At 37.4% G+C, this 288,358-nt stretch overlaps 1 pseudogene; it reads left to right on the top strand.

Moving 5' to 3' along the window:
* The first annotated feature begins 153,147 nt into the window (after positions 1-153,147).
* On the top strand, positions 153,148-277,970 carry LOC121482131 (annotated as a pseudogene).
* The last annotated feature ends 10,388 nt before the right edge of the window (positions 277,971-288,358 follow it).

Raw genomic sequence — 288,358 nt, 5'->3', positions numbered from 1 at the left:
TTCTTTCTCTGCCAGGCCCACTCAATTTCCTTCTCCTTTCACATTTTGAGTTCTGATTGTTTCTAAAATATCCCCTATCCCGGCCATCTCCACACCCCTTATGACTTACTGATCTCATGAGTGTCCGTTTCTCTTCCTAACTTGGTCACACGGAACCTGTACCTTATGCTTTTATTGATCCTTTGCAGTGCCGAGTGTACTTCAGACAAAACTGACAGATATTGAAACTCTGTGGCCTCAGTTTTCTCATCTATAAAATTGGGAGAATTGCTTTAAGAATTAATGGTGTTGCTGTGAATAAAAGCGTTGAACACAGTCCCTGGAGAACCATAGGTAACAGATAAAAGTCCCTTTCCCCCTCCCCTAACAACATAATGCTATGCACATGAATAAGTATATTATTTTCCCCTTTACATATCATAAGTTAGCCTTAATGTGTGACTCTGAGAATATTAATTCAACGCCAGCAAAGTATGAGCGTTTTTAGAGCATTTTCCTTCAGAAACAGGCAAACTTTCTAGATACCAGGCAGCAGTAGACCTGTGCAGGCATTTTCTCAGCTTGGAAGCTGGCTGTCTGGCACTACTTCCTTAGTGAGGATTGCCTGAACCTCTGACTAATCTCTGAAGTCACTGTAGAGAAAGGTTAGAGATAGAGGTTATGTAAAAGGCAAATCCTTGATTGCATATTTCCCTGTTCAAGGAGCTGCATCTCACTGCCTGTTTTGCTTGATAGTCAAAAAGGAAGAACAGGAAGAGGAGGAAAGCAGTACTCTTTTGACTTGATTAGGTGTAACTCTCAGACTTTGGTCTTTTAGTCATAAGAGAGAGGAATTTCAGACACTAGGACACAAAAAAAATTGCTATGCAGACTTGTTAATTCTCAAATACAGTGTATTAATAGGAGTTCAGCATTATCTGCATTGCTTTCAGGCATTTGCCTGAATATGGGAAAATTTAGTTTTCTGCTTGGTCCTGAGGCTCGTGTGGATGCTGCCCAACTTTAAGGGGAGTGTAGACAGAAGGATGTGCCCAGAGCTGTCAGCCAGGCACTGTTAGGGAATTTCAAAGCTACCCACTACAGCCAGGGACTAGAGGTGTTGACACTCCTTCCCTACATTAAGGGAACAGAGAATAGATATGATTATGACGGGTATTTGAGCCTCTCTAGGTCTTGATCCCCTTATCAGTTGCTCAAGGCAGAAGAACAAAGCCTTAAATAAAAGGATACACCCTTCCCTTAAGGAGGTTAGGAACACTTGCATTCCACAGAGTAGGGCTTCAGGGTCTCTGTCAAAGACTGGGGTTTGCATGGTACTTGTACTTCAGGTCAAAAATGTACACATCTCATATGAAAAAAAATGCAGTGACTTTGTCTTAGGAAAGATAGCTTCAATGTGTTAGTATTTTCTATATCCATTATCAAGGAGCAAGAATTTCCTGTCCCTTTTTTTTTAATTAAGATTTTATTTATTTATTCATGAAAAAGAGAGACGGAGGCAGAGAGACACAGGCAGAGGGAGAAGCAGGCTCCATGCAGGGAGCCTGATTTGGGACTCCAGGATCACACCCTGGGCCTAAGGCAGGTGCTAAACCACTGAGCCACCCAGGATCCCCTCCTGTCCCTTTCAAGGTCCTTCTAGCCAGACTAAGAATCAAATTGACATGAAACAGACTAATTAGCAAAAAAGTAAAATAAAATAAAATTTAATTTTGAACATACGGGGAATACACACAGACATAGAAATTCCAAAGACAGGCAAAATGAGGTATATGTGTGATTCTGAACTAAGAGAAAAGGACAGGAATCTGGGGCTTGAAAGGTAACAAATGTAAATGTTTGATAAACAAATGTTTGCTGAGCCATTCAGTAACAATGGGACCAAGAGGACTTTGATCAAACAGGCCTTGCTGGGTCCCTTCTTATCTGCCATACCTGGTTCATGTGTAATGTACGTATCTATGGTGATGATAGCTCCCTTCCTGGAGCAATTCCTCTCCCTAAATTCTCATCAGGCAATTGTAAAGGAGGTAAAGTGCTTTTCCTTAATTTGCTTTTTAACTCAAAATAACCTTCATGCCAAAGTGGCACATCTTGGGACTGCCTACCCTTTGTACCTATAGGAAGTACAAATGTTCCATAGTGAAAGCCAGAGAAAAGCAGGTACAGGTTCTCGTCAGAGTGTGTGGCCTTATTCCCTGTAACACTAAGAGGAATCACAAAGCATCACAGTCTTATTCCCCAAGAATACTCGAGAGCATTCACTCATTGCTGGTAGTAAGGAAAAGCAAATCGTGCGTAAGCAGTATTATACAGCTTGCTACAGTATAATTCGGTAGATATCTGATTAACCGGACTCTAGATGCCAGCCTTTCAAATAATCAGATCTTCTTTTTCTTCATGCTCCTTAAAGAGAAGGAGGCAAAGAGATAAGAAACATATGTGAAATGAGAACTTAGTCCTAAGACAATTCCAATCTTAGCTTAGGGTCGTCTTTACTTTCCAACATTCTATACCCACAGAGTTTGATGATAACAGTGAACATTGAGAATGATAGCCCTTGTGTCCTCTCTGAGCCTACTTTGTCATGAGATGAGAGGATTTTAGAGTTGGAAGGAGCCTGTGAGGTTCTGAGGCCCAGGCTTCTAGTTTGCCAGAGAATCCCTTTGTAGCACCTCTGCAATGGGCATCTAGCTTCTGTGTGGTGTTCCAACAAAAGCAGGCCAGATAATCAGGATATTTTGATGCATTGCATTCTGATACTATTTTTCCTGAAAATAAAATTCTGATTCAGATGCAAACAAAGGAGTCTGTTTCCCCAGATGGGTAGAAAATAGTACAGCATGCACCCTGGAAAGTCTAAATTCAAATACTGTGTATACAAACAGTTGTTTACCCTCTGATCCCTTTCACTATTTTTTATATTCCCCATATGAGTGAAACCATATAATGTTTGTCCTCTCCGATTGACTTCACTCAGCATAAAACCCTCCAGTTCCATCCACATCAAAGCAAATGGTGGGATGGGATGAGCACTGGGTGTCATACTATATGTTGGCAAATCGAACTCCAATAAAAGAATATACGTACATACGTACGTACATACATACATACATACATACATACATAAACGCAAGCAACAAACAGTTGTTTAGTTACCATTTGGAATCAGAGATTGTCCCTGAACCAATTTTATTGAAAGAGAAAGTCCAAAATGATGTAAGAATTGGTTTGCTCATTTTTCTTCTTTTCTTTTTATGATTGAATCTTAATCCACAACCCCACCCCTCACATTCTCCTCTTTCTAGCATTGAATATTAAATATCACCAGGATATTTAGTTTCCTTAGGAACATCTCTCAGTACAGATGCTGTGGATGAGACATTAATTCTAGATACTCTTTCTCTGCATGCTGAGAGTCACTTAGCTCCAAGTGAAAGTTTGTGTGTCCCTCCAAGTCCCTGTTCGCATAGTTGTATAACTGGTGATCGTGTGGCATGCAATAGAACTACCCAGAGGGTTTGTTAAAACATGTTGCTGGCCCCTCCTGAGTCTCTGATTTGCTAGAATTGAGGCAAAGCCCAATAATTTGCATTTTTAACATGTTCCTGGGTGGTGCTGATATTGCTGGCCCAGTGACCAACTTTGAGAATAACAGTATCTGCCCTCCCCCACCCCAGTCACCTAAATAATTCTACTCTGGGGACACCTGAGTGGGTGGCTCAGTCGGTTAAGTGTGGGACTCTAGATTTTGGCTCAGGTCATGATCTCAGGGTTGTGGGATTGAGCCCCAATTGGACTCCACCACTAAGCATGGAGCCTGCTTAAGATTTTATTTTCTTTCTCCCTTTTCCTCTGTACCTTGAGAGCATGTTCTCTTTCTCTCTTTAAAAAAACAAAACAAAACAAAAAAAAACTCTGGTTAAAGATGGTAAGGGTGGAGGAGGACATGCCCTGTAGCACGCTGCCAGATATACCACACTGAGGCATGCCTCGCACACAATTTAAGATATATTGGAGATGGAGTTCAGAGGTCCAAATTTAATTTCCAAATTTCAAGTCAATCGGATCTGTTAAGGCAATCTTTTTTTCTTCAAGGCCCATTTTTCCAGCCAGCCCTTCCTCCAGCTCCGCTGGATTAGGTGCTGCTGTTTTCTGTTTTAGGTACTGCTGTAGCTCTCTCAGCCTGGAAAAGATGAGCAAAGGTGATCATTTGGTTCTCAGCACTAACTCTTTAGCCTTTGGACAGCAATCAAAAGTAGATTGGAATGAGAAGGTGGAAAAATGTACACCAGGAAAAATGCCTTGTATTAGACTGGCTCTATACTTAGGTTCCCATGGAAACAGGATAAGTTAGTGATTTGCTTTTACTTAATGTATTGAGGAGAAAATGCCTTTCTTTCATTATTCAAATGTTTTACTTGCACTTTACCAAATTATGAGAAAGCAGTATCGATGTCGGCTTCTAAATAGTTTAAACTGGTTTACCACATTAAACTCAGAAGAGAGTGTCTCATTTAAAAATATAAATAAACTAGAATGGTTTTGTAATAAAGTATAGGACTTTTACACATTTTTTTTGTTTGTTTTGTTTTCATGAACTACTGATGTTGGAACTAAGAGAAACAAAATCTTTGGGTAAAATCTGTTTTAGGAATTTTTGAAAGCCATGTGTTTGATTTACATACAGATACTGTCAAATGGGTATGAAAAAACTTCCTCTTATTATGTTGCATTCACAGCAACTTTGGTGAATAAAAGTCAATACAATCAGTTCTCCATCACCTTCTCAAAATGTGGCTCTTCTCCAAACTAAGGCATTCCGTATCCTTGTTAATGAGAGGTTTATTGCATGGCTATTCATTTAAATTTCCATTATGAATTTGATACCACAAGCAATAACCAAGTTCTTAGGGTCTGGGGAGTATAACCTGTCTTTAAAGGGTCTATCTGTTCCATGGTTGAGTAAAGATACTACCACTGAGGAATAAGCATCTGTCTTCATGGTATGATAATAAAAACTACAAGAAAGCCTGTGAAACATTTAATTCATATTTTACCACTAATTTGCATTAAAGTTTCTAAGGTCATTATGTGAATCCAAATACTATCTTGAGATGAAAACACATTAAGCTATTTTTAACCTGCAAATTATTTGATCAGCTGCCTCAGATATGTCAAGTCTGATTGCAGGGGTAAGGAACAGTAGACATTTGATAGAAAAGCTTTGTACTATGTAACTTGGTGAGTTGAGCGCCAGGCTCTAAGGGGGAGGCTTCAGGAGGGTGAGTGCTCAGAAGTGGGAAGCCACAAAGGGAATGTGGAGGATCTCTGAGGTTAGCTTTATCCACTGGGCAATGCTTCTAAGGGCAGTTGTCAGCCTTTCATTTCTACACTCATTCCATTGTAGAGCTTCTCTTTCTCTCTAAAATATGTATGTGTATATAATGATATATAATGTATATATATACTATATATGCATTGTATATATATTTTATGTATATTCAGGATTTTCAAACTTGGTTTTATAATTTCAGAAATAATCCATCTCAGTGTGAGTCATTCCAGTTTCTTATTAATTCTCTGAGGATCAGTTAGTGGACCATTTAGAACCTTTCCTCTCTGCTTATTTTCCTTCTTTTTTGAAGTAGACTAGTCAGGATGATGAAGACAGAAGTTCTGAGTGAATGACTTTCCTGAAGATGGTTTATATTTTAGGTTAAATTACTTTCTAGGATGCTTGCTCAGTTTCTGGCAACATGGTGAAGTAGAAAGCCTTGGTTTTCCAAGGGTGCTCTTGGACCAGTAGCATTGACATTACCTGGGAGCAAGTTAGAAATGGAGAATCGCAGGACTCTCTGGGACCCATTGAATTGTATCTGCATTTTAATAAGATTTTTAAGTGATTCATGTACTCATGTACTCATTAAAGTTTGAAAATTATTGATACATTGTTTAGACATCAAAACATGTTACCTAACTTCTAGTTTCAGCTCTGCCTCCGTCTAGCTAGGTGGTCCTATACCAGTCAGTTCGGTTCTTCAAACTGTGTTCCTTGGAGCTCTCGCAGCTCAGCTGTGATTACTCAGAGGCCTATGGTGAGGTCAGGATTCCTATCTGAGGCCTGAGCAACTCCAGTTTTATTAGTTTAATCCACTAGGCTTTAACATGAGATGCTATTTGAACAAAAGGTTTGACTGTGAAGGAGATGTGAGGCCTCCTGTCCCTGAGGAGTTCTAAGGTAATTTGCAGACCTAAATTTTCTTGAATTATAATAGCACTCATTGATATGAAAAATCTCTTTCATATACACATGTCAGTTACTGAGACTGACAGTTTAGTTGCCTCTAGGAGTTTCCATGAGTAGCAAAGAGAAACTCAGGTTGCCTGTCACTGTATTTCCTACTGGTTTTCTAATCTTAACCACATAACTATCTGATTTTACCCCTTTTGACACTGCAGGAGAACTGTTTATGAGACCTCATTATAGCTATCTTTTATTTAATCATTTTATCAGCATTGGTTTATTTGGATGCACTCTGGCCCTTAGCCATCCACTGACCAGTGTCATTCAGTTTGCGTGCATTAATCTAAAAAGGGTTCAAAGGTCTGAGACACTCAGTGATACCCTATGTCTGCCAAAGCAATTTCCAGGCCTGTACACCCTGGCGAGCTGAAGAGGACCAGACTCCCCAGTTCATTTTTACTTGGCACTTGGAACTTTCTGCAACTGAGTCCTAGAGTGAGAATCAAAGTCATAGTTCCCTGATTAGAGCTGTCTGCATTGTGCAGAGAAAGAAAGCACCGTAATAGCCCACTTCTAAATGTGGTTCCTTCTTTCCTCAAGACAGCAGCAAACGCACCAGACCCATAGTGTGGAGCCATCACCCACCTTTTAGATTTTCCACCTGATAGCTTCATCAGTCTATTACTTATTTATATGTTTATTGGCTTTACATGGCATATTTTCTCCAAAGAACTCACGAAATGGAAGGATTTGTTTTAGGAGTCTATAAAATACATTCTTACTAGTTCACCTATGGGATTACATGAAATCATTTTACATTCCCTCTCATGTATTGTGGTGGGATTATTATAAAAATACTCAAATCTTTAAATCTTCTTAGGGGCACATATATTCCCCTTTCAAAATGTAACCATCAGGAAAAAAAAGAGAAATCTTCTCAAACAACTGACCAATGTTCTTTTCTTAGAAAAATCAATCTCATCAGCAGCTCATAAAATTCAATTTCCCTGGTCAGGAACAAAGCAGATAATCATCACTTAACAATATTTATGGCTGATAGAAATGCAGACTAAATAAAATTGGCCTCGAAAACTATCATCAAATTCTTTAAAACATTTTTGTTTATATTCAGAGGATTTATGAAGTGCTGGTAAGTGAGTATTTTTTGTTTTTTTTCCTCAATTTCTATTTTGGCCAACACACATCAAAGGCACTCCATAGGTATTTAGTGAAAGGATAAGGGGCAAGTAAATGAACAAAGGAAAATACAAATGGCTACTAACTTGTGCATGATGCATTACTAGAGACTGCTTAACAACAGACTGCACTGCTTAAAGACAAAACACTGCAGGAATGCTGCTGCTTTGGTTTATAGAAATTTTCAGAAATTGATAGATAAAGTAAGAGAGCAAAAGTAAATATAGATCTTCACTAGGTAACAAAAAACAGAAAAAAAAAACATAGATCTTCACTAGGGATGGTGAAAGAATGGCAAGATGAAGCATGAATGCTGTAGATAAAGTAGAGTTCAAGGAAGAGATGATTGAATAAATACAATACTTCCTTCCTTTTAGGAAAGTATCAACTGATAAGAAAAAGAGGGGGTTCCTGGGTGTCTCAGTTAAGCATCTACCTTGGGTTCCAGAGTCATGATCTTGGGGTCCTGGTATGGAGCCCTGCATCCAGCTCTCTGCTCAGTGAGGAGCCTGCTTCTCCCTTTTCCTCTGCATCCTCCCCTCCTCATGCTCTCTCTCTCTCTCTCTCTCATAAATAAATAATTAGTTAAATTAAAAAAGATAAAGAGAAGAAAGTCTGTCATCTTCACAGAAGCATGCCAAAGCCAAACTATTCTTTTCTCTACCTTGAGAAGTAGTTTTAGGAGTTTTCTGTACCTGCTTATCAGAGTCCCTTGAAGAGATGATAACTAACTGCAAATCATGAAAGAGGATGTGATAAGGGGCTTGACCATGAACCATGCAGGGCCAAAGGGCAGTGCTGAAATCTTCAGAGATACAGGCACCCTCACAGCCAATGGGGCTGACTTGGCATAAAAGTGTTCTGGGACAACATACCCAGGTGGAAACTTATGGCTTCTTAGGGCCACACTTTACCCATACTGCTTCCCATTCATGGGCACATCACTGGTTTGAACAGAACTTTCGTCAATCTAAGAAGCACAATGAACAGAAAGAAACTAACGCAAGATCTATAGAAGAGAGGAATATAAAAAACAAAAGGCAAACCTAATAATGTATCAGAAAAAGAATCGAAGAAGAAAAAAGAAAGAAAAAATAAATCCTCTATACTTTAAGATAATGTAAATATAAACTGTTAGGAAAAAAAGATATCACATAATAGCTACATACCACATTGAGAGGAAGAACTGGTAAGTCTTAAAAGATGGAATGGAAAAATAAATCTATCAAAAAATGTGGCCATGCTAAAAATATAAAGAATTAAATAATGCAATGATGAAAACAGCATCCATGGCACAGAAGAAAGGCTTGATCTAATCACAGAGAAAGATATGGAAATCAAAAACAATTAGAGATGAAAGTGATTATAGATAATTTTATAGATATAGAAGTCAGACCCTGGGATCATGACCTGAGTTGAAGGCAGACGCTTAACCCACTGAACCACTCAGGTGCCCCTTGTGTTGGTAAGTTATTAACTACGTGGAGGAAGGAACAAAGAGGGACCTAACTCTGGAGCTAGGTGGCTCTGGTTTCAGAGGGTAATTCTCTGGAAAAGAGGACCACTGTGGGCCATTGGCGGCCAATACTCACAATAGCTGAAGGCTGGGTGCACCTGATTGATAAAGGACAGCTGGGCAGGGTCTCAACAGTGTCACCTGTTTGGTGTTGCTACCTCTATTTATGTTAACTTTCCCTGTTTCTGACCAATCCCTTATTATCTTTTACTGTGGTTTACAGATGCCAGCTTTGGTGTCAAGGAGATGCATTTCACCACGAGAAAGAAAGTAAAAGGCCTCTGTGGAAAGAAGAGGGAGGGTGGAAAAGACTAGATTTTTTGGAAGAAAGCATGCCAATGAGCTTTGTGGGAGTTGTCCTCGCATCAAGTTCTTATCCATATTGCCAGGTGTGAGGTCACAACAACCTCAGGTGGTCAGCCTGTTCATCTGCCAGGTGTCACTATATGTCTTCCAGAGACCCTGCCCAGCTCATCCAATCCACCCCTCTCCCTACACACCCCACTGATCCAACTCACCAGAGCTGCTGCCTCTCGAATCACAGTTGGGAAACATTTTAGCTTCAAAAACAGTAGAGGAGAAACATGTGCACTTTGTGGGTGATAGGGAAATAAAAAGGCAACATCATCTTAGACCGAAAAGAACCATTTTGAGATTGCCTTTTATCTGAGACGTACCAGTGTCTCTGTAACAGGTGCTAAGGACCACTGTGAATCTCTAAGAGGACTAGAATGTGGCATTTTGCAAATTTATTTTACAGTGGTACCATACCATGGGATTAACATCCTACAAAAATGTTCTTTAGCAAATGCTGATGTTTTCAATGAGACCAAGTGGTTTGGTTTTTCAAGTAGTATAGGTGATGAGTTTTTTTTTTTTTTTTTTTTGCTTCTGCAAGATAATTTTTAAAGAAATATGGGGATGGATCAGAGAGAGAATAAAATGTCAGGGAGGCAAGTTAGGGACTAATTTGTCCTAAAATGTTAAAAGCCTGAACTAATCTTAATGGTCATTAATGCAACCTTTCAGCCAAGTGCAGGATCCTACATTCCTTACAGGAGAGCCACAATGTTCCTTTCTCCGTGAACTGCTAAATAAACTGATGCATAAATCTAAACATTAGGGAGGTTTTCCTGCTATGCAGTTGAAATCTTTCTCTGAGAATTGTACCCATGGTGCTAGTTCTGCTCTTTGATATTATGCAGAGCAGAGTTGTTTCTTCTTTCTTTCTTTCTTTTCTTTCTCTTTCTTTCTTTTCTTTCTTTCTTTCTTTCTTTCTTTCTTTCTTTCTTTCTTTCTTTCTTTTTCTTTCTTTCTTCTTTCTTTCTTCTTTCTTTCTTTCTTTCTTTTTCTTTCTTTCTTTCTTTCTTTCTTTCTTTCTTTCTTTCTTTCTTTCTTTCTTTCTTTCTTTCTTTCTTTCTTTCTTTCTTTCTTTCTCTTTTTCTTTTTTTTTCCCTCTCGCTCAACAATCAGGTTTATATGCCAAGTGTTGTTTTCAACGTGAGAACACAAAGGTCAGAAAGACATAGTTCCAGCTTTCAGGGAGCTTAAAATCTAATAAGAAAAAAAAAAGACAATCAGATTTTATTGTAATAAATGTTAGCAAAGAAAAACTGTAGAGAATTTAGAGGAAGAAGCAAATGACTTCCCTGGTGTTCAGAAAGGATTCATGGTGGCTTTATGGAATAATCCTTCCTACGTTTGAGGGAGGGGGAGTCAAATCTATCCTGGCTCCCTCTCCCCTGTTTGTACCCCCAACTCCTACCTGCCCTGCAATATACATCAGTTCTTCAACTTACTCTCTTAGTAAATGATTTCTAAATTCCTTTAATCTCATTCCTCCCTCATCTAGAGATTTTGCTTTCCAACATTTTTTTCCTACAGATTCCTTCTAGACTCGACCATTGACTCACCAGTGATCTGATGAGGGTCCAGCATGAGGGCAATGTACCTCACATGTGTGGAGAAGGTTGCTGGTATTGTTATTGGACCCCAAGGCCAGGTTCTTGAGTCAGTGTCATAGAAATGAGCATAGAGCTTGAGGGAAATAAAGCAGATGGGGTTTACTAGAGATAGCTTGTAGACAAGGGAGCCACAAGAAAGGAGAATGTGCACAGGAAGCATGCAGGCCTTATAAAGGCACTTTCCCAAAGGATGAGGAGGTAGGAGTGAGGAAGCATCCTTCAGTCCCATGGTCATTATTTTGTGGTCATCACTTTTTAGTGGACATGAGACAGTCACAGGATGCCTTTGTCCCTGGTTGACATTCTTTCAGGGTTTCGGGAAAATAGAAATACTGTGCAAGCATGCTCTAAATTGTTGCTTCATGTTTTGCTCAGATAACCATTACTCCCTGCTGGCTGTTCTCTCTCATTTGTTCTCTTTTCCAGAAGGAGATATTGGTCTCTTAGGCGTGTAAAACATTTTAACCCTTGCCTCAGACCACTGGCTTTATAGAAGTCCCCGTTGCTTACCTTATATTGACTCACTCTATAGTACTATCTCATCTTCCCCCTTTTGAATTGCTCCTTATATATTTATCTCACATTCTAGGCCTCTAGAAGCTCCATTCTGTCTTGCTTCACATTGTACTAGAAAAAAAAATCTGTTAAATTCATATACACAGATAGTAGTGCAATAATCCAAGCATGATCCAGCTGTAAAACTGTATTTGGAAAGCAAATAATGCTCAACCCAAATAAAAATTCCTTAAGGGAAGGATTTTAAGTATCTTAGTGAAAAATACATAGTTGGTAAAGGGGCTTTTTTTGGGGGGGGTATGAGTCACACTATACATTTGATTGTTGACTTGACATGAGGCCAGCTCCTGATAAAAATATTGAAGAAAAGGATGTGTTAAGAATATACCACAGTAGCAGCTAATATTTATTGAATGTTATTACATGAGAATCATTGTGCTAAGAAATTCTACACATATTAAGATTATTCGATGCCTACAACAACCCTGTGAAATATATGCTGTTATCTCTCTATTTTACAGATAAGGAAACTGAGGAATAGAGGTATTAAAGTTGTATAAGACCAGTTGAGAGACCTAGTTTCAGAATCAAGAGGCTTGGGTTCCAGCTTTGATTTTTATCACTTACCATGTGATTTTTGAAGCAGGCATGACGTTACATTGAACTTCCATCACTCATCTGTAAAATGAAGGAGGTTAACTAAACTTCTTCACAGGTCTATTGTAGCTGCATGACTTTCTGTTCATCTTCATGGTCTGTTTATTTAGCATAGTCAAATCTGAGAAAAAAGACAAAACCATGAGTCTTTCTTTTTGTGTATATGTGTATGCTTTTCCCATGAAGCATTGCTCGGTATCTCCCTGCCAATATTTTCTTTGATTCCTAAACAGTAGCTGTTTTTTCAAAGGTCCCCCTGTATTTTAAGCATGAATAAGGTGTTGAAACGCATGAGAAATATGAACATTATACAAGGAAATCGATAAGGTTAGGAATCTTCACACATTTAACTTAATCATGTCTGACACTGAAAACAAAGTCATATTTTATTGCCTGAGAGGAATGCTCTTTGGCAAACTGTGATAGTAATCTGATTGTGAACAATGCTTATTCATCATTTCTAGGGCAGTGGTTGGTGTGCCAGCCAAGGGACAGCTGACCTAATGTGCTTCAAGTTGCATGCCTCAACATCAGTTATATTGTGTAAAATCACCAAAGCAGAGGTAGTTTATATTGGTCATCCAGAAAATATGGGCTCCTTGCTTGTCTGCTCTCCTGTTTTCATTGACAATGGTAGCCAAGAGGATGAATTCTCTGAGTAATTTTCAATGATCATGTTTCTATTTTCACAATCTCTGTTTGGATTCCAGAAGTTGGGGAAAAGATAAAAAAATTGCAAACCATTAAGAATATGCTATCACAAGCATAAATATAAGGTATAAGTATGGTAGTTATCTAAGATATGTTATGGAAACCACCTATGTGGTTTTATGTTTCAGAAATGGGGGGTATTATTTTTAGCTATATCAATGCCATTATCTTTCCCAAGATAGCTGGGAGCTGTTCAGTCTTATAACCCTCCTCCTCTGATGTCATATCATTTGCCCACCTTTGAAAATGTTTACTCTGGGAAATGGTCCACAATTTATTTTCCCCGTCCCTAGTTTGAATTCAAGAGTCCTTTTCAAGCCTTCTTTGGGACTCTGTGATCACCTTTAACAAAGCTCTTACCATGTGGAATGAGATATAGTTATGGTTATGAGATCAATCTTAAGAGTGTATTGATCATCTACTTTATGATAAACTCTGTAAAGTTTGAGTCACTAAATTCTGGTAGTGTTTCTTTTCAACTAGATACCTTTTATGTAATGTCCCTTTTCCCTTAATAATAATAAAAATAAATAAAAATTTGATAAAAATTTAAAAGCTGAGTTTCCTAACGCTCAGAATTCTTGTGGCTTATAGCAAGTGAATAACCTATCATGTTCCATCAATCTGCCTTTTATCAAAATCCTAATACAAAGATGAGATGAGCACTGGGTGTTATTCTATCTGTTGGCAAATTGAACACCAATAAAAAATAAATTTACAAAAAAAAAAAAAAAAAAAAGAAAGAAAATAGTCCCCAATGTCCTTTACTGATACATTGAGAAGGTAGGAGGGTAAGACCATTGTCCAGTGTAATTTTTTTCTTGTTTCTCAGTCATGGCAGTTATGCATTAATTTAGTTTCTGAATTATGAGCAAGAAGTTAGTGTATCAGGTTTTATGGTGCTGACCACATGCCATAGAGAGAAACAAGAACATTTGATTTTTGGGACAGGAGGAGTTAGATACTAGTAGAAATTCTAGATATACACAGGGGTTCTTAGAAGACCAATAATCAGAAATTAATCTCAAACAGTGAAAAGTAAAGGCTTAGAAATACAAGGTAGGGTATAGTATGCAATGAGAGATCAATTCAGGAACTTCTCTGAAAATGAAAGGAGGGGCATATCCGGTATCTTTCATCTCATCCTTTTCATCCCCTTTTGAGGGTGGTTCAACCTCTTATCCCCACCCCAGGGTATGGGCAATGGAATGGCCACCTCCTATACAGGCCACAAGCACCAGCAGTAGAGAAGTGGCTACAGAGGAGACATTAGCTAGGGGATAAGGGGTAAACTGTGATCTTATGGAAATACACAAGTGGATGAATTCCATAGGCAATGGGAGAGGATTACTTTTTAGTGCTCAGTAGTCAGTCAGAAGTGCTTGAGACTCTATCTCTCCTCAGGCATAAAAACTTAGAATATCAACTTTCAATCACTTTGTATGAGTGAGCATTACTGGTGTAGGGTCTAACTCCTCTTTACCTGGTTCTAGGTGGGGGATAGGACTGCCTCATCCTAATTAGATGCTCAAGTCAAACTCTAGGATGAGAGTTAGGTTAGGGAATGCATTCATATATCCAGTCTCTCTCCCAGCACCTTTGTAACTGATGCCCTGGATTTGTGGCATGATCAGCCATGTAAGTTAAGGGCTATTCCTGTGGAACTCGCTGTAGTTTGATGGTCCACATGGATTTGAGACTCGATCCCGGGACTCTAGGATCACACACTGAGCCACCCAGGGATCCCCCCTAACCTGCCCTTTTACATTAAATGTTTGCCTCATAGGGGATGCTGTTCTTGATTGACACTTGGTTCCACTCTTGCCACAGGAATTTGATTCTCCAGTTAAAACAGAATATGTTCAGGACATGGAACTTTATGTTTGCTTCAAAGTACTTAGTATGAAGTATAATTAGATAATATATTTGTATATTACATATAAACACAATTCTATAATATTCATGTCTTTGTTTTACTAATATAAAATAAGTTCAAATGTGTGGCAGAGTGTTCCATATGTTGTTTCCTGCTGTTTTATCTGTAGAACTTTGCTCAGTTCATGGCACGATTACCATTTGATAAATATTTGTCAGATAAATAATTTAAAAAGAAAGTGTTACTAGCAAAAGTATATTTGGGTAACAAAAAAAAATTAAAGTAGAGCAAAGAACATTTGAATGAGGCAGCAATAACAGTGAAATCAACCTTCCATGATGATTATTTAAACAGTCTGTTGTGAGTTAAGGTGAAAACTGACTGGAGGAGTTTGGGAATAAATACAGCCCATAGTCAGAGAAAAGGGGCTCATTCAAAAACATGTAGCTGCTCTCAGGTCAATGGCAGGTCTTTAATTCCATTTTTCATGAGTGTCCACAATAAAACCTCAGAGCACAAGCCAATAACTCAACCACTCAAATCCCCTCCAGAGTTTCTTCCAAGTTACTCTGCTGACCTCAGATCATCAGTTTTATATGATGATCACAGCAGAAGCATCTGTGGCAATTCTCACCCTTCTATAAGATTGTCAAAAAGAAATTAAGGGCGTAATTACAGTATTAATTCTTAAGTTTTGAAAATCCAACAAAACAAAATATTCTTTTGGATCATCAAGTTGAGATATATAGGGAGGAAACTGCTGATAGCCATTGAGAGCTATTGGATAGTCTATATTATTCATTTTTACATCATGTGAATATCTCTTCAGAATCACTTATCTCAATTGATTTAAAAAATACATGATTTAATTATTCAATTGAAACCTCACTATAGAAATTCTCTCCATCCAATAATTCTGGGAAGCAGGGGACAAAGCCTATGTGGGAAGCAAGATATTAGAGAAGACTGTATTTGTGCCACAGACTGGAATGCCTCTTCCTCAAATGTACATCCAGTCATCTGATATTTATTGAGTTCCTACTATATTCTAAGTACTGTACTTGACATTGGTGAAGAAAAGAAGAATGAATAAATCACGATATTTGGATGGAGAAGATAACCACACTCTACCTTCCTTCAAATTGGATTCAACTCATTCTTGGAAGCCTTCTCAAAAGTATTCCTCTCTGCAAGAATCTCTGTGTTAATTTCTAAAAGTGGCTACTTACACATACACAACTCCTTTCTTGATTATGGTGACCAAATCAGTATTTAATATGTAAGACAGAAACAGGTAGAGGTTCATGGAGGATCAACTGGGTCAAAAGACAAAGAGTTTTGAAAAGGATATGGTGTTTATTTTTACTTTTACAGATGGTAAGATATATCATATAGAAGAGTGTATAAGACATATACACAGTTTATAAATAATAAAGCAATCACTTATCCATCCGTCACCCAGCTTCAGAATTAGAATATGACCAGTGTTTTAGAAGCCGCCTGTGTGCCTCTCCTTGATTGCATCTCCCTGTTCCACCTTCCAGAAGTACTCACTATCCTGACTTTTGGATTAATTACTTTTTTTTGCTTTTGTTTATGATACTATCACCAGTGTATGTATCTGCAAATAATATATAGATTAAGTTTGAAATTTGGGTAGCTGTGTGAGGAAGGCACGATGTTACCACTATTACATGAAGGCTCCCAGAGAAGATAAACAGAGCACAATCTGAATAATCCTGTATCTTCACCTTTACTGGAAGTTCATGAGTTTCCTTTGCAGGGCACATGGCAGGGTTGGGCTCAGACCATGGCCTAGACATCTTGCAGGAACATGACCAGGGAAGTGAGTGACCATGTGTGTTCTGCTTTGGAACTCATTATGCCCCAACTACAGCATTCAGGAGTGAAGTCTAACATAAGCGTTTCTGTGAAGCAAAATGAATGTCTTCAATTGATTCAGGAAGCAGGGCAGGGTGAAGAACAGGAGATTCATCAGCACATTGTCAAGAAAAAGACCAGCTATGCATAAGAGTCAGGCTTCCCTGTGTATTTTTGCTATGGTAAAAAGTATGTAGGATTGTATTGGCCTCTTAGTAATGACGGTTCTAAGTGTGTCTGTCTCTTTGGCATGTATTGGTCTAAACTCTCCTGCTAGCCCTCTAAGCCTACTGCACAGCTATCCTACTGAGACAACAGGTTTCGATTCCCTAAAGGGACCCCTCTTTCTCCTGTTTTGGATGACCTATTTTCCACATCATCATCTTGTTTTTTTTTTTAAATTTTTATTCATTTATGATAGTCACACACAGAGAGAGAGAGAGAGGCAGAGACATAGGCAGAGGGAGGAGCAGGCTCCATGTACTGGGAGCCCGACGTGGGATTCGATCCCGGGTCTCCAGGATCGCGCCCTGGGCCAAAGGCAGGCGCTAAACCGCTGCGCCACCCAGGGATCCCTCTTGTTTTGTTTTTTATTTTATTCTTTCTTTCTGTCTTTCTTTCTTTTTGTGGGTTGCAGGGAGAAGTCATACTCCAGTACTTCTTAAAAGAGGGTGAGAGGGAAGGATATTTTTTAAGTGTGTGTGTTTGAAAATATCTTTATATAACATCATATTAATTGATATTTTGCCTTGTTATGGATTTCAGGTGGATATAACACTTCTTCAAAAAGTTAAAGGCATTTTACCAAGACTATTTGCTTCTAGGGTTACTGTTGAGAATCCTGAAGCCATCTCAGTGCTGTGTTCTTTGTGTCAGTCTATTCTTTTCCCCCTCTTTTGAAGCATATATATTATTCCACTGTGCTGGGCATTCACTAGATCATTTAAATCTAAAAATTCTTATCCATTTCCAGAAAATTTTCTTAAATTATTTTTTTTTATGATTTCACCCCTCTATTTTCTATCATCTCTCTTTCTAGAACATCTATTATTTGTATGCAACTAACTTTCTACTTCTCTATTTTCTATCTGTTGGTTTGGTCTCCTTTCTAGTATATTCCCTTTTTATGGTAACACTTTGGTTGAGATTTCCACCTTATTTCCCTGTTTATGTCTTGGATTTCCAAAAGCTTATTAAATATTATGATTTTTTTTTGGTATATTTCTCTGTTTTACGTCTGTGTTATCTCTCTGAGACTATGAATAATTGTTTCCTTTCCTTTCTTTTTCTTCTTCTTTTGGCATGGTTTCTATTTCCTCCAAGTTACTTTAATTCTGTCACGTTGGTCTCTGTATTTCATGTTCAGAGGCTTTCCTTTAACTCTGATGTCTGGTCAACTTAGTAGCCTGTTCGTGAGTAAGAATGGGATACTAAAAAAGTTATGTAAGTTTATGATTGCTTGGTAAGTTATCAACTTTGATTTTCTTTTTTTTTTTTTAAAGATTTTATTTGTTTATTCACGAGAGACAGAGAGAGGCAGAGATATAGGAAGAGGGAGAAGCAGGGTCCCAGAGGGGAGCCTGATGCAGGACTGCATCCCAGGACACCAGGATCACCATCTGAACCAAAGGCAGATGCTCAACCACTGAGCCATTCAAACTTCGATCTTCTATGTAGGAGATCACCCAGTGTCTTTGGGACTTCCATTCACTAGGCACATTTCCCAGTAAACACCCTCCCACTCTTGCTCCTGAGTACTAGAAGTCGGACTGGTAGGGCTCTTGGGGAAAGTGCTGATTTGGGGTTTCATCAGTAAGTGTTCTTTTCATGATCACTGATTTCCTTTCTTGGGTATCCACTCCCTGAACTATACCTGGTGTCCCCAGAAACCTTTTTTCCCTCTCTCTCTCTCTCTCTCTCTCTCTCTCTCTCTCTCTTTTAGGGAATAAGCCTCAAGAATTTTATGGGATGAGAAATCTCCCACTATCATGGGGCTGGGGAGAATGGCAAGTAGTGATTTACCTTTTCTCAAAAAGTTTCGCCAAACCTCTTCCTTACTTTAACCTCTTCCTGCCCCTCTACACCACTGCAGTTCCAAAATTACCTGGGTCTGGTATTATTTTTATTTCCCTTGAGGATTCTGTGATATAACTTGTGTTGGTTCTGAGTTTTTCTTAATACTGACTTAGGGTTCAACTTTCTCAGTTCTGCTGAGTTGTCTCTTGTTCATCTGGTTTTCAGCCTCCAAATTTTGTTGCTTTTATCTCCTTCCTATTGTCCCCATTTATGTGAGTTTAAGACTTTGCGAACAAAAATAATTTGCTATACATATAGTGATTTCATGAAGGAACATTAATACGTGTGTTTAATTTGCCATGTTAACTCATGACTCAGCTGGCATAATTTTACTGTTAAGCATTCATTCAACAAATATTTCCTGATCTCTAATAAGTGAATGGTAACACCATTTTGCTTCCATAAATTCTAGAGAGTTATTTCTGTACTATAAAGATACCCTTTCCTTTCTGAGAATAGTTGAGCTTTCTAACACTAAAACTACTAGGTAAAAATAATAATTAGTTAATTGGGGAAAGCAGGTCAACTCTCTTTGTCTTAATTTCTTTTGTATCTCAGTAGTTTCCCCTCAGGTTAGCACCAGCATATGATACAAATTAAAATATTCTCTAAATGGATCAGTTCTACTACAACCCCAACCTATATACTGATATTTCCTCTAACACTAACAGAATTACTGAACCAGGGAGTTCTTAATCACTCCCTATGTCACCACTCCTCTATCCAATCATTCACTGAGTTTGGATGATTTTTTAGTTCTTGAATATCTTCTGCACTTATTTTGTCAAGTGGCAAAACTAAAACAGTTTTGCAGTGAATTTGATGTCCTTTATTTAAGGGAGAGCAATCCATTTGTTGGGGGAGTACAGCGTCGCATGAGCAGTGAAACACCATTTCCTAGGGATTTTGGCAAGAATGTGTATTTAAGAGCGTTATAGAAGACAATGCGGAAACAGGGCATGCTTGGTTAGGAGATCAGGGATCTTCTCATAAGACTAGCAGATTCTATCATTTAGGGTAAGGTAAACTAGCTAAAGCTGAGTTGGAAGATTGTGATTAGTGTGTGTCAGGTTTTCTTGACAGTGAGGCATTTTGTTTAAGCGCCGGCTGACTGAGATTTGTGACTTAGATTTGTGTTGGGGCCAGGCCACTGGGCCAGCTGCTATTTTGTGGGTCCCCATGTACAAATTAATTTTATCAGTTCCTTCTGCATTTTTCCTGTGGAGATCCCTCAAATCCATCCACTTCCTTTCTGCTAGACTTAATTTTCTGAAAATAAAAACATGACTACATCACTTTCCTTTCCATAACTCCCAAATGAATCCTTATTGCTTTACTGAAGTTCAAACTTCGTGCATGGAGAAAACTCAAGAATGCCCCTCTTGGGCAAGTCTCCTGTCTTCAGTTTTCACAGTGGCCTTCCTGGCATGTGGCATTTCAGTAAGACCAGAGGCATTCATGCATTTCCATGGCACAGGCCAAGCAACTTTGTACTGTTATGCCTTTCTAAATGCTGCTCCTCTGGCTAGAGCACACTCCTTACCCCTTCTCTTCTGGACACACCCTTCAAGACCATCTTGGGTGCCTCTAGGAATCTCACACCAACCCTTCCAAAGCTGGGATCCAACTTTTTTCTTTACACATCCAGAGTACACTGCCCCATCCTGTTGTTGCAACCTATATTGACATGAATTGCCTAAACTTCCATGCTGCCTTAGAGTTGCCCTATATTTGTATCCCACATGAACTGCATACTGTCTGACACATAGAATGTTCTCTGCTATGATAATACTGAAATCGAGGGCTGCCAACAGATGAGTTTTGCCCCTTAGGGGCATATTTTACCCACTTCCAAATTATTTGAGCCATTTTGATTTAAAATTCACTTACTGGGCTGGGATTAAAGTAGCTTTGGCTCATTCTTAATTAACTGTTTAACCTCTTTGGTCCACAATTATGTCATTGTGACAGTTACTTGTTTTAGATCTCTATAATTCAAATCTAAAATTTTTATCTTCCTGATAATCCCTCTGCCCTTTTCTGCTACTCCCCACCCCTTTTTTTCTGGTGTCTACTAGTTAAAGCTCATTCTTAGCAAGCTCTCCATAAGTCTATCATGATTTTAGCTAGTTATTTCAAATATATTCCCCAAAGCAGTTGCATTACTAGACAAGACTCTGGATGCCTGAAAAGTCTTATAACCCCAAAGATTGAAGCTTCCTAAGGAAGGAGGATTTTATAGTGCTAATTAGGATATTGGACAAAGCATATACCAGGTACCCTTCCCTTCTACTTAATTAACCTTATAGCAAATGGGTCTATAACACCTATTGTTATAGACCCTTTGTCTCCAGTTTCTTTTGCTTTTTGTTATTTCCACCAATGGCTCTGGGGATAAGAGTTGGGTGGAAACAGTCAACTAGACTCCCTTGAGATCTGAGAAATTGATATTTATTTTGCTAAGTTTATTCAGAGAATGGCAGGCATCTAGGGAGGTAAACTGATAATCGAGATAAAGCGGTTAGGATCTCTCAGTCGGACAGGAATCCATGTACACTCAGAAAGAAAAGAAACAGTTGTTCCTGTCTGTGTAAGGAAAATCATCTCAGTGGAAATAGGTTGTTTACATTTTTAAGTCATCAAACTCCTTTCACAGCGACACCATGCATCAAATAGAGAAGGGAGAAGGGAAGCTCTTTTTTATCTATTTATTTGTTTTTTGGTCCCTGATGTGCACAAGGAAGGTCCCTTGAGATGAATCATCTTGGAGTAGGAAAGATCATAATAGCAATAATAACAACAATGCAGCAGTGATTCTCAAATACATCCATGGGCCAGAGTGTGCTTTTCAAAGGACATTCACTGCTATTTCATCTCATCTGATCAGTATGACAATCTCATGAGGTACCAAAGGTGTCTATTATTATTAATATTTTACACATTAGGATCCTGATGCATGGAAGATGCAGAGTTATTTGTCCAGAATCACAGAGCTAATTAGTGGCAACTTTGGAACTAGAGCCCAAGTTTGGGGATAAATGCTGTCACATAAATGGATTATCTGCGCTGTGTACACACAGAAATGCCCAGGACATGGAGAAAACCCACTTCCCTCTCATTTGGAAGTCTGGGTCAGTGGTTCTGGAGATTTTCAGATTCATCTGGCAGTTCTCAGAAGAAGGAGGACATGCAAACTGAGAAATTTCATAGGAGTAGTGTCTTGACTCTCATGACCATCTTAGCCAGAAAAATTGGTGTATTTCTTTTCCCAGGTTAGCGCTGGGCTTGTAAATTCTCAGAGAGAAATTAAGGATTTGTTTGGAGGCCTTGCAAGAATTCTGAATTGTTTCACTTTTTTCTTTATGCAGAGAAGAGCATCAAGAAGTGTTAGTGGCCTGACTCCTTGGGCCATTTGTCTATTGACCTGGTATCCAAAGAATCTGCTTGATGAAAGAAAAGGAAGGGAAAGTGTGGTCCAGACACTTCTGCTATCATGGTCTCTCCTGCATTTGTTATTCTATCAGCTTAGAGTCCTGATTTATCAGCATTTTGGGGGTCTAGTAGAAACTCCTCATTCAACAGAGAGGGAATTGAGACTCAGATTGCTGTTTACCCAGAGTCTGGAGGGCTAGTTAATAACATAGGTGAAACTGCAATCAAAAGAGCCAATGATAATAGTTTCTATACACTATTCTCTTAGCATCTACTATGGCCTTACTACTGTGACAGTCACTTATATATTTATTATTTTTATCTCTCACACCTACAAAATTGAGAGCTATTATCCTCATGTATTAGGATAAGTTAGGCCAACTTGACATGACAGAGTAATACTTAAGGCTCAGGATAATTAACGTAAAACAGATTTATTCTTTGCTCATGCCTCAATCTTGTGTGGATTAGTGGGTAACAGATAGGGTGGTAGGAGGTATCTCTTCTCACAGTCATTATAAAGACAGACTGAGGGACGCCCGGGTGACTCAGCAGTGTAGAGCCTGCCTTCGACCCAGGATGTGATCCTGGAGTCCTAGGATCAAGTCCCACATCAGGTTCCCTGCATGGATCCTGCTTCTCCTTCTGCCTGTGTCTCTGCCTCTCTCTCTCTCTCTCTCTCTCTCTCTCTGTGTCTCTCATGAATGAATAAATAAAAAAATCTTAAAAAAAAATAAAGACAGACTGAAAGGGCCTCCAACTTCTGGTAGACGTCCAACATGGAGCCTGTACCTCCATATTTGCTGGGGCAAGAAGGGAGAACACACAGAAGACTCAACCCATCTCTATACTTGGACCCACGAGTATTTCACGTTAATTTTGTTCAAGGGCCCTTTACCACTTTGGTCACTTGTATCAATCAAAGGGCAAAAGAGCTGGAAGTAACTATCTCCCTTGTCCTCCAGAAGAAAGCAGATACCAGCAAGCACCAGAGATGATTACTGTCCTAACCTCTGAAATCTCCATAGAGCAGCCAGAGAGATACATTTAAAATACAGATTTTATTATCCCACAGCTCACGTGGAAATTCTGTATTTCCTTCCCATTACCTTAAAATAAAACCCAACCTATTCTGTAAGGCATGTAAGACCTTATGTAATTTGGCCCTTTCCGTTCTCATGCTACTCTCCCCTTAACAATCATTTCACTTTATCACACTTGCTTTATTTCAGTTCTTGGATATTTCAGATGCTCAGGGTCTTCTCCATGCTGTTTCCTCTCTTTGCTTACCCTCTGCTTTCTCTCTGCTTCACTAATTCTTATGCATCCTGTATGTTTGATCTTCAGTGTCATTTTTGACCAACTGCATGTTGCATGTACATAGAAAGTGTGGCTGTTTTATTCTCCGTTGTGTATTCAGTACATCCAACAATGCCTGGTACAAAGAAGACAATAATATTTGTGAAATGATTGCACATAAGAATGTAGGGACAAAATCCTCCCATATAGGATGCTATCCTTAGTGTTCGAAATCACAGTAATGTAGCCATAGTAGAAGAACCATTTAGAATAGTAACTTTATGTTTGAAGGTTTTAGTAATGCCATTATGATAATGATACCCATTTTCCAGTTAATAATTCCAAGTATTTAGACTTCACTACCTGTCTACTGAACAATGTGTGTTTCTTTCTTTCTTTTTGAATATTAAAATACACGAAAGAGGTAGAATCCAAAGGTTTGAGTGACAGAGGGAATGTGGAACATATTTGTAGAGCAAGATACCACCAATTCAGTTTTTTTCATAGAACTGATAGAGTGACAATTTTTTTTCAAATAAAAATTCAAATATATTCTGACAAAGGATTTTTGTGCCATTTACAAGTGTAGAGAACCATCTAATAAGAGTAGTTTTGACACCATTGTATTGACATATCTGGGGCAATTTGATGATTTGGAAGGACAATGACATGGAATACATGTAATTAGAACTGTCATAGAAAATCTGAGACAGATGTTTTTCATCTAGTCAGAAGTCAACATAAAAAAGTCATTGGGAGTTGGGTATGCCTATTTTAAAAGGTTACTAATGAATGATGTATCAGTAATATTAACAATTATATTTTATACCTGGAGTGTTTTCTGTAAAGTAGCAAATCCTAATTAAAAGCCTTTTGGAAATTCCTTAAGTAGTACTGGTCATGCTTTTAAAATTATTAAGAAAGTCATTTCATGGAAATAATTAAAGTAAAACTTAATATTGAGTTTCCTTAGCAATAGAGCATTCAGATGGAGTCACACTAAATATTCCCGTCTCCTGCAGCCATCTCCTTAATGACATTTGTCAGCACATAATACACACTAAAATTGTTTATGATATTTTGTTATTGCTGACTTTGATTTAATTACATTGGGGCTTAAATGAAAAAGAGTTACAAACTGAGAGGCTTTACAAACACTTCGTCGTATAACAGTTCTGTGGAAGGTCATCCAATCTTTTATCTACGAGTATGCCCCTACGCACCTCCTCGCTTCAAAAACCAGACATGGACTAGCATTGTCCAATCTCATAAATCCTAGCTGCAGACACATCTGTGGGCTATACTCAGAAATATCCTCCTGGATCTTACAGATACCTTGTGTCCTCTATATCTTTGAGGAGTGGATACATCTGAGAATATTTCCAATTAGAAATCAGAAACTTCTTGATGGAGTTCTTTGCTCACTTGGGAAATCACTTCTCTGGTGGGTGACATGATTTCTGATAGAGGTCAAGGCATAAATTTTCTTGACCACTTTATTATTACTATTTTTTTAATGTACAGGAATCTAATTGGTTGCCTTTTCTAAAACTCAGGATTAGTCCTTGAATGTGCTCCAGTGGTCTGGCTTTTGGGATTGAATCATTTGAACTGAGTTTAGTGGTTTGTGTGAGGGTACAGGCAGGGTGGTCAGCACTGGGAGGTTGCCTTCGCCGGCCCAACCTCTCCTTTCTGTGCCATCTGCTTCCCCGGGAAGGAACTCTTTCTCCAGCTTCCAGGCACTCCATGTCCTCCTGCTTTCATATCCACCCCCCGCTTTAAAACCTGCTTCTAGGAAAACACCTGGCAAACTCTTCTCAATATACAGATGGATCATCAGATTTTGTATTTCAGCCTTCCCGAGGCATTTGAGAAACAGCAGAATGCTAAGTTTTAAAAATTCATCTTTGTCATTTATAATAAGAAATAAATGGAAACAACCGAACCACTAACATTTTGGGAATTAACTAAATTATGACTACACATGACAGTATGTTACTCAGATATTAAAATCACATTTCCAAGATATTTGATTTTTTTTCATATAAAGCTATTAAACATTTTAAACTTGTAGAGTTTTCATGGCAAAATATGCTTATGTCATATGTTGAGCAAATGCAGCAGAATGATGAAAAGTACAGCAGGATGAAAAGTATTTAAAACATCACAGAAAAAGGCTAAAAGTAAATAGTTGCCTTTGTGTCACAGGATTATGGTTTATAATTATTGAAACATCGCTCTGTTCTCTTTGCTGTGAGGAAAAGAAAACATAAGTGTACAAAGAAGGAAGGAACGAATTACCAATGGGAGCTCTTAAACAAGCAGTTGGAGCTTGTGTGTGTGTGTGTGTGTGTGTGTGTGTGTGTGTGTGTACCTCTCTGAATATCTTTATCTACTTCGACCTACACCGCTGTTTGGTAGGAACAGCACGCTGTCTCACAAGCCCATGCCCAGGGAGGGCTTTCTTTGACTTTCCACAAGGCTGCCTCTGGATGACACACTCCAAGATTTTGGCCTGAATTTATGGAAGTCTTACCTAATACATCTACACCTTGGGACTTCCAGTCCCCAGCAGCCTCTCTATCTCTGCAGTATGCAGTTTCTGGTCCTCTCATCTCTTAGTATAGAGGAAAAAGAGCCTTGGCATCACATTGGTGTTAGTTGTGGTTGACTCCCCAGACTGCTAGCTGTGTGAGCTGGGCTATCTACTTCAGTCAGTAAACCACAGCTTTCTCATCTGTAAAATGTAATGAACGCTACCTTATTCTAGTAGGATTAAAAATGTGGAAAACTGTGTTAAAAAAGAAAACCTTAGCATAAATTCTCAAAAACAGATAGTTATTTTATTTCTCCTGACTCATCATTGCTCCATGCTTTCAAGACTAAGCATTCTGATGGTGCAGATTTCATCAAGAGTGGAGTCTACTTGTCACGTCATAGAATCAGGTGGTTGGTTTTTGTTGTTGTTGTTGTTGTTGTTGTTGTTGTTGTTAGTCTAAGGGCTTTATTTCTTGTTCTCTAAACATGCCTAAAACCTTGAATAAAGAGTCCTGGCTTCATTCTAGTAAACCCGGTTTTGCTCAAGAGAATAGTGGAGTTTTCTTTTCTGAGTTAATAGAATAAAATGTAAACTCTGTTTTTCTCCACAAAGACTAGCTGAATTCTGCTAGAGGCTTTTCCCATTTCCTAATGAGACCTGAGGAGACCATGACATATTAATAACAGAACTTAGTGTTGAAATTCACTAGTTACAAAAACAAAGGTTTCATTTTCTTACTATTATCATTTTTCTCTTATAAAAGAATTCACTTGATTCACCTAACTTCTCTTAAGAGTCAGTGCCATCTTGTTGCTCAGTCAAGTGTAAGCCTAAACTCTCACCTAAAGGTATTTGCCAAGTTACTAATTTCTATTATTCTCCACCTCCATATTGACAGCACCCTCAATCTCTCTGAGCCCTGGAGCCAAAGTTGACAAATATGCCAAAGATAGCCACAGGCAAAAGGCAATCTACTCCATTTCTTTCTGAGTAGATTTATTCCTTCATGGAAATCACTTGAGGGTAAATGTTTTTATCTTTGATACTAATGCTTTACTCTGCCTCCTGGTGGCTGAACAAAACTAGATCATTTTGCTGTCCTTTGGAAATATGTTCATGGCTCCTGTGGGCTGTAGGAGCAGAGAGTCAACAAAAGATAAGGTCTCAAATCTTTTCAAACACTCCCCATACTTGCTCTGCTGCCAAGTCATTAAGCAAGGCAAACTCCTCTCCCATACGGGCTGTTAACTTTTATTTGTTCAGTGCTGCTCTTAAACATGGCTGGCATGAACTCTAGTTTCTTCCTGGATTGAGGAAGAGTACGCAGCATCTGCTTTGATTATAGCAGGGTGTGCTCATCTGCTGGCCTGTCTTAGAAGAGCCTGGGGATATAAGTTGGTTCTTCTGACCTCATTCATTCATCCATGAATTCATTTTTCTAATTCAACAAATTTATTTTGGCCACCTAGTATTCAGCCATTCGAGGTGCGAGGGATATTTTACTGAATATAGCAGATTAGAAAACCAGAAATCTTCATCTTTCTGGAGCTTATTTTCTAGAAGGAAGAGAAGTGGAGAGTAAGTGTACTATATCAATTTCTGTATATAGTGTATTAGAATGCGGCACATGCTTTGAGGAAAAAAATAGAACAGGGTAAGGGAGATGAGAAAGTTCAACTGGAGAGGTTTACAATTTTAAATTAAGTGGTCTGCATGGCTTCTACTAAGTGACGTATGAGTCAAGAGTTGAGGGAGGCGAGAGAGAGAACCAAACATATGATTGGGGAAAGAATGTTCCAGGCCATGTAGTAGGAAAAATCAGGACACACTTAATTTTTTTTTAAATATATATTCTTACCTTCAAAGACCTTATAGCCTAGTATAGAAAACAGATCTAAAATAGGCAATTTCAATATACTGTGATTATTGCTAAAATATAGAGCTAAGGATGCTGTGTGATGCTAAGAATGGGATCCTTATTAGGATGCTTTCAGAATGCTAAAGGGATGTAAAAGATTTGGGAAGGGTAATACTGCTATTCATTTCTCTTTGTCAGCATTTGCTAAACACAATTAGGTAGAGTATAGGCCACTAATTACAGAGAAAGTTAAGACATTCATGATGGGAAAAATGGATCCAAATTTATTTAGGATGGTCTATATAAAACATTCCATTTTTTATAGAGTCTATGCAATAAATAGTTTATTAAACGACACTGAGACATTTTCAGTAAGGAAATTATTTCACTTAGCTTTGTGAACTTCCAAAACTTACTGATCAGTGGAATCCTTGGGAAAGGCTGCTCTGAATCAGGCTCCTTGTAGACAGTCAGTTGAGGCAGTGCTAGTCTGGATGAGATAAGTTAACCCAAATTCAGACTGGACACATCCTCTCTTGAGTCTCTGTTTTCTTCATCCATAAAATGAAACGTCTGTTCTAAATGGCCTTTAAAGGCCCTTATGGTTCTGGTCTGACTGAATCCATTGAATTTTTCTTTTTTTTTTTTTTTTGAATTTTTTCCTTAAGGCCATATGGCAGGCCCAATATAGATTGATGTATCCCATGTCTTTATTCCATAAGTGTGTACTGAGTAGCTACTATGTGCTGTGCACACAGTTCTTGATTCCAGCACTGTAACAATGAAAGGGATAGAGAATGCCACTTTGGGAGTGAACAGTCTATTAGAAGAAACATATTTAAGCTTGCATGAGATAATTTCAGAGAGTTATAGGTACTATGAAGAAACAACAGCAGACCACATGGTAAAGGGAGAGAGTAACTGAATGTGGAGAGAAGAGCCGTGTTGGATTGGATAGTTAGGGGAGGTAACTGAGAAGGTGACATTTGAGCTGAGACCTGAAGAGTAAGAAGGAGCCAGCGGTGCAGTAATGTGGGGGCAATGTTCCAGGCAAGAAGATGATAGAACTCAGCCTCCTGAGGCAAAAAGAGTATGACGAGTTTCAGGTTTAGAAAGCAAACATAGCTGGATGTTTGAGAAGAAAGGGAAGAGTGTGCCAGGGATCTGTTTTCTATAGTTTAGACTCTGTGAGTCAGACCCTCCCAGTTTATCCAAGGGAGACACAGAACTTATCATTGGGTGTGGTTGCATTCTGAGAAAATGTTATTCACAAAGACACCCTGGATTAGATCCCAGGACCATGGATGGTAGACTGCTGAGCTAAGCCACCAAGTTTCAGGTCATAGGTAGGGGTAGGGACCAGATCATGTAGAGCCTTTGTTGGTCATGAGAAGGGGCATATGTTTCGTTCTAAGTGTGATGAGGTTTTCAGTGTTCTGGCAGTGTAGTGATGGGATTGGATTATGCTGTAAAAAGCCACACTAACAGTGTTTGTAGAATGGATTGTAGAGGCAAGAGTGCAAGCAGGAATGAAAGGCAACGTGATGGTTATAGAAGCACCATGAATGTAATCCCTGCCCCTCAGCAGACTCCCCATTTCTGTAGGGAGATGTGACAGAAAGAGAACCATTAAATTTCAGGCCCTGAGAAGTACTGCAGAAAAATAAATTCTTTCAGTTTTGTTTATCATAGCTCTGGTGCATATTGTGGATCTCCATGTAGGGACCATAATGTGTATGTGTGTATGTTCGTGTGTGTCTCTAATTTGCTAATTGATAGAATATTCTTTCATCTGTACAGAGTAGCTTCTGGGGTTCCATTTTATTAGGCTACAATGGGGATTTTACATATGGTGAAAACTGGGTTTAAAAAATAAAATGTAGAGAATATTTGAATACAAGACCGAGTTTATAGTTGTAATAGTTTTGTTCTCTCTACTTACCTACATTTTAGTCCCTCTTAATTCTGCTAGTAGTCCATAGTGACATGTAGTCATTCTTCATTTATTCATTCACAGATTCATTCATTCACTATTTCATTCATTCATTTGTTCATTCATTCATCATAAGCTATTATGCATGGTACTGGCCAGGTCATTGGTCACAGAAGAAAAGAAAATGATATACATTCTTTCTTCTCCAGGAGCTTCTAGTCACAAAGATCTGCCTTAGAAATCCATCCATGACTGGTTTCAAGAACTTTTGCAGGTGGGCACTAAGCAGAGAAGAGGCCCCCTACATCCTTGTTAATTGTTGGAACAGACCTTAAAGCTTAAGAAAAAGTTTGGGCTTGCATTGCCCAGTATGATAGCCACCAGCCAAATGTGTCCAGTGAAACTTTGAAAGAAACGTGAATAGTGTAGACTGAGATGTGCTATAAATATGAAATATACACTGGATATTAAAGACTGTAAAAAGGGCAGCCCTGGTGGCTCAGCGGTTTAGTGCCGCCTTCAGCCCTGGGCGTGATCTTGGAGACCGAGGATCAAGTCCCATGTCGGGTTCCCTGCATGGAGCCTGCTTCTCCCTCTGCCTGTGTCTCTGCCTCTGCCTCTCTCTCTCTCTCTCTCTCTCTCTCTCTGTGTGTATGTGTGTCTCATGAATAAATAAATAAAATCTTAAAAAAAATAAAAAATATAGACTGTAAAAAATAATGGGACCTATTAGCAATTCAACAATTTTTATTGCATGCTAAAATGATTGTGTTTGTTAATGTATTTGACATGTTAAGTTAAATGAATTGTATTATTAAAATTAATCTCAACTCTGAGGCTCCTGGGTGGCTCAGCCAGTTAAGCATCTGCCTTAGACTCAGGTCATGATTTCTGGGACTGAGCCCCGCATTGGGTTTACTGCTCAGCAGGGAACCTGCTGCTCCCTCTGCCATTCTCCCTGCTTGTGCTCTCTCTCTCTCTGTCAAATACATAAATAAAATATTTCTTAAAAATCTCAAAAAATTAAAAAAAATAATCTCAACTCCTTAACTTTTTAAAATGTGGCTGCTAGAAAACTTTAAAATTACACATGTGGCTCACATTTTGTTTCTCTCAGAGCTGATCTAGATTAACCAAGCTGGATGTCTGGTTTCATGGCTCCTTACGTCTTAGCATGCCAGTGTGAACCAGTTCTAAGTAGACCGCCAGCATGGAAACAGAGTAGGAAACCTTCAGCCTCAGGCCCCTGGGCAACTCAGTCATAGCAGGCATTCACCTCCTGAGAAAGCCCTAGGTTTCCTCTGGCTAAGATTCCCCACATCACTGAGAGAGATAATAGAGGAGATAAAACTGGGTTTATTGAGATCAATAGCAAATGTCCTATAAATGCCTTACTTGATTTTTAATAACCTATTGACTACTTCTCACGCAGGGATTTGGATTTTTTTTTTTTTTTGGACTTCCTTTCTGTGTGATCTTGTAGCAAGTGTATCAATTTATGTGACTCTTCATCTTGAGAAAAATAGTTCAAGTTTTACCTATTCCATAAAGTCCATTCTCTTTTCTTCGGTCCCTCATAGAGTTCATTTATCATTCAACACACGTTAAGCACAGCTGCTATAAACAACTCTTTATAGCACAGCTGCTGTAAACTACTTTTGTGAAACGGTTCTGGTCTCACCTGCAAGAAAGCTCGGTCCCATCTTGGATTTCTTTGTACCTTAACTTATGGAGCTAATCTTTCACATGCAAGACTCTCAATGAGTCTTTTGTTTCTCTTGCTTCCTTCCACTTCATTACCTGGGACACCTGTGCCTTGCATCATGTATAAAAAAAAAAATCACAAATAAATTCCACTTGAAATCAGGTTTGTGGCTTGCAGACTCATATTGGTGGTCCTTGTTTCTTTCCTCTGTAGCAGTTCAAGGTTTGTTTCCTCTGCCTCCACCGACACTAAACAGCACCATGGTTCCATTCTAGAGAGTCAGAATTCAGTACTACCCAGGCAACAAAAGCCCTCTCCGTCTCTCTGCCGCATGCTCCAAGTTTGGAAATATTTTTCCAGGCTGATGATTTTGAATTTCCCCTCGACTAAGACTTCTGCCTCCAGCAAGAGTGGTCAAGTGCACTAGTCAATTTTAAAGAGATTGGTGACATCCGTATTTCCTAAGGCACAGCATTCTAATTAGTGATTTGCCACCTCTGCTAGGTGTGTACACTTAAAGGAGGCTCAGTGTGCATCTGCTGCCAAGATAAAAAGTAGAAAGTCACTGGAAATGTTGTCTGGCTCAACCTTGTTTTCTTAATTAGAAAGGAAAGATAAACATCCCCCTTCTTTGGCTAACAAAATGGAGAAAGTAGTGGGTTATAGGATTGGGAAACTGAAGACGCGACTTGTTTTTTGAGGCATGTTCTCTTCCTCATCCTCACTAGATGTGAGAGGCATTGTTAACTGGACTTGGAAGGCAAAGTGAGTGTGATCCCACCATGGCAAAAGTGCAGGTTTGAGAGTCAGATGTACCCCAACATCTGACACCACCACTCATCTGAACGAATGGGCAGCATCTTGGACATACAGGAGATAGGAGCACAGGGCCCCAGAAAAAGGTGTCCTGCTCTTGGGTTTTAATGTCTTGTGGCTGCCATCTTGAAAGTCTTAATAATTTTATCTTTGAATTTGTGCCTTGTAAGTGAAGTCTAATTGATCACTGGAGGGTGCCTCTGCTCACTGGCCTTCTCACCTCCCACCACATCTCACCTCCTCAGGGCACCAGTTTGCTGCCTCCTCACTCTGGCCATTGACCGCTGCTGTCCTCTCTGCTCCAGGGGCCTGAAGGCAAATGTTGGGGAGGATTGAGGTTGAAAGTACATGTCTGACATGCCAGTTTGTGGATTGGATGCTGGGTTCCACGAGAGTCTGTATTTGCTCCCAGAGAGTACAACATTAAATACCAAGTAAAATAAATACCATGATAGGTCGAGAGAGAGACCACAGAAGAAAGGAAATATTTTTTTTATCCTGCTTTTTGAGTAAGAGACCTGGGTCCTGCAAATTTTGTAGCTGGCTCTGGCTGTGTGACTGTGGGGAAGTTTCTTAGCCACATGAGCCTCTGTGTGTCAATCAGACTCAGGGTACAATCAGAAAAATATTAGGATATGTGTGTTTATGGGTATATATTTACATACATATTTATTTATATGAACTTATATGTATATACATGTATGGGTGTACATATATTTGTGTGAGTCATATATACATATGCAATAAAGATAAGAGCCTTTAGAGATTATTTAACTTCTTTCCACAGTAGTGGTGCACCTTCACCAGCAGGGGAGGGTGTGGTCGTCAGAACTCTGGATTTTCTGAAGCTGTCACTATAGAAGAGGGTAGAAATGGACTGCTTAACAGGTCATGTCACCTCTTTCAAGGAGCACAGTTATTACCATGCGTGGACCCAGTAAGGCAAGAGAGCTAGTGGCCACATTCATTGACCTCTCTCTTCTCTTGTCCTCTCTCCTGCTGGTGTCTTCCTTTAGCAGAAATGGACCAGAAGCCACACTGCAGGGATCACCATTCAAAGAGTCCACAGAGATCAGCCTCCAGCAGCCAGAGCAGGGTGGCTGGGGAGGCCAGTAGGGGGCAGACAGAGAATGGCCAGCTTGACTTCAGATGTTTGCTTCCAAGATTGCATGAGATCAAATTTGTAAAATACTGAATGGCTATAAAGTAGTCCTTTTGAGTAGAAGCAAGGATATTTACTATTAGTATTCACATTATTTCTCTCTTTGGAGAAGCTGGAGCACATCTGAATTTAGATAGTGGGGTTGGTAGAGTAAGCAAAGTCTTGCTGATTCTTGATTCTTCATGCCACCATGCTCAGAAGTAGTGATGCTGTTTTAAGGCACAAGACAAAATTCAGTGACGTGACCTCAAAATCTGTAATACAGAGATAGAGGGCATGGGGCCACTTTGGTTCTAATCGTGCTCCTGACATATTTCTGTAGAACAATTGAGTAAGTCACTTGCTTCCTCTAAGCTTCCCCTTATTCATCTTTGAAATCCAATGACTATTAACACACTAATTGTGAATTGTGAGGCTTGGTGAGATAGCAAGAAACTGCTTTTATGCACACACGCCTCTCCCTGGAACAGGCCTGGAAATCTAGGTTGATGAGTCTTTGAAGCAGAGAGTTGTTTTTAATTATCTTCTACTTCACTTCTGAGCCTACTTTTCAAGTTGATGTTGAAAACACATAGAATTGGTGGCTGTGGGGTCTTTTCACACTGGAACCTGTGGGGAAAGTGACCCCCAACAGGTAGAATGAAATGACATCCCATCTCTCCATGCTCGAATGTTCTGTGGTCCCAATTACTTGCAACGGGTGAAGGAAAAATTGAACTCATTTCTTCTGCAGCACAAATACGAAAGCTTACTCTAAGCATGTGGAGTGGCAATGGAAAACATCTTGTCTCGTTTTTAAAATGCTCTGATGTGGTTTTAAAACGGGGGCAGGGGAATACCATTTAAGCAAAAGGACATAAAAGTATAGAAATATAAATCAAAGCAAGTACCTTATGTGATTTTTTTTTTACTGACTAATTTTGTGTTATGTGCATGTGATGAAGGAGAAGGGTTGGAAATGCTTTAAGTTTTCATTTGGGTCACTGTTTTGGCCTCCAGGGGACTTTTACTTCATGGTTTACACATGCATGAAAAGTGTGGGTGGATAGAGCAGAAGAAGCAAATCACTCCTGGTGATTTGTTCCACTTTTGCATCAGTGACACATGGCAGGGAGGGATCCAAGGGTGGGATGAAACTCCACTTAGAGAGCCATTTGCAATGCTCAAGCCCCATTTCTTCCATTTTAAAGCCCCATTTTTAAGCAGACAATTAAAAACGAGTATGTCTGAACAGAAAAAGAGAGGGCAAGAATGGCTACCATGCTACTTGTCAGAAACAACTGGATTCGTTCCTGTACGTGATACACAAATGGTCTTGGAACTAGAAGGGCCAGTTGGTGATCATATCCCAGAAAGCTCTCATTTTACATAGAAAGAAATAGCCCGGCATGGTAGGTGTTCTGAGGTGGAGTGGCAGGGATCCATCCAAGTTCCTTAGCATAATACAAAAGGGCCTCCATGTCTTAAAACACCAGTCAAAACACATTATGTATTTGCCAGGTGCCGGTGTAGGTTGTCTATAAATATTAACTCATGTAATCCTCGTAACAGCTCTATCAGACATGGATAATTATTGTTCCTCTTTTACGGATGAGAACACTGAAGCACAAAGAGGTTAATGACTTTTCTCACAGCTAGAGAGACTTAGACTACACATCCGCTTTCAGAGTCCATACCCGTAGCCCCTAGGACCTCCTGCTGTACACTTCCCTGTGTGAACCACTGGGCCTTTCCACCCCTGCAAACCAATGCAGGCTAGTCCCTCATCTTGAAGCAGTCCTTACTCCTTTCTTTGCCTGGATATATTCATTCATTATTTTATCATTATTATTACTTTATTGTTATTATTTTTTTTTCTTTTTAAAGATTTTATGTATTTATGAGAGACACAGAGAGAGACAGAGACACAGGCAGAGGGAGAAGCAGGCTCCATGCAGGGAGCCCGACGTGGGACTGGATCCCAGGACTCCAGGATCAGGCCCTGGGCTGAAGGCAGCGCTAAACCACTGAGCCACCCGGGCTGCCCTACTTTATTATTTTTAATAGACTTTTTTAAGTATAGTTTTAGATCTATAGCAAGACATAACAGAATACTGAGATTTCCCGCATGCCACTTGCTCCCATACATGCAGAGCCTCATCCATTGTCAACATCACCCACCAAAGTGGTACATTTGTTATACTTGATGGACCTGTGTTGACATATTATCATCACCCAAAGTTCCAAAGTTTACATTAGAGTTTGCTCCTGGTGCTACACGTTCTGTGGGTTTGGGAAATGTATAATAATATGTTTCCAGCATAGCACACAGAGTACTTCCACTGCCCTAAAAGTCCTCTCTGCTCTGCCTTGTTATTCCTTCCTCCCAACTAACCCATGGCAAATGCAGGTTTTTTTTTTCTTATGGTGTCAATTTTTTGTTTTTCAGAATGCAGTACAGTTGGAATCATGCAGGTGTTATTTCAGATTGGCTCTTTTCTCCGAATAATATACATTTAAGTTTTATACACAGATTTTCATTGCTTGATAGCTCATTTCCTTTTAGTGCTGAATAATATTCCATAGTCCGGATGGACTCAGTTTATGTGTTCATTCACTTAGTGAAAGGCATCTCGATTGCTTCCAAGTTTTGACAGTTTTGAATAAAGCTGCTAGATACATTGACATCCAGGTATTTATGTGCACTTTTTTGGGTAAATACTCAGGAGCATGATTGCTTAGATAACATGATACGAGTATATTAAGTTTTGAGAGACTGCCAAGCTGTCCCAAAGTGTCCATACCATTTTGCATTCATACTACCAGTGTATGAGAGTTCCTGTTTCTCAACATCCTAGCCAACATTCGGTGGTGTCAATGTTATGGATTTTGTCCATTTTAATAAGTGTAGTGGTATATTATTGGTTTAATTTTATTTCACTGGTGAAATATGATATGGGGCATCTTTTTTGTGCTTTTTTGCTATATATATATATATATATATATTCTTCGGTTAGGTGTTTGTTAAGGTCTTTGGCCCATTTTTAATTCAGGTTATTATTAAGATTTAAGAATTTTTATATGTTTTGGGTAACAGTCCATTACCAGATGTGTCTTTTCAGATATTTTCTCCTGGTCTGTGGCTTGACTTCTGTTTATTTTTCAAGGCTTGCTTCATGTGCCACACAGGATCTTCTATAAACCAAAACTTTGTCTGAATTGGTTGCTATGACACATTATATCGGATTGAAATCCCTGATAAGTTTGTTTGTGTTCCTTGAAACAAGCTAGGTGCTCTTTGAGGTCAGGGAAAATATTTACTTTTGTGTCACTTGCATCTGACCCATGAGACACTTGAGTGAAAGATGGTGTGGATGATCTTTCATGTTCTGGTGCTGTCTCTTTTCTTGCCTGTTAGAGAAATTACTTTATCTCTGAGATTCTCTTTCTACTAGGGATAAGCAGACTACTTTCTTTAATACAATTGTTGTATATCAAATTAAACAATGATCATAAACAGGTAGCCCTAAAATGTCATGTAATGGGTGCTCCTCTGTTGAATTAGGCTGGCATCATTGTAATGCAGCTTCCCACACCCCCATCTTTTTTGGGTTTGCTTACCATCAGGACTCTTGTTTTCTATCAAAGAGCTTCCCCTTTCTCTCATCATAATTATCTCAAAATCTACCTGTTGCACGAAGCTCTCTCCACCTAAGTAGCTTGCTTTTGTCTCTCTTCATCTGTTTGCTAAAACACTCCCTCCTCCATGTCACCATCTCTGGCATAGCTCCAACACTCCCAACCCCTCTTTAAAAAATTGACTGGATTTTTTTTCTCTTAGGTCCCCAGTGAGACTATACACCCTCAAATGGTCAAGACTAGGATTTCTAGTCTGTTATTATATTCACAACTCCAGCAGAATGCCACATGTTTACCAGATAGCAAATACTTCCAGAGCTAAAGTTAATTGAAATGAGCTCCTTTCCCAGGTGCTTTGCTGCCTCCTAGCGTTGTGGCCGTGCTTCCAGGCTGCGAGGTTTCCTCTGAGCTCCAGCTCGGTCAGCACCGTCTGGGTTGCTGATCCCCATTGCAGACAGCAGACTGAGACAGCTGACTGTGCTGGGGACGGCTTCATTCATGCTACTGCTCCACCGAGGGCTCTGTCGTCCTGCATCCTACAGGGGGTCCCATGAGGCTGACCCTTCTGCTTTTCCCTGTGCTATTTGTGGGACTTCTGTGGAGTTTTCAGGGACTTCCTTTCCTTCCTGGAACACCTCCCTTCGTCCCTCTCAGCCAGTCCCTGACCCAATTGTCCTTTGGAGGTTTTTATTCATTCTTTGAGCTTAAGGCCATGATATAACACATGTTAACCTTCAGATACTGTTGAGAAGAATTAAAACATTTGCTTCCCTCTTCCCATTATCCAGACTATAAATACATTTCTCCCATCCTGCTGAGAGAGGTTTGAAAGGCACTTGCTCTTTGAGAAGGCAAGATGGGATCACTTCATTAGGAAATAAAGCCCAAGAAAGAGGGAACCTGTATAGTTTGTATATTTACCAGGCATCATTTTGGCAGTATCCACGGAGACAACATAGCGGAAAGAACACAGGTTTTGGAGCAAACAGGAGGTTCAAATCACAACTTCTTTAATCTTTAGCTATGTGCTTGTGTAAATGTCCCAGAACCTCAGTTTTGTTGCCAGTATGGGGAGGAGGCAGCAATGCATAGCTCAAAGGGTGTTGTGAAAATTGAATGAGAAAATTTATGCAAAAATGAGTAATAATGGATCAAGGTAATTCTTGTTCTTTAAATGTGAAGAGTGTTGCTTTTGTGGGAGTAGAATGCATGGATTCCCACTCCAAAGTTTGTTCCTGTATTCTTCAGCTGCCTTGTCTGTCCCCAGAACTGAGTCTTTCCAAAGGATATGATGTCTTTATTCTCCTACTGTGGATTAGCACAGTGCCTGGCACTTAGGTGTGTAGCAGTGTTTATAGAATGAATAAAATGCCTATGGCAAAATATGCTGACATTTTTTGACTTTTCACTATACATTTTTATAATTCTCAGTATTTATCCTTAATATTTTAGAATTGGTGACTAATCACTCCCTCCATCTGCACCCTAATTAAATAGTTAGACTTTTCCCCATGTATCACGTTTCCTCTGATTTTCTCATTCAAAGCGTGATCTAGCTGTCATCTACTCCTGCTGCTAAGACCTCTCAGTAGTTCTCAAAGCTCCCAGATGTAGCTTTTATTGCATGTGATTTCTTTAATTTCACTTGTCTTATCTATAATCATATCAAGACACTTATTTGTTAATAGGCTGTTTGGTGGCTAAACGTGAGGTACAGTTGGAATTACTGTACATCACGTTTCATTTCCACAAGGGCATCCTTTATTCTGGTCTGCCTTGTGCATCATTTGTCTTTTCCTCTTGCCAGGCTGAGTCAACTTCTACCACTGTACCTCCCAAATCAGCTGTTCATTCCCTTCCCTGTGGTTGTCACTGATAATTTCCAGGTTAAATCTTATAAGTGGAAATTGGATCCACAGCTGGAGTTGAAACACAGCTCCTTAGAGTTATTACCACAGAATGTTCCTGGGTAGGTGGAAAAGTTGAAGATGATAGATTTCCAGTGAGGAATTATAATGCCTTCCAGTGGATGGTAACTAGGGTGGGGATTGCTTCCCCCTGGGGAGAGCAATATCTATGCCTTTTCACTCTGGGTTTGTATCAGGGGGATTTAAAAGAGCTGAGTGATTTTCAGTAGTTTTCTGTCATTTTATGAGAGACGAGTTAGATAAAGTGATAATGTGGGCTGGACAGCAAATGAGTTATAAATGATTGACCAGCTATCTAGGCTGTCTGCTAACTCAGATAGAGAGAATCTTTTTTTTTTTTTTTTTCCCAGAGAAGAGACATGTGGTTTCTTAGATTCAGTCAGAAGTAAAGGGAGGTCAAAAAATAGATTTGTTCATTCAAACAATATTTGTTTGAGGACTCCATGGTACCAAAGGCAATTCCATGCCTTTGGTTTATTGAGAATTAATTAATTCAACAAGTATTTATTAAGTACCTATCTCTATTCCAGGGTTAGGAATAAGAGGTCGATAGGATAGCTAAGATCTCATCCTCATGGAGCTGACCTTCTAATAAGAAAGGCTGATAACAACAAGAAAACAGATAAATGATTTCTAACATACCAGGAAAAGAACATAAAACAGAAAAATATAATACCATCTTGGATTGGATGGCCAAGAAAAAAAATTTATAGGAGGGTTGATGTTTGTGAATCCATAAGCACTGAGGGATACTTAAGTAATTTGATACATCCTGAATTGGGACCATACCCCTGTTTCTTTTATCCCCAGCCCATGATTTTCTCTCTGACCCACTTTGATTCCCAGTAACCACCCTGATCAGGGTCAAGAACCTTAAAGGACTTTTTCCTTAAAATGTCTACTGAAACCTTAATATAAGGTACCATGACTTTTCCCAGATGTAAAGGGTGGTAAAAGTTGAACTCTGAGCTGCAAGGGGGATTGGTTTTTGGTCTGGCCCGCCACCAAGGCTGAATCATCTTGGGTATGTTTGTTCCCTTTCTGTTCTTTAGCTTTTCAATCATGGAGTCAATTGGGTGAGATACTCTATGTAAGCTCCATAGGGAGGGGGCCAAATAATATCTTAAACAAATAGTCTATGTGAGAAGAAAAAGGGAGCAAAAGTTGGCATGAAGGATTAAGATGAGGCTCTCAGTGCTGTACCAGTCCCTTCGGTCTCCTCACAGTAGATCTGACCCAGTGGGTACAGTTAGGGACCACCTTTTATACTGTACGGTATACTACTATCAGATAAGTAGTGTGATAGCGTATCTTCAAATTACCTCCCTTTTTGTCCATTTTTTGGCTTTAACACCACCACCATCCTCCTTCAACATACAAACCCTGCCATTACCTTGACTCTTCAAAAGTTTTAAATCTATCTTATGGGTTGGGCTTTGGACCTGGCTATCAGGGCTGAGAAATATAGGAGAAATGCCAATGACAAGTACAGTCATTGTCATTGTGTCTTGGGATTGGCCCTGGTGCAGGACAGAGGCTCTCAGATAATTTTCTACCTCATCTGAAACATAGTATATAGTGTATAGGCCATAGTAGCAGTGTGTTTCTATGTGCAGATGTTTCTAGCCCTGGACTGTCCAAAGTAGCTCTCACTGGACATGTCAGCTTCTCTTGGTTGTGTCAGAAACCAAGATTGCTCAGGCTGAAAGTATCCAGCGAGCAGCTACTACATACCAAGCACTATTCTCAGCAGTTAACAAGACGAGCAAAAATTCCTGCCTTCAAGGGTCTTAAATTGTAGTGGGGGAGACAGGAAACAAATAGGGAGGCAAATAAATAAAAGCAAATTAATAAATAGACAATCTCAGATACATTGATGATTACCCTGAAGGATGTGAAATAGATAATGGATATCTGTGTTGCTTTTGATCTCTGAGGCATAGACTATTTGAGTTCATTCATTCAACACAGATTATTAAATAACCCCCATGCTCCAGACCCTTTTCTAGGATGAAAGGATTTATCATTATCAGTGAATGAATTAAACAGCCTCATACTCAGAGAGCCTTCTAGCAAGAGAAGACAAAGAAAAAATACTTTCAAAGTATGATTATTATAGAATAGGAATATAAATGTTTAATGATTTAAAGAATTGATATATGAGTATATTATAATTATTTTTATTGTTTTATTTTACAGTAAACATTGTGAGTAACTGCAGTTTTAACCTGAATATTGAGAGAGCAGAGCCGCCTGAGGATTTGGGAGCGGTGCATCCCAAGGACAAGGGGTCGAAGCAGGAAGCTCTGAGGTGGGATGGCATCCTCAAGGCACAGGAGATGCCCTGTGTGACTAGATCATGGGAAGCCATAGGTGGAATATGAGATTTTGTATAGAAACTGGATCAATTCCAAGAGGAAAAGATGGAAAAGTTTGAATGTGGGGAGGGCAGTGGTGAGATCTGACTCAGGGTTTAGAAAATTCTCTTTGGCAGCTGTTGAAGCATCTAATTGGGGGCGAGAAGGGAGTCAAGAAGGTTCCTTAGGAGGCTGCTGCAGAAGTCCAGGGGAGAGATGATGGCTTGGACTAGGATTTGGCATGGTATAGAGCTGTGTGTGTGTGTGTGTGTGTGTGTGTGTGTGTGTGTGTGTGTGTGTATCATAAACAGGGAAGGAAAGAAATGAATTAAAGTTGTTCCCTAGGTTTGGCCTAAAGAGTTGGGTCATTGCTGGTGCTGTTTACTGAAAGGGAGAATTTACGGGTGGCAAGGAGCAAAGTTAGTGGGTGCAGATAAATAGTTCAGTGTATCAGTCTTTTAAAGTCTGACTTTTACAATGTACAGGTGAGGGCATGAAGAACATAGGTGGAAGACGAGACTTCTGAGGGGTGGCATCTGGGAGGTATCAGTGTCAAGATAGTACTTGACCCCAGGGAAAGCATGAGCCCAACTAAAGAAAGTGTATAAATAGAGAAGATAAGGGGCTTGAGGACTGAGGTCTGAGACATTTTAGGATCTGGAGGTTAAATAGATGAGTCCAAGCAAGGAAAAGTGACAAGGGGTGGCTTTTGAGATAGGAGGAAAACTGAGTGAGTGGACTATAGGAACATTCTAGATCCATGTTAAGTGATGCTGACAAGTTAAATAAGAGGACAGAGAAGTAAGCATTTTTCTCAAGCAGAGTTATGGTTATTGGTGACTTTAAAGAGTCTGTGAGGGAGAAAAACCAACTGGAGTGAGTTTGAGGAGGAAAAATGGAAATAAGAGGGTGTCAACAGATGGTATAAAAAGTTTTTTTTTCACTTTTTAAAAAGAATTTTGCCGAGAAGTAGAGAGAATAGCTATTTATTGGATCTCTACCCAAGGTCTAGAATTAAAATAGACTCTGAGGGATATGTAATGGTGACACAAGGGGGGCTGAATTCTGAGGCTCTTTCTTCTCTCACTAGGGCTGGTCTGTTACATCATTCTGTAACACAATTTCTTTAGCAACAAGAATGGGGAAGGTTCCTTCAGAATGCTGATGGGCTCAATTTTTCCTGGCTTGTCTTCTACTGAAAAGTAGCGAGCAAGATGGTTGCTCTCCAAGGAGAACCTGGCTTTCTTGACAGCTGCTTCTCTGCAGCCTTGTAGAATAGAAGTGGAATGGGACATATTAAAGACAAAGGATTTAATGTCCTAGTTGTGACTTGGGACACAAAAGAGGCAAATTGAAAATAGGAGTAGATATTGATTAAACACAGACATTTCTTCATAAAAATGCTTCCACGGGATATCCCCTCTTGGAGAGCCCATCAGACTCTCATCTCTTCTCCTATTTAACGAGTCAGCAAGGAGGATCCAGCTTGTATATTCAGCTATTAACAATGCCTGTTCACTTCATATACTTTTGCCTGGGAGGGGTTTGGGGATAGAGAACTTGTGGTCAGCCTTCAGTGAGTAGAAATGGAGAGCTATACAGGGAAAACACATTACATGCAGGTATATAGCAACTGTATCTTGTTTCTAGAGGGTCAGTCCTAGATTGTCTGAAAAACTGAAAGGAAAGAGTGTGGATAATTGCCAAGTGTTGATCTATTTGGGGCTCCTTCAGACCATAGTCATGATAGTTTCCTAATTGGAGCTTCATTCCCAAGCTGAATCTTCTCCCAGAGGTCTTCACATGGGATCCACTTTTGATCTGGATTACAGTTTTGAATTTTATTTCCAAATGTCCATTCTTCTTTCTCTGCCTATCCCTCAGCACCTGATCTTATTACAGGTGGAGAGTCTCTTTCTTAGCGATCTCTTCCATCCTCCAGTCGGTAACTTAAAAAATCATGAGCATAACTGGTCATGAAAGATTTCGGAACCACTTGCTATTCAGGAGAAACTCAAAGAAAAATAAACTCCTCCATGAAGTATTTGCTGTTCTCCCAAACTGATAGCCGATATAAAGGCAGCATTGTGTAAAGCACGCATCCTCAGTTCACCTTGTGATTGAGAGGCCTTGGAAGCCTTCTAAGTGAGCAGTAGATTCACTTTAAGTCAACTAAAAGTAATTTTAAAAATTCATGACTATCTCCTGTCTCAGCTTTCTTTCAGATAAGTGTATCCTCTTTCATCCTCCAACACATGAAACTTCTATTTGGTTTCAGAGACTTTGCACTTTCTGTTCCCTCTTCTCTAATGCTTTTCCCCATGCCCTGTGTATAGTTGGTGTTTTCTCATCTGCTGGCATTAATTTAAATGTCTCTGGTTAGAAAGATGGTCTCTGGATAATCACTTTTATTTTATTTTATTTTATTTTATTTTATTTATTTTATTTATTTGAGAGAGTGTAAGAGATTACAAGCAAGGCGGAGAGGTAGAGGGAGAAGCAGACTCCTCACTGAGCAGGGAGCCTGATGCAGGACTTGATCCCAGGACTCTGGGATGATAACCTGTGCCAAAAGCAGATACTTAACTGACTGAGCCACTCAGGCACCCATTTTTTAAGATTTTATTTATTTATTTGTGAGAGAGCTGGACAATCAGTATAAAGCAACCCGCCCACACCACTTTGATTTCCTTTATAATATCTATTTCAGCATTTTTACTTCCTTGTTCATTTCTCTATCTCCTCCATCAGATTATAAACTCTTGCGCAGCAGGAATTTTCATCCTTCCTGCAATATGCTCCATGCCCAGCATAATGCTGGACACATGGTTGGTGCTCAATAAATATTGTTAAACAAAATGGCAAACGTGAGCTCTATGGAGAATATTACATGTTCAAAGATACAGTTCAGAGATTTTTGCTGACTTTCTTAACACCTTCTCCTCCCATGCCATAAGCATCACGGAGGCAGGGACCACATGTTCTTCCCACTGCACATGCTCTTCGCCTAACAAATGATAAGTATTTGTGAAATCAATTAGTGATTCAAAATTAATTTGTGTCTGAGCTTCAGTTCCTCATCAATAAAGTAAGATTACTAATTATACCAAAATTTAAGTTCCACGAGGGCCAGAATCTCATCTTTAAACTCTTGTACTCTAGTATCTAACACATTGCTTTGTAGGCACTCAATAGATTCTTCTCAAAGAAATTGTGATCTATCTCATATGATTGTTGTGAAGAATATAAATAATATATGTAAATAATTTACCATAATTCCTGTTATATAGTGAGCTGGAAAAAATTGGCCCTAAGTATTTAGGTACATATGTTGAGAATGTTCAGATAGCAACATACAGTAGCATTTGAATATGTGGGAGCTCAAAGAAATGAAGCTTGGGCCTGAAAATATAGACATGGATGGCAATAGACAAAATCACAAGAGGAGATTGGTTCTTGAGTCCAACTGATTGACCTGAGGCAGGGTTCAGCTAGGATGCATTCTATTCAAGTTTCCCAGGATAGCGCATGCCCAGGACCTCCTTAGGAGGACCTAGGATATCAGGCCAACAGAAATCAAAGATTTTGGGGAGAGAAATTGTAGATTTAGGCTAGTGTCAGGTAGGAAGACCTTCACTGGTAGAAAGACAGGCCACACTCCTTATCTTCATAGGCCTAATACTGGCCCAGGATGAGAAGGAGTGGCGCCCGGTGATGGGGCAGGGTGAGACTCCCTGCAGTGATGCTCAGGTGATCTCCCACCTGTTCTGTTTCTCTCCACCACCTCTTCCAAGCAAGCCTCAGTCCTCAGATAGCAAAGCATTGCTGAGTATATTATATTTTACTAGGTTATTGAGATAAAGCAGTTAAAGGATACAGAAATCTTCTAAGACTTCGAAAAGAAAAATATATAGTTGATCATGTGCTGATGCAGGTCCTCTATGGTGCCTCAAATAAATGGTTTTAGTGTTGGAAGGTGTTTTCTTAATTAATCATATTTAACTACTTATCCTCACTAACTCATTGGTGTGACTCAGGTTATAGTACCATTCACCAGCAACCCCATCCTTTTCTTCTGAACAACAGCTGTGGTCTCATAGGGAATCCTAAAGAAGCACTGGGAGGATCTGCAGCACCACCTTTCTCTTGCCTTGGAGTTCCCACCTGTCTGTTCTTCTGGGTCTCAAGTATTTCCTCATCAGCCCCATGGGATCTACCTCCTGACTGTCTCCTGAGCTCCTGTTCCCAGCCGCATTCCTGGCCTCTTGAACTAGATTCCAGATTCAGGTGGCTACAGGAAATTTTAGCTCTCTTGCTTCCAATATGCCATTGGAACAAGGAGGGGGGAGGACTTTGTTTTGTTTTGTTTGTTTGTTTGTTTGTTTGTTTGTTTGTTTGTTTGAAGGAGAGAAAGGGTAAATGTCCTTCTCCAAAATAAAACAGAAACACACACACACCCACCTTTTTGCTGTAGATATGTCATTCCTTTAGCACCCATTTCTCACTTTTGAGACTACTCCTCCTCACTTCCAATTAGAGAGAAGGAGCTTTCCAGTTTGCTTTTAGAGAAGAAATAAATATCCTCCTTTAGCATCTATTCATCACTTGTGAGACAGGTTTTTTCTAATTAGAAGGAAGGAACTTCTAAGTCTATTTTAGAGGAGAAATAAATATTCTCCTTCCCAAAATGCATTTTCAGCCAAAATATACCAGCTGGGGAAAAGTTAGAAATTTTACTAGGTTTATCTTTATAAACTATCTGAGCTGCTCCTGTTATAAATGGCCTCTGACATAAACCATTCTGGAAATTTCTGAGACAACATTGAATCAAGCCTTTTGACTACAGACTTAAGCTTATTTCATCGCATGTGTATTATAGACAGCTAAAAGATGTTTAATTAAGAGCACAAACCTAGCAAGAAAATAATCTCAACTAGCAAAAGATAAAGTGTTAGCCTTGAGAAAAGAAATATACTCCCCTCGCTGGGCTCTACTTTATTGCACTATGAGACTCAACACTGGTTGGCTTGGAAATTTAGTCATTAGTGGACTTGACAAGCATTACAGGCACATGGTTAAGAATGAGTCAGCTGAAAATCTTGGGACAGGCTGTTTGAGATTCAGAGAAAACAAACGAATCTCTCCTTCCATTTTAACTTGCCTTTTCTATTTTGGAAGAAACAGACTCTAAATTTCTATACTTTCACAAAGAACATTTACTGTCACTTGAATGTGTCCCTTCAATTCCATTCTATTCTGAAAGCATCTTTCCTTCACCAGTCTGCTTTAGTAAATATTTATACCCAATCATCTCAAGTCCATTGGACTCCATCACATGTGTGTTTCAATTATTTAAAATCAGGATAGCATCTCCTGGGCAGCTAATGAAGTCTCAATAGATATACATTATTGAAGCATATTGTTATTTATTCACCTAATAAATCAAGCCTATTGGGGAGTGTAGATGCAATTCAAGCACTAGAAATGAGGAATAATGATGGCATAGATCATTTCTGAATCACTCTAGCCCATTTTACAGCCTGCAAAATACACTGAATTCCATAAAAGTGACAAATGACACAATATTGTAATAAATAGCTATAGCTTGTGCATTGTGTATTGGAGCTTAGATTCATATTGAAGCTCTCTGTCAAAAGAGCGGATGATGAATTAAGTATTGAAATCATGCTCTGTAAAAAGGAATTATATGTTTTCCATTTATCTTGATTTATTATATGGCATCATGTGCTTAAGTATATGTAACCTTTCCAAATTGAGTTGATTTAATATTAGGGAGAAATTGTTACAAAGGAAAATTTGGTATGTTTGGGATTCTTTATTTCTCTGCTTTATTTTTATAAAACTTTTAAATACTCCATGGTTTCTTAATCTTACTAAATTTTTTTTTAAGTTGTATTCCTGGATATATGCAGTAACATTTACAGGGCTCATTAAAAATGAAAGTGCTATATCACAATTAATATTTCTCATTCAAATTCAAATGTTTTCATATTAAAAATATAGAAAACTTTCAATTTATATTAAATATAAATTAACAGAAGGGTGAATTTAGACTTCCACAATGATGGATTGAAGAATGAATATGTTTTGAATTTTTGAATTTATCCTAATTTCTGGAAATTTAAGTGAAAACTCTACCACTGTGCTTATTATTGGAAAATAGTAATTAGAGGAATAAACAAATACCAACAGCATTATACTGATCCCTGCTATTTCTCCCCCACCTTAGCAACGTGGCAACAAAATGATTAAGAAGAGGAAAAACCCCAACTTTTATTTCATTGTTTCCTGAGGAGATGACATGTTTTTTCCTAGTCATAGAGCACTGACTTTATTTATTTGTGTTTTCTTAAGTTTACTTTGTGGCATACTTCGGAAGACCAGAATCTGAACAAGCCAGTCTGAACATTAACCAGCATGAAAGTCAGGGGAGCAAAGTGAAGAAATGAAACATATCTGATGACCCTCTCCACTTTCCCTGGGGCCCATCTGACGTTACATCTTCTGTTTGCCCTCTGCTTGTAAGCCTCTTCTTTGAGATATTCTTGAAGGCCTCCTTAGGTTGCTGACTGGTGGGACAGAGCTCTCAGCAGATCTGCAGTGGGTTGAAGGACAAATGGTTTGAAATACAGTGACCTGAGGTTTGCCATTTTCTCCTACAACCGCAGGCAATTTAATTCGTACTGCAGTTTTTCCAAATGTGTAAATGGACCCAATCCTGCTTCCTGTGGGGATTAAGTGGGGTCCTCAATGTAAAGCATACCACACAGTTTTGAAGTGATCATCTACCATAAGGTGTTATGAAACTTTTTACGTCTTGCCCCGCCAGCTAAAAGTGTAAATTTTCTGATTTGAATTCCATCAACAGGCACTATACTTTGGGGCCCTTCTCTAGACTATCCTAGACCATGTTCTATGCCAGATTTTTAAAATTCTCACAACAGCAGGAAGGTAAATATATTCTCTTTATTTAACTGATGCAGAAAGTTGCCCACAGAGAAGTTAAGGGGGTGTCCAAGGTCACTGAGATAGTAGAACGTGGGACTCAAGCCCAGGGTGGTCTGATAGCAAAGCACCTATTCCTCCCACTTATACCATATTGATTCTCACTAATGACTATTACTATTTAGAAACTGTACATTATAAAACATAAAGTACTTAGCATAGTGTGTACCCTCATACAAGTTTTAAATGAATGAATCAATAATTGAGGACATAGATGTTGCTCTCAATATCCTGTGTTCTCCCTTGGCACCAACATAGTGCCTTATACACAGTAGGCAGGAGGGAGGCGGAAAGGAAAAACAGGAGAAATGAAGTGGATGAGTGAGGCTCGGTGATGGTGGGAAAATGAGAAAAGACAAAGTGGGGGGAGAGAGAAAGAATTCCTTAGGAAATATGTTTCATCCTGTGAAAAAATCATACAAATATTTACTGCTTTTAGGCTTCAGTGAACTGTATTTGTTGTTTTTAATCCCAATGAGGAAGAAAGACTGAAAGATTTTCACTCACAATATAATCTCTCTCTCTGTTCACCCATTAATAATTTCATTCAGTTTCAATCACTTAGAATTGTGTGGGCCAAAGATGCTCTTATTGCCTTCAAGGAACATTGATGGATCTGCAATGCATCATCTGAGTGATATACCCAAGTGCTACTCAAGTGTAAACCTCCTCTGAGCTCAGTAGGGCCTCATCTTGGAGTTGATAGCAAGAATGCATGGAAGCCCCCGTGCAAGCGCCCATTTGTTTTGGTGCTCTGCGCTGGACTTGTGTTCTGTCAACACAAGGACTCAGTCACTGCCTTCCTAATCATAGTGGACCAAGGAATAGCTTTAGGTCTGTGTTTTCCTTTGTGTTGCAGCCAGTGCTCTTTTCTTGTCATCCTCAAAATGCCTAGGATAGTATAGGGCAGGTAATAATGTCCTTCGTGAATACTTGTTCAACTGGATTGAATTGAATAAGCAGGAAGCAATGGAGTAATAGCTCTTTGTTACCACAGTGCCCCCTTGATCTAGTCTCCTCTTGCTTTGTCCCCAGTACTTAAAGTCTTCTTATTGAGACATGATGACAACCCACCCTCTTTGAATGGGGCTACTTGCAATGGGTTTTAAAGTTTAATGCCAATAGCCACTAGGAAACCAAAAATATAAACACATTTCTCCTCTGTACTTGGATTATTTAGTGAGATCAACTGTGGCTCTCTTAGAGGAGTGAAAGGAACCATGAAAATCAGGGCAAGGGAAATGGAACAGCACATACCTACCCTGAGTGTGGAGCTTGACATGACAAAATGTGATGTCTAAAATGCCCGACCCAGACATCAGGAGGCCTACATTCCAATCTCAGACTTGCTACTTATATGCTATGTGACTTATTGGTATGTAATCTAATTTCCTTGTGCCATGAGATTCCTTATATTTAAAGTGGGTCAGGCACTGGGCTGGGTACACATGGCTCCGCCAATGAATCATTCATTCATTCGTTCAACAAATACTTTTGAAGTCCTTTCTGTATACCAGTCACTATTCCAGTTGCTAGTGGTATTCCAATAAACAAAATGGACAAAAATAAGTTATACCAGCCTTTATGGTGGGGATGGTAGACAACATGTAAGATAAGTTACTATGTCATCTGTTCGATAGTAATGAGTGCTAAGAAGAAAGTTTAAGCAGGGATAAAGTATAATGGGTTTTGTTACAGTTCTCAAGAGTGGAGATTTTTCTGCCTCCCTCCTTTCTTTTCCTCCCTCCTTCCTTCCCTTCTTTCTCTTTTTCTTTCCTCCCTTTGATTCCCCTTGCCTCTTTTCCTTTTTTCTTTCTTTCTTTCTTTCTTTCTTTCTTTCTTTCTTTCTTTCTTTCTTTCTTTCTTTCTTTCTTTCTTCTTTCTTTCCCTCTCTCCCTCCCTCCTTTCCTTCCTTCCTTCCTTCCTTCCTTCCTTCCTTCCTTCCTTCCTTCCTTCCTTCCCTGTTTTAGATGGCATGATACGGAGATGATTCACTGAGAAGGTGATGTGGGCAGAAAGTCATGAGGGTGGTGATGGGGCAAGCCATCTTGGCACCTGGAGGAAGAGTATTTTAGGCAGAGGACAGGCAATGGTGTTGGGGCTGAGGCAGAATGACTGTGACAGGACATTATACTACACAATGGAAGCCGTTCTTTAAAACAATTTGGCAGTATTACAGTAAATGGAAAAATTAGACTCAAAGTGTTTTTATGTAGGAATAAATTTAGATGTACAGAATAGTTGCGAAGAGTGACAGGGATTTCCCACTTGTTAACTTGCATTACCATAGTGCATTTATCAAAACTAAGAAAGTAACTTTATTCTGATTCTGCCAATTTTTCTATTAACACCCTTTTTCTGTTCCAGGATCTAATCCAGAATATGACATTACATTTAGGAGAGACAGTATTTGATACTCAGGTATTCAGTGAATTAAGTCTTATTACTTTTATTACTTTGTATCATGTGGCATTTGAAGGACAGCTGGCAAACATTAGTTAGATAGGCCATTGAGTCTTCATTAGGTGGGGCCAAACATGGTAGAAAGAACACTGAGGAGGTGTTCTGGAGAACACCTCTGGAGACCTGGGTTCTTGTTTCAGCTTTGCCACTAACTGTGTCTCCTTGACAGCTTTCTCTCTAAATGTGAGGCAAGTAACTCCTGTATGAAATGTAGAAATTTAGGTCTGGTTTCTAAGACCATTCCAACCTCTTAATTCTGCTGTGGCATTATCATGGCTTCAGTGTCTTCACATACAGAAATATAAAATTACGTGACTGATTTCTTTAGTGCTAAGCAGGGATTTGTTGCAAAGTCATAGTAGGCTATAGAGAATTCTAGAGTTGCCTCTGCCCACACAATTTCATCCCATCCACCATCCATGCCCTGTCCTGTCCCCTGCACTTGTTCCACTCAATAGGAGCTAATGGCTGAGACCATCAATAAAAAAGGGACTATTCTCAGTGTTTTACTTGTGTTTCTGAAAACACTCTTATGAAGTGTGTACTATTTCTGCCCACTCTCTGGCTTACCCCTTAAGGTAGACAGGATAATGGCTCTCTAAAGATGTTCTTGCAGAGCCCGTGAATAGCTTACCTTCCATGGCAGAAGGTGATAACAGTGTGTGCGATGTGCTAATAGTAAGGATCAGGAGATGGGGCGATCACCCTGTGTCCTCCAGCTGGACCTGATGTACTCATAAAGGTACTTGTAAACAAGAAACTTAGAAGTCAGAAGGGAGAGAAGATGCTATGCTTTTGTCTTAGAGGCAGGAAGTGGCCACCAGCCCAGGAATGTATGAGGCCTTGAGAACCTGGAAAAGGTAAGGAAATACGTTCTTTACTAGAGCCTCCAGACGGAATGCAGGCTCCAGACTGTAACATTATAAATTTGTATTTTTTATGCCACTGACTTTGTGGGAATTTGTTGCATCAGCAATACATACTCACAGAGGTTAAAAAAAAAAATGTGTGCAGGATTGCAGAGCTGACAGGTGTTGCAATCTAAACTAGAACCCAACAGTTTATATTCAGAACCACATTGGTAGGTACCAGGCCATGTTGCTTCACTGAAGTAATAAAAGAGCCTTCCCTGCAGGCTTCTTAGAGAGCTTGAGGAACTGCAGGGAGAACACACGGTCAGCACACCCAAGTAATATCCAATGTTTGTATTATAAAGAACCCAACAATGTGCAGTGCTATTCACTCACTGCTTCTCCATCCTGCACATTTTGCAACCATTCCAGAACCTTCTTAAGTCTGAGTCCCACACTTTCATGCTAAGTTCTGATCTGTTTGACTCCTAAACCAGGGCAACAAGAATAACAATCACAAAAATAACCTCAATGCAATTGTATAGTAGCTTAGAATCTTAGATTGTTTAGGAACACATGATCATACTTAGTTTTGAGTCCAACAGCCCTGGAAATGAGATGAGGGCATCAGTCACCCCTGCTGTGTTTATCCCTCTTTCCGTCTTCATCTTTTCTTTCTTTTACCTTTTGCATCTTGCCGATTCTTAGGTATTTGTCTATATATCACTGAGTCCATGTCTTTACCCTCACCCCAGCCTTTTTCTTGCTTACGTAGCAGGCCAGAACAAAGATGTCATATTTATTGTCATTTGATAAATAAAAAGAATTTGTGTATTTATTTATTTATTTATTTAAGATTTTATTTATTCAAGAGAGAAAAAGAGGCAGAGACACAGGCAGAGGGAGAAGCAGGCTCTCTGCAGGGAGCCCGATGTGGGGCTTGATCCTGGGACTCCAGGATCACGCCCTGGGCTGAAGGCAGGCGCCAAACCACTGAGCCACCCAGCGATCCCCAGAATTTGTGTCTTTAATGTGAAGATGTAATTTATGTGTTTTTATAATATAAGGATAAGAGATGTAGAAGGTATTGCATGTTTCTTCAAACTCCACAACTAAGCCTAACTAAGTTGCTTTTTTTAATGTGGCATTTAGCAGAATTTTCTTACATTATATGTTTATAGTCTGGGTTTGGAGAAGTACCCCCAAGGAGGAAAGGATGTGTGGGAATAGAGTAATTGAGGCACAGAAGCCTGTTTCAGATGTGCTTTTTACCACTGACTGAGAGTCTCTTAGAGTTACTGAAGATGAAAGTGTGGGTTGTGGTTTCTAATTCATCTTCTTTTCTCCTTGTTATTGGTACAAAGAGGAGGAACAAGACAAATCCTGTGAGGATGAGGAAAGTCACCCATTTTTCTATTTGCTCTACATTTGGGCTTAAATTGCTGCAAAGTCATTCCCTGGGGGAATTCTGGAGTAACTGCAGGTTACTAATAAATACTCCCCACTTTGATTTCTGCAGCCTCAGCATTTTCAGCTCCATAAGAGATGCTCTGAACAAGCAAATGTGCTTTTAAGTTAGCTCTAAAATATGTCCTGATATGTGGGAACTATTTTTAAGACAACAGCAAGGACCTGACAGACTGCTATTTGCTGGAATGTGAATTGCCTCACATCTCTTTTGACCTTGCCCCACAATGAGCCCCCATCAAGCTATCGTTGTCCCTTGGGACAACATATTTTGCATTGTACTGTGCATTAGTGCTCCCCTGAAAGATGCTGGCCATTTTTAAGCTGTATAATGGGGAAGAGAAAGTGGATGGCAAAACGGAGAACTGGGGAAAGAGGCAAGGGCCCCACAAGGGAAAAAGAAACAAAAACTGCAAAATGAAACAAGAGTAAAAGAGCAAGAGGATAAAATAGAGTGACAAATAACACTTACTATATACATTTATATCTGTCAATCAATCATCTATCATTTATCACTGATTTATCTAACAATAATCTATCAGCTACCTGTTGATTATGTATCTATGTATCTATCATGTAGGAGGCAGGAGGAAGAATGGTATATTTGAACTGAAGCAAATCAGAATAGTAAAAGTCATTTTTATGGTTCTTTTGTCAAACAGGGTGAATGTGCCAAGAAAGTCTAGTTGGGGGTGGGAGGTTTCTCTTCTTTACTCTCAGCCATCCCTCTCCCCTAGCCTTCTCTGACCTCATCAAAACCAGATGCTAAGTTTGAAAACAGGATTATGAAGACTATTTAAAATACTTATGAGAAACTAGGTTTGTCACCAAAGACTTTGCAGGTACAAAACAAACCCTTATCACACACTGAAAACCAAACTGTGTGGAATGAAGCCAGGTAACCTTGGCTGGTCGGGGGCGGGGGGTACGGGTAGCTTGGGTATTATAGTTCACTCAAAGGGACTAGGACAGAAAGGATCGCCAGTGTTTGTTTTTTTTTTTAATTTTATGTATTTATTCATGAGAGACATACAGAGAGAGAGGCAGAGACATAGGCAGAGGGAGAAGTGGGCTCCTCACAGGGAGCCCGATCTGGGACTCGATCCCCAAACTGGGATCATGCCCTGAGCCAAAGGCAGATGCTCAACCACTGAGCTACCCAGGCGTCCCAGGATCTCCAGTGTTAATATCAATGGGAGGCCCTAAAGTACAACCAGCACACCTCTAGGTGTCCAGTCATCGAACTAGATATTTGGATATAACTCCAGTGAATCCAACGCAAAACATTTAGTGAGTGACCTTGGTAATAGGTTCACAGGAGGGAGAATGATGAGGAAGCTTTAAATCATGCTATGAAGAATTGATGAAGGAATTAGAAATGTTTAGATTAGAATAGGAAAGACTCCTGGGGACTGGATATATGAAATACCTGCAGGGTTTTCATGGACAGGAAGAGCGAAATTTATTCTGCTCTATTGTAGACTGATGTTTCTGAAACTTTTCATTGGAACTCATCTGAGTGGACAATACTCATCTAGTAGACCATGTAAAGGTGGCTCCTAGCTGGATAGGAGAACTGATGGGGGCAAAGAAGGTGGTAGTTACATCTCTACAGAAAAATGAACTTCCTATTGATGCAAGCTCTGATAATGAATTGAATTGCTTTGGTAGGTAGTGAGCTCCCTGTCACTCATGGTGTTCAAGCAGAAGCTTAATGACTTTCTGGTGGGAAGAGACTATAACAATATTTCCAAGTTTCCAGTATTTTTATAATTCTTCTGGACAGAAGACACCAAATATGTTTTTAAAAAGCCTTTGGATCAGCAGGTGTTCAAGAAAAATCATGGATTGGGTGATTACTATGTGCAGCATACTGTGATCTGAAAGGAAAGAGAAGCTCCATTTCAGGCTAGATACAGATGAAACAGGAACAGTCAAACCATGCTGGACATGTGGCTCAAGAAATCAACTGAGTATCAGTTGCACTCACATGAGCCTGAGAATGAAGAACAAGGATAGCATAGTTTTTTTTTTTAATTTAAAATAAATTACAGGGATCCCTGGGTGGCGCAGCGGTTTGGCGCCTGCCTTTGGCCCAGGGCGCGATCCTGGAGACCCGGGATCGAATCCCACGTCGGGCTCCCGGTGCATGGAGCCTGCTTCTCCCTCTGCCTGTGTCTCTGCCTCTCTCTCTCTCTCTCTCTGTGTGACTCTCATAAATGAATAATTAGAAAAAAAAAATATTCCAGAATCTTCCAAATGGCTCCATGGCTACTTTATAAAATTTGGAATTATAACCAGGTCTGATTATAAGAGGAAATGAATTGAAGATAGCAGTTTCTCTACCTTTAAAAAAAAAAATAAATAAATAAATTACAGGTAAATTTTGTAATGAAAAAATTTTGTGCATTTTGTCCAAGAGGGAATTAGTTCTCTTTAAAAGCAGGCAGTGTGCCAAGCACTTTATGCACACACCAAATTTTAAAATTCTTATAGCTACCCTGTGAGGTGGGTTACTCATCAAAGACGTGACAAAGCCAGGATTCCAGGCTGGTAGGATGTTAAAGAATTTTTTCTTTTTTTCCCCATTTCCACTATGCTCCTACCTCTCTTTATACTTGCCTTGATCATAGCATGTGGCACATTGTACTATTGTCATCATTTTCTTGACTCATCTCCTCCTTACTTGAGGACAGGCATCCTCTTATGTCTTGTATCACTAGCACTTTTCACGGGTACTAGTGTACAGTTAATGTTGCCTAAGAGTTTGTGAGTAATAATTGTGTGTGAGGGGGAAGAGGCAGACGCACAAGAACTAACTTTAGAAGGCTGGAGTGAAAAGGAGATCAGAAAAATGATTTTAGTGCCAATGACATTTTTATCATCAAATGATATAAAGATTTCTCTTCTACTCACTGTGATCTAATGAATTCACCACAAGCCACATGTGCCTCGTTAAGTATAAATTAATTCTAATTAGATAAAATTGAAAATTTTATTTCCTTAGTCACACTACCCACAAGTGGCTAGTTGGCCATGTTATTGGATACTGTAGATATTGAATATTGCCATCATTGAAGAGAGCTCTATAGGACATGCTGAAAGAGAACCAACAAGCAATATTTTAGAAGAAATAAAGAGAAATTTTAATAGACAAATTCAAATTTTGCATCAACTAAAATGTAGTAGGGAAAAAAGGACAGGGATGAGGAAGAAGTACAACAGGAAGAGAGTCTTTGAAGAGGAACGACAAAACAAAACAAAACTCCTTACTTCAGAAGAAACAGATTAATCTGAGGTGCCCCGATTCTAATACAGGTTTCTCTCACTATCCAAAAAGTAGAACGTTCCCACAAATTCTTTCATAGACCATATGGCGTGAAGTGAAAGAACGATTACCATTTCATAAAGCAAAAGTCCTCTTTAGATTTCTTTCAGTTAGTGAAATCAGGTACTATGTAGGGCTTTCGTAAAAGTAAAGTGGCATAAAGTGAACTTCTGGAAGGTAGGGAAAGCCCATAGCTCCATAAATAATACAGACCCTCATATCCATCTACCTTCACTTCACTTGCTTGGGGTCCAGTTTCAATCCCACAGTCCTCTAGAATAATCACTCCCTTTCTGACGCCGTAAATTCTGGGTTCTCTTTTTATGCCATCATACTTCTTAGCAACAACACCACTCTGCAGCATCCAAGTCTTCACTTCCTCATGCCTGCACCTGTGTAGCTGAATGTGGCTGGAGAAAAGCCTATTATCATGCTGACTGGTTGCACATTAAAGTCCTGATAGTTAAGCTTGTGTCTTTAATGCACACAACACTAACAAGCAATCATAGAACATTTCTGTTGTCCATGCATTCTCCCTTTTTTAGGTAACTTCCTGCACCTGTGTCCATATGCTCTCCTCTCCCTTCTGTTACTGGGGGTTAATGGTCCTTTGAGGCCAGCCCTCTACCCAGGCACTGCATCTACTGGCTTTCTGCTACTCAAGTCACTCCAGAAATCATCCCATTTCTTTCCTGCACCACCAATTTATTTATTGGAGTATTATAAACATTCTGCAATTTCTTCCACTTTTTAAAAAAAGTCTATCTTCATCCTTTATTAGCTTTCTTTTATAGAAAATCTCCTTGGAAAAACTGCTTATCTTTTCTCTCTCCAGTTTTCTTATTCTCTTATAATACCAAATTAATCAGAATTCCTTTCTTTTTTCCTACTCCACCTTGATGTATCTTGTCAAGGACACCAATAACTTCTGTAGTTAAATTTAATGACAATTTTGAATCCTCATCTTATTTTATCTGTCAGCAACATTTGGTTCAGTGGATCAATTCCTTTAAACACTTTTTTTTTTTTTTCAGTTTACTTCCAAGGCAGCTCACTCTCCTGGTCTTTTATGTCATTGATTACTATGTTTCAGTCTCTTCTCTTAGACCTCATTCTCATGGCTTCCATTATCTATGTCCATCCTATATCTCTCCCCAGTCCTCCAGACTCACATATCCTGCTGCCTTCCGTCCTCTCCAGTCAGACATCTAACAGCCACGTACATCCAAATGTACTCTTGAAACATCTTCACTACTTTGGTTTATGGCAACTCCCCCAACAGCTGGAGTCCGCCTCATCTCTTATCTGTCTCTCAACATCACACAGACACCCATCTGCCAATCCTATTGGCTCTATCCTCAAAATGTTTCTAGAGTCTGAACCCTTCTCACCACTGCCACCATATCTATCAGGTTTCAGCCAGTATTATCTCTCACACACATTATTACAGATCCTTCCTAACAGTTCTTGCATTCATGCTTTGCCTTTATGACTATTCACCCAGCAGCTGTAACAGTACTATTAAAACAGGGTCAGGGATCCCTGGGTGGCTCAGCGGTTTGGTGCCTGCCTTTGGCCTGGGGCGTGATCCTGGAGACCCGGGATCGAATCCCACGTCGGGCTCTCTGCATGGAGCCTGCTTCTCCCTCTGTCTGTGTCTCTGCCTCTCTGTCTCTCTCTCTATAACTATCATGAATAAATAAATAAAATTAAAAAAAAAAAACAGGGTCAGATCATGGCTGGTGAAATTTCTCTGTTCTTTAAGCTCCAAGACTTCTCCTCTCACTCAGTGAAAACCAGAATCATTACAGTGGCCTGTGAGAACCTACAAAATCTTCACCCTCCCCCTAAATTCCAATACCCTTATCTTATTATTCTCATCTTATACTTCTCTCCCTTGTACTTTATCAGAAAAACTGATACACTTGTTGTCCTTTGAACTTGCCAGGCATTACTCAGGGTACTTGTTTGTTTTTGTTTGCCTCCGCTTGGAGCTTTCTCCTAGATATTCACATACTTCAGCCACTCTGGATATTTATTAAAATGTTCCTTAGTATAGGATTGTGAGAGAAAAGAGAACAAATGCAATCTTTTGCCCAAGAGACTCTGGTGACTACAATACATCTGAATATATATATATATATATATATATATATATATATATATATACACACACACATACATATGTCAAAGAACTGGGTTTATAGAAGAAAATCATCCAGGGACAGGATTTCCACTTAACACTCATCATATAAATTTTGGAAAATATATGATGTCTTAGTTGGATGATGAATTGTAATAAAACTTAGATCATTTACATAATATTATGGTATATATATGATATGTATAAAGTATAATACTATATACCATATTATACTATATAAATATATGGTGATTACCACTCACTCTCTCCTGTATATATACACATATGCACACACACATACACACATGGAAGGAAATTAACAATATTAAAGACTAGAAGACCTTTCCCATTATAAAAAGAAGCACTATCCTTTGTAAATAACTTAATTTTATGAAGATAATAGAATTGGAGGTAACCACATTGTGACTCTATGCTTAAATACTTGAATTGATCTCCTCAGATAGAATTTCAGGAGTTTATTTATATATATATATATGCTAACAGTCTGGAACAAACATAATAAAACATGATTTAGGCCAGTAGACTTTAGACTATTTATTTATTTATTTATGTATTTAGGATCTATCCATTTATTCATGAGAGACAGAGAGAAGCAGAGACACAGGCAGAGGGAGAAGCAGGCTCCCCACAGGGAACCCTAAGCGGGACTCAATCTGGAATTACAGGATCACACCCTGAGCAAAGGCAGATGCTCAACCACTGAGCTACCAGGTGTCCCTGAACAATTTATTTTCTCTAGAAAAGAAAATAGATCGTGAAATAGAAGGCAAAATATCTATCATTCTGTAATAATAACCAAAGTCAGTTCCTTGAAATCTCAGATTATAGTGACATGAAAAGATAAATAAATTCCTATTAGTACATGAAAGGTTTAAAAATTCAGGGAAACTGATCAAACCTCTTTGCCCCATTCAGTCTTTCAAGTGTTGGTGACATGCTAAGTTAGAGCCGTGGCATTAGCTTTCAGAGATAAAAGGAAAACCATAGCAAGTGATATAACCATCTCCTGATACTTTTTAATGAGAAGAAAAAAGAAAATTAGCATTTGTTGAGAGGATACAATGTGCCAGGCATCATGATAAGATTTTAATGTGATAGTCCTTGGGGCGCCTGAGTGGTTCAGTCCATTAAGTGTCTGCCTTTGTTTCAGTTCATGATCTCGGGGTCCTGGGATTGAGTCCCACATTGGGCTCCCTGCTCAGAAGAGGGTCTACCTCTCCCTCTCCCTGTGCTCTCCCCGCCCTCATTAGCACTCTCTCCCAAATAAATGAAATCTTGAAAAAAAAGTGATAGTCCTCAAAATGGTCCATGTGGTGGATAATGTTATCTCTTCTTAAAGATGAAGAAACTGAAGTTTAGGATCCAGGTAAGATTGATATCATGCGCTGTTCATTACAGAGCCGGTGCTCCTCCTCTTTCACCATTTTGAGAATTTAAAGACAAACTGAAAACCTTCAAGTGGAAACTATAGTATTCAAATGACAAATACATGAATTTGTATATTAGGAACTAAGAAGATATGTGAAAAAAATAAATAAAGGAAAAGATTAGGCCAAACACAAAGTCATGATCTATATGCATGTCAGAGTGTGGAAGAAATAAAGAGAAAGCACTAATAGGATTACTTGAGATTTGGAAAGGTGATCCTGAAAGAAAAACTGTGGCTAATGGCGGAGTTCTTTATAGGTCAGTCTGGGGAACAAGACTGTGCAGGGAAAGGAGCAAGAATATGGTCAAAAGCTACCATACAGAGAAGCAAAAAATAATCCACAAGCAGGATTCTCAGTTCAGGAAAACTAGATTTTTAATGATCTCTTGGAAAAGGAAGTTGTTCTTGGGCCTGCTGACCTAGTTCCTGAATTCTAAGGGAGTTTTGAGGACTGCTAGGAAAATGGTCTTTATCTTCTTAGACTACTGTCTAGGGGAGAAAGCAGACACACATGGAAGGAATGCAATGAATAGTTCTTGACTGACTTACGGTGTCAAGAGTGATGAGGCAGAGGATAAGAAGTAACTGATATTGGGATGCCTGGGTGGCTCAGTGGTTGGGCGTCTGCCTTTGGCTCAGGGCATGATCCCGGGATCCCTGGGATTGAGTCCTGCATCACACTACCTGCATGGAGCCTGCTTCTCCCTCTGACTACATCTCTGCCTCTCTATGTCTCTGTATCTCTTGTGAATAAATAAATCTTTAAAGAAGTAACTGATATTAACTACAAGTCATTGCAAGACTTGTTTCAGAAGCCTGCCCCAAAGTTAGCGTTACTTAAAGTCCCTGAAAGGAGATGACCCTATACTGAGAAATCTTCACTTTTCCAAGGGGTGAAAGCATCAAAGAATGATAATTTCATTTGTTTATGTAGTGCTGAGAAGAAAATCATGAGAAGTACCAAAAGGTAGTGGAGAAGAAACTGATGAGAGTGTGGCAGTTTATTCCAAGTGGAACCCAAATGTCATGCTTAATACGTCGATAGGGAAGAGAAGAAAGTCCCAGGGCTTTTTCAGGCCAAGGACAGTAGTGTCTGTAGGAATGGTTAGACAAAAGAGAATTATCCATATATATAGATGACCCTAGAACACCATAGGGGCTCTGGGCATGATCCACATATAGCTTTTGACTCCCCAAAAACTTAACTACCGATAGCCTACTATTGACCAGAAGTTGATTAACACTCATTTTGTTTGCTGTCTGTATTATATATTGTATTCTTAAAATAAGCCAGAGAAAAAATGTTATTGTGAAAACAATAAGGAAAACAAAATGCAGTTATAGTACTATGCTGGTTTTTTTTTTTTTTTTGAAGACTTTATTTGAGCGAGAAAAAGAGAGTGAGAGCATAAGAAGGGTAGAGAGGAAGGGAGAAGGAGGGGGAAGGAATTGCAAGCAGATTCCATACTGAGTGTGGAGCCTGACATGGGGTTCCATCTCACAATCCTGAAATTATGACCTTAGCCAAAACCAAGAGTGGATGCTTAACTGACTGAGCCACCAAGGCTCCCCAGTGCTGTATTTACTTATTTTTTAAAAATCCATGTATAAGCAGACCCATGCAATTCAAACCCATGTTTTTCTAAAGTTCATTGTGTGTGTGCATGTGTGTGTGTGCGTGTGTGTGTGTGTGTGTATAGAAGAGACAGGCTAACAACTGTTAATCCACTACAATGTGCTATTTCCTTCACTTGTATTATTTTATTTGTTCTTCATCATGAGGCTGTGGGTGTTATACTCCTGAGATTGATAGAAGATTCATGTTTTGTTCAAAATTACAGTGCTCATACACTCATAATAGCTGAAAATTTGATTCTAAGCCTGGCCAGGTGGTTGATTTATTGTCCCTACTCCTTCCACTAGGCCAGATTGCCTTCACATGAGAAGCTTAAAGAAAAAGGCAAGAAAAAGAGGAATAAAAGTTGAAGAATATCAGAAATGCATAACACAATAACAGATGAGCTGGTGGTTGTGATATTAAAAGCATCACTAAAATTTTTTGGCATATAGATTAACTAGGTTGAAGTAGAAATTTCTACTGGTTATCACCAGTGTGATGTTTTTAGAGGGAGAACTGTCAGGGCCAGGATGGATGTGGTAGCCAGATACAAAGTCCTATCAGTAATGAAATGGCTTGCTCCATGGGTTTAAATGGAAAGTTTTAATGAATGGACTATTTACTCAGGTGCAGGAAAAGTTAAAGGATAATGAAATTTGCAGGATGAGAAATAGTGAAAGCCTCCCAATTTTTTAAGGGATTGAGGTATTAAAAAAAGGTTATTTCATTTGTTTATGTCACTACACTTGGTCCTGAGAAAGGGGTGGGGGAGGAGGAATGGTATTACTGGAATTTGTCATCTCTAGAATTGGCTAAGAACTATAGCTTCAGGAGAAGCGTTGCTGAAAAGAAGCTATGGTCTTAGAGGAACACAACCACTGCCAAAAACGTAAGTGGGCATGGAGGGTCCTGGAGACAGAAAAGATTAATATCCCTGCCTCTGTTGGATTCAGCCCTATGATCTACCATCAGGACAAGGTAGCTTGGGCCATAGAGATGCCCCTCTTGGAGCACAGAGCAAAGTAGAAAGAGTGGAGAAGAGTCCTGCAGAAGAAAACAAGAAAAGTCAGCAAAGGGGTTGAGTATCACGAATGAGCTAATGAGCACACATTCTCTCCTGGAACCACCCCAAATAAAACAACACTAAACAAAAACGCAGCACCTGCTCTGCAAATGCAGACTGAAGATATGTCTTTTGGCAATGCTTTCCAATAAAATTACTGCCTCCATGCCATCCTACATAGAAATTCGTCAAGTACCAATGCGTAGGGGAAAAATACTTTTCCCAGAGAGGGGTGAGGAGGGAAAACAGTGCAAATAATTGTTTGCCTTAGATAAGAGAAAGTCAGGAAGACAAAGCTAATGGGGATGCAAAGGGAGCGTAGAAATTAAGAAGAACAGGCTAATTAATGTTATAGGAACAAACTTTGTGGCGAATTATTAAGACAAATGAGAAAGAGCAAATCATGATCACCCAAATCATGATATGGGAATAAAGTCTCTGGGGCTGCAGAAAGGTGGTGTTCATATTCTTGCTCCCTGGCTTTTGCAGCAGCATTCAACACTGAGTCAGGATCAAAGGTCTAGAAAAAGTGATCAGCATTAACTTATTTACACTTCAAATACCCAGTGAGATGACTTTCATTATCCCCACTTGATAAAATGGGGACTTTAAATAATTGCCCAAGAACACATATATGGTAATAGGTAAATCGAGAGATCAACCTACCACTGCCAATTTCTTTGGACAATAGGCCTTCCAGGAATGCAGAGAACATCGGAAGAGGTCTCTGGCCAGTATATGGATTGAAGGCACTGTGGGTCATTATCACATGCTGGAGGGACCAGCTGGGCACATCAGCTCAAGTTACCTTTACCAAAGGATAAGCAGAGAGTCCTTAGGAAGTCCTTAGGAGTCCTTAGGGTTCTGTGGCTATTGGATGATGTAGGGTTCTCTTTGGGCATATTTTCCTAAAATCCCATGACCATATACTCTCAGATATATCTCCATTCTTACAGTAACAGGCATGATTGCGGTTGTATTAATTTGCTGGGGCTGCCTTAACAAAGTACCACAAACGGGTGGTTTCTACACCAGAAGCGTGTTGCATCCAGTTCTGGAGGCTGGAAGTGTAAGATTGAGGTACTAGCTGTGTTGATTATTTCTGAGGTAGGGGGAATGTGTTCCATGGTTTTTACCTAGCTTCTAGGGGTTTGTTGACAGTCTTTGTTGTTTGTTAACTTGAGGAAGCACTGACCTGCTCTCTGCCTTTATCTTCACATGCTATCCTCCTGGTGTGCCTATCACTGTGTGCTCATTTCTCCTTTTTATGAGGACACAGGTCATATGGGATTAGAGTCCACTCTAATGGCCTTGTCTCACCTACTTACATTAGCAATAACCCTAATTTCAAATAGGGCCACATTCTGAAGTACTGGGGTTTAGGATTTCAACATGTGAATTGAGGGGGGGTACCATTCAACCCATAAAGCCAGCCTACAAATTTGTCATCAAGTTTTAAGAATTGATTCACAAGGCGTTGTAAGGTGGAAGATCTAAAAAAGAAAATACAAATGAAAGAAAAACAGTGGGAATTTAGAATATTACTCATACAAACTATGATAGCCAATATTTGTACATATGGAGTTGGCTTTGGTGCTAAAAAGTCAATTATACGAATATGTATGATTTTTTATAATAACCTCTGTGAATCAAATGAGATACCATATGTGATGGCACTTTGCAAGCTGTATGCTGTTCAAATTAAGGCATTAATTTTATTGCCATTACTGTGTTTGTATTTATATAGGTAGCTTATTTTTATTGTAATATTGAACATTTCTCACTTATACGGTCCATTTCTTTTTACTTCAATTACATCCTTGATTAGTAGCATCTATGTCTGTTTCCTCTTAAGAAACTGAGCCCTTCCATGTTTTTACCTTGATTATTCTAAAATATCTTTCCCTATTCTCATTTAAAGGCAGAGTAAAGTTTTGATACTGGGTTGTTTGAATGGCCGACTCTTACTAAACACCAATAAGCCCATCAACAGAAGGAAATTAAATTGTCAGCACAATCAACACATTGACTGCAAACCAGTTCACATACTGATCAATTAAAAATTGAGAAAATGTCTTGGATGCTTCGATCAGATTTAGCTAACACTTGCAATGACTTCTGGCTTGCTCTTTGCCTACTAGCATGAGTTTTCCTTTCCAGTCATAACCTGCTCCCAGACTGACATGTGTCTAATGCCCTTCGTGTAATTAATGTTTTTATATAAAATGAAAACGGGGGAAAATGTGTTTTTGAGTTTCTGCATGTAACTTGGAACTCAAATATTAAAGCATCCCTTTGGTTTACAGAAAATGAAAACTGTAGCTAATACAGGCCTTATAACCTCTGCTTTTCTTGGCTGCTACTTTCCCTCTAAGTTACTCTCAAATTTGGCCGCTCTGCACTGAGACTTTAGTAATTTAAAATTTAGTTCATTCATGCAAAATATATTGAGTGTCTGTCATGTATTGTGTACTGTGCTAGGAGCTATAGCAAAGATAAGGCTACTTGGTAAATTTAGGATTTGATGGATTTAATGTTGTTGTTTTGATCAATGGCCAAGCACACAGGTGGCCAATATGCAGTGCCCTGCAGTTTTGAGAAGGTGCAGACATGACATCTGCATAGTTGGGCTGAGAATGGAATTGACTGCTCAGCATTCACAGCTCAGTGGCTTGTTTTTGGCTTTGCCACAGCCTTGATTCTCATTAATTTTTTTTAATTTCCTGAATTTTACCAGGAGAAATAATGTACTGTAGTGACAATCACTGCAAGTCTTAAAGTATGTCTCTCTAAAAATGTCAAATCTCATTCCCCGTGTAAAATATAATAAAGCTTATAATCTAAATTAGAAGCTTTGAAATAAGTGCCTTGACATTTTCAGCCCCTGAGAGAACCCTCCCTACCCTTGCTCTGCCTCCTAAACTTTCTACAGAATCTATATAGTTCATAACCAACCAAACGTCAGATTATTTATCATGCAGCTATGTAAGAGCTGCCATACTTGGAAAGTGACTTAACAGAAATAAGTAGAAAACCTGGCTGCTATCTTTAAGGAGTTTATAATCTAGTTGGGGAAACGAGACAGGTTTCTTTTCTTGGCACCAGCACAAATCAAGAAAGCAGAGGATGATAAGTAACAAATGAATAGTTCTCCATGTGCCTGATTCATTACCAGGAGTCTTTGGAACCAGGCTACATCTAGCCACAAAAATACCTTTTCTTCTAGAACTATAGAATGAGGGGTCTCTCAGTGGACCACCTGACAGAATGGACTTATCAGGCTAGAAGCACGGGTGACAAGGACACAGAAGGCAGCCACTGCAATTTAAAATGTGAATTTGTTTTCTAAAATCCTTTTATTAATAAAATTATGTGCAGTAAAAGGGTGATGATGGAATGCGCCTACTTCCTTCCCTTGTGGGTTAGATAACATTTATGAGCTTTAAATTTCTAGCAGACTTGAAGTTGTGCAAACTGGGCAAGGATGGAGATTAAAATCACCTTTGATGATGAGAGAAAGTAGTTGCTACCATTGAGGCCTGGGTCCTCCTGCCAGCAGACACAAATGCTTTTCTGTATTTAAAAGGATTTCCTTCTGGCCCCCACCTTCCCTGGGCATTTGGTTGTGATAGGGCTCAGTCTGACTGATTAATTTTAGTTCTTCTGCTTCACACAAGGTAGACAGTGATGAATTGATATATTAAAGATGTGATTAATGGTTACTTTCTATTCAGTGTAATTATCAGGTGATAGTTTCAATGAAAAATGCTGGAAAATGAAACTTTTCACTCCAGATAACTATCCACCCTGTCTGGAAAGAAAAATGGGTCTCTATTCTCAACATATTACTGTAGAGCAAAGCCAAGAGAGAGAATGCACACTGGTTTTGTGAGTTTTGTAGAATAAGATGGATTTGGAAGAGTGGCTGTCTCCAAAGGAATTCTTAGAGAGGAAATCTCTGGCTAAGAAAACTTTGTTTTCCTTCAACCTTAGATTATTTCACCAGCTCTTACCTAGACTTTCCAATCATTTCTGGCATATAACCCACTTTGCAGATTGTGTTGGATTAATATCCCTAAAGTATTGTATTAATCATATCACATCTTTTCCCAGAAACTTCTAACAGCTTTGCATTAAGATATTAGGAATCATGAAAATTATCAGGATGACTTTTAAGACCCTGAATTAAAGGACAAACCCTCTTTGTTGTTGTTTCATTTCCAATCTTCTGATCGATCTCTTAAGACTCACCTCATAGTCATCTCAGCTGGTCCTGTTCCTGTTGAACTCAGCTTGACCTTGAACTTTTTTACACCTGTTTCTAACTGTGAGGAAAAATTGTGGACACCTTTAAAATGAGCCAAAAGATTATTAGGCTACTTCAGTAAGGAAATTTTGTATATTGTATATAGCAGATCCTCTGAGTTATCTGATTCTGTGTTGTTGTGCATTGCTTTGTTTTAGAGATATTATACTACTTTGTAGTGTGAGATGTTAACTGGTAAAAATGGATAGTAATGAAGATTATTCTTTTTATACACATGCAGATAAATTCTGCCCACTGGAGGTTCATTTAACTTTCCTCTCATACTGTAGAACAAACTGGTTTTGCTTCCATCAGACAAAATCATTTCAGCATACCTGATGACTTTGTATGTTTGGTCTGTGGCTTCTCTTCTGAAATTGCTATAGCTTTTGTTTTCAGTTCCCTTACCATATAATGAGTTAAACATTTTTTTTTGGCCTTATGTTTGTTCTATGTCTGTGTCAGTCCTGATTTACCTTTTTTGAAAATTATCCTTTAATGTCATCCACCCACTTTTAAAAATAGACTTCATTTTTTTAGAATAATTTCAGATTCACAGTAAAATCAAAAGGAAACTACTGAGGGTTCTTATATACTACCCACACCTGCATAAACACAACCTCCCCCACTAATAACATCCAGCACCAGAGTGGTGTATCTGTTACAATTGATGAACCTACATTGGCACATCATAATTTTCCTAAATCCATAATTTATGTTAAGGTTCAATCTTAGTGTTCTACAGTCTGTGGGTTTTGACAAATGTATAATAATATACTCTACCATTGTATGTTATCAAGTCATGTTTTATGTCTGTGTGTGTTTTTTACCAAAATTATAAAAATGGATATGAAAACCAATAGTTTCTTTGCCCTAAAAGTCCTGTGTGCTACTACTTGTTCTTCTCTTCCCTTTTCCCAACTGCTGTCAATCACTTATCATTTTACTATCTCCACAGTTTTACCTTTTCCAGAATTGCATATAATTAGAGCCATACAATATATAGCCTTTTAAGATCGGCCTCTTTTACTTAGCAATATGCATTTAAGATTCCTCCGTGTTTTCCATGGCTTGTTTATACCTTTCTTTTTAAAATAATATTCTATTATGTGAATGTACTGCAGTTTATTTATTCACCCATTGAAAGATATCTTGACTTCTTCCAATATTTGGCAATTATGAATGTAGTCACTCTAAACATCTGAGGGCAGGTTTTGTGTGGACGTGTTTTCTGCATATCTGAGAAATATGAAAGAGTACAATTGTAGGGCCATGTGGCAAGAATATGCATAGTTTTGTAAGAAATTCTCAAACTGTCTTCTGGAGTGGCTCTACCATTTTGCATTTCCACCCACAATAAATAGACAATTCCTATTGCTCTTCATCCTCACTTAATATTCCAAAAACTTCCAGAAGTTATTGGTGTTGTCGGTATTTCAAATTTTGGACATTCTAATAGGTAAGTAGTGGTGACTCTTTGTTTTAATTAGTAATTCCCTGATGACATATGATATGGAATAGTTTTTCATATGAATATTTGCTACCATATAGCTTCTTTGATGAGGTATCCATTTAGATCATTTGCCCATTTTTTTATATCGAGTTGTTCATTTTCATATTGCTGAGTTTTAATATCTACTCAACTGTTAATGTCTAACTCCATATTTTCAATGTTAGTTGTATATTGAATGTTAGTTGTAGAATTACCTATAGAACTTTCAAAAAATAAAAGCCTGACTTACCTACTCTTTATTCCAGACCCACGAGTCCTAGATTTTGTATCACTGAAGAGTTTGTTACAATCCCGATTGCGGGGTCCTACCTCTAGAATTTTTTATTTCTTACATTGGGTTGGGGCCTAAGAATCTACATTTCTAACAAGCTCCCATGATGGCACCGTACTTTGGGAACCATTTCTCTAACTCGTAAACCACTATCACTGAATGTGTTTGCCAGGTATGACTATTTTGGAACTCTCTGTAGGTGATTCTGCTATGTAGACAGTGTTGAGATCCACTTGAAGTCAATCTTCTCTGTTTTGTATAGGTTAAGTAAATTTCTTCAACCTCTTCTTTTTTTACATGACTCTATTTTAATATCTTCTTATATCTTACATTTTATATCTTACATTTTATTTACAATTATTTGTTTAAGGGCATGTGTTTGTAGTCATTATTTGGAATTGTCTTTTCTAGGTTACTTTTCAAACAAATGTTTATCTCCTGCCATATTCCAGCTTTATATACAAATACTTTTTTTTATAGCTCATCTACAATGGTATATTAATTTCAGGTGTACAACATAGTGATTTGACAATTCTATACATTACCCTATGCTCGCCAAAGTAAGTGTAGCTACCATCTGTCACCATACAACATGATTAGAGTATTATTAACTGTATTCCCTCCCTATGCTGTATTTTTCACCCCTGTAACTTATCTATTTATAACTGGAAGTTTATACCTTCCCTTGGGTTAATCCCCTTAGCCTCTTTCACCCATTTCCCACCCACCTCACTTCTGGCAACCACTAGTTTGTTCTCTGTATTTATCGTTCTGTCTCTGTTTTTGTTTTTTTAGATTCCACATACAGGTGAAATAATTTGGTATTTGTCTTTCTCTGTCTGACTTTCACTTAGCATAATACCCTCTAGGGCTATCCATGTTGTCACAAATGATATTACCTTTTTATGATTAATATTCCACTACACATACACCCCCCCCCCCATCTTCTATATCCATTCATTTATCACTGGATGCTTAGTTAATAGACCACTACCAGATGGCAATGGTGCCTGGGAAAACAGCCTCGTGATCTTTAGAACTATTCTTCTAAAGGCTTAACAATGAAGGTAAAACTGAACCATTTTTACTCAAATTATTATCTTTCTATATAGAACTGTTGAAACTTTTGGATACAACCAATGGAATTAAACAAAGGATAATAGATTTACCCACTGAATTATAGTCTATTTGTTAAGGCCATAGCAGAATGTGTATACTCAGGTTTTAAAATGAATATAGGTCTACCTAACCGAAAATGTAGATGAGTCTGCCTTTTTCTTAAATTTAGTATCATAGCTTCTTGCAGAGAAAGCTGGGGATATTTAAATGAACTTTTGACTCCTTAAATTGGGCTTCTCTGAGGTAGCAGTTGACAATATTTAAGGTGGCTTTATTACACCATAACTCTGAGTCCTTTCACTAAAGAAAGGAGTTACCTGCTATTTTAAATAAATCCAAAACAACAGACCTGCAAAGCTGAATAAAGTCTATTTTCTCTTGTATAAGGTAACATAAGATGATGAGATATGGAGTAACCTCTAGATAGCATTTTGTTCTCTTCTCATTGATGTTCAACTGTTATGAATCACTACTTAATATAATTCTCATTTTCCTTCTAGGCTTTTCTTTTATCTCACTATAAAATTTTTTGAATGCAACTGTTCTGGAGTGCACAGATATATAAATGTCCTGGTATGTTAAGACTTTAAGATATTTGTCTGCTGAAGAAAGAATAAGAGAAAAGAACAAACAAAAAGATCACAAAGGATTCAAATAAATATTCCTCATTTATTTATTTTGCAAACATCAAGTTGCCATGCTCGTACTCCCGGTTGTCATTGTGAATGTACAATTTGCCTCTTTTGCAGGTTACTTTGATTTTGCTCTGAGTCAAAGACAGAAAAGGAACCTATGTGTGTATGAGCATGTATTTTTTTTTTTCTCTTTCTAGTTACCAAAGTGAATTCATAGTATACCCGTTAAAACCATACTTAAATCAGGAGCTATTGAGGGATGAACTTCTTCTTTGCTTAAAGTTGACAATCTCAGGTTACGTGATACATTACTTTTTTTTTTTTTAAGAGATTTTATTTATTTATTCATGAGAGATACACATGGAGAGAGGCAGAGACATAGGCAGAGGGAGAAGCAGGCTCCCTGCAGGGAGCTCGGTGTGGGACTGGATCCCAGGACCCTAGGATCATAGCCTGACCTGAAGGCAGACACTCAACTGCTAAGCCACCCAGGAGTTCCCCCCACCCTTTTTTTTCAATTGGAAGATCATTTAACAATAGGTAGCCAGTGACTTGGTAAAGAGACTACTTTGGAACTCATTGTAGCCTGACAAATGCAGGTCTTAGGCTTTATCCCTAGGCCTGAAGAACAGTTAATTTTTGTGAGGGAGACATGAAAACCCAGCAGGAATGCTGGAAGAGTGAAGGCTAGAACTCTAGCCTTGGTGTGAAGTGTTGAAGTTTTAGAGGATACAGAAGATTCTGAATCTCAAAGTGGATCATGGTAGAAGTCCCTCAGGATCAAGTTTCAGCAGATTTGGAAACTTTCCAGATTTAGAGCGTGAACTAAGATCACTTGTGTTAATTTTCCCTTGCTTTGTAACAAGTTGCCACACGTTTTGCAGCTTAAAACAATGCATATTTATCAGCTCACAACCCAGCACTGCATAGTTGAGTTGGTCAGTATAACACAAAGCTGAAAGAGTGTGGGCTTCTCTGGAGGCTCTGGGGAAGAAGACACTTCCACACCCATTCAGGATGTCCACAGAATCATGTTCCTTTTGATTATGAGACAGAGTTCCCCAGTTCCTTGCTGCTGCTCAGTTTCTGGGGACTGCCTGTATTCTGCGGCATATGTCTTCCCCCATCTTCATCTCCTTCTTATTGAATTGCTCATTCTTCTAACCTCTTTGACTTACTTGTCCCTGATCACTAGACTTGGACCTCCAGGGCTCAAGTGATTAACTCAGCACTACACAGATAATCTCTTAATCTTAATGTCAACTATTTGGGGCTTTAATTACATCTGTAAAATCCCTTCACAGCAACACCTAGATTAGTGCTAACTGAATAACTGAGATTAGGCATGTATACATTGGGGTGAGGAATTTGGGGGACAATTTAGAATTTTGACTACCCCTGAGCTATAAATTCAGATTCAAGTGATCTGTGAAGCTAACAGATCACCAGGGTCAAAGAAGCATCACTGCAGAGTAGACATTTATGGCCAGATCAAAAATCATACCATTTCAACAGTCACACAGTGTACCAGTTAGAAACAGAGTCAGAAATTGCCATCAAAATTGTTTTTTTTTTTTTTTTCTCAGCTTTGTGTTTCTATAAAGTCTGACCTCCTTTGCACAGAGTATGCCTTTATATTTTGGGGGTAATTAAAGTTAGTAAGGCCTCAATAGATCACAGCGGGCTTCCTATCAAAAGGATAAATAGAAATTTGAAAATGCCATGACTATTTGCATTGCAAATACATACAGGAAGTCACAGCATATTTTTTAAAGATTTATTTATTTATTTAGAGAGAGAGAGAGAGTGGGGATAGTGGAAGAAAGAGAGGAGAGAGAGAATCTCAAGCAGACTTCTCACTGAGCATAGAGCCCAAGGTGGGGCTGATCTCACAACCCTGAGATCATGACCTGAGCCGAAATCAAGAATCAGGTGCTTAACTGACTGAGCCACCCAGCTGCCCCTGGAAGTCCCAGAATTTAAACATTTTTCTAATAAGTTTGTTATAAGACCTTGCCCCATGTCAACTCCTAATATTTTCTTTATAGCATATGGGAGACAACTTAGTATAATGATTAAGAATATAGCGGGATTAAAAGTCTTCACTTTTTTCTCACTGTGTGATTTGGGCAAATTAATCTTAAACCTTAGTTTTTTTTTTTTCTGTTAATTGGATAACATAGTAGTATCAACTATATAAAGTAGTTGTGGATGGTAAATTAAATACAATACATAAAGGGTTTACAAAAGACTTCAGTTAAGTTTTTAATGAATATTCTCTATGTTGAGTATAATTTAGTCACTAAGCCGTGTAGATCTTTGGCCATTTTTGAACCACATTTCCATCATAGAGAATAGGATTGGAGTTGATTCATTCATTTGCTGTCCATTTGTTTATTCAATATCCAACTCATATTTATCAAGTTGCAAACTAAGCAATGGAGATATCAATTTAAATAAGAAATAACTCTCTAGTCCCTGAGGCATTTAGAGTCTAGAGATTCTAAGGGGAGCCATTTGTGTTCTCACCTGACTCCATTTTCACGCAGAGTTAGAGAAAAACTTAGAACATAATGCAGCTTTAAAATAGAGCAATAAGGCAATTTTCTCTCTTTTCCAAAACACTGTAAGCTCTAGGAGTTTAGGGACATTATATTACACATTTTTTATTCCACTACAATTTGGCATGGTGGGAAGCACATATTTAATGAATCAATTTAAACTAAAAATACTAGAAATAGGTATTGTCCTTAGGAAAATAAGCAATAGTATATGCCAGTACCAGTGTCTAATGATGAAATATCATCTTAAATAAGAAACATTGATTTATTACGTCAAGATAATGGGCTAAAATACAAGTCAGAATGAAGCAACATTGACTGCAATCTATGCTTTTATGTAATGCCTCTAAACAAGGTCCTGGGTATTTTAGAAGCTGTGCTGTTTTAGCACAAAATAATACACTACTGACTTTCCCTCCATTTCTGGTAAAATAATGTGGATCTACTTTTGTCTCATTTATGGAACACACAAAAAAATCTCTTCATTTGGTGAGCCAGCAAATAAAACTCATTTTGAAGAGAAGGCTGAGAATCTATCCTAAAAAATAATTGGACAAGATGGCAGATATTTATAAGCAGAGATGGTTAAACGTCATTAGCACTTGAGGAAAATTGTAACTTACCCATATGACTAGCAGAAGAGAAATGGTTAAGTGTAAGTATAGTGATTAAGCATAGGATAATCATAAGATGTCGGATTAGGCAGCCTTTGCAAATGTCTATAAAGAATTTTTATTGGTGTGGCAAAAGACAGCATAATGTCAGATCAAAATAACACCAGGGAGCAAAATAGATGCAACATTTTCAGTTATCATAATTCTATTTTAAAACTTTTTCTCTAAGTAAAGAGCCTATCAGTTATTTTATTTCAACCAGACATTACTTCAGACAACTGGCACCATGGCTGGTCACATTGTGATGGAATTTGATGGATGTGGACAAGGTCTCCATAAACATCTGGCTAAAAGCAGAAACTGTACAGTTAGGGATTTTTGTTGTATATTGTTAGTTGGTACTCAGATCCAACTCTATCTCTTTCTATTGTGTTTTTCTATTGTATAGATGTGGGGAAGCTAGAACTCACATTTCATTCTCCCTTGAAGCTATGACTCTGGATGTGAATTCGATTTTGCCTGTTAGATATACATCTATGCTATTTGGAAGTAAGAGAGAGGTTATTTCCCTGCTTCTTTTGGCTATTTACAGAAACTGGAGATGTAAAATTTTATAGTAGTACCTTACTAGTGAGCATTCTTTAAATCTTCTGGGTTTGAGGGCAGTGGCATTTTCTTGATCCAGGCTACCCATATAACCCTAAGTCCAGGTGGTGGCTTATAGCAGAGAAAATATCCCCTTAGGTCAGTCAGTTCTCATGAAGTTCCAGATCATTACTAAAGGCCCAGCCTATGTAATGATCCCCCTGTGCCCCAAAGATGCTGCAAGTACCTGATGCTCTTTATTAACTCCCTTTCTGCTGAAAATACCAGAAGTGGTTTCTGTTTTCTATCATAAGCCAAATGAGGACAAAGAAGCCAAATGAGGCACAGTGTGAATTTTGCAATTAAAGGAATATTTCACAATTTTAAGTAACACCATTGATGATATTTTGGCATGAACATGTTTTCAGCTCTTTTTCCATGAGAAGGTACTGATATTAAATATATATGTGTATCTATATAAATATATGGGTATGGGGGAATGGATGGAGAATATACTTGAAGATGATTTAATGCACCTACTATAGACCTTAAAAATAATTTCAGTCTGGCAAACCAATATATTGAATTGAGTCTTCTTCAATATATTATATTGAGTCTTCTGGTGGCACAATTTTCAAACATAAATTTACTAAAGGAGTTATAAGAATGCATTCTGGAATGTTGATGCATTAGCCAGATACTCCTTCTCTTCTTCTAATTTTGTCTAATTAGACAGGATAATTAGTTTCTTACTCACTAGATACCTTAGCCCAGATGAGAAACATGCCAATATCTCTGAGGCCCTACAGATCTAAATAGTTGCGAATACCACTTTTCTTTTAACTCCATAAGCATTTATGAAGTACCAACTGGGTATCAAATGACTACTGAAGACCTGATGATGATTCAGATATGATCCTAAGAAGGAAGATATAAAAGAGGCAGAGTCATCATACAGGCAGGCCATGCTGGTCCCATTATAGGTGCACCCTCAATGGTGATGTTGATCCTTGTACTTGTCTTTGCGTGCAGCCCCACTTTGTGTGTATGTATGTATGTCTAATTCAAATTTGATTCTCTCCTCAGCAAATCCCAGATTCAATCCCAAACAATTAAGAGGCCAGAAAATAAAAAAAATGTTCTCCTCTCTTGGCAGAGGTAGGTACATGAGGTGGGGGAACCAATGAATATTTGAGAACCAGCTTCCTGGGGGAAAATATGAATGCATACATGCACATAAGCCTATTATAAATATTACTGATATGAAGAAAGTGTTGAACACAATTTAAATCCTTTATTATAAATTTTATGTAGCTCATTGCTCTTCCAAGAATGCCCACAGTGGTTTTTTGCTGAACTCTTATATCTATGGCCAAGTAACTATTGCAACTGACAAAAAAAGTGTAGTTCCTACCTGAAGAGCAACTAATGTTTTGTCCATGTTGATATGTAAAATGAAGGAAGAACAAAGATGTATGCCAGGCTTTTCCTTATTCATCATGATAGAACATCTTTGCTCAGCTGGGTAATAATCTTCAATTTTTTTTCAAATCTCTATTCTTTTTCAGTTTGTATCATTCATAATGCAACATTTAGAAACCATGTATTTTAAGTTTAATCTATATTACTAACATTTTCTCAACCATTGTCTTAAGTCTAGATGATCAATGAGACATCAAGAAAGCCATAATTTGTGGTGTTTGTCAGTTTCCAGTGTATAACTATTTCTATCCTGCTTGGTTTCAAGCTACAAACAGGACATCAGTGAACATAGAAATGGGAGGAAATTCACAGTAGTACATTACTTATTCTATTTTGACCTTACATATGAAATAAACATAAAGAAATTCAAAGATATATGTGTGTGTGTGTATATATATATATATATATATATATATATATATATATATCTTTATCCTTATATTTGTAAAATGTAATAAAATAACTAGGAAGTGATAAACTTGAAACATTTATTGATTGTGTTTAATATAATTTTGTAGTAATTTTATAAAAGTTACCTGTTTAATAATAATTAGGTTTAACAATTGGCTCTCAAAACTCCTTGAAATTTAAGGATCAGCTCTTATGAGCCTGTATGGGCCAGCTCTAGCACACAACTGTGCATCTGTGCATGTGACCACTGCTAATGGTAGAGTGAACCATAAAGAAAAAAGTAGTCATTTCTATTGAAGTCATCAGTAAATAAGTCCCGAAGGATGAATGAGTGTCAGGCAACATGGGGACATGCAGTGAGGAGTGTCCCAGGCAGAGAAGCAGAATGCCAGTGGTGGGAGGCATACATCAGGACCTGCCCTAACCTCTTCTGATTAGTATGAGGTGAGGTCTACAGAGGCCAGATCTAACTGAGTAGTCTGAATTTCCTTCTGTTGTGATTGACAGCCTTTAAGGAGCTTTACAGATGGTATGATGTTTTAGATTTACATTTTGGAGTAGCTGTCACAGTGGAAGTGTGGAAGATGGAATAGAGGCAGAGTCATCATGCAGGAAGGCCATGCTGGTCCATTATAGCTGCACCCTCAATGCTAATGTTGATCCTTGTACTTGTCCTTGGTCAGCAGCCCCACCTTTGTGTGTGTGCATGTCTGATTCAAATTTGATTCTCTCTTCAGCAAATCCCAGGTTCAATCCCAAACAATTAAGAGATTTTTTAAAAAGATTTTATTTATTTATTCATGAGATACAAAGACAGAGGCAGAGACACAGGCAGAGGGAGAAGCAGCCTCCATCGGGCAGGGAGCCTGATGTGGGACTCAATCCTGGGTCTCCAGGATCATGCCCCAGGCTAAAGGCAGGCACCCAACTGCTGAGCCACTGAGGCTGCCCCAATTAAGAGATTTTTTTACCCACCTATCCATACCGAGGAGGCTCAAAATACTCCCAACCTCTTGCTTATTTATCTGTGTTAACTTTATGGAGTGATGACCAAAGACGGGTTGTTAACTGGAACTTCACCATATTTATAAATTAGGAGGAGAATTCAAATCAGGCTGTCATTAGGAAAACTGATACTCGAGTCTTTAAACATATTTGCCTCAGTGATGATAGTAATGTAGGCAGGCAGTGCTAAGAAACTTAGAAATTTTAGGTTTTTAAAATTATTTCAGATGTATGTAGCATAAATGTATACTAATCTTTTATAATTGGATGGATTTTCTTTTCAAAGAATGCCAGCCCCTGCAATTTTTGAAAATTTCTTTTTAATTTACTTTTAGGAAGTTGAAATTAGAGATGAAAGACTTGTGACTTCTTGTGACAAAAAGGAGTGTAAGGAGCCCTGCCTCTGGGGTGCTTTCCAGATTATGACTTGAGCCTGCTGGGTCCTTACTTGTGTTCTAGACATCTGCCCTTTCTTGTTTGCCTCTTGTTTTCCCTTCAGTTTATGAAGGAATATATGACATTGGCATGTGGGGAAACTGGTTGGACACCTAAATTTATTTGAGGGAAGCCAGCATTTCTATACAGTTTTGGTGCCTAGATAATAAAATGAAAGCAAGAAGATAAAGATTGAGCTTTTTATATGAAAATGACTGAATCTAGTCTTCAGTCTTAATAATGCTCTGCTTCCCAATTGCAGGATTTTATGAGGAATATGGTTATAGAGCTGCAGCCATCATGTTCAGAGTTCAGACAAACAAACCTTACCAAAAAGCTGTCAACAAAAGGATGGAAAATAGCCCCCCCCACCAAATCAACAAAAAAACAAAAACACACCAAAAAATTTGGATACATATTCACGCTGAAAAATTAAAAAAAAATTGAAATCAGGACAACAGTGAGATATCTTATATGCTGTTTAATATATGAAATTGATGGCTCAGTAAAATATACATTCTCCTACCCTGCTTTTGTGGTAAACTTTTGTACAAAACAAATCAATGGCTTAAAATGCTTATGCATGTTGGAGATGTATGGGATTCCAGATTCTGTGTTCAAAATTACTATATAATATTGCTCCTTTTGCAAATTACTAAATATTGTTGGTCTTATTTTTCTGATTGGTTTATTTATAATTTCATTTTTCCAATATGCTAGGGATAAGGCTCTTCCAGATGATACGAAATGAAAATGACCCTTTTTTTGTCATGTTGCTTTTAGTAATGAAAATTTCATCAGCAGTTAAACATTTATTCACCCTTTGGATTCCTAAAACCATTTGAGGCAGCTTAGATCAAAATCAAGGATACTTAAACAGGAAATGTAAGGGTAAAAAGTCAGGAACACCAAAAATTAAATTTTAGTAAGTATAGATCATGAGAGGAATATTAGAACACTGATACAGAAACTATGAGGAGCTCTATAGATGGAACAGTAGAACTACAAAATTTGTCCATTTGGGCTTGAAAATCAAAAGGCAGAAGCCTTGACCCGTTTTAGCTAGTTGAGTTGCCTTTCACAAGAGACACTATGTGGGGCTGTAATATATGATGCACACGTGATGACTCACAAGCCACAGCAGCTGGAGTTACATCCACTGAGTTTCTGAGGCTGATTTTCTTGGAGCGTCCATCTCTTGGGGTCAAAGGAACTTGTTTTAGTCCTTCTCAGCCAAGTTTTTCTCTGAATTCCAGTGCTCATCAAACTCATTGTCTTTTGCTGTAGCCTAGGAAACAAGGGGAACTAGTTTTGCAGCTACAGGGAGACTGGAGCAAAGGGCCGCTGGGGAGAAGCAGTTGTCTCCTTTCCTAGCTGCCTCCCTCCCTGACTTTGTTGCACGCCCGCTTGTAACAGAGTTTGCTGGGGTACCAAATGCCTTTGCCTCACCACCCTGTCAAGATCTTCTTTTCACTGCAGTAGTGAATAAGCAGAAAGTTGGTGTGTTTTGAGTGTATTAGGAGGAGCTGGAGCTACCCAAAAGCTTATCTTAGCACAGACACCTGGAGTAAATAGGTGCAGAGGCAGGGCTTACAAATCTACTGCAGAAGGATAAAAGGAACACGTAGTTTGTTGCTGAAAGTCTTTGGAGGACACAGAGTAGTAGATTAATCTGTTCATCCTTCAGCCACATATCTAAAATGTCCTTATAGCCATCTCCCATTTTCCAATAATCTGCTGTCACCACTTGGACCCTCTCTGTCTCTTTGGGTTGCACTCAGTCTCTCTCTCTCTGCTTTAGTGTTTCGGCTCTGTGGTGCTTGATCTCTCGTTTTTTCTCCACCAGTATCTTTTGTCAGTCTGACTGACTCTCTCTTTCTCCCATCCCCCAGCTGATCTCCCCTTTGCCATCTCTTTCCAGATCATTCCCTCTTTGTATCTTCTCTATGCTTTCTTAGGCAAATCTGGCCACTCTGGGCTTTCATAATCTGGTTAGGGAGAGAAAGAATGATTACAAACATTACTCTTTTTTTTTCCCCTGTTACACATCAAATTTCATTTTTCAGTCTACCTAAAATCAAACTTCCAGATGAATTCTCCACTTCTAACCTTCTGGTGATTGAATAAACAACAGATAGTATATGTATAGACCAAATACTGAGGAAGGAAAAGAGTCTATTTGAAATGTCAATTTTTTAAAAAAGTATCCATAAAAGTTTTCCTATGGGACATATCAACTGCCCTCACCCCCACTCCAGTTGGGAGCCTGACATTTATTTCTGGTCATCAGAAAACTGACAAAAGGCCCATTGTCAGTTGTACTTTGTGAGGACAGATGTCTCCAGACTTACGCAAAATGGCCCAGAAATTGTAGAAAAGAAAGGTTCACGGAGCCTATGAAAAGGTCGCTGAAATAATTGGTACCTCAAGAAAAGTATTTTTACCTAAGTATATTCTGTCCTGATTTATCTTGGTTATTTTAATGATGGATGGTTTTGATTTTTGATGACATTTTTTCGTCATCACCAGAGGGTGAAAGCCAACCCATGTGTCTGAGGTAGAGGATGGGGAGGAGTAAGCTATTTACTTAGTGACCTTTCAGTAGTCACAGATGAGGCAGCTTCTAGATGCTGGGGCATGCATCCCAAATGAGTCTCAGGCAAAGTAGTTCTGTGTAGAGCAGAGACTGTGGCCTCAATAAATAGCTTTTCTCTGACCCAGGAAGAGTCAAGTATGCTACCACACAGACCTAGAGAGATGGATGACCTGCATGTCCCCCCACATGATTCTGGATCATTATCTTACTTTCAACTAGATTGTGATAAGAGGAGATATAATCAGTGATTCGTAGGCCCAGAATGTTTGCCAAGGGTTGCTATTAGTAGGAAATCAATTTAGAAATGTCATTTGAGGATGAAGCTCCTTGGTATTCACAAAGCCAAGAGGCAAAGCACTACGAGCCCTTCAGAAAAAGCTCCTGAGTCACCCAATTTCACCTGAATTTGGGGGGCATACATCCAAAAATCACTCGTGAATCAAATCCAACTGAAAATATGCAGCCTTTTTTTAGCTACTGCTTTCTCACTGAGCTATTTCTTGAAAACTGGAGAAATTTGTACTTTTTATTGGACCCATTTACATGAATTATGTACATTTTTATATATATTTCATATTTATCCTCTATCCTACAAGCTGTTTCATAGTTCAACCCTTCATCCTTGTGTATAGTCGTGGTGGCATTATATCAGTTTTCACTTTTTGGTTGTCTAAAAGAAATGAGAATTTCCAGGGTCTTTGAAAAGAAAAAAACTAGATACCCTTTAGTCTATATTTTTAGAGCCTTGGATGGTGGCTAAATCTACTATATCAACCACAAGTAAACATAAGTATTTATGCGTTGATAGTTCAGTGATAAAAACACATGGATTTCTTTGCCTGTAGGTGTATCATGGACCCTTTCAGTATTTTCCTTGTATTTTTTTGTGTTAATTTTGTAGCAATACAAATAATAAGGGCTGTAACTTATTGAATGTTTAGTATCTGACAGGAACTATGTTATACATTTTACACAAATAATTTCATTTCTTTACAATTATCTACAAAGAAGTATTATTTTCAGTTACCTTTTCTCTTTTAAAATTAAAAAAAATGTGATTGAGGGATGTTAAATAACTTTCTGAAGTCACAAAATCAGGAAATCATGATTTGATACGAGTATGCCAAACTACTAATTTGGGCCTGTTAGCCATTTTTTTCTGCTATTGTTACACTATACTTTTCTTAAATCTGCTAATTGGGGGTACCTAGGTGGCTCAATCAGTTTAGCATGACTTCAGCTCAGGCCATGATCCCACACAAGGTCCTGGCTTTGAGTCCCACATCCTGCTCCTTACTCAGCAGGGAGCCTGCTTTTCCTTCTCTCTCTGCCTACAGCTCCCCCTGCTTGTGCCCTCTCTCTCTTTCTGTCAAATAAATAAAAGAAATATTTTTTTAAAAATCTGTTAATCATATTAGTTCAATGAAGTGAACATTTGCTGCATGCAGTCATTGTTCTGATCACTGTGGTTACAAGATGAATTCAACCCAAATGAGTCTGCATTTGGGATTACTTAGGGCCCTAAATACACAGAGCTCATATTCTAGGAGGCAGGTCAGAAGGGCAAACAAATGAATTTAATACAGAGTAGCACAGGTAATAACACAAGTGGTAATAGCACAGTAGCACAGGTAATAACACACACCACTAGTTAACTAGAGAAGGCTCAGATCAAGGAAAGATTGACTACATTATGGTGTCCCAGAATGTTCAGTGGGTTGGCCTGGCAGAAAAGAGTGAGGGCAGTGGTATTCTGGAGAGGGAAAAGCATGTGCAGTGGCATCTAGTGGTGAAATAGCATAGAGCAAAAACCAAGAATAATGGTTTTGTTTGATTGTAATGAGTGTGTAGGGGGGAATGAGGCTAGAAGGTGACTGGGTAACAAAAAAGATAGAAGCTTATAATCCAATCTTACAAGTGTGCATTTGTTCCTTTAGGTCATAGAGACCCATGAGAGGAATTTTAAGCAGGGAAATGATGAGAACAAGTCATATTTAGAGTAATTATAGGGCAGCTATATTTTTTTTTCCCCAAGAAAATAATTCAGTAGTTTGTTTTGTTTTACGGGTGAGAACATTTGCAGTAGAGTTTTCTTTTATCTCACTTGATGGCTCATCAGATGTTAGGAATAAAAAGTTCTGGCTGGATTAAAAATTATGGTGAAGGTCTTCTGTCTATCACATAGATAAGTTTTGTGTTCAACATTCTAATTACAGTAATGACAGAAATTTGCCCCCCTCCTCCAAGAACACCACTTCCCTTGAGGCTGTCTTGGGTGCAGTCTCCATTCTCTGGCACTACAGTTATTTTCAACCCAGAGGAAAAGATTCATATTCTCCAGGAAACCATATATTTTATCTTCTCTTGATAAGATTTGTGACACTCATGTTAATCTACTTTTCTCTCCAGTATCTCTGTGACCTATTTCTCAGTTACTATGCCATGGTTACAGAAACTTCCATGGTTTGGAAGTTGGCCTGTCACCCTCCTTTTCACCCAAGTGCCCCCCCATGATTTTTAGCCACTTCAATATCTTTGTGGTCAACCCATATGAAACAATATTATGAGAGTTTATAGAATAAAAAGTATGCTTCTGACTTTGGAAATAAGGGAAAAGTTTCAATAAAGACATGTCATGTTACTCTGCTTTTCCATATGTAAATGAAACTGTAATGTTCAAACATTGGGGTCTAGGGAGATTTTCTGGATGGAAGAAACAGCATCAGCAGTAGCACAAGGTGAAATTAATGACAGAGGCACAGAACCCTATGTTACTGGATCATAAATGATGTAAAAAGGGGCAGTGTGATATTGGGCTAAGAGAGCTAACTTGTTTCTTCACTGTTGAAGACCTTGTGTTGATATCAGGAAGAGGAGCTTGAGTTTCATTTGGTTGGCAGTAGGGGGAGGTGAAGATGTTTAAGAAGTAATAAAAGATCAAACTATACTTTAAGAAATGATTAAGTCATTGTTCTTTAGGACAGGAAAAGGTATGGAGAGAGGGAGAAGATAGATTGCAAACTGCTCTTAATCCTTTTGTTTATAGACCCGTGTATGAATAAGATTTTCCCGGCATAGGGAGCATATGGGACAAGGAGTACAGTATCTATAAACACATCTTGAGGAAGGCTAACACTTCACTCCCAAATGGCCTGGGATGAGTACTCCAATGAACTTGAGAAGGAGTGGCTGGAGAAGAAACAGGGAAATGAGAATACTTTGTATGTGAAAAGGAGCAAATGAGATCAGTTTTAGGTAGAAAAAATTGTTAAATTCAGAAGGTTAATTAAGATCTGGGCTAGAACATAACCATTCACATTAGTAACACAGGAGCCATTAATGTTGTTAGGTACTTACTTGCTTATTTGTTTGCACTTTGGTTGAGGGCAGCTTCAGGTTAAATTTAGTTGAAGGTAGCGTTGCAAAGTGGGGCAGGCGTGAGAAGAATTTTGTAATAAGAACTACTGGTAAATAGTTGAAGGTAGATATATGTTTAATACTGATTGTCAACTAATTATGAGTTGACTTCTCTGAACATTAGTTTCTTTACAATAGGCAAGGAAATCAAAACCAATGAGTTTGTAGGTAGTATAAATTAGATTGTAAGTGGATTATTGTATGAAAAGAACTTCACCTGTTCTTGACCCAAGTACTCAAACATGGTGATAATTGCAGTATTTGAATTTGGAAAATGATAAAATATTGGAGGAAGGAGTAACAGCTGTAAAAATAGCTTTATAGTTTTGACTGAGGATAAAGGTATCAGTAAGAGAAATGGGAAGTCAAAAGAAGATATGGCTTAAAAGAGAAAAGAATGAGTTAGATTGGTGATTTTTCCCTTTTTAAAAATTGGGATAAAATATGCCTGCATTAAATGCACAGACATTTTTTTAAAGACTTTCTTTATTTATTTATTTATTTATTTATTTATTTATTTATTTATTTATTTATTTATGAGAGACACAGAGAAAAGCAGAGACACAGGCAGAGGGAGAACCAGGCTTCCCACAAGGAGCCCGATGTGGGACTCGATCCGGGATCCTGGGATCACGCCCTGAGCCAAAGGCAAATGCTCAACTGCTGAGCCACTCAGGTATCCCAATGCACAGATGTTTTGAAGTTTAATGAATTTTGACAAATGCTTGCATCTATGTAATTCAAAGCCCTTTAAAGATATAGATTAATTCTACTAAAGAAAATTTCCTCGTTATTTCTTTGCAGCCAGTCCTCCTTTAACCAAGCCCAAAAGCAGCAACTGTGTGATTTCTATAACCACAGATTAGTTTTTCCTATTCTAAAATGTTGTGTATTCTTTTTTTTTAATTTATTTATTTTTAGAGAGAGTGGGGGAAGGGTCAGAGAGAGAGGGAGGGAGAGAATCTCAATCTCAGAACCCTGAGATCATGACCTGAGCTGAAACTGAGAGTTGGACACTCAACTCACTGAGTTACCCAAGTATCCCTTTATTCTAAAATTTATGAAGTCAGACAGTGTATCATTTTTCTGTCTCTGGCTTCTTTCCAAATAATGTTTTTGGCCTTTATTTATGTGGTTATATGTGCTGGTAGTTTGGATTTTTTAATTGTTAGATTTGAGTATGTTGAATATGCTAGTTTTTTGTTTTAAATTCTATATATGTGTTCATGAAAACTTTTTTTGGGTTCCCAGTTTCAGACTATTATAAATAAAGCTTCTATAAACATTTTTTAAAGATTAATTTATTTTAGAGAGAGAGAGTACCTGTGATTGGGAGAGGGGCAGAGGAGGAATCGGAAGCTGATTCCCTGCTGAGCATGGTGCCTGTTGTGGATCTCAGAGTCCTGAGATCATGACAGTGCTGAAATCAAGAGTTGGATTCTTAACTGACTGAGCCACCCAGGCACCCCTCCATAAACATGTTTGTACAGATCATGCTATGTAAGAAATATTTACATACCCAAGTCATGTAGAAACTTCCTTATGCTTTTTTTTTTCTAGTTTATAGTTTAGTTTTTATGTTTAGGTCTGTAATTCATTTAGATTTAACTATTTTGTGCAGTTACAGTTGAGTGCAGAAGTTCTTTTTTTTTTTCTATATGGATATAATGTGTTTTGGTGTAGTATCTGAAAAGACTGTTCTTTCGCAATTGAATTGTTCTAAGAATTCTCTTTCTCTCTCTTTTTGTCTCTTTTAAGGAAGCTGACTATGGTGCATCTAGGTGTGATTTCTTTACCCTTTTAGGGTAAAAGCTTCCTTTTATTGAGCTTCCTTTAATGAATGACTTTTATTTTATTTTTTTTTAAGATTTATTTATTTATTTATTTATTTATTTATTTATTTATTTGAGAGAAAGAGAGAGAGAGAGAGGCAGAGACACAGGCAGAGGGAGAAGCAGGCTCCACGCTGGGAGCCCAACGTGGGACTCTATCCCGGGACTCCAGGATCGCGCCCTGGGCTGAAGGGGGCGCCAAACCGCTGAGCCCCCCAGGGATCCCCTAATGAATGATTTTTAAAGAAAAGTTTGTAAAAACTTCTACCATTTCCTCAAATTTTTATGTCTTTGTCAATTTTTTTCTCCATCTTCTGAGATTTCAATCACAGATTTGTTAGACTCTGCAAGGTTGTCCCACTGGTCACTTAGCTTCTGTCCATTTTTAAAACCTTCTTCCCTTCTTTGTATCAATTTATAATTTTTAGTTCTCTTTCTTAAAGTTTATTGATAGTTTCTTCTCCAGTATCTAGTTATGTTAAGCCAATAAGATATTTTTACATCTTAGATATTATGTTTTTATTTCTAGAATTTACATCAGATTCATTTATGTAGATTCCATTAATTTTATGAGAACTCCTATCTGCTTTTATTATGTTTACCTTTTCCAAAATCCTTGAACATATTCATAATAGCTGTTTCAATCCCCTACTAATTCCAGTCTGTGTGATTTCTTTGGACCTATTGTCATTGGGTTATTTTTCTGTTGGTTATGAAAAATTAAATACATTCTTCTAAAACATCCCTACTTCCATTATTCTAAATCTAAATTAAATCTAAAGGATTTAATTGTCATAGGAATTATGACAAAAATATTGTCCTAATTTGACTTGAAATAATCCAAAGTAAATTTGGTATTCCTCAGAATTATTAATTTATTACAGTTTAGTGTTTAATATAACAGTAATATTTATAGACTATATTAGTATAGAATAGAAACTTCAGCTATTATGCAGGGGAATGGAAAAATATGATTACACAATAATAAAAAGCAAAGATTTCTGATTATTTTGATTTCAACTCTGTTTTAGCATCTTATTAAACTAACTGATAGTGCTAAAATTAAGAGTGGTACTACATTGACTAAATGTTACTTTGACAGAATTTGTTGCACTTATATGCTCAGAAGTGGAATAATAGAAGGGTATGTGAGTGGCTCAGTTGGTTAAGCATCAAACACTTGATTTCAGCTCAGATCATGATCTCGGGTTGTGAGACAGACTTGTATCAGCCTCTCTGATGGGCATGGAGCCTGCCTAAGATTCTCTCTCTTCCTCTCCCTCTGCTCTTCCACACCCTGCTTACGCACTCTTCTTTTCTCTCTCTTGCTCAAATAAATAAATAATTTCAATTTTTTTTTAAATTACAATTTTTTAAAAAGTAGAATAATGGAAGTAGGGATGTTTTAGAAGAATGTATGCAGGGATACACACCTAAGCAAAGAAGATGAAATACTATTCTCCGTTCTCTTTGTCTTCCAACTTACGTTTTTGACATTAGAAGACTTTGTGTTGCAGTAAAGAACTCAGATTTTCTTTATAGAACCTGTTGGGAACTTTTTCAGAGTAATTAATCACCATGGAGGAACCTAGCCATTCTTATTATAGCATTTATTTATTAATTCATTCGGTATTTGCTAGATAGTTGATATGTGCTTGCCATTCTAATAGACATTGTGATAGATAGAGACAGATATGATTCCTACCCTCCTGGAGTTTAGAGATGAACTAATATACACTTTCATGCTGTTAATTTGACAGTTACGTAGCTGCCACCAAGTACCCTAATGAATCACCTTTGGTTCCCGATTCCTAGACCAGAGGTCCTGACAGATGCACCTATCTCTTATACTTTATATTCTATAACTTTGCAATCCACAGTTTTGTTTTTTGTTTTTTACAGTAGAGAATGAGGATGGAAATAGGATTCTGTCGATATCATAGTACTCTGGATGTAGCATTACAATTGTTTTATCTTTCTGTTTTAAAATGATTGGGGAGAAGGGTGGCTCTTATCAGTGTATGATATTCCATACATATAATACTGTAGATTCCATTTCAAGTTTTAATGATAGTATAAGCAGTATATTGAAAGACAGCCAATAACATCCATCTCTTTAAATAAGTATGCTGCAGGGCTGAAATAACTTTGACTTTATTGCTTTTAAACTTCATGAAGCCTGGGTTAAGCTCTTGGCTATGTTACATCTGAGAAATACAGACCTCATTTCACCTGTTCCACACTACAGCTGCAGTTTTATTTGGAAAATTGATGAGGGCATTAAATTCTGAACTCATGTTGATTCTAATGTAAATAAATGACATCATTACTTCATAGTTGGGAGTGCCACTAATCCAGACCTTAAAATTAAGGGTTATCCTGTTGATTGGGGGAAAATTAAGGCAATCAACTTTCAAGGCTTTAATAAATGAGATTGAGCACTTAAAAATCATTTTCAGCTTGGCTTTAAAAGTAGATGACTAGAAAATCAATAGCAATAATACATGCTTATGGAAATAGTATGGGCTATATTTATTTTTAAGGATGTATTTTCTGTGGCTTGAGCTGAGTGTATTAATATGGGGCTTAAGAGTATATTTTAATAGACATTGTATGTTTTGGTCATAGTTTTAAGTAGAGACCTGAAAAGTTGAATTAAAAAAAAAAAAAGATGATACAGGCTCAGTACACCTAATGTAAATTCATGAAATTAAGGCTCTTCTAGGAAGCTTGAGGTATAAAGGACTCAGTGCTATGCTTATATATATAATACATATGTGTGTGTTTATCTGTGTGTGTGAGTATGTGGTGTTAATGGATGTATGTGTATGTGTGGTATGTATGTGTACGTCTGGTGTGTGTGTATACATGTGATGTGTGTATGAGAGACTGCATGTGTATTTATGTGAGTATATGTATATATATGTATGTGGTGTGTGTGTGCATGTAGTGTATGAGCACATGGTTTATGTATGTATATGATGTGTGTGTGTGTGTAAGGGTTATTAAATTTAAAATATTAATTGATTGATGTCAGACACTAAGCTCCTGTTCAGACAGGATACACATTATTTCTCTACTTACCCCCTCCACTACCACCACCATTATCATCCCAGATCATATTTTTGAGTCTTATTCTGTACCAGAGAGATGCTGTGTTGAGTGCTATGTAGCATGATGTAGGCTCTCAGTAAATGTTTGGGAACTAAGCTTTGTGTTATTACACATTGTGCATCTAGTAGTGATCTGAACAAAATCAGTACTTGGGATGTGTTCTGAATTGTTAACAACAAAAGGCAAATGTATACTCTCATACACATTTGAGGAAATTTATTGGTCAATTCATAGATATGTGGAGTCATGTATGGAAAAATAATTTGTAAAGTCATTTAATGGGGCACCTGGGTAGCTCAGTTGATTAAGCATTCAACTCTTGGTTTTGGTTCAAGTCGTGAGATTGAGTCTCAAGTCAGGTTCTGAGCTCAGCATAAAGTCTGCTTGAGATCCTCTCCCTCTCCTTCTGCCCCTCTCCTCCACTGCATATGCAACTTCTCTAGAATAAAAAAATAAATAAAATCCTTAAAGTCATTTTATATATCAGTATATGCTCAGGAACACAAACCTGGCCACTCCAAGACGATGGTTTTGGTTGTTTTTATTGTTGTTGCTATTACATTTGGGACATATTTGTAAGGTACTTCAGAAACAATAGAAGAAATTTAGATTTGCATACATATGAGTTTGGAGTTGATTCAAATAAAACTTTCAACACTAATCTGATGCATATTTAATGAGTCACATAATTATTAGAGCATTTCATTATAAACATAAAAAAAGTGTCAGAATACTATGTCCTAGATAATCCTCATTGTCTGTCTTGCCATCCCTACTCTTGGGGCCTCAGAGCAGCCACGGGAGTCCTCCTGAGCCAGACAAATCTCTGCTGTAAGTATAACCATAAGCCATACTCCTAATAAAAATGATTCCCATATGTTTCAAGTTTATTGCATACTAGATCCTATACCACATACTTAACATGCATATCTCATTTTATTTTAATAAAAACCCGGGGAGATAGCTGTGATTTCAGATGACCAATCACTGAGACTGAAGACCTGAAAATGAAGGCTATTTAATAGAATGGAAAGAACATGTGATTTGGAATCAGATACACTCACTTTCAAGACATGATTCACCACTTACTGTGTGATCTTGGGAAAATTACTTAACCTTTCTGCATCTCAGGTGCTTAAACCATACTAAAAGATTATTATGGCTCTCTGTTATGATCATTTTTTTAAAACTGTATGTGTAAAACTCCAAACATAATACTTAGGACATAGAAGAGCTTTTGCAGGTATTGGTCCCTTCCTCCCTCTATTATTGGGACCCACTTCTGTAAATGCAATTACTGTTAACCTAAGCAGTATTTGTTCTGGCTTCAGTGAGGAAAAGGGGACCCGGGACCAGTGATTTTCCATATTAGCTAGAGTACATAAGTGGGAGCAGGGGCCTATGCATTTTCTTTATCCTCCTGTCCTCCCAGCAGAACCTTAATTGTCCTTATGGCTTCATAGGAGTAGGGGAAAGCGCTCCAGGTAGACACAGCCCTGTTGGACACAGGATAGTGAGCAAATGACCTCCAAGTATGAAAAGTGTGTTGAAGGTCCTAAAGACCACCTCCAGGTTTGATGATTCACTAGAAGGATACAAAGCAATTAACAAAGGGAAAGGCACAAGGAGCCAAGTCCAGAGAAAATTAGGCATGAGCTTCCTAGAGTTCTCCCTCAGTGGAGTCAGGCAGGATGTGCTAAATTAACCTCAGCAAGTTGTGATGACACGTGAGATATGTCTTCAAGGGAGGCTTATTAGAGACTAAATGCAGAGGGAATTTATTTGGAGCTGTTCACACAAGCACCCTCTGCCTGGACTGTATCAAAACTGCAGTAATTTTAAAGAAAAGCAGGTGTTGAACACAAACCATGTTATTTGCATAAAGTCTAGGTACAGTTAGACATTCTTGTCAGGAAATGGTGGTGACCCTCTTGCCATTCAGATTCCTAGACTGCAGCTAAGGGCAACTTTGCAGGTAAGCGCTTGTGAAGATAGCACATTCGAGCTTGCTCAGGTTATGTTAACTCTTGCTAGCATAGTTTCAGGCTATTGTTAATTCTTACGCCATCAAAAGGCACTCTTTACTTGAAGACACAATACTATGCCAAGACATAGTAATTGGAGAGCAGGGTATGGATGGGTTTTTGTTCCTACTTATCTCTCTGGTTGTATACTTTTGTGTAATGAACAACTTGCTCAAGCTAACATGGGTGCCTTCTAGGAGAGTCTTACATTGAAGAGCATACTATGTGACTTATGCTATAGTGGATACTAATTCTTCCTTCGCTCTCTAATCCTTTAAATATTGACTGATCTAGCTTTTCTCACAACCCAATTTGCCTTCTTTGGAGTAGTTCTTTGCACATATAGGTTTGATGCATGTTTTACAGAAGCTTTGGATGAGTTCTGCATCAGTTTCTGCCCATTTGGTGCTGATTAGAAAACTTAAATAAGATGCCTAATTTATCTTATACTTGAAATTCTGTAGCCTTTCAGTGACTATTATTTGTGTGTGTCTCTCTATTTTTGTTTTGTTTTACTTCGGTAAGCAGCTCTATGAGGTAATTAGGACTGTGACTAGGTAGTTGAGACTCAGTGTGGTTAAGTAATCATATAATGGAAATTTGTTGGAAAGACTTGGACCCAAACATGATTTTCTATTTCTCGAATGAGCATCCTTCATGTACAATCAATTTAAAGTCATAAAAGTCAGTTCATGGAAAGAGTCATAATAGTTAGGGAGTCTCGGTCCAATTACAGACAGTCCTTGCATTTATGACCCCTGTAGCAATAGCAAGCCCAAAGGGGTTATAATCAAGGGGGTCATTGCCATGGTGGGGTTTCAGAGGCCTGAGCTAGATTAGTCAGGATGGCCAACTACCCTAGGGTGATTGGAAACTAACCACTTCTAATGATAATTGCAAGCCAATAAAATGATCAAGACCCAAGAAAATGTATCTACTCATCAAATCAAAATTCATGAATAAGGAGAGATGTAAAATAACTCAAGGGATGATGGGGTGGACATATTCAGCAATGAAGCAGCAAAGCAGGGACAGAGTCAAACACAAGACAGAAGTCCAATTATTTTGCCAAGAACTGGGCTTGAATCTGCACTCTTCATATCTAAGTGTAGCCTATTATACCGCAAATTTTCCTCTTGTTTAGGTATAAGTTGCTTAGTAAGTGGGTGCCTTGTCTGTTTTGAAGCAACTGTTATGAATAAGGCTTAACTCATTTAGTTCATTCACTCTCTCCCAAATGTTGAAATAACCATTTGGGCAGCAGAGTTAGTTTTATAAAGACATCCCACTATAAAAGATATTTAGTATATTTGATAAAGCTTGCAGTCCTTTACCTTAATGTTGTGTCTTAATATATTGATTCAGGTCTCATTGGATATCTGAGACATAGGTTCCATGATATATGCACTTAATAAACCTTTAAATAATGAAACAGGGTATACTTGAAGAGCCAGCTGTCATTGGTTCTGTTTTATGCCTGTACTTTTATAAGTTTGATGACTAGGACCCAGACTGGATGCTGGCAACATTGTGAAGTTAGCAAAGGTCTTTCTAGCCCTCTCATGAATTCACTTTTTCACCACCCTTGCCACATGTAAATTCTTTCTTTAGCTGCCTGAGGCTGTCATGGTAGGAGAGACCAGCAAAGATAGGTATAAAAGAGAGGGTTAGAGGAGGCAGTGGGGATGACAAATAACTTATAGCTTGAGAAATAAAAATTAGGACTTATGATGATGACAATTTAACATTTATTGAATTCCATGTGTAACACATTTCTATGAAATATCCATTTTATCTCCACATTAACTCTAAGATATAAATATTATGTGTGTTAGCTTAAGGTTATTCAGAATGTAGAGTTTGGTAGATTTTATGGACCATTACTTTAATTCAGAAGACAACTCTAGGGATATGAGTGAGGGTACAAGAAAATGAAGTAGAGAAGGAAGAAGAGAGAAGATGAAGATGCTTTATCAAGGTGGTGGCCAAACATTACAGACTGCTTGATCAACAGTATAGTATCCCTAAGAAGCTAATTTGCATCCAGAACTCTTGCTAGGGGGTGCAAAGGAGGTGAATTCATCCACAGCTTGTGTCTCCCTTGGCTCAAAATTATTCTCATAGCCTTAATGTTATCCCCCTATGATCACCACAGGTGCCCATGCATGGGAGCCATGGCAGTCATAGGAGGCCTCATGATGGAAGAAAGGTGAGAGGGGAGGCACTATTATCCTTTGCCCATATGAAGTTGGTCTGATTCCAGGTATGAGTGATCTAAGACAGGAGAAGCCAAGGGGACTTGAAGTGATGCAAAAGTGGTGTCTAGTTCCTTGCTGTTTTCCCCATTTTTACAGGTGAAAAAAGACCTGAGGCTCAGAAAGAAAGCTAAGTACTCTGTCCATTTAAAAAAAAGTTAAAATCTAGTTAGTGACAGGAAGAAAAAATCAACACAGAATCTCAATTACTCTATCCAAAGATCCAATTTGCTAATTACTGATATACTCACCTGGAACACTTTCAGAGATTAGCCCACAAGGTAACATAGACTAAAATTTTAGAGTATCAAAAAGGATTTTAGAAAAGCTTTGAATGAGAAACCTTTAACTAAGGTATTACAGGACACCAGAAAGTAAGAGGCATATTCTTTTGCTTTTTTTTTTAAGAATTTATTTATTTATTTATTTATTTATTTATTTATTTATTATTTATTTATTCACGAGAGACAGAAAGAGAGAGAAAGAGAGACATAGGCAGAGGGAGAAGCAGGCTCATTGGGAGGAGCCTGAAGTAAGACTTGATCCCGGATTCAGGGATCATGCCCTGACCCAAAGCAGACACTCAACCACTGAGCCACCAAGGAGTCCCTAAGAGACATGTTCTTAAACTGGAAAACATTCAACCTGGACAACCACATTCTTTTATCCTGAATGCCTTTGCTGTCTTTGCCAGGCACACAGAATAGAGATTTGAGCCTCAGCTGGCATTCTTAAGTGTACTTGACCATATTCCTGAATAAAGGGAGCATGTGCTCACATTTGCTTGGTATCTGATTTGTGCCAGAAACTAGTATGTATTTTATTTGAACAACATTGTAAGGTAGATAATAGTATCTACATTTTACAGATGATAAAACAGATTCAGATAGGGAAAAGAGGTACTCTTTTCCCACATTGGCCCTACCTTTTATATAACAGCTGTATATTTTGACTTTGGTTTATATTTGCCAGGTGGTAGACCCTGATTTGGCATTACAATCATTTAAGAAGCTGGTTAAAATTATACATCCCTGAGCCCCACCTTAAACCTGCTGCATTAGACTTTCTATAGCTAGGAAAACAGCTATCTGTAATGTGACCTTTTTTTTCCACAAGGGATCAGATTGGAAGCCAAGGTTAACAATCAAAAGGGCAGACCGAGAACAGTGAATATGGCTTTAAAGTGCAAGAAATAAAAATGTAATATTCAAAACAAGGGTTGGGACAGAGATTGTCCTACTCCTCTTTGTAAAAATCATATCAAAGTGTTTTACATTTGGAGCTCCTTAAGGGCCCAGTTAGGGAAGAATGACTGTGCTGGGGATTAAGGGCTGTGTCCGGGTTGACTCAGGCAAGTCAGACACAGCCCAAGAGCTGGCAGTTGGGAAAGCCTGGTAAGGGCAGTTTTCTCATTCTCTTTCAACCAATCAACCAACATGCAAACAAGTAAACAGCTTCTCCCAGCTGGGGCTCCGTGTTTTTGGCAGCAGAGAGTCAGCATAGGTTGTAGAACAGTCTGATCTTCCTGCCCTGCGGGGTCCCTGCCCAGCCTCGCCAGCATGCCCGGCTAGATCTGGGCTTTGCCTCTCCCTCCACTGCTGACTCTTAGCTCCCCGCAGCTGCCCATCCTCTCCCCTTCATACTCCCCTCCACAGGCTGTTTTTCAGCAGGGCAGCTATTTTCTGACATTTGGCACTGAGCGATCATAATCAGATATAATTTCCCAACCACACAATTGCACTCCCCGTGTGGCCTCAGGTACAATTATGAAGGCTGTCCCAGCACCCGCTGCCTACACTGTACTTAATGGGGAGGGATGGCTTCTCGTTCTCCATTAAATGTTTTGAAAGGAAACCTGTAGGCATGACAAGGTTCAGACACCAAGACAAAATGGGAACTGGAGTGTCCTTGCTTTGATAGGCATGTACAAGTTTTAATTATCTACTCATCCATGCTTTAATTTTTTTTCATTTTTCTATAAAAAGCAGAGAATGGTGACAACCTGATTTCATGTGCACACAGGGAATAAAATTGGTTGACAGCATTGTCCATACTTCGGTCACTGGCACTTCTTTCTTTCTTTCTTTCTTTCTTTCTTTCTTTCTTTCTTTCTTTCTTTCTTTCTTCTTTTTCTTTCTTTTCTTTTCTTTTCTTTTCTTTCTTTCTTTCTTTCTTTCTTTCTTTCTTTCTTTCTTTCTTTCTTTCTTTCTTCTTTTTCTTTCTTTTCCTTCCTTCCTTCCTTCCTTCCTTCCTTCCTTCCTTCCTTCCTTTCTCTTCCTTTTTTCTTTCTTTCTTCTTCCTTTCTTCCTTTCTTTCTCTTTCTTTTCTTTCTTTCTTTTTTTTTTATAGTGGTAGGGGGAAGGTTTTCTAGTAGGTTTTCTAGCTAGAAAACCTCTTAAGGAGGCTCCATGCCCAGTGCCAAGCAGACACAGGGCTTGATCTCACAACCCTGAGATCATAACCTGAGTTGAAATCAAGAATCAGATACTTCACCAACTGAGCCATCCGGGTGCCCCTATTTTTTTCCTTTTTAAAAAATTTATTTATTTATTTATTTATGATAGTCACACAGGGAGAGAGAGAGAGAAGCAGAGACATAGGCAGAGGGAGAAGCAGGCTCCATGCACCGGGAGCCGACGTGGGATTCGATCCCGGGTCTCCAGGATCGCGCCCTGGGCCAAAGGCAGGTGCCAAACCGCTGCGCCACCCAGAGATCCCCTATTTTTTTCCCTTTTAACATTGTTTTTCTCATTCTATGAAAAATAAATACAGAAAATACAGAAATACATAGATAATCTATGGCCCTATGGTTCAGATAAAAGTTCTGTTAATATTTTTATGTATTTTCATCTAATCTCTTATTCACATATGTACACAAGATAACATAAATAAGGTCATATTATAGTAGTTTTATATTCTTATTTTTCGTTTTATATTACATTATGAAAAAAATGCCATTGAATACACTTAGAAACAACTTTTCTGAAAGTTCTATAATATTTTATGGTCATATTCTCTTTTATGTCACTTTTTTCCCCCATTGTTGGATATTTCAATCACTCCTTATAAATCAATAACTCACCCAGGGTATTGATCATGTTCATCCTGTGTGTAGACACCCTTCATGACAGCACTGTGTAAGAAAATTTGCATAGGATTTGGGGACAGAAAACCTCAGTTGAATCCTGGTTTTAGTTCTTAGCACTGAGAGTTTTCTCATCTTGTAAAATGGAGCACCTGTTACCTGCCTGGCTTATTTTTCTACCTTTTTGCCTCTGCTTTCTAGTAAATACCAGTTGTGTCTCCTACTCTTTTCTTTTACATCCTTGTTTATGTTGCTTCTCTGATCTTCCAGTTGCATAGGTACTCACACATGGGTACTCACTCCTTTTTAGACTTTCCTTAATTGTCAAGGTGAAATCTGAACACTGTATCATTTCTTCCTCCACATGTTCTGCTTTTTCTTTGGCCCTTCCTTTGCCAGGCCTGGCATGAACTTTGCATCAGGGTACATTAATTGGCTGTGGTTCTTCAACCAATACTTCTCATGCTCTGCCTTTATGCTCTCCTCTTTTCTGGGGATCTTCTCCTCACATTCTCACCTCTCTTTTTTTTTTTTTTTCTCACCTCTCTTTTGTCCAGCTCTTCTGCATGCCTGAGAAGCCATCCCCAGCTTCAGCTCCCCTGGTGGGGGCAGGGCTGAGCCACCCTCCTTGATGATGCCTGAAACCATGTCACTCTAAGTGAGAGAGATGTTCTACTCAAACTTTTTGATTTTGGTAAATTTGGAATCATACATCGTCATTTTCTTTCCTTTTTCATCACTATGCCTTTAGATATTTTTTCCAGCCATGCAGGTCACATGATTGGAGTTTTATTATGTGTCCATCTATCCTAAACCTGGTTGGTCTACAGTATCTATTGAGAGAGTATGAAGGAGTCTATGAAACCTATTCTCTAATGTTAGAAAAATGAAAAACAAAAACACTTGTACCACATGTCTCCAATACTCAAAGTAGTTGTAGTTAAAAAAAAAAAAAAAAAGCTAAATTCAATTCCTGGCTCAGTCTCTTATAAACTGGGTAGCCCTCAGTGAGGTTCTAAACTGTACAATCTATATCAGTTTACATAGAAATAATATTTGCTCTTAGAGTTGTGATGGTTAAATAAATGGCATATAGTTATCACTTAATAAATAACTTTGATCATTAGAATATACTTGGCTGTTATTTTTACAGAAGAATCACTTAAAAAGGTTCTGTTGAGGGATCCCTGGGTGGCGCAGCGGTTTGGCGCCTGCCTTTGGCCCAGGGCGCGATCCTGGAGACCCAGGATCGAATCCCACATCGGCTACCGGTGCATGGAGCCTGCTTCTCCCTCTGCCTATGTCTCTGCCTCTCTATCTCTCTCTCTATGACTATCATAAGTAAATAAAAAAAAAAAAATTAAAAAAAAAAAAAAAAGGTTCTGTTGAAATCTGGTTGGCACATGTTCAGCTCCCAGAAATAAAAATGAATGAAATTTATGGTGGAGTAAATTTTTAGAGGCTTTGACATATCATTTTTTAAGCATTGAATCTATTCTATACATACATATTAGCATTTTTACATGACAATGAAAATATTGGGAAAAGAGGCTTATTAGATTAGAGGCATTGAATTAATGGAGGAGGGATAAGTTTGTTTTTTCTTTCTTTCTTTCTTTCTTTCTTTCTTTCTTTCTTTCTTTCTTTCTTTCTTCTTTCTTTCTTTCTTTCTTCTTTCAAATAAGATTATATTTCAACTTTTAGAAGGAGAAATTGAGGACTAATGTTCTATTCATTGCCAGACCAGATTTGAGAGGCACAGGATTGGGATTAGAACCAATCCTCAAATTTTGCATCCCATACCTCACAGATTCCCTTGATCAGAATGCCTACACTGATCACTGGAACTTTCTGGATCTTTCACAATTTTATTAATGTATCCAGAGTAAAAACAAATTTAAATTTAAATTCATGTTACATATTGATCAAATTTGCCAAGAGTCTCCAAGTATTTCATTGTTATTATTAAATTATTGCTGTTCCTCCTCACGTACCCCCAGACTACCACAGTTTCTAAAACTTGGTTTTATTCAAAGAATTTTTTTTTCACAGAAGTGAATCCCAGGTGAATTTTTAAGCTATATGTCAAGCTCCCTTATGAATCTGTCTAAAATATCTAAGGAATAAATCCCAGAGCAGGAGGAACTTGTATTCATGCATCTAATTAACCTTTAATTGTCTATGTGACTGCCTTGCAGTTCAATAGTTGCTTGATTTTTATTATCCATCTAATTAGTGTGGTTTAAGTGGCTTTTTATGTCAGATTTTATTATATCAGTTTGCCTACAGAATTTCAGGACACTCTGGGGAGTTCCAATATCATGGTAATGCTTAAGTGCTATATATCTATTTTTTGTTTGTTTGATTTTTCTCTTCAGAAAAAAAGTGCTTTGACCAATTTTTCCCACTAGGGTGTATAAGTAGTCTATGAAATTTAAAAATGATGGCAAAAGCTTTTCTATTAATTGTGCATAAATTATCAACACAGCCAGTCAGCTCTAATGAATTGTTTTTCTACCCAATAAACCTGCAAAGTGACAGACTTGATATTCTGAAACAAAGAGGGATAGTGAAAGAAACCTCCCAAAATACTTCAATTCAGGGCAAGCTAACAAATATGCACATATTTATAGATCAGGCTCTATAGTCATGCAAATATAATTTGTTACTGAAATCTGTGGATTGCTGTTAATTGCATCTCTATAACGGGATAGCTAAGATTTAAAATAATCAATTACATGTATAAATCTATTCCCTACCACTGATCTTTTTCTTATTTTTGCATGTCATTTTAATTTCCAAATGAAGAGTAACCTTACCTTCAATCATATAATTTACATTTTCATATGTTAGTGTTCTTATTCTACAAACTTAGGAATTATTGAAAATTAACATGAATGCAATTTAATTCTGTCCATGTGGAGTAGGATGATTGTCTCTACTATTGACTATGATTATAGTTTCCCTTAGCCTCCCTAAAATCTTGCTTTATTTTCTTGTCTCTTTGGCTTTAAAATAGAATAGGCAGTTTGACTTATTTCTAGATCTCTCTCTCCTCTCTCTCTCTCTCTCTCTCTCTCTCTCTTTCTCTGTTTTAGAGAAGTATATAAGATATTTTTAACCATGTCTTCAATTTATCACTAATAGTGAAAATGTTTGGTGGTAATTGCCTTATGTACAGGAACAATGGCACGGGAAAGAATGAAAGCAGTGGGGCATATTGTCCCATGTACAAAGTGTTGGGTTCTATTCCCGACTCTATCTTTGACTTATAGCTTAGCCTTGGGCAGTCCATGCTTCCTACCTTCTCATTGTCTTATTCTTTCCATCTGGGAAACAAAGATGATTGTTCTTATGGGCAGAAAAAAGGGAGGATATGCCATAACTTTCTTTGAATGGAAATTATTTGCAAAACTCAGGGATTAATCTAAATAATTTAGCTCACATTTATTGAGCATCTTCTATGCTGTAATAATTGTACTGGGTACCAGAGATACAAAGATAACTTTGACATTACTTGGTGCTCATCATCTGACAGAGGGTAGAAGAGGGGACTGAATTCAAATGTGTTTGAAACACTATCTGGAATCTCATGATAAATCCAAGTGAATTACATTTTGAGGATAGTTTGTCTATTAAACTGAAAAATACAGTGAATAAAGAATTAGAAGTTCACCATTTGCAATGTTTTAATCCCTATGTGGAAGAACAGTACATTAATTTTCTTTGCCATGTGACTTTGTAGTGCCTCCCTTTAAAGTTGGTGGAGTGTACGTCTCTCTTCCATTGACCTGTTTTGGTGAGGTGATGTGCTTTACCCAATAGAATAAGGAGAGAAAAGTTGTGCTAGTTCTGAGCTGAGCCTTGTAGAGTCATGGGAAATTTCTGCCAGCCTGCTTAGATTTCCTACTCCTTGCCACAAAATGATTGTTTCTCAAGTGGCTATTGCTCTTTAGCCATGTTAGAAACAAATATGGAGGAGACTGAACTCCACCCAAAGCCTGGATTCCAGTCCAACCCAGGTGACCCCACTCAAGCCCAGGTGAATCTCAGACACTTAAAAACACAAAGTAAATCTTAATTATAAGCCTTAGAGATTTTGGAGTCATTTGTTATACAACATTCTCATGGTTAAGCAAAAAAAAAAAAAAAATCTATTTAATAAACACCTTTTTGAAGCCCAAATGAAATTATTGACTGAAGAAATGGCCATTGATAAATGATAAAACTATCTGATGGAATATAAATGGAGAATTGAGTATTTACATGACTCTAGATCTCTTGCTGGGCACAAAAGAAGAAATGGGAGATTCAGTGAAGAAATCAAGCTTTCACTACCTTAACCTGTTGTTGATGGGAGAATGGACACCATAATGCATCATATCAGGTTACACATAAACTTCTCAGCATGATCTATGAAGTATTTTTTGCCAAAGTGATTAACTTGATTTAGTAAATCCTAGATCCAACTTTCCTTTTTGCAGTAAATACAGAGTATAGAGGTAAAAGTTCAACAGTACCTTGAGTTAACATCAGAAGAATTCAGCACAGTGTATTCTACAGGACATTTGATTGGTGTTTTCAACACCTAATGTCTCAAAAAGAAAAAAAAAAAATAAGGCAGAAAAAATATAACAATTAAATATAGGGTGTGGTTCTAAATTGTATCCTGGTTTGAAAAATCCAGCTGTGGGGATCCCTGGGTGGCTCAGCAGTTTGGCGCCTGCCTTCAGCCCAGGGTGTGATCCTGGAGTCCCAGGATCAAATCCCATGTCAGGCTCCCAGCATGGAGCCTGCTTCTCCCTCTGCCTGTATCTCTGCCGCTCTCTCCCTCTCTCTGTGTATCTCATGATAAATAAATAAAATCTTAAGAAAAAAAAAAAAGAAAAAAAAAGAGAAAAATCCAGCTGTAAAAGACAATTGAGGCAGTTAGGGAAATTTAAATATGGACTGGCTATTAGATCTCATTCAGAAATTATTAATTTTGTTTTTATAATGGTACTTTAGTTAGGCAGAAAATATTTCAACTTTTGGAGATGTATATTGAACTATTTAGAATTTGTAGCTCATTTGTAAATGATTTGAAATTACTTAAAAAACAGGCGTACAATTATGGCAAAATGTCAACCTATCAAATTTGGTGGAAAAGATATAAGATGATTATGATTTTATTCTTTCTAAATGTCTGTTTCATTTTTTTTTCCTTTAATAAAAAGCTCATTGACAATGTACTTAGGACCCAGAGTAAAATCATTTAAGATGTCAGTCTATTCAATCTGGTCCTCAATTTACTGTTGTTTTAGTGTCCTCCATTTATGTTACTTGTTTAAAATCTGTTTGCAAAAGACATCAGTACCAAGTTTCATACTTGTTTTCACTTTGCCCAAGCAGTCAGTGGACATTTGTGTTTAAATACATTAGCACCCAATTAAAGATAATATAAAGAACTTTAAAAATTATTATTGGTTATTACATTAGCAAGTGTATATTGATCTTCTTTGTCCTTATTAGTGGAAGCATAGTCTGTGTTTATGTGGCTTTTCATCCTACGAATTAGTTGGTCAAGCGGTGCCCACTAGAACCACTAGTGGAGCCAGTCAACCAGATGGTTTGAACTGTTCAATATCAGCCGCTACACCTGTTTGAGATTGCTTTGTGTCATATAACACAGACAGCAAGGTAACAGGTTGTGCGGTTAAGTGCCTAATGGGTCTACACAATTTCTCTAGGTTTTGTTATGGGACAAATATGTTTTGATTGGGGTGCCTGGGTGGCTCAGTGAGTTGATGGGGAACTTGTTGTTGGCTGAGGTCATGATCTCATGGGTAGTGGTATCAAACCCTGCCTCTTCCCTTTCTTCAGGGCTCCATGCTCAGGAGGGAGTCTACTGGAGCTTCTCTCCCTCTGTTCCCCCCCCCCACTTGCATGTATGCACACACACTCCCTCTCAAATAAATAAATCTTAAAAAAGGAGAATTATGATGTAAATAGATATCAAGATACTCATAAAATTTGTTTCAGTAATAATAAGGTGACCATCACATTAATATCAACAAATCACTTATACCACTTTTTAAAATACTCTAATCAAGTATCTCATAATTAACAAGGTACTGGAATTGATTGACAAATATTGCAAATTCCTCATATAACTTCATAAAAAGGGAGTACATAGTAATTTTAATATAGTGATACATATTCCTTAATATCCAGTATACAGGTTTCTCTTTTCTTATAGCAACAGAAAGCTCAGAAAAGTGAGGCTTTCTTTAAAAAAGATGAAAAGTAGTAGTTACTATCATATGGATATAATCCCTTTCAAAATATTAATAATGAAAATGATGATGCAGTCATTAATTTTGAATTGGCTGGGTCCCAGGAAACACCAAATACTCAGGTTAGATTATTTATAATCTTCTCATTAATACCCTGCCACATCAATAAACTATTTCCTGTTCCTTTTTCACAGATGAGAAAACTAAAGTAGCCTGGAAAATAAATTCTGAATGATTATTCATTAATACAAACCTAAGTGAAAATTTGAATTCAAGTCTCCTTGAATGTAAATGACACATTCTTTCCCTTACCCTTTCTTAAAAATATTTTTAAAGGTAATGGGGAGGAGAGAGTTTCAACAAAAGTCTACATGATTGCATTATTATTATGTTAATTATCAATATTCCTGGTGGGGATTAAAATATAATGAAACAAAATAACAGATCTTTAAGTTGGTGCCCTGTGGACTAAAGCTTTATATGGAAGGCTCCACTTTTTATTTTTTGGTGACATTTGTAATTTTAACACCAGATAAATATAATCACTATAAAATAAAGTGATATATTAAATCAAATATCCTAAAAATTAAAGCCAAAAATAGCAGTCTTTATAAGTAGAACAAAAAGACAGGAGGTGTTTTTTTTTTTCATGGCCTTGATAAAAGCCATAATTTCAAAATTATTCTTGATGTATAGATTCAAGCTTGAGAATGCAAGGTTAAGCATTATCAGGAATCATTGATACTGATTAGAAAGAAAATGTAACATGGAAGTATGGATCAGCACATTAGAAAGGAAATATTGGAATATTGGCAGGGACTTATTCCTTGTCAATAAGACTGGATGAATGATTGAGACCTTGTAATTAGGAATGAGATAACCTAACGGCAGTTGTGAACAGTATGGGTTAAGATGAATAACCATAAGAAGGATTGGAGAACATGTGTAATGAGGGCAAAATTTAAGAAAAATGAAAGGAAGTAAAATCTTTTGTTGTGGTTTAGAAACATTTGAAAACATAGAAGTATAGTTAACAGTAAGCACGGAAATATTTGACAGAAAGTCCAATGTTGTTTAAACAGTCTAAAAACAATAGTATAATTTCCAAAAAGCCAGGTGAAAATGCAAACCTCAGATTATTAACATTTTTCAAACATTAAATATTTGAATAATTTTGCTTCATCCATTGAAAATAATTCTATTTTATCTCTCCCCATTCCAACCTGCTTCCCTGAATAAATTGATCTACCAAAGAATGCTTTCATCAGGTTACTGCTAAGCTACAAGAAAAAAAAAATTGACAGTAGTTTCTCTATAGCACATCAGGTCTTTGCAAGAGAGGAATCTATTCCGATGTGCTTGTCAGTGTAAGATTCTCTTAAATCCCTTGTGAATACATTTTCTTCAGTTTCTACTCGCAGCCCCTCTGCATGGGGCTCAGATGAAAAGATCTACAGAGCAATTTCTATAAATATTATCTTTATCACTACATCCTCATCAACACCCTATCATTACTAGTGCTCTCTCTATTCCTCTTGCTACTAATACATGGCTGTTGCTTACTTCTTCTATTTAAACCAGCTTTCTTCTTTCCTTTTCCATGTTAGCCCCCAAATTTTTAGGACTATGCACCTGTTATTTTTAAAAGGTCCTAAAAATCTGTTTATGCTCAAGCCACAACTTCTACGGTATCATGTCGTATTAAATTTAGTGGTTGATATGCTCATCTTTTCCTATTAGACTATGATCTTTTAATGGTAGAAATTATGTTTTGTTAATTTTCCCTCCTTAATGCCCAGCCAATATTTAGGAAAGTGTGTTATATAAATGGACATGTCATCAACAATCATGTATAGGAAAAAAACCTGAAAATATGTGTTAGAAAGTAATCTCAAGTGATCTCAAAGGTTTTTGGTGTGGTGAATAGAAAGCAACATTTATATATGGAGTATATGAGCAGGACTCATCCCCTAGACTTATGGGACCTTAGGTGGCATAGGGGGGAGGATCCACAAGCAGGAACATTTGAAAATTAGTTACAACAAGAAATAAGGAAGAAACTTGAGGCAAAGAAAATAAAGGGTGGGGTTATATCATTTTCAGGGGATAACAGTGAGTGGACAGGATTTTCTAAAGAGAAAGGGAGTTGAGGTGGCTGTTGGGATGATGTTTATGGGCTAATTATTGCCTTATTTAAAATAATCATTTTTCCTATTCAGAACATTAATTTAAGTGATTAGAATGGATGGACACTCTGATGGTTTAATTAAGGTTAAACAGGGAAATCTAGTATTTAATTAAGGGTGAAAAAATAAACTATTATAGAGTATTCTAAAAACCCTGTGCCTTCTACCTTCGCCCCAAGAACTATCTAGAAGTTATTTTTCCAATTGCTAATGCAAAAATCATTTGTTCTATCTGGTTTTATGTCTGTGTTTTAAAGATTATATTCAGAAGGCTTCAGAGAAAAATACTAGACCAATTAATTGGCAAACTGAAACCTTCAGATTGTGCCCTGACCCTCATATCCACTGCAAAAGACCTCCTTTATCTATTCTTATGATGGACTCTTCACCCAGATGAACAAATATTCAGCACCTTTTTGACTCAGGTGATTTTCTCTTTCCTTTTTCTATAGCAGTCCACATGGTATCAACTTACTCATCTGTTATTGTGTTCCTATAGGTATCTCTGAATATCTTGGAAGCTCTGCTTTTGGCAGTAATTACATGATGTTTCCAAATATGGTGGTTTTGATAAAATGACAATCAGCAACTGAATTTTATTTTTAAGTCATTATTAAAATCCAAATTCCAGCCAAAACTTGAGTACAGATAAGATACCCTTGTGGAGTTCTAAGAAAAGAAGTGAACCTGGTCCCAACTGTCATCTGACTTTCTCTCCACTGAGAACGAAACCAATGGAAATAAGATTGAAAATTAAACAAGAACCAGCATTGAATTCACCCAGCTGGATATTAAGCAAATGCTTTAATGTGTAGTATTCACTTTTCCCAAAATTAAGGTGACAGTTGCAATGCTTAAATTTTGAATTTCTCTAAATAAAACCTAATCCCATTTATACCTTATATATTCCCCAAATCACATAACAATAAATCTTATCTTTGCTAATGTTTATTGCTTTCCCAACTAAGTGGGAAGAGGCTCTTTATTTGCACCATCTTATTTAATATTCACATTCCCATTTGGGTCCCTCACTACAAATTCTAGAAGGCTTAAAAAATTAAAAACTTAATTTGCGTAACTTCATACAGATTCTAAATGATGGAAATTGGGCTCAAATCCAGGTCTGTCTCCAAAGTCTAACCTCTTAATGTCTGTTTTATATATTAATGGATCATTAAGTATACATATTCTATTTTTTTCAGATGCAGCTAATTCCACTGCATATGATAAAATTTATAGGAATTAGAAGAGATCTTCAAAAGGCTTTCATACCATCCTTAAAGTTTCAATAGGGTGGTACTAACTCTTCCTGTACTTCCTAAACTTTCCTCCACTCCCTACATACCTACATACATAAATACACAGAGGCCCATTCATTTCTTTTCTTAGTTAATCATCTTTCTTTTCTTTTCTTTCTTTCTTATTTTCTTTCTTTCTTTTCTCTTTTTTTCTTTTCTTTTCTTTTCTTTTTTTCTTTTCTTTTCTTTCCTTTCCTTTCCTTTCCTTTCCTTTCCTTTCCTTTCCTTTCCTTTCCTTTCCTTTTTTTCTTTTCTTTTCTTTCCTTTCCTTTCCTTTCCTTTCCTTTCCTTTCCTTTCCTTTCCTTTCCTTTCCTTTTCTTTTCTTTCTTTTCTTTTCTTTTCTTTCTTTTCTTTCTAGAGGAGTGGGAGGGGGCATAGGGAGAGGGAGATACAGAATCTTTAGCAGGCTCCATGCCAAGGGCAAAGCCTGAAGCAGGGCTCAATCTCGTGACCCTGAGATCATGACTAGAGCCAAAATCATGAGTTGGTCACTTAACCAACTGAGCCACACAGGCTCTGCCCTCATTTATTTATTAAATCTTGGGCAGCCTGGGTGGCTCAGCGGTTTAGCGCCGTCTTCAGCTCAGGGCCTGATCCTGGAGTCCTGAGATCGAGTCCCACGTTAGGCTCCCTGCGTGGAGCCTGCTTCTCCCTGTGCCTGTGTCTCTGCCTCTCTCCCTCTCTCTCTTTCTGTCTCTGTGTGTCTCATGAATAAATAAATAAAATATTTAAAAAAATAAATAAATCTTTTGCTTGTACATCCTTTTATATGTGTAATCCAATATTCTCAGAATGTGATTTGATCCCACCATCAGTCCAAGGATGCAAAGGGCCTCTGTTCAGAGTTAGTGGTTAGGCCTGGGCTGGGTGCTAGGGCAGGGCACAAAGAAATGATCTCAACCCATAAGGAGCTTAAAAACTAGTTGATAATACATTTGCACATTCAGCATATGGAGGCTATAGTTACTGTGTGCAATTAAGAGCTAAATTGTGTAATGGACTCTAATACCAGTAGGACTTTAGCAAATACAGATGAAAAGACAGGAGTAGTGGAAGATTATTTCCTATATGAGATGAACCTATGCTTAGTCTTGAAGAACACTAGCTTTTATTGAATGCCTACTATTTGGCAAGCAATTTAGTAAATGGCAGATATTTGACTTATGCTTACTACTCATTTGATTTTCATAAAGTAGGTATTATTGTCATTTCACATTTTACAGAGAAGGAACCTGAAGTTGAAAAGGGAATTAATTGCCTGGATAAAATCACACTGTAAGTTTTTGAATTGGATATTGTCCCCATGTAATCTAAGTCTGTATTTACTGTTTTTTTTTTTTCGCTTTATCATACAATTGTCTCAAGGATTACTCTAGCTTCAGTAGGTTATATTTACTATTTCTTCCCCAGGACCCATTGCCTTTTTAGTGACCGCTCTTCTATTTTTGATTTGAGAGATTATCCCACCCCCACTCTCAGTATGTATCCTGGTAGTGCTGACATCTTTTCATTAACTCTAGGGCAGGGCATGTAACATAGGTCTGGACAATCAACAAAATCAGTTTCCAAGATCACAGTAATTAGTTCAGGTGGTATAAATGGCCATCTTTTTTCTTAAGAATTTAAGTTCTGAAGATAGAAGTTCATCATTTTTAGTTGCCATCTTGCTGCCAAAAGTGGAAAGTGTTTGAGAAGGATATTGTTAGAAATTAAAGCAAGGATCAAGCAAAGAGAAGAGAAAAATTTGGCCACCAGAATTTGCTTCCTTGGGCAGGTGTGGATTAACTTTTAATTCTTTCAACCAGTTGGGTTTTAAGTTATGCTGTATAAAACCAAATGAACCCAGACATTCATGGAAGGTGTTATGAGAATGGTTGACAGTTTGGATGTGGCAAGATGAAACAAGGTTTTAATAAGTAAAGTGGCATGTTTTAAGTAAAGACACTCAGAATGTAAGTCTAAAATGAAGTAGAGGTGTTGAATAGGAGACTATAGGAGTCAAAACCGTTTCCATTAGCTTTCACGTCTCACAGAAAAGGAGAATTTGACTGATCCAGGCTGCTGGCATACTGACATTTAAAAGAACACGGCAAAAATACATGAATATTAAAATGTACGGTAGAAGTAATATGCATCATATATCTATAATAAAAAGAAAGATATAATTGTAGTCACATTATCACAAGTGAAATATACTTACAGAAACAGCCAATATTTTGGGCACATTAAAACCTTCTCCAAAATGATAGTTTCTAACAGCACCATAGTTCACTTTAAAAGACATATATATTCTAAAAATAAAATAGATGAACTAGAAAACACGTTATTTGTTTACATTATATTCTGAGGTCAACACCAAGGTACATAGCTAATTTCCTGCAATTTGAGGTATTTTTATAAAACTGATTTTCAATTGAGAGTTTGAGAAATACCAAATCTGGTCAGAATCTTTCATGACTTTATTCAATCAAAAAATGGCAGTGATTTTTAAAAATCTTTTGTAAAAAGCTTTACAGGAGCCAAAATAACCAAGCAAATAGTTCAAAGAAAGAGCTCCATAGCACAAATAATTACTTGTGTTTTCTTCTGAGAAAGGTCAAAGTATCAGTCTATTCTAGTAGATGGATCTGCATCACAGGAATTCATTCAATCCAAACATTTTTGTTGCATTATCTAAAAACTGCTGTTGAGAAAGAGTTTTTCTTTAAATAAATTATTTAAATTAGTGATTAAAATATCCAAACAGTCCAGCAGTTGCTGAGCAATTACTAGGTACCTTACACATCATATTTAAAATATAAAAGCAAAATGGATTTAATCCATCAAGGAAGGAACTGGGTTTCCCCAGTTGTCAAATTTTGATGGTACTAATACTTAATTAATGATTGTGGGATGAATAAGTTAGTTTAATATAGTTAAAAACACTTGAAATACTGACTGGTGCTTGATAAATATTCTATAAATGGTAGTTATTGTTACACTATGAATAGATATATTCACAGAACTGGGAAAGCATTGAAAATGGAATGACTAATTCTATTTTGAGACTAGAAAAGTCTCCATAAGAAAGGATAATTTTAGGAGGATCATTAAGGATGAGTGGAAGTTTATTAAATGGAAAAATTTCCTCTCCAGGGAAAGACTGATGGATCAAAATTCTGGAGCCATAGAAATGCTTGGAAAGTTCATGGAATGATGAGCAGACAATTGGGTACGAAGGGGTGCTTAAATTTTATCCTCTGGGGCATAGGAGGTAATTGATTTTTTAAAATTTTAATTGTTTACAAACTAGTGGTATAATATGGTTTGGTTCCAGAAATGCCTCTCGTTGTCATGTGAATATTAAACTGTAAGATACCTTCATTACACTTAAAAATAATGACAATTTCTTAATACTTCCAAATATCCAATCTTTGATATTCAATGATTTTCAATTTGTTTGTTAGAATCATGATTTAAATAAGACATATTCTTTTTTATTCATCTCTAATGTCTTTATCTACTTATCTCTTTTTGTGTCTTTGCAATCGCTATTTTATTTTTGGGTTTTTTAAGATACCAAGCTGTGTGTCCTGTAGTTTTTCACCTTATAGATTTTGCTTACTGTATCTTTCAGGTAGTCTTAACAAGATCTTCTGGCCCCAATATTATCTTTCAGTTTTTGGTTAGATCAAGAAGTTGGATCGGATTTACAGATGCCTTTTTAGACAAGATTGTTTTATAGGCAGTGTTGTGTATGTTTATCAGGAGTTATCAGGAGTTACATTTTGTTTCATCTTTTACTTTGTTACTTTGTCATGTTACTTTGTCATGTCATGTCATGTCACACATTGGTGACCACTATTTAAGACTTGCAAAGTGGCAGTGGTATAATCCTATCATTCTTTATTTAAGCTGAGATACTGGTTGCCTTGAGATACAATAAGATAAATGCTGGAAGCTTTTTATTTACCAGATTTCAAAACCATGAGTAGATACCCTGATAATCTCCAAAGATAATCAATGATTTTTTAGAAAATATCATTATGAACGAATGGATTGAGAAACATTTGATGTGTTTCAAATCATTGTACTTCCTAACCTTACTGAGGCTCAGATTTTCCCATCTTTGGGCATGGAGGCTAATTCATGTTAGCCCTTGAATGTTTTTAGAAGTTTCAATTCTGATGTATAAGGTACTGCAGGCTCTCTCATGTATGTCCTGCTGCAGCCCTGGAATTAGCCAGTTCTCCAAGAATTCCTGGTTCCTTTCAGTGGAAAATAGAATTTCTCTAGAGAGTAAGAGCTAGAAATTAAAAATGCTTATTGTTATTGGATTAGTCATTATTTTTATGTCTTTTCGCTGACATAGCATAAGAGATTTTCTAAAAAGTTAAAAATGAGTTGGTCTTGATGACCAATTCATATTCAGGGCTATAGAATTTTAATGTGTTCTTACCAACTATTTTCTTACTCCCATGTCAAAAATCCTGGTTTTCAACAACACAAATATAATTACTCATTTGCTTTAACCCATTCTATGTATAAAATACACGCTAGAAAACTACTGCCAACAATATGATTACCCAACACAGTTTATGACTTATGATTTTCAAAGTTCATTTTGCCCTTAGGGTATATCTCATTATAGATGTACAGTGAAAACACACTGTGTTTTATGATCATTTAGAGTAATTCCCTCTCTATAACAGTGTGGCAAATTAGATAATAAGATAGGTTTTCCTTTTACTTTTAACATTTATGGATTTCTTTTTAAATTTAAATTATGCTTTATAATTATGCAAACTGTGTATATGGCTTCAAAGTTAAATCTACAAACAAAGTTTATTCAAAACACAGGCTACTGAGACATAAGATCTATTGTTTGAGCTGCCTCCTTTCACCAGGAGAATTTTGAGGGCAGTTGCTGGATGTGTATTTCTTTGAAATTTCTAGTTTAAGGAAGGGCTCAGGGGTCACCCATCTAGAAAACCAGATCTTATCTAGGAATGAAAGGAATTGGCTGGCACAAAGAACCAGGGAAGAGTAGCAATGTAAAAACACTTCTGAGATTGCTTAGATCTCTCTGCTTATAGAAAAAGTACACTAAGTGTCAAGTAATGTTATGAAAAATTGGGAAATTAAATAAAATATCAGTCACAATTCCTTCTACCATTGTGATATTTTATGTATCTATTTTACAGAGTTGATGTTAAAAGATTGCCTTTAACTTGAGAGTCTGCGCTTCCATTTGACATTCTGTCATAAACATTTTCCATGTTGCAGTACATTCTTCCTATTATTTTAATGGCTACACACCATTCCATCTAGTAGATGGACCCTGATTTAATTAGGTGCTATATTGTTTTAAGACGTTTAGGCAGGTTCCAGTGGTTTTGCTGTTGTAATAATCTTGCAACGAATACATGATCATTTTAAAAAATAATCTAGGCCTTGCCTTCAGCTGTGACAGCAGTAGCAAGTAGTATTTTTGATTATATGCATGCATAATACTTTACCAGGTCTTGTTCATCAATTAGATGAAATATTTGCCAATTAGAATGCAAGGCAGAGCAAAAACATTATTATTTTCTATCAGCAGCCAAGAGAGCAGATGGAATCCAGTAGTATCTGAAACATTTGACCTGAAATTGCCCTCTGTGACCAAATCCCTCTTTTCAAGATAAACTTTCTATATATTTCTTTGCTCCATAGAAAATGCACTTTCATCATTCTCTCCTCTTAGAGATTATACTGTGTGCTACCTCACTAAAGCACCCATGTCAGACCAGTATGACTGACTCAGTCCTGCTACAGATGTAGGTTTCCTTAACGGTGAACCAAACCTGGCAAATATGCTGCTAAAATCATCAGCCCCAGTGCTCAATGCCAAGGGAGATACATGGTCTTATGTAAAAATTTTACAGCAGTCAAGAAGGAAAATAGATGGAATAAGCTGAGACTCTTCTGGAGATGGCTGTAAGAGCACACGAAGAAGAAAATATGCAGTAATAGGGCTAAGAGGAGAGAAACTAGGAGACCCCAAGGTCCCTGGGTACAAGAGATGGAGTGTTGCAGGTTCTTTGATTAATCAGGCACTGCAATCTTTCTGGGTACCATCCTTAATTTAATTGAAGTCAGAGTCAGGAATTTGTGCAAACTTAGTGCTGTTAGGGTACACGACTAGGAGTATCTTGGGAAAGGGGTTAGTGAACCATATGCAGAGCTTTGATGTAGAATGCCTATTAGATGATGAGCCGTGATGGTTTCAGAGAGTTAATTTTTAGATGGTTTCAAGGAGGTAGGGAACATCTTTATAGATGTTGCCATAGTTGGTTGAAGACCCCCTAGTGAAGAGAATTTTTTGGAAATATAAGTGAGTAGAGGCAGAGTATTAAACTTATTCATTAAACTTGTTAGCCATGTTTGTCCTTTAAACTCCGAGTGTCATTTTTTAGAATTATAGGGAGTTATAATGCAAGTCTGTGACAGGTGATGTGAATTTTTTTACAATGGGTCTTGAACTAGATTAAAGAAATATGATTTGAGGGGCACCTGCATGGCTCATTCGGCTGAACATCTGACTCTTGATTTCAGCTCAGGTCATGATCTCAGGGTCCTGGGAAAGACCCCTGAGTTGGGCTCCTAGGGGTCTCAGCAGGGAGTCTGATGGAGATGCCCTCTCTCCTTCTTTATCTACTCCTCCTCTCTTATTCTCACACAGACTCTCTCTCTCAAAGAAATCTTTTTTAAAAAAGAAATATGATTTGAGATAAGGTGAGGCCATTTTTTTCTGAATAGTGAAATTGTGGGTTTTGAATGTTTTCTGCTTAATTCTCCCCAGATTAATTTCTTTGCAAACCAGAAAAGATGCCTACATTTTGAACTAGACATTCATATTATACAGGAGGCAATTTTTCAATAAAGATGATTCCTGCTGATATTTAAATGGGTAGGACCCTAGTCATATGAGTCATGAGACATGTCTAATTGTCTCATCATTTTATTGGAATATTATTTCATTTGAAATTTTACCAACTTCATTAAGACATGAAAACTAAGAGAGGAAGAGCAATTCAGCTAAAATAATTAGCTAGAATTTTTCATTTGTGAGGTCTTTTGCCAGCCTTAATCATTAACCTGGCCCTTAAGAACTTGTGCATTCTTATTGACAGCCTGACTCTCATCCTGAACACTTAAATCTAACTGAAATTCTCCTTCCTTGATATAATCTGTGCACTGCCTTCTCAACCATCTGAGCTGCTGGGGGAAATCGTTGTCCAAGAGGGTGGTAAGTGACACTGAAATGTGTTAAGAAGTGTGTAAAGGACTACCCTTGACTAATCCAGGATGCTTAGGAAGCAATTTTGTCCTTCTGTGGAGCCATCTCTTAACATCACATTTTGAAATACATGGAAAAATTTGAGAGACAAAGGGTGACGATTTGAGGTCTAATTTTCTTGTTTTTGTGTCATTTACAAAATTTCCTTTTTTTTTTCAAGACCCCTAAGAAGGCCAAGTAAGAGGAAACCTGGGGTTTTTTTAGGATCATGGTTTACAATTCTTTTATCATGACACACAAGACAGATGGTAGCTCAAGTGCTGCCTCCTCCTGTGGGTTATTTTAAATAGCTCCTCAGGTGTTTTGGATGTGCAGCCAAATTTGAGAACAACTGGCTGGTGGAGAGATGACACAAGGGTCATAAGTCCTGACTCTGGAAACAGCAAACTATATAAACTGAGACCTGAGTTTTAAACTTTAACAATTCTGAATAAATATATCTTCATTTGTCAGATAAAAGCTTTAGAATAAAAGATTGCTAATGTTCTTATTTCTTTCCTTTTTTTTTTTAACTAAAAATTCCTCTATTCTTGCCTTTACAATCAACTGTCAGCCTGCTTCTCTGCTTTTGCTGAATTATGTAACACTTTGTCAATGGCTCACTGGGCCAGATTAATTACATAAGAACTTTAAGATCTTCAGAATCCAAATGATAACATAACTGAAAGAAATGCTTATTGTAGGGACGCCTGGGTGGCTCAGTGGTTTAGAGCCTGTCTTCAGCCCAGAGCGTGATATTGGAGTTTGGGGATTGAGTCCCACATCGGGCTCTCTGCATGGAGCCTGCTTCTCCCTCTGCCTGTGTCTTTGCCTCTCTCTCTCTCTCTCTGTCTCTCATGAATAAATGAATAAAAAATCTTTTAAAAAATGCTTATTGTATAATTTTAATAATGGTTTTTAACAAAAGGTTAGTTAGGGTTCTTCAGATATAAAGGATTCTTATTAACCACTATGAAAATGGGCTTGGGTCACAAATAAATAATGTATAAAGAAATAACAATTGGTAATAACATTTGAAAAGAGGTCTAACCCAATTAATAAAACAAATATAATTGAAATAATAACAGTTTAGCTTTCTGTGTTGGATCTCATTGCATTGGCAAAAGTAAAAGAATGAAGATGCCCAAGGGTAGTGAGACAATGAAAATGTTGCATTGCAGGGCTGGTATCACCTGGCATAACCATACTGAAGCAAGTTTGGACAACATAGACCTAAATTCTTAAAAATGGACATATGCATTGACACAGCATTTCTAGGAATTAGAATCAGAAAATAATCAAGTATTCAAAGATATTTATACAAGGGCGTTTATAGTAATATATATATATATATATATTTAATATTCAAAATATAAAAACAACCCCAGTAGCCACCAATTAATAAATTTTGGAATATCCTTTCAAAAACTATGACATAGCCAGAAAAATAACAATGTGCATGTTACTTATATAAATAGATGTTTGAAATATAAGAAAGATTAAGTAAAACAATGCTCTAAATCATATATATATACATACATACATATACATCTAAACATAGATAATTAGTAAAATTTGGAAGACTACAAATGAACACTTTAGCCAGAGTTCTGCCAGAGATGATGCTACTTTCCCTCTTTTTTCCCCTATAATTTATAATTGGGTTCTCAAATTTTAAAGCACATTATTAATTAAATTTTTAATAATTTAAAATTGCTCTAATTTAGACAAACATCATAGGAAAGTATACTATTTCCAAATGTGCTTGGTGACCTCTTATGGGTTTATTTCCAACTCTTTGAAAGCCTCAAAAAGATGACTGGAAATACTAAGGCAGCATTTTCTAGTCTGTCCATTGTCCAGACCAATATGAACAAACCTGAAATAATTTCAAAGTTATAGGGCAAGCAAATTCTGACCTGGAAAGGTCAATTTATTAAGCGAAAGTATCCATGCTCCTGTCCCGTCATCCCATTCTATTTTAATTTCATCATTTAAAATTAAATGGGAGGACAAGTCCATTACTATGAAAAAGACGTTATTAGGAATCTCTGTCTCGGGAATGGTATAAACCCCAAGGAAATAGCTGCCAACCGTGCCCAGATACCAAAGAGAGGCACATGGTGACATCATCAAAGCAGGACTTGTCAATGAGGTGGCCCAACAACGGGTTTTGTTACCTTTAGGTTACCAACTACCTCTACTCTATTAAAAAAGATTTGAGGGACTGAGAGAATTTGCTATAGGTTAGAAGAGGGCTTTAGGAAAGTTTGATCAGATTACTGTGTGCTTTCCCCAACCTGTGCATGTGCCTCCCCATCATGATATCAAGTCTAAAGAAAGATACTATACTTGGGACTATTCGGAATGCTTGATTTATGTTCCCTAGAGCTGGAATGCTGGTGCATTCATGTCCAGTTGATGCCTGAGAGAAAAGCCAGAAATTTTTGTGGCTGGCTAGTTGCTCTCATGCAGAGCAAAGATTTCCCACAGTGAAAACAAACTGCTAGAATGTCCCAAGTTTATCAGGACTTGATTTATGTTCTCCAAGCATCAAATATGAGCAGGCTATAAGAGATGGAGACAGAAAAGGAGAACAGAGGAAAGAGAGGAAAGGAAAGGAGGTGGAGAGGGAAGGAGAGGTTGATTCTGGAATTATTTTAGAGGGGTTGAGAAAATTCCAATAGAAAGAGGGAGATATGTTGAATGACTAGTGCTGAGGGAAGAATGAAGAACCAGAGAGGTGCACTTGCCTGCAAGGAGAGGATTATAAACAAGATAGTTGGGTTTCTGACAAGCCCACACATGTTCCCCCTTGATAGTTAACTTTAAAAACTTGCCATGCTTAAAGATAACATCACACACACACATTGAAAGGGAATCTGTCCTCCATTGCCTCACCATAATCCTCTGTCTTGCCCCTTACCTCCATCCCGGATAGGACCATGAATGAGAGGGTTTGACCTGGGGAAATTAAACAGTAAGTATCTCCTCAGACTCTGCTTTTCCATGCATGAGCCTGGTCTGAGCTAGCGGAGGGGAGATGATTTCACATTAAAATGTGTTTGAAGATTTGATTATCTCCAAGTGTTCCTGAACTGAGAGTACTCTTTGGGGCTAACGTTGCTGGAGGATTTTTATTACTTGACAATGACCGGAAAACTCAGAAAACAGGGTCTGCCTGAGTCCTCATACAGTGTCAGGAAAAAGACTAATGTTTTGCTGTATTTTTCCCTGTGTCTTCTCTCTCTTATTTCTCTTTTTCATTTTAAACTTTTTAAAACATTTTAAACTACTTTAAATTGCAGACATCAAGGCACTTCATCTCTAAACACTTAACATGCTTTTCCTAAGTACAGGGACAATTGCTTCTAGGACCACATGACCATTATGAGGGCTAAGAAAATTATCAAATAATTTCATATCATCTGATATCCAGTACACATGCAGAATGTCCCAGATGTCCCACTAATATCTTCAACTGCTAATTGATTATTTATTTAACCAGTACCCTACTTGGCATTACACATTTGTGGCCATTCTTCTTTAATCTCATTTAGTCTGAATATTTCCTCTATTGCTTTTTGCAATACTGATTTTTTGAAGGATCTAATACTATTTTCATTGGATATCTCACAGTCTGGATTTGGTTGATTGTTTCATCTTGCTTCATTCAACAGTTTCTTCTTTTCCTCTCTTTCCTATAAGCTTAACTAAATTATCTTCAGGTTAAATGTTTCATCTCTCTCTCAAGGATAGTTCACAGATGATGCTGCTTATATCCTATCACGATATATAAGATTGTCCTTCTATTAGAGATTTTGAATTTAATCACTTGTCTAATATTGTGACTGCTCCATTGTGATGTTCTACTTTTATGTTTATGATTATGAAGAAATTTTTGAACCCTGTTTCCCAACAATCACTTCTCAACTAATGGTGATACATTTTTTAACCAATTATAGTATCAAAGGTTTGCAAAACTGTAGATATGTTTTTCCTTTTACATTTGTTAACTGTTATTTTTGTTTAAAAAAGACTTCCTTTTCATTCTCTTTTTTTTTCTTTTGTTTGAGCATTACTAAGGCCTTAGAGATTTTAATTTAAATTAATGGATAACAGTTAATTACTGTCATTATTTTTGCTGTTACATTTATTGCAAATTTGACAGTAGTGGGTGCTCCTTCAAGCTGTCTTCTCTATTTGTGACATGACTGCAGTAGCTACTTAATTGCTTCCTGTGCCAAGATCCCCTCATACTTTCCAAACCATTGGAATCAGTCATTTGAATAAATAGCTCTGGTTTTTTTCCATGGGAAATGATCATTAGAAAGCAAAATCTAGGCTCTAGGTGTGCTTGTTGCTATTCAGATGCCGTTGCTTATGGATCTTTTTGTTGGACAGAGGCAAGTGATACTTGAAAAAGAAATGAAGTACTTGGCATTGATATTTCCATTGCAAATTTAATGTTACAGATTTTTATTTATTTATTTATTTATTTATTTATTTATTTAACTTAAATTCTTTTTATTACACTGAAAATCTTGGCTCAACTTTTTTTGTGGATTTTAATTTATATTAATTGGTTATAACTTACTTCATCCAAATTGTGTGTGTTTTTATGTGTCTGTGTTTATTTAGTTTACTGACTGAAATTCAGTTATAACTTCTTGGCAATATCCCATTAAGAAAATACAGAAGTAGCACTGTGCTCAACAGTTATTTGAAGCAATTGTTTAATCTGCATGACTTTGTTAACAATTAAATTCATTTGTTTCTGTGATAAATTATAGGATCTGATATTTTTTTATCTTTGACATGATTTCATTTTTTTTTAAATATGCAAGATCTTCACATGGCTCAAAGTTAAAACAACATAAGATGTATATTCAGAGAAAGCTTACCCTAATCCCTTTCCTTCTCACCCAATACCCATAGGGAGCCATTTCCTTTAGTTTCTTATTTGTCCATGCCTACTACCCCATCCTGAATTGGTCACTGTGGCAGAGGAATTATTTGCACAAATATGTTGGCCACATAGTGACAGAGCCATGAATCAAATCAAGGCAGTCAGCCTGCAGAGGTAGAGCACTGTGGTCCTTTGCAGCAGCCATGGTAAAGTAACACTGTGGAAAAAACGGGCTTTAAAATCAGTAAGTCGTCAGTTACTGTCTGTGTGATTTTGGGCAAGTTCTTTAACTTCCTTGAACTTCATTTTTCCAAGTTATGAATTAGAGATAATAATGCCAGCTTTGCAGAAATGTAACAAAGTTTAGAACTAATTTCTGGAAAATTGTTATCGGGTTGCTGGGCACAGAGTAATTATTCAGTGTATGTTGTCCATTATAGCTAGCAAAATTACAGTGATACCAGTCATACAGAAGAGCAATGAAACATTTTACCGTTGAGTTGTCAATGAAATATTTTGTGATCTAATTGCATGTCAGTTCCATTTAATAGAATTAAAGTTTCCTAAGAATTGGTGAATATGGATTATTGGGCCAAAAACAAAACAAAGCAGAACAAAAAGCAAGCAGCCTGGATTTAGTAATTCATGATTTCAAAAAAGGTTAAAAGAATCTCAGAAGGTTGTGCTGATATGGCTTCATTTTAAAAATCAAGGTTTTAATATGTTAGAGGAAAAGAAGGTTCACTATTACTAGAAGGACTATAGAAACAAAAACGTAATTTCTGGCTGAAGTGAATCTTATTTAAATTTTGAGTTAATTTTCTCATTGTTTTCCTTCTCTGTCTGTAATAGAAGATATTTTTATGTTTCCTATATTTTAAAGAATTTGCATCCTGTGTTTAACACAAAGAAAGTTTGAACCACGCAGAGGTGGAATTTAATTTGTATAAAATCCTCTTAATAGCATGGTCTAATTAAGATATCCATTAAATTCATGTAATGCTAATTTAATTTGGAGGCAAATGTAATTGAGCACTATTGGATTTCTTTTAACATGAAATTAACACAGTGGACATAAAATGGATGGGCTAATTGGATATTGTTATCAGAAATATTACATGAATGAACAATTATGACTGCCATCTTGATGGTAATCATTGATTTACAGAATGAAACATACTGAGCTTACTTGGTTTACTAGCATAATTTTTATAAGGCTAAATGAAAAAAAATGTCCGTGACTGTTTTCTGTTTTTCTGAAGACAAAGGTCACCTAACAGTTTTTTTTTTTTTTTTTTTTTTTGACATTAGTAAATGTCTTGACCCTGCCTTAGAGAGTTTGTTATATTGCTGAACTTTATAACAGTAGATTGGCCATATTGATTTGCAATAAAGCAGCAAATTTAAATTTTTTTTACCTCAAGACTCTTTTATGTCCTTAAAAATTATCCAGGACCTCAAAGAACTTTCATTGATATGGGCTTATATCTATGATGTTTATCATATGAGGAAATAAAATTTAAAAAAAATTGAAATATTCTTTTGCTTTTTAAAAAATAACAAAACCTAAGGTGCCTGGGTGGCTCAGTTGGTTAAGCATCTGACCTGTGATTTCAGCTTAGGTCATGGTCTTGGGGTCCTCCACACCCAACATGGGGTCTGCTTGGGATTCTCTCTCTCCTTCTCCCTGTCTCTCCCCACTTACATGCTCTTCTTCTCTCTCAAAAAATTAAATAAAAATAAAATAGCAAAACCATTATATATTAATAAATAGCATATTTTAGCAAAACATAACTGTATTTCTCAAAAAATACTGAAAAAATGACATTACATTTCATAAAGGCTGCCTTTCAGAGAGGACAACCAGTTTCTCCTAATTTTCTTGGCATGAAATATGTTGTGATATGTTGCCTTGGCTGAGGTATATATACAAAGAAAATACTGCCTCGCATAGCTATGTAGTTGGAAAAGGGAGGAGTATGCTAGTAGCCTTTTCCAATCATTTGTAGGTATTTTTCTGTAATGCAACACCCAAACTCTACAGGTGCTTGTTTCCTAAACAGCAGCTGCCATGTAGTATGTGAAACCCTATCGGGGAACTTTTCACACTTGTTACAGTTGGAAGGGGGTCTTTATACACACATGATTGTGTAAAATCATGTATCAGTCATGAAAAACATTGGTTCGTTGAGTTATGTAGAGCTTCCAAATGTTGACATATTTTATTTATTTATTTATTTTTTTAAAGAATCTTTTTTTTTTTTTAAATTTTTATTTATTTATGAGAGAGAGAGAGAGAGAGAGGCAGAGACACAGGCAAAGGGAGAAGCAGGCTCCATGCACCAGACGCCTGACGTGGGATTCGATCCCGGGTCTCCAGGATCGTGCCCTGGGCCAAAGGCAGGCGCCAAACCGCTGCACCACCCAGGGATCCCCGACATATTTTATTATAAAATATAAGAGAATTACACTTGTTAATATCAGAGTGTTCTCATCAGAAAAGCCTGTAAGTATTTGGGAAGCTTGGATGCTTGGGTTGGCTCAGCGGTTTGGTGCCTGTCATTGGTCCAGGGCATGATCCTTGAGTCCCATGTCAGACTCCCTGCATGGAGCCTGCTTCTCCCTCTCCTTGCATCTCTTTCTCTCTCTCTCTCTCTCTCTCTCTCTCTCTCTCTCTCTGCATGTGTGTCTCTCATGAATAAATAAATAAAATCTTTAAAAAATATTTGGGAAGCTGTCAGTATTGGGGTGGGAGATGCACATTTTCCTGAATTTGATTTTTTACTTCAAAACTGTTATTTTCTTGAAGTGACAGATGCACTAATTTTTGAGAAAGTGCTAAATACTCAAGTCTGAATAACTATAGTTTTTTGATAATTCTTTCAAATAAGAATCATGTCAAATAATTTTAAAAAAAGGAGCCAGTTAATGTCGCAGCTCAAACGACTACATGTGTTTTTCCTTGAAATAACCACTGTGCCTCCGTATGCAGAATTGTGCCTACAAACTCCCTACCTCACTGACTATATTAAGAAGATAACTAAAGGTTGTAAATAAATTTTAATAATTTTTACATCTTCAACAAGCATTTTCAAATAAAACTGGCATTTCCCCCCTGCAAGTGAGTGGTCTTGAAAAATACAGTGGCGACTAGTACAGTGTGGTGTGCTGCTTTGAATCCTGCTAAGGCACCAGTAGTTTTACTCATGATTGTCTTTGCATCAATAGTACAAATGTCAATGCAGTGAAAAGGCTAAATGTCTTACAATTACTATGGAAATAGTTTTGACTATGAGGATTACTGAAAAATGTCTGTGGACTCCCCAGGGATCTATAAACCATACTTTGAGAGCACTATGGTTTGGTCTCTGTCAGTCAAGATGTGCTGGAATCAGGGCACAGGTGACATTTACAAAGAAAGGCTCACTACTGTGAGGCCGTCTACACAGTGAGACTGTGGGCAGTCTAGGAATGTCCTTCTTGGCCCAACCCATGTCATTTTCCTTCTCTTCACGCCAACTACAGATCAACTACTACCAAACAGATGAACAGATACAATAGAGAATATCTAAATGAAATATTTTTACCAGATCATTTGGGGGAGGAGGGTGGATAAACTGCAACAGATTGCAAAATTTAAAAAATTTTAGAATAAATGAATGTCCCTGTGAGTTAATATTCAGATAAAGTCTGATCCAGTGTGTTAGCCTCAGCTCTTGGCTCTTGAGGACTGGTGGACCCTGGGGCTTCAAACTTTAAAACTTAGCACAGATGTTATAAATGTGGAGGTCCATCAACTTTGTTTCAAAGAGCTGTCTTGAGAAAATGATATTGCTATTGATAATTATTTCCAGTTCCAGTATTCTAGGTGTCCAGGCCAGGATAGTGCAGTTGGGGATTTGTGTGAGAACACATCAAATGGTCCTGGCTGCCTCTTAAGGATTGACTCTTCCATTCAAGGCAGAAGCAAAGTATTCTGGAGACATTAAAATGTATACCTCATTCAGACTTCTATTTCTATTTTCAAAATACTATTTAAATTACATATTGCCTAGGAACACCTGGGTGGCTCGGTCAGCTAAGCATGGGAGGGACTCTTGGTTTCAGCTCAGGTCATGATCTCAGGATCATGGGATCCAGCCCAGTCTGGGCATGGAGTCTGCTTGAGATTCTCTCTTTCCCTCTCCCTCTGCCCCTTCCCACTGCCTCATGTGTGCTCTATCAATAACTAACTAACTAACTCATTAACTAACTAACTAACTAACTAACTAACTACGTATTGCCTAGAAAGAACACAGATTTCTTGCCATATCTTTGAGAATTCGGGGATTAATATGAACTTTAGTAGAAAGAACAAAAACTTTTCTGGCCCAAAATACATACAAGGTTTCCTTGTGTTGGTTTTTTATACAATATTTGGGTTATAAAAGTCCACAAAGAGGACTTCACTTCAACTATTTGGAGCATGAGGGAAGTGAGAGTGAATAGAAAAATTGGGGAGGTTCAAATCATGCAGTGGTGGAACTTTTGCTATTGCTCATGCTTGCAAAGAAACAGAACATAAAGACTCCTAACTCGGGGAAACGAACTAGGGGTGGTGGAAGGGGAGGAGGGCGGGTGTTGGAGGGGAATGGGTGACGGGCACTGAGGTGGACACTTGACGGGATGAGCACTGGGTGTTTTTCTGTATGTTGGTAAATTGAACACCAATAAAAGTTAATTAAAAAAAAAAAAGAAAACTAGAGAGATAAATATCTGGGAAGAACCATTAGTGAATTAATGTATATGGTGTACTTTGCTTAAGCTCATTTTTTTAAAGAATATTATTTTTCTTTGACTAGTTTGGAAAGGACGTTTGCTAAGACAGGTGAAATTGTGATTTCTTATATCTTAAGATCCTCAAGCAAGCAGGTTTTATTTAAAATATTTAGCTTTGAAATAGAGGGCTAACCAAATGCATAATATTGATAATCATGTTTTTAAAATACTTTTGTCACATAAGTGACAATTACCGGGTGAAAGGGAATTTTTAGTTAGGGCAAGTTTCTTACACCATTGAAGGCTTCAAGAAGATCACCTGATCTGAGGCATCTGGGTGGCCCAGTTGGCTAAGCAGCTGACTCTTGATTTCTGCTTAGGTCATGATCTCAGGGACATGGGATCAAGCCCCATGTTGGGCTCTGCACTGGATGTGGAGCCCACTTAAGATTCTCTCTTCTCACTCTAGACTCCCCCCCTCCTCACTCTGTCTAAAACAAAACAAAACAAAAAACAACAACAAAAAAACCACCTCATCTGATCTATTACTTTTACTACTTCCTTCAACCCGTAGAGGACTTAGTTTAGTATAATGCAGAACAGGCTGCTCAGTGAAATACCAGTGCCCAACAGCTCATAGAAACTGCACCAAATATTTTATTTCATAAAACAAGTCATTGGTTAACTTGTAAAAAAATATTATAGGTTTAAGGCTTTTATTCTGTGTTGGGTTCTTCTAAAGATATCGGGTGATTTTTTTCTTTCTTTTTTTCAAATTATTACCCTATCATAGATTGTTTTCTTACTTGCAACATAATTATAAATCCCAAATATTTCTCCTTGGGGGAAAATGAAATTTCAAATGGATTTCTACTGAAATCAGCTAACATCTGGAATGAAAACTTGCTGAAGGTACTATGTAATTCAGTCTGCCAAAGATTCCGAAATATTTTGGACAGTCATGTCTTTCCCTGTTTCTGAAGAAATTATGGAACTAATGAGATGACAGAGAAAAAAATAGGACAAATAGACTATAGTCATCAGAACATTGATTTGTATAGAATGGTACACAAATTCTGCCGTTATCTCTGCCATTAGCACATTGTGATCTTAAATGGATTTTGAAAAAGTAATGGACAAATGATTTCCTGAGTCAAGATTCTCTGAGGAGATGTGGAAGACTGGCAACTGGGCCTGATAGTGGCTCAGATGGCTGGGGGACTCATTCACTGAAACATGCTTTGGTGGGCTTTGGGAAGCTGGCTAGCGTCTGAAGCTCCAGGGAATGTCACATCCTATTTGACATTCTCTCTGACCTCAGAATGCCTTCTCTCATTCTAATATCTTATTTTCCTTGCCCATTTTATTAGATGCCAAGCTGATCTGATTTTTTTTTTTACTTCTATTTTGTATGACTCAGAAGTAAATTACTTCAATCCTAGTGTATGCAACACTATCTCTGATTCTTGTGTAGTATAAATATACACAAGAGAAGAGGACACACCCAACCATGCCTTAATTCAGCAATCCAGCCTCATCTAAAGCCCTGATTGTAACTGTTATTCGCTGGACTCTCCTATCTCTATCCTTCCTATTTGTCACCATCAGGGGACCTCTAGCTCCCCTAGGGGACACCTAGGGTAACTTCAGCTTGAAAATATTTCTACCAGTCAACCATATAGAGAATAAGGAAAAGAAGTGTCTTTGGGAATCCCTGGGTATCTCTTTTCTTCCTCTTTTCTTCTTGGTGTGGCACAAGGAAGGGGAGCAGAAGACAAAGTATCAAGTCAACTTGGTCTTAGAATGAAGAGGAGTGAGGTGCCCCTCTGTCCTAATAACACTCCAGAAGAGCCAAGCATTATAGGAGCCTCAAAGTGCAAGGATCTGTTTGACCCTTTCTGTACCTCTGTCAGGGTTTCTTTCATTCTTTGGTTTTAATTTTCTGTCTGTCTTGGAGAGGTGAAAGACAGAAGAGATTAAATATATTGTAAACCTCCACTACATTTTATGTAAGTCAACTCATCCAATTCTCTCAGGAAGCCTGGATGATGATCACTATTATCCCTATTTAACAATAACAAAATGGGGATGCCTGGGTGGCTCAGCAGTTGAGCATCTGCCTTTGGCTCAGGGCATGATCCTGGGGTCCTGGGATCAAGTCCTGCATTAGGCTCCTCTCAGGAAGCCTGCTTCTCCCTCTGCCTATGTCTCTGCCTCTCTCTGTCTCTGTCTCTCGTGAATAAATAAATAAAATATTTAAAAACAAAACAAACAATAACAAAATTGTGGCTCAGGGAAGGTAAGTCATAGTCCCAAGATGTATTCCTAGTAAGTCTGTCTAAATTCAAATTTTGTTTTCATTTTTCTGTCCACATCATGTTGTTACCCAGTTATTATATTCATTTCTCATTCTCTTTTCAACTCAGACCTTCCTTTTTTTTTTTTTTTCCTGATAGGTCACTTTGTTCCTGTCACTGCTTTCAATATTCATGACCAGCAGTGTCCTTCCCAGCTGTGTAAGGCAATGAAGATATTTTTCTTATGGGATTTTTCAGTAGAGAGATCATGAATGGCATTGCTCACAGAAGCTACCTCCAAAGGATCCACATTTATGTTAATGGCAGATGAAATGACCTGGTGGATGTTGCCAAAGTGGGTGCTACTTAAAATTGTTCTTAAAAATATTATTCTAAATTTTAAAATGATCTCAAGGTCTTGCTTTTTAACTTGAAGTCAATGCCATTTATGTATTTTTATAAGGTTCTGGCCACAACTAAAACCTATTTTAAACTGTTAGTATTCTCTAATGAGGAACTTTATAAAGTCCCAATAAAAGCCCACAATTCAGGAGTTAGAATAACTCAGTGAAATTAACCATGTAAATGCTCAATGAAGCAAATGATTAAAAAAGAATGGATACAAACTAAAGATTAAAATGGGTAAAATTACATTTTGTCTCTTTGGGTACTGTTTATAGGTCATAATTAAATCATAGTGGCTCAAAGGTACAAAACTAACTTCATCACTCACCAGGTATAGAAAATGTGGAAACAGATCCTATTTTTTTTTTGCTTAAAAAATGCCTCAGTGTGTCATTCTTTAATATTTACTTTCTTTGTTAAAAAAATATTTATTTATTTGAGAGACAAAGAGAGAGAGAAGGGGGAGGGGCAGAGAGAGGGAGAATTGCAAGCAGCCTCCACACTGAATGTGGATCCAGATGCAGGGCTCTATCTTACAACCCCGAGATCATAACCTGAGCTGAAATCAAGAGTTGGATGCTTAACCAACTGAGCCACTCAAGTATCACTTTAATATCTATTTTCTTAATGACCACTAAATGTAGCTAGTGTTTTTTATTTGGGGTAATTTTAAGCCTTTGCTTTGCTGACAATCACAGACATAGGCCTGCACCCAGAACTGAAATACATTTGTAGTTGAAAGTCTTGCTATCAGGACACCTGGGTGGCTCAGCAGTTGAGCATCTCAGCCTTCGTCTTAGGATCCAATCCCAGGGTCCTGGGATCAAGTCCCACGTCAGACTCCCTGCATGGAGCCTGCTTCTCCCCCTGCCTGTGTCTCTGCCTCTCTCTCAGTGTATCTCATGAGTAAATAAATAAAATATAAAAAAAAGAAAGTCCTGCTACCTTCTCCAATGAGGACAGTATTGGGGTATGTAAGAAATAATCATATGTATGGCTTGAGATAAAAAAAAAAATGCCTTCCAAATGTTTTTAGTTTACTGAGCTCCTTAATATGTAAGACCTCTTTTTGTTGTTGTTGTTGTTTTAATCATTCTCTGGTGTGAAAGGAAGCTAGTAAGAACCATCCCTGTTTTACAGGAAAGGATACTCAAAAAAAGTGAAGTGACTTTCCCAAGTTCCTCAACTATAGATTTTGAAAGAACTGAGATTCAGATCCAGACGGGTTGGCTTTAAAGACTAAGTTTTGTTTATCGAGATTGCAGTTCCCTCCCATGAGCTGAATTAAACAAGCAAAACTTAAAGGAAGAACTAAGTAGGATTGTGTTTTCAAACACATCCTCTTTACATCATTAAGCAGCTCCTAGATGCCAGCGTTGTTCCTGGCAGGCACTGCAGAGGCGGGAGTGCAGACAGAGCACGTGCCCTCAGGCTGTAGGCATGTCATTGGCTCTGGAAGCGCAGGAAAGGAAATGCCTGCCTTGAGAGCAGCAGGAACTAATCACCAGGAGAGCACAGTGAGGACGTAAAAGCCTCACTGTCAGGGATTCACCTAACCTAGAAAAACACCCTTCCTCACTTCCAGTGTGTTTCTTAACTAAACACCTGCTTAACACAGATTGAAACCATCACACCTTTGTTGTACAGGTTGGTTTGTATGTGTGAAGCTGGAAACACCCCCAAGCTCATTGGATCACATATGGAAACACTTGCAATGAGGTCACCATGTTTTCATGTTCCCTGTTATCTCTCCCCCTTTCAGTGATGTCCTTGGACGTAGGGATCACTGGCAGCCTCACAGGGGGATAGCACAATTCTTCCCTGAGTGTGAAGACAGAAGTTGCAGTATAAACTCAAAAGATTTCAGTCTAACCACACTCATTTGTGCAAACACCAACCTGCTTCTGGGACTCATGAAACCCATGGAATGTGCTTCTATAGTGTTCTAGTCACATTGTTGCTGAGTTGCCTGATGCATGGGATCAAAGAAAGAAATGGGCAGTTGCCCTAAGGTGACAGACACGTGAGGAGAGGGGGCACCAGATGAGCACCCTGAAGGAAATGCTGCAACTCAGAATCTGATCATCTGTAGATTCTCTTGGGTCAGTCGAACCCTAGTTTCAATCCTGACTTCCTGCTCATCTTTATGAAGGGTTTTCCAGACTCCTTGGTGGTAGCCAGGGGCAAGAGGTCACTCCAGGAAGCAAGCACACAGTCCCGCATTGACAAAAGCTATTAATTATCCTCTCTCCCATAAAGCAGCGTCACCTAGTAGAACAAATGGGACGGTGTAGTTGCACCCTTAGGTCATTCACCCTGGCCATATGTCAGTGTAGGAGAGGGGAGGATGCTCCCATTCTCATGGCTCTCTTGAGAAGCTTTTTCTTAGTTGTGACCCAAGGTTTAGCTCCTGTGAGCTTACTCTTTATCTTCTGACTAAGCCTTCCAAAGGCCCGTCTCAAACCCTCCTCTAAGGCGAAGTGAACGAGACCATGTGGTTATTCTTAACCTGATGACTATTTCCTTCATTGACCTGTGACTCTTCTCAGATAATATTATTACTTTGAGCAAGATTTACTGCAGTGAGAACAACCAGCAGTGGTTTCTGTAGTGCTGAGTAATAGGCAGATCCTCTGTTCTTCTTGGTTAAATTCCATCTGTCTGGTTTATTTTCCTTTTTTGTGGATGATCCATACTCTTTGCCTTTCTTCTCACTATTTTGCTTATATTTTACTAACCAAAGCCAGCTCTTCTAAACTTACTCATATAGTATGCTCTACTTATATCAGATACAGAATTTTGCACAGAATACATATGCACGTGATCATGTCTATATATAGTTTTTAAGCAAATGTGCATGTGTGTGATTTGCCACCAACTATACGTGTCTTTCTAAATATCTCCCTATAAAAGAGATTCTTTTCTCCTGATTGTCACACTTCATAACTCGGAATCTCAAGTTCCCTGAAATGGGACTGGAGATTAATTCTCATTGCTGATAGGGCTAAGTCAGGGAATTACTATTTCTTGGCCATATCAAGGGTGAAGGGCTCTGAAATTGGTATTTCCCAAAAGCTGTGGGGGTGGTTTTAATGTGAAGGCAGATTCTCAGCTTCAGCCTTCTAGAAGGGCTGTTGGTTTGACTCAGAGAAAGCTAGGCTCAAAAAACTGCCTGTCTTCTTCATTTAGTCAGTCAATATTTGTTGGCAACAATTATTCAGTAAGCAACTCAAATTAAATTCCCTGCCTAGTGTAGGGTGACAGTGGTAGCTTTGAAGGTAGAGGATATGCTACTGACTTTCATAATTTTAGATCTCCCTGATTAAGTGAATGGAAAAACAGGACAACTGATTCCTGACTCTTAAGTATAGGCATACAAAGATACAAAGCTCCCCTCTCACTTTCTATTTTCTCTTGGTGAAATGTAGTTATCATAAATGCAAATTAAGGCCCTAACATGTGCTGGACAAACTCTTGTGGTAAAGTAGTCAAAACAAGATGCAGACTCTTCCTTGCTAAATTAAGAGGTATTATAATTTTTTAAAGAAGATTTTATGTATTTATTCATGAGAGACACAGAGAGATAGAGAGACAGAGACACAGGCAGAGGGAGAAGCAGGCTCCATGCAGGGAGCCTGTTGTAGGACTCAGTCCCAGAACTCCAGGACCATGCCCTGGGCTGAAGGCAGGGGCTAAACCGCTGAGCCACCCAGGGATCCCCAAGAGGTATTGTAATTGTGATAAGTGACATGAAGGAGAAGTCCAGGACACTCATTTCATTTAAGAGGTGTACTAACCTGGCCTTGAATATAGCAGTGTACATTCTTTTTTTCCTTCTAAGTGAATTATTCCAAACTGTTTTTATTAAAAGCGCTACCAAGAGAGCTTATTTTTCCCTATATGATATACTTTTATTTGCTATCTACTTATTATTTTTATAGCTAAATCAAGTCTCCTGAGGTAAGCCCTAAAAAAAATGAATTAGCCTAATCCACAAGCCAAGATAGCTGAAGATCATATAAGGTGACAGGATGTGGATTTTTGAGGAGTTTTTTTCATGGAAATCTATTTCTTGGGACTTTTTCTTTCCATCACTGGTTGTTGTTCAGGTTATATCATGATAACTGACAATATATCATACCTCTCTTATAAGATGAATAATATACCTTGGGTCAATTTTTTCTCTCTGTAAAAGCCAATTCGGATGTTTCCAGGTTGATTTTGAGATTGTCTTTGACTTTTGGGACACACTGCTACAACCTTTGGTCTGAGTTCTATGTCTATGGCATAGGGACAGAAGGTTCTACCCTGTTGTGTGCCTTTCTTGTTTATACACTGGTCTTCTCAATAAAGTTCACTGGGCCACCGATCTTAATATAGATATTCGTTCCGTAACAGAATCTTTACTATTTCTAGCTTTTATGGCATCTGTGAAACAAATCAAAATTTCTTCTTAATTTTAAATCCAGGCCTTTTTAGAAAAACTGAAAAAAGAATTAAAGATTTTATTTATTTATTCATGAGAGACACAGAGAGATGCAGAGAGAGAGGCAGAGACACAGGCAGAGGGAGAAGCAGGCTCCATGCAGGGAGCCTGATGTGGGACTCGATCCCCGGCCTCCAGGATCAGGCCCTGGGCTGAAGGCAGTGCTCAACCGCTGAGCCACCCGGGTGCCCTGAAAAAAAGAATTAAATGAGAATAAAAACATTGGTTTTGTATCCATTCAGAGTCAGTGGCATATCAAGCCAGCCCTTAGTGGCACATGACGCTCTAGTAACACCAAGTGGGTTTCCCATCCTCCCTTCTTTTTGCAAATGGATGAGAAAAATTGGATGGAGAAAGCATTTACTTAAAATGAGAATCTAGAACTGAAGAGGGGGTCAAAATGGTGGGAATACATAAATGATGAGAGACATTTCACCTGCTTTGCCTTAGTGATGGACTCCTGAAGGCAAGCCATATGTGCAGGAGTCTTGGGTACTCCTGTCCTTGGATTCTCTCATCTGTCTCAATGCTCCTGTAATTTGAAAGAGCCCCTCAAGAGCAAAGTAATCTAATGGGCTCTGCCTTAGACATGGCTCTATCTCCATATTATCAATCCCTAAATTCTCTTACTAAGAGATAAATGAACAAGGAGACAGCCCTAAAATACTATTCATTTCCAATTAAAATCTATCTATTATTTTGCAGGAGGTGTCAGGGAGATTCCCTTTCAGGGTTATGAGTCTGAATCTCTGAATGAGTCTTGCTGGGTCACCGAGGGAGTTTTCCTTTGTTATATGAAACTAAACTCTGACTCTCTGAAGACTTATGGCCCCTAGTTGTGTATGTATATGTGTGGTTGTTGGTTTTCCACTAGGGGGAAATTTCACAAAACTGATAGATGGTTAATGGTAGAAGGGACCAGAGAGATTTTTATTCCAGTGTTTATTAAATTCATTTTATCAGAGGACCCTGATCTAAAATTAAGTTTTAAGGTATATTAAACATGTAAAATAGATACCACCTGAGCTGGTCGAAGGGAAAGGTGAGATCTGGTTTCTTGATCTTTCTCTTTAACCTGTTCTCCTACCCTTTACTAAGTTATCCTTTCAGGTTTTTCCTTGAAATTGTCCCACCTTCCAGAAAGACATTTTAAATACCGTAGATTTAGTGAACGACTCATTTTATCAAGGAGAAAAGTGAGATTTGAAGGAGGAGGGATCCTTGTCTATGGTCCTCTAGCCAGTTAGTTGCAGCTTGTGTTCTGCTACACTGTGTTCCTTGGCATGACATCATCTTTTAATTATCTGTGGTTATTGCCTCACAATATATTCAATAGCATCCTGGGGCTCGCAAATTGAACATTATTTCCCAATCAGCAAGGGTAGCTGTGAATGAGAGGAAAGTTCATGGGAATGGCTCCGGGTATCCATATTTCTATTTTGCCTCTGTTACGGCTTGTCCTGTCTCAGGAGGCCCATTTCCCATTGGCTGTCCCTCCAAGTAAGCAGAAGTTGAGTGTGTTTAATTTAGATTTTCTTCAGGTTCCTTGACTTGCAATCAACACATCCTTGTACCTTCGCTTCTCCAGCTGTTCTCTGTGCTGACCTAACCAAGATTGTGGAAAGTGCCAGAGCCATTTAGTGCCAGGGAATTTCCCCAATGTTCTTAAAGTGACTAATTTAATTGGAATTGTAAGGCATCAGATAATAATGATATCCTTTGGCTATGTTCTTAGTGGGTTGTACATCTGTAATGAAATCCATAAAGGACAATTGAAGTATATTTGGGAAGCAAATCTATCGAATTTCCTGTGCAGCAGGTAAAAACGTATAATGCTTTACCTTTTTTCTACCTTTAGAGACTTATGATGAGTCTGGTTGTAGGGTAAGGACATTAATAGGAAATTCCTGTTGCATCCTAAACTGACACAGTACTTCTCTAAGTGGAAACCCAATTCATTAGTCATCAGTCTTGTAAAACTGAGATATAATGTGGGCTGCTAATTGTATTAACTATGATTAAATTTTTGTCTCTATTCTTGTATTCTTGTTTTATTCTGGTGTCCTATCTGCTATCTCCCTGTTCTTCAATCTGGGAGTAATTTCCATGGTATTTATTTATTTTTTATGGGGGGTGGGTGGGAACAAGAAGATGGTTAATTTATTATAACTTCTCTTTTTCTAGTACATGCACAGTAAGCCTGGGTGCTAAGTGTTCCTGCTGATGTACACACATATACACACACACACACAGAGTTGCTTTCCAGTGATGGCTGAGCTCCACAGAGAAGAAGACAGGCAGGGACATCAAATGCTATTCCCCTGCTCACAGATCCACTTCTCCAAACACAGTATCTCAGACACCTATGATGGCAGCAACATCTGCCAACATGTGTCCTTTAGACATCTTGTCCAAAACAGCCAGGTGGGCAAAAGCAAGAGCCTTAACTTTACATTGATAAGGGCAACTGCTGCCATCAGACACCAGGTACACCCCAAACCCTCCCTTAGGATGCCATGGTTTTTCTGCATTGTCTTTCTGGTATTTCCTTATACTATCTTTCTAAGAATGTTTGTATAGCAGATAATCTTGGAAAATAGAAGTATTCTCCCCTCCAGGGCAGAGGGCAATATAATAATGGTAATGCACCCCTCAGGGTAAAGTTGGACAGGGTTGTTTGTGGTACCCTTCATAGATTGGGTGTTTTATAATCTGAAGGCTCCTCAGCTATGGCACAAATCTACTGTGTGCACAGCATCCCCTAGGCCCACCTCCACATGATCCCTACCCACTCTCCCCGTGGCAGCTGAGGGACAAGGGCAATTGATATGAGCACAAACCTCATGCTCCCTCCTGTGCTCTCATCAAGAGAGTCCTTTGTCTCTGATTCAGGAGTCTCATATTTTCTTTGAACATCTACGACACTAGCAGGCTAATTTTGTGAATATCTGACTGGTAAATGTCAGACTCTTCACAGTTCTTGATACCTGGTTTCTTCCTTTTGGAATCTTGGTCTTAAATGTAGATCATCAGTTCCTGAAGTACCATCTTCACCCCAGTATCTTTCCCCAGTTTCAGGGGTTCAGCCCATATTTCTAGTATCCCTTCCCACTGGATTAACCCTCACAGTGTGGCTACTTCCCTGTGTCACAATGAAACAGAAAATTCCTGTGAGTGTATTTCAATTTCTATGCCAATTCTAATTTCTTGATAGTGACAGCCTGGAGCTTATGACAGAAAGATTCAGATGTTATGTCTAAACTCAGGGCGAAAGGATTACATGATCTACAGGGCTAGGAAGGAGAAATGTTCTATATGTTTCAAGTCCAAAACCTGTGCATTAAGGCTCTGGTTTCAGGCATACACAGTGCTAAATGATACAGAAAATTGATAACTAGACCAGTATGTCTACACTGATGAAATTAACTATTTTTGATGATGGTGTAGCCACTGTTCATCCAAATAGATAACTCAGATTGTGTATAGAGGATAAATTGGATCTGTTTACAGAGGAGATCCTCTGTAATGGTGGGAAACGACAAATACCCACATTTGCTTCAACGTGGATGGAACTGGAGGGTATTATGCTGAGTGAAGTAAGTCAATCGGAGAAGGACAAACAGTGTATGTTCTCATTCATTTGGGGAATATGAATAATAGTGAAAGGGAATATAAAGGAAGGGAGAAGAAATGTTGGGAAATATCAGGAAAGGAGACAGAACATAAAGACTCCTAACTCGGGGAAAATAACTAGGGGTGGTGGAAGGGGAGGAGGGCGGGTGTTGGAGGGGAATGGGTGACGGGCACTGAGGTGGACACTTGACGGGATGAGCACTGGGTGTTTTTCTGTATGTTGGTAAATTGAACACCAATAAAAATTAATTTAAAAAAAAAAGACTGGGCAATTAGGAACCTTTTAACTAGTGTTAAGGGTGGAAAAGCACAACTTGCAAAGGCATTAGTTTTATAAAGCCATTTCAATGTAATAAGTTTATAGAATAAGCTATTAACTTATGAAGTTTTCTTTAAAAGATTTTATTTATTCATGAGAGACACAGAGACACAGGCAGAAGGAGAAGCAGGCTCCCTGTGGGGAGCTTGATGCAGGACTCGATCCCAACACCCCGGGATCATGATCTGAGCCAAAGGCAGACGCTCAACCACTGAGCCACCCAGGTGTCCCAATTTATGAAGTTTTTAAAAAACTTTATTTATGAGAAACACAGAGAGGCAGCGACACAGGCAGAGAGAGAAGCAGGCTCTCTGCGGGGAGCCCAATGTAGGGCTCAGTTCCACAACCCCAGGATCACGCCCTGAGCCAAAGGCAGGGGCTTAACCACTGACCCACGCAGGCATCCTTAATTTATGAAGTTTTAAAGTGATGATATTTCTCCCTATATTTCAACACCAGGAAAACTGGTAAATTTCCTGAACATTTGGCTTTTTTTTTTTTTTGAGATTTTATTTTTAAGTGATTTCCAGATCCAACCTGAGGCTTGAACTTAAAACTTCGAGATTAAGAGTCACGCGCTCTACTGACTGAGCCAGCCATGACCCATGTGGCCTTTTTTTTTTTTTTTTAATGAAACTTTGTCAGTTACTATTAACCTATTTTTTGCTTTGACTGTTAGAAAGACCAGAAGGATATTTCTTTATTAACCAGTAGTGGTTCTCAAACTTGTTATACATTGGAAACCAGAGAAGCTTTAAAATTACTGATGTTTGGGTCCCACCCTCACAGATACTTACTTGGTAATGTAATGGATCCTGGGATTTTTTTGTAAAGGTCACCAGATGATTATAATAGGCAGCAAAAATTTAAAAGAGACCATTTTATAAGATTTGGTGTCTAGCATTTTAGACTATCCAGAATTTAATTTTGGACTGCTATATGGTAGGGTTCTTACTGTAATTTTCCAACATTATTTATAAAATCCTTCATTTTTCTAAAACTGGTTTTGCTTTCCTTACTGATTTTTCAAGGATATTCTTACATACATAAATTCTACATGTGTGATTCTGTTTCTGAATTCTCTTTGCTATTCCATTGATTTTTTTGACTATTGCTTAACCAATATCATTCTATTTTAATTGCTATATATAGGATATTATGATAGCTAGGAGGTCAAGTTCTGCCTCTTTGCACCACTTTAAAAAAAATGCTGTCGGCCAAGTTATTTTTCTTTTTCATAAAAAAATTAGAATAAGTTCATCATGTTCCACAATCTAGTATTTTAGGGCCATTCAGAATGAGACCCTATGAGCAAGGAAGTATGGCATTCTGATTGTCCAGGCCTGAGTTCGATGCTCTAATCTTGAATTATCATCTAAGAATACATTATCTGAGATCCAGAAAGAGGGCTTTGGTAGGTAGCGTGTGCTGTCAGGACTGTAGGGTAGGGAAAATTTGGAGTTCTGTTACTTAGAAGGGCAAAGATGGCTGTGAAGGATCAAAAAGGCATCAAGTGCCTACTACATTTTATTTTCTTTTTTATGGCATTGGGAATCAGCCCAGGATGTGATCCTAAAAGGAAACTATAGTTACAAATGAAGAATGCCACGCGGCCATCATTCAATTTGTTTTTCAACACTTCACTACTGTGGCAACCTTCGAGGTTGTGTTGTATCACAAAAATTTCCCTACTTTCAACTTTTTAGTTATTCAGAGCATCCCCTTAATTTACATTTAAACAAAGAAATTAGATGGATGAGGAATAAAGGAGGTCCTAAGAGTTGGGAGAATTCTATTAACTATAATCAGGACAGGAGTCTCTTAGAATTCAATTGCATCTTCAAGGTCATAATTCCTATCAGTCTGTCCTCTACAAAATCAGCTTCCCAGCTGAGCTCTGACCTTGCATTTTAAATGACTGCTTCGTGATCCCGGATTTGAGATTCTATTGAAGATACCATGGCTTTTCCTGTCTCAGGGCCTTTGTACATGCTCTTTTCAGTGCCTGAATATTTCTGTCTTCTTCCTTCCCTTTATTGAGCTAACTGCAACTCATTAAATAGTTTTCTGATATTTTTTTTAGAAACACCTTAATGACTTAGACCGACATTCAAGCTTCTCTGTAGTCTGACTACTACCTGTTTATTTGTTTGGCCTATCTCCTAATAAACCAACCTAGATGCCTAAATGCCCTTTTCCCTTTTATTGTTTATGTCGTGTCACCTGCATAAATTTCCTCTTTCTACAGAAATCCTTCCACTTGGGAGTAATAGGTTAATTTGTTTTGTGTTTGCTTTTGTGTTTTTGTTTTTTCTATTCACATGCACTTTGCTTGTGTTTAGTTACATTCTGACTAGAATTACAGGGCTCAGAAAGTATATGTCATGTTTTCATCTGTCTATAGCTCCAAGTGTTTTCTCCAAGTAGATTTTTGTTATTCCAGGGTAAAGACCAGATTTTATTTGTTTTCATGCCTTCCATAGAACTTTGAGCAAGTGGCAAGAGATATTTGATGGCAATGTTTCTCAAACTTTAAACCTCATCACAGTCACTTGGAGGGCTTGTGAAAACAGCTTGCTGGGCCCACCTCCAGAATTTCTGGTTTAGAAAACCAGGGATGGAGGCAGAGAATTTGCATTTTCAGCAAGTTTGGGTGATGCTGATGCTGCTAACTCAGGAACCACACTTTAAACTATTATCCTGTGACAGTGTTTTCAAATGTGGTTGATATGGTTGTATATTAGAGTTTCCTTCTGACAGTTAAACAATGAATAAAAAAAAAGACTGTGCCTGAGCTTAATCCCAGACAAATTAGATTAAGGTTTCTGAGGAGTGGGGCTTTTCTAATAATAATAAAAAATCAACAAACTACAACAGCCACAACTCAGGTGATTTTAATGTGCAACTAGGGTTAAAATCCATTGCTCTACACAAATAGTGGATGAAGAAGTGGAATTTAGAACAAGAAAACTTGCTTGTTACGAGGCTAGACCAAAGCAAGCGTCATAACTTAATAAGCAGGTGTGAGTTAGAGAGTGCATCCGTACCTTACTGTGCTTACAGTTAAGATGCAGATAGTGAATGTGTGGTGGTATCTGAGGTGCTGCTAGTCTTGTAGGTGTTCACAATCCAGGAAGCATAGCTATTAGGGAAGAACTTGGGCATCTGTGAACAAACATGGTCGAGGAAAGTGAAGGATGAGAAAGACAGGTAGATAGATGAGTCCCAGATGAGACTGGGAAAGTGAAACAAGACTAAAGGACACACATCCAATAATGCTTTCAGGATTCCAAAGTAGAAAGGAAGAGGGAGTGCTGAGAGATTTCCATGCATAGGAAACTACTTGGAAGCCATAGGTTTAAGATTATAAGTGATTTTTTGGAGAAAGCATCCAATTTCTCCAGACTGGACCAGATTAAGTATGCAATTTCTACCTCATTGAATAAGCAGGTTTGTGAGCAAAAAAGCAAATGAAGCTTCTAGAGACACATTGTAAGAGAGCCTTATTTATTCATGAGTGACAGAGAGAGAGAGAGAGAGAGAGAGGCAGAGACACAGGCAAAGGGAGAAGCAGGTTCCATGCAGGGAGCCCGACGTGGGACTCGATCCCAGGTCTCCAGGATCACACCCTGGGCTGCAAGTGGCGCTAAACCGCTGCACCACTGGGGCTGCCCCAAAGAGATTTTCTTAAAGCCCATAAGCTTTCTCCAACTCCTTAGTTGCCTTAGTTGAGAAGGTTATTTCCATTGCAAAGATAAGATTTTGCTTTATTCCCAGTAGTTGGCATTAAATTAGTCCCATAGAATGTGTTTGGAGACCAAGTTGATGAGCAGAGATTGTCTAAGTAGCAGGTGCATTAGATTAATTTAATCATTTAAACCACATGGCCTGCACATATTTCAGCTTCCTTAGTTGGGTTGACTTTTATTTGCCAAACACCTATTTGAAGGTGTGCTAAAGTGGATGTCTAATTGATGATACCTGTCAGATTTTATGTTCTATAAATGCCAAGTGCATTTTCCCCAAGTATACTCTGCCCTGATCCATTTTTCCAAAGTAAGCATTTGAAAGAAATTTAATTCTTTAGAGATTCTAAGGAGGACCCACTTTCTCAGAGATATTAGGGTGAAAAGGAGAATTACAATCTCCAGATTCAGCCTAAATACATTGTATTCTGAAATCTTGTGAATACAGAGTACAAGGGAGGAAACCTCTGTGTCACCAGTCTAGAGCTCAGGCTGCTGCCTCTGGGTGTCTTCTCTCTTCTCTCTCATTAGAAGACTGTGTGTGTGTGTGTGTGTATGTGTCTGTGTGTGTGTGTGTCTGTGTCTATGTCAGTGCATTCTCTACCTGTGATGGCTTGCATGATGACCTCCCAAAAAATATTTCCACATTTGGAAAGACTGCAGATATAGTTTATTTAGGGACCTTAAGATGAGATCATCCTAGATTATGCTGTACATACTAAATCTAATACAAGTTGCCCTTATAAGAGACAGAAGAGAAGCCACAGAAGAGAAGGCCATGTGAAGATAGAGGCAGAGACTAGAGTGATACAGTCAAAGCCAAAGAATGACTGGCACCAAAAGCTGGAAAAGGCAAAGACCAGAATCTCCATAGAGCCTCTGGCAGAAGTTGGCCCTGTGGACACCTTGATTTAGGACTTCTGCTCTCCCCAATTGTGGCAATACCTTTCTATTGTTTTTAAGTCACCCAGTTTGTGGTAATCTGTCACAGAAGCCCTGGAAACTAATATCCTTCCTAATAGCAGGGGTGTGAATCAGGGAAGGAAAGGGTAAAAAGAGAAACAAGTTCACTGGCCCTATGAAAGGTCATTTTGTTTTAACATTGTTTCCTCGCATCTGTCCTATACTCCAAAGGGGACTTCTGCTGACAACAGATTGTCAACAATGCTTCAATAAGACAGAGCCTTTCTTTATCTCTACCCTAACCTTAAAGCCAAATACAGCTTAGTAGGGCCTGAAGCCAAGGGGATTCTCTGTCATTGGTCAGTAGGGAGTTTTGAGTTTGTGTGTAGGGTTGTAGCCAAAGTCTTCAGACCTCTGTGGACTAGATAAAGTGCTTGTGATTTAAAAGAACATTCTCTGTGGGGATGCCTGTATACCAGCTTCTCTGTGTAGTGAATAGTTACTTTTTCTATCATAAAATAGTCAGCTAGAAAGATGCTAAATCTCCTGGAGGAATCTATAGACTTCCAAGTCTATTTCCCATAGTCTGGTTGATGTTATTAGTGGTGACATAGTACCTCTTCTCACTGTTGTTCAGTCTCACTGTGGAATAATCAATATTTATCTCTCAAATATTTTTAGGGAATTAAAAAATAAATAAATGATTCTGATCTGGTCCATTTTTAACCTGCCCTTACCATCCCAACTGTCATTCCAACAAAGACTTACCACTTTTCTACATACAAATAAACTGTGTTTGATTAAAAATTTTAAATGTTCATGTGCCCACTTGGGTCCCCAGGTAGGTAAGCAGCCTAACTAGATTACAGATGAGCCACATGTGGTTAAATGACTCACCTAGTTATACAACATTTGACTCCTTTTATTGTCTTGAATAATCAGTGCTAAGATTTGGAATGTAGCTGCCACTGTGAATGATTTGTGATCACTTAAAAGTGAAGAGAGAAGCAAAGAGCAGGGATAAATTCTGTAAAGTGATGAAAACAGTCTGTGGAACCAGGAGCCCAAACTGTAGAGAGGACAATTCAGAAATCCTGTCGTCTGCAAGTGTTGTAGCAGAATTTAAAGCAGACCATATATATTGATAGCCTCTGGGCCAGGTCTTACCTGCACATGTGCCTTTGAAAAATTTAACCAATATTTAAAAAATCAGGATTCATAAGAAAATGAATTTTTCTCTTGAAAAGTTGTGGATGCTATAGCAGTACTGAATTGCCAGGAACTGGGTTATGGAGGCCCTGAATTTGCTTGGCCAATTCTACTAAAGTCAGACGTAGTTAGAAGGGGAAAGGCTTAAAAAAAAAAAAAAAAAAAAAAAAAAAAGAAGGGGAAAGGCTTATGGACTGCGGTGATTGGGTGAGACTTTGAACCAGTTCATAAGTGAAAACATCTTAAGGGGAGGGGATAATAGTGTGAGTCTTATTTTCTAAGGAGTGGATGTGGAATTAAAAAATTAATGTTAATTTTGGTTCCTTTTTCCCCAACTTCCCCGCTCTCTGAGCCATCCTCTAGTCACTAACTTGATGTTAGATGTTAGATAAGCGATTAATACTCTTGGATCTCTAGTGCCACATACACAAAGCAGGAATAATAATACCTACCTCGGGATGCCTGGGTGGCTCAGTGGTTGAGCACCTGCCTTTGGCTCAGGTCCTGGGATTGAGTCCTACTTTGGGCTTCCCACGGGGAGCCTACTCCCTCTACCTATGCCTCTGCCTCTCTCTCTCTCTCTCTCTCTCTCTTTCTATGTTTCATGAATAAATAAATAAAATCTTAAAGAAAAAAATACCTACCTCATAGGGTTTTTGTAAAGACTGAATAAGAGAATGGATGGTAAGCATGTAACATGAATGGAACATAATCAGCACTTATATAGTAACCATTATTGTGCTTGTTATTATTCACAAAGTGATATTACTTGCCATTAATGACTTTGGAAATGGAGGGTTCAAACAAAGAACAAGATGTTGAATGGCATAGGCAACCAGTACCTTTAGAAATAATAGGAAAGTTAGTTACTGCTATACTGCACTAGCCCTTGAAAAAAATGTGTAGTGTTTAAAGAAATTGCCTGCTAAACTTCTGTATGGCTTCAGTAAAAAAAATTATGTTCCATTTTCACAGCATGAAAGAAGCAGTTAAAGCAAGAAAAGTGCATTTAGAAGTTTGAAGAGTGCAAGTGTCTGATGGGTTGAGAAATGAGATTAACCCTTCACTGACTAGTGCTCCATTTTCTGTCAGAGTAAATTCTTTAGGAAAAAAGTGTTATGATGGCTCATGGGAGCAAAATAGTGACAGTGTCCTATTGGTTGTTTTATTTCACCCTGAGGTCCATTGTTTCGTCAAAAGAAGCTACCTTTCCTGGTCAATCTGCTTTTTGGTAAGATTTTTCTTAAAGTATGCAGTTGACATAATTAAGTGTGGTTTTGAGGTTACCTTGTATATTCCAAGGTGAGACCTCTGTAGGATCTAATTATTTTTTTTTTCATTGAAAAGATGTTTCACAGACAGAAGCTATAGATCAAGACTCATTACAAAGGCATCTCATTATTTTTAATGAGCAATTCCATTATTTCTGACTCTGCTGAGAGCGGGACATAATTCTGTTAAGGAGAGAATCTTGTTAAAATTTCTTAGTCAGAAACATAGAGCTTCCAGTCAAATTCTGCAGTCCCAAATACTAAGTTTAAAGACATAATACTATATGTTTATGTGGGCTTCACAAAGGTGTGATGATATAGGGAGCATACTTCCTTTGAAGGAATAATTAGATATTGTGTGATTCAGTGTTATTTATAGGTCTTTGAAATTCTAAAAATGAGCAATTTTTAGCAAACATTCTTAGTATTTAAATTCATTGAACTAGTCAAAAATTAATCATCTGATAACTCAAAGATTTTTGTCTGGGGTCTTAGAAATCCTTATTTTCTTCCTGACTTTTGGGATCTATCTCTTGTTAAAATTTAGATATGTAATGAGTTCATCTAAAAATTTATGGAACAAGATCAGTAAAAGGAAAGAAAGAAAGGGGGTCATATATTTTTAGGGCAGGGGAAAGAATGATTTACAGAAGAGAAGAAGATAAAACTGAACAGAGAAGGGAAAATAATGTTCACATAAATTGCTTATCACTGATACCCTGAAAGTGAACCATCTTGTAGTAAATACCTCCAATCTATTGTCCCCAGAGCCTACAAAAGGAGAAAGGAACCCAAGTGTAATTCAACACTTGTTATGGTATTGTGCTTAGTGATAAGGATATGTGGGAAATAAGCAAATATTTCTGTTTAAAATTATAGAGTGTGTTTGTACGTGGACGTGAGTGGTGCGGGATGTGTGTGGTGCAGGAGAGTCTATGAAGAAGAATAGTAGGAATGAGCAGATGAGAATGTAGTAATTATAATTATAATAGAGAAGAAAGGCATACAAGCTGTCTCATGATAGCTTAATTCCATTTGTATTTTGCAAACAGAATGATGCCCTCCAAAGGTAAAGGTTTTAAAGACTTAACTACAAAGAGTTATTCAGCCTAAGAGGTCAAACCAAGTTAAGAGAAAATAAAAACAAAAGCAAACCGAACAAAAAGAGCAAGCAACAACAGAAACAAAGATAAAATCAAGTATATAAACATTGTTTTTACCTCAAACTCTTTGTGGAAAAACTTGGGAAACACGACTCTGCTTATGGGAAGATTGTAAACCTGGACCTTTCAGGGATCTGAAGGGACCATGGAGTTGGTACCAGGTCTCCAAACCAGGAAGGTTAATGTATACTTTCAATTTCCTGGTAATTCTTCATAGGCCCAGACTTACACCTGTTAAGATCCAAAGATATAATAAAAATTTTATCAGAAAATTTGTAATATACACAATTCTATTTCTATTTCCAAGATCTTTCTTTCTTTCCCTGCAGTCATTAATAGGCACTAGTGTTTTGTTTTGTTTTGTTTTTTCTTAAAGGATTTCTGTCAGCTTTAAACTTAACGTTGACCAGAAATTGGCATTTCCCCCCAAGTGTTTTAAATCGAAACATTTCAGTGTACTTTTTCCTAACTGGTCATAATTTAATTTGATAACTTACACTATGGCCATATTAATTATTAGTTGCTATTATTGGAGTTTTGTACACTTACTCAAATCAGCTTGCCAGACCTATATACACATTATTTTCAATGTTTTTTCTTTTCTCTATAATTTAAAGTCATAAACTAAAAATAATTGTTTCTTTAAACATAGTTTAAGAATAACCTGTTGTGAGAAGAAAGGTATAATTATTATTCAACATATTATTTTTACCAAATAGCATGTTACTAAATTTGATAAATTTTTTTGTGCATGATATATGTGAGACCAACTCATTAAGTAATGCCTTGATCAGATGTATTAGCATGTGAAAAGTTTGTTCAGCTTGTTGGTGTTTTATGAAATTCAAGTACAATTTGATTCATGTGTAATCAGTTTGGGCTTAAAAACTCATACATTTATTTACTCTGTAAATATTATTTAAAACTATGTTATGTGCAAGATGTTATATCATTGCTAAAGTTTACCAAGATGTATCAGGTTTCTTCCCCTAAAGAAATTACAGTCTATCATATTCATACATATACCCCTACATGATGACATTCAAATATCACTCACAAAAAGTGAAAAAGATAAGCAGACTTTTACAACAAGAATAAAGGATGTACTGAACATCAATCTCCAGATGTATCCCATAGCTTGTCATGTATACCTTGTTTTTTTTTTTTTTATCCTGCTATTGAGTGAAATTATTAAGCCTTCTAGAATATGGACAGTGATTTGTGTCAGACCTCTTGAAATGCCTCTGACCAGGGAATGTGTGTAGCTGGAGGGTCTCAGTGTCCCTTTCAGATAAACAGATATAAGAGATTATGGATAGTTCAACACTCTCTAGTAAAGAAATATGTAAAACACAAAATTTAGCAGTGAATGAACCAATGAATTGTAATAAGGGTGATGGAAAGACCCACTTAACTGAAACTAGTGTCTGCTCTCTGCCATGGTTTGACATATTAGGGATGATGCCTCATTTCTGAGTTTTAAAAAATCCCCATACCAAATTGGGTTTGGTATCAGATCCGGATATTCTATTTTTCTTTTTTATGAGTTGGCCAAACATTGATGATTGGTTCAAAAACCAGTTATCCAAGAGCCTATCTACTGTCTCCTATAGCAGTGTTCCATTTATTAAAAGTAAAAATCATATATTAGGAGCTCTGGCAGATTAAGTTTGGCCCCCAGCAAAGATATGCTGAAGTCCTAATCTCCAGTACTATAAATGCCTCTCTATTTGGAAACAGGAACTTTTCAGAGGCAATTAAGCAAAAATGAGATTACATTGGATTAGGGTGGACCCTAAATCTAATGATTAGTATCCTTGTACGGAGAGAAAAACTTAGAGACACCTAAGTACACATATCCACAGGGAAGGAGTCCGTGTGCAAATGGAAAAATGGAAGCAGTACAGCCAAAAGCCAAGTAACACCTAGGGCTGCCAGTGACCACTAGAGGTAGCTGGGAAAGAGCATGGAACAGATTTCTCCCTCAGAGCCTTCATGAAAACATGACCTACCAATACCTTGGCTTCAAATTTCTAGAACCATGAGAGAGAGTAAGTTTCTCTTTTAGGTCACTCAGTGAGTGGTACTTTGTTACAGCAACTCTAGGTAACTGATACAGGAGTGAAGAAAAAGGAGAGGGACATGAGTAGGCTATGCCATGTTTCCTGCCTGACCACTATCTTCCGGAGATGGACATTTATGTTAAGAGGTTTCAAATCAAATGTGCTTAATATTAACATCTACATGTGTTCTCTGGAGAAAATCATGATGCTGTATTTTTTAAATTAAATTAAATTAAGTTAAATTAATTAATTAATTTATTTATTTATTTATTTATTTAAATAATTATATTTTTTTCACTGACCTCTGCTTAGATACTCTGGAAAGGGAGATTTGTGTGAATACTGTCTTACTAAAAATCAATGACCCTGCAGTGACCTACTGTCACCTGCAACTCTGATCCTGGGTTTGAGACAAGGTACCCTGGCTAGATCTTGGACATGAGATCTAGAAAGATTTACTCACTATCTAGTGTGGCTTGGCCAAGTGTTTCTTAGAGCAAAGGACTTGGAGACAGTAGACTCTAATTTGATTCCTATCTTTGTTAACTTTTTGGAAAGTGCCCTTGTTCTTGCTGAGGAAACTTTCCAGACCTCATCAGTAACGGGAGGGTTTATGTAGGAGGTCCCTTTCAGTTTTCTGATTCAATGACTTAGTAGGTGAATAATTTCCTTAAAGTCACTCGTAAAGAATCTGAGTTATGCAACTAGAATTTACAGTTTACTCACCTACAAGTTTAGGCTTTCAAGTAATTTTAATTAGCTCTTGTTGAATTATGAAGTTTATTTTATTTCTGTTTTGTTATAAATGAACTGCAACTCTCACTCTTAGATGATTTTGCTAAGAATAAAGGGAAAGGCAGTAATTTGAATTTCAGATTTCTATCCCATCAAATATGAAATGAATATTTAAAGATGAACAATAAAATTAGGCCACATTTTTGAAAAATATTTCTGCTTGCTAAAGTCAGAATTATACAGCCACGACCTTTAAATAAAATACAGAGTTTCAGATAAATGCAATACTTGTAGATTATAGTTTCTGGAGAATTCTGCCCAAAGTGATATATGCCCATTCATCTTTCCTTTCAAAGAAAAAAAAATCTTTAAGTCAGATGAGTGTTCTAGAATGCTAAAATAATATGAGTGGCTCCACTCTTCCATGTTAATATGGATTTCCCCCAAAGGTTTATAATCTTTGATGTCCAGTCATGCTTGACTTGGCATTTAAAAATTCTCCAGTAGATTTGCATCGGAATATGATTAACCGCTAGGCACTCTGGAAAGAACATGGGGCTGCTTGTTTTTGCTTTCTCTTTAGATCAGATGCTATACTGAGTGATGTATTACTGACAATATCAAGGTAAATGGAAGCAGAAACAAGGTAAATGGAGTTTCCCATGGCAAATTTGATTTTGTTTGAGATATCATAATGTATTATAATATGTTAGTCGACAAATTGGGGCATACGTGTTAATGTCATGAAAGCATCAGTGAAAAATAAACCAAATTTTATAACATAATTGTATGGGGTGATTATCACAAAATTTGATGGTAAAAGAGGAGAGAGGCAGTGTTCCTGGAAGGATTCAGACAATATAAGTCAACACATAGCATTTCTCCATCTTTAGTTATCTTCTCACATCTAACCTCACCCACATTCTTTAGCTAAATATCTCATGGCTCCCTGTTTCTTTTATGCATGTATTTTATTCTGCTGCCTAAATGTAGTGCAAATCCATCTTTAACTGATACAATAAAAGCACAAGAGAGATACAGGGCATTTTTAGCTCAGTATGGACTCCTTGGCATTTGGATGCTCAATAGCGTCATGTACTTTACAAAAATGTGGACAATGGTAAGATTTTTGCTATGTGTGTTCCAGCAACACTGTGAAAACATCTCTTTCTCAATGAAATAATGACACAGTAATGAAGATTCTTGCTGCATAATGAGCCCAGGGGCTAACAAAGGAGCTTAGTCATTAAAAGCTTGGGCTCTCCAGAACCACACTACCTGGATTTACTCAGCGCTGCTACTTACTAGTGTGTGACCTTGAACAGTTTACTTAATCTCTCTGCAGATTGCACACCATAAAAAGTAGAATGGGAATGATAAAAGGATCTTCCTCTGAGGACTGAGTTAATACATGTAAAGCCCTTAGAAGAATATCCTTAACATTATAAGTACTTGATAAATCATAGTTGTTATTATTAATGAGTTTAAAGATAGGTAAGAGTAGTAATCTGGGGGAATGAGCATAAGTGTGTATCATCTGCAAACATCCCAAAGAGCAATTACATAAAATTCTACAGTTCAATCTTGCAGTTTGGTTATTTTAAACTTAGGGTACCAACTTCGAGATCCTCATTGTGTTTGGCCAACCCAGAGCATGTTAAACTGAATTTTGATTCTCTATATTTTTTGCATCCATAGCTAGCTCTTTCAGAGCTGGTCTGTGGAACTCAGGCAGCACATGGAAGTGAAATTCTAAACTTTTTACTTCCCTCTCACTGAAGAAGCACAAGAAGCACATGGATAAATGTAAAGCTAGCAGAAGGGTCAAAACAGCTTTGACAGACTCAAAAGTATAACTGAGTAGGGACTGATCATCTTATTGGCAGCATTTGTCATCCCAGCTACAATCAGAAGAATGAAGAGGAACAGCAGCTTAGGGCGGACAAAGGATGCTATAGACGGGGTCTGGACTCCCCTGACGTAGAATAGACTTCCTCCAAATTTATAAGAATATATTTCATGACATAGTAGTCAAGAGAAAACACAGGCTGAATAATGGGTCTGAATGCTGTGACATATTTTGCCCTGTTGGATGTAGACTTATAAGTAGGCTCCACAGACGAGAGAAACCAGTACAAAGTTAAGAAGGTGGATGTCCTGCTTTTGAGATAGGACAAAGGTCTGTCTTTCATGAGCCCCCACTTAACCGCCTCACCAAGTGCAGCTTCTCTATATCCCCGTCCTTCCACCCCTTCCACCCACAGTATCTCAGCCAAAAGGGATATGAGCTATTATATTCCTGTATACTTTTCTTCTCCATCATTTTTTTTTGCTTATGATGCTGCCCACAAGTGCTATAAGAGATATAATGCAAGACTCTTCCTTAAATGCAAAATGCTGTCTGTTAACACTTCCTTGCTTCTAAGCAAAAGTAAAAGGACCCCATGGCTTCTTCACATTTATCAAAGATAGAAAGGCAGATGTCTTTTGGAATGCCAGGACTAAACTTGTGTAAGGCAGTCCTTACACAAAATTTTTATCACCTTATCACCTGATGAGGGAAATTCATTTGGAATCTGTATAGATACCAGGGACACTAGCATTCTTAGTGTGCTGCAATTCCTAGAAATATAAGCTTTGTGAGGCCAAGAACATGTGCTTATTCCGATGGACTTGAACAGACTAATATACTGGAGAAGCAGTGGAATTCAGCTGCCCTCACTCACATCAGTTATTGCATTCTGTTCATTCAGTAATATATTTTTAAACTTGGGGGCAAGTGGAGTATGGGGGAGTTATTTTTGCTTTAGCAGCCCAGTTAGAATAGTAAACTCATGGTTCTGGCCTTCTGAGACTCTACATATCCCTAAACTTGAACAGAATTGGAGTTCGTAATATATAGCTGATCAGGTCAGAACCAGTATTATTTTAAATGAAAACTCAGCATTTGTAGGCTTGTACAATACTAAGTTTTAGTATAAATATGATACTAGTTTTTGTGACTTATCTTCAGGATTTAGAGTTTAACTCATCACCAAGCACTTCGTCTGTATTATAACTATCTCACTTGTGTTTCTGTCTCCAATGCATAGCCTAATTGTAGACATCTATTAGGCATTTAGCTTTTTTTTTTTTTACAGGGGAATGAATGAATATATGAATATAAAATTAATATTCTATTTTATATAAACATTCCAGTGAGCAGATTACAAGTGTAAAAAGCAGAAAAAGCTAAATACATTGTGGTTTTCTCTCATATTCTATTTCTAAGTGGGCATAATTTGGCTGTTTTGAAAAAGAACACCAGGGAAGAAAATGAGATGTCATTTCCTTTTAGCAGAGGTGGCAACTGCTTTTTATTTTATTTTATTTTATATTTTATTTTATTTTATTTTATTTTTTATTTTATTTATTTTATTTTATTTATTTTATTTATTTTATTTATTTTATTTTATTTTATTTTATTTTATTTTATTTTATTTTATTTTATTTTATTTTATTTATTACTTTAAAAAAAGATTTTATGTATTTATTCATGAGAGACACAGAGAGAGGAGAAGCAGCGACACAGGCAGAGGGAGAAGCAGGCTCCATGCAGGGAGCCCGATGTGGGACTCGATCCGGGTCTCCAGGATCACACCCTTGTCTGAAGGCAGAACTAAACCGCTGAGCCACCTGGGCTGCCCATATTTATTACTTTGGAGTATAAAAACATGAAGATCTAAACCTACTAGTAGTAGCCGTATGGTGAGTGTTCATCAAAGACCCAGAGTCTTCTAGTTTTGACTATAAGAGGAGAATTTAGTGTCTAGTCTCTCTGCTGCACTCAGATATGTTAGAATTAACTAAGTGAGCATATTTTTAATGTTGAAAGCTACATTGTGGAAGGGAGACAGAACTAGAGAGAGCCAGATATGAAAGTACCTTGTAGTTTATGTGGGAGTCTCCTTATCCCCCAACCATGAAACTAGCTAGGGAGAGATGGCTATATAACATCTATGCAACTAACTCGGGCTCATCATGGAAAATAGGTATATGATATAGTAAATAAAAAGTAAAAGTCTAAATTTTGTATGTGCTTTCATTATAACTACAAAAAATTATCCTCATGACTAGTGATTTTTTTTCATTTTTTCAAGCACCATCCTACACAGACATTAGAAAACATTTTTATAAAGAGCCAGATAGTAATTTGTTTTAGCTTTGCAGGACAAGAAGCCTTGTAGCATGAAAGTAGCCATAGACATTATGTCAGTACATGAACATGTTCAGGGACTGTGCAAAATAAGAAAAGGCTAGATTTGGTCTAATGGCCACAGTTAGACCACCCATGTTTTCCTCTTTTGACAGATGTTTACTTATCAAACAAATGTTACATACCAGGTGTTGTGTTACATACTGGGCTACAAAGGCAAATAAAATCTGACCCTTGTGTTCAACTGTATCCAAGTCCAACCTATAGTCATTGCCTTATTTTTAAAGTCATCCATGAATTAATTTTCTCTATATCTTGTTGACATCTTTCTAGTTGATATAACCTGAAGAATAGGCTGGCTCCTTCTAGGGGAGTCTAGGGAAGGAACAAATGCAAATGAGTAAGGAAATTTTGAGCCTATGTGAATAATAATTCTTCACTGAATATAAATTACCGTCAAAGTATGTGGTTACTACTATTGCTCAGCTCTGCAAAGGAAGAACAGAACTCAGTGTTAATGTTGAAATTTGCCTTCAAAGACAATGGAGTCAGTGAACTACAGAATCCTTGCGATCCTTATGGAATATTCATGCTTGGCAAATCCCACTCTGTGTACTATTATTGCTCAAAGAGTGCTCAGGGAATATTGAGTAAATGCTGCTAGAGAGGAGATAAGACTTCAGAAAAGAAGAGTGCAAATAGAAATGTACATTTTTACAAAGGACTAAATTGTATGAGTGCTAATAAGAATGCAATCTAAGTTTAATCAGGAGTACCTTGTAGAAGTGGGATAAGTACAAATCTAAAACATTCTGATGGCTTTGCCAGAGGATGTTCTACATGCTAAACTTGGGCAAAAATTCTTATCAAATAATGTTGTGAGTTTTTAAAATATTGAATAAGTATACACTGATTATCTTTTGTGCCCAGTAGTCAGTGACTTCTTGAGGTTTGAGGGAATGAAATATTACTTTTTGCCCAATGGGAGGTGGTCCAGTGGGGATTTAACATTCTCACATAGAATGTTGGTCATGAGCTTGCTTTTCACCACATGGAGATTTTGTTAGCTTTCCAGGTCAGATGAGTCTAAGTAGCAGAAGAAAAACCACCCCAAAATCCTTTCCATCCCACATAAAATCATGCCTTAAAACTGAACAGTATATTATAGAGACATTTGCACTCAGAGACACAGCTTGTTCTCAGAAGGCAAATTAAGTTTAAAGTTCTTTCAAAGTGATAAAGAGCAGGTTAAGCCTGCTGGTCCCATGATGTTTTAAAGCTATGCACATTTTTCTCCTGCTTAAAGATTTACAAAGTGTTCACCATCTTGTATCCTTATAACATTGATAAGTTTATCTTTGGCAAAAGACTCTATGCATTCAGTGCTCATCACTCTGTTGCATTATTTTGAAGGACCATTAGAGAGAATGCACATCTGGGCTGCATCACAATTTCCCAGGCTTGTGACCATGGGACTGCTGCCAAGCCTCTTATTTTCTTTATTTCGAATAGTGGATAAAAGTAGTTCTTAGTTGGACTCCTGGGTGTCACAGTCGATTAAGCATCAGACCCTTGATTCCAGCTCAGGATATAATCTTGGGGTCAAAAGATCAAGCCCTGGTTGGGGCTCCCTGCTCAGCAGGAAGTCTGATTGAGATCCTCTCCCTCTCCCTCTGCCCCTACCCCCCCCACACACTGGCTCTCTCTCTCTCAAATAAATCTTTTTTTTTTTTTTAAGGTAGCATATACTTTATTGGGCTGCAAGAGTAAAGGTAGGTAAAACACTTGAAGTACCTGACAGATAACATCTTTTCATAGAAATTAGGAACTATTACTTAGAATACCAATAAAAATATATTTATGATTAGTAAAAGTTCAAGTAACAATTCAGTCCTTGTGCTTATTATTCTGAAATTGATTTCTAAACTTTTCCTGAATTATCAGCATGCTAATAAGACATTGGATATAACTAACAGTCCTGGAGGAAAAAATTGGATATTTTTCTTCTTTTAAAACTTATTTTGTCATTTGGCATGGTCTGACACTAATGATTTTTAGTTTAGAGGGAGAATTCTTCACATACTATGTAGCCATATCATTCATCAACCAAATAGAGTCATTTGTAAAAGTAAAAAGGTTATTAAAACAATTAAATTCCATAATTTTTAGAATATTTATTGATGAATACAATGGATTTATTGATTTTGTAGATCTAGCTGATAATTATATTCAAAAACTATTTTCAGAAATAAAATTCTTTCTAAAAATAAAATGCAGATGCTTAACTGACTGAGCTCCTCAGAGCTCCCATTTTCAAACTTTAATCAAATTCTTATTTATATCTGTTTCATACCATATTGCTAGTATGTTTCTGAAGAATGTATATTCATTTGCACTATGGTCTTATTTAACTTATTTTTCAAGGGCACCTGGGTGGCTCAGTTAGTTAAGCATGTGCCTTCAGCTCAGGTCATGATCTCAGGGTCCTGGGATTGAGCCCCATATCTGGCCCTCTGTTCAGGGGCAAGTCTGCTTCTTCCCCCTGTTTCTGTGATCTCTCTGGCTCTCTCAAATAAATAAATAAAATCTTAAATAAATTATGTTTCATAAAAATATGAAATCTTCAAAAATATATAATTTTCAAAGTTGCATTTTGTGGCTAATACATTTGAAATTATTAATATCTTCTATTGACTATCATTGTAGACCATAATATATTTAATTAAGAATGTACTTTTTTTTACATATGCTAAACTCACTCCTAGTTGTGAATCGGTTTTTTAAGATAAATCTCTCTGTATATGTATTCTTTTTGGCTCTATTTCTCTAGAAAACCCTACTACAAACGTAACAAACTTTTTAAAGCTCTATTTTTAAAAAGATTTTATTTATTCATGAGAGACACACAGAGAGGCAGAGACATAGGCAGAGGGAGAAGCAGGCTCCCTGTGGGGAGCCCAATGGGGGACTCGATCCCAGGACCCACAGATCACAACCTAAGCTGAAGGCAGGTGCTCAACCACTGAGCTGCCCAGGTGCCCCTAAAGCTCTACTTTATTTTATTTTTGGAAAAAGATTTTTATTATTTTTTAAAATTATTTTTTCATTAGAGACACAGAAAGAGAGAGAGAGAGAGAGAGAGAGAGAGAGACAGAGACTAACAGGCAGAGGGAGAAGCAGGCTCCATGCAAGGAGCCTGATGTGGGAATTGATTCTGAGACTCCAGGATCACACCCTGGGCCGAAGGTAGGTGCTAAACCACTGAGCCATTCAGGGATTCCCTAAAGCTCTACTTTAATTCTATGAATTGAAAGAAGAAAAATGGAACCATTATAGGAATTAACTTTCTGTATGATGAGTCTAGCAATACTGATATAAAATTAGACTCATTTAATTATTCAGAGTTCTATTATTCAGGTCAATAAATTAATAGCTATCATTTTATATTTTATTCTTGCGCATGAAAAGTTGTAATTAAAAGTGAGCAAGGCTAATTTAGAAGAATAGCAATTTGATCTAAATAAAAAGTCATGTTGCATAGAATGTTATATAAATATGTCTTTTGTTGCTACATGTATTAAATCCTTATTTTTCTAGTATAGTCGTCTTAAATTAACTATAACATTTGAAGGCCATGGAAGTGCTTTTTAAAAGACTTGAGTCCTCCAGTTTTTATATGATCAGTGATATTGCTATAATTCCTGTGATGGATAGTGAATAATGACATTTTGTTAGTGTCACATTATCAACTTTCTTGAGAAGCAGAAATCTGACCTTTAAATCTTCATTAAACGTGTAATTTTTTTCACTTATTGCCCCTAAAATGGTTTATTGCAAAGTAAAAAATTAAGTAAGTTATAATTTTATACCGCAAAACAAGGAAACAACCATTGTGGCAACAGACATCAGAATACTCTCTCACTTGCTAAGGCAGGACTTCTTGGCTTCTATTCCCCACTCAAATTTTACATATGCATGTCCAGTATTTTCCCATGGCCTTTCTGAGTAACATCTTGGTGGCTTGAACTTCTTGGGATCATGGAACCATCTATGGCCATGAGGAAAGTAGGTGGTGCACCAAGTGAGTCCTCAGAGGACAGCACCAAATTCTTCTCCCCGCTCCACAAGAGATTTGAAGCATCTCCCAGTGTGCTTCGTTTTATCAGCAAGAACCTAGTAACTATGCCTTATTTAAAGCATTAAGCCTAAGTTATATTGCATTTGAAAAGCTTTGGGAAAAGAAGTACAGTATTGATGTTTGTCTGTAAACTTAACCACCAGTTGAAGCAAGAACTCTATTCCGTGAACCTAAATCTCTCATGCACCAAGAGAGAGCACAGCAGAAACTCACAGTACAAAATGGAGAACTCCCAATCCTAAACCAGCTCATGTGAATTCAAACTATTTAATAAATAGCACTGTTTAAAAATAAAAATTCTGGAACAAATGTCAAATCAGACATTAAGGCAACACATGTAAATTGGACCTGTCCAAACCAAGACACATAGTTAGCCTTTGTATGTGTCACCACTGTCAGACCTTCTGAATTACTGCCACTCATAGATGATTTATCGGATTCACATGGAAAATATTTGTCAATTTGACTACTTTCCAATTTAATTATCTCAACTTTCATTTCCATAATAATTATGCTCATCATATATGTTCTTGAAATATCCTTAATGCTTTTATAGTTGTTGGATAGCATAAGAATAACAACATGAGTTAAATGCTTCAAAATTAAACCCATATTCAACAAAATGTGATGCTTGCTCATAATTCCTACCACCTATTGTTGGTATGGACAGACCTAATGTATTTTGCTATGGAGGATAGCTTTTTCTCACATGTGTGAAAGTAAATAAGAGGTCACTAGAAGAGAAGCTTCTAGTTTTAATGCTACTGAGTAAATTATCCAAAAAATTCAACCCATATGAAATTACATAAAAGGAAGATTGAAAAAATATGACCCATCAGAGAAATGCCCGATTATAAATCCATGCCCCAAAGCTGAAATCCAGAGCCTTTAATAGCAGGAGAAATATTTGCTGACCTTTTGTTTTTGTATTGAATGACCATTCCACTCTTCTCTGAAAGAAATCCTATTACGTTTCAAGTTTCAAAAGTCATTCCTTTTCGTTACCTTACTCTCTCCTCTGTGTTTTTATTCCAGCTTGTAGCTACATGTCCTGAATCATCATCATGTTTTCTTTTAAATACTTGCTTATTTTTCTATATTGTATAAGGCTCTGTCTAGGACAAGGCCAAGTCTTATTCCTTGTATTTAAACATCCACTTAGTGTGATTTAAAACAGAGTAATAGCTCAAGACATGTTTGTTGAAAAGACATCAAGATTGCATTCATTTTCTGGTCATAACTGTCCTACTAATCACCTAAATGATTACCATTGAAAAATTCAGGTTGATTTATAATACTGAAAATTTTGTGGACTTCAGTATGACAGTTGGATTTCTAATAACTATACTTGAGACAAAAATGGCATCAAAATCTATTCTGATTGCCGTAATGCTTTTAAATAAACAGAGGCAAGCAGAATTTGTGTAATTTCTCAAAACCAGCAATACACATATGTTTATGACCAGTTGTTCAGCCTATAGAAGTTGGTGTGCATATGTATTTCTAACAGCCTGATAATAAATATGTTACTCCTGAAGAGGGCTTTGGTATTGTGGATGGGAAGATGATTTTATATAAATACATAAGTTACATCTTTCTGTAGAAACTTTGTCTCATATTACAGTGTCAGATTCAGTGTTGAGTTGTTGGCACTATAATAATGAATAGCAATTTTCACATGAAAGACTTTATAAAATCCTTTCATTCTTCAGCTTACTACCCACACAAGAGAACAATTTGGTTCAAGTACTTAAAATGACATATGACATATTTAGTGGCACCTGGGTGATTCAGTCAGTTGAGGGACTGACTCTTGTTTTTGGCTCAGATCATGATCTCAGGGTCTGGGGATCGAGCCCCATGTCCTTTTCTGCACTCAGTGGGGGTCTACTGAAGATTCTTTCTCTCTTCCTCTGCCTCTCTCACCCTTCACACACATTCTGTCTCTGTCTCTCTCAATCAATCAAATCTTAAAAAATAACATATTTAAAAATAGTAATTTGTCATGAGGCTTTCTTTAAGCCATCGATGTTTTTGGCACATGAAACTGGCTCTCACATAAAAAGGACCATTTTTTTTTAAATTATGAAAAACATAGTGTGTTTCAGGGAGAAACCATGTTTAAAGCATCTCCTTTTGTCAATGTCATTAGGCTTACCTAATCAGAGCTTTCATTCAATGTCTGCAAAATTTAGAGTGTCCTTAAGCACAAAATCTATGCATGCCAATATACAGAACACGTGGTGTTTCTATTTCAAGGAAAAATTGTGTTTACCCTATTACCTGTCATCATAATACCCATCAGAATTGTTGTTGTAAGTCATTCATCATCTTAGAAGTAAATAATTTTCTTGATGTGTTGTAGGAAAAATACATCAATACAGAGAATGATGATGGTGTGATTATAGTAATTATCACATGTAACATGGGTAGTTACTACTATTCTGTTCTAATTCATTATAGAGCTAGTAAAAGTCACACTAAGGAGGATATCCAAGGTGAAATAACATTAAGGAATTTTTGTTCACTGGAAATGAAATGAATAAAAGGCTTTGAAGTAGATTTGATTTACAGTTTTTTTCTGGCTAAACTCTAGGGCAAATTTTAATTAGCTATATTATGATTTTGAGAGGAATTAAAATAACTTTCAACTGGAAACAGTATTATTATAAATAGTCATCTAAAAGATGAGAAAGTCAAGAAGATTATAGATATTAAAATGTTCTATTATTCCAAAAGTTAACATTTGTGTTGTTGATTATAATTTTCTTTTACTAGATCCTGGATTATCCACAGGCAGAAATCAGTTTATTGTTATTTTTCTTGTAATGCCAAACAAAGTGGTATATGGAATATATTGGCATATGGGAAGTGATCATGTGTGCTGAGTCTCATACTGGTGTGAGAGATCTGATTGTTAGATTTTCAGGAATTGTACAGACTGGTGTTGTCTTGGTAGCTTGACATCAGGCATGGTGGGAATATTTATAACATAGAATTAGTCAAGAAGAAGGCTTTTCCCCAGAGAGCAGATTATTAAACATTTACTGGCATACCACCAGAAAGCTTTCAATAAATGGTAAATGAACAAAGAATGAGTGATTGGTTTTAAAAATAGTGATAATCTACAATAATACAAAGAAATACAAACTACTCATGAAATAAACACACAGCATTAAATAAGATAAAATATTTGGAATTTGGTGTCATATAGGCTTCCCATTCTAATGTGGACTCTAGCACTGACTAGTTGTATATTCTTGTGCAAGAAATTTAGACTCTTTGAGGTGGAAGTCTCTTCCACCTTGTAAGGATACAAGGAAAAGTCTGCAATCTGGAGGAGGGCCCTCACTCAACCATGTGGCACCTCAATCTTGGACTTCCAGCCCAAAGAACTGTTTTGAACGAAAAGCCAACAAAGATTAAGTGGGTAATGATAAAAATGAACACCCATTTTCTTTAAAAACAATTAGATTAGGAGTTTGTACAAAGGCTGAATTGCACATTTTTGATGCAGAGGCATTGAATTATGAAGGCAATCCTAGTTACATACCACTGGCAACTTTGAAAATGTCTGTACAGCTTGTGGTTTCCCTCAGGCTTTGAAATAATACCCTGTGGTCTTATGTATGGTTTGGGGTCTGTGCATATTAGTGGACAGTGGTTAGTGACTGTAGGTGAAGATACAAAGTAATGTGAAATCCCTAAGTATATATGGAAAGTGATCTGCTCCTGGAAGTGGTAGCAAGTTTCCACGGGGAAAAAAATAAAACTTGCAGCTGATAAAGATGATGATGATGATGAAGAAGAAGAAGAAGAAAAAGAAGAAAAAGAAGGAAGAAGGAGGAAGAAGAAGGAAGAAGAAGGAAGAAGTAGTAGTAATAGTAGTAGTAGTAGTAGTAGTAGTAGTAGTAGTAGTAGTAGGGGCAGCCCCGGTGGCTCAGCGGTTTAGCGCCGCCTTCAGCCCAGGGCCTGATCCTGGAGACCCGGGATTGAGTCTCACATCAGGCTCCCTGAATGGAGCCTGCTTCTCCCTCTGCCTGTCTCTGCCTTTCTCTCTCTCTCTCTCTCTCTCTCTTTCTCTCTCTCTTAAATAAATAAATAAATAAATAAATAAATAAATAAATAAATAAATAAATAAATCCTTAAAAAAAGAAGAAGGAAAAGGAGGAGGAGAAGAAGGAGAAGAAGAAGATAATAATGATGATGGTGATTTTGATGATGAGGAAGCAAAAGAAAAGCTTGAGTAAGTAAATGTAAGTGTAATACTCCAGCTAAAAATAGACAATGCAAAAGACTCAAAACCATTAACAGTAAGATCAAAAGGTAAGGAATCCTTCAAAAAAGAAGAAGAAGAAGAAGAAGAAGAAGAAGAAGAAGAAGAAGAAGAAGAAGAAGAAGAAGAAGAAAACAAAACAAACAAGACAGAAAAAATCTCCTAAGACACCAAAAGAACCTAGTTCTGTTGAAGACATTAAAGTGAAAATGCGAAAAAAAGGTGGCTCTCTTCCTAACTTGGAAGCCAAATTTATCAATTATGTGAAGAGCTGCTTCTGGATGACTGACCCAGGAACTATCCAAGATCGCTGGCGGTGAAGGAAGTCTCTTAAAGGCAATATTTTAAATAGTTTGCTAAAATTTTCCATCTTATTTCATTTCTGTAATGGATAATATATGGCTGTCCTTTTTATAATACAGAGTGTGAACTTTCCCTACCATGTCTGATAAATATTGTCCAGGTCCCATTGCTAAAAATGTGTTGTCCAAAATGTCTGTTTAATTTTTAAGAGTGGAATTTTACCTTTACCTGGTTTTAAATATATGTGGAATGTCATAAGAGCAATGGTGGTCAGATAAACGGAAATGGTAGGGAGACAAAAAATATATATGTGAAATAAACTCAGTATTCTAATGAAATAAAAAAAAAAACTCTTTGAAGTAACTTGCTCAATGGTGTGTATGAGAGAGAGAGAGAGAAATGGAGGTAATAATGTTCACCATATAGGAATATAATGGAGACTACTTACAATTTATGAGATTGAATCATAGGGAATATATTTTGTTATACGTCACAAACATGTCACTTATTTGACATGGCTTGACTTTTATAGTAGGTGTGCAATAAATATTGGAAGGGAGACAAAAGGAAAGAGAAATAAAGAAGGTTAGGAACAAAGAAACAAGAATATAGAAGCTTCAGAATTTTATTCAAGAATTTTTTCCACTATGTCCATACACATCCTGCCCAACCATCCAGTTCAGTAATATAATCAGAGACTTACACAAGCAGACTGTGATGTTCTCACAGTCTGGCTTAAGGTATTGAAGCCCCTAGAGCTTCCTTCTGCACTGGGCAATATACGTCTAAATATGTGATGTGTATTAGTATATTGTAATCTTTTGACAATGGTAGTCCATTTAGACTATATTTTGGGGACTAAGTTAAGAAACACTATTTATGTAGCTAGCTAACTCATTTTAAAAAGTAATATATGTCTTTTTTTGAGGAAAAAATTCCTATCCGTACTGAATTTTAAAATAGCTGTATATCTAGAAAACACATGTAAATATTAATTAGAACATAAATCAGATCATGCTGTGCATCCTGTTCTGCAGAATGTGTTTCAAACTAACAAATATGCCATGGCTATCTTTCCATTGAATGCAGAGAGAACTTTTTTATCTCTTATTTTTATATGATGTTCCATGGTATGGATGATTCAAAGAAGACTAAATCAATATTCTCTCACTTTTGGCTTTCACGAACAATGCAGCAATAAGCATTTGTATATGCATGTATATATGTTTTTACATGTTACTTTCATACATGGGTAGTTATTAATATATGATGAAGCCCTAGAGTTGGAAGTCTTCAAATTTGGCTAAATAATTGTTCTCCAAGGAGGTTGTGCTAATTTATATTTTCTCCAGAATGGCATTTTTTTCTCCATATATTAAAAACATAAATCATCTCTGGAATATTTTCAGGAGTTGAAAGAACTCTTTAAATTGGTATTAATTGGTTATTACTGAGGCTGATCACCTCCATGTGTATTTATTTCTTTTTAATTTTTTCTGCCCACTTTCTCTTCATATTTTTGGCTTATCTTTCTGTTGGATTGTAAGGCATCTTTTTAAAAAATATATTTGTCTGTCAGTATGTTCCAAATAATGTTTACATTTTTGTTTTTCCTTAACTTTCTCTGTGGTACTTTTTACTATGTCAACATTTTAAAATTTTATGTCATGAAGTCTGACAGTATTTTTTTTAAAGATTTATGTCACACACACATCCCTATCAATCCTTCCATTTTCCAATAGTTTATACATATTTTTATACTTAGATCTTAAATCTCTAGGAAATTTATTTTCGTGAAATGATTAAGCATCAGTTCCTTATTACCTAATGACTGTAAGTTATCCCAAGGACACTTATTGAATTATCCACTTTCCCTTGTCCATTTGATTACTTGTTTTCCAAGGGAGAGAGGTAAGACGGCAGAGGAATAGGGTGACCAGAAACTTGCCTCCTCCCTCAAATAACAACTAGATAAATATCAAATCATTCTGAAGACCCAAGAAACCAGTTGAAATACTTCCTTTCCTATATTTGGATTGTCAATGTATCTTGGGTATAGACTTCCAAAAATTATTTTCCAGTGGTTATTCTAGTCTAGCAACTACAATATCCTGTTGTAATTTTGTTTGTTTTATTATATATTTTAATATTATCTAGGACAAATTCCTTTTCATCACTTTGTGTGTGTGTGTATGTGTGTGTAATTTACCTGGCTAGACTTGACATTTTCTTTTTCTAGATAAATTTTTAAATATTTTGACATATTGCAAATTGAAAGACACAGATGCGCACACATTGGAATTTTCATTGAGCATATGCCTAATGTGATATAACATGAATTTCTGTATTTCTTTCTTTATTTAAGCTTTCCTTCTTGCTTTTGCAGGTATTTTTGCAAAAGTATTTTCAAGATTATTATTTTTTGTTGTTGTTATTGGGAATGTGATTTTTTAAAATTTAAATTCAATTGGCCAACATATAGTAAGTACATCATTAGTTTCAGATGTAGAGCTCAATAATTCATCATTTGCATATAACACCCAGTGCTCATTACATCAGGTTCCCTCCTAAATGACCATCACCCAGTTACCCCATACCCCCCACCTCCCCTCCAGCAATCCTCAGCTTGTTTCCTGTAGATAAGAGTCTCTCAGGGTTTGTTCCCTCTTTCTTTCCATTCTGTTTTCCCTCCCTTCCCCTATGATCCTCTGCAATGTTTCTTATATTCCACATATGAGTGAAACTAATACAAGAGAGCTAGTTTCTTGTCTCATGGAGTTGAAGAATGAATGTCATGGACAAAGGAGAGTGAGTAAAGTGATAGAAGTTTATTAAACAAAGATACAGAGAAAACTCTCAGAAGTGAGAGAGGTCCCAACAGGGTTGCAACTGAGGGCTTTTTGGCTGTCCTTTTATTGAGAACCTAGCCAGGGACCCCATAGCCTTGAGATTCTGGTGCAGCCTTGGTTTGAGCAGGGACTATTGATAATACCCTCAATGACTTATTTCTTTGTGGTTTGGTGAATTTCTGATTACTTGGTAGCCATTAAAGGAAGGTACTCCCTAACATTTTGGAGCTAAGGAGCCAGGTTTATTTATTTTGTTCCTGTTTTTGCTGTCTTATCTCTGTTTCCTTGGGATGGGTAGGAGCCTGAATCTTGGCCTTTTGGTTTCCTTCAGGTTTATGGGAACCCACGGATCTACGGGAGCTGACTTTGGGCCTTTCCCTTATCTTTCCCTGCCTAGCCCCACCTGCCTCTAACTCATTCCTACATAAAAACCATATGATAATTGTCTTTCTTTGATGGACTTATTTCACTCAGCAATAATACCCTCTAGTTCTATCCATGTCAATGTAAATGGTAAGTATTCATCCTTTCTGATGGCTGAGTAATATTCCACTGTGTGTATATATATATATACCACATCTTCTTCTTTCTCCTTTCGTGTGTTGATGGAAATCCTGGCTCCTTCCATAGTTTGGCTATCCATGTGGGATATTCTTTTAAATTGCATTTTCTAAACTGTTATTTGTGCACAATAAAGGTAGGGGATTTTGTATATTTGCTTTTAGCTTTGGCACTATTTTGAAATTCTTCACCATTTCTAATGCCTTTTGTGGTAGTTTCTCCTGGGTTTTCTATTTTTTCTACGGTTTTCCATATATTACATATTGAGTACTGTCCCTCTGTTTTTAGTCTAATGTCATTGGCAAGCAATTCCAAAATAATGACAAGAAAAGAAAGTATTTTTTACCTTAAACCTGACTTTGTTGGCAAGGCTTTTAGGATTTCACCAGTTAACAGGATTTGTGTAGGCTGGTGAGATGTGTTACACGTGTTTATCAAGGTACATGCTCCATCAGCTCCTAGTTTCTTACAGTATTTTAAAAAATTTATTATACATTTATTACAACTTCCCATGTGTTTTCCCCCTACTATTTTTATTTATTTATTTATTTATTTTTAAAGATTTTATTTATTTATTCATGAGACACACACAGAGAGAGGCAGAGACACAGGCAGAGGGAGAAGCAGGCTCCCTGTGGGGAGCCCAGTGTGGGACTCAATCCCAGGACCCCGGGATCAGGACCTGAGCTGAAGGCAGACGCTCAACCACTGAGCCACCCAGATGACCCACTCCCACTATTTTTAGAGAGCAGTAACCATATTTCTAATCAAATTCAGAATGTAACTGTGTTACATTTCACTGATAATTTAATAGACTAGTAAAATTGATTTGCTATCTTATTTAGAATTTTTGCAGATACTCATAAATAGGAGATATTTGTAACTTTCTTTCTCAGTCCTATCTTTTTTCCTAATAGTACTATTATGATTAAGAAAGGACTGGAAATATTTCTCTCAGTTTATATCAGTGGTTCCCAACCCTGGCTGTACATTAGAATTTTAAAAACCATAAACATTAAAAAATTATTGGGGTCGGGGCCCCACCCCAGATCACTTGCATGGACTGGAGTATCAGAATTTCAGTGTAATGTAGTCTCAGATTTCTTCTCTTTTTATCTTGTGTTAAATATGCGTGCCACATTACTCATTCTTTCCAGCTGAGCAGAATAAGGGAGTCAGCATGCATCTGTCACCAAACCAAGCATTCATCCATTTTTCTCTGGAGCAAAACTAGAAGTTTCTCAGGGTATTGGCCATTTGAAACTTTCACTAGGTGTTCATGACCCTTCTGTAAATAGAACAGCTAATGACATTAAAGTATTAAGTCTTCAATGAGATAGCAGGTTATGCTTAGTATCTGATTTTGAACCTATTATTTTCCCCACCACCTCTTTGTCCATCACAACTCACTTTTCCTATGTTCCTCTACCAACTTCTCTCTTCCTTAGAGTGAAATTGGTCTTCCATGCTTTAGATTCGTTCTCGCCTCTCCATAATAACAAATTTGTCCCCCAAGAGTCTCTTTCTCCCTGTCCTTACATTCTATTTCTCTATTTATATTGCAAATGTCCCTCTTCTGCCAACTGTGACTGTACCATGTTGTTCACTGTGCCTCAGAATTCATCTCTTGAAGGCAACCTTCCCACCCAACCTTAACTTGCTCCTCTGCTCCCAAGTTAAGCTTCAGGCTCTGTATGGATGCTCCGCCCCCCCCACCCCCTCTTTTTTTGAATAGTTAGAGGGAAACCAATCTCTTTGATAACTTTCACAATATTTTTCATTCTTGAATAAGTACTATCATCTGCTTAAGAACTGACTTCCAGGGCAGCCCAGGTGGCTCAGCAGTTTGGGGCCGCCTTCAGCCCAGGGCGTGATCCTGGAGACTGGGGATCAAGTCTCACATCGGGCTCCCTGTATGGAGCCTGCTTCTCCCTTTGCCTGTGTCTCTGCCTCTCTCTGTCTCTGTGTCTCTCATGAATAAATAAATAAAATCTTAAAAAAACAAAAAAACTTCCAATCAGTAGAGGGTGGGGGGTGGGGGGACAGGGTAAATGGATGATGAATATTAAGGAAGGTATGTGATGTAATGAGTACTGGGTATTACATAAGACTGATGAATCACTGACCTCTACCACTGAAACAAATAATACATTATATGTTAATTAATCGAATTTAAATAAAAATATTCTCTTGGAAAAATCGGAACCAAATAAACTGACCGTTCTTAACATCCCTCTGCAAGATATAAATCTCTAGGACCATTCACTAATTTGTGTGTTCACATACCCATGCATTGTAACATTCTCCACCAAACTCACATCCTGTTTTTCTCATTCTAAATTTGGTTACTATTTGCCTCTAAGAGACCAATGTTGTATTCTCAATCACTTTACTGGCAATGTGATTTCTCTCTGGCCTGACACACTTTCTCTGTGCTTTCTCACACTGAGACTCCTGATTCCCTAACCCTATGTATCTTGTGTAAGGATTTGAATAAAACACACTCCCCATTCCTACACGTAATTCATCCGTCAACTTTATATTAAAAAATTCTGTTCATCTGGGACTTTTATCATCTGCTTACAACTCCTTACCTCTCCTCTCTATACTGCCACCTACCAAACTCCCAGGCATCTCTCCCCTCAATTCATTAAATATTCTAGCTTCCAGATGTTAACCCTCATTCACACCAAGCCCTGCCACCACCCTGTTTGATACCTTATCACTGAACCCACCCACTCCAAAACAATGATCTCCGCTTTATTTTCAGATAAATCACCCTCATCAATGACTCCACATTCAAATCTTCTTTATCATGTAACAGATACATAATTCTAAAATTTTACATTTAGACATTCTACTTCTTATCCTCTCATCTCTCTACTGAATTATGTATTGGTCTTTGTTATTTGCTTTGCTTTTTCATATCAGATGCATAAGTCCTACAGCTTCTGTTTCCAAAACTTGTCCTGCATCCAGTTATGTCTTGCCCCCTTGGCCACGATCATAGCCATTCTGGCACCATTTTACCTCACCTCAACTTCTGCAGTAGTCTCCGACTTGTCTCCCAGCTTGATTTTTGCTCCTCTGCTTTCGTTAGATACTACATCAGATCCTATCACAACCTTTTTATAACCCTCCATGGGCTACCTGTTGCAAATAGGATAATATCTGCACTCTTCAAAAGCTCTATACAATCTGTTCCCTACCGACCTCTTAGATCCTATTTCCTATCACTCCCCTTTAATCACTGTACTCTGGTAACAGGGATCTTTCTCTCTTCTTCCTTTGAAGGGGCCAAGCTTAGTCCTGCCTCAGGCTTTTGTACTTTTTTTTTTCCTCCTGCCTGAAACATTTCTCTCAGATCTTTGCTTGGCTGCCTCTTCTGCATTATTTAGATTTTAGCTCAGATGCATCCTTCTCAGAGGATTCTGTTAAAGTACTCATCAACTACTCTCTTTCCAGTAGTTTTTGTTTTCCTGCATAGTTTTAGTCTTATGAAAACTTATGTTTTTCTCTCGCTTACATATTTAGTTTACATATTTATCTCTCTGCCTTCCATCAGAACATAAGGTCAATAAGAATAGAAATCTTTTCTCTGTCTCTTTTGTCACTGCATCCTCAGCCTTAGAAGAATGCCCAGATTGTAGAAAATTCCCATTAAATGTCTGCTTAAAAAATGCATGAGAGAAAAACACTTCTTTCACCCCACCTGTTGCCCCTCTCTACTGCGCTCCCTTATTCATTTTGGACTTTGGGGCTCTTTGTTTTATTCCTGTCCTAGATAGGATTCTCTGAACTATGACTACATTTGTACCCATCTGACAAATCTGCAAGATCAGTCTAGGATTTTGTTATCTCCTGCCTGCATCTACCCTGCAAAGCACTGTTGGGGAAAGTCACATGGCTGTACACCTACTGCTCTGTGTTCCTGACCTTGCATTGTCATCATTGCCTTGCAGCTCCATCTCCTTCCTGTTATTCTTTCCACCTGCGATGAGGGAAGACATGTCCTCTCTTTTTACGTAAGGTTGATACCTTTACTCCTTTCTGGATCCCATTTCCCCCAGACTCCTCAGAGCCCTGCACCATTAGGTATCCCCTTTCTTGGGATCAGTTGCCCCCTCTCTACTTGCTACTCTTCATAAGCACTTGAACTTGTTTAGATCTCTGTCATCACTCGTCCTTATGTTTTCAGGAATGAATTGCTGTCCACTTTCATTTTCTCCCCATGCTTCCCTATCGTGCACACAGTAGGTGCCCCACAGCACAATGTTGATAATATAGTTCCCCTGTGTAGAGAATCCTTTGGTGTGCCATCTATTGCAGGAGGTCCACACCCTTTGTCCTGGCCTCCACTTCCTACACACATACATCCTTCCTTCCTTCTATTCTTTCTCCTTTCCCTACCTAACATTCCCTTACCTTCTATTCACTTACTCAACAAAGGCTACTTAAGTGCCTGTCATGAAGTTAATACTCAAATTGGAAATTAACTATCTTCTAATATATACATTCTCTTGGCCAAAAAAAAAAAAATACTATAATTACAACATATCCTTTTGGATCACTACCTCTAGGCTATCCTCTTAAGAAGTATTACTTAGGGCAGCCTGGGTGGCTCAGCAGTTTAGCGCCGCCTTCAGCCCAGGGCCTGATCCTGGAGACCTGGGGTCAAGTCCCACGTCGGGCTCCCTGCACGGAGCCTGCTTCTCCCTCTGCCTGTGTCTCTGCTACTCTCTCTGTGTCTCTCATGAATAAATCAATAAAAAAATTTTTTAAAAAGAGGTATTACTAATTATCAATTAGTGTGAATCTTTTCAAATACCTACTCACAGAAATTACATAGTATGATTTGTATTTTTGTTTTCCTCTTACTTTGTTTTAATTTTTGCATAAATTGAATTATTATGCCAGAATTGTCAGCACCTTGTTTCTTTCACTATGTAGTAAATCTTGGAGAATCTGTAATATTAGTATACATATAAATCTAATCATTTCAACAGCTACAGAGCATTCAACAATATAATATTTACTTAGTTTACTAGCTTATTTAGCTTATTTAGCTACTCCTTCATTAGTGGGCATTCAGGTTATGTTTCTTTATTACTTATTTATTTATTTTGCTATGTACTTTGCTGACAAAGTGAACATTGCCACTTCTAGCTCTTGGACATATGTCCTATGATTTTCTAGGGTGGATATGTAGAAATTTCAGTGATGAAGGGTATACAGAATTTAAATTTTGCAGGTGCTACCAGATTGCCTTCCATATTGTCTATATTAATTTATATTTTCACCATCACAATATGAGAATTGACTATTCTTGTACATTCTTACCTGCCAAAATTTGTTTTAATAAATTTGTAAATTTACCATTCTGGTAAGTAAAAACAAATAAAAGAAAGGTGTCTTTTATAAAGTTTTGCATGTTAGGGTTACTGGAAAAGTTGAATATCTTTGCATATTTTATTGGTGATTTTTATTTCATATACTATAATAAAACTATATCCTTTGCCTTTTGAAATGGAACAATTTTGCTCATAAAAATTTTACTTTTTAAGATAATCTTATTATAGATGCTGATACTTTCAGCTATCTCTCAGTTTAATTTTAGCATTATTGTTTTGTCAGTCACATTTATCTATATTTTCTAATATGGAAAATGCTTCTGAATTTTAAGTCTTTATTTTTAAAGGTATACATATGTATTTTTTTGTCATTTTATACTCATAATTCTTTTAATCCTCACAACAGTATTGTGAGATGGGCACTTTTATTATTTGCAGGATCATATGGTAGTTCTGTTTTTAATTTTTTGAGGAATCTCCATAGTTTTTTTTTCGTTGCAGCTGTGAAATTTACATTCCCATCAACATGAACAAGAGTTCTCTTTCTCTAAGTCCTTACCAACACTTAACATACCTCTTTTTATATGTCATTCTAACAGATATGAGGTGACATCTCCTTGTGGTTTTGATTTGCATTTCCCTGGGGATTAGTGATAAGGGGATCTTTTTATGTGCCTTTTGACCATCTGTGTGTCTTCTTTGGAAACTGTCAATTCAGATCCTCTGCCTCTTTTTAATGGGATTATTAGTCATTTTGCTGTTGAATTATATGAGTTCTTTATATGTTTTAGATATTAACTCCATATCTGATACATGATTTACAAATATTTTCTTTCACTCCACAGACTGTCTCTTAATTTTATTGATTGTTTCTTTTGCTGTACAGAAGCTTCTTAGTTTTGCATGGTCCCATTTGTTTAATTCTGCTTTTGTCATCTGTGCTTTTGGTGCCATATCCAAACCATTATCAAGGAGATTTTCTCTATGTTTTCTCTAATTGTACATTTAAATCTTTAATCTATTTCTTTTTTAAAAAAATATTTTATTTGATTATTCATGAGAGACATAGAGAGAGGCAGAGACACAAGCAGAGGGAGAAGCAGGCTCCTTGTGTGGAACCCGATGTGGGACTCGATCCCAGGACCCTGGGATCACACCCTGAGCCGAAGGCATACACTTAAGCACTGAGCCACCCCGGCATCCCTCTTTAATCTTTTTCAAGTTAATTTTTTTGAGTGGTTTAAGAGAGGAGTCCAGTTTTTTTTTTTTCTTTTGTATGGGGATATCCAGTGTCCCAACACCATTTATTGAAAAAGACTATCATTTCCTCATTGAGTGTTCTTGGATTTCTTGTCAAATATTAGTTTACCATATGTATGTGGATATATTACTGGTGTCTTGATTCTGTTCTATTGTACCGTGTGTCTCTTTTCATGCCAATTACTGTACTGTTTCTATTAGTATAGTTTTGTAATATATCTTGAAATCAGAAATTGTGGTGTTCCCTGCTTTGTTCTTCTTTATCCAGATTTCTTGGCTACTTAGGGTCTTTTGCAATTCCATGCAGAATTTAGGATTTTTTTTCTGTGAAAAATGCCATTGGGATTTTAATAGGAATTGCACTGAATCTGTTGATCACTTTGAGTAGCATGTAAAATTTATACATTTTAAGTCTTCTGATCCATGGTGTGGGATGGCTCTTCATTTATCTATGTCTTCTTTATGTCCTTTTTTTAAAGGTTTTATTTATTTATTCATGAGCCTGATGTGGGACTCGATCCCAGGACTCTGAGATCACAACCTGAGCCAAAGGCAAGTGCTCAACCACTGAGCCACTCAGGCATCTCTTCTTTATGTTTTAAATGCCTTATAGTTTCAGGATACAGATCTTTCACTTCCTTGGTTAAATACATTCCTTAGTATTTTACAGTTTTTGACTATTATATTTTTTTCTCTATCTCTTTTTCAGATAGTTTGTTGTTAGTGGTAATCATGAAACTGATATTTGTATAAAGGTTTTGTATCTTGAAAATTTAATGAATTCATCTATTCTAACAGATATATGACAGTCTTTTTTAAAAGATTTATTCATTTATTTTAGAGAGAGCAAGGGGAGTGACAAAAGAAGAGAGGGAGAGAGAATCTCAAGCAGACTCCCTACTGAGCACAGAGCCCTATGCAGGGCTCAGTTTCATGACCCTGGGATCATGGCTGGAGCTCAAACCAAGAGTGGGATGCTCAACCAACTGAGCCACCTATGCTCCCCTATGATGGAATCTTTAGTGTTATCTTTATATAAGATCATATTATATGCAAACAGAGACAATTTTACTCTCTTTTTCCTATTTAGATGTCTTTTATTTCTTTTTCCTGTCTAGTTGCTCTGGTTAGAACTTCTAGAACTATGTTGAATAGGAGATATGAGAGTGGTTACCCTTGTCTTGTCCCTGATTTTGGAGGAAAAATTCCAATGTTTTACTGTTAAGTACATTGCTATGTGTGGGTTTGTCATTTATGAGGTATGTTCCTCCTTTTTATGAATTTAAATTCAGTTAATTCACATATAGTCTATTATTAGTTTCAGAGGTAGAGTTCAGTGATTCATCAGTGCTCATTATATCCCATGCCTTCTTTAATATACATCACCCAGTAACTCTGTCCCTCCCACCTCCCTTCCCTCCAGCAACCCTCAGTTTGTTTCCTATGATTAAGAGTCTCTTATGGTTTGTCTCATTCCCTGCTTGCTTCTTGTTTTATTTTTATCTCCCTTCTCCTATGGTCATCTGTTTTGTTTCTTAAATTCTACATATGAATGAAATCATATGATAATTGTCTTTCTATAATTAACTTATTTTACTTAGCAGAGTACCCCCTAGTTCCATCCACATCATTGCAACTGGCAAGATTTCATTTTTTTTTTTTTGATGGCCGTATTCCATACGGAATGGAATTGTATGTATATATACACATCTTTATCCATTCAACTGGAGTCTTTCCATAGTTTGTCTGTTGTGGACATTGCTGCCATAAAAATTGGAGTACAGGTGTTCCCTTTGGATTGCTACATTTGTATCTTTGGGGTAAATACCTAGTAGAGTAGTGTAATTGCTGGGTTGTAACATAGCGCTATTTTCAACTTTTTGAGGAGCCTCCATACTGTTTTCCAGAATGGCTGCACCACCTTACATTCCCACCAACAGTGTTAAAGTGTTCCTTTCTCTGCACATCCTCACCAACATCTGTCATTTACTGACTTATTAATTTTACCTTTTCTGACTGATTTGAGGTGATATCTCATTGTGGTTTTAATTTTTTTTTCCCTAATGCCAAGTGATGTTAAGCATTTTTTCATGTGTCTGTTGCTGAAATGTCTGTTCATGTCTTCTGCCCATTTCCTCACTGGATTATTTGTTCTTTGGGTGTTAATTTGGTAAGCTCCTTATAGATTTTGGATACTAGCCCTTTATCTGATAAGACATTTGCAAATGGGGTATGTTCCTTCTAAATTCAATGTGTTGAGAGCTTTTATCATGATAGGATATTAAATATTGTCAATTTTTTTTCTACATCTACTGAGGTGCTCAAATGATTTTTATCACTCATTCTATTAACGTGTTATGTCATGTTTATTTATTGGTGTATATTGAATGATTTTTGAATCTCAGTAATAAATCACACTTGGTTATGGTTTATGATCTTAGTAATGTGTTGTTGAATTCGGATTACTAGTATTTCCTGAGAATATTTGAGTCTATAGTCATCAAGGATATTGGCCTGTAGTTTTCTTCGTTTGTAGATCCTTACCTGGCTTTGGTATTAGGGTAATGTTGGCCCTATAAAATGAAGTTAGAAGTGCTCTATCCTCTTCAATACTTTGGAGGAGTTGAAGAAAGTTGGGCATGAGTTTAAGTACTTGGTAGAATTCATTGGTGAAACTATCTGGTCCTGACTTTCTTTTTGGGAAGTTTTTGTAAACTGCTTCAATCTCCTTAGTTATCATTGATCTGTTCATATTTTATATTTCTTCAAGATTCAGTCTTAGAGGTAGTGTATTTCTAGGAATTTATCCATTTCTGTTTTTTTTTTTAAAGATTTTTATTTATTCATGAGACACAGAGAGAGAGAAAGAGAGAGAGAGAGGCAGAGACACGGGCAGAGGGAGAAGCAGGCTCCATGCAGGGAGCCTGACGTGGGACTCGATCCCGAGTCTCCAGGATCGGGCCCTGGGCTGAAGGTGGCGCTAAGCCGCTGAGCCACCTGGGCTGCCCTATCCATTTCTTTTAGGTTTATTTTTCATAATTGTTCATTGTAACATCTCATAATTCTTTGTATTTCAGTGGTGTTAGTTATAGCTCCTCCTTCATTTCTGATTTTATTTATCTGAATCCTCTCTTTTCTTTTCTTAGTTGGTCCAGCCGAAGATTAGTCAATTTTGTTTGCTTTCCCAAAAACAAAAACAAAAGTCCAACTCTTTGTTTCATTGATTTTTTTTTCTGTTGTCTTTTTAGTCTCTACTTCATTTGTTTCGGCTCTAATCTCTATTATTTCCTCTCTTGTGCTGCCTTGGGACTTAGATTATTATTTTTCCTATATTTTAAGGTGTAAAGTTAGATTACTTTTTTCAGCTCTTCTTTTCTTTTCTTTTTTTTTTCTAAATGTACGTGCTTATCATTATAAGTAATTGTGATAAATGATGGCTGGGGGAGCTTGAGTTAACTATAGGGCCCTTCAGGATCTCTGGCGTTGCAGATGGGATTGTCTCCTGCTGAGCCCTGGGTTAGCAGGTCTACTGTCAGACTTTGGCTTTCAGGGGGCTAGGGACAAGTATAGGATGCTTTCAGGATCTCCATTGTCACAGGTGGGAGTATTGCCTATCAAGTTTCTGTACTCGTAGGGCTGTTCACTGACTGGCTGAGATAGTCTGGAACTCAGTTATAGGTCCCTTTCAGAATCTGTGATCTGGCTGTATTTGGCAGCCTTACTTCTAGAGGCTCCCAGGCTGTGGCAAAGAGAGGGCCTGAAGCTGGTTCATGGACCACTTCAGCACCTATAGTTGGGACCCAGTTTTGCATGCCTATTACCCAGCACACACATGTGTGAGGTAACTCCTCCCAGGTCCCTTGGCATATAGTGCTAGTGACAGGACAAAGACAAATGGGGCTGTAGCCAAGTCCTTATGGGTATAGAACTGTTTCTGGGTATGGAGCTGGGACTTTCGTTGGCATGTCAGCCACCTGGGGGCAAGCCTGCCTTCTCAAAATGTCTCTCTTCAGTCTTGAAATTCACTGAGTTTTCACAGTCTCCTACCAGGCTCCCCAAACCCCAGGAAAGCATTTGTATCTGTGGATAAATGCCACATTATTGTTGTTTACAGGGTATAAAAAAGGGGGACATCTTACTTGGCCACTTGCCTGACATCACTCTACATTTAGTATTTTTGGGTGTGGTAAGTGAAAAGCATTCAAAATTAAATTTATTTTCCAAAGAGATATGTTATCATTTCAATACATTTATAGAAAATTACATTTGTGCATTTTCTTTTATTGGGATTGTGAGTAATGTTTAAAAACAGATGAAAAAAAGCGCTTGGAAGAAAAACAAGGTTAATGGAAATGATACGATTATCATATTTTCTTTCTGGAACACAAGTTTCCTCTATGTGTCTTTTTCTTCCTTCCTAACTCTCTCTCCCACTCTGCCTACAAAGAAGTGTTTGATAGATAAATTAGGTAACTGTTCTTTGCATGACTGAATTGTTTGTGTTGATACTCAGCAATTGCATATTTATGTCAACACTTTCCGATTATGTTCCATTTGTAAAATTTGAAATCACAAGCTCCATCCCAGCTTCAGTAGATAACAGATGAAATATGAGGCAAAGAAATGGGGAGGATGTCATGCTGATTGCTTTCTGGAAGACTCAATTTGTAAGCTAGTGAGAACCTATATCTTTCCCAGTTGACCTTTCTTGTTACACTTTTTGTACTCTTTTTCTTCTAACATAAAAATTATCATGGGGGCTTGTGGGAGGTTGTTTGATTCTTGGAACTGCATATGTTACTTTGTGTAATTTATAGCAGCCCTCTGCAAATAATTTATTAGTTCTTATTGCTAAATGCCCTGTGAAATACTTACCAGTCCATACTCTCATAAAAATATTGAGACCTTTCCTCCACATGCAGATTCTTTCTTAATTACATTTATTTCTGGTACTGGGATATTCCCAACAGTGATGTCAAAAAGAATGTTATCAGCCCTTCCCTGTGTTCTAAGGTCCTCCCAGCTCCAACAACATCTTTCTATTGTATTACCTGCTGTTCAGTGAATTATTAGCCATCTGCTACCAGCTTAGTACTGTGATTTAAGTATTGTATCAGGCGGGTACAAAGGGTAAGAAGATAGATGTAACACTCTCTTTCTCAGTAGGCCACTTAATTTGCTTGACATATTACACCTTGTAAGTTCCTATGTCTGTCAACAGACCCTCTCTACCCCCAACCCAGCCTGCAAGTCTGAGGTGTGTTGTTGATTTTAAATCTTTTCCCCTTCCATAGCTCCACAGTATCTAGGATGGGCAAAAAGTTTCTAATTCACATATTGATTCAGATCCTTAGGTAATGGTAACCGACAGTGGTAGGGAGAACCTAAGACCATGCATTTGCTACTCAGAACTCATCCAACAGGGAAGATTTAATAACTGATTTGGTTTCTGTTTTTTGTTATTTTTTTCCTAGTGCCATATGAAAAACGTTGCTTCACATACATACATTTTCTTAATCTGTGGAATACAATCATTTAGTTATAACAGATTTTGATCATATTTTTAAAATCTGCATTAAAAACGAGTTCATTAGTGGATTTATTGCATAACCATACTAGAATCTATGAGTACTCAAATTTGAATTTCTTAAATCACAGTTATATTCCACTGTAACATGTCAAGAAACAAGGGATCTCGATGAATTAGTTAGACTTGTAAGCTGAGAACAGGTGTCTTGCTTGAGTTTGAACTTGAACTTGGAAGTCTTTTATTTTATTTTGCTAATAATTGAAGTTTTTCATGGAATATGTTAAGAAATCTGAAAAGTATGGAAGGAAATTTTAAATGGAAGTAAAATAACTTTCATAATCCTATTTGACTCACTACACTATTGACATTATTCCATACATTATTATATTTTTGTTACATATATGTTTTATAGTACAGTTAAAATCATACTGAATAAGTAGTGTATAGTCTATTCATTTTACCTATCATAATATAAGAATTCTCTGATATTTGTAAACTCTTCATAATATTATTTTTTATGAATTCAGAATATTCAATTAACTGAATGTGTTTACTTCACTGAAGCATTCCTAATACAGTACATTTTTGTTGATTTCCCATTTTTACCACAATCAACAATAAGCCAGTGAATGACATAATATATTTTAGATTATTTTATTTTACTGCAAGTTAAAGTTCAGAGCAAAGGAAAAAGTATTTTAAGATATTACTAAAAAACTTCTTTTAAAACAAACAAATGAATGTTACAAGATACATCTCGTACAGTATAGCTTGTCAACTTTGTTATTTTCTTAAATAAACCAGTCATGTGGGTGTTGGCAACAAAGATTCCATCCTAGCAGGTGATAAATTTTTAAATGGCTTTGTGCTTACAATGATTCCAGACTTTGGATATCTCTTGTTGTGATAGGTACTATGGAGGAGATAAAAATATAGAAAAGCTTTCATTTTTGAGGACAGTAAAATGCATCAGATCTCAGGCCACATGTTGCATAGTGTGCTTATTGAAGTTTTCATCTAGAAAAGATGGAGCTAAAATGTTGAAAACAATTAATTTTACTTTATATACTATAAACTTTAGGTTGTTATAGCAACCATGTATGCTTATTGGAAACCAGCAAAAAATAAATTCATCCTATCAGCATATTTTTCTGAGTTTAAAGTTAGTGTAACACTTCACTCTGGACAACTTTCACAGCATGTTCATAAGAAGGATCCCTTTTAAGGCAACCTGGGTGGCTCAGCAGTTTAGCTCCTGCCTTCGGCCAAGGGCCTGATCCTGGAGTCCTGAGATCAAGTCCCATGTTGGGCTCTTGGCATGGAGCCTGCTCCTCCCTCTGCCTGTCTCTGCCACTCTCTGTGTGTCTGTCATGGATAAATAAAATAAAATCTTTAAAAAAAAAAATAAAAAGAAGCATCCTTTTTAGAATTTTTTTTAGTACATCAGTTTTCCCAAGCATCTCACCTAATCTTTTGAAATTCAAACAATTCTCTTCTGAACTGTCTTTTTATGACCCTCCCACATCAATTTCCTGATCTGTTCCTATTAAATCATATAGCTCTGTTGGAAAGTCATTTGCCAATGGCTTTGCATGTGGTTCTTCATAATCACTTTTCTGAAATCCTGGATCATTTGCAGAAGTGAGGTTCCATAATTTGACCCAATTGCTCTTGTATTTTAAACATCTGATATATTTTTTGAATACAAAATGGGAAGAGATAACTGTCAGTGGTAAGGAGAACTGTTTGAATGGGGGTTGATCGATTTGATAAATTGTCAGTTATTTAGCTAATGTTTTAGTATTATGAGTCCTAACCAGTATCATAACTTTAGGCTTGAGACTAATGTATGTTTGAATATAAAGAGCCACGTGTGGGGATCCCTGGGTGGCTCAGTGGTTTAGCGCCTGCCTTCGGCCAGGGCGTGATCCTGGAGTCTGGGGATTGAGTTCCGTATCAGGCTCCCTGCATGGAGCCTGCTTCTCCCTCTGCCTGTGTCTCTGCCTCTCTCTCTCTCTCTCTCTGTCTATCATGAATGAATGAATGAATAAATAAATAAATAAATAAATCTTAAAAAAAAAAAAAAAGAGCCACATGTGTGTGATCCTAAGGCACAGTCTGTCCTAGTGTCAAAGTTTACAATTCACCATCAGGAGTGGACAGCTTGATGGAGATATTCTTCATACTAACCATGAGGCTTAGCTCTATTGAAAACAATATTCTCACTTAGTTCCCCTCCTTTCCCTTATGATCTCTTTCATTATTTCATATATTCCACATATGAGTGAAATCATATGATGATTGTCCTTCTCCAGTTGATTTATTTTACTCAGCATAATACCCTCCAGTTCCTTCCACATCAAAGCAAATGGTGGGTATTCATCTTTTCTGATAGCTAAGTAATATTAGAGAAGGAGACAAACCATGAGAGACACCTAACTCTGGGAAACAAAAGGTTACGGAAAGGGAGGCGAGTGGGGGGGGGAGGTGGTTGGGGTAACTGGGTGATGGGAACTGAGGAGGGCATTTGATAGGATGAGCATTGTGTGTTATACTATATGTTGGCAAATTGAATTTAACTTTTAAAAATGTAAAAAAATAAAAATAAATTTTAAAAGAAATGCACATTAAAACAATATGAATATGATACCATTTTCAACTATTAAAAATAAAATAAAATATCAACAAACAAAAAAGAAGAAAATAAAACGATATTCTTAACCTTGACTTTACATTAGAATTGCCTGGGGAGCTTTTAAAAAATGCCAATACTCAACCCACACTCAAATCAATTACATTAGAAGTTTTGAGGGTAGGAACAAGCCATTAATATTTTTTAAGCATCCTTTTAAAAGAGAAAACATGAGTATGTATTTCCTATCTCCTGACTCTTAATCCCTAAGAATTCTGATTAACCATATTTGGGGAATTTGATACCAGAGAATTTGCACTTTTAATTGATCCCTGTGTGAGTGTGACATAGGTTGTCTTGGAGAATTCTTTAAAATAATACTGATCTGCACAGACAAGGAATGGTACATAAAGAGGTAGATTAATCTTATCCTATGGAATGGCAATACTCTATAATTTCAATTTTTACTTTTATTTTCCAGTTAGTATCATCAAACATTTTTAACTCTTCATAAGACATTGGCTGCTTCTGCAGATAACAACTAAAGTTATTTAACATGCCAATTTTACCATTTTTTAAAGAGTTTTATTTATTTATTCATGAGAGAGGCAGAGACATAGGCAGTGAGAGAAGCAGGCCCCTGTGGGGAGCCTAACAGGACTCGATCCGAGGACCCTGGGAATATGCCCTGAGCCTAAGGCAGATGCTCAGTTCCTGAGGTACCCAGGTGTCCTGCAACTTTATGTTTTATGGCAAGCACTACTGGTTATAAAGGATTTCAGTTCAACTAGTCAAATATTGGTGTGCTGTTATATGACATTTTATATATAATTATGCACATACACACTGTTATAGCCATAACTCATGAAACAATTACCATTAAAAGCATCTCTATGTCAGGCACACTTTAAGTTCATTGTGTATCCAAAGTATCTAAGGATCTTACTAAAATTCCTGTTAAATTTCTAATTCATATGATGAAATGAAGCCTAAGATTCAGCATTCCCAGCAAGCTTGCAGGTTTTGCCAATGCTGTTAAATTGGACCAAAATTTGAGTAAGGCTCCAGGCTATCTATATGTATATCTCTCTCTCATAGAACTAGATCCTCCCGGATGGATCATTCTCTTGAAATCGATCCATCATAATCTTCCCTTTAATTAAAAAAATTGAAAAATGTATTTCACTACATACTCAGGACCTTCCATGGACAGAACATTTTTTTTTTAAACTTTTATTTATTTATGATAGTCACAGAGAGAGAGAGGCAGAGACACAGGCGGAGGGAGAAGCAGGCTCCATGCACCGGGAGCCCGATGTGGGATTCGATCCCAGGTCTCCAGGATCGCGCCCTGGGCCAAAGGCAGGCGCCAAACCGCTGCGCCACCCAGGGATCCCGGACAGAACATTTTAAATATCAAATATTAAACATATGACTTTGTTTATTATACCCATTTAACTGAGGCTCAGAGAGAAAAAGTACTTTCCCCAAGGCTACACAGTTTGAATTAGCAGGACCAGATTTTATACACATCTTCCCCTGGTCCCAGTCTGAATCTTAGAGTCTTAGAGTCTGTTATCTAACTAAATAGTGTTATCTTGTTCTGAATTATCTGCCCCTACCACCTCCTTAGCCTGACTTTTCAACTTGTATTTTTGGTAATGATCAAAGATGAGTGTTTGACTTTATCCTATGCTAAATATTGCACATTGAAGATAACTGTCTAGGCAAGATTATTAATTATTACCATCATTCTGGAATATATAAGCAAAAAAAATATGGAGTTGTTATTGCACGTTTGGATAGGACTTTCCTTCTGTATTTAAGTCCTTTTATAGTTACTGGATTTGAACTTCTTGTAGAGAAAATGACAATTAAGGTCTGTCTTTATTTTTGGATGAATAAGGTCAGGGAAATAAATGACCAATTATTTGAGGGTTGAAATGGATCTTATAGTGTATTTTCTAATGGGAAAAAAAAACCTAACATTTATTGATCTCCTATTCTGCCTGAGCATAATGCTGGTGACCACATGTGTAGATTATGCCAATGAATCATCACAAACCACTAAGATAGTGTCTGCATTGTACAGATGAAGAAACTGGAAATCAAGGGTTAAACACCTGCCTGCAGTTAAGAGCTGCTAAATGATGATGTCGATGTTTGTCTCCTTAGTGAATCAATACAGTTAAAGGAGTATAGTGTTTGTTTCTATATAAACTGCAGATAGCAGTCTGGAATACATTAGATGATTTGTAATATATTGTGCTAAAATAGATCTGTTTTCATTTCGGAGCAAATGAAAGCATGTTTAATCTGATGATCACTGCAATAACTCCAGCCTGATTGAGATTCATGAGAGTGGTTATTTACGTGAGGAAGATAAAGTAACATCTTGCAAAAGGCACACCCAACCACCAATATTTTTACATGTGATTTATAAAGTGAAAGCTTCCTAAAATAAAAGATATGGAGTGTTTCACTTCTTGTATTTTAGCATTTGTAATAAACTTTACCATGATAAATGAATCACATTATATTGAGTAGGTTTTGTTGTAGTCAGTTATCATTTTACTTTCTAAGCCCTTATGCTTTAGAGTGAGAATTAAACAAATGGGTTAATTACAATGATAGGGAATACTTTTTCACTTCCAACTAGGAGCTATGAAGATTTAAAAAAAAAACAAAAACTAGACATTGTTTTCACACTAACCCTTTATTACGATAGGAGTTACTTGTACAGCTATGGGAAAAGTTTGGAACTCTACTATCCCTGGATTCCCCTACTTCACCGCCTAAAGATGTGGCGGTTAACCGACGTCTGGACGTGTGCTGGTGAATGGTTCCTTCTCCTCTTTTCTCTTCCCCCCTGCTTTTATTTCATTTCTGCTCATGGATTGTGATTATTATTTACAGAAGTTCTCTACTATATAAGCCCTGAGGGCAGCATCTTTTTTTTTAATATTTGAAACTTCAGGCATCACACAATGATGCACACTAATATGCTCAGTAAATATTGGTGGAATTAATAACTACTAAATACCCATGCATAAAATTGATTAAACATTACTAGCAAACTTTCTATAATTTGGACTAGACAGTGGTAACATGGTAATTCCCTTTTCCCATCCACTTTTGCTCTCAAATTTATCATCATGATGATATGATTCCTGAGGGAATTAACTCTGCAGGATAAAAGTAGTCACTTAGGCAGTTCCTTACATTTTAATTTGGATTAGGCACGTAGATGCATCTCTTTAAAAGAAGTCTTTTCGCAGCAGGTTGTTTCTGACTAGAAACTCATTTGTGTCCTCAAACAATTTGAGACCTTCATTTCACTTTAGAGCACAGATATTCTGAGTAGCAGTGGTCATAGTAATATTGTACACAGGGCTGGAATGTGGTTTCCAACAAGATCTGATTACACCCCAATGGCTCATGAAACTCTAATGAAGGGCAGTTGTTTCAAAGCATTTTATTTGTGAACGCCTCAAATGAGAATTGTAAATTTTATTTGTTTGGAGCAGAGATTGAAATACAGAGAGGCGGAGCTGAGATCTGTTGTTGCAATGTGAAAAAAACATCTTGGCTGTCAGTGCAGAGAACACTTCCAGAGAGAACCATAAATGGTCTGTGGAATTACTCCTTTTCTACCTGGTATGATAGAGTAGTTGTTCTCTAAAAAGCCCTGTTGTTATTGTAATGGCACTAGGTGCTCTTCTTTAGACTTTTCTTGTTTATATTATAGTATTTATTTAGAACTAAATATTAGAGAACTCATGGGCAATGAGGCAATCCAGGATGTGAGTTGCCTATGCATTTTGCCCAATTAATTCCCTAGAAAGCTGAAAAAAAATTAAAATTAAAAAACAAAATTGTTCTGTTATGTACTAGGAAGAACTTGGATGTTGAAGCTAGAGATCTGTAATCAAATCATAGCTTACCAACATACTAGTTGTATATCAGTTGGTAATTTTTATAGACCATATGAACCTCTTTTTGCTTATCTGTAAATTGGAAATAATAGTTCACTAAGTGGTTGTGACTATATACATACATATACATACGCACTCCAAAAGGAACCTACCCATACCTGACACATTGAAATATTAGTAAATATGACTTACTCTTCTATGGCAAAGCACTATATGTCATTGGTGGTAATAGTATTAAGGGGTATTTACTGCAACTCTGTTAAAATTAGATTGGAAATAAAACTCTAGGTGTTCCTACTTAGGAAATCTTTATGCATCGTTTTAAAGAAGATACACTCAATTTTGACAGCTGTAAGTGATTGGGAATTCCTGATGCATTATGGCACTTAGACTATAGGTTAGGGTCAACAAACTATAAAGGACACGATAATAAGTATTTTAGACTTTGTGAATCATATGTTCTTGTTTGCAACTGCTCAATTCTGCTGTTACACTAGCATGAAAGTAACCACAGACAATATATAAACAAATGAGCATAGCTTTATTCCAATAACAGTTTATTTACAAAAGACAGGTGGTTGGCCTTATTTGGCACATGACCCCTGCAATATATCATAGGTGGTATAATTTGTGACTGTAGATTATTAGGTAGTATTGCAGACATGAAAACACTACTTAATACTGGATTGATGAAGGGATGTGTGTGCAAGTGTATGTATGTATATGTATATTTTATTTCTAAGTTTTTGGGAGTCTTACTTCCAATGATTAGGACAACAGGAGGAATTTGCATCATAATAATGCATCATAATAATGCATCATAAATATTATTATGATAATGCATCATAAATTACTTCCTGGAGATGCATCTGCCAGAATACGTTTTTTAAAAAGGATTATGAAATCTTACCTTAGTACTCTCCAGCTGATAGTAAGAATGCTTCACACTCTAATACTGCAATCTGAATTTTTTTTTAAGAACTAAGAAGGTACATCTCTTTCTGTTATCATGTTTGTCATGGAGTAAGAGATGGAGTCTCAGTGTAGATAACCCCTAGCCAAGTAAGCTCAACATACTGAAATATGTTGACAAAGTGTAGGATATAGGAAATGATTCTGCAGGTCATGACAGGATTCTCCACAGGTATTTTTGAAAAATAAACACCTGTCCTATTTAAAATAAAATGCAGTTGATGGAAATCAATTTGCCCACTCAACTAGGACACATCTCTCGGTACATCCGTACTTTATATTTTCACAGAACTGTCTCCTGAGGTTTATATCTTCTAGGACATCTTCTAAATACTGTAACATCAGGGTCCAGGCAGTAATAGAATCTACATATAAAATAGAGGATATATACACTTGTATATTTATATATATACATATGTACATATGTGTATACATATATATATACACACACACATAAAACATGCACGTTTTAAAAAGAACTTTCAATATTTCTGCCATTGATGTCTCTTCTGGGAAATTCATGCAACATTTTTTTCATCATTTTCATAATTTGATGATCACTCCAGCCCATGGTTACTTTTCTGACCTTTTTGATCTCCTGTGTGTTAACCATCAAAACCATCTCATCCATTTTTATACACCTGGGTCCTGTGTTGTAAAAGCTTTGTGAGAAGATTGCAATAATGGGTTCTCTCACCACTCTGGTTCCACATGATCCACTCTGTCTTAGAAATATAATTTTATTATTTAAATCGTTACTTTTTAAGAACTCAGTATTTTGCCTTTCTTTCTAAAAAGCTAATTATGTATTTCTTCAGTGTTTACAATAAGTGGTCAACTGAATAAAAACGTGTGTCCAAACATTAGTGCAAACCTGTAGTTTACGGGTCATATAAATACAGTGAAACAATTCTTCTTAAGCATAGAGTACAAAATTATGAAGTACCAATAAATATTGTCCTAAAAATTAAGCAGATTGATTTTTTAAAAGATTTTATTTATTTATTTGAGAGAACATAAGCATGGGGGAGAGGGAAAAGCAGACTGCCACTGAGCAGGGAGCCCAACCTGGAATTCGATCCCGGGTCTATGACCTAAACTAAAGATAGACACTCAACCGACTGAGCTGCTCAGCTACCCACAAATTGATTTTTTTTTTTTAAATCTGTTAAATCCATTCTTTTAAAGGCTGTTTACATAGGCAATTCAAACTTACATTTGGAAGCCATTTGGTGTACAACATTTTCATTAAACTAAATTATAGAGTAGACACTGTACTGAATTCCAGAGAAGCAGATATGACTACAACAGGGCCCAGCATAAGAGGAACTTTCTTGGAGAGCAGATGAATTTTGAATGCTACATGGTAGAGTCTCCTCATATAAGAAGCCATTCCATGGTTTCCAAATCTAAGACTCCATCTCTTTCTATATTATTCTGTGCTTAGATCATAATATTTGTCTTGAATTAAGCTGTTTTTCTCCTCAATGCCCATCCATATTGTGCCCCAATTATTCTAATCTTACCCATTTTGTTAGCTCTAGCTTAAATCTTACTTTTTCTCAGGAGTCTTTTTCTACTGTTCAGTCATATCAGCCAACCACGTTGAATTCTTTGAATTGGCCTAATGCAGCTTTGTAGAAGACACTATCTGACCGCCTAGTGCATAGTCCATTACAGTTCAATGTATGGATCAGTCCCTGTTCCCAATAGTTCTCTTGATTCATTTTGATTCCTTTACACCAAAAGTCTGGCATGTAGTAAGAACTCTTTCATTCTATAATCACTTTCAGATTTCATTTGCTTTCTTTTTTATGACCATGATAAAGTCTTCTCCTCTGGATCTTGATATTTTCTGCTCTTAAAGCAGTACTTATGTATTTCATGGGGACCAGATAGACTCATCAGGTGACACAAGGAACAGAAGAACAATTATTTTTCATTAGTTCCCCCAGTAAGATATAGTTCAGAGATGCTTATTGCTTTAACTGCATTCCTGATTTCTGAAAGGCCCTTTAAAAGAATCACCTCCAGTGGCAAAATGGAGACTCTGTGTGGGCCTCTCTCTTCTGCAACAGCAGGGAATATGTGTGCATTAACAACAACAACAAATGCTCTGAAAGAATATATTTTATGAAGCCTGTGCTAGATCAGAGTAGACTGAGCATGACTCAGTGTTAGGGTTTTAAAATTGCTTTGGAAAGAAGATAGCCTGTTTTTATTTCTTTGTCATCTGACATTGTTATCATGAGAAACAATTAATTTGCTTTATTTTATGTTCCTGTTATAATCTCTGTTGTGAGACAGAGCTGTGGCATTTTGCCGTAATCATAAGAACAGATAAACAGCACTACAGTGCCTAGGGAAGATTACATTATTTCCAACTATAGGCAGCCTGAGAAATGTAGCAATGAGTTGACCTGGTTTTTGGCCAGTGACAGAGCTTGGGAGAGATGATTTAAAACATTTATCCATCACCCAGTCCAATTTCTTCAATGGAAGTGCTGAAAACTAAGGCGCAAGTCCTAGGCCCTGTTGTACTCATTTCCAGGATGGCATAATTGACATTTCCTAGAACAGTCAGCAGGACACTTAGGTTATTAGTTCCCTCTCCCTTTGTCTTTCTCTCACTTGCTCTCTCCCCTTTTCTTTCTCTAAAGAGTAAGACACCTTTAGACCTATTCTCCATGTAGCCAAATCTAAATCATCCAGCAAGACTTCAGATTGGCATTCATCTCCCCAGGATTCAGTGCCAGTGGGAGTTTGGAAACATGGTTTTAGAGACTCATTCAACCCTGAGATTCTGTGGTTCATGATATTTTAGTTAACCTTGGATCTCTCCAATTTTTTCTTTTAAAATTTCATAAAACTTCCAGGATGCAGTAGCCTCTCTCAACTATTTTGCTGTAAAATACTGTTTTCTTGTACTTTGGATAAGCCCATAGTTCCAGGTGTTTACCCAGCAGTCAATTCTAAATTACAATGGTCAGGTTGTTGTCGTTGTTATTTATTGTTATTATTATCGTTCTGCTTTTGAAAGAATTGGATATGCCCTTAAAATTAGGAATACTACCCCCCCCACACACACACACACTTTAAAGTAAAAGTCTATATAAAATTTAAGTTGGGAAACTTTAGCTTTCCTTATAATACCATGTTCCCAGGGAGTATTTGTACTACTTGTGGAACCTCATGAAGTATGAAGAATATGCACACATCATGCCCTACCCCTGTTTAACCTGTGTCAAAACCACCTTTGGATTACATGCACCTAATATTCTGGTTCTTTAACTGGGGTTTCCTTTGGGACCTACAGGGTCCTGTATGTCTAAAGATTTGTTTATCAGTATAATAGCTAGCATTTACCAAATATGTTTAAGGACTAAACATGTTGATAAGCACACATATATATTCTTTCTCCTTGAACCTTTTTGACACTCCTTCCTGAGGTACAGTAGTTTTTTTTCCATTTGGCAGAAGAAGAAACAGATTAGGAGCTGTGAAGCAACTTCCTCAGTGTAAGATAAATTCTTCCTGCTTTATGTTCTTTTTATTTATTTTCTTGAGTTTATTCGACAAATATTTATTTAGCACCTATTTTGTAGCGGATACTGCGCTTAACCCTAGGCATATAGGGGTAGGCAAGAACAGAAGTGATCTCTGTTGATGTGCAGCTATTTCATAAGTAGGTGATGGAAATAGAATCCTTATCCAGGTCCATCCTACTCTAAGGATGAACTCTTCAACATTCAGTGTGTCTTTTAAAAAACATTTTTGTTTCTTCCCGCATCACAATTAAGAATGTAATAGGGACAGTGAGTATGAGTGAAGTTCTAACGTGATCTCTGGTTGACGGACTCCTTCCTACTCTTTGATGAGAATGAAGCTCTTCTATCTTAGGCTCGCTGTCTCTGCTACCTTGGCCTGCAGAAAGGCCCGAATACTGGCCCATTGGAGTGGTGACATCCTGCCTTTGAATGTTTATGCTCCTGGACCTCACAGATTTTTTCACTTCCTGAAGTCCTCTCTTAATATGTTCAAACCTGCTGCCTAGGTAAGAGCTGACCAGTGCGACTATTTCTACACCACACCCCAGACCTCCTCTGGACTCCCTGGGGAAGGAGAATCCTTATCTCAGCACCCTGGAAACTATTAAGAACATTTGAAGTAGGGAAGATTTTTCTTAGACTATTTCTAGTTTGCGTTGGCTTTAATGCATTTTATTTTTCAGGTGACCCTAAGCTGGGTCCTGAAGGAGTTAAAAGTCAAGTGGACCTTCCTGACAGTTACAGAGAGAGAGAGAGAGAGAGAGAGAGAGAGAGAAATCTGTGAGGAGCTTTCTCTTTCACCCTCTGACCATTTTATGAGAAATGGAGGTTCAAGGAATTGATTTTACTCTACCACTACTTCACTGTGGCTTTCAATGTGACATATTCATATGGTGTTCAAAGGTTGGAAAGAAGTGGATCCTGGAGTACAGAGAGAAATATAAAAGACAGAGGCAAAAGCAAAGACAAAAGGGGAAAAACAGGATGAGGTCAGCACATGAAAGTGTTTTCTTTCTCCCCTCCTGGGCTTCTTTCACAATGCTGCCACATCAGGGTGGCTGTCTTCCTCAGTACTTTGCTAAAGGGCTCTGATTGGGTAGGAAACTTGACTGCACTAGAGGACATCAAACATCCAGGAATCCTTTGGTCTTACCCAGGTGCCAGCAGCTGGTTCTTGTGCTTCTGTTCTCCTGTTCGCCACATTTTGCTGGTGGAGTCCAGTTTGCTTTAGATACTCAGTTACCTCTTCCACAAAGGAAAGAGGGTGTTGGATAGAAAATGACCATCCTTTTCAGTAGGTGAAACAAAGAGGAACTGCCCTGTCTTCCGTCATGAGAAACCTGTGCCGGCATATTGGATTCATGTGCATAAGTCTAGTTTTTATTAATTTCTGTTATGTTTTTAGCATACTTGATGTGCTTGTAAAATTGAGCAGGCTCAGGAAGCCCATACAGACCCATTAAGTGATCAGGGCTGATTGTGTTTGAATTCTTAACTGGTGAACATCTCCTAACAAAGTAGTTTACCTATCAAGGTGAGCAAGAGTTTCCCACTGACTGAATCAAATGGACATACTTTGTTTCTGTTTTTACATGAATCTCTGCATTGTCTCACTCAGGTCATTAATTTCTCTTCTCAGATACCCTATTTTCCTTCTTCTGAATCTCTGGTTATACTTTCTCTGACTCTTGGATTCCTCATCCTCTGTTTACTTTTGAAATATTATTATTTATCAGATTCCTTCTTCACTTCACCTGGCTGATCTCCTCACTCTGCCTACTTGCCTGTTGATTTCCCTACTCCCATAGTTCATATGATAATAGCAAGTTTGCATGTTAAGTCATTCACCATGCTGCAGTAGCTTTCTTATTTGGCTCCTGACTCGAGAATCACCACCTGGTCTCTGCTCCTCTTTTGTCTCAGTTTTGACAACAATTAAATAATTAACTTTTGGCTATAGGAAAACACAGACCTAAGACCTGCTTTTACCAGAAAGGAGACTTCTCTTTTTTAACTGTAACTAATGGCCTTCATCTCTCTGGCTGGACCATGAACCAACTCCCCTGAACTCCAGAACTGACTATCAGCTTGTTAGGATTTCCCATTTGGTATTCTATAGCCAAAGACACAAAACTGAACTTGCCTTTTCTTTACCCAATGCCAGCCATCATTCCTAGATTCCTGTGTTCAGTGAATATTACCATTATCTACATGGTTGCTCAAAGAAATGTGTTGAAATCTTTTCTGACATATTTCTTCTTCTTAGACTTCTTACATCCAATTATTCTATCTAATTGGTTTACTGACTATGGCTCTGTCCTCTCCATCAATCACTTAAGTTTAGACTCCACCATTCTTTGTCTATATAACCATAGAAGTCAAATATATATCTGGTCTTCTTGTTTATACTGTTGCCTTCTTCCAGTGCATTATTCCCACTGCTGCCAAATTTGTTTTTCTAAAGTGTAAATGTAGCCTGGTTTTCCCTTACTTATGTTCTCTCCTATTGTACCCCTTCTTGACTCTTGTTGCCACCCAGTTCACTCCATCTTCTTCCTTAGTGCTATTTGCAGTTTCCAGGAAAGGACATGGACATATGTCTCTCCCACTTAGAATAAATATACCCTGTTCTTCTTTATTTCAACATCCCCTTCTCATCTTCAGAAGACACGATGTGCAGGGAAAAGACATGCCCTCTAAGCATAGTCTCAGACCTTACTTCTCGAAGAAGAAATAATTTAAAAAGTACATGAAAACAAAAGAAAATGAGAACACAACAAATGGTCCAAAATCTGTGAGACACAGTGAAAGCCATTCTAAGAGGGAAATACACAGTGATACAGGTCTACCTCAAGAAACAAGAGAAAACTCAAATTACAATCTAACCTTACACCTAAAGGAATTAGAAAAAAATAAAACAAAGCCTAAGGTGAGTAGAAGGAAAGAGAAGTGCAGAGCAGAAATAAATGACATAGGGATTTAAAAAAAATCAGATACCAAGAGCTCTTTCTTTGAAAAGATAAACAAAATTGGTAAGCCCTTAGCCAGACTCATCAAGAAAAAAAAAGAAAAAAGAACCTAAATAAATAAAATCAGAAATGAGAGAGAAGTAACAGCTGATACCACAGAAATACAAAGGATTATAAGTTACTTATCAGTTCTAAAACTGCTGAGCCAAGTGACTTTGGAAAATAATCTAGTTTTCCTGAGTATCAATGTCCTTATCTGTTTTGCAGACAAAAATAGTAAAAGTTACTTTAAAAGGTCATAAGGATTGAGATACACTTGTAATGTACTTTATTGCTTAGACTTCTTTAAGCCTCAACAACTAGCAGACCAAAACAAGAAATGGTAATTTATTAGTCACACTCAATGGTACCTCACAAAATCAAAGAAAAGAATGCCAATAGGAGGATAGACCTATAGATTTAAAGAGCTAAAAATTAAAGCATCATAACCCCATGGTTTACTTTGGTAAATACTTCCATGTTCATCTCTGTTTCTAAGTTGCTTTTAAGGCTGAATTTAATTCACTCTCTTATTCATATCAGGAATCATTTATTGTATAAATACTATTGGCCTATTACTATGATAGGGTGTTGTGATAGAAATATTAAAAACACAATACTCAGACTCAAGGTGCTTATAATTTAGTGGGTGGAACAGAGTGAAATGAGCAAATGGAGTAAACAGATATAGTGATGGCTGTACCCACAGGCACTAGTAGAGTCCTGAGAAATCTATGTCGCTAAGCAAAAGGAGATCTTAGAAGTCTTCATGTTAGAGGTTATAACTGATCCATAATGTGAAAATCTAGTAGGAATTAGTCAAGTGGATAAGAGGGTGGATACAGCACAGGAAAAGTCACAGAGTCACAGTACATTAAAAGACCTACATGTGATTCTACAGAATCAGAGCAATGATTCTTTATTTTTACTACCTAGATGCACCTAAGGATTAGAACATATTCCTTTTTGCTGTCCTGTGCAATGACTCAGACAGTGACGATTCATCCAAAGAGGTGAAGGCCATACCCTCTTGCAGGGAATATGACAAAAACATCAAGCCTGTGCTTGGTTGGAAAAATCTTCTGGAAGATTCTTTGTGCTAAGAAATAGTTTTTCCCCCTTCTTCTTGAGAATCACTAGGCTAAATGGTTGGATTAGTGTAGAAATCTGGTAGAAAAGGGAGACTATGATGAGCTTCTCTTGTATTCTGGACATACAGGGGTAAACAAGCTCTAGTCTGTGTGGAATTCACAATCCAGGTGAACTGGTAAGCACATATTAGAATATATGATTCATGACAGAGAAGGGCACAGGGTTCTGTGGGTCAGAAAGAAAGAATTAGGTAGACTTCATAAAAGAAATAATGCCTGAGCTTTTTAATAAAGGATGCTATATTAATAGTTAGCATTATCAATAAAAGTAAATAAATAGAATTATAAGGGTACATATATTTGTATGTATTCTTAGCTACCTCAGAAACCTGGATGGCAGTACTGGTTCACCAAGGACATATTTCGTGGGGTGCCTGCATGGCTCAGTGGTTAAGCATCTGCCTTTAGCTCAGGTCATGATCCTGGGGTCCCTGGATTGAGTCCCACATCAAGCTCCCCTCAGGGAGCCTGCTTCTCCCTCTGCCTGTGTCTCTGACTCTCTCTCTTTCTCTCTGTGTCTCTCAGGAATAAGCAAATAAAATCTTTTTAAAAAGAACATATTTTGGTAAATTAAACCCAGAGTATCTTTGCTGAAAAAACTGTAGGCATCTACTCAACTGTTGTCTTATCCAGGTTGGTTTGCTAAAATATGTAGGTATAAGAGATTCAGGTTTGAAAAAATTCTAGGGAGGATAAGAAAGTTATTTAGGAGTCTGATGAGAAAGAAAAGGGAAAAGGGGGTTCTACTAGGAATAAAGGGCCAAGTCTAGGATTTTTGGAAGTTTTAAGATTAAATTTGTTTTCCTTATAACTTTGACTTGGGACAACTTTATCCTTGGCTAAAAATGAAAGCAGTGACTGAAAGGAAATTTTATTGAAATATCATCAGCTCAGAGTGTCTATGTTTGAGTTAGATCATCTAATTATCTCTAGTAGAGAGCAGCTGTGAGAGATTCTGAATAAATCAATTATATGATGGCGATGGGGTAGAAAGCAAGCTTGGGATGGGGGGAGGAACAAGGAAGTCCTGGTTGGCTACATATAGCACAGTAACATCAAATATCTGGGGACCTTGATAAAGACAAATGAATTGGACAAAATTTACCTTCATCTGTAGTTTTCCAGAGAATTGACACTAAGACATGGATATGAGTAATTGGATGTGGAAAATGTGTGCATGTGAGTGCATGTGCATATATAGCTATGTGTATGTATGTTTATAGAGAAATGGGGAACAGTGAACAATCAGAAAGGACAAAAATGTTTAAGGTATCCATTTTTTTCTAATGCTGGAGGTCATGGATCACACTGGAAACCCTTAATAACAAGCAAGAAGAGTTAAATTAGATTCGTAATCCATGATATTGATTTTAACACCTTATGGGTTCAATTATCCTGCAGCATGGTGAAATTTAGAATTTTATTTTGTTTTTTGTTTTGCATTATTTACACCTCAGTATTTGGGTAGACTTATTTGCGGGGGGGGGGGAGATAGACTTATTTTCTATTGTCATCTTAAAATGTAAAATATTCCTATAACATTTTTGTAATACGATGACATTTGTGTGGATTAGGTGTGGGATGTCATTAACAGTCCAGGGAACTACTCATTCCTGGGCTCAACACGGTGTTTGTTTGTTTGTTTGTTTGTTTGTTTTTTTCTTTTAAATTTCTGAGTTGTGGGCAGCCCCACAACTCAGCGCTAAACCCCAGCTCAGTGGTTTAGCGCTGCCTTTGGCCCAGGGCATGATCCTGGAGACCAGGAATCCAGTCCCACGTTGGGCTCCCTGCATGGAGCCTGCTTCTCCCTCTGCCTGTGTGTCTCTGCCTCTCTCTCTCTCTCTCTCTCTCTGTCTCTCATGAATAAAAATAAATAAAAATAAAATAAAATAAATTCCTGAGTTGTCTATTTTTTTCAGAATGCATATTATAATTTACATGAAAAACTGATTTTATTGCATAATAAATAACATATAAAGAAAGATATTGTCCACATTGTTTAGAGATTCTGTGTATTTGTGTTTCTCTGTGTGTGTCTGTATATGATGGATCAAGGAAAAGCATATTCTAGAATAAGAGTTTAGTAATATGTGTGTATGTATTTTATTATATATATATATATATAATATATATTATCTTCCTCTTAGTGCTGAGTCCAATAAAGAAATATCAAGAATATTTCAGACGGTAGAACATATATCTTAGAGTAAGATAGAGACTCAAATCTTAGCATTGTCACTTACAACCTTTGTAACCTTGGAAAAATTACCTAAATTTCTTTGAACTCAGCTTTTTATTTTTTAAAATTAAAATTATAAAAGTGCCCTCCTCATAGGAATGTTGTGAGGATTAAAGAAATTATGAGTGTAAAATACGGCATAGGGTCAAGCACATGGGAAGATCTCAAGAGATTGTATTTCATTGATTTAAGTACATGTTCTCCCCATCCCCCACATTTTAATATCTTTATGAAGAAAATATGTCTTACCATTTATGGTATCTTATACTTAATCTTATAGTTGATGAAACAGAGAATTATTAAATATATGATTAAGAGTTGAAACAACATTTAGTTTAAAAATGTTAGAAATCAACATTATGGAATCAGATGCCAACTATCCCATGATATAGTTTGCATGAAGAATAAAAATGAGAAATTTGCAAATTAGGTTGGAATTAATATACGTTCTATTTTGAGATTATTCAATTATTTATTCCATAAATATTCCTTTGTTGAATTGACAACCATATACCAGATTCAGTGTAGGTAAAAAAATCTAAAAATGATATTCATCTTTAAAGGTCTAACAGATGTCTCATGAAAGACAGCATAGTAAGTACATTATCAGACATAATTACCTAAGGTGAGGGGTACCTAGGCTTAGTTGGTTAAGTGTCTGCCTTTAGCTCAGCTCATGATCCCAGGGTGCTGGGATTGAGCCCTGAGTCTAGCTCCTTGCTCAGAGGGGAGCCTGCTTATCTCTCTCCCTCTGCCACTTCCCCTGCTTGTGCTCTCTCTTTCTCTCTCTCTCTCTCTCTCTAATAGATAAATAAAATATTTTTTTAAAAAAAGTACCTAAGCTAAGAGTTTATACATAAAAAGGATCTAGGGGTGCCTGGGTATCTCAGTCAGTTAAGCATCCAACTCTTGGCTTCAGCTCAGGTTATGATCTCATGGGTCATGAGATAGAGCTCTGCATCAGGCTCCATACTCAAGCAGGGAGTCTGCTTGAAATCCTCTCCCTCCCTCTATTTGTGTTCTCTCTTTCCCTCTCTCTAAAATAAATAAATAAATAAATAAATAAATAAATAAATAAATAAATAAATAAGTAAATAAATAAATAAATAAATCTTAAAACCAAACCAAAACAAAACAGGGGACCTAATCCATAGGAGAGGAGAGGGCAAGAAAAGGCACAATGGGAGATATAATTCCTGAACTGTCTCAACAGACTAATAGAGTGAGCCAGACCACAGTTGAAATAATTTGTGTTCTAGGAAGAGGAAACATTAAAAGGAGCTTGGGACACAGAGAGAGAATGGTCTTTCTGGCTCAGGAAATAGCATAATGCTTAATTTGGATGAAATATTTGAGGAAGGAATGAAAACTCCTAGCTAGAAAGATAAGAAGGGAGGGCTCATAGAGGACCATGCATTGTCGTGGTGATGGGCTTGGACTTTCTCATGAGTAAAATGTAAATACTCTGTAATAGTTAGATGTGCAGGGAAGGTATCATTACAGCACTATTTCCAAAATATTCCTCAGAATGAATTAAAGTGGACTAGACTGGAGACTTGTAGTTAGGAATTTACTTTGATAGTTCTTAATAATGATACTAGAGATGCTCTAGAATGGGTGGATTTGAGAGATTACTAAGGTGATAAAATCTATGAGACTAAGTGATTAATTGGATGTGAAACAGAGATCGAAACTAATTTTGAATGAGCAGTTCTCAGTTCTTTGGACTGGTTCACACACCATTTGTATAACCCACAGTGCCTAATACAGTGCTGGATCCATGACTAGTGCTTGGTAAATAGTCATAGGTTGTCGATCACCTATCCCTCTGGAAACTCTTAGTGTATTTCATAGACAGCTGACCATAGTGAATTAATATGTAATTATCAAGAGGAAAAAAAATATATCCCTGAGTCAACATTTTAGAAATGTTCAATTGCTTTAAGTGGATTTTCTCATTGTCTTTCTCCATAACAACATGGTGACTTGGAATATAACATGACACCAAGAAATAGCAAAATAAAAAGGATCTCTGAAGCAGTTCCTTTTTATCTTGCCTTATTCTTAACAGCGTTTCTCTGGTCTAATTCTTTTATGGTTCCAGGGAGAATTACATTTCAAATTCTATAATTGCACAGGAGAATTGGAGTCTTGTAAAAATTTAGAGTACTCTGTTCAAAGGCAATTTTTATTATCAACTGAACCTATGCAGCAGCCAGAGACATTGTTTAGAGCATCATTAAAAGAACCCTTTTTAATATGACTGCTTTCTCTTGAAAAAATGTAGCACACTCTTATTTAATATTACTATAATACTACAATTGACTATATATTTGTTGAAAGTCTCATAGTATGGTATTTAGGGTATTGAACCAGCACAAAATATACATGAACTTTATCAGTTTTCATTTTCCCTTTACAAACCAAGAACAATATTAAATGACATTTTATGACATTTGATAGGTATTTAAAATTTGTTATTGCGGCTGTTCAGTGAACCATAAAATACAAGTGTAACAGGCTGGCTGTGCTTCCATTAGGAGAAATGCGAGCAAGAATCACTGAAATCAGCATCCTACAATATGTGCCCATTTTCCATCAACATCTTGCTCCTGACCCTCTGCCAAATTCATTATCTCCTCTGTGGCCAAATTTGTCCATATGAAAAATTAGGAGAGAAAAAAGAATAAATTAATGCTTGCCTCTCAAATGATCTGAAACCCAGAAATGGAAAATCTTAGGCGATTTTAAAAGACCAGTTTTTAAACTGCTTGCCCTTATTTGTTTGAACATACTACAGTGTTCTGTGGAAGAGTAGCTGAGAGACTGATGTAATAGTCCTTTTCACACCTTCCATCCATAAAGATAGTTCTTTTATTTGCAGCTGAAGCTATTATACCTAGAGCCTATGGCTGTTTGGTGCTTTTAACGATGGAAATTTTAAAACAGAAACAGCGAGTAAAATGTGAATATGTCCTCTGGGATATTATTTTATTACTGCATGTCCCTTATCATTTAGCAAACTAGATACAGTATGAAAAATTCAGTCAAACAGTTTTGTGGTTGGTTGGCAAAAAATCAAATAACAGGTACTAAAAAAAAAATAATGCTTAGCTAACTAATAAGCAGTGTGTGTGTGTGTGTGTGTGTGTGTGTGTGTGTTTGTGCATGTGTGCATGCATGTACCGTAAGCCAAGTTGGAGAGGTGAGCCAAAAAAGTCAGCAGAGAAGAGGCAAAAAGCTTTGGTTTGAAAAAGAGACATGCTGTCCTGAGGGAAGAATGAACTTTGGGGATGTCAAACTTGGGTTTGGATTATGGTATTTTTAGCATGTTATTAATTCATGAACATTAATTTCTTCAGGGAAAAAATACATGGTCATACTAATACCTCACAGAGTTTTAAGGATCAAGTAATATAATGAAAATCAAGCACGTGTAAAGATGCTTGCCATATTGTTGGAACTCAGAAAACAGCATTCATATTATCTTTTAATTATGGGAGCTGATTACAAAATAAAAGTTACCTAGAATACAGTATGAAGCTATTACGTCCCATTTTTTCCCAACCACTCTTCAGGTAATGGGTCAGATCCTTGGTTATGTGTCTTTCAAGTAAATATATTTGAACTGCCTTTGCCTAGATAGAACCTCTGGGTTATAACTGATGAACTGATGTGTAGAAAAGCCACCAGAGATGACCCTTCCCATCTGCCTAGTTGGGCCTAAACTAGTCAACCCTTGTAGAGACTCTTAGGCACATTATCAGTAACTGCTCAACTGAGTGGTGTTGAGTTGAAGATATTGATCAGAAAAGGAATCTAATGCATCAGAAAAAGGAAAGATAATAATGTTATTATCTTAAGATTAGTATTGATTAGTATTAGTATTAGTATTATTAGTATTATCTTACTAATCTTAGTAGAAATAAAACAAAGTGAGTTTATGGTAAGTTATGCAGGTAGAAGAGCTCACATTATAATTAAGACTTCAAAGAGACTAGTAGAAGTGAATCAGCAGCTATTTTACTGGAAGTTCAACCTCAATATATACCTCTTTGCTCTCTATCAAATGGAAATCACGTTCTTGCCCCCTCAGGAGAGGCAGTGGTAGATCTCTTCAAAATATACTTCTATCTTAATAGAAATATAGTACCATCTTACAGATTTTGGCTTGGTTTTTGCGTTGCCACTATTGTTCAGATATTTATAATTTCACTGTGACTTGTTTCACCATTTATGGAGTTGATTTCATATACTATGTGTTTTATGTCCTGTCTGTCATATTTCAGATTCTTATAAATGTCCTCTTCTGGAAGATCATATCCTAGGTGAGGACATCTGAATTTCATGCTGAAATTGAAAGCAGGGCATTTTTAAAATGAGGATAGGTGTATTGTGTTTCTAAAGTACTCAATTATAGCCTAGCAGAGTGAGGTAAACTTTGTGACTCTGCTCTTAATCGTTAACATAATCATCATAAGCCTAATGATCAGATATAAAACACTGATAGTTACCATTTGGCTTTACCAGTTCTGATGGTGCCCAGGAGCCCACCAAATCTTTCTCTGGCAAAATTGGATGTTTTTCCTGAAAAATGAAAGTAAGCAGGTGAGCAATAGCCATAGACATTTATCTTATTCTGTGCAAAGTTCTGAATGTTGTAGGTTCTAAATTCAGTCAAAATCTCTCACCTCAGCCTGGATGTGGGCCCTCAGTCCACATTTGAGCCTTGTTTCTTTTCCCTGAAGATTTTATCACTATTCCTTTTGAGTTCAGTCTACCATGATGGTCTTAAGCATCTTATCAAAGCTTCATCATTAATGGTTTCACAAAGCCTTAGTCTGTTTGAGTATTTAACTTAATTGATGTCAAACTGTCCCCTCTTTCGGTTAATGCACACTTCTGGGATTCTCTGCTTTCTTTTCTGGATAGTCAATTAACCAATTTTTTAAAATGTCTTTCATTTTAAAATTTAGCTTTAAGTTTCCATTATTTTTTAAAAGCTATTACATTTCACTATTCCTTTTTTTTTTCACTGTTTATTTTACAGTTAGGAATTCTCAATGCTAGAGAATTTTCTTAGAATATAGGCCTAATGATAGTATATTTATAGTTCAAACAAAGCCCCTTTATCCACTTAGTCTTTTATTTATATTTATTTAATTTGATCACAAAAATGTAATAAAATACAAAGTTGGAAAATACCAAATACCAAAATAGAGAAAGAAAGAATTTAGTCATTCTTTATTTCATATCTCAAGAACAGATCATCTTCACATTTTTAAGTGCATTTGAGATATGCCATTTGTATTATAATTTAGATGACTTCATGATTACAACTCTGCTTTTTATTGACTACTTTGGCACAATTGAAAGTTCACAATTTTGCATCTTGTGAAGATTGATTTTTTTACTCCACCATGGTTTTCAGAAAATACGGACACATCCTTCATGTGTATTTTTGATATGTTTGGAAGTAAAACATCTGCTAGAGATTTCCATTCCCCCTTCTATCACAGGGTCATGGGAATTGGGTCAGGGATGCATGGGCCTATGTAGTAGGACTTCTGAACCCATTGAGAGTATATGGTTGTTACACTTCTAGAAGGCACTTGGTTATCCCCACTTTCTAGTGACTGTATTTCCATATATTCCCCTCTCATATATATTATTACATTAAATCTGTCTCTCTCTAGGAGAAGCCAGCTACTATATCATAAAAAGAAGCCCTAGGGTAAAGGATTAAGGTCTTGTGCCAAGAGCTATCTGAATGAACTATCTTGGAAGTAGATCCTCCAGGATCTGAAATGAATTAAAGCAAGAGGATCATAGCATGTTCTGAATATTGGTTGTATAAGCCAGGGATGTCTTCCAGAGTGGTAATTGTCCCTCCTACGATAAATTTTCTGATTTCTTCTTATGTTTATGATTTAATGTTATACTGCCTTAAAATATAAGTTCCATTGGTCATGAATAGGGAATTCCTATATTTAAATGCTCTCATGATGTGATCAGTAATTCTAACTCTTACTTGCCAGATACTGTACTTTTTTGTAGACAAGTAGCTTATCATTTTTTAAATAAGTGGATAAGCTGGACCTTATTATCTACTTTAATAATATGATCCTATTATTCCTCTAAGTAGGAGGAGATGAAAGTACAAACCATTAAGTGGTGATAATTTCTAAAAGAGCCTACAGAATTGTCTCATAGATGTACTCATACCCAGAAGATTCTTCTATGTGCATGTTGGTGGTACTATGAAGGAATGGCTCATGGTATAGGAAGATGGAAGGAGGGAGGAAGGGAGGGAGGGGAGGAGGAAAGGAGGGAAGATAAATCTTTCACAAGAACAAATAATGATAAGTTAATTCCCAGACACAAAAATAAAATGTCAGATGTGGGAGATTTCTACTTGATCATATATTAGCAAAGTTCTTCCATTGTGATCTTTGAAAAACACAAATATGACTTTGTTATATATCTCCTTAAACTGCTTCAGTAGCTCCCCAACATGTAATGAAAGTATTTCTAGTTTGGACTTATGAATTCTTACAAGTTTCATGGCATTTTTGGGATTCTGTGTAACATTAAAAAACACTATTATGGTAGAATGTTTTTCTCCCTATCCCCATATCCCTATGAGAGAATTTTTTGCCTTCCTCTGGGGTTCTTGGTTCATATATAAGTATGAAGAAGAAAACTTTTAGTATTTGGTGGGTGAGCAAATAGGCAGAGATTAACAACATTGTAAACCCTAGGGTTGTAGTTTTTTTTAATTGAGATATAATGGACATATAAAATTGTGTAGATTCAAGGTATGCAATGTGTTGGTTTGATACACTTCCATATTACAATATGATTACTATAGTAGTGTTAGCTAATACTTTTATCATGTTACATAATTATCATTTGTGTTTTGAGAACAATTAAGATCTAGTCTCTTAGCAACTTTGAGGTTTATAATGCAGCATTGTTGACTATAATCACTATGTCGTGAATAGATCTCTAATGCTTACTTATTTACTAGTTGCAAGTTTACAGGGTTGTGTTTTAAAAGGATGTTAGTATTAGCAGGAGGAAGGTTTGTTTATTAAGGTAAACAAGTGAAACAACCGAGTAAAGACAGCACATAAAGGCCTCTACTATTTTCCCAATTCCATCAAGGCAAATATGATTAAGTGCTGAGAATTGAGATCATGCAGTGTGGGCAGAATGGACTGACCAAGAGAGAGAAGGACAAGGAAGAATACAAAATAAGTACAGTGTTGAGTTCTGTATGGACAAATAGGAGACTATATATCTTTTTTTTTTTTTTTTTTTTTTTTAGGAAACTGTTGGATACAACCAATCAAAATCTAATTCAGTTTCATTTAACCACATAAGAGACTTAATGGCTACCATGAAAAGGGCCCAGTGGTGGGTGGGCATCAGGAATGTATTGATTCTGTGGCTCAAAAGTATCAGAAAAAGCTGTGTTTCTTTCCACCTCCTCATTTTGCCTCCCATGGTACTAGCTTAATTCTAAAGCCTGGCTCCCCATCACGGTCACAGTATATGCCTGGCATTTACCCCTGGAGATACTATGTCCTTAACCATAAATGAAAAGAGAGAAATTGTGCAATTTGCTTCTGGAAGCCCTCCCAGAAAAACAAGGATGCTTATTTCCCAGAAACCTTCAGCAAACCTTTTCAGTAAATCACTTGGTCAAACATGTCTCATGCCCTCCCCTGAATCAATAACTGTGGTTAAAGGGTAGGATTTTGATTTTTATCTTAAGGTGGAGCCATATGTCTTACCCCTAGATCCCAAAGATTCAGTCACTTTCTCTCAAAGTATTTTTATGTTATATGGAGGAGTTGGAGCTATTGGAATGAAAACTGGGCGACTCTCCCAGAAAAAAGAAACAAATAAAAACCAATTGGTATTGAAGAACTAGCCACCACACCCATTACTATTTCATCCTGTTGAGATTCCATGTGCTTGTCTAAAAGACTAATTTGTTTTCCATGGCTGTAGACTCTACTTCCCACTTTTTCCAGTGCTAAGGATATTTTATAGAAAATGTGTGTGTGTGTTTCCCCAAAGAGAGGGTGCCTAACATCCACTGAAATTTGAAATAAACTTATAATTCCAAAATATCAAGAATCACTAAAATTTAGGTGAAGTCCCTAGATAAGGTGGTTATTTCTTCTCTTGTAGTGTCTCCTCAACTTATTTCTGTACCTCCAAAACAAAAAGAATTCCAACCTTTCCTTGGCCTTAAAGGTGGGCCATTTCATGGCCTCAGGTTCTGTAAACACGTCATTTCCTCTTCCACCTCTTCTGGCTGGTAAACCTTCACTCTGCCTTCAAGACTAACTTCAAGGTACGTCCCGTGGCTCCGTGGTTGAGCATCTGCCTTTGGTTCAGGGCGTGATCCTGGGGTCCTGGGATTGAGTCCCGGGTTGGGCTCCCCGTGGGGGGCCTGCTTCTCCCTCTGCCTGTGTCTCTGACTTTCTTGTCTCTCATGAATAAATAAATAAAATCTTTAAAAAAAAAAGACTAACTTCAAGTACAACCTCTCCAGTTGAGCTTTTCTTTATTGCTCTCTGTTTGTGAACAGAGTTGATTCCTCTCTTCTGTACCCTAAATGCCCTGTAACAATAAGTGCTTACTTTACTGCATCGGTGTTCTGTTTGTATGCCTCAGTCCTTAGACCATGAGGAATTAAAACCCAAGAGTTTTGTCTTTCCTATTGTCTTTTACATTAGCCTTCTTATCTTGTTAAACCCTGTTTAGTGAACACACAACCATTGGTAGGTTTAGTTGTCAGTGAAGCAACAGTCAAGAATGTATGAGAGCTTTGCTATGATGCAATATTGTCAACTTGAGAGAGCTTTTTCTCACTCTTCAGTTACAATTTAGGTGCCTCCAGGGCAATGTGGCAAAAATAGGTCTTTAGATAAATGATGTATTCTGTTTAGGATTTTGGGAATTCGTATATTATGCCCCTTAATCTAGATAACAGATAAGAATCTTAAAAGTTATTTGTTGAGTGCTTTTAAATATTGGGCACTTTGCTAAGTGCCCTATAAACATTATTTCACTTTATCTTTACAAAAACCTCAGAAGGTGGATTTTATCATTATTGTTTCCATTTTATCAACGAGAATGTTTAGGTTTACAAAGAGCATGTAATTTACCCACTATCATACTCTCTATAGCTAGAGGAGACAGGATTTTAATTCAGGTCTCTCTAATTAAGTTAAATCCTTGAGATCAGTTTCAGATCATGCTTTAAGTCTCTCTGTGTAACAGGCAGAGCACTAGATATTTTATTATGAAATTAAAAAAAATTTCTTACAACAATCCTGAAATGTAGGGATTATTATCCTCATTTTAAATGTGAGAAATTCAGATTTGGAAAAGATTTAAAAATTTGCCAAAAGACATAATCTGTAATTGTTAGAGCCACTCTTGAATGGTTAGTGTGTTCTCTACTCCTGTGTGCAGGCATGCATTTTTAAGTAAAAACCCAGGGAAACAGAGTGCTAGCTACATCATAGGAATTGTTTCTGTGTGTGTGTCTGGAAAGTTGAGGCAGTTATGGAAAGAAGTCCATGCCTTGTAGTAATTCATAGCACTGCCAAGATGGTGAGATCTAGTATTTTAAAATCTAAAAGTTGGAATGACTATTTGAGGTTATCTAAGAAAATAATGTGAAAAGTTAAATACCAATGAAAATTTTAAATAGCAATTCGGCAAAAGCCTAGAGGGATATCTTGGGTTAGAAGGTGATTAATGTTTCTATTGTACAAATAGCTATAAAGACAGGCACCTGGGGGAGGGGGATTTGATTCTAAGCCTCACTTCCTTTTAGGAGGCCCTTCCTCCGAAAGTCTATGAGTGACTTGACTGTGGTGTAATATAACCATCAACTTCTTCGTCAGTCAACCCCACTCATCTTTAAGTTACTTGAGGGTAAATAAGAATCATATATTGTAGTTTGTTCCCAGAACTTGACCCCATTTGTGATCCTTGGTAGTTTGTCAGTGAAAATTTATTGCACCAGTCAAGTATCATTCCAACTGTAGGAGCAAGGTCAGAGAAACCATCACGGAGGGCACAGGTTTTGAAGTGAGGAAAGGATTTTGATAGGTTAGGATGATGTGGGAGGGTCCTTCAACAGGGGGAAATGATGTGAGCCATGTCATGGTGTCAGGAAAGAATCACAGTGAATACTCTCTCTTCCCAGCATCTTCCTGGTCCAGAGGCAGTGAGAAGTCATCGCTATCTGTGGATAGAGCATTAGCACCAGAGGTATCACAAATGAGAGAGAAAACTGTAGATTCTAGAAGATCTCATCACAGCTCAAAGGTTGTGATACAGGAGTGCTAGGTTCTTATCTCACTGAGACAAAGAATGAATCTCGTGGACAAAGGAGAGTGAGTAAAGTGATAGAAGTTTATTAAGAGGATACAGAGAAAGCCCTCAGAAGTAAGAGAGGTCCCGACAGGGTTGCCACTGAGGGCTTGTAGTGGCAGTCTTTCATTGAGAACTGACTGGGAAACTTGTAGCCTTGAGATTCTTAGGCTGTCTTGGTTTGAGTAGGAACTGGTGATAACATCTTTAATGGCTTACTTCTTCTTTGGGGTCTGGTTATTCTTTGTTGGCCATAGATGACATAGTGTCATAAAAAGACACCCTCCCTGCTGACACTTAGGGCAGGGTGGTCTGGCTTATTCCTTTATCTCTGGTTTCCTTACATCTTGACATTTTTGAGATCTCTGCGAGCCTGGTTACATGCCCCCACCCCTCTAATCTATCCCTCCCTACCTAACCCCACCTGTCCTTGACTCAGTTGCTATGAGGCACCCTGGAGGTACCCTGCAGGAATAATCAAGACTTGTGCTCTTTTCTGAGATGACAATTATTTTATTTTGTGATAGTAGAGAAGTTATTTTACTTCTCTGAGCTTCAGCATAGAAAATAGTAAAGTAGGTATTATTATCTAGTTCAAGATGTTTGACCTTGATCTTGAAATGATTAACTCCTACTCTGTTTCCTCATAAGCTTGCCTCCTTCTCCCTGGCCCATGAGGCCACTTAAAGACAAATGTCCATTTTATTTGTAGCTGGAGCCTTGACCTTACATTTCCTTGTCATATTAAACATTGATGGTGTGTCCTGCTCATGTGTGAGTCACAGGACCTCCTCTGGCATATAAGAGGCCTAAGCAGACCACCTCATCCCTTACTTCCTTGATCCCAATCTGAATTTTTCCTCCTTCTTAATAGCAGGATGTAGCTCCAAGATGGGTGGCAGCCCCAGATCAACTAGGTGCACCAGAGCTTGAACCTCCTTGTGTCTTGCAAGCCTTGTTGGGACTCTTACCATTCTGAATGGGCAGGCAGATGGCCTGCCAGGGAGGATGTGTTTGTGGCGGTGTGGTACTCTTGTACCATGTAATGAGCCTTACAATGACAGACAACCTCCAAGATGTGATACAGGTTGTGGAGACAAGTCACCAGGGTTGGGGTCAAGTCTTGATCCCTATAGGAGGTGACAAACTTTTCATGCAACCAGGTGCATGGTCAGAAAGGAAAGAAGTAAATACAAAGGAAGCCCCTGGTAGATATTGTGCCAAGAAGACAAAGTCTTTCTCTTTGTGTTCTTGTCACCATAATCTCTACTCCTTTTGTTCCTTGAGCAATGTGGGGTTCATCTTGTCTTTGAACTAATTCAGGTCTCTCTACACAGGGGCAAGTACAGTGAGTAAGGTGGGAAAGGTAGGTGGCAGAGAGATGAGCTTATTCTGGAGGTTGGATGTATCATCTATGTGAAATCACTTTTAAAAAATGCTAAGTAGTAAGCTGATTATTGGAGTTAGAGGATTTTGTTGATATGGAGGTTTTACATTAAATAATTATCCTTTCGCCCCTCCACCACCAAAAGCATATCTAAATTTCTTTCTTCTTAAGAGCTATGTTCCTAATTCTGGAGAATCAAACAAACAAACCATTAAAAAATAAAATCGATAACACCAAAAAAAAAAAACAAACAGAAAATCATAAATAGGTACACAGAACTACTAAACACACATTAGATCACAATTGTTATTTTACAATACATCTTAATAAAAAAGAAGTAAATTACTTTTCATTTTTACAGATATAAGTTTGCTTCTAGGCTTGCCCAAGCTGATTGATATACTTGTTTGAATATGATTTCCATTTACCTTTATATTAAAATGAATGGAAGTGAAAAGGTCAAGTTTATTTAGAAAATTGTTAGCTATCCTTGGGAAAAAAATAATTCAGCATGTGTGATTTTAATCAATTTTCATTCGTTGTTAAAGTTCACACAAAGTTTAGCTTGATGTCCATGGGAAATGAAAATGGTGACTGGTTTTATAAGTATAATAAATATACCTGAATCTAAAGTCCTCTAGACAATATTGTTAATAAAGCGTATTTGTCTGGTTCCATAAAATAGAAATGTTTAAATTAGAAGAGCTGCTTGCTTAGATGCTAGGTTAATAGGAGCATTTTCAATTCTCAATCTTTATTATTTACAATGCCAAGAGGGAAAATTGACCTGAACACACTGTCTGGGCTATAAATCAGAGTAGTTACGCAATGTCTAGGGAACAGCCACAGGGGGAAGGACCTGGAAGTGGGAGACCCCAAAGCAGGAATTTGGACCTTGTGTCTGTTACTATCCCAGAGTGGGGTTACAACCCAAGTTTTTCAAGCCCTCCACACAGTGCTTGGGGCCATGGGGGCAGATGGAGATGGTGTGATGAGGTTTAGGAATAGGGTAGCCCTCAGAATGATGTATTAGAGTAAGCAATTCAGGCCCATAAATACAAGACAGACAAAGATGGATTAGATACTGAACTGTAATTGTGCAGGTATAAGGCGCCAAGGTGGAGAGGATCAGTGTGGCCTGGAACAGTAGAAGGGTTAGGGGAGGAAGTAAATCTCAATGTGAGTTGTACAGTAAAGGGAAGATTTAGACAGGTTCTTATAGCTGGAAAAATCATTCAATGCCTGGAAAACATGGCCTTAAGTAGAGAGGTGTACGGATAAAGATGTGGTGTAATGTAGCTCTGTAGATACTAGCTTAATCTGTAATGGGCAGCGTGTTTGTATGTGTTGGGTAGTTTGATTGGCTGGGGCAAACTGTACCTGAATAAATGAGCCAAACAAATAGTGACTCTCTCAAAGTAGGATGCTGATTGACTTCAACTTTTTGCAGGGTCAATATGACTAAATCTTTTGGAGTATTATTGTCTGTGCCTGTCAGTAAATGGTAATTTTCTTTTATAAATAAGTTTTAAAATCCCCTCTTTCCCTTTTAGGTAAGTGGATTGGGGTGCATATGGTGGATTATAAACATAATATGGCTGCAAGATGAAGAGGTATAGTAAAAAAAAAAAAAAAAAAAACAGGAGGAGGAGGGGTGTTACATGCTGAAGTATATCCTTCTCCAAATCCATATGTTGAAACGCTAAGCATCACTGTGAATGGACTTGGAGACAGAGTCTGTAAGGAGGTAACTAGGATTCATGAGCTCAGAATGGTGGAGTCTTAATCCAATAGGACTGGTGCCCTTAGAAGAAGAAGCAGAGACAGCAGTAGTACACATAGTAAGAGAAAAGGCCATGTTAAGACAGAGAAGGTCTTCACAGCCAAGAAGAGGTCTACAGCAGGAAAAAAACCCTGCCACCACCTTGATCTTAGACCTCCAGAATTATGAGATAATAAGTTTCTGTTTGAACCACCTAGTCTGTGGTATTTTGCCACAGCAGCCCAAACACGCAAATATGAGGGGTTATAGTCAAATAGCAATTACAAAATGACAGAAAATCAAAAGGCAAATTGACCTACATCCCTTTGAAGACTGTGGCTTTATCAGCAGAACAGGAAATATTTAAATCCTGACCTAGTCTTTCTTCCCAATACCTTTTAAATAGCTTTGTTATGTTTAGTGCACTATAAACATATGTTAAATTCATCATGTTGGGGAGGATATTCTAAACCTCATTTTGTTATGACTTTCTGAGAATAAAGTACCAGAATAAATATGGAAGAATTTTGTTCTGGCTTAACTTTCCTATAAACAATTTATAACTCAATTCTGTCTTTTCGTTTTACTTTCCTTGATCATCATAAAGGCTATCATTTGGCAAAAGGAAATGGAAAACGACATATCTTGTTATGTTTATAATAAGAAAATTCTGGCTAACTCTGAGAATGACACACTTAAAAAAAACCAGGAATCATAAAGGCCTACAATTCAACAATGACTTAGTAACTACTGAACTTTAAGTAGAAAAAGAAAAAGAAAAAGAGATGACAAGAGAGAGATAAGAGGGAACACCAGGTAGGATACTTGCAGTGGCAAGCGATAAAATATCTAATACAAACAGACTTAAGTAATAAAGGTTCTTATGCTCGAAGAGCATATGCCAACTCTATTTCTGTTATTCTCTTCAGTCCACGTGTGATTTTTATCCTTAGCCTGGCTTCTCTCATGGTAGCAAAGTATCTATATCAGTTCCAAGGCTGCACATGAATATCCTATGCAAAGAGGAAGGAGAGAGACCTAACCTAATCTCTGTTAGGTCAGTTTATGGACTGGTCCACTGACACACAGGTTATGTTTTAAACTTTGAGAAGATTAGCCTCATAAGATTCCTAGCATCTTAACTGTCAGTGAAAGTTCTAGGTCACTGAAAGAGATGCCTGACCATAGCCTTGGAGGCTAGAATTTTTTAAGAAAAAATCTGGACACAGTGCTCAATTTGGTTTGGAAATATACAGGAGTGTGTGTACTGGATGGTGTGTCCTCCAAGGCATTAAATTGTAAAGGGAGACAGTAGGATCTTGTGTTAGTTCCTAAGGCTGCTGTAACTAATTACCACAAACTTGATGGCTTAAAATAACAGAAATTGTTTCGCTCACAGTTCCATAGACCATGATTTAAAAATCAAGGTGTTGGCAGGGTTGGTTCCTTCTGGATGTTCTGAGGGTAAATCTTTTCCATGTCTTTCTTGTAGCATTTGGTAGCTGTTGGTAACCCAGATTCACATGGCATTCTGCTTTGGGTCTCTGGGTCTTCCCCTTTTCCGTCTTTTATTCAAACACTTACTGTTGGATTTAGGACCCATTTTCAATCTGAGATAATATCATTTAAATCTCCTTTAACCTAATTATATCTGCAAAGACCCTATTTCTATCAGGTTACATTCACAGATGTAATGGAGGTTAGTACTTGTATATATATCTCCGTCCACTATTCAAATCACTATAGACATCTTGAAGGAAATCACCATCAATTTGATAGTCGAGGTGGTAGGTGAGCAGACCTAGACAAGAGCAGAGATTCTGGGCACATCCTGACACTATGCCTAATAGTCCAGCAAGGAGAGGATACGGTTTAAAGTAGTGGTCTCCCAAGTGGGGAGAAGTGAGAATATCTTGGAACTCCTATTTATAACTTTGTTCATCTAAGGAAATTAGAAAGGAATGGAGATTTTCTCATACTGAGTATATAGATTGGTACCATGACCTGCCCCAGTTCTGTTGATCACATGGATATGTGCCTGGCATGGTATAGGTGGCACCCTGAATAGGAAGGGGGGACGCTGATAGTCATGTTTTAATTCATCTACCTCTTTTCCATGTACTGTAACCCATTGCTGTTTACAGGAGCCCCATTAAGTAGAGTTGTTAATATTTTTTTACTTTTAACTAAGATGACCCTCACCTAATGAATAAGTACCTTAAAATATTGCTACTCCTTGAAGATAGTACTAATAATGCTTGAGTAAATAGAATAAATAAGAAGAGCTTATTCTTCTACCCTTAGCATGGACTCAACACCCAAAAAGGAGATAAAATTATGGTAATTTAATCAGATCTAGAAAGCAATTAGCTAATAAAATTCTAAATCTTTAGGCAGGAACTATTTGTATCATGTATTTATATCCACTGCTGCTAGTTGTGACCCTCATTTTAGGTCTATGATGTGTCTTAAGACAATAGTTATGTAAATGTACATATTTTGAGACTGTGAGCTCAATGTTTCATTGCTAAAACAATACAATTTATATAGTTTGGTTGCTACTCATTTAACAAAAATAATGCACTGCTTGGGATCCAGTAGTTCTTCTTGAGAACCTCTCTGAAAAAGAATGGGACATGAAGGCATGGTGAGTCTTTTGGTTGGCCGGAAGACAGAACTGTAGGTCGGCAGCCCAGGGAGGCCAGAAATTAAATGCTCAGCTTAATGCACTCTGTGTTGCCTAAGTCCAGTCAAACAGAGCCAAGGCCAAAGCAGTGGATTCATAGACCCTGCTTGGGATAATTCCCTGTGTCCACCTCAAACATTTCTCTTATGTCCCTATTGTTTCTTTTATTTTTTAATTTTTATTTATTTATGATAGTCACACAGAGAGAGATACAGAGAGAGAGAGAGAGGCAGAGACACAGGCAGAGGGAGAAGCAGGCTCCATGCACCGGGAGCCCAATGTGGGATTCGATCCTGGGTCTCCAGGATCGCGCCCTGGGCCAAAGGCAGGCGCTAAACGCTGCGCCACCCAGGGATCTCTTCTGTCCCCATTGTTGACACTTAAAGACCCTCTTGCAGCAGAAAACTGAGAGTCTCATTCTTCAAGGAAGCAGTGTCCCTGTGGACCAATATCTTTAGTTGCATTGCAAGTGTGGCTCAGTTGAATAGCTGTGCAGTTGTGGTGAAAGAAGGGAGAGGGGGAATGAAAGGCAAGAAAATAGAAGAGGGAGATTTGAAACTAATGCTGTATTGGGTGAGAATTCTAAGCAGCATTCCTCTCTAACTCATTTAGTGAGCAAATATTTGCTGAGTGGCCCCTGTGTGTAGGTCTAGGGAGACGTATATAAACAAGAAGCATGTGGTTTCCCAAGCCTCATGGAGTTTATAGTCAATGTCACTGTATTTCTTTTTAGTTACCCCCTCACCTTTTCTTTTTTCTGGTCCAGACATGTTACCCTTAGGTTCATTTTTTCCTCTTTGTCTGCTCTGCCCCTTATCATAAGAAGGGCTATTTCCCAGATTGTTTGTCAGTTTCTTTACAACGGGGTCAACCAAGATGAGGCATTGGTGGGAGACAGAAATGGAGAAACCAGGGTACTTTCTCTTCTCTAAACTTTAGTGGCAGCTCAGCACTGGCTGCTTCTCCTCTCATGATCCACCTTTTGTATCAGGACTATCCTGATTCCTTTGGGCTCTACTAACGTGGCCTTTTTTCTCTTTAGCTTGTCAGGTTTTTTTAAAAGATGTATTTATTTATTTTAGAGAAAGAGAGAGCAAGCAGGCAGAGAGGCAGAGAGAGAGGAAGATCAGCAGATTCCCTACTGAGCACAGAGCCCAAAATGGGGCTTGATCCCAGGAGACTGAAATCATGACCTGAGCCAAAATCAAGATTCGGGCACTTAACAGACTGAGCCACCCAGGTGCCCCTTGTCAATTTCTTAATTATCTACAAAAACAATATCCTGCCTTGAATTTCTTCATTTAAATACAAGTACTAGTTTCTATTTCTCTGGTTGGGCCCTGATTAATACACTAAATGGGAAGTAAAGAGGTGATCATTATTGAAATATTATACTTTACCACTTAGTTGCATAGTGCTTTGCATCTGCCTATGATTTTAGTTTCAGTCAAGATTTTTTTTCTATACACTTTTTCCTTTTTGCCTTAGGAAATTGCCAAGAACAAATTTTATTTTCAATATCCTAAAGGGCTATTATAAGAAAAGAGATGGAGTTGATTGATAAAGCAAAATCCAAATTTATAATTGGTGAATCACAGATCAATCTATAGGATGGCATCAGGTCCTAATAAGAATTTTTTCCCTCATTCCCTCTTTGCAGAGAGATCCCTGCAAGCACATTATCCTTAATAGGAAATTTTTATTTATTATCTTTTAAAGGTTTGGAAAGATGAAGAGTTTTAAGGGAAAATTGAGAAGATGAGATTAGGAAAGGATTTCATGCAGGGAAAGATATATAAAGTAAACCCTAGTATGGTCTTTGCATATGCAAATGAAGCATCTGACCTATTTTCCGGAGGCCACATTCTCTTGAGGTGTTCCAGTAATGGAGAAGGTTTTATAGATAAATTCATTCTCTCTCCTGCCTAATCTACCCTTTGGTATGTAGCAATAACGAAAAGAGAAGACTACAGTGTGGGGCTTAGTAAAGAACAGGAGTTGTCAAACTGTTATGGCCTGTGGGCCAAATCTAGACCATATCTTGTTCTTGTAAATAAAATTTTATTAGCACATAGCCACACTCATTCATTTGCTTATTGTCTATAGCTGCTTTCATGGTACAAAGGTAGAGTTAAGTAGTTATAAAATAGGCAGTGTGGCCTGCAAAGCCAGAATGTCTGTTTATGAAAAGTTTGCCAGTCTTTTCTGTAGAATACATTGCTCGTTCTTATGAAGGTCATTTTCGCCTTTTGTCTTTTTAGATAAAATATTCATGAAATACCTACTAGTGCCACATACTGTCTAGGTGTTATGCTGAATAAAAGCATAGATAACAAATAGTGTACTGGAATACACCTCGCCCAGCTCCTTCCCATAAGACGTCCAAGTCGTCCCAGCAACGAACGCCCCAGGCTGTTTCAGCCCTTCCTACTTCATAACTCAGCTTTTTTCTTTCTTCCTAATTATAAATTATTTTTAAATTTTCCTTTTTAAGTATAGTTGACATGCAATGTTATATTAGGTTCAGGTGTACAACATAGTGATTTGACATGTTTATACATTATGCTATGTTCATTGGTCTCTCTGAGGTACCTTGATGGCCTCACTGCTGGTTTGTCTATCTCTCTTCTACATATTTCATTTCAGTCTCTGAGGCCCCTCCTTTTCCAAACAAGATTTTAAATTAATAAAGAGACCTTAGATATTGAAGAAGAAGGAGGAGAAGGTTAGGAGAGAAGGAGAGGGAGGAGAAGGAAGAGAAATAATGTAGTTAAGGAATTCAATACGTAGTAGAGATACGCACAACGACTGTTCCATAAGATAAAGAAATTGCTTCCAGGGATGTCTCAGTGGTTGAATGTCTGCCTTTGGCTCAGGTGGTGATCCTGGGGTCCTGAGATTGAGTCCCGCATCAGGTTCCCCTCAGAGAGCCTGCTTCTCCCTCTGCCTTATGTCTCTGTCTCTCTATATGTGTCTCTCATTAATAAATAAATAAAATCTTAAAAAAGAAAAAGAAATTGCTTCCAACCGAGGTGGAGCCCACATATCAGGGATATGGATTCAACTTTCTTTTTAAATGAGGAAGGCTCAAGGCCTCTTAGGCATATAGAGAAAAAAAAGGACTGGACACTGTTATTTGTGCTTTCAGTTCACCTTATTGGACCTCACATACTTCCAAGGAAAACAGGGTGTAAAACAAAGATTAAAATTAGGTGAAAACATTTTTGTATTATTATCAATTCATTTTGTCATTTACTCATCAAGTTCTGAATGTCCTCTCTTCCAGGCATTGTACTATGTGCTGGAAAAAGACAATAATAAACATGGCAGGAAATAGTCCTGCCCCCAGGAGCTTATATCGTAGTGGGTAGGTATTATATACACCCAGCCTCAGCACACTGGCAAAGAATTCCATAGGAATCCATTGGAAGCTTTAGGGGAATCTTCAAATCAAGACACAAGGAGAATGCACAATAGTGTTGATTCAGGAGAGTTGGAAAGCATGGATTCAGGATTCAAACTGCCTGGATTGCATTAGGTTGCTCTTTATCAGCTGTGTGACTTTGGGGAAGTTACTGAGCACCTCTGTGTCTTAGATCCCTCATATCTAGTGTGGGGATGATGATAGTATCTAGCATAAGAGTGTCATAAGGGTAAAATAAAGGGTGGTTTGAAAAGTGTTTAGATTGGTGGATGCCTGGCACATAATTAGTGCCTTGTGGTATTTATTAATAGTAGAACCAGACTGATCTCTGCTTTTTCCTTAAAAGTGCCCACATTAAAAAAAAAAAAAATCTTCTGGGATATCTCTGATTGGATTAGTGAACAAGTCTGAGAAGAGTGAAATGTTTTGCTTTTTATTTATATTTTTCAAAAAAAGCACTTGAGGGCTAGAAAATCAAGCTAGCATAAAGTTATAATTTAATTAGCATGCTATGCTTTCTTGACTTGATTTTGAATAATTCACTCCATATATGCAGGACTGCTTTTTTTTCAAGGTCCCAAAATGTTTTCTTTGAAAATACACAGTTTTCCATTGAGTCATGAAGAATAGCAAAACCGAATTATAATCATCATTGTCATCTAACATTTACTGAATGGCTCCTGCATACTAGTTTTACAAATTGATCTAACATATTTACTGTTTTTATTACTCAGAAAAATCCCATAAAGCTAAGAGTTGTGTCCCCATTTATCAAGTGAGTAAGCTCATGTGGGCAGATAGCTAAGGTGATACTCCCAAGCCACATGGCAGGAATGAGACAATGTAAGGACTCCTTCCCAGGAAAACTTGTCTCCAAAATACATGGTCTTTCGTCCCTGTTATGTGGTATGGTCTCAAGGGTACAGGAACCTGTAGGTTAACATTTAAAATACTTAGCATCTTTTAATAATAGGATATTGTAAGTCAACTTATTTTTTCTGTCATTTATCAATCATAAAAACATTACATATTTATGAGAGAAGTTTTGAGAAATTTAGAAAACCATGAGGAAGATGTATGTCAACCATAATCCCACACATTAGAAATATCTGATATTAATATTTTTTATTCTTTTAAGCTTTTCTCTGTCTTTTTTCAGTTTTTTTAAATAATAAATTTATTTTTTATTGGTGTTCAATTTGCCAACATACAGAATAACACCCAGTGCTCATCCCGTCAAGTGCCCCCCTCAGTGCCTGACATCCATTCACCCCTACTCCCCACCCTCCTCCCCTTCCACCACCCCTAGTTCATTTCCCAGAGTTAGGAGTCTTCATGTTCTGTCTCCCTTTCTGATATTTCCTACCCATTTCTTCTCCCTTCCCTTCTATTCCCTTTCACTTTTATTTATATTCCCCAAATGAATGAGACCATATAATGTTTGTCCTTCTCCCATTGACTTATTTCACTCAGCATAATACCCTCCAGTTCCATCCACGTTGAAGCAAATGGTGGGTATTTGTCATTTCTAATGGCTGAGGAATATTCCATTGTATACATAACACGTTTCTAAATGGTTCCTTACTACATCTTAATTCAGATTTTTTATTAGACATGTCATTAAGAGTTTTTGTGCCGTTTTTAATCTAAAAACATTATTTCAATATTTGCATTGTGTATCTTTATATCTATACCAAAATAACATTTAACTAGATATTTTGAGTGCTTTCATTTTTTATAATTATGAATAGCTTTGTAATAAAATGTTGATGCATTTTTGACCCTCTGATTATTTATAAGATAAATTCTTATAAGTAGAATGGCTGCATTGAAGGGTTAAATTATTTTAAGACTGTTGGTATGTATAGACAAATTGCATTCGAGAAAGACCATAATTAAGTCCATGCTAATTCATCTAGTTCCCTATTTGAACATAGAGGCATCTATATAGTTTTCCCACATTAGTCACCAGGAACTTTATTAATTTTCAGGCTATACTTGGCACTAGACTGAACAATACAAAATTCTTTAAGACACATAATGCTACCCCGCTTATAAAGATGAATAATGCAAGACCAAATCATTCAAAATATCATCCCTTTGCTCAGTATTTGTTGAGTGCCTATCATTTTCAAGAAGAAAAATGATAAGGTTAGATGCTAAACGTACAAACTAAGTTTTGTGTGTTTCTGATTGTGTGTGTGTGTGTGTGTGTGTGTGTGTGTGTGTGTGTGTTGAGGAGAGGTGCTGATGTGGAGCATTCCTAGGAATTTCCTAAAATCTTCTAAAATCTATGGATATGACAAGCATTCCTAGTATAACAATAGTCACCAGCAGTAAAGTAGTAGCTAAGTTTCTTTTGGGGGAAAAATAATCTAATTACAAAATACAGAAATTAATTTTAAAGCAATATTTCACTTATATGCTCTATTAAATTACTACTTATACTGAGGAAATAGATGATCGATTTCTGGATCATGTAGCCTTGATACCCTAGTCGGAGCAGATGATACCAGAGATGGACCTTTGACTTCATGATGCCCAAAGTAGGCACAGGGGGAAGCAGAGAAGACCAGAGAGTAATTCAGGCATATTGATGGTTGAGCATCAGAGCAAGGCCAAAACAATACCCTTGAGAATAAAGTAAGGAGCTTTCTGTGCCCAGAGGCCTTAGCTGGGCTCCTTGAAGTTTCCCAAACTATGTAATAGCTTCTGTAAAGCTCAAGTGTATTTGGGGTTTGGTTCTTTTTCTGAGGATATTTTTAAGGTTTTCTTTGGGTTTCTGTGAGACCTAGATTATGGTAAATCTCTATTATTTGCAGAAGGTATTATCTCTATTATTTGATGCAACCCGAGTAAGCCTCTATTTCTTATTATAAAGCTTAAACTAATAAAGCAAAATGAATTCTGAGGGTCCTGAAATATTAAGCTTTTCCATACTCCATGTGCCATCAGCAATCATTAGGAAGACAGAACTAAGAAAGATAGAAAAAAAGTACAGCAACCAAGAATAAAAAAGAGAAAAATATTGATCTTATTCCATAATGGGAATAGTCTCCCCGGACAGATAAAAGTCATCTGTAAGACAGCCTTTCGATTTAAAAAATTATGAGTGTATTAATATTATAGTACATCTTCTAGCTTCTACCTATCTGAGTGTCTGAGAACCACGTAGATTTGACAACAGAAAAAAAGGATATAGACTGTAAATCTTTCTCTTATCTGTGAGCAAAAAATATGGGCTCTGTAAAAGACACTGATCCCACTTGAAATTAAGAGAGTAATTAAGCAACCAAAATAATGGTACAATTGGAAAGAAAATGCCCTCTGGTGCAAAATTCTCAGTAATTCAATTTTTATTGACATAAATAATCTTCCCCAACTCTCTTTTGAAGTGATGTATAATGTCTTAATGGCCATGTTGTCAGTGAGAGGAAAATTAATGCTTTATTCATTGAAAAGGTTAGAATAAGAAAGGATCATCCTCCTTGGTTGAAAGTGCAAAATAAAATTTCAGTATCGATATAAGATACTCTTTTCCATATGTCTTTGAAATAACGTTGAATGTTTCATGAAAGACAAATATTTTATTCTGCCAACAAAATTTTTAAGACCTTTATGAATAATCTGAAAAATGTTAAAACGTAGGTATTAGTAGCTTTATATTGAAACTACTAATATAAAAAATGCATGTTAAGAATTAAAATGAAAGTTGATTATTAGAGCAAGGCTATTGTCAATCAGAATGCAACTAATCAGAATTATTTATTCAGTAATTGCTTTCTTGTGATCTAAAAGCATTGAACACACAGAGACACAGGTTGGTGTGTATATATGTATGTGTATATATGTATGTGTGTATACATCTATATAAGGCTCGTATATTCATTGATGGATGATTATTAACATATCACTAAGTATCCATGTATATCACTAAGTGCTCAATACACACAATGAACTTAAGAGAATATTCCATCTTACAGTATGATCATAGACATGATAAATATGAATGATAAAAATAGAAAATAATGCAAGATACTACAGAGTAGCCAAATCAATGTGGTAGATGTCTGATTTTCATACTAGACTGAAGATATCAAAAACAGTGTGTGCCAATATTAGCAAAATTTCTAGTGAAAGTATCTTTTTTAAAAAGATATAAAAGTACTTAAGGCTCTAAGTTAAAATTTGCTCTTATCACTCAGTTGATCTCTAAAAAGCTAAAGGAAAGAAATCGGAGTTACAACTAGCTTGCTTAGAATTATACACCAAAGTGTGTTTGACACAAGAACCAATGTTTTGGTTGTGTGTCACTTGGTGAATGAAATTTGGTGCTCTTTTCTATAAACAGCAGGTATGGTCAACAGAGACACAGGGCTAGAACATGCCCTGGTAACACATTCGATCATTTCCTTCTTAACCTTCTATTCTAAACCCCAAACCAAGGATCATGAAATCCTAGGTTGTCTTTCCTTATTCACCTAAGCTTTATCCTTACACCAAACTCTATATGGGAAATACGACTCACTAAAATACATAATATAAACAGCGATAGATATGGACCACATCAGTTATGTAGCAATTTCAGTTACCTGGGACATCCCTCTTCTTGAACATTCTGGTTGAGCAGCGTCTTTCTGTATAAAAATAAAACTGTCATCTTGATTACATCCTAAGCTAGTTTATCTTTCTTATTTCAAATATAATGGGTTGAAGAGGATGATTCAGAAGGTCTCTAAAAATCATAGTATTTTAGAAGTATAAAGATCTCTTTGGAGAAGAGTAGTAATTGGCCTCATTTATCCCATTTTATGAGTGACCCAACTAAAGAAACTTGCCTAAAATAATGACTACGATATTTATTAAAATATAAGACATACACACATTTGAAAACACAACAACCACTTGCCATGTGAGAAGTCAAGAAGAGATTTGGGGCGGAGTCCTGCCTGCTAGGTCTCTATGACCATGCTTGGAAGCCCATCCAATCACCCACACTGTTAATTTTCCTGGCAGCACCACAAACAATTACATCTTAACTTATTTTTATATTCTTAGCTTACTAGTAAGATTTCTTTAAAAATTTTCATTAAGAGACCATTTTCAATGAGAAGCGATTGCGTATGAGGTAGACAGCATGCCGCGTACTGCGGGAAGCCCTCAAAGGCAGTAGAAAGTGCTTAATCTTTCAGAGTAAATCTGAGAAATTTCAAAGACTATTTTGTGATTGATCTGTGCGTCATAAAAGACTATCACTTAGGCAGAGAACATCTGTCAAAAGTGTCTTGCGGTATTCCAGAAAGGCTACTTAACTTTTAGAAACACATAATTTAATCAAGGAAAAATAAATAAGAGTAAGAGTTGCAGCAAATAGGAAATAAAGATGAAACCTTGCTATTGTTTAATTATACCATCACTTCTAAAGGGGCTGAAGAAATTAAGATCCTAAGTTTGGAGGATAAAAAACGACTTTCCTTGAAGAAGCTTTACAGACTCACAAAGGACAAAATCATTTATGAGATTTGTTGGATTGTATATGTGGAGATGTTTTAGACTTTTAAATGTTGCTACTGAAACTTAAGTAATAACCTATTTAATTAATTGTGTCATTATTTAGCTCAGAAATCCCATGTTTTTCCTCTACTACTACCTTCCTTCTCCCGAAGCTGTTATTATATTGATGGTGAATTTTATATTAAATGGTAATTTAGCATTACAGAAAATAGTCATTGATGATAAAGATGAAACTAGAAATTCAGTGTTCCAAACTTCAAGTCCAATAAATTGCTGAAGACTTACATGTCTACTCTTTTGTCTTGCTCCTGTCTTTTGCAAAATATCTTATGTAAATATCTTAAATCTCTGATGAGACACATTGTAAGAGACCATTGGTATTTTCTTTTCAGGAAAATGTTGATATTTATTTAAGTGAATGAGTCCCTCTTCTGACACACAGAGCTAGAGCTTGAGAAATCATCAATCTCTTTCCCTGCTTCTGAAAAGGACAACATCATCTCAGAATATATTGTTACCTAAAATCTAAAAAAAATGAAAGCCAGGGGTTTTCAAATATTAATTTATGCACCAAAATTGTATCATTACTTCTTGATTTCCCTTTTGTCATTCACATCGTATACCTCTCTTCTACACTGTTCAATACGGTATCCACTAGCCACATGTGGCTGTTTGCTTTTAATTTAAATGAAAATAAAATTCAGTTTTTCTGTTGCACTGGCTGCATTTGAACTGCTCAATAGTCACACGTGGCCAGAGGCCACTTTATTAGACAGATATTGACTCTATCACCACAGAAAGTTCTACTGGACAATGCTGCAGTTTCATGAAAAAAGAAACTCTATTTGAGGATTCTTGGATGTTATTTAAAATGAACATGGAGGAAAATGATCTTGTCTCTGGTTGAAATTAGAAGATGTAGACATTTGCATGTTAAATTTGTAAGGTGAACTAGTCATAGAATTTTATAGCTGTAAGGACCCTAGGAGGTTATTTAATACAGTTACTTTTATTATACTGTTGTGGAAACTGAGGTGCAGAGAGGTTAAGTGTTTTGTATAATGTCACGTAGGATTTTGTGACAGACAAAGTTTAATCCTCAGTATTGATAGTGACGCACATTTGCGACTTTTAAAATAAGGATATAAGAGTAATTCTTGCATTGAAACCAGATAGGGTTCTCACTTGAGAAGATTTAAACTGCTCAATGTGTTCCAAGAGATCAAATTCAAAGTTCCAATATGAGAACTTATTTTTTTTATCCAGTCACTCTAACTTCTAGTGTTTGGTCCACTCAATCAGGAATATCTCTAAATGTGCCCTAAAACACTTTATTCAGCTTTGGCAAAAACACTTTACCTTTGTGAGGTGTCTATTTAGCTCAACATGTAGCTGGTTGAGGGTTGAGGGTCTAGAGTAAAAGGTAATGAGGAGAGGCTCAGTTCCAGCCTACTCATTATGCCTAAACTTTCCTCATTCGGCTTGATCCTGAGGTGGCAGGCAATTTTGCATTTAAATCTCACATTGACATTTACTGGCATTGTGACTCAGGCCATTTGGTCTACTATAACAAAATACCACAGGGTGGGTGTCTTATAAACAACAGAAATTTATTGCTCACAGTTCTGGAGGCTGGAAGATCCAAGATCAGCATGTAAGCATTGTTGGGTTAGGGCTCTCTTCTCTGTCACAGACTTCTCCTTGTATCCTCAGGGATAAAGGGGATTAGAGAACTCTTTGAGATCTCTTTTATAAGACCACTGATTCCATTCTTGGGGACTCCACAATTACTCATACCATCACTTCTGGGGGGGTAGGATTTTAACATGGGAATTTGGTGGTAGTAGGGGGAAACATTTAGACACAATACTGACTGGCACAATATTAAGCCATATCCATTGCAATCTGCCTGCACACCCCACTTTCTGCAGAAAGCTTCCCTGCCCTTGCTCCTGCTGAGTCTGAGTGCCCATGTCCACTGCTTCTCAACTTCTTTAACCAGGACACAGGTGCATAGGTTTGTGCATAGTTGGGAGCAGCTGATCCATATATGGTCTGGTGACATGGGACTTACAAGGCCCAGTTCATCAAAATTAACCAGACATCCAGTATTTTGAAATTTGCATCTAGGATGTTTAGAGACAAAGCCAGTTAGTAGTGAGGGGAATGGCTGTAACTTAAGGTTGCCAAGATGCACAGAGGACTGGTGAATGATTCTGAGATATTTGCAAGCAGAAATGATAAAGTGTTCAGAAACTAAAAGCAGAAAACAGTGGGCAGTGGCAGAAGGTGGAGGACAAGCATATAGAAAGAGAAATAGAAGTTGAACGTTGCTCGCAGAAGACAGGGTGGCCCTTGAGTGAGTGTCAACAAATTCTGAATCAGGCCCAATTCCAGTCTGTCAAAAGTGTTGTTTCCTGATGATGTTTCCTATCCTAGTCTCCATTAGCCCTGTCTCTTTGGTATAATTTCTCTCTTTAGTTTTTATTTTTTTTACTTGAGGTGATCTATTAACTCTGTAATTTGCAACCAAAATGTACTTATCTAAACTGGGGCTGATAATACCAATCTCAGTAACTTGTTGCAAGGATTAAAAGGGAAAGTAATGATGGCATCTCCTGGAAACTCAGTAATTCTTTTTTTTTTTTTTTTAAGATAGTCAATTATATTTGGAAGGAACAAAGTTCAGTCAAACAGGTTATTTTCTTAAAATTGAGGAAAAAAATTGTTTAGAATCCAGATAATATTAGGGCTTTCTGAAATTTTCAATTAGCCTTCCCCAATTTCCAGCATCTATTGAAGTGAGAGATAGTTCCCAGAAGCCATGTGCTATTAGAAAGAGGCCATCAGGAAGCCTGAGTTTTGGACTACTGCTATGGTAGAGATTAATGATACCCATCCATATCTGATTCTTCTCTACTTTCTGGAAACATGAAATACTGCATTTTCCAGACCTTTGCACAAGACCATGTTACTAGTTCTCGCAATAGACTATGAGCAGAATTTACAAATGCCATTTCTGAGCTAGGGGCATGACTACCTCTGGCAACCCATCAGCTCTCTCTTCATCTAGCCCAGTGATTCTAAAAGGATACATATAGGGAGGATGAACTCACAAGATGGGAACTGCAGAATAAATATAAAATGATGTCATCAATATAAAATGATGTCTTAGAAGAAAGTCATGTCTTAAAAAAATAAATATAATATGACTGCAGAATAAATATAAAATGATGTCATCAATATAAAATGATGTCTTAGAAGAAAGACATGTCTTAAAAGAGCACTGCCCTGGTGAGCTGCCCAAATGACAACAGTTTGTATAAGCAAGAAATATTTGCAAAGGTTAAGCCACTGAGATGTTGGGGTTTGTATGTTATACAGCATAACCTGTCCTGTCCTGATTATGCTAATTCTCAATGCCTGGAGGAAGAAGTCACTGCTTTTCCCTATGTTCCAAAATCATGCATATAATAGAAGTTAGACTAGACTGCCTCCAATGGCTCTTCTAGGGCATACTTTCATTCTCTAGTTCTTCTCTAAGGTATGCCCTACTTTTCTTGCAGATTTACTGAGAAGATGCTTTGAAAAGTAGCAAGGGCCTTACCAATACATTCTTATAAACAAAAGATGTTGCTGTCAAAGCTGACAGCTTCCAAAAGGAATCTTGCTATTTCTGAATTAAGCATTTGGAATGACATCAATTTTAATTTTTAATTTGGCTATGTGCAAGTTTTTATCTTTTTCAGTGGGAAGGTTTGAATAGACTTTTTCGTCTTGTTTTGCCAGTATTTGAAAGCACAGTTTTGAGAGTGCAGACAACCATAACTGACTGAACGAGTATGTTAGCTCTTTTGTGGCTCTTCTTTACTTGCTTTTCCCTATCACTCAGCTGTGAACCTTACCTCTGGTGTCCTTGGCTAGTACTCTGATTCTGTAGGTCAACCCTGACCAAAGCAGGAGCTGTAGAATAGCCTCCTATTTGATCTTCCTGCCTCCAGGCCTGCCTCGCTTAGATCCATCTTCCACATAATCTCCGTGATTATGGAGGCCACATCTAATGATGCAACTGCTCCTTCCATTGCTCTACATCTTCTGCAGAAGAAAGTCTGAGCTCTTCCCCATGGCTTCTAAAGTATTTGATGTGATGGTGAGGTTGATAAAGGTGGCTAATTACTATGTGCTAGATCCACTGCACTCGATGTAAATTACTTAATCCCTTAAAATAGTCTTCTGGAATAGATATTATTATCATCCCTCTTTTAAGGAAAAAGAAACTGCTTTCAAGATTTGTTTGCTTGGTTAGTAAGTGTTAGGGAATAAATCTGATCAGGGTCAATCATTCCCCAGAGCACTCGCTCATAACCTCTAAAATACACTTCCTTGACTCCTCTAGACCAAAATGACAGGTAAGAATAAAGGCTTCTTTTTATCTTGTAAGAGGTCCAGTGCATAATCGAACAGAAGTGGTTTCAGCAAAAGTCTTGTAATTCATTTGAGAAAAACTAAAGTAGTCAGCCAAGTGTCTCAGATGAACCAGTGATTCCTTAAATCAATGTTAGGTCCCAAGGCAAGTGGTAGTGGGGAGTGGTTTGTGCTTTGAAATACTCACTTCCTCAACATTTCATACAATTCACACTTTGATCTGTTATAGGATGACACTTTCAATGCCTCTTTTATAATAGGCCAAATACAAGTTTCCAAAAGCCACTAGGGAATAAACATTTTAAATTAGACTTGACAAAGGTGGCCTTCTAATTAGTTCTTCTGTTTCATGTTTTTCTCCATTTTTGTCTATACTGAAATATTGTTTGTGACTATTGGAAATTTTTACTTTGCTTTATTTTTTGTGCCTAATAATAGAAAGACAAAATAAATGTACTGAATATATATATATATATCTATATATATTCAAATCACAGAAATCATCAGATATGTCAGTAGCAATGCTTTAGCTCCAACTGGACACCTTTTAAGATTGAAGCAGGTCAGCTGGCTTTTGAATTGTGTAGGAAAAAGGAAAACTCAAGAATATCCTTGTTTCTGGAAATGTTTTATGAACAGATGTGATTAAAGACCGAAGTGTGATTGGGATTCTCTAATATTATTAACCCCTGGGAATGGAAAACTTTCTTTCAATATACACATAAATGGTTTGAATCACACAGTCAATATCTTCACGTGTGTTTTCATAAAGATGTTATTTCTTAGAGCTAAGGACATATATGGTTTTCTAGGTTTTCTGCATGGAAAAGGAAGGGATTCAAATGCTTGAACCCTCATTTTTCTAGCATCTTTTTTTTTTTTTTAATTTACTTAACAGTTTCATTCAGAGGAACTATTTTTCTTTTTTGACAGCAACACTGCACTGTTGGCCTGGTGCTTGATTTGCTAGGGAACCAGTAGGCAGAGGCCTCTCTGGGGGAGACTGAGCAAGAATTTGAGGAGCAGGTGGATGGCTGGGAGATCCGGTGGAAGGGAGCCTGTGAGGAATGCTATGGCAGCAAATAGAAGTTTAGTCTGCCTCTGGTGACAAGGTCTTCAGAGACTCTTCCTCCAGGCTGGGTTTGCAGCTGGGAACATCAATCTCCCTCTTGACTACTAGGGCTTATTAGCATTCTGAGTATCGCTTTCAATTAAATTTCTCGAATGCTCATTTAGTTTCTAGTTAATAAGGCAGGATTGGATGTCATGTATGATCCAGCAGGTTATTTTTAAAGGATAAAAATAAAAGGAGCCCTGTGATATGTTAAATGGTAGGCCTGGCTCCTCTGTAAACATGGTACCCAAACCACTGGCCACTGTTGGCCTTGCAAATGGACACAGGGCATTTTGAAAGTTATTTTTCCCTAATGGCTGATTTCAAATATTCACTCCTAGGAAAACCAACACATTGTTCCCTGATGGCTGCACAAATCCAATCAGCTTTTTTAGCCCAAATTATTCAAGGTTTGTGTAGTAAAGGAGTCCTACAAGTAGGGAACAGAGGTAGTTCTAAAGTGGTGCTGCAGATAGGATCTGTCAGACCCTGAACACCGTTTTTTTTTTTTTGAGGTGATAATGATAATAATGCAAACAATTGCAGTGAGAGACACTATTTACTAAGTGTCTTCTATCTCTCTGTTACTGTAGTCAGCATTCACTTAATTTTCATATAATCCTGTGAGGCAGGACTCATATCCAATGTCAGATGGTAAAACTGAGGCATAGAGCTTAAATGGCAATTGTACAAACAAGAGTCAAGCTTTTAACATTGGTCTTATCCTTTTACTCTTTCTTCTCCATCTTCTTAAAGTCTGAAAACATAGTGTGGAACAGTCTTTCCATAGACTTACTGGCTGACAGCCTACTCAGGAGGAAGGGTGATTGAGTGTGAGGCAAAAAGAAGGATCATGGTGCCCTCATCGTGTCAGAAGAGTTGTGAGGAGATGATGTAGAAAATCATCACTTCCCCTCAAGACCATGTGTTTATGTCCTACCTATACTCCTAACTCAGGGCAGTGGAGGATTGAATGCTCTAGGGCTCTGTAATCAAAACCTACTCTGAGCTCCAACTGTGCCTTTTTTCTAGTTTTGTGAATCCAGAAGAGTGGCCTTATTCTGAACCCAGGCTGTTTTCAAAGGCATGACTTTCTGCCATCAGGTTAGAAACCTTGAACCTTGGTCACAGGGGTAGAAACATGAACTGGGCTTGGTCATTCCCAACCTTGGATTCCTTTGGACAAAGAAATGGCCCAGAGGTGGTGTTTGTACTTCTGTGAGCCAGGCCTGTCCAGATTGTATTTGGAATGAATCCCAGTTCCGGCACTAAATACTCATGACCTTGAGGGAACATTTGACCTTTCTCTATGAGGCAAAAATCATGGGATTTGATTATATTAATTCTCTACTTCCAACAAGTTCTAGTAATTTGTTATTCCCTAGAAGGAAAATAAACTGAGAGCTTTCCATTCAATATTTTTGGGTCCTATAAAATATCAGAGATAGAGATAGGGGGTATAGGGGGTGTTTTGAAGAAAAAATCTCTGTTAGGTAGCTATGAATAGCTAAAATAAAGGTATTTTTTAAAATGAGTTTTATAAAAAAGACTGTACACTGGGGTTTGATGCCTTTTTTGAAATAGTCTTTGAAAACCAACCCACTTACAAGAAACTTTGTAATCTTCGGTATATTTTTTGGCACATGACTCCAGACCCATGTAGGGAAGGAGGTTTCACTGTAACAGAGTTTATAAAAGGCTAAGAGGCTATGATTATAGCGCAAGAGCTTTGTATAGAAATGTGTAAACAGGAAACAATAAGTGGCATTTGAAATAAGAGGCCCAAGGGAGAAAAAGAATTCATGAAGAAAAGATGTTAAAATAAATACTTGCTGAGTACGTAATAGATTCAACAAAAAGCCAAACTTTTAAATTTACATTTTCAATAGAAAATCAGAAGGTGGCAGTACTGCTTACTGAATAGACTCATATGACAGCTCCATGGAAACGTATAGAGAGAATAAGCCATTTTGTAGATTATGAGCAGCAGCTAGAAGTTTATCACTAAAAATGAAATGATTCTCGGTAAAATTCATCCCTAAAACTTCTGAGTTTTACCTGTGGGTGGGGCACACTAACCCAGTTGTGGCTGGCTTTCACTTCCAGGATGCAATGAACCCAGGACACACTGAAGCTTACCAGAACTAAGAGTGAGACTGGCCCTCTTCTGGTCTTTGGCCACATTTATTGCCATGAGAACTAAAAGGTAATGGCCTAACGTGGGTCAGTCCCCAGAACTGCAGCATCAGAGTTGCATGGAAATTTTTTTAAGAAATGTTGGTCCCCCCCCCGCCCCCCAAAAAAAGAAAGAAAGAAAAGAAAAGAAAAAGAAATGTTGGTTCCAGCCCTACCTCAGAATTACTGGTCAGAAGTTCTAGGCGAGGGTCAATAAATCTGGGTATTCCAAGCTTTTCAGGTAATTGTGGTACACACTCATCTTTGAGAACTAGAGGTATAGGTGTTGAGACAGCTATTGTTATCTACACTTCAAAATGTGGAGCAAATCTTCAAATAATACCCTGTAGGAGGATTTACCAATTCCATGGTCTTCTTTATAGCTTAAAGCTATAAATGCGCTTGAGGAGCCAGGGTGAACAAAGAAGGGGAACATGAAAGAAAGCAATCCCTTAAATATGGACCAGAATAATCAGTGAGAAATAAAGTAGTATTTCACACCCCCCCCCAATATCATTTGAATTTCTGCCTTCTTGCCAATACCATAGAAATCTTCAGGAAAATAGCTTTATTTTAAAGTAATTTCTCTTTCAGCAAGCTTTACAACTTATACAAAGAGAAAGGAAGCTTTGCAAATGATTTTTAATTGTTCTCAGATAGAATAGATGCATAATAAAAATATAATGGAGGCTAACTGTTCCAATGGGAAAAGAAAGGAAGGAAACAAAAGCTGGAGGTGAAAAGTCAATCACACTTAAAAAGCATAAAGACTTGAAAGAAGTAATTTTGCCACTTTACTGGGCATTGACTAAAGTCTAGTCCAGAAAAATTTCTGTTTTATTAATTAATTGTGTGGTTTTACAGTGGATGGTAGATAATGGGACCATTATTCCATGGAATAAAATAACACGACCACAAAGAGCAAAACCGCAGACAAACACTGACCCTTCTCAGAGCACCTCAAGGAAAGGGAGTCCCTTGGTGTGGCCACACATTTTGAATTCCATCTTAATTTAGTGGATATGTAAAGTTCATTTTGGCATGGCATCCAGACTTGATCAGTACCTCAGAGATGATCTTTTTATATTTTATTTATTTCTTTTTTAAAAAGATTTTTATTTATTTATCAATGAGAGACACAGAAAGAGGGGCAGAGACATAGGCAGAGGGAGAAGCAGGCTCCCCACAGGGAGCCCCATGTGAGACTCAATACCAGAAGCCTAGGATCACAACTTGAGCCAAAGGCAGATGCTCAACCACTGAGCCACCCAGGTGCCCCTATTTATTTCTATTCTTACTTGTAGAATTTTTAAAGTAAACTCTGTGCCCAACGTGGGGTTCAGACTCATGACCCCAAGATCAAGAGTCACATGTTCTACTGATTGAGCCACTCAGGTGTCCTTTTTCATTTTTCTCTTTTTTTAAATTTAGAGATGACTTCTTTTTAACCAAGCCATGAGAGACTCCTCTCAATATTACTTACCATGTCAGGGTTTTTGGTTTCTGGTTTTTGGTTTTTCAATTTGCTATGAGCAGCAGAGGTAAAGGGCCAGCCTGAGAGTCTGTTAGCTGATGCACACGTAGTCTTTTTGGTGAATCTAAATGGAGAGTCAAATTAAAATTAGAAATGTGTTTGATGAACATAATATTAGATCACAAGAAATTAAAGGAGGATTTCAACATCCTTAATGCATCCATCTCTGCTGTGAGCATAGACTTGTCAAACGAACCTGCTGTTTAGGTTCATAAGTCATGGCATTATTACCCCTGGACAGTATAATTACTCATATATCTCTGACTGATTTGTCCATATTGTGTCCTAAACTCTCCCTCCTACCCAACTAACATTTTCTTTTTTGAGGTTTGCTAAAATTATTTATTAGGGTTTAGTTAAGTGCCATCGAATTTCCAAGAATGCATTGGTCCTGAGCAATATATTTTGTCACGATGAGCAGTTCTGTAGTGCTACTCTTCCTCAGTTACAGCTATCATGGTTGAGTGGCCCTCAGTGCTAGAACCTTGGAATGCCGGAAGGCTTAGTTCTAGAACTTCTGAGTTTATACTCCAATTGAGAAAACGGACCATGTAACAGGCAGCTGTTGGTCAGTAACATGGGACATGCACTGAAAAGGGAAGTAGTGGGTTCATAGGAGGGACAGTTGACCTTAGTACTGAAGTCAAGGAATACTCCCTTCAAGAAGTAGTGTTTAAGCTGAGTCCAAGGCTCAGGGAATGGGAGAAAGAGGGGGCATTCTAGTCCAAGTCAGTGACAGATGACAGCAGAGAATCCCCAAAGGAAACCCCCAAAGGAAAACAGAATGCAACAAATTTGATGGATCAGATAAATTAATATGGCTCTAATATTATTAATTAATATTAATAATAAATTAATATGGATCAGATAAATTAATTAATAAATTAATATGGCTCCCAAGTAGAGGGAATGAAGGAGAGTAAAATGGCAGAAGATTGTGTTGGAGATGTAAGCTGGGGCCAAATCAAGAAGGAGTTTGTTAATGTTGCTGAGGAGTGTGTTATATATGTTAATATGATGATGAACCAATTAATGGCTTTTCAGCAGAAAAGTGACTCAATATAATTTGCATTTTAGAAGGTCCATTCTGGCTACAGAATATACTGTGGATTGTTTTTCTATATAATTTTATATGATAGCTAATGACAGCTAATAGTATACTCTTAGTATATGCCAAGCATTTTACACAAATTTCATTTAGTCTTTATAATAATGTTCTAATGTAGGCTATATTAATATCATATTAATATATTGACTGCAGAGGTAAGAAAAATTTCTGTTAGGAAGTGTAAATAACTTGCTCAGGTCCACAACCAGTAAGTGTTACAGTCAAGATATGAACTCTATCCACTGTATCCCTGCCTCTATGAAAGAGGAGAAGACAATGTGAATTAAGCAGAGGCAGAAGGAAAAGCAGAGACCACACATTTGACAGGCACTAGAAAGGGCAGGTCTAAGTGATTGTTTGAAGACAGAGATTGTAGGGTGGAGTAAGGGAAGTGGTATGGAGTCTTAAGGTTGGCTAGGAGTCACTACAAATTTTGCTCTCAATTTCAGTTGCACGCTCTATATCTTTGGACGGCTTTTCCACTTGTTTTCTGGACCCATCTCTTCACAGAAAACCTCTCCAGCATTCGCCATTCTTCCTCAGACACTGTGTTATTTCATCTCTCCTCATCAGTCAGTAGTTGATTACATTTCCTACTTGTTTTGGTGTCTTTGGTTAAGACTGGTGATGGCGTTCTCATTTTTTTCCAAGTCCAAATAAATTAACTGGCTCTTTACCAAAATATTTAGGACATAATGTAAAGAACTGGAAATCAATGAAAACAAGATTTCTTTCTTTCCTACTCATAACACCAAACAATGACACCTATTTCCAGCCCTGGTTTCTCAGCCTTTTGCTAGAGAAGTTTTGGGTTTTTGTTTCAAATGCCTGAGCTGATAAGACTTCTGGCTTCAGTAGGTACAGATAAGGAGAAAAAAAAGTTCATCCACAGTAGAGCCTTGTAGATATGACTCAGTCAGTCTTTTCTCCAGAAATGGCAGGAGGCTCTCTGACCCTCTTCTTCATATTTTAGATGTTGGTAGTGATGCCATCCACTATCAACTTTTATTTTCTCATTCAGGGCCAGAAAGGCTAGATTTTGCTGTTTTCAAATAGAGTTACCCTAGAGAAGCAAACATAATCATCCCAAAGAAAGATTCAGTTGCTTTTTGCTTTCATTTCCTTCCAAAGAAAGAATTTAACATAAATCATTTCTTGAGATAAAATGGACAAGGCCTTGGTACCACACTTTAGTAACATTGGTTTGTTAAGCCAATTGCTTCCCGGAGGCAGGAAGAATTATCATAGGAAAATGTCTAAGAAGGTCTCCTAAAATGCTATACCTCTGACTTCTTGCTCTAACTTGGAACAGGTGGAAATACTTATCTTTGGGGCATGGTATGTGCATTACTTACTTTGCAACACCTATCATAACAAACTACCACAGGCTGGGTGGCTTAAGCTGCAGAAATTTATGGTCTCACAGTTCTGAAGACTGGAAGATCAAGGTCAATGGATCAGCAGGTCTGGTTTCTTCTGGACTCCTCTCCTTGGCCAGCAGGTGGCGATCTTCTCCCGGTGTCCTCCCCTGTACATTCTCTGTACATGCCCATCCCTGGTATCTCCTCTTTTTATAGACACCAGTCGGATTGAATTAGGGTATTCTATTAACACCCCATTTTAACTTAATTACCTCTTTCAAGGCCCAAGATCCATACAGAGTCATATTTTGGGATCCTAGGGGCCCGGGCTTCGACAAAGGAATTTTAGAGGAGACACAATTCTGTCCATAAAAGCACATCCTTGTATTTACTTTTACTGTTATCCAAAAATAATAACAACAAAAGAAAAAGAGTTCTGACCCAGAAAAATATAGAACTATTATAATAATGACACCCAGTTTTTGTAGCGTTTCCCTGCTTAGACCAGAGAGTTTTCAGTGCTTACAAAAAGGCAGAAGTGAATATTTTCTGCTGGGTTGGTCCTATTTTGGTTTCCTTAAAATAAGCAAGGGTTCAGAAGTTTCAAGAGTCCAGGTAATATAAAAATCTTTCAACAGTTTCACTCTCCTTTCTCTATTTTAAGAGATAATAAACATACTGATTGTTATCCACATTGGTTCCATCCCTCTCCTTTTGAGATTTTTTTTTTAATGTGCAAGCAAATTGACTTTTCATAAGAGTGACAGGATTTTGCTTATAACCAGGCATCACCATCAATGGGGGAAAATACCCTGGCCCTTTCATAAGCTTCCAAGGTAACTTCCTAGAAGAACTCTGCAGGCAGTTGAGGTACCAAACAAAAACCTGAATTTGTGAGAAAAAAGCACACAAATCTTGCTTATAAATTACAGTTGTTAATTAATTTTTTCTAAGATAGATACACAGTCATTGAATAGCACAATTATTAGGAGCCTTTGGAACTTCAAAGGATAATTTCTCAAGGTTCACTCTCAATCTATAGCCACCTCCCAAAATCTCTCTAGGTTTTCTGATATTCATATTTTCTCCCTATTTGAGTTGGAAGATGCATTTCAGGTCCTATCCAAACCTATTTTAACTATTCTCAGGACTCACCTTCTTCTATTTCCTCTGGATTTCGCATTTTCAACTGCCCCATTTTAGGTACTATCACACAGCTCCCTCTATCCTGATTTCCTCCTCCTAAACTGCAAGCATGCTCATGCCTCCTCACAATTACATAATATGAAGATAAATCGACTTATATGTCTGGTTAAAGTCTAAATTTCTCACGTACAAAATTTGTCTTTTGTCCCGTCTCCCCACTGCCTAGCACGATTCCTAGCTTACCCTTTCTTTTTGGTAAACAACTGATGAATGAATGAATAAATCAGTGAACATCTATGCAGGGCAAACCCAGACAAACATTTGCAGAGTTAGTTGAAGATATTTTAATGATGCCAAGTAATTGGATGCCATTTAGAAAAATAACATTAAATGTTTTATTTCATGAAAGACAAAGTTCATTAAAATCAGAAAATTTTAATTATTTAGATAATTCAAATTCTGAAAAGAGCCAGTACTGATAACTTGGGTCAAGATTATTTTTCCCTTCGTTTTACTTGGTCAGAATCAAGGACTTAAATTACTTGCAACAAATGACCTAACTTACCGTTTGCTTTTGGCTATGTGCTACATGGTACAAACTGAGAAAATAAAGCCTAAACATTTTAGTGCAATATATCTGTATTTCTGATCACTTAGATTTTTGTCACGGTTTAGAAACAGTCAGGCCATGAGAGACTCTCCCAGAATTTTCAGGATTATTTTTAACGATAACCCTAGGGTGGATAACTATCTACTGAGTCAATCCTTCGATCAATAAGTGTTTGCTGAGCTCTTGCTAAATGCACAGTTACTGTGTTAAGCATTACAAGGAACATGGAAACTTGTATGAATGTACCTTCCATAACTGTCACCATCTACGTGGATTAACAAAAACAACAGATGTGGAATAAATAGGAAACAGTAGTAAAGATATAGTTATGGTCTTTAGGAATTGCTACAATCTTAAAAAAATAAAGCAAGAGACTGTTGTCATTTTCTGCTTGTAGCAGGACTAGGTTAGGTGTCTGTACTATGCTTGAATTTAGTTGTTACCAACTTATTTAATTCAACTTATCGGAACTTAATAGTACAAGTCTCCATAAAGCAGGAAAAATTCACTAAGACTCTGTCCTCACCTGAGCTCAATGGAGGGTCTTGAGCTGTGGCCTGAACTTGTGTCTGCCTGAAGGTGTCTCCTCCATCAGTCTGGTCCCAGAAGACATCTTTCAGTTTACTACACAGTTTAAAAGCAGGAGGCAGTGGACTGTGAAAAGGCTAACATTTCTGCAGGAGAGAAATCTGCCTGACAGATAAACATCCCTCTAGCCTTTCTTAAGCCCTATTTGTAAAGAAAGCTTGATGGAAAGGGAAATCTGTAAGACGTCAAGGAGAAACAGTAGAGCGTTAGAATCAATAGGAGGCATCCTTATTCCCATCTCAGGAAATCCAGAGATCTGTGTGTTCTTATTTCAGAAGGCTGGCATCCAAGAATGTCACATGGTGACTTGTAATTACCAGAGCCCCGAAGGACAGCATAGGGCAGCGCAAAAAGCATGAGACTGGGAATCAAGTGACGTGGGTTATATTCTCAGCCCTGTCAAGGACTAGCTATGTGACCTTGGGCAAGACACTTAAGCCTTGGCTGTGTGGTGCAGATTGTTTTACCCACCTGACTAAACTTTTGTAAGAATAGAATGGGATCAAGTCTGTAAAAGCACTCCACACGGTGCTTGGCACAAGCACATAGTTAAGAATTGAAACTACAGTTAAAGCTAAAGACCTCTTCCGTGCATGAGCGTGCTGCCTGGGTGGGTGGTTGCAGGAAGACTAGGAAGTTCTTCCCAGCAGCTCCCCCTCTCATTACTATGGTACACTCCCTGGTACGCTCCCAGGGCATAGAGGTTCTCAGCTGATTGCTTAAATATTTTAAGAAGGGACCTACTGTTTCACCCCTCATGGAGAAGATTAAGAATAGGAAACAGTGTGGCCATACAGCACAAGGTTAAAAGGTAAAACTCCAACTATAGGTTCTGTGCTAGAATCTAGAATCCCTGTTCAGCTACTGCTTAGCTGTATGGATTTACAACTGAGTTTTTTTTTTAACCTCAGTTTCCCTATCTGTAAAATGAAAAAGGATAGAAATGTGGGGTAGAACATGAAAACTGGACTAAGGTGGAAAAGGAGAAGGAAAGGTAACTGCGTACTGAGCCTGCCTGGCTCAGTGGATGTTCTCTCTGCCCATGAGACACACAGCCTTGAACTGACCTCAACATTCGATTGACCTTGAATGTCCCGGGATGCACAGACTCATTAGTGCTTGTCATAATTGTCCTGGAATCTCTCCGCTCTTCCTTTCCCTCTCTTCTTCTAAGTCTGCTCTTCCATATATATATATATATATATATATATATATATATATATATATATATATATAAGGTGCTCAGGGTGCCTTAGAGAAGCCCAGGAGCTCACCCCTGCATCCCTCACTTATCCTAATACAAGACAGGGATCTCCCAGAGTACCCATCCTTGGAAGCACAGCCTCCCCTCCTACCCATCTCCAGTTTATCTTCCCTCTTTCCTAGTGTGAGGTGCCGCTATCTCAGATGGCCAGCAGGGTGGAAACACCAAAGTAACAATCCTTCATCAGCATCTGACAAATGGTTGCCACGATTGAAGGTTATTACATGTTAGGAAAATAAACATTAATCAAAATGAAGGAATTTTTTCACAGAAAAAATTCTTTGGAAGATTTCAATGAAGGAGTCTTTCTTTCCCAACATCGCTTTCACTACCTTGTCCGTTTGTTTCTAAGTCCTTTTAGGAATGGGGCAAGTCATCATTCATTCAATCGATGCATTTGATTAATCCTATGAATGACAATTGAAAGTCAAGGCAAATCTCTTCTTAAAATGACAACACAGTAGACATCCGTCAGTTTTGCCTGCCAGAAATTTAAATTTATCTAGTGACGACTTTAGGTTGTCCTTTGGGGAACTTCTTCTCCAGTGCATTCAGTCCTGTTAAGACTGTCAAACTGAGGGCCCTGCATTCCTGGGATAGATGGTGGGAAGTGCGAGCTCAAACAGAGCATCTCTTCTCAAAAATATAGCCCAAATGACACCAGGTTATTCATTCATCATGAATGTTTAAATGCATATCTGTTCTTGCTGCCTGACTTTTCAGAGATACCATGTTACTATCTTTTCTAAGATTAGGTTGTTCAACAGTTCTTCTGATTCTATGGGCTACCTCTTGCCTTCTCATAAATTTATTTTTCCTTCTAAAAGAGAATGCATTTATACTGCCTACAGCCAAGTAATCCATGTTAAGTCTAAGGAAAATACAGCATATACTGAAAGCATGATATTAGAGGAAGAGACAGACTATGACAATGGTCCTGCTGTAAATTAATTAGAACCTTTATAAAAGGAGTGATCAGATTGTCTTCCAAAATTTTGTACTAGATCAGTTGTTTAAATGTGGGATCCATTTCCTTCATGGACTGGTTTCTTCAGCATATACTATACCTGCACTATAGACTTCATGACACTATAGAATCTGATTATCTTGCATAATTTGAATTTGGGAAATTTGTTGAGTTCCAAATTAAAAAGTTAATTTGACAAAGAACACTTGGATACAAGGTGCTTTATATATCATTGCATTTCTATCATTACAATAATTCTATAGGATAATTTTACCTTCATTTTATGTTATAAAGAACTTGAAACTCAAATGGACAAGAATTATTGAGCTTATAAATAAAGGATTTGGATAAGAATCTAGTTTTCCTAGATTGTAAAGCCTGTACTCCTCTATACCACAGAAGCTACTTCCCAGGCATCAGTAACCTTCCCCCCCCCCCGCCCCCCTAATCCTAGCGCAATAGAGGAGTATCTGGTTATCAGAAGGAATAAGAATAACCTTCATGTTTTTCCCATAATTATTCTTGCCATCCAAGGTGATTTCTGGGCTGTAGCAAAGGCTAGGAGAGACATAAAGCATAAAGGTAGAGAGCAGGATTGGTATTGAAGGCAGTAAGAGAGAGTGTTAAGGGGGAAGGAGTCATAAAAACTAGAGTTTCTTAAGATTCCTGGGGGACAGTCTACCCTCTTTCTGTCTCTCATGTTGGCCTATAGGGGCGGGAAGAAAGGGAGGAAAGGAGTCTAACCTCTTGTTATATGTTAGATTGTATCCCCCCCGCCCCCACACACACACCTTCTGCAAAAAAAAGAAAAAAAAAGGTATGTTGAAATACCCATTCCATTCCCCCTATGTGTGACTGAGATCCTGCAGATGAAGACAAGTTCAGGTAAGGTCATTAGGGTGCCCTAATCAAAGCCTAGCATTCTTATGGGAGGAGGGGGAACATCACTGAAAAAAGACATAGGATGGAGACAGTCATGTAAAGACAGAGATGGTAGTGATGCTGCCACAAGCCAAGGGATACCTGGAGCCACCAGGAAGTGGAAGAGGCAAAGAAGATCATCCTTGAGAGGCTTGAGAGAGGGCATTGTCTTGCCAACATGTTGATTTTGACATCTATATACCACAATTTTGAGAGAATAAAAAGTTCTTGTTTCTGTTGTTGTTTTCAGCCCACCGGTCTGTGCTCCTTTGTTATAGCACCCCTAGGAAACTGATAATACGCTTCTCATCAGCATCCCATTCTTACCCACTTTTCATTTTGGACTCTTCTCTGCACCTGATGAAGAGTTAAGGGAGAGTCTGAGACATAAGCAGCCCAAGGCCAAAGGAAAAGAAAGAAAAGAGATTTGGCCACCACCAAAAGGAAAGATTATTTTAGCCACAGAAGGAATATTTGGAATCCACTTACCCAGTCCAATGTGCACAAATCAAGGCCAAGGGGATTTTTTTTAAGGTTTTTTATTTATTTATTCATGAGAGACACACAGAGAGAGGCAGAAACACAGGCAGAGGGAGAAGTAGGCTCTTCACAAGGAGCCTGATGTGGGACTCGATCCCAGATCCTGGGATCACACCCTGAGTGGAAGGCAGACGCTTAACTGCTGAGCCACCCAGGTGTTCCATGGGATTTTTTTAACTTGCTCTTGGGGTCTCTATGCCAAGTCATGATACATCATATATAGGTAAATTAATATTGCCCAAAAAACTTAGCAGATTTAGAAACATGGCAAAACCTAACTTATGTTTGTAGATGGCTTCTAAGATACTTATGAGGGATTTCCCACCCCTCTCCCAGAAGCGAACAATACTATATCTGAGTATATATTCTCTCTCTCTCTATATATATATATAGTATATACATACATATGTATACATATTATACTATATATACACGTACTATACTATATATAATACTATACTATATTAGATGAATAGGGAGGACTTTTGCTTTAATATTAAGTGGACTTTGCCTTAACATTAAAAAATTCATATCCAAACCTGCAGATTAGAAGAAAATGGAAAAAGAAATCATTTAACTTATAAAGTTAATAGAAGTAAAGGCAGGTAAGATGAGGTTTTTAATCTTGAAAAAAAGTGTTTTTTTCATAGATGTTTATTGTTGAGCTGCAACATACATTTTTTAATACAACAAAAAATTAATCAAGTGAAAAATAATAAACTGAACAATAAATAAACCCTCAAAACAAAATATAGTCCATTGGAAATATGTTAAGATAAATACAGGGTTTCATTACCATCTTACTGCTATTTTCTTATGTGTTACTGGCCTATATACCCCATATTTTCTGTAATCATGCAGGTGTGAATGGGAGCTACTTTAGTAATAAGGAGAACATTGTAGAACAGATTATAGTTTTCAAGAAAAATTCTATTCCTTCGGGGTTTTGTTTTTGAACAAATATATCCAATATCAGATACATTATAATTCTGACCAAGGAGAGGTCATTAAGGCATAGATACATTTATTCCAGATTCTTTAGGTGAAAAAAAAAACAAGATATATTTCAAAGTACATAAAATGTATGTCCTATAAAAATGCATTGAGAGATGGTCCAGTGAAGAACCTAAGGGCTCAGGTTCCCAAGCCAAGCTGTTGAGTTGGGATATTAGTTCTATAATCTAGTAGCTGTGTGAGCTCTCTGTGCCTGCTTCCTCATCCATAAAATAAACATTATACAATCCACTTGGTTTGCTCAACTGGAAAATATGTGGTTGTAAGGATTAAATGATTTAATATTTATCAATATGTAAACCATGACATTTTATAGTGCTATATAGAAGGTGCTTGGTAAGTATTAGCTTTTGATAATGATGTCTTCTCTGAGTAGGGTTGCTGGTCCATGTCTTGTTTCTTGTGGTGATGGGTTCTTGTTCTTGTCTTCGTGGAGTTTAAGACTGAAGAAATATGTATTCTAAGTAAGACACAAGGTTTTAGATTATAGATGCTAGAAAGGATACGTCTGACTGAGGAGAACCTAAGATACTTCCTGGAGTCAGTGGCATTTGAATTCATCTCGCAGCAAACTGAGATTTATCCAAGTTGAGGATCCATGGAGGGATTAGCATAACCAAACCACAGAACAGTGTAAAGATTCTGGGTTGGCTGGGTGCAGGATGTATAGGATCATTGACTGGATATGCAATAGCTAGAAAGGCCTGATGGCAGTCATGCCTTGCTAAGGAGCCTGAACATTATTTGAGGGAGCAACGGGGATCCATAGATGATGCCTGAACAAAGAGTGACAAGATTATAGCTTCAATTGTGAAAAAAAAGAGATGAAAAATGAAAAAATCAGTATATCTAAGTAGACTAGACTGGAGGCATGGTAGGTTACGGAAGGAGAGACCAATTTAGAAGCTATTTTCAACAATCAAATAAGAGACAAAATCAGTGAAAACTGAAATATAGTTGAACTTGTCACTGGAAGGAGTCATGATTTGCAGGTATCAGAGGTAGAAATGACCTAAGACTGGTACATGATAATCAGGAAGGGGCTAATTCTAAGCAGGAGCAGGAGAATATGTAAAATGAAGAGAACGATTGATACTAGAAAGTAAATTTGAAATAGAAGCAATTATCCAGAGAATGCATGCTAAGAAAATATTTTTCATATAGGGGAGGGTGGGTAAAGTATGACTTACTGGCCAAATCCTGCCTACTGCCTGTTTCTGTAAAATTATACTGCAACAGTTACTCTCATCAGTTTATATTTTGTCTAATGGCTGCTCTTGTGCTGCAAGGGCAGACTTGAGTAGCTCAATCCTAGGCCCACAAAAAACCTAAAATACTCACTTTCTGGACCTTTACAGAAAACATATTCCTGACCCCTGATCAGGAATATGATATTAAGGTGAATTTCAGAAATTGAATTAGTTCACGGAGTCAAATTGCTGTCCCTTTTTAGGCTATATTGGAAATCGCTTTTGAGATTTCAGAGACTTTAATTAGGAGCTTGGGAACTCGCATTTTTAAAAGAAATACTTGGAGGGAGGCTATGTCTGCTTCACACCATCATTTTGTACTTTGTTGATGAAAAGTGGACACATAAACCTATGTAATGACAGATTTTTTTGTTCCACTACACTAGAGAGAAAAATAAAAGGAATGCATTACCAGATTATTTTAATTCAGTCATGGAAGTTTTTAATCAAACCTGAACTCTATGTAAGTAAATGCATATGGAGCATAAAGAAATTAATGGCATGGTGACTGCCCTTTAGGAATTTCTTAATCTCCATAAGCAAATGTCCATGTATGAAAAACATGAATATAGTATAAGGCAATATTGACTATGTCAAAGGTGAGGTAATGTGAGAGTTAATTTTCATTTCTTGACTTCTTTTCTTTGTTCCTTAGAATTAGAGACAAAGACAAGTGTCCACAGCAACTAGAGAATGTTTAGAAAATCAGGACATTTTATTATTTTATTTTATTTTTAAGATTTTATTTATCTATTTGAGATAGAGCAAGAACAAGAGAGCATAAGTAGGGGGAGCTGCAGAGGGAAAGGGAGAAGGAGACTCCCTGCTGAACAGGGAGCCTGATGTGGGGCTCACTCCCAGGACCCTGAGATCATGACCTGATCTGAAAGGAGACACTTCACCAACTGAGCTACCCAGGTGCCCCTAAAAATAGGGCACTTTAAATACAAGTCCTGATGTGTGGTTTCTCTTGAAATATCAGAAGAGCTGGCAACACTAGGCTTGCTGACGGACCAATTTAGGAGCCCCCTAGAGCTCAGTGGTGGCAGCCCCTTCATGTGGGAAATAGGCTCTTCTGTTCACACAATTCTTGTGTCATGCTGTGCCAACTTTATTTATTTATACAGTAGCCCGCCTACCCCTTACCTGTAGGATATGCACTCTAAGACTCACAGTGGGTGCCTGAAACCACAAATAGTACCAAACCCTATATATGTATACTATTTTTTCCCTCTATATTACACACTTAGGATAAAGTTTACTTTATAAATTAGGCACAGAAAGAGATTAGCAACAGCAATAAAACTGATCAATTGTAACAATAAACTCTAATAAAAGTTATGTGAAAGTGGTCTGTCAAAATCTTGTACCATATGCACCCTTCTTGTAATGCTGTGAGGTGATAAAATGCCTACGTGAAGAGATGGAGTTAGGGGAATGACATGGGCATTCGATTCTGATATAGCCTTAGGCTACTATCAACTTCCTGATGATACACCCGGAGGATCACCTGCTTCTAGACTGTGGTTGTTGGATTTCTGTGAAAGCCCAGAAAGTGAAGTTGCGGATAAGGGGGAATTAACAATAAGCCATTGGACTTTCAAAGCACTTGACTTGCAACCCTCAATTTCGAAGCACTGTAGGCTTCTTATTGGTGACCAACAGGAGAGAAGAGAGACCCTGATGACGTGCCTGCTGTCAGTTCTTTGACTCCTTCTGTGTCATCTTGCTTGCATTCTCATTTTATTGTTTCTTTATCTGGCCCTTGTTTTCCAACAGCAGGAAACTGACCAAAGAAAATTGGAGAACTGCCTCTCTTCCCCACACTCCACTTCTTTTCTCTTTCCCTCTCTCTCATCCTATTTTCTCTTATTCTGATCCTTTACCCAAATGTCTTGTGAAATGCCAATAAAAATAACTATAGTGACACATAGCTCAATAGATGTCCCAGGGGTTCAAAGAGCAGAGTCCTCTTTGGCTTCCTCCACTGGGTTCTATTTCTGCTGAGCCAATTGCATTTAATTCACTCATTCATTTGCTCTGACCCCATTATCAGTCTTTTTTTTTCCCTTCCTTCCTCTGCTCCTAGGGCAGAAAAATCAATATATATTTTAACAATTTTAAAAGGGAATTTAAAAATAAGTCAAAGAAATGAGGGAACTAAGCCCCAAATGGGTAAGTGACCTTTCCATAGCTACCAAATTTAGGCATGAACAATCTCTCCTCAGGAGAAAGCAGTCTGCAGGATGGGACTTGATGTGTCTGGAGCCAAGGCTGGTTGCAGAGAGGAGGAGAAGGGGTTCCAGAGGGCTGTGAGGAGGTGGGCTAGAGAAAAAATACTAGAGAAAGTGTCCAGAACATCTGTCTTCCTTTGTATTTGATGAGCATATCCCAAGGGAGCCAAGAGAGCCATTGTGGTTTAGAATTTTGGATAAGGAATCACAGAAAATTATTACAGGCATTTTCTGGAGACATAATGGGAATGAATATCATAAGGAGCAAGGTGCAGTTATCCTTCTCCAGCTCCCTCGTGGTCCTTCATCATTTAAGCATAAAAATCAGAAAAGCAAAGCTTAACTCACCAATGGAACATTGTCCCTGCAACTCAAGTTGAAACATAAAGGGGACTTCCTAGGCTCATCGCAACATATATGTGTTTATATACATACCAGTGTCTAATATTCTCAGTGAGGCTACACTGTTACATCACAGGGTTCTGAGTGATTTGCTGTGCCATCTGAGAGTGAAGGTTAAGTGAAGGACTGTTGCCTCTTTCTCTCAAGCACCCAAAATATAAATAACAGAGGGATGGAGGGAGAGTGGTTAAGACCATCCTTTCTCATCCCCAGTCCTGGGCATTTAGATGTTAGTCACACACAGTATTATTCTTTTAGGATGCATCTTACCTGATAACTTTTCTTTAAGAATAGTGAACTGGCGCACCTGGGTGGATCAATGGTTGAGCAACTGCCTTTGGCTCAGGTTGTGATCCTTGGGTCCTGGGGTCAAGTCCCACATCAGGCTCCCTACAGGGAGTCTGCTTCTCCTTCTCCTATGTCTCTGCCTCTCTTTCTGTGTCTCTCATTAAAAAATAAATAAAATCTTAAAAAAAAAAAAAAAGAACAATGGACTATGTTCTTCACTAGCAAAAAGAAGTCTTTAGTCTGCCTTTGTTTTTATCAGTTGTTTATCCTTTGTAAAGGTAATAAGTATGAGATATTCTATTTAAGGGCTGGCAAAAAAAAAAAATTGAGACACAAATACTGTACTTTTTTGAATGTGAATCTACCAGAGTCATGTACAATGTAGATTTTTCATCACTTAGCTGTATTCAGTTGTGCTGATATAGAAACATTTGTCACATACAGCCCACGCCAACCTTAGCATGTAGGCAAATATGTAGCATTTTTAAGTTATAAAGTATATGGAACTGCATATAGTTTATGAGTATGTTTTAATAAGTGGTTCTAAGGAGAAAACCTGTAAAACTATTGCTAGGCCATGAAACAACATTTTTGGAAGAAGATGGACCTCTTTATGAATTTGCATTATGCAGTAATGCTGTCTTATCTGAATCATTCCAAATGTAGAGCAGGAACTTCTGAGCTCTGTGTATTTCTAGTATTTCTCTTAATGACTACAGTTTACCTTGGTTATTTCACTGTTACCAAAATTTTTGCTTTGACTTTGCATCTCTACTACACCTTTGCTAGGGAAACTTTTTCCCCCTGCTCAAACATTTTTTTTTTTTTTTTCATTTAGCTAATGCATTTCCTCGACAACTTGTTCTAAACCAGTGCTATGAAACTGTGGCCCATCAGTAAGTAGCTGTAAACAGTTAGTTACTGGCCTGCTATGAAATTGAGTATAGAGTTTGTGAGTAAGCTCTTAAAATATTTATGGCATTTTGTCAAAGAAATTTTATGACTCTTGAATCTAGTAATAAAAAAATGGGCCTTGTATTTTGTATGTCATTTTTATTTCATTTTTCTAGAAATTCATTTTTATACTATTTTATGAAAGTATATATCTATGAAAAATTGGAAGTAAAACAAAATGAAACAAGCAAAAATCTGGCCCTGCACCAGGACAGTTTGGGAAGCACTGCTATAAAGGAACAGAAAAATGCTTGCAGAATGCTTTTTTACTTAGTACAGCCTTTGAGAAACAGGTAACTTGAGTGTCTGGAATTCTCCAATTAAGACGGTGAGAATTTTCCGATCTGAGCAGAAAGGCTTGGCATGCAAACCATGTCTTTTTTGAAGACTCAACTTCCAGAAAGAATGGACTACTCTATTTGTTTATAACCAGTATCTTTGGTACCTTGTGACCACCAACCCATCAGTAGTAGTTAAGAATGACAAGGTTAATATTGATATATAAACAAAAAGATTCATCCTATCACTGGTTTTCATAGTAAAAATATTAAAAACACAAAAACACTAAAAAACCAAAGGATTAAGTATTCTAAATTATGGTGCATATAATGAATGCACATGCCTAATACTCAAAACTGCTTGTGATAAAAGAAGAATTTTTTTTTTTTGTCATGGATACTTTAAATAATATTGTGATAGGAAAAACATTTCAGATGCAAAGGAATAAATTTAGTATGACAAATTTTGGTAAAGAAAACATGTGTAGAGACGCACATACATAAAAAAGAGTCTCAATAATTATCCTGCGGTGGTAGAGTTATTTTTTAGTTTTTTTTTTCCCTTTGTGCTTTCCCATGTTTTGTATCACATATGCTTTTGGGGAAAAATTGCTTAAATATATGAAAGAAATTGGGTGAGAAATATATTAAATACATGAAAGAAATTAGGTGGGTAGACCAGCTGGGAAAATTTGTAATAAAAAAATAGCGGGACCATTTAGAAAGATCAAAAGTCAAGTAGTCCAAGACAAAGATGTGATGAAAGCAAAGTTTGTAGGAAGTTAAGTGGAGAAGAGGAGGGTAATTTATGCAATGACACCAGAATTTTGAAAGCTGTTTAAAAAAAAAAAATGGTAACTGGGTTCCACTTCATAAATGAGTATTTTGTAGGGAGGGACAGGGATCAATATATTTTTTAAAGATTTATTTATTTTATTATTTTTTAGAGAGAGAGAGAGAGCATACATGTACACTGAGGTGGTGGAGAGAAGAGAGGGGGAGCGAGAATCCTCACTGAACTTGGGGCTCATTCCCAGGACCCCGAGATCGTGATCTGAGCAGAAATCAAGAGTTGAATGCTCAGTCACCCAGGTTTCCCAGGCATCAAAATTCTTAATACTTCTCCAAGGGATCCCAATACCTGCTGGGCTTCAGAGCTATAAGTGTAGATGTGAGTTCAACTTCTCTACCAAATCAGTCCCTAGTGGCTGGCTGGCTCTCAGGAACAGAGGTTGCATTGTTCCAAAGCACATGACTAAAAGGAGAAGGAAGGGATTTCCTGCTCACAAAAGCACTTTCTCCCCCAATCGCTGGTGGCATAAGGCTGTGGATGATTTGTGTGTAATTACGTCTTGGAAACCCAGTTAAAATAACCTAAGCGTTCTGAATATTAAGAGCTAATTCTTTAATGAGATAAAGCTATGATCTGGAAGTTGAATGGAGTGATTGCTTTGGGGTACACAAAACTGTCTCTAAGTCAATCCTCTTGAAAATGTTAATTAGCACCAAACAGAGAACAATGGAAGACGTTTGCATTCTTCCTTGGAGACCAAGATTGGGACAAGTCATTTTGCATGTGAGCAGAATGTGGAAATGGCAAAGAGATTTAAATAACAAATTTTAATAGGTTTCATCCCACTGGGAGAGACACTTTTGACTGTCTATGACCTATACCAATTATCAAGATCCTCCCCACCGGCTGACCATGATTTTAATAACTAATCAAACTCAGCCTGCAGGTTCTGTGAAATGCCAAATTTGTACAAGCACTTTTGCTAGTTACGAAGCTAGTACTTGCTACCTGACCTTTTTACGATTTCTCCAACTACTTATTCACCCTCCAGCCACCTGTTTAAATGCTCAGTGTTGATTTGATCCTTATTGATCCCAGGCTGCTACCTGTTTGGGCCGAGAAATGACCTTCTGTGGACGTCCAGGGGGGCCTACTCTCATGTGAGAAGAATTCCAAAAAGAAGCTTGGTTGGAATTTTAATGCAGATCTAAAAAGGTGGCTAGTGCAGGTTTCTGTCTTGGAATTAGGTACAGGAAGTCCCTGGCAGTGGTCTAGGCCTAAGAGAGTTGCATGTTGTGATTAACCAGTTGAGTTAGCCTGAGGCCATGAGAGCATCCAGACTGAAACAAGTGCCTCAGACGTTTAGATCTCCACACAGCATTTCCTCCATCCTTAGATAGTACCTTCCATGTTTGTAGTTTGGGATAAAAACCTCATTATAATCCGATTCGCTCCTATTCCTTGATTCGGCATTAGCATCCTTGACTCACACCAGTGCTTCTAAAACTTTAATGTGCTCACCAGTCACCTGGGGATTCTGTGAAAATGCAGATTGTGAATAGGTCAGTAGGTCTGGCTTAAGGCCTGAGATCTGAATTTCTAACATGCTCCCAGGTTATGCCTCTGTTCTTGTGCCAGACCACACTACGAGCAGTGAGGCCCCCGCGGGGGCTCTCACACATTAGTGTGTGCATTACAGGATTGCCCAAACTCCGACTGCTGGATCCTCTTCCCAAGTTTGTGAGTCAGCAGTCTGGGACAGGGCCAGGAAGTTGCATTTCTAATAAGTGTCCAAATGATACTAACAGTTGGGGTCCACACTTTGACAACCACTGCCTTAGACGAGACTGCTCCCAACTGAATTCAGCTGTAAATTCTCAGCAGGACAGGTTGCCTCCCCTCCTCCTGACCAAGTGCTCCTTCCTCCTCCTCTTCTGGGAGTTTTTTCAGGGATGACAATGGAAAGATAATAATCTTCTTACTCTTCAGCTATCTGTAAAATGGAAAGGGCTTTAAACCCTCCCAACCTTTTAGACACCGAAATGCTACAGCAATAGAGAAGAACAAGAAAACAAAACAAAGTACAATAAAATCAGGCAACCACTCTGATCAAAGCTTGGAAGGAAGAACTGATAGATGGCATGTCTCTAGCCACCATCATTTCTCAATCTGTACCATCAGAGCCTGCTCAGCAATCATCCTATACCGACTTGCACCCAATAGCAGACTCATGCTCCTCCTCCAGCTGGGAAGAAAAAAATGCCACTCTTGCCTATTGTCATATAGCCAAAAGCGTCACGACTCAAGATCCTGTCCATAGCAGAGCTTCTGGAGGGGGGTTAAAGCACAGATTGTTGTCTGGGATGGGGCCAGAGCACTTGTATTTCTACACAGTTCCCAGGGGCTACTAATGCTGTTCTTCCCAGACTAAGAGAACCATCATTTTAAGAGATCAAATTATTATTTTTAAAAAGATTTAATTTATTTTTACATGAGAGACACACAGAGAGAGGCAGAGACACAGGCAGAGGGAGAAGCAGGCTCCATTCAGGGAGCCCGATGTGGGACTCGATCCCAAGACCTGGGATCACAGCCTGAGCCAAAGGCAGATGCTCCACTGCTGAGCCACCCAGGCGTCCCTTAAGGGATCAAATTAAAGGACACCCCTGTTTCACTCGCTTCAGTTTTTTTCTACCAATTCATAAAAGACAGAAAAGGAAATGAAAATGTTACTTTTGCTGATGAAGTTGATGGTGGTGAATGTGACAGTACATCAGCTCTGCTGTCCTTGAGGCTGAGCCCCAGAACTTGATAGACGAGTGCGCCCTTCAAAGGCAGCACTGAACCCCACACACCTCCCCTTATGAGCGCCTGCCCCTAGGAGACTGCTGGGGTGAGGAAGCAGGGCAGAAGGCATGCCCCTGCAGGCAGCTAGCTCCTGAAGGGAATAACGAGAAAAGGAGCTGAGGAAATCCATTTCCTTCTGTCAAGCCTATCAGGTGAATTACTCATCACTCCCAAAGAAAGCACATTTTGTGAAGGAATAGAAAGAGACCAGGAATGATGGACTAATGGATGTCCTTCTTCTGGAAAGTGGGTGATTTATTAGTAGGCCCCCCTAAAATAAAACCATGTCTCAAGCTTGTCACCCCACTCTCACCTCAGATACCAGGTTAACGTTCTCTTCCCTAACCTTGGGAGGTTTAATTAGTGACTAATTTGAGCTCAAATGCTATGCTTTTTTAGTCCAGTTACTTAAGCTCTCCAAGCCTCAGTTTTACATCTACACAATGGGGATAGTAAAATAAATCACCGGCTCCGTTGTGAAATGGAAACAAGATTCCGCTTTATATCTAGGAAGGACTATGAATTTTCTTTCTCTTCCTTCCCTCATCCTTTAGCCTTGTGACTTAATGCAATGAAATATTTCATATTATACTTGACCTTGAATAACTTGTCATCTTGGGGAATAGGGCACAAATATGATCATGTTAAATATGTAGAGTTGTGGTAAAAAGAAATTAGTACAAAGGCTAAAGGAAATGATGTGAAATGTCTAACAGAAGGCTTAGTACATAGGTAGTTTCTCAGTTCAAGATTTTTTTTTTTTTTTTTTTCAGTTCAGACTCCAAGATGGGGAAGGGAGCTAAATCCTGTAGCCCTTCAACTGGAGCATCGTGGCTTTGGCTGGCTCCAGGAAGGAAGGCAGGCTCTTAGTGGCAGGACAGGAGAAGGACATTGTAGGGATGTTGTAGGGATGGAGAGCTACATGGGCAGAGGCTTAGCACAGAACTTCAAGGGGCCAGAGAGGTGGCCAGGCTTGGTTGGGGTGGCCATTCATTCTGTTCACAACCAATTCCACTTCTGAGCCAATCACTAGATTTAGCAGTTCCCCAGCTCTAGTCTTTTATATTCATTGCTTTATTCAAGTTGCCAGCATTGAGAGCACAAGTAGCAGTAATTTCTCTGCCTTTCATGTGTGATGTTTCGATTGATTTGAAAGTCAGGACAACCCTCAAAGTCTGGAGAGCAAGTGGTCCATTGTCTGCTTGAGCAGAGTTATTTTTCTTTCTTTAAGTCATTGATTCTCAACCTTGGCTGCACATTAACATCACCTCAGGGCATTAAAAATAGTAGAAATCCCCTGGCTCCACCCCAAACCAATGAAATTCAAATCTCAGAGTGGAGCCTAGCTTCTGTATTTGTTTCAAAAGTTCCCCCAGATAATTGTAATTTGTAGCATGGGTTAGGAAAGTCTGCTTGAGGCCAAGGTAGCCTGCTCCCATGTGTAAAGGTGACATTTCTATCATTGATTTTTTCTCAGGAATGATTATGAAACAATTAACAACAATTAACCAGACTCTGAGTATCCTATTGATGAGAACAACACCTGCATGAGATTATGAAATAAAATAGCAAATGAAAACATGTTTTTTTTTTTCAAATATAAACTGGGGTTTGATTTGCATGCAAAATAAATAGTCTTGCAAACAAAGTGACTATTTAAAAAGTTAAATATCATGTTAGTGAATTGCAAAAAAAAAGAAAAGAAAGATGGGATACATTAACAACTTGGTGAAAACATCAAAGTGACTGTTTGGAGTCTGTCATTGAATGCAGATTTATCTTTTTTTAATGATCTAACAGAAATAATTATTTCTGTTGATAAGGTGCCAAGTTGTTTATATAAACATATTGGCAAAATATTTTATTTAGCAGGACTGGGAAATGAATCTCTATTGGTATTCATACTCTGCTTTTTTCTCCTTCCTTTCTTCATTCATTCCACAAATATTTATTGAACCCTCTCCTTTGGGTACCCAGCACTGGACTAGGAAACAGGTTACCATGTTTGTGATTAGCGTGGATTAGGTTTTTGACCTCTTGATCTTTGCAATCTAATGAAAGAAAGACAGTAAATAAGGAAACAAATGGAAGATTGTATTAAGTGCAATGAAGAAAACAAACAAGATGTCCTGATTGGGGAGAACTGTGTGTGTGTGTGTGTGTGTGTGTGTGTGCATGTTGGGGAATCTACTGAGATAGAATCTCCTCCCTTCTGAACCAAGACTGCAGGGTGAGTAGTACCAGTTGTCAGACAAGGGGTTGCAAGGCACAGGCAGCAGAGGCAGGGGAAAGCAGAGTGTCCAGAGCTCTGAAAGGAATACATCCCACAACAGAGAGTTGTCACAGCCTGCATTCCTTACTATTTCTTTTATTTTTCAGACTGTATTCTTTACTTCTTTTATGGGCCTCTCTCCTCATTGTAATATCAATTGAAGTCAATATTTATTGCATAGTTGCCAAACGGTAGGAGTTAAAATAGGCCCTAAAGATGCAAAGCAGAAAGAAAGAAACCTGTAGTAGGAGGAAGAATGTAAAAAAGGTATTACCTACCTGAAGAGAGGTATTACACACCTGAAGGTGTGTTGGTTCAGAAAAAGGCAAAGAAAAGTTACTACTTAGGGATCTGAAGAATGAAACAGGAACTCATCCATGAGAAGGATTCTGGGAGATCAGAGTCATGATCCCAGGATGTTTCGCTGGCAACAGTTGAAGTTGGAGGGGAGAAACACATGCATGTAATAGAAAAAAATGTATTTACACCTAGAAAGAGAATTTGAGAACCATCTCAGTTCAGTCCTCCATATTTGTCACCCAATATGGGTGCTTTGAAAACAGTTCAGAGTCAGAGCTGACTTTGCAGTGAGCTCTGGGAGTGCTGCATATGAGAGTGACCCAAGGAGCATCATCCAAGCCCTGGAGTCTAAGCTCCACCACTGACAATAAATCCAAATTTCTATGAGATAGGGCCAGAGAATGACAACTGGGAGTTAAAAACAAATTTAAGAAAGATTATAAATCACCATCCCTGCCCTCACAGGGCTTCAGTCTTCATAAAATGTCAACGCAAAATGATAAAATGGCAAGAACAAAATGTCTCCCTCAAGCTATTCTTTCTTTGACTCCTTCCATCCCTAATTGTGAGACATTCAGAAATTTCTAAGAATTTTCTCATGATGTCATTTTTTTTTCTTTTTGCCTAAAACATCACCTTTTTATTCCTGACTAGGAAAATTTGACTCCTCATTTAAGAATAAGTTCCAGTATTATCTCTTAAGAGGAACATGTATTCATACTTCTAGGAAAAAATCACTGTTCCTTGGCAAAAGAGTATGTGGAAAGTTCTGTTGAAGTATTTCTCATGTTGGTCATCATGTGAATACTTTACATACCAGATTGTAAATTTCTCAAAGGCTTAGTTACATTAGAATGCACAGCACCTGGCCTATAATGATTGTCTTGAATACATGGAGGAGGGAAAGAGGGAAGAAGGAAGCAAGTGAATCAGAATGAGTATAGTTTGCACACTGGGGTGCCTTTGGCAATCAGAACTGTGCAGGTACCAGAGACTTCAGGGCAAAGGGCATAAAAAGGGAAAATATATATGCCAGAAAGAGTTTGATAATGTGCTTTCAACATTTTTAACTTATTTTTAGATCTTTTTAGCTTTAGAATACTTTCTTCAAATAAATTCTTATTAAGTGATCCAACATATAATAGAATTTGATAGTTCTCAGAGTATGACCCTCAGACCAATAGTATCTTGGAACTTGTTAGAAATGCACATTTTCACAACCTGGCTTAGATCTCCTGAATCAGCAGACCTGGGGATGGGACTTGGCATTCTGCTCTTAAAAGTTTTTTCAGGTTTTGTTGATGTGTGGTCAGGCTTCAGAACAGTGGAATTACTTTGATTGAAATATTGTTGGTCAATAGCTGACAATCCCCAAGCCCTATTCAGTTCATACACCCATGTAGGTTTTGCAGGGACACTTTCTGTAGGGTTTCAAAGTTCTTACAGAATCTAAAATCTAATCAGCTGGCCTTGCAGGTTTGGGTCCTCTTCTGTGTTAAACACAATCCTCCGTTGGCCTAACTCCAGAGCTCTGATGGTTCTCTGCATGTGTACTCTGGGAGTTATTTTTATTGATCAGCTTTAGAGCCAGACTTTTGCCAATTCACACAACTACATATCTAATAATTACCAGAACTCTTGCCTGAAAAAAATCAGTGAAAGCAGTTGCCATTTTGATATGTGCAGCCTGTACACTTTCTACCAAACAATGGCTTCATAATATTGTAAACTCCGTACCTGGCCATCCGCACTTCTGCAAGTGCTATAGACATAGCATATGCTGAACAGATCCCCAAGCTACCATTCCAGTGAATCACATATTAGCCAGTTGAAGTCCTTATTCTGAGATGCAGTCTAATCTGAGGGTTTTTTCCTCCTCTACTTAAGAATTCATAGCTGTGTTAATATAGCATCCCTCCTCATTACATGGCTTCTGAGTAAGTTATATAGTAATGATGAATGATAAATCAGATGGCCAAGCCTATATTACTCATGACATTTTAATAGTATTAATCTGGGATAGCTTTTAATTGTCCATTCTACAGTCTTTAATGCTAAAGAGATATAGATGTTTCCATTATTCTAATTGTATTTCAAATAAATGTATGGGCTCACGTTTTCCCTCTAACCCTGTAAAAAAATAAGGCTAAATTAGAGATGTCTCTATGCATGAAAAATGAATTATTTTATAGCAAAACCTTGATTAATCACACTGGAAAATGGCAGGAACCTCAATTAACTGTACATTGTCTGCACTTGGCTTGTCAGAAAATGACATAAAGGATAGGAAAATAAAGTTTCATCATGAATTCAAAAAAAATTTTTAAAAAAGGGTTCAAAGCAACCTCTTTTGTCTTTCATATCCTGTAATCTAGTTAAGTGAAAATTGATGTTCGGATAACCTTGTGGTCCAGTAAGATTTTCAGTTATAAAACAAAAAGTCGATTATTTTCAAAGGCTCCATTTGCAAGACAAGAAATGAACTAATGCATTTTCAAAGGAGTTTCACCAGGACTATTGAGACAAATTGGGTTAATTTCGAAGTTATCGAAAAGACCACTTTCCAAGTGTTCTACTTAATCAAACTTTTATTACAGTAACTGCATATATTGATCACATTTAGGAGAAAGATGGAATCACCCAGAAAAGTAAAACTTCCAGATAATTAATGCCTTCCATACTAAGCACCAAAATATTTGTAAACTAGCCATTTTAGTCATGGTCAAGCTGTCTGTGACTTGATTAGACAGGAAAATGACTGTCTTAAATATTCCTGATGGCATTGGTATCATTCATAAGAGAAGACTTAATACAATAGTAACAGGACTATAAAACATTTTTATACGACAGAGAGTAAAACTCACCCTACTTCTTTGTTTCTATAGTTCCAGACTGTGATCTGTAAATCTTAAAAGACAAAACAAAACAAAAAACAAAAACAACCAAAACACCTTTTTAGTTTTATCTATAGCTTCTCTTCCTGCTATCTCTGAGTGCCACTACAGTCTGGAACAAGATTTTCTGCAAAGTTATTTGGATCCTAGGCTGAAAGTAGCTCTGTCTATCCTACTTCACAACTAGAAGGTTGTGGGGACAAGGCAGGCAATTTGGACCAGAAAAACAGAGCACAGGAGATTTATAAGTGTTTAGGCAGTAATAGGTCAGAGGCCAGGAAAATAAGTTGAGATCAAGAGTGCAAAATGAGATTTATAAAGGCTGTGCAATAGACAGTACCTGAGGACTTGCCAACAGGAGGGTCAGAATAAAACACAAAGTCAAAGTGCCAGGCAAATAGTTAGCAACTAAGAGATTTATGGAAATTGAATCAGATCAAAGAATTTCAAAAGGGGAACCAATATTTGGAATCAGATATAAGGAAGGGATACCAACAGAGAGGCAATTGATAGGTCTTAGCTTTAACATTATTTTAAAAATCCTACATCCACCTACTTCCCTCCATCTGCACTATCATTACCATGTTCTGAGTTATCGTATCTCTTCTGAGCTATCCTATCCTTTACATTAATTCTACTGCTTTGAAGTCTTTTTAATTGGTCTTCCCCTTCAAGAGATTCTGTTGTTGGCCCACTCAGGTCCTCTTTACCAGGCAGGGCTGCTAATGGTGGGAAGTTGCATCCTTCCCTGAAAACTTGTCCTTAGCTTATAGGGAAGTAGCTGGGAGCTTATAGGGAAACCCTCCTCTCCAAAGGTATCCTGCAGCCAGCATCCAACTCATACTACATGCAAAGAGCCAGCTGCCTTGCCTGGAGGTGAGATAAATCGGTGGTGCTACTTACCTTAGCTCCAGAGTTCCCTGTGGGAAAAAGTTGAGTGATACTAGTGGGTAGCTAAACCAGGTCTTCATTGAGCTTCTAATCTGGCCATATTACAGTTATCTCAATTCCTTACTGGTTGTCTTGGGAGCTTACTCACGTCCTACTTACTTGTATCCCTTCTTTTCAGGCCCTGCTTCTGGGAAACCTGATTTAAGGAAGATACACTGAGCACACCAGTAAATCTAATTATTTAACTTAGGATAATAATGTGATTTTCCAAAATTGTATTTTAATCTCATTCAAGAGAGGGGAAAAATCCATATCATTAAAATGAGCGAAATTTGTATTAAAAAGGAAAAAAGAGACACAACTCAATTTCTGACTTTGTAGAGATTAAATATGGTTTCTTACAGGATGTATTTGGAAAATGTTTAAGAACTTTCTGAAAGTGAACAAATACAACTCAGAGAAAATGAAGGTACTTTAGAAACAAAAATGATTTTTTTTTTAAAGAAGTAAAGCAGAGGAACTGACAGTTCTTGTTGGCTATTTTGACTTTTTATCGGGTTTATCACAATCATAAACTTTGTCACAATATTTGTTTTTTTGTCATTTTCTTAAACATTGAGGCTCATATGACTTAAGAGACTTGCTCAAGATCATATAACTAGAATGTCTTAGGTTGTCCTTTAAACCAAGTTATCTGATTCTGAGCCCTTTGTATAATTCCTCCAACTGTATATTTCAAAGAGTGTTCTAAAGAGCACTGACTGGGGAAAATGCTTAGGAAAAAAAAAGAAAGAAGAAGGTAATTTTAGTGATTTACATGAATTTGGAAAATACTACATATTATATCCCTGTGGGAGATAATTTTCTCTACACCTCTCATATTTTCACACAGCCTTCTGAGCTAAAGCAAGAATATTTATATAAAGAGACATTCAAGAGAATACAGTAGAAATGCTTCACTTGCCTTCCTGGAGAGATTAGCTTATATTTCTGGTTAATAAATGTAATGTCCTTTTCTTTTTTTTTTTAATTTAAATTCAATTAGCCAACATATAGTATATCATTAGTTTCAGACGTAGGGTTCAATAATTCATCAGTTGCACATAACACCCAGTGCTCATCACATCCCGTGCCCTCTTTAATGCCCATCACCTAATTACCCCATCCTCTACCCACCTCCCCTCCTGCAACCCTCAGTTTGTTTCCTATAGTTAAGAATATCTTATGGGTTGTCTCCCCCTCTGATTACTTCCCATTCAGTTTTCCCTCCCTTCCTCTTTGATTCTCTGCACTATTTCTTATATTCCACATATGAGTGAAACTATATGGTAATTGCCTTTCTGTGATTGACTTATTTTGTTCAGCATAATACCCTCCAGTCCTATCCAAATCAATGTAAACGGTGAATATTCATCCTTTCTAATGGCCAAGTAATATTCCATTGTATATACGTACCACATCTTCCTTATCCATTCATCTGTCAATGGACGGTAAGGTCCATTTCTATAAAGGAGGAAAGATGGGTTTACTAGAAGTTCTCTTATAAGATTGGGGATTTCCTGAACTTGGTGTTTCTCTGATGTAACCCAGATAGCTGGACCATCATTCACCACCCTCATGGAATTTGGGAGGCAAGAGGGACCCAAGAAAGCATAGAGCTCATGTTGCCCGGAGTGATGGGAATAATAAATGGTTTAAATCCATTGTCTCCTTATTAGCCAAATCTGTGGAAGTCTGAAAGCCAGCCTAGCAGCTTCCCACCATGCCACTGTTTAGGAACTGTATAGCCACTGGATGTAACTCCTCCAAGGGATTCAAAACTCAAAGGGAGGGATCCCTGGGTGGCGCAGCGGTTTGGCGCTTGCCTTTGGCCCAGGGTGCGATCCTGGAGACCCAGGATCGAATCCCACATCAGGCTCCCGGTATGCACCGGGAGGAGCCTGCTTCTCCCTCTGCCTGTGTCTCTGCCTCTCTCTCTCTCTGTGACTATCATAAGTAAATAAAAATTTAAAAAAAAAATTAAAACAAAAAACTCAAAGGGAGTGCTCTAAAAAATCTTCTAATAAGGAAACATATTTCTCTTTTTCCTAACGTGACTAGTTCTTCTCTATTGCACATTGATACAGAATTACAGCCACACAGTGATGGAAAAGCATTTAGCAGTGCCAGTTTGGGGGCTTAGAAATAGCATTATGCTAGCTGGTATTTTCTCTCTCTTACTTAAAGATTGATTCTTCCTTTTGTAAGTGCAAACAGAAGAATTCAAGAAATAGACGCTACACCTCCTCTGAGTCACTGCTTTTATTTGCTTTTCCTGTATCAACCCCCTTCCTAGTTTTAATTACATGGCTTGGTACATTCTTGAAGTCAGGAGAAATTCCTAAGAGAGATTTTCTCCTCTTAAACGGCAGCTTTGGAAGAAGCCCTAAACATTAGATCAAGAATCTACCTGGATGTCTCTGCTTCTACATCTCTTCTTCTGCTTATTGTAATTGCTGTGCAGTACTATCTAACCTCTCAAAGAGAATCTGACTTTCTTCTCCCTCCTGTTGCATTCCTCAGTATAATGGTAAACAACTGAGAAGCTGAAATAATGTGATGTGGACTCTTCTCAATGCTCGTCTGAGAATTCTGCAAGAAGAACTACCAAGTAATAAAAAAGAACTCAGCTGGAAATATACATTGCAAAAATAAATTGGAAGATGGCTTTAAATGCTTTTGAGTGGTCCCAAGGAACATAAAAGGAAGCAGAATACAGAAAATGATAAACAAAACTTTCAGGGCTGACTCAATAAGTAGCTCTTAAAATAGCTGTGAGTCTCCCTACTAACACCCAGCAGGCTGCCAATAACTAGACAGACAAATCGAACAATTAGATGTTATGAGGCAGCATCAGAACAGATCCATAACGTAACATCCTGAGTGGAGCCTTAACCATTGTCTGAATAAAAATGGTGCCAGGCACAAGAGATTATTTCTGACCTGCACAAAATAGTGAAAAAACTCCTGTGAAATACATTCCTTTATTGAGCACCTCCGATGTGTCTGATGGTCTGATTTGTACCAAGGGTGCTGAAATGAGAGACACAGATTTTTTCAAAATCCAGAGGAGGAAATAGACAAGTAAAATAGTTAATTAATATGGTTTGGTAAGCATTAGGAAAGCAATGCGTATATGTGTTGTTGGAAGATCAGGAAAAAGGCATTCTACCCACATGTGGAATATGTGAAGAGGCTGGGTCCTGAATGAGTCTTTCTGGATTGACAGAGATTTTTTTTCAGCTAAAAAATCAGAGAATAGACCTTCCAGGAGGATATAATGACATGTTTAAGGCATCAGGCTGTGAAAGAGTTTGTGCTTTTGGAGATACTGCAGGCCACTCTGGCTGGAGTAGTGAAAACAAATGAGGAAAGATGGAAAAATGAATCTGGAGATTAGAAGGAGGCAAAATCATGAAAGGTCTTTTGTGTGCTGCTAAGTGACTTGGGATTCCATCCCAAGAGCTAAGAAACCACTGATACGATTTAGTCACAGTCAGGTATCACTCTGATGACCTTTGGGGGCGCTAACATGATTTAGCTGAACAACCCACTCAGAATTTATAGATCCAAGTATACATTTCTGATAAAATAAATTCTTAAGTTGATTAAACTTTTTTAAAAAATATAGTGTTTCTATATCCTGATCTAATTTCTATTTTTCTCCTTAAGTTTTTTTTCAAGAAGTGAAAATAATAGTTTTTGTGCTTTACAAAGGTTAAAAACACTGACAAAACTTCATGCTCAGTTGTATATGGTAAGTTCCGATCAAGACAAATTTGAGAGTGTTAATAAAGAATCCTGAAAGCCAAAGGAAGTATCTTGTTTAATTGGCACGTTTATAATGCCATGTATCCCAGTGGCGATGGGAATTAGGGTGAAATCTGGCAGCAAATACCTTAGGATTTGGCATATGTGTGGACTCTAGCCTTAGGCCAATTAATGAATTTCAGCCAAGTCTGAGGATGGCAGCCCGGGCACCTCCTTCCTTCCTTCATCTTTCTCTTCCTGTGTATTATTCTTCAGGTGGTCTCATCCTTTTCACTACTCTGATAAGATCTTGGATCCGGGCTATTCTTTCCTTTATATTGTTTTCACACACCTGGCTTTTTGCAGAAAGACATTTTAAAATCTGGAACACTCCACAGAGCACATCAAATACTAAAAACTGTGTTTTGTGGGCTCAAAGGCTGCTTCTTTATGAAACTACTTTTGGTAAATACTGCTTAAATAGTTACTTGGATGCCTTGAACTGTAGTGCTAAATGGTATTGTGGTGAACATCAAAAAATGGAATGGTAGTTTATTTAATCTGAAAAACTGCATATTTTTCTATTATTTATACTGCAGTGCTTGACATATCACTGTGTTTTTCATTTCCTTGCAATTGCCAGCCTCCTAAATTGCTATTTTTTTTTTTTATCATGTTTCTATTACATTCAGATTTCTTTCTAGTCAAGTTATTCTGAGGGGGAAAAAAAAACCAAACCAGTTTGATCCGAATTTTACTGGCACTAAGATTCAGCCATGCAATTAAAAAAAAACAAACAAACAAAACCTCAAAGTTTATGCCTAGAGAGAAATTAGAATTCTTTCATACTTTTTATAAGACCAAATTTCCTTGAGTCTATGGCATTGCTTTACCTTTGCCATACAACTATTATTTATGGGGTTAGTAAATTAAAAGTGCTGACATTTCTGTTTACGATTAGGGTTTTTTTTTTTTTTTAATTGATGATATTTGTCCCCATGAAGGCCAATAGTCCATCAAAATTACCAAAAGAAATTTGAAGAAGATGAGTTCACAGTATTTGTTTTGGTTTAAAGAGTATTGTTGCCACAGATGAATAACATTTTGATGTATTAAGAAAGGGATCAACAGTTAAATAAGCCACCAATTACACTGAGTAGGAAAATATTTAAATCCTCCACCTATCTATGTGATACTTTTTGCTTAAATTTTCGATTTATGTGTGTAATTCTAGAGAAGATAAGACTTCATTATACTGAGTGCAACAAGAATATTGGAAGAAAAAATGTTATCTGCTGTGACCTTGAGAGGTTAGGCTTTTGAAATATAACAAATACATTGTCTAGACTGCAGAGGTACGACTCTAGCTTTTGAATGAACATGGTTTCAAATGATTTGTCTGTATTGGGTCAGTCATTTCAATCAGGAATCACCAACTCTATATATTCAGAAGATTAGCTGCCTGTAACATGTCACATTTTTCTTTTTTTTTTCTTTTGATTTTTATTGTTTCATAGGTAGGTTAACCTTTGACCATCATCAGCTTTTAAAAATTATACTTTACAGTTTTGATCTATTTTTACCAGATAGTAACTGTAGTACTGTGGTGGTAAAATCATATATATACGTGTGCTGGGGAGTATGTATAAAATTTTGATGTGAAAAGTACCATAGCTTCACTCAGGGTTTTGAAGGGAAATTTTCTAAGAGCCATCTGTTTGAATATGATCCTGATGTATCCCAAAGAGGTTATGAATTGAGTAATTTATCTACAGTTTTCATTATTCATTCCTTTGTTTGTTCATCCATTAAGTGAGCATTATTTGACTAACAAAGCACTACTAAGGGGCAATCACAAATATAAGAAATGGAGCCCAGGACGTATGCCTCTGGCAATATGACAGAAAAGATGCTTAGAAAGACCCTCCCACTACAGAATAAAAATCTTAGGTCAATGGCAACAAATATTTTACTAAGATCCTAAAATTTTATGAAAGGAATTCTCCGATGAGCTGGACACACTCATGACAACAATAATTAGCTAAAACTTAAAAAAAAAATGTTAAGTTTAGAAACCCAGTTTACTTTGGAGCATTCATGCTTGTAAGTGCTGACTGAAATTGGAAACTAACAAGGGGGGCGATTGTCTCACTAAAATGCTGGAAGTGAAACTGAGACTCTTATATTTGATTCAGACCCTGAAGGAAGACTAAAGGGATCTCATGTCAGCAGCAAACTCTGCCTGTCAGCATGAGCAGTTCAAATCCTATCTAGAGGAAATCTTCATTTTTGGCTCTTAGGAATCATACACATTAAATTCAACTAAATGTGAGCCTATAACAAAAATCAAAGTAATAAACATATGAGATATAAACCACCACCAAGTGAGCATCTGCAGAAATAATAAACATATCTAGATTTCCAAGGACTTAAACTAAAAATATTAAATATAGAATATAAAATAATATATATGAAATGGTTAAAGAAATAACAGCTGACACAAAAATAAGCATGGAATGAGAAATTACTGTAAATAATTAAACAGATATGGGAAAGATTTAAATAGGACTCTCAGAAATCATCATCACTGAAATTAAAAACTCTATTGATCATTACACACCTATTAGAACAGCAGAAATTTAAAAAATAGTGATGATACTAAATGCTTACAAGGATGCAGAGGCGCTGTGTTTCTCATACATTTCTGGTGAGAGTTTAAAATGATACAGGGGCTCTGGAAAATTGTTCATCATCTTATGAAATTAAATATGCAATTGTCATTTGACCCAGAAATCACATTCTTGGACATTTATCCCAGAGAAATGAAAACTTATGTTCACACAAATAACTTCATACAAATGTTCAGAGAAGTTTCACTGGAAACAACCCAAGTCCTTCAGTAGATGAGTGGTAGAATGGGTTTTAGTACATGCACACAAAGAAACTGTCCAACAGGTGTTCTAAAAGATACTATGGAAGGAGAAAAATGATTCAGTAAAGACACCAGAGTTCAAGAAAGTGAATAGAGAAATTGGTAAGTACGTAAGTAAATATAACATGCATTATAAGCCAAAAGGGGCTGATCGATCAGTATTAAAGTGTTTTTAAAGTACTTACATCACTTGGAGTCAGAGCAGTTAACATATTGATTGACTTTAGACGTTAAAAAGTCCGCATGATAAACCCTCAGGATTATGCACTGTCTTGATCTGCTTGGTACCATAACAAAATACCACAAGCTACATTCTTTAAACAACAGACATTTGTTTTCTCACAGTCCTGGAGGCTAAACGTCCATGATCAGCATGCCAACATGGTAATTTTCTGACAAAGGGTTGCTTTCTGGCTTACAGATAACTGCCTTATTGCTGTGTCCTCACATAGTGGAGAGAGAAAGAGTAAGCTCTCCAATGTCTCTTTTTATAACGACACTAGTTCCATCATGAAGGATTAAAAAAAAAAAAAAAACTTCCATGGGTGAGATAAAAACAACTAAAATAATTTTGTAAATTGAAAAACTAAAAGACTGGAAGAAAATAAACAAAAAAGAAGATAAAGAATACGAAAGTAATGTTAAAAGACTTGGATGATGGATGAATTGGTCTAACATAAGTCTAATTGGTGGCCCAGACAAGTGACACCCTTATGACTTTATGACCTCATCTAACCCTAACTGCTTCCCAAAAGCCCCATCTCCAAATACAATCACATTGGAGGTTAGGGCTTCAACATATGATTTATGGAGGGAACATAAAAATTCAGTCCATAACACCTGCTAAAAGAATAGAATAAGGAGAGAAAATGATTCACATCATAAGGATGAATCAGGAAATACAAAACACTGAAAAAATACAAAAATAAAGAAGTATAAATAGCACAGTGTTTCTTTAATCTTTAAGTTGTCCTTGGGAAGCATTTTTAATCATCAAAGTATTGCTTATGTGAGTGACAGATAACAAATTGAGAAAGTAGTAACATCACTTTAGGGTAAAGGGAAAAGATAGCTTGGAGACTAGAGCCTGTAGAATGGGTTGAATTTGAATAGGATGGGCATTATATGAACTGTCCAGAGCTGATTCTTGGCATCTGATGAACTGGCCTGCATTAGTCTTCTCTTACTGCCATATAAAATCACCACAAACTTGGCAGCTTAAGCAACACAAATATATTATCTTGTAGTTTCAGAGATCAGAAGTCACTGGGCTAAAATCAAGCTATCAGTAGGGCTGTGTTATATTCTAAAGGCTCAAGGAGAAGAATTCATGTCCTGCTTTTTAGTGTTGACAATTCAGTTCCTTGCAGCTTTTTGGGCCCATGTTCCATTATACTGCTGGCTATAAAGTGAGAACCACTCCTGCCTTCCAGGGGCCACTGCACTGTTGGGCTCTTGGCCTTTTCTTCCAACAACAAAGGCAGACATTTGAGTCCTTTCAAATCATGTTTCTCTGACAGGACCAGGAAAGCTTCTGTAATTGTACCACTTCATGTTATTAGACTAGACCCATCTGGATAATCTGGGATACTTTCCCTATCTCAAGGTTCCTCACCTTAATCACATCTACAAAGACTCTTTTCCAACATAACATATTTTTGAGGACTTAGTATGCAGACCTCCTTGGGAGCTACTCTTCCACCTACCACAGAAAGATCTGGAAGAAACAGGAGGTCTAATTTAAAGGGCATAGGATAATGAAGGACTCCAAAAAAGGCAAGATCGTGATACATTTTGGTATTTGAAAAAAGTTCACTGTATTTGAATCAGATCATTGGTATTAAGAATTTCATTTTTTTCATAAGGGCAACAGGAAGTCTCTGACATACTTGAATGCATCAAGAGCAAAACCAAATTGGAGTCCCATGTTACAGCTCTTTGCTTGTCACCTAGAGAATGGATTGAGAGGGAGAAATCCAAAGGACAGAATTAAGAAATCTGATTTTTGAAGACTTAGAGTAAATTAAACTAGAGAGAGGACCATATGAAGAGGGAAAAAGTGTTAAAATGCAGGAGTCTGAATCTGAAAACTTGGGTTGCATTAGTGCTTGTTTTGCAGTGAGGTGCTGCTTGTTACATACTCAGGAATTCTGTGAGCTTATTTTTAAACTGTTGACAATTTGAAAGCAACTCTGTTAGGAGAATTTACACCAGGAAATTTTCTAACACTCTGTCAATTTGGCATTCTCTCTCTCTCTCTCTCTCTCTCTCTCTCCTTCCTCCTTCCCTCCCAGAGACAGATTCTTAGCATGCCAATGATAGAGTGATATTGAAAAAAGCCTTATCTATTAAGCAGGAAAACTAATATTGGATCAAGACGCAAATAAGATGGTGAGCATGAGGAAGCAAGATCAACAGAATTGCTAAACTGTTTTGATGCTTTTGCAGTCAGAGTAAAGTAGTATTACTGTTAGGATCCTATGAACAGAACTTGGGTAAAATTTTAAGTCACGGATAATTTTCAGTAGCTCACCCATGTTCTTATTACTAGACTGTGATCCATTTGGATAATTTCAAACAGAAATATCAATACCCATGTAAAAGAATGTGGTTCCTCACATGGAAACATATACATATGCATACATGAGCACACACACACACAGAGTTAAGGCAACTCGCAAACTTCTCTTGATCTTCCAACTTTCTATTGACTTAAAAGACTAGAAAAAGAGAGACACATTAAAATTAAAATGTCACTGCTATTGTAATGAGCTGATTGGAAAATAGACTTTAAGGGATCCCTGGGTGGCTCAGCAGTTTGGCACCTGCCTACGGCCCAGGGCGTGATCCTGGAATTCCGGGATCGAGTCCCATGTCAGGCTCCATGATGGGGCCTGCCTTGTTCCTGTGTCTCTGCCTCTCTCTCTCTCTCTCTCTTTCTGTGTGTCTTTCATGAATAAATGAATAAAATCTTTTTAAAAAAAAAGGAAAATAGACTTTAGATCTTTGGACAAAGGAGTTAGCCCATTCTGCCCTTGAATTAGACCAAAACAACAACCTCATCTCATTGTAGGCAATACTAGAAAACTATAATCCTTTCCAACATGAGCAACATTCCTTTCTTCAAAGCCAGCAAATCTGAGGAGAATCATTCCTCCTTCCCTGGGAGAACAGTGAGTGAGGAGGAGGAGAGGGACAGAGTGTGACTTTAGTGCAGTGGTTAAGTGATAGTTGGCCATGGAGCACCATCATGGAAAAAAGAGGGAATTTATATTACAGAAGGAAAAAAATCCCAACAATACTATTATATTATTATTTGTGTTTACTTTTAGGGACGATATTAAGTTTTATATTCACTAAGCAGCTATATACATGCTACTAGTAATGATTCAACTGCATGGAACATGAGAGAGACATGAGAAACTATACTCCCATAGCAGTGGTAAGAGTATGAATTGATCAAACTTCCGCAAAAGAAATATAGTAGTTTATTTTACAACCAAAAATATGCTTTTCCCCTTGCTTTAGCAATCATACCTGAGGGAGTTTAATTTATATTAAATAGCAAATAAATATTAAAGGAAGACACAATACTTGCAAGTTTATGTAATTGGAAGAGGGAGAGAGCACATGGACTATAAAAGATAGAAAAATCTTCTATATAAAGTATGACTTTGGCCTTGAATAGCAATGCCATTCTAACAGCCATTTTGCTGTTTTTCTTTCATCTGCAGGTCATTTCTCCACAAAGAATAATCAGGATTTCCAGGAACTACACACATATTCAAAAATTCTGAAAAAAAAAAAAAAAGTTCTGTCTCTGCTTTGTCTTCTTGATAGCCTTTCACAAGAAATAGTTACAAAATCAAATGAAAAAAAAAATGAATGCAATAAGAGAAGATGTTTTAGTGTCAGATATCCTAGAGAACTTTGGATATCAATGTTATGTTTAATTTATGTAGTAGTCTAAACACTTACCCACTATGTTGTGATTATGGCTGGTAAGTGCCATTCTTCAGAGCTAATTCATTTAGAATATGTTGAGAAAAAATTCTGTGGGCAGAAATAACTGAAGATAATTGAACTATTGAACTTTTTGTCAGAGAACTGGCTTTACATATCTTATGTAATAACCAAGAGGAAACTGACAATTTGTTACATCCTGCACTTGTTTCCGAGAAGTTTATGGTTGCATAGGACATTGGTCTAATTGTAGAGGTGTGCATTGTGGTCAATACCTGCTAATGCTCAGACAAGCACCAGACTTTCTCAGAAGTCAGTCCTTCCTCACCTGGACTGCTTCCTCACAGCCACATCACCTGAAAAATCCTCAGTGTTTTGCCTATCTGACTAATCATCGACCAGCAGCCAGAGTTACCAGAGAGAGTCCATCCTCATAAGAATAAGTCACTTGAGAAAGATGAAGTCAGTGTGTGGCTTCTTCTTAAAAGAATGTGATAGATTTTGTGAAGATAGTATCTTGGATACAAAAAAAGGAGTAATATTTCTGAAAGGATCTCCTTTTATCTTTAGTAACAGCTTCCATATGTCAATAGAGGAAAGGAGACTGGGTCCTAGCACATGGGGAGACTCACTTGTTCGATGCCACTTGACCTCCTAAGTTGAACTAGAAAACACAGAATGCGAATTTTATCCATAGGACACTTCCAAGAATTACATATTTTTCCATAGTCGTGCTTAATCTGATTTAAGGCTAATAAAATATTAAACATTTCCAACTTTTAAAAATATGTAAGTCCCATGGTCTGAACATGTAGGAAGCACATATACTTGTGTGTTTTTTTTTTTTTCCCAAGGAAGCAAATTACCTCTTATAACACCCTTCATACTCAGGCCAGTATAGTAGGGTCAAGTATAGGTATCAAGTAAAATTGACTATTAAAGAAAGCTCTTCGTTCTAGAGTCTAAATGATCTCTCCAGGTAGAATTATTTTTTCCCTAACTCTGGCATTATATCAGGATTACTCTAATATTCTTTGTTGGGATATGAAATCATCTTTTGGAGCAGAAGAACATAAAATTATTTTTTATAACATGTTGCCCCAAATCTTTGTCTCATTTATTCTATTTTCCTTAAAATGAAAAATAGAACATATATTTCACTTAGGCTTTATCATAATAGTGGGATACCTATATCATGACTGATTATCAATTATGACATCCTTATTCACAGTATGAGAGTTTTTTCTATAAATATTCTACCTTGTGGGTTCATATTCCTATCTCAATGTGCATTTTTAAAGTTTTTATCTTATGCCTTGTTTTCAGGGGAAGCAAGCATTGTTGACGCAATCTCATTTTAACAAGCATGGTGGACCAGAGTGTTAGGGTGATCTCACGGTGGACAATTACTAATTTTCCTTAAGACTTTTCTTGAGCATTTTCAAGAAATGAGCATTTTCTTAAGCAACGTTGAGCTAGACGTTAAGATGCTAGCACCAAGTGGTTCTAACCCAGTGGTCTTTCTATGTATGCTCCAACATGTCAGTATTTACTAAATATGAGCAGATACCTAACGAATTTTGCCTAGCATTATCCCAAAAGTATCGACTTCTTTATATATGAGATCAAAATCTAGCTTAGAGAGAGCAAGTCACTTAAACTCTCTAAGCCTTCATTTTCCTTTCCATAAAAAAGGAATAACAACACATATCTCATGAGTATTAGTAATAATTAAATTAGAACATATGGTTCACAAAAAGCCAGACAAAAAGGCTACATACTATATGATTTCTTTTGTGTGACATCACTGAAAAGGCAAAACTTCAGGTACAAAACAGATGGATGGTTGCCAGTGATTGGAAGTAGATAGGAGGTCAGCTAGAAAGGGGCACAAAGAAAATTTGAGGGGTGATATATACTTGTTGTCCAACTCAATTGTGGCAGTTATATAGCTGTACATATTTATCAAACCTCATCATGAACTTTCACTTTATGTAAATTAGTGAAATAACTCAACAAACCTGATTTTTTTAGATGAACATATGTAATGAGTTTCACACATAATGCAGGATCAATAAACATTAGTTCTTTCCACACCCTTTCCCCAAAGGAGCTAAGCATAACAAGTCTTAAATTAATGTCCTTTATCTTGCAAGGTATAATTGGAAACCAAAGCAAGCATTTTCATTCTTAGCACATTTCTCAGGTCTTTGCATTTCTATAAAGAAGCAATGCAGATGCGTGATCTGATTCTAGGAATCTGAACTTACTAAAGTCCCTTGAAAATCACTACAAAAGCCTAGATCTAAAAACATTCTGAAATCCATATACAATCAACTCATGGAGTGATCCACATAGATAAAATCTCTATATTTTATTGCTTTTTTCTTAGTCATCTGCCACTACACACACACACACACACACACACACACACACACACAAATAATCATAAAGTGAATATCAGTAACCCAATGGCTAAGAAGCATCAAGTGTTTATATTTATTTGTATTTATTCATTCAACATCCCCACTAATGGCTCTTAATCTGTACCCAGGGATGATTACGTAGAATTTCTGTCCTCAAGAAGTTCATAATTTAAAATGATCAAAAGTCACGTATGGTGAAATTGGCACTCCTATGTGAGCCTGAACAGTTTTTAGGCAAGCAAATGTTCTTCATGTACTGCATTCTATAACCAACCTATGCATAACAGTAAGTGGGACCCCGAGGCTTTGTTTTTTATTACTATGTTTGATAAGTGCACCATACTTGAACTTCTGAAGAGAAAAAAAATAATAAGGCACACTTGGCTACTAGAGAAAGAAATAAAGAGACAGGAAGGTTTGGGTGACTCTGCTGGAGTCAAATAATTTTATTTTAAGGAAAAAAAATCTATATCCTAACACTAGCTTGAAATTTTTATTAAAAAAATTAAAGAAACTTCTACAAAAATGTGGAAGTTAACTGTGAGGCAGAAATTACTATATCATGATTGCAAACGATGGTATATGCTCTATAAATGCATTGGGATGTTCATTTATGGGCTGATAATGAATAAACAGTAGTGACTAACATCAGTGGGTCAGGGCTTTGCAAGAATTTGTTTAAAAAATAGGAGGAGACCTATAAGAGTTAATTGCTTATCCTAAAGCATGCAATTTCTTTGATCTGACACTAACCTATATCTCAACTTCATCTTCTATTCATTATGGGCCAGAGCCTGTCTTAAACTCTTTGTATCATTTAATTCTTTCAGCAATCATTTGTAGTAGTTATTAATATTATTCCCATTTTAGGGATGAGAAATCTGAACTACCAGAGAGAGGTAAGTGATTTACTTAAGTTGATATAACCAGTAAATAGTAGAGATAGAATTTGAACTCATCCAGTCTGGGTCATGATCCTCACCCTTGACTCTAGAATTGACAATGATATGATAGGAGGTTAGATAGAGATACAACTAGAGGGCAGATCCTATGTATGCATCATCTTATTTAGTACTGACACTAACTCTTTAATTTACTTACTATTATTAACCCAATTTTATACATGTAATGAAATGTCCAAGGAAAGATTAGTAGTAATTGGCACATACCAGGAGAATCTACCTCTAAAATTCAAACCAGTATATCGCTCAAGTTGAGATGTGCCAATGTAGATATCCAAAAATCCCTTCAAGCCCTGAAATTCACTGATTTTAAATGGGAGTTTCTGATTTCTGTAGCTGGTAGGGGGTAGACTCATATTGATGACAAGTTTAGAAATGTCCTAAAGCCATACACAGAAATTCAAGGATCAGCATTTCTATCCCACTTCTGGGCATTATGGAAATTCTCCCTTATTCTTATCAGCTTCCTTATAATCTTGCTTGAGCTGAGCTTAAAGTAAGTGGATTTCAGCCCGAAGGAATATTCTAGCAGGCTGGAGGAGCCTCGTAAATTTTCATTCTCTAAGCAATGTTAGCATGGAGTCTTAGAACTCATTACCTCTGAGTATATGGCATCAGTAATTAAAGAGGTGAAGCCAGAAAACAGAGAATATTCACACTTCCAACAATTAAAAGCACTCTTTGTTTAACCATTTGAATTACGATCTAAACACCTATCATTAGTTCAATACAATTCATAAATATTGGGTGCCTCCAATAGATCATACACTGTTCTAGGCTTTGACAATAAAAATAAGAAGCTGTCCTAGGTCTCAAGGAACTATCATTTAAATTGACAGAGATATCTAAGTAAATAAATTCATATTCTTGGTAATACATATAGAGAGACACATGAGAACTACCCTGAAGGAGAGAAGGTTCACTGTGAAGGGATGCACAAAGCTGGAGAGAATGGGAGTGGGGGAAGGGGTTGGCAATATCTTCCCAGAAGAGCTCTCAAATGAGATGGGTTTTGAAGACATGATGTGAAGACATACTGATTTTAGGTAAAGCTATACATATAGATAAAGAAACAAAGTTTCAGAGGAAAAAAATAGGTGCACATATATCTTAGTTGTCATGGAGTTTATTTAACTGAGTGAACAACTAGACAACAATTAAGTCACAAACAGGGCAGCCTGCTTCTCCCTCTGCCTGTGTCTTTGCCTCTCTCTCTCTCTCTCTCTCTCTCTCTTTCTCTTTCTGTCTCTCATGAATGACTTTTGCTGCTCAAAGAAGGAAAAGACCCACACTCATCCTCAAGGTTGCAGAGCTTCAAGTACTGGTCAAAGAAAACTTCTCTGACCTTTATTCCCCAAATATTTGATTATTCTTTCCCTTATGACGTTTCTGTTTCTAGTACATATTTTGATTATATCAGCTGTTCCCCAACATTATATATTTCTTAAAAATTGAATGCCTGTCTTCCTTACCATGCCATAAGCAGCTTGGAAGCTGGCACTGAATCTGAATTAACATTGCCAGGGATATGATGGAATTGGCATGTATAAGCACAGGAAAACTGAGTGTTCATAAGAATTTTGTGATCCATTTGCTTGAAATAATCTGTAGTGGGAGTAGTTACACCACGCAAATTGGCAAATACTACAAGTTAGGACCATTTGTGTCATTGTTGTTTTCTAGAGTTTCAGTTTACCAGATAGCAATAACCATATTTCTTAGGTCTTGCTCATTATGGCAAACAGGAAGATGTTCAGAAATGTTTGTTGGATAATAAAGCAAATGATTAGAACAGATCTAAAGAAATACATCCAAGTTTTTAATGATTTAAGTCAAATAAGTTTGTGAAAAATATAAGAATAATTAGTAGAAAATTAAGTGAGTAGAGAAACCTCTATGGGCTCTGTGGGTTTTGAAAAAGGATTTTAAATTTTCAGAGAGTATATAGAGTAATAATTATAGAAGACATTGTGGTAGATAAAAATTCTATTTGAGAATCAGTTTTTGTATAAATTTAAGAAGAATTTTACAAAGATTAAATATTATATGTGAAAATATTTTATAAAATGTATAGCAAATATACTGTAGTTGCTCTCATAGGATGAAAAATGGTTGATGAGGGCTTTATGTATGTATGTTTATATGTATGTTAAGATGTTCTTTACTTCAGAAACAAAGGGTATATACTAAGAGTGAGTACATTTTATTGTTTCTGATGACCATATTCTCATCTATTTCTTGAAATTCTTCTTAATATATCAAAGAGGAAAAGACCAAAAAATCAAATCTATTTCCAAAGGCTCATCTAATCTAAAGTATCATCTAAATCAGATATAGAAAAAAAAGAAAAGAAAAAAATCAGATACGGGTGACATTCAAGGTACAATTTATTCTGAGACAAATTGTTCTCTAGTTGTGAACCTGAGAAATCAAGCAAGTTATGTATTTCCAAAATATGATGGGGGAGGGGCAGGAATAGGATACTAACCCAAAAGGAGAAAAAAAAAAAAAATGGGAAAATTGAGAGGAGTTGCGGGTCCTAGGTAAGTTCAAAACTTAAGAGTGAGCAAAATTTAAGGTTCTAGAGTAATCCTTTCTGGCTTGCTACTCTGAATTGCAGACCCACTGGGGTGACAACCTCATCCCCCAACTTGGTAGGGGATGTGCTTCTTCCCAAACAGTGCATCTAGTCAAACTCCTCTCTTGCCGCTGATGAAGTAAGTGACTTAATATCAGAGATTGAAATGGAACAATTACCAATTTCCAAAACTTTTTCTAGAAGAAATGTAACTTAGAATAATATATCCAAATGCAATCCTCAAAAAAAAAAAAATGATCTAAATAACTGCTATAGATTGAATGTGTCTCTCTGCAAAGATGTGTGCATCTTTTTTTTTTTTTTTTTCTTTTTGGGTTAGTAGCCTATGCCTGCCCCTCCCCCATCATATTTTGGAAATACATAACTTGCTTGATTTCTCAGGTTCACACCTAGAACCTCTGGGACTTCACGCAGCATTCTGCCTTGGGCCTCGAGGTTCTGTGGGGCTGGTATCCTGCACTTGTGACTTTCTGGTGTGAGGTCACAGCACTGCAGCTGTCCTTTAAAACCTAGGTGGAGGCAGTCATACCCCTGGGGCCTGTGCACTCCAGGTAGATGTGTGTGGCAGCCCTGATGATCTCTGAATTACCTGTAGGGTCATTCTTCCATTATCTTGAGGAATAATTCCTAGCCTCTACTGAGAAGGTTTGTCCACACTAATCTCCTTATCTAATGGTCTCCTGGCCAGACCCTGAGTGTTCTCACTTTTTGCAATGTGGATAGGCTAAGAATTTTCCAAATCTTTAAGTCCTGCTTCCTTTTTGCTTAACAATTCCAACTTTAAGTCTTTTCTCTTTTCTAGTATTATATAAGCAATCAGGAGCCAAGACTCTGTTTCAAGATTTTGCTTAGCAATTTCTCCAGCTAAATACCTGATTTCAGTGAAAGCTCTACCTGCTATAAAACACTAGAACACAAATACAATTCAACCAAGTTCTTTGCCACTTTGTAACAAGGATTGCTTCACCTCCATTTCTAATATATTCTTCCTTTCTCTCTGAGACCTTGTCACAATGGCTCTTACCATCCATATTTCTACAAATATTTTGTTCATGATTATGGAGGTATTCTTTAAGAAGATGGAAGCTTTCTTTAGATTTATTCTCTTTTCCTTCTGAACTTTCTCCAGAATCACCTTTGAAGGTCCCTTCACAACAATGTAGACTTTTTCTAGAATGCACCTCAAGTGCCACCAGCTTATATCCATTATCTGATTCCAAAGCAGCTCCCACACTTTTAGACATTTGTTACAGCAACATTCCACTTCGTGGTACCAATTTCTGTCTTAGTCTGTTCAGGCTGTATAACAAAAATATCATAGACCAGGTGACTTAAACAACAAATATTTATTTCTCACAGTTCTGGGAAGTCCACACTCAAAGTATGAGCAGCTTTGTGTCTGATGAGGGTCCACTTCCTGGATCATAGATAACTGCCCATTTTCTGACCATGTCCTCATGCAGAGAAGGGGAAAAGGAACCCTGGGTACTATTTCATAAGGGCACTAATCCTAGTGATGAGGGCTCCACTTTCACAACATAATAACCACCTCCCAAAGGTCCCACCTCCAAATAACATCATGTTGAGTAGTAGGTATGAATTTTTCCGGGAGACACATTCAATCTATAGCAGTTATTTAGATCATCTTTTTTTTTTTTTTTTTTTTTTTTTTGAGGATTGCATTTGGATACATTATTCTAAGTTATGTTTCTTCTAGAAGAGGTTTTGGAAATTGGTAATTGTTCCATTTCAATCTCTAATATTAAGTCACTTACTTCATCAGCAGCAAAAGAGGAGTTTGACTAGATGCATTGTCTGGGAAGAAGCGGCCACTTCAGAAATGCTAAATGTCTTGCGCTGAAATCCATTATGACAGAGCTTGAGAAATAAATGTAAAATAGTATTTAAATCCTCACCTAAAAACTACAATCAGTAATAAATATGAAGCCAAAGCAGCAAATATTTAAATGACAACTTTATATCTCTTTGAATGCAATATAATGTCCTGGCTATATCATAATGTCATCATTATGAACAGAAATGCCTTGATCTGCAGTACCAAGATATTTTACAGTAACTTTTGTCCACTGATGTACCCAAAACACTCCATGCCCTTTAAGTAGACTCATACTCACCCATGATTTGGTGATAGGTTCTGCCCAAAAACTTGTAAGGTAGTGATAGTAAAGCATAAACTTTAGGGTCAAAATCTGAAGATATTAAGTTGAATATTTTTGTCTTTTATTAGTTACTTAACATTTCCTGGTTTCAGATTCAGTACCTTTAAAATGGGAATAATGATGTTCATCCTGAACATGTCTGAGAATGAAATAATCAAATAAACTATATTACTTATGTGAATTCAGTGAAATAAGTCAATCAGAGAAGGGCAGACATTATATGGTCTCATTCATTTGGGGAATATAAAAAGTAGTGAAGGGGAATAGGGGGGAAGGGAGAAAAAATGAGTGGGAGATATCAGAGAGGAGACAGAGCATGGAAGACTCCTAACTCTGGGAAACGCACTAGGGGTGGTGGAAGGGAAGGTGGGCAGGAGGTGGGGGTGACTGGGTGATGGGCACTGAGGTGGACACTTGATGGGATGAGCATTGGGTGTTATTTTATATGTTGGCAAATTGAACACCAATAAAAAATAAATTTAAATTAAAAAAAAGAAAAGAAAGCTACGAATTCAGTAAGATATTATTGATATCACCATTATCTAATCTTCATCATCATAATCATCATCATTTAAGTAATGTTAAGGGACACCATTTTTTTTTAAATTAATTTTTATTGGTGTTCAATTTACCAACATACAGAAAAACACCCAGTGCTCATCCCGTCAAGTGTCCGCCTCAGTGCCCGTCACCCATTCCCCTCCAACACCCGCCCTCCTCCCCTTCCACCACCCCTAGTTCGTTTCCCCGAGTTAGGAGTCTTTATGTTCTGTCTCCCTTCCTGATATTTCCCAACATTTCTTTTCCCTTCCTTTATATTCCCTTTCACTATTATTTATATTCCCCAAATGAATGAGAACATACACTGTTTGTCCTTCTCCGATTGACTTACTTCACTCAGCATAATACCCTCCAGTTCCATCCATGTTGAAGCAAATGGTGGGTATTTGTCGTTTCTAATTGCTGAGTAATATTCCATTGTATACATAGACCACATCTTCTTTATTCATTCATCTGTTGATGGACACCGAGGCTCCTTCCACAGTTTGGCTATTGTGGCCATTGCTGATAGAAACATCGGGGTGCAGGTGGCCCGACGTTTCATTGCATCTGAATCTTTGGGGTAAATCCCCAACAGTGCAATTGCTGGGTCGTAGGGCAGGTCTATGTTTAACTCTTTGAGGAACCTCCACACAGTTTTCCAGAGTGGTTGCACCAGTTCACATTCCCACCAACAGTGTAAGAGGGTTCCCTTTTCTCCACATCCTCTCCAACATTTGTTGTTTCCTGCCTTGTTAATTTTCCCCATTCTCACTGGTGTGAGGTGAGATCTCATTGTGGTTTTGATTTGTATTTCCCTGATGGCAAGTGATGCAGAGCATTTTCTCATGTGCATGTTGGCCGTGAAGGGACACCATTTTTAACAGTAGACTCAGTCTTATCATAGTTGATTTTTAAGATGTAAGCTACTAAAGTATATTTTTTTTGCTAAAGTATATTACATAAGAAAAGATGTTTGAATTATTAAAATGCTGGTGTCAAAAAGATAAATACAAGTGACATTGGTCATGATTGGGATGTTTACTTCCTAATGTGATTTGATCATATAATAATCTTCAAAAATATCCACATGGTCATATAACGATAGTTGCAGTGGATAAATCTATAGCAACTCCATGTTTTGATGGCTTAATAGAATAAGGGTTTATTTCCTTATCATGTTATTGTTGATTTAAGTTAGAGGAAAACAATTATTTAGGGTTACAGGCTTATTCTATCTAATAGCTTTGTAAAGCTCTAGAGTCTTGGAGTGTCCCATTGGGCCTGTATTAATCAAACTAGGAGATGAAAAGAGAAATCATGGAAGATGGCATAAAAGAGTGGAGGAGCCAGGCCTGGAAGTGGTATGCACCAATTTCATGCAATTTCTATTGGTTTGAACTCATCCCATGGCAGCACCAAATCCCCAAAGGACTGGAATACAGAGTCCACCTATATGTTCAGGTGGAAGATATAATGGAAGTTTGGGTCTTGCCATCAGCCTCTGCCACAGGATTCTGACATTTTAAAACAAATCATGGATTTAACTGAATGAAAGACAATGAACAATTTAATAGTGTCACAGTCATTTGTGGTACTTATAAAAATAATGTGTGATCTCTTCTCCCCTTTCTTATACATCTAAAAATTAGCAGCACTTTGATAATAGTCTTTGAATTAGTATATACCTCTGGGAAACTTCTAGATAAAAGACTTAGTTTTCTCTCCTGAATGTGCATGTGGAGACTAAATACTCTTCATGTGACTGAAGAACTCTTTGTTTCATAAAGATTAAGATAAGTACGCACAAGAAAAAACATTTAGGCAACCAGAACCTTCTGAAGATCTCTCTCTAGATACAGATAGAAAGGGGTATAGACATTACAGTAGAACTTTTAGTGTTAACAAAATGACAGCTTTTCCTCTGGGAGTTAGCTTAGGTCCAAAGCAGCTTCTCTTCAAAGTTATATCATATCTAGGTATCAGAGGTCTCCCAGTTTCTTGGGAGAGGGCCTTTTTGCCTTTTTATGTTACAAAACTTGAATTCATGACTGAATCCTTTCAAACATACTACTGATTTTTTGACAGGCTCCCATCTAGTATCAGTTTATACTTCATAACCTGTCATAAGTCCCACCTGGCCTTGCATCCCACTTGATTTTATGGCCTGTTTATAACATGCTCTGACCTGTGATAATCACCCCCTTACCATTTCATGGCACCAGGGTTGTGCAGAACTGCACTAGAATCATCTGATATCATTTAGGAATTTTGTCAGTATTGTTACTTCATCACATGGAATTTAGCTATTCACACTTTTGTGACCATGGTTGTCAAGAATTCCAAAACTGTTTCTCTCAGGATAATATAAGAAAGAAGAAGGAAGTTAGGTAGGAAGGAAAAAATGAAAAAAAAAAAAAAAAGAAAGGATAGAAGGAAGGAAAAAAGGAAAGAAAAGAAAGGATAGAAGGAAGGAAAAAGGAAAGATCTGCCCTGCCTAATTCACAGGATCAAATGCAGATGATACTGTAGTGATAATGTAGGAGGTTTTTGTCCCTTAACTCCATCAACCATTTTTATACCTCTGCTATGAGGAAACAAAATAAGTGGCAAAGTTTCATAATTCATTTTTCCCATTGAACATTATTTATGTGTTAACTATATATTCCTTGGAAATCTAAAAGACTTATAATTAGTCAAAGTAAGCACCAATCTAAGGGCCAATCTAATTCCAGAAGTTTGAGTTTGTAATTATTTAATACCTTAGGGTACAGGAGACAATTTGGATTTAAGATATATACTAAAAGACAGTATGTTTATATATTAAAACTTAGCCAGTTGTTATCCTTAAATTCCATTAAATTCGCAGTGTTTACCTGTTACCTTAGCACATCATTATATTATAAATACACTTATTTAGATGCCACAGTCCTCAAGAAGATGCTTTGGTGTTTGAAGGGTATTATTATTTTCATTGTTAGAAATTTTGTTAAACTGTATTCAAGTAAGATGTCTTAAATGCCTACATGATTGGTTAATTTATCGACATAAAAAAGGATATTTTAAATTAATATAGTTCCTGGTTAAATTATTTGAATGCGTTCTTATTTTGACTTATTATGAATGAGAATTTTGCACATGTTGAGGACAGATACAAGATGAGACACTCCTTAAGTCAAGAACATTATAGTACTATCGGGAAGATTATTCTATTGAGTACTACCATTTGTCAGTTATTAAGAATACAATGGTGAATGAAACACTTAATTTACATGCACTTGTATGGTCTCTCCTACTAAGATATAAGTTTCAGAAGGCAAGGAATGTGTTTCACATCTTTTTTTTTTCCTTTTGTAACCACTCTAAGATTCTCAAGAAATGCTATGTGTTTGTAGCCAACAGAAAATAGTTGAATAAAATTAAAAAAAAACAAATGAATAAACATGAAATAACTTTTTATGGAGAGGGATATCAATACCAAAAAAAATGCCATTCACCCAGTGAAATGTCTCTACATATACAGTTCAGGAGAAAAAAGTTCTGGTTTTTCTAAATCTTCTTGATACATGGCTGTTAACAGTTTGCCATATAGATGATTGGAAAGGCTCACAGAGGCGAGTTGCTTTTAGCTGTGAATCTTCAAATACTTGAATGTTTCCAAATGAATTCAAAGTGCTGTTAGAAATGTCAGTAAGTGATTATCCATGGGCTGTGGGACTCATGGCTTAATATTTATTTATGCATTTATTCATTTATTTTTGTGCAAAGGGAAACAGGTATACCCACTCTTTGTGACACATGGTGGAAGCATATGAAAAGATTCATTGATAGCAATTTCAGAGCAGATGATAAAGAAACTCATATTGTTTTTCCATCAAGAAATATGCTGGAACCGGCAGAGCTTGGTATACTGTGAAAAGCATCCTGGAAGAGAGAATCCCACCACTGTGGTCTTCTACATATATAGAAAAAAAGAAGCAGGAACATCTAGTACATTCATGACTGAATCCTTTCGAACATACTGATGGAAGCATCGTGACAGAGAAAATGACCTTTTAAAAAAGGGTCAAATCTGGTTAGCTCAGTCAGTAGTATCTATCTTTCTGTCAATTTATCTCAGATCTGCAGAGCCAACTTCTTGCTCACCTACTGAAAGGGCAAAGGGGATGAATGTCTAAGGCCACCCACGTTTGTGTCCTTGCATGTGTGCATCTTCCAAATTCTCCATAATCCTCATGTATCATTTTCTTAATAAGAAAATATAATGATTTTTGTTTTTAAAAGGCACATTAAATCTTGTATAATACTTTTTGTTCTTCGGATCCTTTTCACAAATGCATCATCTCATTTTATCCTTAGAACAACCTTTTAAAAGTAGCCTTAAACAAGTCTTATCCTGATTCATAGATGAGTAAAGTAAAAGAATTAAAGTGGCTCGAAGTCACTCAGTTCTTCAGAGTCAGCTCTGGAAGCTGAACCTAAGCCTACTAACTTAAAATTGTATGTGTATGTGTATGTGTATGTGTATGTGTATGTGTGTCCTACATTTTCCTTGGAAATCTTTGTTCTGATTATGAGAATTACTAGTATTCTGTTTTCCTTTAGATTTTGTAGATGAGGAGATACGAAGTTTAAGGTGTGTGTGTGTGTGTGTGTGTGTGTAACTATACCACAATTTCTTATATTTACATTTGATTCTGGCAAAAAGTCAGAGAAAGAAAACTCCTTAACATTAGAATATTGAGTCTATAGAGTCTAAAGTCACCCATTTGAGTATGGAAGAAAAACAAGAATCATACTGACTGCTTCCGAGAGGACCCGGGAATCAAATGGTCAATGGAGTGTAGCTGTCATCAAGACCAGTTTAACTTCTCTTTTTATTTTATTGTCACATTTACAGATTTAGAGTGTTCAGAGCCATGAGTAAACACATTATGCAACAGTAAGTAATTAAGTGCATAGTGACTATAGTAGCATTTTATGTTAACTGCATCCTTAAAATAAATGTTACCATATCCCAGCTTTTCTTGGGAATAATTTCAGTGATTTCAATTAGCTTCTTTCAGTAATTTCTCACGATGCACCCCAAATGGTGGAATGGAAAAAACAGAGCAAGAACCAGTGGACATCAGCTTGAATACACCCCTGAGCTTTCTGGTTGTAAGAAGAGGGAGAGCCAGTACTTAACCCCTGTCATTTCTATGATGTGGGGTCTTTAAAATGATCAAATGAGACAACATTGGTGAATATGCTAATCCAAAAGGATGAACCATTTCCTTTACAAGGAAAATTAAAATACAGATTGGAAACAAAAGGATCTATGAGAAAAAAATCATTAAAATTAAAAGCGAGTTTAGTAAGGATTTAAAGAAATTTAATGATGTAATATAAAAACTAAATTAAAGCATCTAAAAGTAAACAAGATTTGAAAAGACCCTTAACTCGGTTATTGGGAGTGTAAAATTACATCCAAGCAAAAATGCTAAAAGCAAAGTTAATTGAAAAGGGGGAAGGTGCTTAACCAGAAAAAGCTAGACACCAGTGATAAAATATATCCAAACAACAGCAAAAATAAGCATTTCAGAAGGAAAGTCTATACCAAAAACATTATAGTTAAAGTACAAAGGCAATTGTTTTTGTGCTTTCATTTATCTAACAATACTGACTAAAAGTAGTTGTGACAACAGTGAGTGAAAGCTATCTGCTTGCTCTCATGGAATTTACTTTATAAGAGATAGGAAACAGTTATTAAACTAATAATAAGACATATGCATAGCTAAACACATGTACATAAAATATATGCATCTGGCACTGCTTTTGTGCCACTTCAAACACCCCCATGTTCCCTCTTAGTGACCAACTGGGAGAAGATTGGTACCAGTTGCTCTTAGGTGCATACCCGCAGCGCATAGCACTTGCACGTGCACAAGCCCAGTGCAGGGCAATTTATATCCCTTAGGGCCATCTTTGCAAAAAAGTGGTCTGGTGCTGTTGTGGAATTTCCAAGAAATGCCATACTAAGCTTCTTGGCAGGCGCCCTTGGATCAAGAGCCTCCTGTAGTGATGGCCAACCAGATAATGTAGCATTATCTTGGCTTTCTTTCCTATCCTTTTGAATCTCTCTTCTATCACTCATTTTACAGATAAGAATTATCAAGGTTCAAAGAGGTTATGTAATTTATTCAAGGTCACCTTGTTTGTAAGGAGAAACAATACTTGTCTTGAGTGCCTTGCTTCAGAACTTGAGCCAATTAAAAAGTGTTTTCTTCTTCTATCTGTCCCTAAATAGGCTTGCCTTTCTCCCTCCCCTCCTATAATGTCAAGTCATTTGTGCCCCTTCTGATGTGAAGATATCAGTAGTGACTGCTTATTATAACCTTTTCAAGTATATTCATATGGGAACATGTCACTCTAGAAGGCAGAAATTTAATCCAAAGGAGCTAATCTCCAATGGTAGAACTCCAGGCATCTGTATTCCTGAAATTGGTCAAGTCTTTCCTTCCCTCAAATTCATAATCACAGTATGTAGATGGCCACTCAGGTAGTTCCACATAGGTACCTGTATAAAGCCTCCCTGGTAATAAAAATTAAGAATAATAGTCACTTCACTCCCATCTTGGGTTGGTTTCAAGCACATCGATAGAACAACTTCTAGAACTGTCATATTTTAGGGAAAATTGCAGAAAGCAGTGTTTCCAGTCATTTGCTAACTGAGCCAGAAATTATAATGGCATGCCAAATTAGACTGAGCTGTAAAAGGAAGATATTCGCATTATTCTTCTCTGCCCTTATAATATGCATAAGAAGCTGAAAAGCCAGTAAGTTTTTTGGGGGAGGGGTGGTTAGTAAACTTTTTTTCAAGTCTTTCCCACTCTAGGAGATATATTTTTTACTTCATTTATTTTCCCTTGCTTCCAATCACTTGCAGCTCCAATAACTTGGTGACCCTCTAGAGAAAGTGGGATTGGACTCCTTTCTGGTCACTGAATGATTGAAGGAAGTATACAGCTGAACTCTTTACCCACACCTAATCCCCCCTCCTGTTGTATTTTTGAGTTGTTTTATAAAGCTCTTAAAAATAGAGAGCATGCTATTCATTTGGCAGAGGTGATGGAAATGGGGCATGTTTTGTTTGTTTGCTTTTCCCTTGATGTTTCCCCTTGACGAAGTTGCTGTCTGGTCTGATGTGAGAAACACTGTCTCTCACTTTGGAGGTGTTATTATGTACCTTGCTGGCAGCTCTGCCCATGACTAAATCCTACTGCCTCCTGCTGGGAGGGTGAAACCCAAGTGACCTTGTGTTTTCTGGCATGGAAAGGGCCCCTTTCATGCAGGCAAGCAGGCGGTAACCAAGAGAAGAATGTTAGAACCATCTTTGAGCCACATGAATGCACAGATGTGGCCAGTTCCTTAAATTAGAAGACCTGAAACACACATCCCAACTTATGAGCATTTGTGTTCCCAAATCACGACACTTGAACTCAAAAGTATTTATTCATCCCCAGAATTTACTCAAAGGACAATTAATAGGACGCTGGGAGTCCAGCAATGAATAAAATGGAATCCTATCCTTAAGAGACTACAGTCTAAGGAGCTAAAGAATGTGTAAACTGGATTTGAGAATTCAGAATATATTTTGCTTTATTAATACCATTAGGTTTGGGGTTTTAACATATTAACCTATCAAAGTTGCCTTAAATCATAAAGAAATTTATCTGCTAAGGAGAATTTGAGTCTAAATTCCATATTCTGGCAGGAATAAAAAGATGCAAGAAGGTGATCCCATTTTCTTTTCCTGCATCCAAGGCCAATAAGAAGATGTAAAATGATAGTTTTAGAACACAAAGTCCCAATTTCATTTCCAACTACCTCCCTCCTTTTTTCCTATGCTAATACACTTGCCCCAGAACTTCTATTTGGAGAACCAGACCAGTGTCTTCATGATGTAAAATTGCTATTCTCCTTCTTTCCACCAAGGCCTCCAGTTTTCATAAAGTTGCTAATCTCAGTTGTGAATTAGGGGAAAAATAAGCTGATTAAGCTAAATCACTATAATATAAATGATAGATGAAAACTTATTCTCCTGGAGATATTAGCATTTAAGTGTAAATTGTGCTTCATTTAGCTTTTTACCTCAGTGATTCTAAAACTTGTGTTGGAGGCATCACACCCCTTTGTAAGGAAACACATTTTCAAAGACTTCTGAAAATACATTTATACACCCTCAAGGATAAGAAGATAATGGTTGGAGATGCATTGTTCTACTTCAGTGAATCTCAAGGCAGAAAAGTGGGGAGCAAGGAGGAAGATGTCTGCCAAGATGATGGGGCCTGTGGAAATTGTGCCAGCATGTATTTTGAAAAGATTTAAGCAATATTGAAGTATAACCTCATGTTTAGAAAACAAAGGTATAATTTCTATAATCCAGTAGTATACAGCAAACTTTTATTTTAAAAACATCATAGAGAAAATGTTTAAAAAAATATCATTCTCAGGTAAGGAAATGTCTCTTTAGGGGTTAATTCCAGAACCTCCAGATGTTTGATTATATCCAAAATGGCATAAGCCAGTGTTGAACACCCATCTGGTTATTGGTAGCTTAGTTCATATCAAAGTGAAGTAAAATAGAAAAGCCCAGATGAACCAAACAGAAATGTGATGTTTGCATAAGAAAGCCACCTGGACCAGCTCTGGGACTCTAGAAAGTTGGGATCCATGGGGTTCATAGCTTCTCCTTTCAACCATTGTAACCACATAAAAGAAACAATTCAGGGGACGCTTGGGTGGCTCAATGGTTGAGCATCTGCCTTTGGCTCAGGATGTGATACTGGAGTCTCGGGATTAAGTCCCACATTAGGCTCTCTGCATGGAACCTGCTTCTCCCTCTACCTGTGTCTTTGTCTTCTCTCTCTCTCTCTCTGTCTCTCATGAATAAATAAATAAAATATTTAAAAAGAAAAAAAGAAACAATTCAGAGCACTCTCTTTTGGCCGCGGCATTTATTCAACAGTATCCTGAGTATCTATGTGCCGGATATAGTTCTAGGCACTGAAGATACATCCTATTCTTTCTCCTGGGCTTCAGAGACAAAGAGGAGATTCTGATGGTGTTAGGTACTATGAGAAAAAGTAAGCATAAACAACTGATGTAATAGGAAATGAGTACGAGTAAAGGGATTATTTTCATTTGCCTGGTGGCTGGGGAACTCTCAGGGGCTGACACTTGAGCCCAGGTTGAAGGACAAGAACCTAGCCCTGCAAATAGGAGACAGAGTTCTAGGTAGAGGGGACAAGTACAAAAGCATAGGGGCAGGAACGAGTTTGGCCTGTAGGAACAAAAAGAAAGCCAGTGTGAATGACGGAAAATTACATTAGTGTAACAGGCAAAACCTGAAGCTTTGTATCCCAGAAAGCAATCTCATTTTTATTCCAGATGCCATGGAAAGACATGGGCAGGATTTTAGTAGCAAGCACTACTATTTATGAATGGCTCCTTATAATTAATTAAATGCTCACACATCAGTGACTGCTCAAATATTTTGTGGATTCCTTGAGAGCACACATGCCAGAAGACCAGGATTATCTTACTATTTTAGAAAGTGGTGAAGCTAGTGGAAAACTCAGCTTTACTGTTAGGGCCACTGTCATCAAGGCATGCTTTGCATGCTTGAGCTACTTTGTGCATGAGTCTCTAAGACTTTTGAGACTGAAAACTCTCTCTACCTATTTAGCATGCATGTTGCAGTTTCTCTGAACTATCTTGTGGGCTACCCACTTTACTGTGATCTTCTTTTGGAGTATTTTAATGGATTTTAGAAGAGTGTTAAATCTCTGCTTTGTAGAGTCTTATTCCTATCCTCAAATTATCTTAATTCATTACCTTCTTGCTATGATAGTTTAATTGAGTGTAGGATATAAAGCTAATTTATTTCACATTTTTGCTCTTAATAGTTTTCACTTTCTTTATTGAAAAAGTAATTACTGAATTCTAATACAATAACTGGAAATTACTTTTTCTAATAACACATATTATCACGTCACCATCTGCAGAATATACTTTGAAGTACCCCCAACTTTGGGTCACTGGAAATGAGCTTAAAATTGTTAATGTGGGAAAATTGCTAATTGGTTATCTCAATGCTGCCTTCTTCATTTATTTTGAAATTACACATTTGCCATGTTCATTGAGAGAAAAATGATAAAGTATAGAAAAGAAAAAGTAAATACATATAGCACTCAGATATAAGAACAATCGGCATTTGGTTGATAGTCTTCAATATATGTTTTCTGGGTACATATAAACAGATATAGATGCATAAAGACATTTTAATAGTGTTCTGGTATTCTTTTATTCATTTGTACTCTTAATTATTAAATTGAGTCATACAAAGTACCATTTTCTTAAGCCATAGATCATCAAATACCAATTATTTCAATATGGCTCAATGTAATATAACAATTTATATATTTAAAATATTTATTTTTGACTTTTCGATATCTTGAGAAATGCCATTTATCCATGATCCTGTGTTTATCTAAATTTTATTTGCACACTTGCCTAATAATTTCTTTAGGATCAGTTCTCTGTAGTTGAACTGGTGGGCATGAAAAGAGCATACACATTTCTAATGTATGTGACATATATTTCCAAATTTCCTTTAAACTTATCTGTGTACCAGCAATATATGAGGGTGCTCCTATCCTCAGTAATATTATTATTCTTTTATTAGCATTTTTTTTTTAAGAGGGAGAGGGAGGGAGAGGGAGAGAGAATCTTTGGAAACTTAATCTGCTATGGAGCTTGATCTCATGACCCTAAGGTCATGACCTAAGCAAAAATCAAGAGTCGGATGCTTAACAAACTGAGCCACCCAGATATCTCTTTTAGTGTCAATCTGGTAGATAGAGACAACAAAAACCTTTTCATTTGCATTTCCTTGACTTACTAATCAAAAGGGTTCACCATTTTTCTTAATATTTTTTCACCATAAGGATCTTTCCATAGGCTGCCATGGATCCATGTACTTTGTTCCTTTAGCAAAGCATTTCCAGGCAGGTCATCCCCAAGGATAAGAAAGCGGACTGTGGAGATTAGAAGGGGTTCATCATTACATGGTTGGTAAATTAGCTGTGGTTTAAGGGTCACTAAAAATCAACCAGCCCACAATATAGATTTCACCAGGCTCTTTTCTAAAAGCCTCTTGGAGACTTTCTGGAATCAGAATCTTCACCATGTTAAGACATAAAGACATCTGGGTTAAGAGCCACCAGACATAAGTATATGAGAATAATTTATCTAAAAAACCATAAGCATCTGTAATCCTCTACCTGAAGTTAGGATACTCTTTTACGAGAGTAACAGAGGAATACATTCTTGCCTGACTAAAGCTTTATAAGCTTTATAGGGAAGAAAGACAAGGGAGAGTAAAAGTAATTGTTGACTGAGCAACATGAGAAAAAGCTGACACATTGGGATTTACTCCCATGATCCCATCTACAGATCAGCCTCTCAGTTCCTGTCACATAGTCCAGACAGTAACCGAGGACAGGCGGTAAATGAGCAATTGTAGAACTGCTGGGGACTTTGTTACTCAGTGAGGTCCGTGGATCAGCAGCATAGCACCACCTGAAAGCTGGTGAGCAGTTCAGAATGGACATGCCCCGAACCTGCCAATTCAGAACCTGCATTTTAACAAGATCCTCAGGGCATTCTTATGCATCTTAAAGTGCGAGAAGCCCTAATTTTAGAGATAAATCTTGTAGAACCTGGTGGTAGGTGAGATATGGGAAGTGAGAGAGACCGTGGGAAAGGAGACCTTTGAGCTTCAGTCTTCCTGACAAGTAAAGGTATTGTTGAAAACACCAGTGGCTGGAGATGAGAGGTGAGCTAATGGTCCAAGGTGGTATGATGAACAGCAGGTGAGCCTGAGGTTTCTGCATCACTCTTTGTGATGCAGAATTCTCGAGGTGGACAAGTGTGCATGGGTAGAATTCGTTTGTCTCTGATATATTGAGAAATGTTTACATAATTTTCTTGGCATCATTAAATGAAAGGATGCATTTCAAGTCCTTACATGATGCCTGGCACATGGCATGTGGAGAGCCAACTTTACCTATCATTATGGTTATTATCATTGTCAGGATCTTTGTTGCTTGTCAAGTAACTGGATTATTAAAGGAAACTATACGTATAAAAGAACAATATTGTGCTGATAAGGGCGTGGTATGATTGTATAGGCCACCTTAATTACTAAGGAAAGAAAAAAGGAGAAGAAAAAAGAAAAGAAAAAGTTGTCACTTTTAAAAAGCTCAGCAACTGAATATCCCCACATCAGCACTTAGTGGATATGCTTGCAATTAAAGCCATGGTGTGGAATTCCTGATTACTCAGCTTTTGCAAATTGAAGGGATAATAAATAACACAGGAAGGAAAATGGTTACTTCTTCAAAGATGTATAGAAACAAACATCTAATTTTCATGTTATGCTTGTTTAATTAGGTAATTTACTGTAACATATTTATCAGACAAGAGTATAGATAAGAGGAGGCTCTTTCTCCTTATATCATTTTATGAGTATTAATTTATACTGCACGAAAGGACTTGCTGATTCTCACATAATGATGCTGGTGATTGAAATTTATAGACAAAAGACATAAGCATGAGTATAGACTATTAAAGGGCAAAAACACAGAGGAGAAAAAATGTATTTGAGAAAAATAGAGAGTTACATAAAAGGAGAGAAAACATTGTTTTAGTATAGCAGCCGATTATTGTCCTCAGAGTAAAGAAACCAGACTCAAGTGTGAGGTCACACCGAACAGCAGAGAAGTCTGGCAAGTGTAATCTAGCCACTCTGGGATTCCTTTACTCCATCCCTGAATAGAGAAACGGCGTCAGGTCACACCTCAGAAACAGTGGAGCAATCCAACGTTGTCCTGTCTTATTTTCGGGACAGAGCAACTTTAATCTGCCTCATCCACTGAACCAGCTCTGTGAATGTGATCAAATTGACAGCTTTGCATATGAATAAATAAATGAATGCTAAACTCCAAAAAGAGTAAATAGTGCTAATAATATTTTCTGGAAAACTGCTAGAAGGTTGCTGTCAGAAAGGAAGTGAGTAAGTATAGTTTTGGGCCTCCCCCATCTTTTGCTTTTCAGCAGCTGATTTTTACTTTGTACTTGAACTTCCAAATGAGAGTTTGTTTGAAAATAAATTTCCTCAGGGAAAAGAAAAATTGAAAACTACAGTGTGTATTTCAGTGTCTTATGTGAGAAAATACTCTAGGTCTTCAACTCTCCTGAACATGCCTACTCTCTGTCCTCACTGAGGAGAAGCAGTTGACTCTAGATTACTGAATGGGCATTGCAGCTTAGGTTAATGATCAATGCACATGGTCAACAGAAAATAAAGGACAGCAGTCAAATGGAGGAAAACACCCAAAACTTGGTACAACATTTAAATATATTTGTGTGACAGATATATAAACCGTAAAGTACAGAAGGTTTAAGTGTTACAACTATTATTTAGAAAGTTAGAAAACAATCTAATAAAATGTTAGGCTTTCTAAACACATCATTGAATTAATATTTTCACTTTTCATCTAGCATTTGATGACAGTCATGTCTTCAAATTACCATGCCTTTATTGATCTCTTTATGAGTTGTAAGTACCAATAAAAAAAATCAACAATTTTAAATTGACCTACCCTCTTTCCCTGACATTTTGAATTAATTGGTAATTGAGATCTATTCTTGGTTTATATTTTGTTTTCATTAGATGCTGTGAACGAAGAGCAATGATTATAATTTTTGAACGAGTAAACCAATCCAATCTTTAGGATGTTGCTTCAATATGAGAATACAATGCATGGAGCACAATTTGAACTTGATGTATATTAGTGATAACACAGGGCTTGTAATGGTCAGATTACCTATAAATAAGTCATCACTCAGCAATGTGCCCACTTTGAAAAGTTACACATGATCAAATTGATTAGGAAACCACCAAATTTCCCATTACAGTTGTCATGGATACACAAAATCAGATGTTTCCCAAAATGAAATAGGTAAACTTGTTGTGCAAAAAAACAATTAACATAGCAAGCTTGTATCTGCTTAGGCTTGCTTGAAATGTTGACTCTTGGCTGTCACCTGGGAACAAGGATTTTGAGAGGGTTATTCCCTGGTAAAATGGCTCCCTGTACCTACAATGTTTCTGCAAAGAATATGCATATGCTGAACACCTACTTCCTTTCAGGGTGCCTGGAATTTTGGTAGATGCTATGCAGAGGGTGCCTATGACCAGCCCCCTGTGAAAACCCCAGAAACTGTGTCTCTAATGAGTTTCCTTGGTTGACAACATTTAACATATTTGTCATAACTCCCATGTGACTCCACTGGGAGAAGACTCTTAGAAACTTGCACCTAATTTCCTCTGGGCTTTATCCATGTATTTTTATTTTTGTTGGTTTTCCTCATATCCTTTCACTGTAATAAATCACAGCTGTAGGTATGACTAGAGTCTTGTGAATCTTCTCAGCCTATTGTCAACTCCCAATGCAACTCTATTATTGTATTATGTATTCATTTAAAGAACAGATATTAATCAGTTACCCATTATATATGTTGAGCTCAGTTGGGCTATGGCGATACAGCAGTGTTAAAAAGAGATACTGCCCCAGTAAAAACTTGAAAATGTCACAAATTATTTCAGGCAGAATGCTGGGATATCTACATGTTGATTACTTGGATCCCCTGTGCTTAGTCTGGCCACCTACAAATTATAGTCAAATTAACAAGATGATTTCTAAAATACTCCTTCATTTGAGGCATGCATGGGCTCAAGTTTTTACTTCTGATACCATGCTAATTCCTTCCTTTTTCATCCCTTTGGTATCAATTCATTATGGCCAAACTATGTAATTTTTCCTGGATTGTTTTGTAATTATTCTCCAGTGTATCATGCAGGTACATTCATTCTCTCTAAGTTGAAAGCAAACACAGTGTATTTTTTCTTTATCTTTTTTTATCCTAAGGTGATTTATTCCAGTGTCCTACAGATAAAGTGTGCTTCAAAAACATTTAATAGTTTTTAATATTTCCAGTGTGCTCAAGCTATCATTGCATTTCTACTTTTGAGCTTTACTTTTAACCTCATAACTTTTTTTTTTTTTTTAACCTCATAACTTTTAACCACAGGTCCATATTCTTTTGCTTTTGGGTTTTTCAAAAAAACAGTGACTGAAGGGTAACATTTCCCCCTGGGATTCTAAGTTAACCATGACAGGTCATTCCAATCTTTGTCCAGTTATGGCTTTTGGTCCAGAACCTGAGCCATCACCAATCCATGCATTCTTAACAAAGCACAATGCTCAGGGAACTTGTCATTTCAATCACACAGCCATGAAGGAGCACCACAGACATTTGGCTCTAATGAGACAGAGTTCACAGATGCAACCACTTTCACACAGATTTCACAGAACGGAGCAGTTCAGAGAAAGGAAAGGTCTTCTGTTCTGTTGTTGTTCCTTGTCTCTGTCCCCCATGATCCAAAAATAATAATAGACCGAGAAGCCAAGAGACTGCAGTGAGTGGCTGGTTGGTGGGGGCGTGAGCAAAGTGAAGGTCTGGAGAGGAAACTTTTAGTCACTTGTCAAAATGATTTAGACAAGTTCTGTACCCAAACTAATGGGTAACTGTGTGTCTTTGTCAATAATTGGGAAGTCTATTTCTCTACTATGGTAATCAATCCCCAAACAAAAGGTTAAGATTTCAGGTACTGCCTCCTTTTCTAGTAATTCCATGTCATCGGATGAGAGACGAGAGAAGCGTATCTTAGAATAGGACATATAGATCAATCACTGCTTTATTGGGCTACATTTACAAACACATTCTCAGTCCTAAGTCAAAATTACAGTTTGTAATTACTTTTTTATTGGCATCATTAAACATTGTTTGGCCTCAGAATGATGAAATGGATTAATTATATGTCAAAGAATGATAGTACAGGTTCTAAGTATATTGCCTGAGGCATACATCACTATTAATAATCTGGAGTTGTACGGTAGACATTCATATTTTTGTTCCTATGTTACTATCGGAGTGTTATGTATGCCATTCAGTGACATATCTTTTACTGGCCTGGTATTGATTTGAAAATTTAAAAAAATATATATATTTTTACAAATTGCCCCAGTATTGTTGGATTTAATGAAAATTTGATTCAAAATTGTTAAAATATAGAGCTTTCTTCTCTTGGATGAAGAAACTTTTATCAAAAATTATAGTGGACCACTAAAAGCATGATAAAGAATTGTGGCCTTATTGTGACTGAAGTCCTTTGCTCCTCTGTTAAGTATAACGTACTGTTCTAAATTTGCAAATGGACCATGATATGTGCATTGCAGACATTTTATATACACACCCCAACATGAGCATTTTGCCCCCTGAATTTAGGAAAAGTATTGACAATTATAAACATAATTGTGTTTATATTTCCTGTGTACAAGTGATAGATTTCTTTACGACTTTTTTTTTCTTTACAACTTTTTATAATCCAGCAGTTTGGCCCACCTGATTTAAACTGGAATACTTTGGCCAGGTAAAAGCAATACCTATTTCAATATGTAGCATTAGCTTGGGGAGGTCACCTTCTAAATGCTAGTAACCCTTTTCTTGGCTAGATGCTGTAGTGGTAGCAGGACTAGGAAAAGTCTTAGGTGCCTTGATCATAAAACCCTATTTAATGAGATACACAGTTAACCAATCTGGATACCTAACAGTATGAGACAGAGCTAGAAACGAAAAGCAAGTCAAGATTTTTTTAAAAATTTTATTTATTTATTCCTGAGACACACACACACACAGAGACAGAGAGAGAGAGAGAGAGAGAAAGAGAGAGAGAGAGAGAGAGAGAGAGAGGCAGAGACATAGACAGAGGGAGAAGCAGGCTCCATGCAGGGAGCCTGAGGCGGGACTTGATCCCGGGACTCCAGGATCAGGCCCTGGGCTGAAGGCAGGCGCTAAACTGCTGAGCCACCCAGGGATCCCCCAAGATTACTTTGCTTTGACCCCCTCTCCCCCCAGTATGCCCACAAGAACACCAAACCAGCAATGGAGCCCAGAGCTTCCCTACTTCTTAATTAGTTTTAGCTTTCATGATTAATATTCCACTAGGGACCCAGTAGCCTCCATCCTCTGTCCATAGGTTCCAAGGCCAGAGAGCTATTTCTGAGTCCACTAGCTGATGTTTAGTGGTGAAGTTCTCCTTTTATGGGTCCTGGCCTCTTGTTTGCCCCAATTATCTTGTGATGCAGGCAGTGTCATGCCAAAAACTTAGGGACTTGAGCATCAGAGTTTCTGGGTTTCAGTATTAGTTCTACTCTTTCCCCCCTGAGTGATCTCGACATTCCTAGGTAATGCTGGGACATTCAAAAGAATACCTATGCCAAAAATAGGAAAGGAGTCCAGAAATACATAAATAAATAAATACCTAAAAGAAAGTATGATAGTCTGTCAAAGAGACACAGGAACCAACTTCTACAAGCTCCCAAAGAGCAAAGCTGGAACAATATGAGCAACAGAATTAATAACATCACACTAGATTAGAATCCAAACTATAAAATAAATATACATGAGTTCATGCTGATATAAACAAATGTTGAATAAATAAATATGTGGGAGAAAAGCGGCAAATCATCCTTACAGGAGGATTCCACACAACAACATAGGTAAATATTGTTCCCTCCAGGAAGTGGAGTGTAATTCCCATGCCTCAGTTCTCCTTGAGCGAGACCTGGATTTAGTGTCTCGCATCACAAAAATATAGAAGAAGAAGAAGGGGAGAGTTTTATAGTGAAAAATGGAGGCAGATACTACTGTAACCAAAATAATCAAAGTTAACATCACCAGTATAAGTCATGTTGATATCATGTACTCCCTAACATAATGTGAGGAAGAGAGCACTTCTCCTTTGTGACTGACATTCTTCCCTCCAAACTCATAACCTAAGCTAATCAGAAGAAAACATCAGACAGACCCAAATTCACAGTCTATAAAATATCTGACCATACTCTTCAATCTGTCAAAATCTTGAAAGGCAAAGCAAGGCTAAGATGTTGCCATAGACCAGGGGAATCTAAGGAGACATGATGACAAAATGCAGTGTGGCATTCTGGATGGGATCCTGGAACAGAAAAAAACAATAGTAATTAGTGACCCACTAGTGAAACATGAATAAAGTTTGAAATTTAGTTAATGTACCAACATTGTTGTCATTGTTTTGACAAAGGTATTAAAAATGTTAACATTAGGTGGGGCGCCTGGGTTGTGCAGTGAAATATTGGCTCTTGGTTTCAGCTCGGGTCATGATCTTGGGGTCATGAGACTGAGCAATCAGGCTCTGCGCTCAGCTTGAAGTCGGCTTGAGACTCTTTCTCCCTCTCCCTCTGCCCCTCCTACTCGTGCTCTCTCTCTCTCTGTCTCTAAAATAAGTAGGTCTTTAAAAATAAAATGTTAGGGGATCCCTGGGTGGCTCAGTGGTTTAGCGCCTGCCTTTGGCCCACGGTGTGATCCTGGAGTCCTGGGATCGAGTCCCACATCCGGCTCCCTGCATGGAGCCTGCTTCTCCCTCTGCCTGTGTCTCTGCCTCTCTTTCTCTATCTGTCTCTCATGAATAAATAAATAAATAATTAAAAAATAAAATAAAATGTTAGCATCAGGGAAATTTGGTGGTTGTTATACAGGAAATCTCTGGA

Source organism: Vulpes lagopus, chromosome 24 (assembly GCF_018345385.1).
Source record: "Vulpes lagopus strain Blue_001 chromosome 24, ASM1834538v1, whole genome shotgun sequence".
Taxonomy (NCBI): domain Eukaryota; kingdom Metazoa; phylum Chordata; class Mammalia; order Carnivora; family Canidae; genus Vulpes; species Vulpes lagopus.
This window is presented reverse-complemented; position numbering and strand designations above follow the sequence as displayed.